Source organism: Lepidochelys kempii, chromosome 10 (genome assembly GCF_965140285.1).
Source record: "Lepidochelys kempii isolate rLepKem1 chromosome 10, rLepKem1.hap1, whole genome shotgun sequence".
Lineage (NCBI taxonomy): Eukaryota > Metazoa > Chordata > Testudines > Cheloniidae > Lepidochelys > Lepidochelys kempii.
The window spans coordinates 46,185,882-46,444,477 of record NC_136389.1 but is presented as its reverse complement, the minus strand read 5'-3'; the positions used below and the strand labels follow the sequence as shown (position 1 = coordinate 46,444,477).

Below are 258,596 nucleotides of genomic sequence, written 5' to 3'. Positions count from 1 at the left end.
GGACCCCTGCACCGTGACCTCCCGCACTGGACACCGGGATCCCCATACTTGGACACTGGGCACAAGGACAGCCCGGAACCCTGGCTCCAGAACCCGCCCCCCACCCCAGACTAGGAACTTCTTCAGGCAGGCCATCGGGAGCCACCTTACCATGATCCCCTTACATCCAGGACCAAGTCCCTCTCAAACCTCAGCATGCCACTGGGACCCCCAGCCACTTCATCACAACCTCCTCTTCCCAGCCCCATTCCTCCCAGGCACCATGACTCCCCTCCTTTGCCACAGCACTGGGGTCCCCCCCAGGCACATACTCCGAGCCCTGCTTGGGTGCCAAGCTCCACGCACACTCCTCTAACTGCCTGGACACCAATATCCTCCTCCCATCCCAGCTGTGGGAACTGGGACCCCTCCCCACCCAGGCACTGCTTTCGACCACCTCCTGTCCCTCTCCTTGTCTGCGCCCCAGGATTCTTTTCCCCTTCGCCCATCCATCCCTTCACCTGGGCCACAGGATCACCCTACTCCCCCTCTCTGCTCCCCAGCACTGGGGATCTCCCATGACCTTCCCGCTGTAATAAGGGTATAAGGCTGAATTGTATTGTCTGGTCCCAGGCACATGACCTGGTTGGAGTGACAAGGTTATTACCTCATCACATGACAGGGTCAGGGTCCATTGTCTCCCATGGTTCCTGTTACATTTATCAAATGAGGCTACAGCCTAATGCCAGCTAACCCAGCCCCGTTAGCCGGCCAATGACTGCTCTCTCTGACAGGTTTCAGCGTAGCAGCCATGTTAGTCTGTATCCGCAAAAAGAAAAAGGACTATTAGTCTCTAAGGTGCCACAAGTACTCCTTTTCTTTTTGCTCTCTCTCAGCCTCCCTGGCTTTCTGACCTCCAGGCCACTTCTCAAAACAGTGCCTTCTGCAGTGGGTTGTAGGGATTTCCCTACACCCCCAGAATTTCCCCAAATAGCCCCCCCCCAGTGGTCAACTAGTAGTTATGCAGTGTTGTCAATTTAGTCATTGGAAATTTGAATTGAAAATGAAACATTAATACACACTTTAAAATATATATATATAGTATATGATAAAATAGGTGTACCTGAAAAAGTGTAATAGGTTTGAAAGTATGAACAAAGACTAGCTTCTTCACCCAGCTCTTGTTTTTTCTGACAATGTTGGCACATTTGTTTTGGCAATGTTGGCCAACCTTATAATTTCAAATTATGATTTGTAAGCAAGGTCTGAATGAACTCTCTCCCCTGACAGCTAGTGATGAGCCGGGGGAGTGGGGGAAGGCTTCAGGACCAGACTGTATTTACATGAACTCACCTACTCGTCCTAGATATCCAGCAGACAGAACTGTGCTGCCCAGGTGATCAATTTTGGCTGGTGTTGGGATACAAATCATTTTAGTATTGAATGTGTGTGTGGGGGGGTGTCATGAAATGTTGTTATCCTTATTGTAGGAGTAAAGGGCAACAGAACTGTGCTTAGCCTGTCCTGATTGAGAGGGGTCATCCTCAATTCTTAATTTTTGCCAGGGCAGAGCCCCAGCACCTCTAGGCTTGTCAGTTCATAGCCCGGAGACCTGTGGGCTTGCCACATCAGTTTTGCAAGTAAAAAAAACTTGCTTGAGCCCTGTCACCTCTTTCATTACAAATTAAGCACTGGTCACCCTCAGCTGAACTGCACTTGCTAAGCAAGGGGTTTGGATGGCAGATCCCAGTGGAAAGAGTTGGGGGGACGGGACAGGGGTTTTGCTTGGTGGTGTGGTCTGTGCCGAAGAGTCACAGGCACTATTTGACTTGCTCCTCTCCCCTATGTAAAGATAGAACTTATTAGACTCTATAGAGAATCTTTTTTATTTTGTTAAGTGGTCACTAGAGCTGAAATCACTAATAATCAGGTCTAAGTGCTTAGACCTCCTGCAGGACAGCATGTCTGTGGAAAAGACAGCCCAGCCTGCACTCGCTGTGAGGTTCCCCCACTGAGAGCTGAAATCACTGAGAGCTGGGTGGAACCTCAAGAGACCGACTCACAGAGGTCACAGTGGCAGCAGAAGGAGATGGCACAGGGCCAGCGGCAATGGAGTGGTGGAGTGAATTGTGGCATGACAAACAGCAGCCAGAGTAAGCAGCCGGAACAAGTGGCAAGCAGCTGGAGGAATGAGCAAGGTGCAACTCATGTGAAGGGAGGTGGGAGGTGAACTCATGCGAAAGCACCTCTGAACTGTGGGTCTTCACTGACCAAGGACAACAACTACGTGTGGGGTGTAGTAGAGGGAGAAGGGAGGGACATATTAAAGGAACATTTGTTTGTTGGGCTGTGTTTTACTGACTTTGCTCCAGAATGCTAGATTTGTGTCTAAGAAACTTATATAAATATACATTTCCTAGTAGGCCAAGATTTTTTTTAAAAATGCATTATTTGCCAAGATCATTATCTTGAGAGGTTGTTATCTTGTGGAGTTTCTGTACTAAACATTATAATTAATTTTACATAAGAATGGCCATATTGGGTCAGACCAATGGTCCATCTAGCCCAATAATCTGTCTTCCAACAGTGGACAATGCCAGATGCTTCAAAGGGATTTAACAGAACAGGGCAATTTATTGAGTGATCCATCCTCTGTCATCAACTCTCAGCTTCTGACCAGCAGAGGCTCTCAGAGCACAGTGTTGCATCCCTGCCCATCCTGGCTAATAGCCATTGATGGACATATCCTCCATGAACTTATCTAGTTCTTTTTTGAACCCTGTTATAGTTTTGGCCTTCACAACACCCCCTGGCAAAAAGTCACACAGGTTGACTGTGTGTTGTGTGAAGTAGTATTTCCTTTTGTTTGTTTTAAACCCGCTGCCTATTAATTTCATTTATCCCTAGTTCTTGTTTTATGTGAAGGAACTTATTCACTTTCTCCACACCAGTCAAGATTTTATAGACCTGTATCATATCCCCTCTTAGTTGTCTCTTTTCCAAGCTAAAAAGTCCCAGTCTTTTTATTCTCTCCTCATATGGAAGCTGTTCCATACCCCTCATCATTTTAGTTGCCTCTCTCTGTACCTCTTCCAACTCCAACAGATCTTTTTTGAAATGGGGCAAACCAGAACTGCACTCACAATTCAAGGGGTGAGCATACCATGGATTTATATAATAAAAGTGGAGGAGCTTGGTTTGCTACACCGATTAGCAAAGCCAATGCTGACAAACTATGTGGAAAGGCTGCAAAAACACCAATTCTCTGGACTGCATTGACATGCAGAAAACCTTAAAAGCCAATCATTGTCAAAGCCAACTTTAGAAGTACTTAATGAGGCTGTTAAAAATGCTGGAGACTGTTTATTCAAACAAACGTGGCGGTCACATCATACTTTCTCTTTAAGCAAGAGACATCACACACTACAAACTGGAGGCCAATGTTAAGTGCATTGTCATTTGTTCATCCTGAAGTTGGACACTTGTTCCAACCAAGACCAGCAAATGCTCACTATCTTTCTGCAAGAAACTCAACTGACTGATTAGAAGCATGCAGTGCAACAGTGAAAGACTCAGCAGTTGAAAAAGTGAAGAACTCTCCCACCTCATTCTAAAAATGTGCATATATGGCTGATGAATGAACCGATGCAAATGGGTGTCAAGTATTAAGTCACTGCGTAGGTTATCTTGATGTCTGTGGTAAGCCAGTAGATGAATTTCTAGATGTTCTGGTATAGAAGACAAATCGGCTGCATTTCTGACAACTCACGTCTTAGTCCTGGTCTACATTAAACCCTGGTCTACACTAGGACTTTAGGTCGAATTTAGCAGCGTTAAATCGATGTAAACCTGCACCCGTCCACACAATGAAGCCCTTTATTTCGACTTAAAGGGCTCTTAAAATAGATTTCTTTACTCCACCCCTGACAAGTGGATTAGCGCCTAAATCGACGTTGCTGGCTCGAATTTGGGGTACTGTGGACACAATTCGATGGTATTGGCCTCCGGGAGCTATCCCAGAGTGCTCCATTATGACCGCTCTGGACAGCACTCTCAACTCAGATGCACTGGCCAGATAGACAGGAAAAGAACCGCGAACTTTTGAATCTCATTTCCTGTTTGGCCAGTGTGGCAAGCTGCAGGTGACCATGCAGAGCTCATCAGCACAGGTGACCATGATGGAGTCCCAGAATCGCAAAAGAGCTCCAGCATGGACCGAACGGGAGGTACGGGATCTGATCGCTGTTTGGGGAGAGAAATCCGTGCTATCAGAACTCCGTTCCAGTTTTCGAAATGCCAAAACCTTTGTCAAAATCTCCCAGGGCATGAAGGACAGAGGCCATAACAGGGACCCGAAGCAGTGCCGCGTGAAACTGAAGGAGCTGAGGCAAGCCTACCAGAAAACCAGAGAGGTGAACAGCCGCTCTGGGTCAGAGCCCCAAACATGCCGCTTCTATGATGAGCTGCATGCCATTTTAGGGGGTTCAGCCACCACTACCCCAGCCGTGTTGTTTGACTCCTTCAATGGAGATGGAGGCAATACGGAAGCAGGTTTTGGGGACGAAGAAGATGATGATGAGGAGGAGGTTGTAGATAGCTCACAGCAAGCAAGCGGAGAAACCGGTTTTCCCGACAGCCAGGAACTGTTTCTCACCCTAGACCTGGAGCCAGTACCCCCCGAACCCACCCAAGGCTGCCTCCTGGACCCAGCAGGCGGAGAAGGGACGTCTGGTGAGTGTACCTTTTAAAATACTATACATGGTTTAAAAGCAAGCATGTGAAAGGATTACTTTGCCCTGGCATTTGCGGTTCTCCTAGATGTAGTCCTAAAGCCTTTGCAAAAGGTTTCTGGGGAGGGCAGCCTTATTGCGTCCTTCATGGTAGGACACTTTACCACTCCAGGCCAGTAACACGTACTCGGGAATCATTGTAGAACAAAGCATTGCAGTGTATGTTTGCTGGCATTCAAACAACATCCGTTCTTTATCTCTCTGTGTTATCCTCAGGAGAGTGAGATATAATTCATGGTCACCTGGTTGAAATAGAGTGCTTTTCTTCAGGGGACACTCAGAGGAGCCCATTCCTGCTGGGCTGTTTGCCTGTGGCTAAACAGAAATGTTCCCCGCTGTTAGCCACAGGGAGGGGGGAAGGTTGAGGGGGTAGTCACGCGGTGGGAGGAGGCAAAATGCGACCTTGTAACGAAAGCACATGTGCTATGTATGTAATGTTAACAGCAAGGTTTACCCTGAAAGAGTGTAGCCACTGTTTTATAAAATGTGTCTTTTTAAATACCGCTGTCCCTTTTTTTTTTCTCCACCAGCTGCATGTGTTTCAATGATCACAGGATCTTCTCCTTCCCAGAGGCTAGTGAAGCTTAGAAAGAAAAAAAAACGCACTCGCGATGAAATGTTCTCCGAGCTCATGCTGTCCTCCCACACTGACAGAGAACAGACGAATGCGTGGAGGCAAATAATGTCAGAGTGCAGGAAAGCACAAAATGACCGGGAGGAGAGGTGGCGGGCTGAAGAGAGTAAGTGGCGGGCTGAAGACAGGGCTGAAGCTCAAATGTGGCGGCAGCGTGATGAGAGGAGGCAGGATTCAATGCTGAGGCTGCTGCAGGACCAAACCAGTATGCTCCAGTGTATGGTTGAGCTGCAGCAAAGGCAGCTGGAGCACAGACTGCCACTGCAGCCCCTCTGTAACCAACCGCCCTCCTCCCCAAGTTCCATAGCCTCCACACCCAGACGCCCAAGAACGCGGTGGGGGGGCCTCCGGCCAACCAGCCACTGCACCACAGAGGATTGCCCCAAAAAAAGAAGGCTGTCATTCAATAAATTTTAAAGTTGTAAACTTTTAAAGTGCTGTGCTTAAAGTGCTGTGTGGCATTTTCCTTCCCTCCTCCACCACCCCTCCTGGGCTACCTTGGTAGTCATCCCCCTATTTGTGTGATGAATGAATAAAGAATGCATGAATGTGAAGCAACAATGACTTTATTGCCTCTGCAAGCGGTGATTGAAGGGAGGAGGGGCGGGTGGTTAGCTTACAGGGAAGTAGAGTGAACCAAGTGGCGGGGGGTTTCATCAAGGAGAAACAAACAGAACTTTCACACCGTAGCCTGGCCAGTCATGAAACTGGTTTTCAAAGCTTCTCTGATGCGTACCGTGCCCTCCTGTGCTCTTCTAACCGCCCTGGTGTCTGGCTGCGCGTAACCAGCAGCCAGGCGATTTGCCTCAACCTCCCACCCCGCCATAAACGTCTCCCCCTTACTCTCACAGATATTGTGGAGCACACAGCAAGCAGTAATAACAGTGGGAATATTGGTTTCGCTGAGGTCTAAGCGAGTCAGTAAACTGCGCCAGCGTGCCTTTAAACGTCCAAATGCACATTCTACCACCATTCTGCACTTGCTCAGCCTGTAGTTGAACAGCTCCTGACTACTGTCCAGGCTGCCTGTGTACGGCTTCATGAGCCATGGCATTAAGGGGTAGGCTGGGTCCCCAAGGATACATGTAGGCATTTCAACATCCCCAACAGTTATTTTCTGGTCTGGGAATAAAGTCCCTTCCTGCAGCTTTTGAAACAGACCAGAGTTCCTGAAGATGCGAGCATCATGCACCTTTCCCGGCCATCCCACGTTGATGTTGGTGAAACGTCCCTTGTGATCCACCAGAGCTTGCAGCACTATCGAAAAGTACCGCTTGCGGTTTATGTACTCGGCGGCTTGGTGCTCCGGTGCCAAGATAGGGATATGGGTTCCGTCTATAGCCCCACCACAGTTAGGGAATCCCATTGCAGCAAAGCCATCCACTATTACCTGCACATTTCCCAGGGTCACTACCCTTGATATCAGCAGATCTTTGATTGCGTGGGCTACTTGCATCACAGCAGCCCCCACAGTAGATTTGCCCACTCCAAATTGATTCCCAACTGACCGGTAGCTGTCTGGCGTTGCAAGCTTCCACAGGGCTATCGCCACTCGCTTCTCAACTGTGAGGGCTGCTCTCATCTTGGTATTCATGCGCCTCAGGGCAGGGGAAAGCAAGTCACAAAGTTCCATGAAAGTGCCCTTACGTATGCGAAAGTTTTGCAGCCACTGGGAATCGTCCCAGACCTGCAACACTATGCGGTCCCACCAGTCTGTGCTTGTTTCCCGAGCCCAGAATCGGCATTCCACAGCATGAACCTGCCCCATTAGTACCATGATGCATGCATTGGCAGGGCCCATGCTTTCAGAGAAATCTGTGTCCATGTCCTGATCACTCACGTGACCGCGCTGACGTCGCCTCCTCGCCCGGTATCGCTTTGCCAGGTTCTGGTGCTGCATATACTGCTGGATAATGCGTGTGGTGTTTAATGTGCTCCTAATTGCCAAAGTGAGCTGAGCGGCCTCCATGCTTGCCTTGGTATGGCGTCCGCACAGAAAAAAGGCGCGGAACGATTGTCTGCCGTTGCTCTGACGGAGGGAGGGGCGACTGACGACACGGCTTACAGGGTTGGCTTCAGGGAGCTAAAATCAACAAAGGGGGTGTCTGTACATCAAGGAGTATTTCAGGCAGGACTTCACGGAGGGTTCCAATAAGAAATGGTGCACCTAAGTTATCGTTCTTATTGGAACAAGGAGGTTAGCCTGGCCTCTGATTGATACATGGCTAGATTTACCTCGCTGCACCTTCTCTGTGAGTGACTGCAGTGTGACCTAGAGGAATGAGTCCCCTAGACAGGGGAGGAGGCAAATGAGTACAAAACAAATCTGGTCTATTTCTTGTTTTGACCCACTCCATCTATCTTTTACATCTTTGGCTGGCAGCAGACGGTGCAGAATGCCATCCACATCTCATGGCTGCTCGGCAGAAGATGGTACAGTACGACTGCTAGCCATCCTCATCTCTTGCCTGCCTGGCAGAAGATGGTACAATACGACTACTAGCAATCCTCATCTCTTGCCTGCCTGGCAGAAGATGGTACAGTACGACTGCTAGCAGTCCGTATCGCCTGCCCGCTCACATAAGACGGTTCAATAGGACTGACTGCAGGACTAAAGAGAATGACCTGGTCAAGTCACTCCAAATTTAGTCCCTGCACCCATGTCTGCCCAGGCACTCCCAGCCGACGTGGCCAGGAGCACCTCGGACACGACGAGGACGACTACCAGTCATATTGCACCGTCTGCTGCCAGAAGGCAATGGGTTGCTGCTACTGTGCAGCAAAGCCGTACCGCGTCTGCCAGCACCCAGGAGACATAGGGTGACGGTTACCTGAGCGGGCTCCATGCTTGCCGTGGTATGGCGTCTGCACAGGTAACTCAGGAAAAAAGGCGCGAAATGATTGTCTGCCCTTGCTTTCACGGAGGGAGGGAGGGAACGGGGGCCTGACGATACGTACCCAGAACCACCCGCGACAATGTTTTAGCCCCATCAGGCATTGGGATCTCAACCCAGAATTCCAATGGGCAGCGGAGACTGCGGGAACTGTGGGATAGCTACCCACAGTGCAACGCTCCGGAAGTCGACTCTAACCTCGGTACTGTGGAAGCGCTCCGCCGAGTTAATGCACTTAATGCACTTAGAGCATTTTCTGTGGGGACACACACACTCGAATATATAAAACCGATTTCTAAAAAACCGACTTCTATAAATTCGACCTTATTCCGTAGTGTAGACATACCCTTAGAAGAGTTAAATGCTTGTAAATTGAACCCCAAACAGATGGCTGCTTGTGCATTTGATGGAGCTGCAAACTTCTCTGGAAAACATAGTGGAGTACAAGCTTTGCTCAGAAAAAAGTGTAACTCTAATCTCTCCTATACACACTGCAGAGGCCATCTACTCCAGCTAGCTCTATTTTCCTATTAGAGCTGCAGAATTTTCAAAGGGCATTTTAAAAGCTATAAATTTAATGTCTTCATTATACTTTTTTTTTCAGCTAGAGTCCAAAAGGACTGAACATCTTGGAAAATATAGAAGATGCACTGGGACTGAAGTTCAAAGTAGTCCAACCTGGAAAACCATAAGCAATCCTTGGCTGTTGTCTTAAAATTACTGCAACCATTATTATTGGCTTTGGAAAGTATCTACCGAGATGGGACGGATCTAAGTAGTGAGGCTGGTGGACTACTTTTGCTACCAAGTTCAGAGAAGACAATCACCGTTCTCTCTTGTAAGTCTACTGTTGAAACCACTTGGGTCATTAAACAATGCCATCCAAGTATCTGCTACAACAGTAGTAGATTTCTGTCCAGGAATGGAAGCTATACTTGGATCAATCAGAGGGATATCCATTGAAAATGTACTGGAAGACAGACTTCAGTTCAGAAGTTGACTAATTAGAGCATTTATATTGGCTCCTTATGTAACCCTTCTGCCTGTCAGAGTTGGTAGCAACAAGGGCCGGGTTCAGTATCTAGGGGTTCCATTCCAATAACACAATGCAAAACCGGCTCGAGCCCCCACCCAGTGACCTGGGACAAATATATACCACCCCCGCTGGGTGCCTCCAAGAGGCAATACTTCCCCTCTCGCAAGCACACAGTCTGAGTGTAGCAAAAAGCCTTTTAATAACAGAGAGAAACAATGTGGCATTATGTTGGGGAAACACCACCAACAGGATTCATAACACAACCCATGAGCAAAAATCCCATCCCAAGCAAATTGAGGCATGTCCTTTCCCTTTGGTTCTTGAGTCCAGCAACCCAAATCACCTAAAGTCCCAAAAGTCTCTGTCCCTGGTCAGGGCAGCCCCAGAGTTCAAAAGTTTATCTGCGGAGTTTTACCTCCCAACCTGGGTGGAGATTTGGGGGGGGGGGAGTAAGGGGCACCTTACATGGTCTAAAGCTGATGGCCCCACCTCTCCATGGGGCTCCGCTCTGCCAGCCACCCCATGGGCTGCTCTAGACATCCAACAAACGGCTCTGCTCCACCAGCCGCTCTGCTCGCCGTCCCGCAAACTGCTCCACCATATATCTTCAGGCTCCCCCACTACTTAACACAACGCTCAGTGATTTCAGCTCTTAGTAAGTTCAGCTCTTTTGTGATTTCAGCTTGTAGTAGGGGAGCCTCAGTGCTGGTGCACCATTAGCCCAAAGGGAATTCAGCTCAGCAGCCTATAGCTAGACTCCTAGTAGAATCAAAATTAGCTCTGGTATTCCACAGTGGAGAGAGAAGGAAGTGCGATTAGCATGTAAGGCCTATACCACCAGGTATTAATGCCTGTCCCCAGCCTCTCTCAATTCACAGAGTTTTGGAACCCATGTCCCTTGCCTAGCGAGTGCTACTTAGTTGATGGCGAATCCTTCCATCATAACAAAAGGCAAAGTGCAGTTCCACTGTCCTTGATTCCCATAGTCAGGGTAATAACATTTTATTCTTCCTGCCCCAATAACAGAGACACTGGGAATCCCACAGCAGCCAAATTGACCATTTGGGCAGCTGTGGCCTCATTCTGGGCAGGGTGGGTGTGCCTATGCAAATGAGATCAGCCCCTGAAGTTCTTTTCCACAACTAGCCACACCTCACCACCAGATGTCAGGGTGGAGCTCATCCTGACTCTGCTTACACTTAAATGAAGGGGACAAAAAGTTTTTGTTAAGCCAGCTGAAAAAGTAAAGTACACAGACTTGATTCTTACATCTGTACAACACCAACTTCTGGATTCTATCAACCTCTACGTAGCTTTTACAGGTGCCTGTCTTATAAAACACTGACAGATGAGTGGAGTGAGGCACTACCAGCAATGGGGCTGCCATGTGATCAGGACAGAATAGAGAATTTGAACACAGAATGGAATATCATATGATGAACAAATGAAGATTTGACTTCAATTTTTTTTATCATCACTAGTGGTTTGACTCAATTTTTGTTCTATGTTTCCTGACATGAAAGAAGTAGAAATTCATCTCTTTCTAGCCCCAGTTACAACAGCTACAGTTGAGTGTTCTTTTTCCTCATTCAATAGAATTTTGTGTTCTGAAAGAAGTCGCTTTCTGCGTGATCATGAGCATATCATGAAGGACTGGAAGTACCGGACACATGAGAAGCCATCAAAAATGAATGCACTGCATTTGAGAAGTTAATTAACAGAGTTGTACAAAATTACAACAAGAAACCAAGAAGAATGCAGATAGTAGGTTAAGTGTTAAGTGTAGCCAACTTAAATTTGTGTGATGATTTAAATCTAATAAAATGGTCGTGAAACATTTTTCAGTTTTTACTATGCTGTCATACAGCCCACCTTCACCCTAACAGTCTCACCCCTCATTGGTCCTCACCTCACCCCTGTATTTTTGAACACCCCCCTAATTTCAATTCCTGGGGAAAACACTGGGCCGGCCTGGTCCTCCATCAACCTGGACCCCTCAGCTGGGGCAGGTGCGTGGGGCACCAGTTTCCGTTGTCAGGGCATTGCCTCTGTCAGCACAGGAGCACGCTGAGGGGCCAGGGCCACATTCACTCGAGTCTTGCCTTAGGCTCGCATACAGGAGGTATCACAAAGGTAAGGGGATGTTGGACACTTCCTGAAATCTAGGGGGTTTTCGGTTTGCCCTCTCCCAATACCAGGAGAAAGGGGAGGGCCAAAGAGGAGCCAGGATCCCAGGGCTGACAGGTCCCCAGGCCAACGGGGGAAGGCCAGCACTCCAAGTCAGCTGATTGACAGGGTGGGCAAGCCAATGAGGAAATCAAGAGTCCAGAGCTCTGCGTGAGCTGCTGCTGGGCCTGTCAGGGCAGAGTAAAGCAGAGTGAGAGAGAGTGCAGCCGGGCTGGAGCTGAGCAGGGGAGAGGGCAGCAACCCAGAGCCAGAGGTGAGTTGGGGAGAGGGCAGCAGCCCAGATCAATAGCCGGAGCCAGAGAAGCATTGTAGTGATAGTGGTGGGATGAGTCTCCTGCTGTCGCAGCAGGATCATGTGCACTGGTCATGGGAGATGGGGAGAGACAGGCCCCTTTCTCAAAGTCTGTGGAGAGGGTGTTAAGAGCCGGACCCAGAGTGGGACATTGCCAATTGGGAGGGCATTAAGTGCCAGACCCAGGGAGGGAGGTGGCCTGACAGGAGGGCCAGAACTGAAGGTGGAGAACGGGTCCTGTCACCTAGAGCCCAAACCCATCCTGGGAGAGTGCCATCAGCAGCATCACAGCAGCACATCCTGTCCAGGAAAGAGACAGCAGACTCGTAAATGTATTGTAACCGTAAGTGTATTGCACTTTAGAGACTGCTGCATTGAACTGCACCCAAGTAATTTCCTCACAGGCCTGACACCGTGAAGCGTTCTTTAATCCCCAAAGAAACAGTTTTGGTGTAAATACATTGTATGTATATTTAAGTGAATTGCAGTGATTGCAGGTTAATAGGGTGACAAGCGAGTTAGGCATATCCTGAAGAGCAACCTCGTCCCTGCCCAGAGTTGCTCACAGAGAGATTGAGGTAAACACCCAGGAGCCCCTGGTCTCAGTTTTCCCTGTGTGAGTTCTGCTCACAGGTGGGTTGGGAGGGAAGGTCAAGGTGGGCAGGTACCGGGGTGAAGTGAATCAGGGCAGGGACTCGGATCCTTTTTTCACTCTGTTCAGCTGGGGGTACAGTGTGCATAGAGAAAGTCCCCTACTACAGTGGGACAAATCACCTGCTTACCCAAGGGTAAGTGGCCACACTACAGACTAACAGTTGATGCTGTGGGCATTGCTGCAATGTCTCGTGCCCACACTGGCAATGTGTCCATTCAGATGTGGTGCTAAGATTTCTGGGCACACATCCCATGGTTAAGGCTGCGAGTCTGTCACGGATTCCATGACTTTCCTTGACCTCCGTGACTTCTGCAGGGGCCAGCAGCAAGTTTGGGTGTGTGGAAGGGGGCTGGCTCAGCAGTTGAGGGTGGGAGGGAGAATCGCTTACCTCGGGGTGGGGGCTCCCTTGTTCCCATTGGCATGGCCCTGCAGCTCCTAGGCAGAGTTCCCAGCCAATGGGAGCTGTGCAGAGCCTCGTGGCCCCTCTGCCACCTAGGAGCTGCAGGAACACATGGAGCTGGGTAGGGAGCCTGCCAGATTTGGTGGTGTATAGTAGAACCCCTACTCACCCCTATTTTTTACCCCCTTCATCTTTACGCAGAGACTTGGAGCTGGCCTGCCTCCCACCGCCTTCTGGACCTCAGAACAGGTGTATATGTTTTTAATGAATAATGTAACACCTCCTCCTTGTCCATCCTATACCCCTCTATATCAATATTCCAGTCATGAGACTTTTCCCACCAAGTCTCTGTGATGCCAATTCAGTCACACTTTAGCTTATGTACTAATACTTCCAGTTCTTCCACTTTATTCCCCAAATATCTTGCATTTGTATATAGACATCTAAGAAGTTGAATAGATTCCCTCCCTCATTTCCCTCTTGTTGCTCCTATGACCCTAAAGGGTTTGGCTCCCTGCCCTAGAATTAGGGTTCCCATGGGTAGGGCACTTGGAGTTAGGGTTATGGTTACACCACTTGGACTTAGAGTTCCTATGGGAAGGGCTCCCTGCCCTAGGGTTCATGTTCCTATGAGGAGGGCTCCCTGCCTCAGGGTTAGGTTTCTCCTGGATAGTGCTCCCCACCCTGGGGTTACAGTTTCCATGGGTAGGCTTCTTGGAGTCAGGCTTAGGGTTTCTATGGGTTGGGCTCCCTGCCCTAGGCAGGGCCGTCCTAAGGCATACTCGGCTGTGTAGAGCACCTGATAATTTGGGGGCACCCCTGCGTCTTCATGTGTATCCTCCCGCCTCTTCCTATTCCTGTTTTAACACTTCCTGCAGGCTCCCACCACAGCTGGCTGCTGCAGCCTGGGGAGTCTTCCTCTGAAGGGGATCTAGTAACTTAAAAGTGAAAAAGGCTTCCAGCCTGCTAGACCTATTAGCACAACCTTAAAACTGTTAAAGAACCATTCAAGTGGTAATGAATCCAAACAGGCATTTGCCAACCCCTGGGTATATACTGTCAGTTTCTTAATTTACTGACAAAAACAGTTGTGCATTATTGTAATATTTACTCAGAACATGTTAGTCTACAGGATCTTAATTTAAAATTTGCTTTAAAAATACTTCATTGTGTTGCTAAAGATTATAAAATCACATCTCTAAAAAAATCCTCGCATAGATTTTTAGATGCACAATCTGAGTATTCATCTTTAGTCTTAAATGCTTGGATCTTCGGACATCTAGTTTTTAAAATAAATCTTTCAGAAGACCACATTTATCTAAAATACACATTTTAATTTTAACTACTTGTCATAAATATAAAGGGAAGGGTAAACCCCTTTGAAATCCCTCCTGGCCAGGGGAAAGCTCCTCTCACCTGTAAAGGGTTAAGAAGCTAAAGGTAACCTCGCTGGCACCTGACCAAAATGACCAATGAGGAGACAAGATACTTTCAAAAGCTGGGAGGAGGGAGAGAAACAAAGGGTCTGTGTCTGTCTCTAGTCGTTTTTACCGGGGATAGACTAGGAATGGAGTCTTAGAACTTTTAGTAAGTAATCTAGCTAGGTATGTGTTAGATTATGATTTCTTTAAATGGCTGGGAAAAGAATTGTGCTGAATAGAATAACTATTTCTGTCTGTGCATCTTTTTTGTAACTTAAGGTTTTGCCTAGAGGGGTTCTCTATGTTTTGAATCTAATTACCCTGTAAGATATCTACCATCCTGATTTTACAGGGGGGATTTCTTTATTTCTATTTACTTCTATTTTTTATTAAAAGTCTTCTTGTAAAAACTGAATGCTTTTTCATTGTTCTCAGATCCAAGGGTTTGGGTCTGTGGTCACCTATGCAAATTGGTGAGGCTTTTTATCCAACATTTCCCAGGAAAGTGGGGGTGCAAGTGTTGGGAGGATTGTTCATTGTTCTTAAGATCCAAGGGTCTGGGTCTGTAGTCACCTAGGCAAATTGGTGAGGCTTTTTACCAAACCTTGTCCAGGAAGTGGGGTGCAGGGTTTTGGGAAGTATTTTGGGGGGAAAGACGCGTCCAAACAGCTCTTCCCCAGTAACCAGTATTAGTTTGGTGGTGGTAGCGGCCAGTCCAAGGACAACGGGGGGAATATTTTGTACCTTGGGGAAGTTGTGACCTAAGCTGGTAAAGATAAGCTTAGGAGGTTTTTCATGCAGGTCCCCACATCTGTACCCTAGAGTTCAGAGTGGGGGAGGAACCTTGACATGGTGGCATAGTGGTGGGATTAACCTGAAAACTGGATCTCAAAATGATTTCAGGTTAATCCCACCACTATGCCACCATGTCAAGGTTCCTCCCCCACTCTGAACTCTAGGGTACAGATGTGGGGACCTGCATGAAAAACCTCCTAAGCTTATCTTTACCAGCTTAGGTCACAACTTCCCCAAGGTACAAAATATTCCCCCCGTTGTCCTTGGACTGGCCGCTACCACCACCAAACTAATACTGGTTACTGGGGAAGAGCTGTTTGGACGCTGTTTGGAGCGTCTTTCCCCCCAAAATACTTCCCAAAACCCTGCACCCCACTTCCTGGACAAGGTTTGGTAAAAAGCCTCACCAATTTGCCTAGGTGACTACAGACCCAGACCCTTGGATCTTAAGAACAATGAACAATCCTCCCAACACTTGCACCCCCACTTTCCTGGGAAATGTTGGATAAAAAGCCTCACCAATTTGCATAGGTGACCACAGACCCAAACCCTTGGATCTGAGAACAATGAAAAAGCATTCAGTTTTTACAAGAAGACTTTTAATAAAAAATAGAAGTAAATAGAAATAAAGAAATCCCCCCTGTAAAATCAGGATGGTAGATATCTTACAGGGTAATTAGATTCAAAACATAGAGAACCCCTCTAGGCAAAACCTTAAGTTACAAAAAAGATGCACAGACAGAAATAGTTATTCTATTCAGCACAATTCTTTTCCCAGCCATTTAAAGAAATCATAATCTAACACATACCTAGCTAGATTACTTACTAAAAGTTCTAAGACTCCATTCCTAGTCTATCCCCGGTAAAAACGACTAGAGACAGACACAGACCCTTTGTTTCTCTCCCTCCTCCCAGCTTTTGAAAGTATCTTGTCTCCTCATTGGTCATTTTGGTCAGGTGCCAGCGAGGTTACCTTTAGCTTCTTAACCCTTTACAGGTGAGAGGAGCTTTCCCCTGGCCAGGAGGGATTTCAAAGGGGTTTACCCTTCCCTTTATATTTATGACACTACTATAGTACAAAAAACTTGTTTCCAAAGTCTCTGTCCATCCCTTTCTCTCTTCACCCCCCTGTTTAAGCGAGCCCTTCAAAGGACAACACCCCTTTCCTTCCAGATAGCTGGACAAACAAGTTTCCCTTTCTTTACTTCTGACTATTTAATGAACTAGTTTTAGGAGAACCCGCAAGCAAAATCAGTACCTTAGTAAGATATAAAATCCTTTGTTATGCCTAAAAATCTTTGGAAATATATTTTTTAAAATTGGTGAAATTTCATAAACATGTCTATTGTTATGGAGCTCTCACAAAGTAAATTAGTGTTCCCTTTTTCTAAAAGCAGTGAACATTGTTATGAACACACTAAACCTCTATGACTGATGAATTTAAAATAATGTCTTTGTTTCAGTGAGTTAAATATGTAGTAAACTGGAGTGATTACTTTATGAAGGCTTAAGAGTACAATATAAAATCAGCTTAGAAATACTGATTAAGAAAACAAAACTGAGAAGAGCTGCATCATGTATTCCATAATATTTCATGTTGTATTCAGCAGGACAGCTGACTTGCCCTTACTACAAAGTTTTGCAAATAAATCTGACAAACTTCAGGGTATATCAAAAAACCTGTGACTGACATTTTTTATTCTCAAGTTTAGGGCTTTTAATTAGGTACCTTCTGCATGTCCAGTCTTCACCATCTGCCATACAGTGGAAAACATGCTCCATTTTCTTGAGAAAGAAATTGCAGAAGAGTGTTTTTTTCAAATGTCATTTGCTTCATTTGGGTTCAGGGACCTGGCTAGAAAGAGGTGAGGCCGGGGGGGGGGGGGGGGGGAGAGAAGAGGGAGACAGTGGGCTGTGGGGGCAGGGCCTGAGGCAGAGCAGGAGGGGAGTATGGGCAGAGCCACAGGCAGAAGTGGTGGGCTGGGGAGCTAGCCTCCCCAAGCGGCAGCTTTACCCATCGCCCAGGACAGCAGGTAAGAGCGGGTCAGCTCCCACACACCCAGCATGCGCTGCAGTCTCCTTAAGCAGGGGCCGTGTTCACAGAGCCAAATGCACCAGGGCCACACGTTCTGCGTGAGGGAGAGGGTCTCTGTGGGGAACTGTAACACTCCACCGCCATGAGGCAGGCCAGGCGGCTCGGTATACTTGCTGCCTTGTCCCTCCTACCCCCCTCCCCTGGGCTATGAGCCCAGGCTGCTGCCCCTGTGTCTGACACCAGTTTAATAATACTGCATAGGGCCCCATAAATCTTAAGGGTGGCCCTGGCCCTAGGGTTAGCATTCCTATGGTTAGGCCCCTTGGAGATAGGTTTAGGAGGCCCATTGGTAGAGCTCCCCATCCTAGATTTAGGGTTCCTATGGGGTGGAACATTTGAATTAGAGTAAGGGTTCTGTCACAGGGTACAGACTCACCCAGCAGCACCTCCTGCTGGTCATCTCAGGGAATTAGCATCCAGCCTCCAGAGCACCACCTTCAGGCCAGTCTCTCACCACCCTTGGCCCCCATATCCCTCCTGGACCCTGGTGCTCTAGTCATGGGTGCTGCCCCCAGCAGTACCCCCACAGTTCTGGGTCTCCCCCTCCCAGGGGAACCCCCACCCACTATCCCCACCTCACTTCAGTCTTAGGCTACTGCCAGTCACCAACTAGCCACCGCTCCCTGGGGCAGACTGCAGTATACACCACTGATCTCAGGCAAGGGCGTTTGGACCTGCTGTCTCTGCCTACCCATGGCTGCCCCTGCAACCCCCATACCTAATAGACCTTCCCAGGTCTGAAGCCTGGGGTTTTCCCAGCTCCCTTGGCCTTCCCCAGCCCTGCTCCCAGTCTAGGTACTTTCTCAGTCCTTGCAGTCAGGTCCCTCTCTCTCCAAGCTAGAGAGCATCTCTACGGGAGCATCTGGCTCAAAGCCTTTATAGAGCCAGCTGGGCCCTGATTGGGGTGTGGTCCACAGCTGCCACCACTTCCCCCAGTCAGCCAGGGTTTTGCTCCCTTCCCTAGCCCTAGCCCCTAGCCCTCTGCAGGGCTTTTCTAACCCCTTCAGAGCTGGAGTGGGTACTCACCCTGCTACAGGTTCCTATGTGTAGGGCTCCCCGCCCTAGGGTTAGGGTTCCTATGGGTAGTGTTCCCCGCCCTACAGTTAGGGTTCTTATGGGTAGGCAGCTTGGAGTTATGGTTAGTATTCCTATGTGTAGGCCACTTGGAGTAAAGTTTAAGGTTCCTATTGGTACGGCTCCCCTCCCTAGCATTAGGGTTCCTATAGATAGGGCACATGGAGTTACGGTTTGAGTTCCTATAGGTAGGGCTCACTGCCCTAGGGTTAGGGTTCCTATGGGTAGGGCTCTATGCCCTAAGGTTTGGGTTCCCATACATAGGGCTCCCCGCCCAAGGGTTAGGATTCCTATGCCTACGCCACTTAAGAGTTCAGGTTAGCATTCCTATGGGTAGGCCACTTGGAGTTGGGGTTAGGGTTCCTATCGTTAGGGCTCCCTGCCCTAGAGTTAGGGTTCCTATTGATAAGGCTCCCCATTCTAGGGTTGGCCTTCCCATGGGTAGGGGTCCCCACTCTAAGGTTAGGTCTCCCATGGGTAGGGCTGTCCGCCCTAGGGTTAGGGTTCCTGTGGGGAGGCAAGTTGGAGTAAAGTTTAAGGTTCCTATTGGTATGACTCCCTTCCCCAATATTAGGGTTCCTATGGGTAGGCCTCTTGGAGTTAGGGTTCCCAGGGGTAGGGCTCCCCACCATAAGGTTAGGGTTCCCATGTGTAGGGCTCCCTGCCCTAAGGTTAGGGTTCCTATGGTTAGGCCACTTGGAGTTAGGGTTAGGATTCCATGGGTAGACCACTTGGAGTTAGGGTTAGGGTTCCCATGTGGAGTGCTCCCCGCCATAAGGTTAGGGTTCTCATGCGTAGGGCTTGCTGCCCTAGGGTTAGGGTTCCTATGAGTAGGCCACTTGGAGTTAGGATTAGGTTTCCTATGGGTAAGGCTGCGATTCCCAGGGTTAAGGTTCCCATGGGTAGGGCTCTCCCACCTAGGGTTAGGGTTCCTATGGGTAGGCAGCTTTGGAGTTATGGTTAGGGTTCCTATCGGTAGGCCACTTGGAGTAAAGTTTAAGATTCCTATTGGTACGGCTCTCTGCCCTAGCATTAGGGTTCCCATGAGTAGGCCTCTTGGAGTTAGGATTAGGGTTCTTACGGTTAGGACTCCCCACTCTAGGGTTAGGGTTCCTATGGGTAGGGCGCTTTGCCCTAAGGTTCGGGTTTCTATGGATAAGGCTTCCCACCCTAGGGTTAGGGTTCCTAGGGGTAGGGCTCCCTGCCCTAGGGTTGCAGTTCCTATGGGCACGGATCACTGCCCTAGGTTTAGGATTCCTATAGGTAGTGCTCCCGACTCTTAAGCTTTTTAAGGGTACGGTTCCACGCCCTAAGTTTAGGGTTTTCCATGAACCTCCAACATCTATCCCTGTATGAAGGTTGTCTTTTTTAATGCTTACCTATGGGCTTTTGTCACCTGCCACCTTTGAACCTAGTTTAAAACCCTCCTCGCTAGGTTGTGCAAAGATGCTGTTCCCGTTTTTGGTCTGGTGGACCCCAACTCTTCCCAGCAGACCTTCTTCCCAGAACAGCATCCTGTGTCAAGGAAACCGAAGCCCTCCCATTGATACCATGTGCACAGCTATGCATGCATCTCCAGGATGTGTGTGTCTCTGCCTGGGAACTTACCTTCAACTGGAAGGATGGATGAGAACATAATCTGCACCCCCAATCCTTCACTTTTGCACCCAGAGCCCTGTAGTCACTATTGATCTTCTCAGCGTCATACATGACAATACCATTAGTGCCCATGTCAGTGTGGAGTAGAGGTCAGAGGGCTGGATAAGCCTTGGCAACCTTTCCGTAACATCTTGGACGTGGGCACCGGGCAGGCAGCACACCTCCCAGGACATCATGTCAGGGCAGCAGAATATACAGTGTTGCTAGTGCCAGGGTGAGACGTATCACACACATATAGATGCCTGCTGCAGTCCTGCTTGTGCAGGCCACCCTGATTCCTGCATTTGCTGTGGTTGTTTGACTTGTAATAATACATACAATGCAATTTGCATGACTACATCACGGCTTGCCCATGTGAAATAAGAACATCAGAACACCAAACTGGAAGGGACCTCATGGCTCACTGAATCCCACAGGCAATCCGTCATGTAATCCTGTTTAGAACCTTGTCAAGCTCCATTTAAAAACCAGTCAGTTTTCTTGCCCTCACTACTCCTATTGGGAGGCTGTTCCAGAACCTCACTACTCTGATGGTTAGAAACCTTCTAATTTCCAGCCTCAGTTTATCCATGACCAGTTTATATGCATTTGTTCTTGTGCTAATGTTGTCCTTTAGTTTCGGTAGCTCATCTCCGTCCCTGGTGTTTCCTCCTGATGTATTCATAGAGATCAATCAGATCTCTTCTCAGCTTTTGTTTTGCTAGGCTAAACCAATTTCAGCTCTTTTAGCCTCCTCTGATAATATAGATTCTTCATTCCCCTGATCATCCTAGCAGCCCTTCTCTGCACCTGTTTCAGTTTAAAATCAACTTTCTTGAACATGAAGAAAAGGAGTACTTGTGGCACCTTAGAGACTAACCAATTTATTTGAGCATGAGCTTTCGTGAGCTACAGCTCACTTCATCGGATGCATACCGTGGAAACTGCAGCAGACTTTATATACACACAGAGAATATGAAACAATACCCCTTCCCACCCCACTGTCCTGCTGGTAATAGCTTATCTAAAGTGATCATCAAGTTGGGCCATTTCCAGCACAAATCCAGGTTTTCTCACCCTCCACCCCCCACACAAATTCACTCTCCCACAAGTACTCCTTTTCTTTTTGCGAATACAGACTAACACGGCTGTTACTCTGAAACCTTTCTTGAACATGGGTGATCAGAATTGCACACAGAATTCCAGATGAGATCTTACCTTGTACAATGGTAATAACACTTTCCTATCTCCACTGGAAATATCTTGCCTGATACATTTTAGGATTACATTTGCTTCTTTCACTGCCCCATGAATTGGTGACTCATCATTAAGGCTACGATTTAGTCATGGAGGGCACAGCAGTCACAGATTCCATGACTTTACCAGACCTCCGTGACGTGTCAGCAGCTGAAGCCAGGGCTGGAGGCAGGACTGTGCGCACCTGCCCTGCAACTGGGGCTAGAACCAGTACCCTGCAGCCCCTAAAATCAGGGACAGGTCACTGGCTGTGAATTTTTGTTTATTGCCCGTGATCCGTCCATGACTTCAACTAAAAATAACGCTGACAAAATCTGAGCCTCACTCATCATCATCCTGCCATCGACTAATACGCCCAGGTTTTTCTTCTCCTCTGTCATTTCCAACTGATGAGCTCCCAGCTTCTAGCAAAAATTATTGGTACTAGTCTCTAAGTGCATTACCTTGTACTTTCTTCTATTACAATTCATCTTGTTTCTTTTATTTCTGTCCTCTAGGTCATCCAGTTCTTCTTGTATGATCCTTCTCTGTGTTGATAACACCTCCCCACCATGTGTCATCAGCAAATTTCATTAGCATACTTCTGCTTTTTGTGCCAAGGTCACTAATGAAAATATTAAATAAGATCCGTCCGAAGATTAGTGCAGTGAGGGGCTCCACTAGTAACCTCCCTGCAGCTTGATCATTTCCCTTTCAGCACAACCCATTGTCATCGCCCTTTTAGCCAGTTCCATACCCACTTTCCAATTCTTGTACTAATCCCCATAGTCTCTATCTTAACTAAAACTGGTTCCCTTCTGGCGCTGTATCAAATGCTTTTCTGATGTCTAGATAGATTGGCCGTACCCTGCTTGGAATTCATCTTGGAGCACGTGGCTGGGCAGTGAGGCAGAGTGAAAGCAGAGACTGCTGTAAGCTGGGGCTGTCAGGTGCGTGGGGTGTCAGGTGCAGGATCTGGGGGAGCTGAGAAACAGAACAAGGAGTTATTATAGTAATTCAAGTCTCCATGGCAATAATGAGAAAATGTTACATTCCCCTCAGATTTGGAATACCATTTGCATGGTCTCCTCCAGTCTGGGGAGAGCTTGGATCTGACAAGGCATTTTCCACCTTACTTCCCCTTTGCATGAGAACTTCTGCTGTTGGTGTGGTGGATGGGCGTAGGGAGCAGGGCTTGTGGTTTGGGCTAGGGATTTTGAACTTGGAAGCAAGATGTGGGCAGCAGGGTTTGGGGGCGTTACATGGGTAGGGGGCTAGGGGTTTGAAGGGTGCAGGTTATTAATTTCATGGGCACCTTTGCAGGCAGTCCTTACATTGCACGATGTCATCATGAGACGGGCAGAGAAGGGACTTGCTCAAAAAAGTGATGGACCAGAATGGTCTCCCCAGAATTGCTGAAAGATTAGGGCATAGTGGGGGCACCCATATCCTCCCACTCATGGCCCCTCGTTGATGTCTCTATGGTCCGAGAGTGCTGTTCAGCTTGCCCAGAAGAGTCCCACTCCAGTTAACCTGATCCAGCCCCTCAGACCAGGACTCTGTCTGATGGGCTACAGAAGCCAGCATGTGGCCAAGCACTGTTGGGAGTGGTGACAGCTTGGGCCAAGTAACCCAACTCTGATCTGCTCACGGAGCTGACTCATTTCAATTTATTGAACTGCCGTGTGCAAATTAGCTAGACCTGAGCTATTGATAGAGCCCTGGCTCTAGGCTACGGTCCGAGCTATGAGATACAGCCAGCGTGAATATCTTAGTATGACTCCAATCAAGTTTCTTCAGATACAGCCTACAGGCAGGATTTCAGAGAGTTTCAGTAACTACAAGGGAAGTGTGAGGAGTTGGCTATTCTGCTATTAGGATCATTTGGGACAAAAAATAGACTGACATGGAGAGCTAAATTCCCTTATAGACCCATTTAAGAATGAAATGTAATTCCTAAATGAATTAGCTAATTAACCTGTAAATTCTCAGACAATTCATTCTGTGCCCAAAGAGTGAATGCTGGGATTTTAGGAGGATACTTTGTAGTCTTCCTACATAGCTAAGAGGTTGAATCCCTGCTTTAATTGAACAACTCAACTCACCCTTAACTATTAGGTTGAGTCCAGGGTCAGATTAAGGAAGGGATGGGCAAACTTTTTGGCCCGCCACATCTGGGTATGGAAATTGTATGGCGGGCCATGAATGCTCACAAAATTGGGGGTTGGGATGCGGGAGGGCTCCAGCTGGGGCTGTGGGCTTTGGGCTGGGGCTAAGGATGAGGGGTTGGGGCTGTAGGAGGGTGCTCTGGGCTGGGACCGAGGGGTTCAGAGGGCGGGAGGGGGATCAGGGCTGGGACGCGGGTTTGGGGCACAGGAGGGAGTCAGGGTGGCAGGCTCTGGGTGATGCTTACCTCAAGCAGCTCCCAGACACAGCAACATGTCCCCTCTCCAGCTCTTATATGGAGGCGTGGCCAGGCGGCTTTGCGTGCTTTCCTGTCTCCAGGTGCTGCCCTGTCTCCAGGTGCTGCCCCTGCAGTTCCCATTGGCTGTGGTTCCTGGCCAATGGGAGCTGCAGGGGATGGCGTTTGGGGTGGGGGCACCGTGTGGAGCCCCCTTGCTGCCCCTACACATAGGAGCTGGAGCGGGGATGTGCCGCTGCTTCCAGGAGCCGTGCGGAGTGGAGCAAGACCCTGACGGGCAAGCCCCAGACCCCACTTCCAAGAGGGAGCGCAAGGCCCTGATTAAAATATCTGGAGGGCCGGATGTGGCCCCCGAGCCATAGCTTGGCCACCTCTGGATTAAAGCATAACTAGGGCCCTAGCTCATGGAGTGACATGATCATCTCAGTTTCAGTTTTTAATAGTTCCTAGCGCCCATGGTTGGGAAAGACTATTAGAAAACATGACTTGAAGGTAACTGCCGAGTCTGCAGAGAGCTTGAAACAATAGCGCTGAGGGGGGTCTGCCCCATTCATCTCAATGGGGTGTTAACTCTGAGGCCTGCTGCTCTGGACAGCCCCACCAGCAGCATCACCCCAACACAAGACTCTGTGTGGCAGGAGAGAAAGAGCGCAGCAGATGGCCCATCCACCCCAGCAGATATGCCCTGGCGGCTGGAATAAACACTGACGGCCTCCCCTGCTGCTGCCTCTGTTTCTCTTGGGGGAAGGAGGTCCCCTTCCACCAGCCCTCCAAAGGAGGTGTGTGAGACCACAACGAAGTCTGGGCTGGAGGAGCAGAGCTATGGGGCATCCCATTTTTGGAGGACCCTAAGGCCCCAGATTGCTTTAAACTAGCCCTAGTCACAACCAGTTCCTGAATCATCTCCAGATTCTGGTGATTCACGCTTCCCTTTGTTGTTCCCATGATTCTTAGGGCAAAGTGTGATGCAGTTGTCTCTGGTTGTTTTTCTTGCTTGGCTCTCCCATCCCTTTTCTGAATCCACACAGTCAAAAAGTTGCAAAATAAAAGTACTTTAAAAAGAGAGATGACAGTTTCTCCCCTGTTTAACCTTATTATCTGGCAGCAATGCTGGCTTAGCTAGAGGGCACGGCAGCTGTTTGTGGTGGGCAGGGACAGCAGAGAGGATGAACTTGTAGGAGTTGTGGAGAGAAAGGAGCAGTACTATGACTAATGGCTGCTATTGCTCCTTTAAGAAATACTGAGTTCTGGAAGGAAATCTGAGAGCTGATTCATAGGCAGGCTGTACTGCTGTCTGGGAAGTCCCCTTCCAGGGAAGCCTTTGGCAGGAAAATTTGTTCACTTTGTCTATGATCTCTGCTTGCGTGGGACCAGTGCTGGTAGCAGATCTGTTTCCTCGGCTAACGTGTGTCTCACCAGGAGGGAGGAGACACACTTGCACTCAGAGAAGTTTTTCCCCAGTTTCACTTTCAGGGCTTGGACTTGTTTTGGGATTGGCTAGTGACTCAGCCTGTTGTGCTGGTGTGAGACTCCTCATCAAACCACTGCAGAAATGAGGAAGTGCTGGATCACTGTACACCCAGGAACTGTCCGAGCAGCAGGTTGCAAAAAGTGACTCTCCCGCAGGTTACAAAGCCGAACACCTGGTAAGTTACCTGGCGTTTTCCCCAGGGGAATCACCGCCCTTTCTGACATCTGTTGCTCTTTTTATTTTCTTTTGTGGTGAAGGTAGAAAGAGGCACAAAGGAGGCTTCTTTGATCCCCCATGCAGCCTGCCAGCCTGGAAATTGCCAGCTAAGCTGGAGTTTGCTTTGGTGACAGTCACAAGACTCTATCTTTCTACCAAGGGGCTGAATGGGGCCTCTGGGCAAAGTTTTGAAGCTGCACATCTAACAGGAGGCTGAAGAATGCTGGTATCTTCTGAGCTTTAAAAGGGATGTGAAAGCATTAATATGTGAGAAATGATACTTTCATTTATCGGGTGGAACCGCAGTCACACATGCTCTGCCGGGGCCTGAGGCAGGGTGAAAGCTACAGGTCTGGTTTTAAATATTATTCTTAGGATTTTCTAACTAGCTAAAGGAATGTTACTTTCAGCTATCTATGTCACCTGGCATTGTCTAGAGCAAATTACAAGGAGTGGTAAAGTAATGTTCCTACAGATTAGAAGGATCCCAAACACCACCTGTCATTGAAACGAAAGATTTTATTTTCTCAACATACACAAAAGAGTTGTAGAGGTTCAAAAAGCAGCTTGAGTAAAGCTCATCCATAGGCCACAACCCTGCAAACTTGTAGGCACATCAGTAACTTCATGTACATGTACATCAGTGGTTCCCAAACTGGGGTTTGTGAACCCCTGGGGGTTCTTAGAACGTTACAGGGGGTTTGCAAGAAAAAATTCACTAATGGCGGCCAGAGGACTCCGGGCATTGGAGGCAGCAGGTGGGATCCGGTTGCAGGGCAGACAGCCCGAGCCCCAGGGAGAGCAGGGCCAGGCAGTTGGGGCTGGCAGCCCGAGCCCCAGGGAGAGCGGGGCCAGGCAGTTGGGGCTGGCAGCCCGAGCCCCAGGAAGAGCGGGGCCAGGCAGTTGAGGCTGGCAGCCCAAGCCCTGCCCCCATCAGCAGGGGAGCTGGCCGCCCGAACCCCAGCGCTCCGCCCAGGGCTGGCAGCCCGAGCCCCAGGGAGAGCAGGGTCCGGTAGTTGGGCTGGCAGCCCGAGCCCTGGTGGTCAGCGGGATCTGCAGCCCGAGCTCAGTGGAGCTCAGTTGACCGGGGCAGTCAATGGGGTCCAGGAGCAGGAGCCCCACGGAGTGCGGAGGAAATTTAAACTTAAATCCCTGGAAATATTCATTTTTAGGAGGAGGTTCACGAGATTTCACAATTTAGTGAAAGGGGTGCACAGGCTGTTAAAGTTTGGGAACCACTGATGTGCATCATCCCTTTGAGTTCATTGAGACTATTCCAGTGTGTCAAGTTATTCACATGCCTTAATATTTGCAGAATCAGGGCCATCGTTTGTTTCATGTGCATGTGTGATCTGGCTAGGTACTTGTTGTGGGCCCATCACCATAGCATCTGAGTACCTTAATGCAGTGATGCCCGTGGCAAGACTTATCCTACAGTGAGGCTTACAGTTCTCCTGGTAAAGTTCATATGTTAAAAGGCATGATGCCAATGACAGAGGATTTGCTTCCTATGGATGCAGTGCTGAGCACAGCTGGGGGCTGGACTTCAGTAAGATTCAAATGTGAAAGTGAGGCTGCGGCTCAGAGTCTATGCTGGGGTCCTCAACCCCCACCCCACCCCCCCGGAATGTTGGTGGAAGGGATCCACCTAGAGAGGTTGGGGCAGCACTCACAATTTATCCCTGCTGCCGGGATGTGTCGGGGTGGGCCAAAGGGGAGCTCTCAGAAATGTACAGAAATCATCAATGAATAAGAGATTTCTGTGTGTTTCTATTCTGGGGACATGCCACGTGGATCTGTGGTGCTACCGGCAGCAACCACTGTTGTTGTCACATTGCTGCTCATGTCACACGGAGCCGCGCTCTTCCCTGAAGAGCTTCCCCTGCAACCAGGGAGTTCCCCACTCCACTGCATCTTCCTGGAAGCTGTTATCACTGCTACCATATCCGACCAGCCCTCACTTGCCACGCAAACTGTGTCCTCATGGCAGTATGTGTTGTGGGTAAGCCAGGAGATCTGCCAGCAGCAGACACCCCGGCACAGCGAGTGTGTCAGGGATGTGGCCAAAGTGCCGGTGCAGAGAACTCCTCCACAGATCAGACAAAACAGACCTGGGACTGGGGAGTGCATCTGACTCCTTTGCAGTCCCCCATCCCTCTCAGCTGGATTCTGACCCTATATTGCAGGGTGGAGGAAACAAAGGGGGGAGGGGAACAGGTGGGGCAGCAGGGAGTCCTGGCTCCCAGTCCTCCAGGGCTTGCCCTGTTGAGGTTTTTGAATGGCAGAGGGATGGAGCTGGGTGGGGAGAGGGGAGCAGGGCAGAGATTGTGAGGAGCGAAATGGGGATAGAAGCAAGGCTATGGGGGGGATGAGCAGGGGGAAAGAAGCCCTGACTACCCAGTCCACTTGTTTGGATGGTTCCCTGATGTCCCTCTGTCCAAGCTCCAGAACTACCAACCCTCCTTTAGCATCTGCCCCCATGCTCCCCTTGGCCGATATCAGGCAGCCTCCCCACTCCCATTGGAGAGCACAGGCCCTGCTCCCTCTGCACAGCTGTGGTGTCCCCTCCACCTCCAAGCCTGGCACAGTTCTGGGGAGCCCTGGCTGCTCTCAACCCCTGCATTTCTGGGTTCCCCAGTTCCCCACCCTGGCACATTTCAGACTCATCCCTTTGCCCCATCCTCCAAGCACAGCACACTCCTTACCCAGGAAAGCTAAGGCCCCTGACATCCTGCAGTGCCCCTCACCTGCCCCTCTTCTACTTTCTCCTGCCTGGGGGGTGAGGGTAGAGGGAGCATGTGTCTGCTTTTGTTACCCCAGCATGCTGCTGCAGCAACAGGCCACCAAAGGAACAATCTATGTGCCAGTTAGTAAGGACCCATGGTGCGCAGTTGGCTTGTGGGCCCTTTATGCTGAGTAACATGGCAACAGCCAGCTGCCTCTCTGCTTTGGTATGCTGGCATGTGGGCCAGAAGTTTCCTTTCTCACAAAGACCCTCTGCCTCTTTCCAGGGAGGTGCTGCTTCCTAGAGGGAGAGTGGCCAGGGAGCGAGGCACTCAATTGCTGACGCCTATGCCCATAGAAGACCAAGCTGCTGATTAAGCAATGCCAAAAGGTGAGCAGCACTCAGCCATGTTGAGGGGATAGGGCTCCCTTCACTATGATCCATAGTAGCTATTTCTCTCTTCTGCCCACCCCCAAAGCGTAACAGATGAGTTTAAATACACATCTGTATTGCCGTGCTGCAGGTGTGGCACACAACTATGGGTCTCACTCTTTGGTGCTTTTCCCAAAGCCCCAGCTGCTGGAATCATGTGATTACGGGAGAATCTCAGCTTCCATTTTAAATAAGAAACCAAGTTTCTACCCCCTTGGTTTGCAGAGAAAACCTGGGCAATGCGTGCCAGGAACCCTCCAACACCAGAAAGCAAAGAAAAATAACACAATGTGTTTTGTTGAAATCTCACAATATTTAAAATCATCTCATGTTTTCCAGGGCTTGACTCACTTTTTTTAATGTTTGGGGTTGACACTACTGTTATTTTTCTCCCAAAACTTAACTGACCCTTAATGATGGAGCCACCATTGGTGCTTCCAGAAGAGCTGGTGTATGGTGCTCTGCTCATTAGCCAGGTGTAATGGAGCATTTCTGCAGGCCATCTTTATTAATGACACCAGATGTGCAGTTGCTACTGTTCAAACGATCAATATACAAATTGTACAGCTCTGGGTGCTGTAGCCCATAAGTTTAAACACTGTAAAAGTAGTGATGGCAGCATGCTAGACCCCAGCCGCTGAGGAGGCATGCCCAGCAGTTCTACAGGTGAGTAGCATCAGCCTGAGCAGATGGACACATCCCCTTCCAGAGCTTCTCAGCACAGGGCAGGAGCACCCTTTGGATGGTGCAGCATCATGTGTCTGGCCAGCTGAGTGAAGTGGCACAGAGAGGGATGAGCCCAGGGCCCAGCCTGCCCCCATGGAGGTGGCTTCTCACCAGGAGTCTATGGTGTCTCAAGCTCAAGAACTGCTTGGGGCACAAGATGAGGGAGGGCTCCAGTCACCACCCTTCCCTTCCAGCCCTTGCAGGGCCAGGGCTCAATCTAGCTCTACAGATTGGCCTGGCAAAAGAACGCCCTGCATCATACTGGACCATCTGGCCATCCAACTCAAGGGGAAACAGGTTGAATATTTAGGGCCCAGAGCATCAGGCCACTTTGCTGCTCCTCTCTCTGATCCCTTGGTTGCCATTACCACTCTGCATCTGCTTCTCTCTAGCTATTGTGATCACTGAGCAGCCGGCCTCCACCTCCGTCCCTGTCGGTTACTCCCTCACGCTGCGATGTAGGGCCACAGCCTGCACCTCCCCACAGTACCAGTGGTTCTACCAGTGCCAGGTAAGGCCAGGGGAAAGTATATCTGCGACTGCAAGACAGAAGCTCCCCTCCCCACCCCAGCCACTGTGCCACACGCATCAGTTCCGGGGATGGGCAGAGAACCGCCCTTAGCCCTGTCAGTGCAAAGCTGCCATGTCTGAAAGGCTGAGTGGCCATGAGTGGGGAGTGGGCTGGATCCGGGGGCCATCTGCATGGGCTGAAGGAAGATGGTAGGAGCAGCAGTTGCCACTCAGACTGGTGTGTGACAGGGCAGCCTGCTGATCGTTCATGCTAGCACTGTCTGTAAAGAAGCTGGTAGAGAACAGAGAGGGGCAGAGGGTTAGCGGGAGAGCTGAAGGTAGAAGAAACAGTGTGGGGGGAGGTGCAGGAGCAGTTTAATGAGAAATAGATTTGTTTAGCAAGGAAGGCAGCAGACCTGGAGGAAAAAGAGCAGAGAGGGAAATCCCCAGCTGCTGGCTTTTTTCCAGAGGTGCTCAGCTCAGGGAGAGGCGCTTGCCCGGTGAGAGTAAAAGCCTGGGGGTGGGGAGGAGACCATGGAGTCAACAAGAGCAAGAGAGGCCAGTGTGGTTGAAGGAGGAGTCAAAGCAAGGGAGAGACTGGTGGGTTGTGACAGAGGGAGGGGCTGAAGAGGAATGAGTGGCACTGAGGGATGAGAAGGAATGCAGGCACTGGGAGAACAGAGTGTGGGGGTGGCAGGGTTGCCTGTGTCTTGGGAGGGATAAACGCATTGGCCCAGTAATTGTGGTCAAACAAGGAAGCAGGGAGAGGAAGGGAGGCAGCAGAGCTGGAAGGACTGTAAGCAGGGCCTGTGAAGTCACTTAGGGAGGAGGAGCCAGGGGGACAAGTTATAGCCCTCCAAGGGAGAGGGCAGCGAGAGCTGGACCAAGCCAGCTTAGAGGAGGGAAAGGTGCGTGCAGGGAAGCAGGAGGGTATGAGACAAGGCACAGTAAGGTTCATTGGTTGGCCAAGTGACTGTGCAGGATGGCAGCCTCTTTTCTTGGGCATGCAATGGGAGACCAGGAGTCTCTGCTCTCAGGGCCTGATTCTCCATTGCCGGGCATCTGAAGTCAGTGCTGCACCCAGGCACCCCGCTGCTCACTGCCACAGGGGTAAGAGCCTGACTCTGAGTCTGCACAGGCAGCAGGTGACAAGGGACCAGATAGCAGAAAATCAGGCCTGCAATGTTGATAAAGCAGAGCCCGGCACAGATGCTGAGAACAAGGTGGAATAGCGGCACTGCATCCCCTTGGGCCTGGGCCTGCTCCACCCTCCCCATGGGCTGCTCTGCCACACTTGCCATTAACATCTGATTTCAGATTAAAACATTGGAAACAGCCATTCTCCCTGCGAACCCCCTCCACCAACATGCAGACGTGCACACACACACCTTTCCCTTCTTTGGCATTCACATCCATCTCAGGCAGGCTTGTTGTGCAGTCCCCTGCTCACCCCAAATGCTCATCTTGGTGCAGGAAAGAAACCCAGTTAAATGGGGCAGTTTGTCTCAGTCATCTTTGCTGGGACGAATCCTGCTGCTAGGACAGGTTCGACAGACACACACAGGAGAGCTGGAATAGGAGCCCCCGTCTTTGCATTCACAGCAGTGCAACCAGCAGGATGCATCCATGCAGCCTGGGAATCTCAGCTCCATTTTCCTACCTGGTGATACCTGACTGCATGCTCTGCCTTCTGGCTCATTCTGATCCATTCTGTCACCAGGACAGGGCTGCTTCAGCCTGCCCTACTGCTTACACAGCCATGGTGTAATAGAGCTGGGTCCATTCTGGAGCTGGCCAGGTTTGGAACCAGGAGGCTAGGAAACCAAAAACAAAGAGAATGAGGGGAAGTGGGATGTGTTTGCTTATTCAGACCCATGGTGCATCAATGGCAAGTTGTTGCTGGGAGTTGTCAAATGAGCTCCTCTCCCCTGTACCCATCTCTGCATCATCCATCAGTCTGGTTAACAGGGCTTGAAGCAAGGAGGTTCTCCCAGTCTCTGTGGTAGTGTCTCTCTCCAAGAGCCTGCTGGTGCCTTTGGGTTACAAACGTACTGGTGAAGAGAAAGGACTTTGTGCCATGTCCACAAGTTGCATTTTCTTTTCAGTCTGCTTGCTGCCAGATTGTGGGGGCCACGGAGCCAGATTTGCTCATCACTGCAAGGGAAACCCGACTGTACATCTGCCGAATCAATGACCTGCACAAAAACGTCACCTTCTCTAACTGGGTGAGAGTAGAGGTCCATCAGCGTATTACCAAAGGTACACACTTTTCCTTCCCCCACACAGCCCGCATCCCTCTAGTGAGTGCTCACCTTCCCTTAGAACACAGAGACCCTCCAGAGGATATCCTCAGTGGAAGCATTCTAGGCCAGTCCATCACTTGATATCAAGGGAAAGCAGGCTCTAGCAATGTGATCCTGCCAATGTGTCCAAGTCAGACAGCTGTCTCTGTGCTCCCAAACCATTTAAATCAGTGTCCTTATCCCCTGAGTGTGGGGCTCTGGATCTCCATGTCTCCTGTTTATAACACTCATGCCAGCACTCCCAGACAGTGTTACCCACTGGGCTTTGTGCCTGTGTTCATCAAAGGGACTTGGATAATAGGAAGTCTCTGAAGCTATGAGAGAGGGAGCAAAATTAACACTCTGAACTCACAGATAAAGCACAAATGGGTTACTAGTTAGTGTCTGCCAGATCACAATAGTGAACAGGATGGTTGGCTCCTTACACATCTATGAACCATGTATAGGGAAAAAAGCCATGTAATCATGGGGGACTTTAATTTGAGGCACATATGCTGCCAGGACTAAAACATCCCTGGAATTTCAAAATATAAGAGATGACAATTTCCTAACTCAAAAAGCATTGCAGCCAAGAGGACGGAGTTCTTTATTGGACCTCGTTGTAACAGATAAAGAGGAGATGATCACAGGACTAAAAATTAATGATAGCTTAGGTACACGTGTTCATGACTTGATCACATTTATAATGTGCAAACAGAGTAAAGTCCAGACCAGTAATATATATATTTGGTGCTTGGGCCAATTTCCCAAAGCTGAAAACAATTATGAGCCAAATGAGCTGGGAGGAAGAATTTAATCAGAAAAATGTGAATGATAGTTGGGAATCATTGAGAAAACCTTACTAAATCCCCCAAAAGCCATAATCCCACAAGTGAGGAAGAAGGCAGTATCAGCCTGGTTTAAAGGGAAGTGAAGGCAACTGTAAAAAATAAGTTAATATGTAACAAATGGAAGAAAGAGGAAACTGATAGCAATGAGTATAAATCAGAAGTTGGAAATTGTGGAAAACCAAATAGGAAGCAAGAGGACACAAGGAGAAATTTATGGCCAGCAGAGTTAAAAAGAGTAAGAAGGAGTTTTAAAAATATATTAGGAACAAAATGAATCCTGAAAGTGCTATTGGTCGAGTGCTAGCTGGAACTGATAGAATTCTCAATAATAATGCTGAAAAGGCCGAAGTGTTCAATAAATACTTCTATTCTGTATTTGGGGAAAAAACAGTTGACGCAGTCTGGTCATATGGCCATGAGAACACACTTTCCATTCCACAGGTATCTCAGGAGGATGTTAGACAGAAGCTACTAAAGTTAGATATTTTAAAATTAGCATGTCCAGATAACTTGCAACCAAGAGTTTTAAAAGAGCTAGCCAAGGAGCTTGCTGGACCATTAATGTTGATTTTTCATTGTCCTGGAGCACTGGGAAAGTTCCAGAAGACTGGAAGAAAGTGAATGTTGTGTCAATTATTAAAAAAGGTAAATAGGATGACCTGGGTAATTACAGACCTGTCAGCCTGATGTCGATCCCAGGCAAGATAATGGAGCAGCTGATACAGAACGCCTAATAAGGAATTAAAGGAGGGTAATGTAATTAATGCAAAAGTTTGGTTGTTAAAGATAATAACGTTGACATAAAAGACTTCTGTAAAGCATTTGACTTGGTACCACCTGACATTTTGATTAAAAAAGTAGAATATAAAATTAACATGGCACACATTAAATGGATAAAAACTGGCTGACTGGTAGGTCTCAAAATGTAACTGTAAATGGGGAATTGTCATTGAAGGGATGTGTTTCGAGGGGGGTCCTGCCAGGATTGGTTCTTGGCCTATGCTATTTAACATTTTTATCACTCTCTGGGCAGAAAAAAACCCACCACCGATAAAGTTTGTAGCTGATACAAAAACTGGGGGAATGGTAAATAATGAAGAGGACAGGTGAGTAATTCAGACTGATCTGGATTGCTTGGTAAACTGGACACAAGCAAACAATATGCAATTTAATAAGGCTAAATGTAAACGTTTACATCTAGGAGCAAAGACTGCAGACTCTGATTAACAAACACACTGCATAGTGGTAGACTGTAGCTTGATCTATTTAGTTTAACAAAGAGAAGGTTAAGGGGTGACTTAATACAGTCTAAGTATCTACATAGGGAACAAATATTTACTAATAGGCTCTTCAGTCTATCAGAGAAAGATCTAATACCATCCAATGGCTGGCAGTTGAAGCTAGACAAATTCAGGCTAGAAATAAGGGGTAAATTTTAGGGCTGTCAAGCAATTAAAAAAAATTAATAGTGATTAATCATGAGATTAAAAAAATTGCAATTAATCCATTTTAATTGCACTGTTAAACAATAATAGAATATCATTTATTTAAATATTTTGGATGTGTTCTATACTTTCAAATATTAATTTCAATCACAACAGACTACAAAGTGTACAGTGTCACTTTATTTTTGATGACAAATATTTACACTGTAAAAAATAGCCTTTCAATTCACCTTACACAAGTACTGTAGTGCAATCTCTTTCATGCAAGTTGAATTTACAAAAGTAGAATTATTATTATTTTTACATAACTCCCTTCAGCTGAGTGAGCCCCTGTTTGCAAGGGAGGGTGGATTTTACCTCAGGGACTTGGCCTGAAGCAGGGGAGGAGAGGTGGGTGCAGGGAGACTGAGCTCACCAGGCCCCTATTCTCTATAGCAGTGTTTCTCAAACTTTTTGTGCTGGTGACCCCATTTGTACTTAAAAAAGAATTGTGACCTCCTACTTTTAGCTTCCCTATAGGCTCCAGGCTCCCAGCAAGCTCCTGCTACCCTTGGGGCAGAGGGCTCCTGGTTGGTGCTTCAGCCCTCCCCCCAGATGCCTCCCTCCTCACCCAGATCTGTGCGATTAACCCATTAATTTTGTTTTCAGTTAATTGCAGGTGTTAACTGTGATTAATTGACAGCCTTAGTGAATTTTTAACAGGGAGGGTAATTAACCATTGGAACAATTTACCAAGGGTCATGGTGGATTCTCCATCACTGGCAATTTTTCAATCAAGACTGGCTATTTTTCTAAAAGATCTGCTGTAGGGATTATTTAGGAGCAGTTCTTTGGCCTGTGCTCAATAGGAGGTCAGACTAGATAACCACAGTAGTCCCTTCTGCCCTTGGAATCTATGAATCCCAGGCATAGTTGCCTTTAAATTTTGTGTGGAAGATGAGCATGACTTAGAGCCTGGGGTACCACTGAAGGTGGTGGTGTGTTTATCTTGATGGAAGGTGGGTGTTGCAGACTGTGCCATGAGCTGTTTTGGGAAGGTGGGGTGGGGTAGAAGGTGTAATTCCAGAAACTGCATGGTGGACGGAGAGGGCTTGCTATGGGATAGCTAGTGAATTTGAGAGGCCTGGCATGCCTTAGAGGGGAAGGGAAACACATGGGGAGAGTTCACACTTCTGGGTTTTAGCTCAGACTCTTGCTCTGAGGAGCCATTCATCCTCTTTCATCATGCTGTGGCAAAGAAATGTGCTCTAATTCAGTTGTAATGTTGCTTGCCAGGCCTGCTCCCTGAGCTGTGGCAAGGAGAACCCGTCATAGTCCTCAATCCCACTGCGCCAGAGGTACAGGTGGGCAAGCCACTCCAGCTGCAGTGTGCCGCTCTGGGGGTGCCAGCCCCACACTACCAGTGGTACCACAATGGGACCCCCATGAAGCATCAGAAGAAGAAGAAACTCTTGGTAATGTTGTCTTTAGGCAGTTCATAAGCTTTGGCTCAGTGTAATGGTGCCGGGAGGGGAAGAGGGTGTTTATGACTGGGCTTTGAGCATGAGAGAACTGCCCCCATCCCAGTCAGCCACCAGAAAGCAGGTGTGGTTCTTGGCATTTCATCTACTGCTGGCTTGGAATAGGCATGAAAGACCTGTGAGTGACGGATATCCTAGTGTCATTATCACCTTGGTTACTGGAGCCACAGGTGACTCTGCTTTTCTCCAGCCATGTGGGACATTCCTCATAGCTTCCAGGGCTTTAGTTTATGCAGTCAAGCAAAATTACATGCAATGTCACTACTCCCTGCTTCTTTGACCTTAGAGAAACCATCTTGAATTGAGTCAGGTTTCCCTGCAAAGCAGGCTGTAAGCTCTTTGCACTGTTTGGGTCTCTGCGGTTGGGTGAGCAGAGCCCAGGTACCCCCTCTATCTCTTGGGTGGCTGTGACTTGGCAGAGGCTGTGTGTGAGTACAGGAGAATCCTAGAAAGGAATGAAGGACTTTGCCAGACACCGAGGCGACAATGCACAGCCCTCCCAGGGGAGCAATAGAAATGGCCACTTTAAACAGGACACATTGGCACGAACTTGCCCCCAAACCACTCCTGTACATGGAGAATCTGAGCATGGGGGTGCTGCACGGGGTCTGCTGCTGCACCTCCTCCTGGTCACTCTGGGGATTAGCTGATTCCCAGTCTGATGCCTCCATTCCGCCTCTTGCCGCACACCCTGCCTTCTCTTCCTGGCTCTCAGAGGGGCAAGATGCTCTGTGTTTGTGGTTTAGCCCTCTGGCCAAGTCACATGTTCTCGCCTTCCAGAGTGTCAAAGTTTCTTCTTATGAGCAGGCTCAGGCAGCCTGCCCATTCACTGCCCAGCCAGTCTCACTTCTCCAGTAGCTGGCAGGGGAACCCAGGCCTGCCTTCTACTCCATCTTAGGGACCTTCTAATCAGCAGCCATGGTCTGTTCTATTCTGGCCCTTACTGCTTCTTTCCTAACCTGCTGGCTCACTCTCCCCCTCCCCCCCTTGTGGTTGCCAGCCCCAAAACTCCCTCCTCCCAAGGAATGAGTGTAGGCTACTTTGGCGCTATAGCTCCCAAACAACAGTCTCCCTTCTTCCAGAGAGTGACTACAGCCTCTGGTTTCCTCTCAGCTGCCAGCTTCCTGTCTTTATAAACCCCACCCAGCTAATTCCTCCTCAGCTGGGCCCCCTCATTATTCGGTTGGGATTACTTAAGCCACTTGATTCACCTCAGTTGTAGCCTGTCTGGTTAATTAGCCCCTTCTTAGCCTACATTAACTCCTTCAGGGCAAGTGTGGGGTGAACACTGCATCACAGGGCAGGACACTATCCTTTCTTTAACCCTTTTGGAACCAGGCTCTCTCGACAGATAAGCAGAAGTCGCCACTATTTTGGGGTGACTCAGTTACTGCATGCCCAATTTAAGAGACATTTTGGGCCTGATTTTGGGAGGTCCTGAGCAGCCAGGAGCTGTGGGTGTTCAGCACCTCTGGCAAGTAGGTTGGTCTCCTGGGTATTCTGTCTATTCCATGTAGTACAGGTTTAGGATCAGGCCGTCAATGCACCTCATTGTCCTTCGAGTCTGAGCAGGAAACCTCCTGTCATTAAAGCTTGCAGATATGCACGAATCTCCCTACCAGTGGCCCTGGAACACTTTTTATAGTGGGGATGCTGGAAGTCAGCAAAACTGCAAAGCAGCGGTCCCCAAAGTTTTTACCTCGCGCCCCCCCGCCTTACCCCTGTCTGTACCCCTCCCTCCCACGCCCCGCCTCTAAAGCTCGAGCTGGGAAAAGGGCCAGGGCTGTGGGAGGGGGGAATTCAGACAGGGTAAGGGAGCCAAGGGGGGCAGGGGCGGAGCTGGCAGCTGGGACTCTGGGCACAGGGCTGGGAGCAGAGCCTTAGGCATGGGGCCAGGAACCTGCATGCGGGGCCAGGAGCAGAGCCCTGGGTACAGCGCCAGAAGCAGAGCCCTGGGTGTGGGACCGGCAGTGGGGCCCCAGGTGTGGGCCCAGGAGCAAAGCCTTGGGCATGGGGCCAGGAGCTGGGACCCCACATGTGAGGCTGGGAGCAGAGCCCTGGGCGTGGGACCAGCAGTCAGGATCCCAGGTGTGGGGCTCGGAGCAGAGCCCCGTGTAAAACCTGCAGCATCCCCCACATCCCTAGTTCCCCCACCTATGCTTCCCCCTGCAGAATGTGGCTGTGATCGTGGGTCTTAGCGGGGCAGGATGGGCTTCATTTGAGGCGTTAGTGCGGAGATCTGCATTCACTCCCTGGTTCTGCCATAGACTCCCTGTATGGACGCGGCCAAATCTCTGTGGTCCTTGTCTATATGGACTGCAAGCTCTTTGGGACTCATACACTATGAGTAAGGCTGCGAGTTTGTCATGAAGGTCATGGGAGTCACAGATTCCGTGACTTTCCATGACCTCCGTGACTTCTGCAACGGCCGGTGCACCTGGCTCAGGGGCAGCTCAGGCAGCCCCTACACTAGGGACACCGGTGCTGATGGGGCAGTCTCGGGCCCCCGTGGCACCCCCCCAGCAGCAGAGTTTGGGTGTGAGAGGGGGCAGGGGGTTGGGGCATGGGATGGGGTGAGGCGGGCTCTGGGCGGCACTACCTGGGGGGCTCCCTGGAAGCGGCGACATCCCCCTTGCTCAGCTGCTAGGTGGAGGCGTGGCCAGGCAGCTCTGCATGCTGCCTCCACCCAGAGCACTGGCTTCACAGCTCCCATTGGCCGGATCCGTGGCCAATGGGAGCTGCGGGGGCGGTGCCTGCAGGTGTCTGCGCCAGCACCCACAGGGGTCTTGAACTGTGCACCACCGGATGGCCTCCCTTCCCCCCAGCCCCGGCTGCGCTCCCCTAGCACCCGTGGGGCCCCTGGGCAGCTCCCCCCTCCCCCCCCCCCCCAAAAAAAAAAGTTTTATTCACTGGTATTTTTAGTAAAAGTCATGGACAGGTCACGGGCCGTGAATTTTTGTTTACTGTCTGTGACCTGTCCGTGACTTTACTAAAAATACCCGTGACTAAAATGTGGCCTTAACGGTGAGGCCTGATAAGTAATTGTGAGAGGCTTTGGGGCAATGGGTACTTGGCAGCTGTAATCTGGGGACACAAAATCCAGGTGAAAACGATTTGATGTTACTATCAATCTCTTCAGATCAACTCTGCGAAGCTGAGCGACTCTGGCACGTACCTTTGCTGTGCAGCCAATGGCCAAGGGGAACACTGGACTGATGCCGTGGAGATTCACATAGGTGAGCAGATCTAATTCACAGCCTGCTGTGTTACAAATGGGTGTTCAGTTTGAAAGATATTAGGAGAGGCTGGATGTCAGAGCAGTAACCTCGGGGTGGGGATGGGGGGGCGAGTGCCATGGTGTTATCTCTGGGCCAGCGTCAGTGTGGCCTATGTGGGTAAGTGTAGGACTGAGCACCATGGGGTTGGGTGATCCAGCATGTGGGCTTTGACACTGACTCCCTCTCTGGCCTTGGGTGAGCCAGTTCAGCTAACATCAGCAAAAGGGACTGGTAATTCTGTGAGTCCAACTTTAGACTCTTTATGCACGCCTGAAAACAGGCATCCCAGAAATCAGCGGCCACTGTCAAAACTTTGGCGTTTAACTTCTCTGACTCAGTTCCTGATCTGAGAAATGCGTGCGATGCCTATCTACTCCTGCGGTCCTGGGCGGATGAGGCAGGGTTTGGAGTAATATCAGGGGCAACTCTTGCTGAACCGAGAATGCTCTTTGTAGTTGTAGCAACTCGACGTCCCATAGGCCGCAGAGAATTCGGAGGTGTCCTGGCAACGCCTGTCACAAAGACAGCCTGTAGAATGGTTTCTCATGCCCAGTAAAAACCTTGACTTGAAGCAGTGGCCTCAGTGGAGCAGCGCCAGCTCACTTGAGCTGAGAAAGTAGCTGTCTACCAGCCCCGGCTCAGAGCAGCGATAATGGCATTCCTGGAATTCCATGAGAAGGGGAGAGTTTTAAATTTAGCCCAGGAAGTGGAATCTATAATTATAAGGGGGGGGGTGAATAATGTCTGTGCTGCCACTAAGACAAGGAGTGTGGCTCTTTTCCCGTAACAAAAAGATCGAAATGCAAAGGGTTGCCCTCCGCTTTTATCCTGCAAGGCTCAGAGTTACATACAGCAGTCACATGAAATTCCTTGGTAACCCCAGAGAGGCTGTGACATTGTCGAATTAACCAGAGAACTGAGCTGGGTCTAAGCAATTCATTCACTAGCCCTGCAGATCTACTCTGCCCAGAGAGCTCAGGTTCTGGAGCACAGCTGAACGCTAAGAGCTTGGCCATGTGTTTTCTGTCAGTATCAGATTAAAACAATGAATGGTTTCTAAGGAATCCTCAGCAGTGTCATCGAAAAGCTGTTGCATTATAATGTGCTGCAAGATTCTCACTTTGGCATTCTTGGGCTGCGGAGATGTAGATTTCACAGCTCTTATCCAGAATAATCTTGGATGAGAAGGATTGTGTTTGCACTGCAGGAACTAATCTTAGGAATCTAGCATACCACACTAGCAAATGCTGAACACACAGAGCTGGTAAAAATGTCAGGGATACATATGCTATAGGGACATGGAAGTCAGTAGGCCCGATTTCTGGGACTGGCCGAGATGTGCTTGTCTTGGAACCCGGGAGGGTGGGGCAAAGGCAGGGGCGCTGGAACTGGGGGGGACCAGGAGGGCCATGCCCATGCATCTTTTAACATGAGCATAGTTTGGCAGGCAGGGGGCTGCATTGCCCCTCCAAATGGCAAGCCTCGGGCAGGCACAGAGTGGCACCAGCAGAAGCTGTGCTTCATGGCAGGGGAGCTGATAAAGTGATCAGCTCTCCCCGCTGCCAGTGGCCCCAGTCTCTTCCTGGTGAAGGGGGGGGCTGAGGTGGGTCTTAGCCCCTCCTCACCATGAGGCCTGGTCCCTCTCCGTGGCCCCACCCCTGCTCGTCCTCTTCCCCCTGAGGCCCTGACCCCTGGCCAGGCCGCAAGCTGGAGCCGAGCAGGGTAAGAGCTACCTAGGGAGCCCAGGCCACTGTGGGGAGCCCTGGACCTTCCACCTGTCCTGGGTGGGGTGCTAGTGTGCCGAGAGCAGCCCCTGGTCTGTGTCACCGCCCCATAACAGGGCCTCAGGGGGAAGAGGAGGAACAGGGGGTGGGGCCATGGAAATGGTTGGGGCCTCAAGGGAAGACGAGGAGCAGGAGTGGAGCCTTGGGGGGAAGAGAAGGAGCATGGGTGGGCCACAGAGAGGGGCGGGTCCTCATGGGCCCCCCTCTTCCACCAAGGTTCCATTGCTGTTGGGTAGCTCCCCAATTGTGGAGAAGTCCAGGAACTAGTTTGTATCCAGTGTAACTCAGAGCATCCTCACCACTGAACTGGCCATGCCCTAGCCACACACCTGATGCTGGCCATGCCTTTTGTCTGGGGTTTGAGGCAGTGGTGCCATAAGGATGGCTATGCCAGATCTGCACTGGCTCGGGACTCTCCCATGCTGGGGGAGTCCTTCGCTAGTCTGTTCAGCTAGCTTTACAGCCCCTTTGCAATGCAAATGGGCAGTCTATGGAAGCTAGCCCAGTATCTCCACCTTCTCAGTAACTGGTGGAGCCGTCACAGGGTGCAGGATGTGGTGAAACAGAGCACTGCACAAATTCAAACAAACTGAAACAAGTAACAGCTGCCCTAACCTACACGACAGAGCCAGTGCCCACAAGATACAGACGGCCAGAGGGAGATGGGGACAAATGGGCTATTTCCGAGGGAAGTGGACAGGGTCGGTCCCCTCTCCCCATATAGAATTGGAAGAGTCACCACCCGACATGTTCAAACTCATGAGTCAGCTCCAACCCCCACCCCCGCCAAATCATGAGATTGGCTTAAAAATCACTTATAAAATAATTTACAAAATAATAAATGTGGTGGTGACTGAACGCACCCCTGTATTCACATCCTACATGCTATGGTAATAATCTCTGTACAAAATATGCCTCGTGAGGTATCATTTGAAAACTAATAGCTCACTGGTGTGTGTCAGCGAGTGAGGTGTGCTGTCCTGCTGGGTTCAGATAATCATTCCAAACCACATGGCAAGTAAGATGGGTCACCAAATAGGCAGGCCAGTATTTGTCAACCAGTGGGTCACACCCCAGGTGGGTCACTAAAGGCAGTTGCGGTGGGGGGGGAGGGCACAAATCTAAAGCAAAGAAAATCTTACTCTCCCGCTCTCTGCCCCCCCTTACCCTGCATGGTCGAGTGCTCTCCATCAGCCTCTCAAAACACACACACCACTCAGTTATCTAGGTTTATCCTTGTTAGCACTGGCCCCCCTTTTTCCTGCATTTTGTAATAAATGTGAGGAGGTCAGGCACGTTTTTGACTTTGAATTAGGGGTTGCCAGCCTGAAAAGGCTGAGAACTGCTGGCCTGAGCGATTTGGGCTGGAGGCTGATGTGATTGGAGATTTTGATTTTGTTTTTCTTTTCCTTTGCCATTCGGGGAGCAGATAGTTGCACAGGCAGAGAGTAGAAGCCCATGGGCAGGGGCAGTTCCTAGCAGGATGCCCTGAATATGGAGAAGCGCTAGACTACATCAGGAACAAGAAGAGACAGGCTGGTGGCATTTGGCTCCTCCCCTTCATCCTGCCACCTGCCCCTCTACCATTTCCAGCCTTCCACCATCAGCCCCCTCCTGCCCCTCCTCTGACCTTCATTCCATCAGACTTCCAGGCTGCTGCTATCAACCCCTGGACTCCTCCTTGTCTCCCTCCCTTTTGGAGTCTGACCCTGCTTCTCTGCCTTCCTTGCCAGTCCATCCCTGACCTTTGTCTTGGGGGGAATTCAGCTGCCATGCACCTTCCCACCCTCACTTCCTCACTTTGCCTCACACACCATAGAGGGGACTGGTTTTTGAGGAGTGGGTACTCGGCCCTTGCTGGGAACCAAGCCCCTTTCAGGGGTATCTGCTGAATACCCAAAATGCCCAGTTCCTTTTGAGAAGCTAGGCCAATATCTTTAGGGTGAGGCTGGTTTGCTAGCGGGCCTATGCATGGGGCAGCAAGTAGCTGCTACCCCAGGGGCAGGGCAGGGAAGGAATGGTGCTCCTGGGGGGCACAGTTCCGCCTGCCTGCCTCTTGTGCCGGGGGTAGTAATGTTCGGTGATCCCAGCAACTCAGAGCTATGCCGGCTGACGTATTGGGGGGTAAAGCTGGGCCCCGCCCCGCTCGTCCCCTTGGTGCACAGTAGCAGGCATCACTGACTTACTCCTGTGTAACATGAAAGATCAATGCCTCCACCCTGGCCTTGGGCTTCTCACCCCCTCTGCTGTTCTGTGTCAGAGTAGAGTGTGGAGCTGTTAGATTCAGCCGTTATATTGGGGGGTGGGGGGAAGACCTGTTTAATCAGGGACTGTTGGTGTCAGACAACTGACCTGAGTTAGCACTTGGGATCCAGGGTGTGTGCTTGGGGGTTGATTTCCTCCCTGTCATTTTGCAGGTACGTGTCTGGCAGATCCGTTTTTTGGTGAGTGCTATGTTTGTCTCTTCCTGTCAAAACAAACCTGTGTCCAAAGTGCAATGAAGCTGTAACTTATTTTGATTGACACACTCCTTCCAGAGGACCCAGCACCTGTCCTCTGCTCTAACAGCGCCTTGGCACATTTGTCAAATACAGCTGTACAAACAGACCATGCAAGGCACCCCTCCCCCATGACCAGCATGTACCATCTCACACCATGGTCTCACAGGTAAAATAGGAAACATCAGTTCTTTGAGTGATTGTACGTGTCCATTCCACTGCTGGTGTGCGTACTCCCTGTGAACCAGGGTCAGAGGTTTTTCCCTTAGCTGTACCCATCAAGGTGGCACATGTGTCCTCCGCAATCTTATGCTGTTGCACAGTGGTATAAAGGGTGGAGCTGCCTCTGACCACCCTAAGTTCCTTCTCCCCGCTCATGATCAGTAGTCGGAGCCCATGGGCTTGCTACTGCAAGTTTCTCCCTTTATAAGTTAGCGGTATTCATTAGTGTTAGATTAGTGTAGGTTTTCTGAGTTATTTTTTCTTGGAGCATGGGTTCCCCCTTACTCACAGGGTACTGATGCCTTGTACCAGGATATGCCTCAATTGTGGTGCACGTGTGGAGCCTTCTCCCACGTTCCACCTACTTGAAGTGCCTCAGTGAGGGTCATATTCAAGACCACTGCCAGATTTGCAGGGACTTCAAACCCTAAACAAAAAAGGGCACAGTGGTGAGACTCCCCACAGATCCCAACCTGATCTCTCAGGACCCAGGTCACCTGCTACATCCCAGTCCAGCCACTCTCCAAGTTACAGCCTGGATGCTCTGTGGTTAATGCCACAGGAGGTGGAGTGTTTGTGGAACATGCAAAACGTTCTCCTGAGCAGCAGGAAGCCATCTACGAGGTACACTCACTTGTTCAAGTGGAAACGAGCCTCTTCTAGCCAACATGGTTTAGACTGTTTGTTCCACTTGAAACAACAAGACCTATTGACTAGTTCCATCTGGAGTTCACCAGGCAGCAGTCTCCGTTTTCTACCCACCAACTGCAGACCACCCAGTGTTTTCTAATCCTGTGTCAGTCAGATTCTTAAAGGGTCTAGACAGGTTATATCCCCATGTCATGGATCCCACCCATCCCTGGGACCTAGATCTGGTGCTAACAAGGTTGGTGGGTCCATCCTTTGAACCAACGGCTATGTCCTCTTTACTGGATCTTTCTAAGAAAGCAGCATTTTTGGTAGCTATTACCTCCGTGAGAAAGCTGCTGGAGTTACAAGCATTGGCAACTGACCCTCCTTACACAGTTTTTTATAGGGACAAGTTGTATGTATATCCACACTTGAATTTCCTGACTAAGTAGCATCAGAATTCCACCTCACTCAAGGCATATGCTTACTGACTTTCTTTCCTAAGCCCTGTCCTCACAAGGATGAGGAGAAGCTCCATAGCTTGGGTGTTAGAAGGGTGTTAGCTTTTTACTTGGACAGAACTAGGCCTTTTAGATCATCATCCCACCTGTTTGTGTCGTCATGGCCAGGAAGAAAGGCCCTCCAGGCTCGACACAGAGGATTTTATCCTGCGTACACCTGCACTATAACCTTGCCAAGGTGCCCTCTCCATGCAGTGTGGCAGCACTCTGCAAAATGTCAGGCAGCTTCCGCAGCTTTTTTGGACCAAGTACCTAGAGCAGACATTTGTAGATCTGCAACTTGGTCGTTGGTACATACCGGAACTACTCACTGTGCTGTATCTCAGCATTCCAGAGACAATGCCAGGATGTGTAGATCTTCAGTCATTGTTCAGGTCGACTCTGAAACCCACCTGCAGGTTGAACTGAAGTGGAATGGACAGGGACAATCACTCAAAGAAGGAAAAAATGGTTATTAACTTGTTCTGTAATTGCTGTTCTTCTGTAACTGCTGTCCACGTCCATTCTATGACCCACTCTCCTCCCTCTCTCTGTTGGAATCTGTCTGGTAAGAAGGAACTGAGGAAGGTCCAGGGTGGCTCCACCCACACCAGGACGAGGAGGTTGAGGGCACATGCACTGCCCTGACAGGTACTGCTAAGGGAAAAATCTCTGACTCTGGTGCACTGGGCGTGCACGCACCTGAAGTGGAATGGACACATGCAACACATCTCAAAGAATAACAATTACAGAACAGGTTAATAACGGTTTTTAATGCCCCTCTGGGGCAAATCCAGAGCACAATGGCCAGCCAAACTAGGTGGGTCAGGCCCTGGGGTAGATGCATGGGGCAGGGTGCAGGAGTCTTTCTCCGGTAGAGCCCAGTCTGTGGCCTTTGTGCCCTCGCCTTTCTGTGGCTTCTGTGGCCTTGTTCCACACTATGTGCTGCCTTGCAGGGAGGAGAGTTCTGGGCCATGTGGAGAGTTCAATGTACCAAATCCTACCCTCCTCATGTAGTGGGACTGTCCCTGTTCAACCCTTACTGGCACGGGGCAGAACGTGTCCCCAACAATGAGGAATCAGACCTCTGCCTCCCCCGCCCCCCTTCCTGGGCTGCTTCCTGATCAAACAGCCTTGAGGAGTCCTGCAGTTTATGTATAACCTTGAGTAACCAGCAGAACCCATTCCAGGAGGTTTGGATGCTGGTAGATCAATCAAGGACCTTGCTCCTTGCTTAGACACTTACATCTTTGCTTGTCACTTGATATTTCTGCCAGCAACAGACAAGGTCGCACTTTTGGTGGGCAACAACCATTACTGGAATCATCCGCACCTGATGGCTCCCATCACTGATGTGTTTGAACTCAGCCTTCTCCTAAAGCGACTGGGATTCCGGGTGGTCTCCCTCCTGGACCTGAACAAGACAGAGATGCTGATAGCTGTCAATCAGTTCCTGCAACTCCTGGGGAAAGGAGTCTATGGTATGTTGCAACCTGAGAAGCTCTCCAAAGCCACCTTCACCAGAATACAGGCCAAGCAGAGAGCCCCCCAGGCAGCAAACCAGAGAGCAGTTAGCAGTGGTCATTAGTATTTCAGGGGGTGTGGCAGTGAGCCCTGTGTTAAGGTTGCCTTACATTTTCTTTATCAAATTGTTCTGATTGTTGGGTGCTTTTTGTTTGTTTGGCGGGGGTTTTTGGTTTGGTTTTTAAAGCTCTAGATCCTCTATGGTTTGCAGCAGGACTTTCTCCCATCAAAATACCCTTCAGCCCAGGGGAAGATGCATTGGGCAGGGAAGCAGGAGACCAAGAAATCACAATTCTTCTACAGATTGGTGTTAATCATTGTGCCTTGTCACGCACTCACAGGCCCCGTGCTCTCTCAACTCTGTATGGTCCCTGGAGGCATCCCCTTCAGTGTGACAGCCCTTGTCAGGGGTCATTCTCACTCTCGGGGGGTTAAGCCCTGGGCTCCACCACCTCCTGGAGCTGCACCTCTCTGAGCCTTCAGCATGTCTGTCTCTCTCTGTGAGTACCTTCAGGGAGTCCTCTCGCTCTTGGCCCCTGGGTTCTCCACACCCACAGGGAGCAATGCAACCCTGATCTCTAGACTGCAGTGACTCTCAGCCAGCGTGAAACTGAAGAGTTTATTGAACATCTGAACACAGCACAGGAAGTTCTCAGGGCTGTTGAGCCTAGAAAGTTCCAGCACCGTCCAACTGAGTCTATCCCAGTCCAGGTGGGCTCAGGCTGCTCTTTGTCCCCAGTCCAGAAGCAACCTCCTTTCAGTCAACTATCCTACATCAGCTCCCCAACAGCTTCTCCTCGGTCCTTTGTCTTCTTTCCTAGACAAACAGATCACTTGGGCCCTCTCTCCTCTGCCCTTTGTCCTCCCACTGTCCAGAACCAGCTGGCTTCCAAGCTGGGGTGGGTCTCTGGGTCACCAGTTACTATGTACCACTGTGTCCAGGCTGTTGTCTGTGATCCAGGCTGCAAGGTGAGGTCACACCTGGTCCTCTGCAACAACAAACACCCTCTCCCGCCACCTCATTAAACATGCAGCACACATGCAAACCATTTAAAAAAAATCCCCCACTTCATCACTGCCCTTCACAAACCTATGCCATTGAGAAGTTACATGAGCTGGGAAGAGAACCAGTTCTCCTATGGTCGCCGCAACTCTTAGCCCCATTTTTGCACTTGGCTATACTGTCAGCAAAACAGGGCTAAGCGTGCATATTTAACCCACTGTGTCAATGTGTTATGCTTCCTCCACCAGTGGCTGGTGCACATAGTAGAATAGCCGTCTGCAGCTTGGTGATGGAGGTAGCCCCTTAGCTCAAGTCATCCAGCTCTGTGTGGAAAGTTGGGGGAGCAAATGCTGCTGATAATAGAGGGGGTATGTGTTGTGCTGTACAGGAGGTCAGACAAGATAATCACAGTGGTCCCTTCTGGCCTTGGAATCTATGGACTCAGCCCCCTTGTGTGCATGCATGATGATACAGTTTCTAAATATATTATCACAGACTAGTTTTTTCAACAGGCTGGAGCTGCTCTGGGGATGAATCAGGGCAGTGTAATGAAGGAGGCTGTTGACTGTAGGATCCCTGCCTCATTGGTTGCAGAAGTTGGAAGGTGTGTAGTGAATGTAGCTAAGGTGTAACTGCTACCCAGAAGAACTGGGATCTATTGCCAGCTCTACCACAGAGCTCCTGAGTGGTGCGAGGAACTCATTTAAACCACGGTTTTCACAGCTGGACACTAATTGTCAGTTCCTCCTTTTCTGGGTGCCACCTTGAGACACCTGGCTTTTGGTTTGCAGAAGTGCTGCAATTGAAGTCAACTGGAGCTGCTCTTTCAAGCTGTAAAGTACTACAGAAATGCTCAGACCTCAGAAAATGCAGTCCTTCTCCGTTTGGGAACCCAAAATTAGTGGGCACTTTTGACAATTTTGGCTTTAACCCCTCTGTGCCTCAGTTCCACATATGTAAATTCATGCTCTGTTATCTCAGGTAAGGGCAGTGAAGATAAATTTATTTATGTTTGTGGGGCTGTCACTGTGGTGATGAGCACCAGAGAAAGGCCCATGAAGCAGCTTATCATTCCATATTCAGTGCAGGGTTTGCAGGGTGTGCAGTAAATAAAGTTGGGCCACATACACCTCTATCCCGATATAACGTGGTCCTCAGGAGCCAAAAAATCTTACCGTGTTATCGGTGAAACTGCCTTATTTCGAACTTGCTTTGGCCTCGAGCATTTCTGTTATTAATACAGTATTTGACACAAGAAGTTTTATTCTTGGTGTTGTTTTAGAAAGGGCGCATCTGATGTTGTCCTTCACATCAAGCCCGGGGTCAGGGCTTGCAGCCACACGTCCCTGTCGGGGTCGGGGCTCACAGCCCGCGGTCGGGGCTCACAGCCCGGCAGTGGGGTTGGGGCTCGCAGCCGCACACCGGGTTCAGGGCTTGTAGCCACGCGTCCCTGTTGGGGTTGGGGCTCACAGCCACGTGTCCCTGTCGGGTTCAGGGCTCACAGCCCGCACTGGGTTCAGGGCTCGCAGCCACATGTCCCTGTCAGGGTCAGGGCTCACAGCCCGGCGCAGGGGGTCAGGGTTGGGACTCACAGTCATGCGCCAGGGCTCATAGCCCCGCAGCTCCACACAGGGGTCGGGGCTCACAGCCATGTGTCACTGTCGGGGCTCACAGTCTGGCGCAGGGGTCGGGGCTTGCAACTTGCAGCCACACGCTGAGGTCAGGGCTTGTGACCCCCCACATAACCGGGTTGCAACCCCCAGTTTTAGAACCAATGTTGTAGAAGAGACAGAAAACCATTTTTGCTTTACCGCGTTGTATCCGAATTCGTGTTATATCGGATCACGTTATATCGGGGTAGAGGTGTATTAAATGTTGAGGATAAAAGAAATATTGAACAGCTGTCTCGTTCCCTGAGCCCTGTCCGTCCTGTGCACTGAATGAGGACGCAGTTGTGTGGAATGGGTAGTATGTGATTGCCATAGTTACAGGGCTAGCTGAAGCACTGTCCTCTGCCAGCTTTCCCTGAGTGCACCCGGTCATGTGTCAGGCCTCCTGCCTGCACCTCTCCTGGGGCAGTTCTCCCAATCTGTCTGGGCCCCGGGCTACAGAGGCTTACCCAGTAGGTTGGACTGGGTTTGCACTTGCAGTTCTTCCCTTTGGGAGTCTGTAACCAGTGACCAGACAATCTGCTTATACCACAGTGGTGTTTAGTTTAACAATATGAACAAAGCATTTAGAGCAAAAGGATTATAAAACAATAAACCATCTAAACATCTCTATCTTACCTAGAGGCTTCCCATCCTCAGTAGGTCCCTGTGTCTCTGTCTGGTTTTCCCCCTACCTTGAGACAGAGATCCTTTTTAAGCTGCAAGAGTTCCATTATTTTTCTGACTTCCCAGATTTTGGCCCTTCTGGACAAAACTAGTTTTTCAGGTTGGTTGGGGAGGAGGAAAAATCTTCACGCTCATAGTTCAGGCTTTGTCAATGATAAATCTACTCGTGTTGGCTAAGGGGTCGCTTATCTTGAGTTACTCATTTCTCTGCCTGCTTTTTTTTTTTCCTTGCAGCCCATTACACTAATCATTGTACCAATACAGTCATATTGTAACATCCCAATAACCAGTAATGAGCTGCCAAAATCTTAACAACTGGTTCCCTATAAAAAGTTCTGATTTAAGGGATGTGCCCCAGTATGTATTTTTTGTATCAGCTGGGTTACCATATGTCCGTATTTTCCCGGGAGAAATTTAAAAATTCCTCCCAGACGGCGATTTAAGAACCAAAAAGCCTGACCTGTCTGGGAAAATATGGCTGTATGTTAACCCTGCCTAAAGTTCTTTTTTAAAAAAATGGGCCTGAACTAGAAATGAGCTCCGTTTCACATGTGTGGGGCCCCGCCACGCCCTGGGGGTGTGCTAGGGTGACCAGATGTCCCAATTTTATAGGGACAGTCCCGGTTTGGGGGTCTTTTTCTTGTATAGGCTCCTATTACCCCCCACCCCGTCTTGATTTTTCACACTTGCTGTTTGGTCACCCTAGGGTGTGCACATGTGTGGGTCCCAGCTGCTCCCTGCCCCCCTCATTGAAGCAGGTGTGCAGGGTTACTGCCGTGGGAACTGTAGGGCACTAGTGGACGTGGGGCTAGCTGGAGACAGGGGCGTGGGACAGGGCTAGCTGGAGACAGGGGCGTGGGACAGGGCAGGGGCTGCGGGCAGGGGCTGGCTGCGGGCAGGGGGTGTGGCGGGGGGCTGGAGGCAGGGGCTGGCTGCGGGCAGGGTGGTGGGTGCTCACGGGGAGAGCAGCAGGACGCAGCCCAGGCCCAGCAGAGCAGCCGGGGACCCACCAGGCAGCAGCGGGAGCCCCAGGGCCAGGGGTCGGGGGAGCAGCAGCAGCAACAGGGCTCATGTCCAGGGCCAGGTGGCAGCCCACATGGCTCCCACAGTGCAGCGCCCCCAGTGGCGGGAAGAGGAATTTCATCACTTCCTGGCCAGAGCCCATCAAAGCCTCAACTCCCCGTGCAGGGAAGCGGGTTAACAACCGGTTCTAAAACTGCTTCAAAATTTAACAACTGGTTCGCGCGAACTGGTGCGAACCGACTCCAGCTCACCACTGCCAATAACCAGCTCAACATACAGTATTCATCAGTTACTACAGAACAGCTCTAGTCCATTGCCGTGATCATGTAATTAAAGTCTGCATCATAACTGAGAGGAGCATAGACTTATTCTGGGGAACGGATCAACCTTTAGGTTGACTGGCTCATATCCACTGCCCTCCAAGATTCTGGAACCCATGGTGCTGACCAAAAGAAATGATCAATACAAAAATGAACTTCCCCTCAAAAAACAGCAGTGTTCCAGTTCAGGTACCAGCTATGGTCAGGCCATAGAAGCAGTTCCATGGACCGCCACCAGGGAGGTCACAGAGTTACCTCCGCTTTACAATCTGATTTCTGAAAAGGAAACATCCAAACCAAACATCCCAGTTTTATGTGTTTTATTAACTAAACTAAATAACTTAGCAATAGCATAAAATACATACAAACCAATCAAATTACAAGAATGTGAGTTAACTCATATCAAATTAATCTAATTATCAGGTTGCTTAAACCATGTGACATACACAATTACTTATAAACTCTGTGTCATAATTTGGAGAGGCCACAGTCTGGTTTAACTATCAGCTCCAAAGTAACAGGGCATTATCAGTCTCAGTGCCAATCAATATACAGGAACTCCTCACTTAAAGTCGTCCCGGTTAACGTTGTTACGTTGCTGATCAATTAGGGAACATGCTCGTTTAAACTTGCGCAGTGCTCTCTGATACCGTCATTTGGCAGCCACCTACTTTGTCCACTGCTTGCAGAAAGAGCAGCCTGCTGGAGCTAGTGGGGGGGGCTTGGAACCAGAGTGGACCAGCAGCCCCTCATCAGCTCCCCGCTCCTCTAAGTTCCCTGTGCGGCAGCCACCCAGCAGGCTACCACCTGCCGGCAGTTCAGCTGCCCCTCCCCGCACTGCCATGTGCTGCTCCTGCTCTCTGCCTTGGAGCTGCTCTCCAGAGCCTCCTGCTTGCTGTGCGGAGGTAGGGGGAAGAGGGGTGCTAATGTCAGGGTGTCCCACTCCCCCCTTCTCCTGCATTCTGCTTACCACATCTCCATAGAGTTTGTGTGGTGGGGGGGAACACAACAGGACTCAGTAGGGAGGGAGCTTGCTGGTAGCAGCAGCTGTCTCAACTTCCTGATCTACTTAAAAAGGCAATGTACTTAGAGTGCAGTCAGCGTACTTAAAGGGGCAATGTGCATCTCTCTCCCACACACAGGGCGTGTGTTTCTGTCTGCCTTCCTGTCTCCCCTCCTTCCATTTGTGCTGCCTTGTAGAGTGTGAGGCTACATTTACAACAATGTGTTAACCCTTGAGGGCTCAGCGGAGTGCTAGTTCATCATTCAGCAGTAAGGCACTCCCTGGGAAATATCCTACCCTCTTCTACCCTCTGACTCCACCACCTCAACCAAGCTTCACAATCATCATTGCTGTGTACAGTATTTAATTGTTTAAAACTTATACTGTCCATATAATATAGTCTTTTGTCTGGCGAAAAAAATGTCCCTGGAACCTAACCCCCCCCTATTTACATTAATTCTTATGGGGAAATTGGATTTGCTTAACATAATTTCTCTTAAAGTCGCATTTTTCCGGAACATAACTACAACGTTAAGTGAGGTGTTACTGTATTTAGGTTCCAGCTGAATAGCTAATACAAGGAGGGTAAAATCCCTGCAATTCTGATGCCAATTAAGGTTGCCTGCCCAAATTATTGGCTATCCATTCTCCCCACATACAACATAAGGTTACAATGAAATATTCCAATACAATTCAAGATGACTCGGCTTGTTACATATAATGTTCAAATGACAAATTTAGGTGAAAATAACATGATTTCTCAGGATTAAATATACAACTCCTAACCCCTGAAATTTATGGATGTGTGATCTTTTAGGCAGCAAGGTTGTTTAACCTAGGGCTGTTAGGTATCTGAGGAACTATTCTATAGGCTCCATTCTCAAATAGATTCTATGGGTTCTAGCCATATGCAATGCTCACTACTAACCATCTGCTGGAGTTTAAAAACAAGTGCAAAAATGCTGAGGTAGAGGCATCCCGCTACAGCAAATGTGAAATAAAACTAAACCCAGAAGGTTGATACTTATGCAGAATGGTTTCATGACTTGTGGTTTCAATCAGCGTTAGGAAGCCAGTGCGTGTTTGAAAAGATCAGCCCGGTGGTCTGATTGGCTCCAATGTTTAATGTCAGCAGACTTGTTGGCTAGTTAGAGGTCATTTGCTTGTAGTTGTCAAATCTTAGCTGTTGCATGTTGCTGGACTCATATCCATGGAGGGATGGAGAAAGCACAGGTTTCTTAGTCATGTGTGGTCCCGTTGCCTAGCCAGAGGCCAGTGGCCAGCATCCAACAGAAGCCAGAAACGAGCCAGCAGCAGCATCAGGGCTTCTTCTTTTCATTCAGTTTTTGAAGATGGCCTGGCTGGTTCCTCCCCCTTGAAACTCCTCTCAGAAACTTCTTGGAGAATCAGAATGGGACCTCCTCTTCTGTGGTGACTGGAATCACTCAGTGGGGTCTGATTAGGTCCCCTTGCTGCAAATGAGGAATCTCCCCATTCCAAAAAGAAAAGGAGGACTTGTGGCACCTTAGAGACTAACCAATTTATCTGAGCATAAGCTTTCGTGAGCTACAGCTCACTTCATCGGATGCATACTGTGGAAAATACAGAAGATGTTTTTATACACACAAATCATGAAAAAATGGGTGTTTATCACTACAAAAGGTTTTCTCTCCCCCCCACCCCACTCTCCTGCTGGTAATAGCTTATGTAAAGTGATCACTCTCCTTACAATGTGTATGATAATCAAGGTGGGCCATTTCCAGCACAAATCCAGAAGCTCTCTACACCAACATTCCACACAAAGATGGACTACAAGCCGTCAAGAACACTGATCCCCGATAATGTCACAGCTAACCTGGTGGCTGAACTTTGTGACTTTGTCCTTACCCATAACTATTTTACATTTGGGGACAATGTATACCTTCAAATCAGCGGCACTGCTATGGGTACTCACATGGCCCCACAGTATGCCAACATTTTTATGGCTGACTTAAAACAACGCTTCCTCAGCTCTCGTCCCCTAACGCCCCTACTCTACATGCGCTATATTGATGACATCTTCATCGTCTGGACCCATGGAAAAGAAACTCTTGAGGAATTCCACCATGATTTCAACAATTTCCATCCCACCATCAACCTCAGCCTGGTCCAGTCCACACAAGAGATCCACTTCCTGGACACTACAGTGCTAATAAACGATGGTCACATAAACACCACCCTATACCGGAAACCTACTGACCGCTATTCCTACCTACACGCCTCCAGCTTTCACCCTGACCACACCACACGATCCATTGTCTACAGCCAAGCTCTACGATACAACCGCATTTGCTCCAACCCCTCAGACAGAGACAAACACCTACGAGATCTCTATCAAGCATTTTTACAACTACAATACCCACCTGCGGAAGTGAAGAAACAGATTGATAGAGCCAGAAGAGTTCCCAGAAGTCACCTACTACAGGACAGGCCCAACAAAGAAAATAACAGAACGCCACTAGCTGTCACCTTCAGCCCCCAACTAAAACCCCTCCAACGCATTATCAAGGATCTACAACCTATCCTGAAGGATGACCCAACACTCTCACAAATCTTGGGAGACATGCCAGTCCTTGCCTACAGACAGCCCCGCAACCTGAAGCGAATACCTACCAGCAACCACATACCACACAACAGAACCACTAACCCAGGAACCTATCCTTGCAACAAAGCCCGTTGCCAACTGTGCCCACATATCTATTCAGGGGACACCATCACAGGGCCTAATAACATCAGCCACACTATCAGAGGCTCGTTCACCTGCACATCTACCAATGTGATATATGCCATCATGTGCCAGCAATGCCCCTCTGCCATGTACATTGGTCAAACTGGACAGTCTCTACGTAAAAGAATAAATGGACACAAATCAGATATCAAGAATTATAACATTCATAAACCAGTCGGAGAACACTTCAATCTCTCTGGTCATGCGATTACAGACATGAAAGTTGCGATATTACAACAGAAAAACTTCAAATCCAGACTCCAGCAAGAGACTGCTGAATTGGAATTCATTTGCAAATTGGATACAGTTAACTTAGGCTTGAATAGAGACTGGGAGTGGCTAAGTCATTATGCAAGGTAACCTACTTCCCCTTGTTTTCCTAACCCCCCCCCTTCCTCAGATGTTCCTGTTAAACCCTGGATTTGTGCTGGAAATGGCCCACCTTGATTATCATACACATCTGTAAGGAGAGTGGTCACTTTAGATAAGCTATTACCAACAGGAGAGTGGGTTTGTTTGGGGGGTTGTGGGGGGAGAAAGCCTGGATTTGTGCTGGAAATGGCCCACCTTGATTATCATACACATTGTAAGGAGAGTGATCACTTTACATAAGCTATTACCAGCAGGAGAGTGGGGTGGGGGGAGAGAAAACCTTTGTAGTGATAAACACCCATTTTTTCATGATTTGTGTGTATAAAAACATCTTCTGTATTTTCCACAGTATGCATCCGATGAAGTGAGCTGTAGCTCACGAAAGCTCATGCTCTAATAAATTGGTTAGTCTCTAAGGTGCCATAAGTACTCCTTTTCTTTTTGCGAATACAGACTAACACGGCTGTTACTCTGAAACCCCTCATTCCAGTAACTCTGGGCTTGGAAAATCCACAGACCAAAAATCTACCATCAGTCAGTCAATCAGCAGGTGTGTAGGTATTTTGAGATGTTTGAGGTCATTGCCCAGTCCATAGGCGTTATCTCAGCCCTCATAAAAAAAGTCCCAACTCAAAGATAATTTCAGAAATACAAAGATAGCAAAATGTTGTAAGTGATAATACAGGAATGCACCACGCACACATATACTCAGCTGTGGCCAGAGAGGGGCAGTTCCTGTTTTACAAACAGATGCTTGTAGCTTCCCCTTTATATTTTGGTACTCAGCAGCTCATCTTTGAACAGCATTTGTTTGCCACACAAAATCTGGGCGAAAGGGTAGTCTTTAACTTGGGTAGAGTAAAAAGGTATTTTCTTTCTAAACTCACAATTTTGGGGTTCAATTTTTATAGGCAGGCATATCTGCCTCACATAATGCATACACACAAGGGGGCTAAATTACAGCTGCTTATAAATCTGGCATAAGGCTGATTTTGCAACTTTAATACCATTATTTTAATGTAGTTTATATTTATATATTATATTAAAACACATTAATGTTAAGGTTGCAAAAGCAAGCACTCAGAAGTTAGGAAGTGGCAGAGTCCAGGTTGCCTGTGAAAATTTAATTCATCCCTTGTACATATGCATTGTGGTACAGTCTTTAATTACATGATCATGTACTATGTTTTCCACAGCACCCCTGCCTCATTCAGTGCACAGGATGGACGGTGCTTACTGAATGGATAATTCAATATCTCTGTTTAACCTCATATTCAGTTTGTGGGCCCCTTCCTTATTTACTGCACCCAATCCAAAGCTTGCACTGCATACAGATTTCAGAGTAGCAGCCGTGTTAGTCTGTATTCGCAAAAAGAAAAGGAGGACTTGTGGCACCTTAGAGACTAAATAATGCTCAAATAAATTGGTTAGTCTCTAAGGTGCCACAAGTACTGCATACAGAATTATTCGTTTCCTCATGGGCTATCCTGTGGTGCTCTCATGGTCTCTGAATTCTTTACAAACATAATGCATTTATCTTCACAACACTCCTGTGAAGTGAGGGACTGGTATTATCCCCATTTTATACATGAGGAACTGAAGCACAGAAATTAAAGGAAAAAATTGTCAACTAATTTTGGGTGCCGAATTTGAGAAGCCTACAGCCTTATGTAGCATTTTATATCACTTCACATAATCATTGCACAACTCACATTGACTTCAGTTACAGTTGTGAGTGTTTGATACCTCTACAAATCAAACCACCAGTGTCTCAAGTTGGGTACCCAGAAAATGAGAAACACACAGAGGCCACCTGTGAAAATTGTGGTTTAAGTGACTTGCCTGGCACCAGGTAGGAATTCTGTGGGGACAGGTGGCAATAGAATCCAATTCTCCAGGGCAGCATTCAACTGTCCTAACTACGAGCTCATCCTTTCTGCAGTCCCCTGCCTCATTCACTACGCACCTTTCAACTTCAGCAACAACTGAGGCAGGGTCCTATAGACAACAGTGGCAGTGGGAATGAGGAAAAATGGTGCAGGGGTCCTATGGAAAAAATTGTATGTGAGTGTGTAATTATAGACTATACCATCATGCATATGCACAGGGGAGGTGAATTAAAGTTACACAGGCAAGCTTAATTCTGGCATTTCCTAGCTTTTGAGTGTTTGACTTGCCAAACTTTAATAATGTTCTTTTAACACAGTTTTTTATATAATTGTCTACGTTTTTTAGAAACGTAAAAATTGAAAACAAAAATGCCAGCCCGTGGAACGATGCTGACCCTCTCACTGGGTCATCAGCAGGGTTAGGATCTTGAGATCCAAAGCACAGTTCTCCTTCACTAGAGCTAATGGAGTAACTGGGAGCAGTAGAAGGCTTTTATCTTTTCTGTGGAGCAGCCACTGGAGAGGGGTGAAGACATGTTTTGCTGGTGGGCTTCACAGCTATATGCTGAGACTCAGGACTAATAGGTTCAGTTCCAGTTAGTGCAGTGTTCTATAGTGGTTAATACGGTTGACAACATTGTACAGTAACTCCTCATTTAAAGTCATCCCGGTTAACATTGTTACTTGCTGATCAATTAGGGAACATGCTTGTTTAAAGTTGCGCAATGATCCCTTATAACGTTGTTTGGCAGCCACCTGCTTTGTCCACTGCTTGCAGGAAGAGCAGCCCATTGGAGCCAGTGGTGGGCGCTTGGAACCAAGGTGGACTGGCAGCCCCACATCAGCTCCCCTAAGTTCCCTGTGCAGCAGCCACCCAGCAGGCTATCAGTTGCCGGCAGTTCAGCTGTCCCTCCCCGCACTGCCTTGTGCTGCTCCTGCCCTCTGCCTTGGAGCTGCTCCAGGGAGCCTCCTGCTTGCTGTGCGCGGGGGGGGGGAGAAGAAGGGGCTAATGTCAGGGTGTCCCGCTCCCACTGCTCCTGCTCCCCGCTTACCCCATCTCCATAAAGCGGGGGGGACACGACAGGGCTCAGGATGGAGGGAGCTTGCGGGCAGCAGCTGCTGTCTCAACTTGCTGATCTACTTAAAAAGGCAATGTACTTAGAGTGCAGTCAGCGTACTTAAAGGGGCAATGCGTCTCTCTCTCTCTCACACACACACACACACAGTGTGTGTCTCTGTCTCTCTCTGCCATGCTGTCTCCCCTCCCTCCATTTGTGCTGCCTTGTAGAGTGTGAGGCTACATTTACAACAATGTGTTAACCCTTGAGGGCTCAGCTGAGTGCTAGTTCATCGTTTAGCAGTAAGGCATCCCACCCTCTGACTCCACCACCTCAACCAAGCTTCACAATCATCATTGCTGTGTACAGTATTAAATTGTTTGTTTAAAACTTATACTCTGTGTGTGTGTGTGTGTGTGTGTGTGTGTGTGTGTGTATAAAAACCTAACCCCCTCTATTTACATTAATTCTTATGGGGAAATGGGATTCGCTTAACATCATTTCCCTTAAAGTTGCATTTTTCAGGAACATAACTGCAACGTTAAGCTAGGAGTTGCTGTATTTCAGAAATACAGGACAGACCTCAGCTGTCCCCAGTCTTAACTTGAACCTTAGGGGTGAGTTCTTCTCCTCCCTTGTCCGTCCTAGGGGATCTCTCTCTCTAGCTCTGGCGCTGCAGAGAACTCAGGGCCTCAGGTACTGGGCTGGGCAGCCATTGTGGGTCCTGTTCACATTCTGTATGGGGCGCAAACTGAGTCAGCAGCTGCAGTTGCTGGTTTCCAGCTGCTGCAGTGCCATGCGCTGCCGGGGTAGGGACTGCAAGAATGGGTGTGGACTTGGAAGGTACACCTAGAGAAGGCTTCGCTGCAACCAGTAGGGGCACCAGTTCAGATTTCAATGGGGGGAGGTGTGCAACTTTCAGCAGGGCCTAGAGCTGGAGGGGGAGCTGGGCCAAATCTGAGTGGCATTGCAATCCCATGTGCCAGGTCAAGTGGCCAACTGGCAGCACTTTGCAAAGAGACGTGCTCGAGCCCCACTCTGTCAGGGGTTCAGGTGCCAGAACAATGCTCCAGACCACTCTGGCAGCATTACACCCCTGGTGGAAATGTGGGATAAAAGGCATCCCAAACCAATTTAGTACAGGCCAGGCAATGTTTTTATTTAAATAAGGGCCAACCCTTATAATACAAAATTGTTGGCAACCCTGCATGGTTACAGACCCTTCTGCCCCTGCATCTCCAGCCTCTTCCTCTCCCTTTCTGGCCCTATTCCACCATCCCCACTGCTCCCTCCCCACCCTCCAGCTCCAGCTTCTAACCCTCCTCTTTCCCCAGCTTGTTTCTGCCCTCCCTCCATTGCTGCAACTGTTCCCCCTCCTCACCTCCCCCTGACCTCACTCCTCTTGTGTTTAAGTCAGAGGACTTCCTCCTCCTCCCTGCTGCCTGGGGGCCAGCAGGCAGAGCACTGAGAGGATAGGAAGTGGTCTCTCTGCTCTCAGTTGTAGTGCCTTCTGTCACAGCACCCACCCCCTCCCCGCAAGCTGGGAGGAGCAATTGTAGGGAAAGTCCAGCTCAGCCCCGGCATGGCACCGTCTCAGTCGCTCTGTGAGGAAGGGGCATTTGCCATCTGGTTGGCATGTAGACGCTGTGACGGGCTGGAGTATGAGCTAGGATTACTTGGGGAAGTTCTCTGGCCTGTGCTATGCAGGAGGGCAGACTAGGTGATCACAACAGTCCCTTCTGGCCTTGGAATCTACGAATCTATCTTCCAGGCAGACAGAATCTTTGGTACGTGCAAACTGATTTTTCAGACACTTAAACTAAACAAATGTGGGTAGATTCTCATGAGGGCAGCAAACAGCACCTCCCTAACACCAAGGTGACCATGTGCCAAATGTCAAGGCCCTGCTCCAAAGCAGAGAGCTGCTAGAACTCCTCAATGAAATGGTTGTAATCATTTTTTTTAATGTGGGGAAAACAATGTATTTTTCTGCAGCCTCATTCTCAGAAACAGCTGAACCATTTTAGCTGAATCTTCCCGGAAATATTCAGCTTGAAGCAAACACTTGGCATGGAATATTTTAGCCCAGTTATTGGCAAAGTTATAAGCAACTGAAAACAGGTTCTTATCATGGGAAGTGTTGGGCAACCATAACTGTTGGCAGTGCTGACTATTATCAGATACACAGAGCTGTATTAAAGAAACATTAAGGATGCAAAATTAATTTAGTTCCAATTTGCTGCATGATACAGTGACCCTCACTTAAAGGCAAAGGTTAGAAGAGCTGATGTGCTAGTTTCTCTCCTCCACCAAGATCCACTCAGCACAAGAGGTGAGGAAGGCGCCATGCATGAACTGGTTACAGCTCCCTGATTCCCAGGTGCGGCTACTCCAGCCCCACCCCTGCAGCTCCAGAAGTTCTACTGAACTGAGGAATGAAGTGATGAGAGGTGACTGCTTTCAGGTGCTCAGGTCCCCAGTAGGGAGCTGAAATCCATGGATGGATTTGTCCAGTCAGGAGGAGCCATGATGAAGGTCTAATTTTGGCAATTAATTGATCTTCGACTACTAGTAGTAGATATGCTCAATGGCCTGTGATGGGATGTTAGATGGGGTGGGATCTGAGTTACCACAGATAATTCTTTCCTGGGTGTCTGGCTGGTGAGTCTTGCCCACATGCTTAGGGTTTAGCTGATCGCCATATTTGGGGTCAGGAAGGAATTTTGCCCAGGGCAGATTGGCAGAGGCCCTGGGGGTTTTTCGCCTCCTTCTGCAGCGTGTGGCACGGGTCACTTGCTGGAGGATTCTCTGCATCTTGAAGTCTTTAAACCACAATTTGAGGACTTCAATAGCTCAGACATAAGTTAGGGGTTTGTTACAGGAGTGGATGGGTGAGATTCTGTGGCCTGCGTTGTGCAGAAGGTCAGACTAGATGATCATAATGGTCCCTTAATTCTGTGATTCTATATGTCAGCAGAGGCTGTGAGGAGGACAGGTTTAGGCTGATACTAGAAAGGGCTTCTCTCAGAGTTGTAGGACTTAGGACTACTGGCCAGGTGATGGTGGGGGAGCAGATTAGGTTAGACCGACAATCAAATGACGGCCAGGTTATTGCCTGCATAGTGAGGTGTCCCCACCATGAATGGGGGGAACAACACACCTGCTTTGAGGCCTCACAGAACCTGTGAGGAGGGGGGTGAGTTGTGTTGCCACATACCCATTCTGAGGTGTCGCAGCACCCAGGAGGAGGAGGTGGGATGTGGTGCCACACGCCTGCTCTGTGGTTTTGTAGCACCCAGGACCAGGGGATGGGCTGTGGTGTAACACACCTGCTCTGAGGTGTCATAGTGCCCGGAAGGAGGAGGTGGGCTGGGATGTTACACACCTGCTCTGAGACGATACAGGATCCCATGAGGAGGGGAACGGGCTGTGGTGTAACACATCTGCTATATGGTGGGGGAAGGGAGGCGTGCTGGACATTGGAGCAGTTGCCCTGGTAACAAACAGCACCCTGTGTTTTCCATGCCTCTCGGCGCAAAGCCTGGCCTCTTCCCATAACTCTCCCTCTCTTGTCCATGGTTTGCAGCCATATTCTACTATGCTGGGCATGGATATGAACATTCTGGGAGAAACTACATGGTCCCCATTGATGCCCCACAGCCCTACGCCCCCGAGAACTGCATCAGCGTGCAGAGGATCCTCCAGAAGATGCAGCAGAGGCAGACAGCCCTCAACCTCATCCTGCTGGACACCTGCAGGAAATGGTAGGTTCTGTTCCTTTCCCCCACCTCCCAAGGACAGTGGGGTTAGCAGTAGTTGCTTTCACGACCCAGAGGGGAGACAGGGAAAGAACCCCTGACTTTGGCTCAGTTCAGCTGGCTCCTTTGGCACAGGCCTAAAGTTCATGGTGTGAGAGGTGGCCATTGGCTTCTAAGGCTCTGTTCATGTGACTAAAGCTACGCACACCCAACTGCCATGCTGAATCAAGGCCTTAATTAAGAGATAATGACAGTGAGCTTAACTCCAGGCCCATTGGGGCCCACAGACACCTCTGGCATGAACGCTCTTCAGCAGGAGAGTAAGTTGGAGAGTGCCTCATTTGAGCAGACCCCTTGCCTGAGCATTCTGTGAGGGCAGGTGCTGGGGGGGGGGGGAGCTGTAGTCCTCCCATGGGTGTCCCAAGCCCTACCATCCTCCCCTGGACTGTGGCAGAGGAAAATTATAACCACAGCGTAACCTCCACTTACTTGCCAGAGAGTTGGAAACTCCCAAGAAATAACACAAGCACACACAATATCTTCAACACAGTAATTATATTAAACAGGAAACAGAACAGGGTAAAACAGGATTACCAGTGCCCACACTGATAATACCTGTGAATTTCCCCAGTCATGAGACCTGATACAGCAAATGTAAAAATTAGTGTCCCATTGGTATGCGTACTTGTAGGGGCCCTTGATTACCTGTGAAGAGCTTTAGTGCCTTCATGTTTTGGAGCAGAAACATGAAATTTGGCAAGGGAGTGGTCCTGGGGTTAAAGAAGAGTCTTTTGTTGTCTCTGTGGAAATTTGTCCAGATATGGCCAAGTTGTAAGCTGCAGAAAATCACCACTTGCACATTTGAAGTAGAGCTTGTTAGAGGCTTGTTGCTCAAATCTGTGATCATTCCATCTGCACTGAGCATGCTCCCTAGCAGGGCCAGCATTAGACTCGCTGGAGCCCAGGACAGAAACTAAGGAGTGGGCCCCCACCCTGCCTCCCTTACTTGCTCACACATTGGATTTCTGCAACGTTTTTGAAGCTGAAGCCCTCCTCCTATGCGTAGCAGCACCATACATAGTGCATTAAAACTAGCCATTTGGTAGATGCTGTTCCCATTTTCTGTTCTATTTAGGTTTTTAGCCTGTACGCATCACTGAGATGTCTGAGCACTTTGGGATCTTGGGACTATGAGGACCAGGACAAAGTGATCTGTGTCTGGGGCTGTCATTATTGGGCTACCTTGTCCCAGATTCCAGTTGTACTTGCACCTGCTTTACACAGGTATCACGTCATTGAATTCAGTGGAATTGCTCCTGGTTTACACAATCAAGCTTATTGTCTTGTTGGCATTTCTAGGGCATGTCGCCTAAGACAAATGGACATAAATCTCCTCCCACCTACATGGCACGTAAATAATTGAACCCAGTGAGCTACAGTGATGTAAATGAGATGAGAATCAGGCCCAGTGTCTGGGCGCTAACCCTGCTCATCATTTCCATTGCCAAGGATGTCTCTGCTCCATCATGCTCTGAAAACATGTTCCAGCTGAGCCTTGACCTCAGTCAAGGCAAACAAACCCGAACCGATTTTTCCACTCCTTGTGCTAGGCTGGCTGTTCTGTCGCTGTGTGTGTGTGTCTGCACCAAAGCAGCTGAGCGTAGCCCACGGATTAGATGCACATTGCGCGCTGTGTGGGGCCAGTGAGGGCTCTAGCCTATTCTGGGATATGACGTCTTGTTGTTCCTCGTGTCTGGAATCCTCTAGCTGCTCATGTGTTTGTCTGGAGCAGCTGAGGGCAGATAAATCTATTCATTCATTGATTTTATTTAGAAACGTACCTCATGCCTGTCATTGTGACTTCTGGGTGTGTTTGAAAGGTAGGTGCAAGCCAGACAAACATTGCCATCCAGTGGCCCCCTGGTTCCTGGTCACAAGTTATAAACAAACAGCCTGCTATCTGCTGCTGACTCTGTGAAACAGGGACATCCTGTACTTCCTCCTCAGCAGGCCAGACCACAACGGAGCAGATAACACTGCTGCGGACGATACTCTGGGCCTGGCTTTGACCTCAGTTCCACATGTGCAAACTGGGAGTGACTCCGCTGCACTGGTGTAAACCTGGTGTAAATGAGAGAGACTCTGGCCCTCCCTATGCCCAGGTATCTTCAGTGCCCAGAGATATTGTGCAAAGCTGATTCTTCCCCGGTAGGCTGCAGATAGCCACCTCCTATGCAGACCCAGTGACTAAGGCCATGCACAAAGGATCTCTCAGGTATTTTGTGGTGGAAGTCAAGCCTTTCACACCAAATCAGCCCTGACACCCTTTACCTGATCTTGGAAATTATGGGCCAACTCCTTGGCCACAGCAAGGCCACTCTTCACTAAAGCTGCCCTAACAGGGCAGTGGGGGATTCCTCTGACATTGCAGAGGGCTGGCTGGCCTAGCCAGCTCCCTGGGGAAGGGAAGAGCTGTGTGCTCCAGCAATCCTCTCCAGTGTAGTAGTCCCGTGGGGGCAGTATGAACCAGTGTATGAGCTGTTATGAGTCCTGATGCAGCTCTCCACTATGCTGGTGGAAAATCAGTCCCAGGATCAGAGCCCCAGATGGCTCCTTTCCAGCTGCACCCTCAGCTCCACAAAGGAGTCAGCTCTACAGATTTCAGACAGACATTTTCCCCTTTGCTCAGCCCCAGCAGCACAAATTGCCCAGAGTCTGGCTGGGCTGGGGGAGCTCTCAGCTGTTGAAAAGACCCCGTGGCCATTGCTACACCATCCTCCATGGCTTTCCTTGTAGGTAAGTGTTTAGAAATTGGGTTTGATGTAATTGTCGAGTGCATTGCTGTCACGCAGCAGACATCATTGCGTTGGATATATGGGTTCTGTTTGTGCCCAGGGATGGGGCCATCCTGTACGTGTATGAAAGCAAATCCCCCTTCACCCAGTTCACCTGTTACATCCTTTCATCTCTAGGTACAACCCACAGTGTGCGCTGTCGCAGGTGCAGCCGCTGGAGCCCTGGGGGAATACGGTTTATGGCTATGCCACGTAAGTATCTGCTGATTGCTGGTGACTGGAGACCTTTGGCATTCCCAGTGGCTGTGCTTGAGGCTTGAGGCTCTTGCTTCTGCAGGGCTGGAACTCTGGCCATCAGATCAAGTGTCAGTGACAGGGGGAGGTGCTGAGACTGCCAGAAGCTGCAACGGCCCTGTCTCCATTTGCCAGCTAGTACTGCTGCCGCTGGACATCCCTAGTGCAGGCCGGGCCTGTCTCAGATCTCTGGTTCTCACACTTTCTCCCTGGCTTTCCTGATGTGTACCCTCATCTCTCCCTACAGCCCTGTGCTGGCAGCTGTGGCTGATCCACAGTTAAGATTGTAGCACCCTTTTGTGGCCTAATATCAGTGAGTATTTGTAATGGAGTCTCTCGCCAACAAGCCAGGACACATCCAGCCTGAGCTGAAGGATCCTATAGTTAGATACAGAGCTGGCTGTTCTGGATGGCAGCACCTCCTTCAGGGCTACAATTGGATAATTCAATTGACACACCCTGGGGCAGTGCACAGGGCACCCCATGAGTCACAGAACTTTTTCCACGGCCAGGAGATCATTGTGAAAGAGATTTTCAGATGTGCTGAGCTGTCATAACTCTGCCCCTGAAACAATACAATGCAGTTTAATTTTCATTAAAACAAGCCTCTGTATTGCACTAAAATGCTGCAGATACGCCCAGTGGCTCACAATGCAAACAGCAACAGAAACTACAGAAAGGCCATCAGTTCAATGCAACCTTATAATTAGAGGACCAATACTCTGAAGCAAATACAGGTGCTCATGTTCCTTCATCCAAATGAGCAGCATATAATACTCCAATTTTTCAGCCCCTTGAGTTTGCAAGGATTCTGTATTATTCCCCCAGAATTGGCAACTGACTTTCCAGGGTCTCTCTTAATATGGCCAAAGCAATAACTAGGCCAATAGAAAGGAAATCCTGAATCAAAGTGTGTCTCTGGGGTTTATGGGTGCTCCTGTGCCATGTCTGTGTGGCAAGCAGCTGAGGGTCATGTGCTTGCCTTCGAAGGAGTGAAGATGCAGAAGCCTATGAAGTTCAGGATGGGGAGTTCAGTTCTGGGATCTTCATGAAGTATCTGAAAAAGCACATTCTGCAGGAAAAGAAAGTGACCCATGTACTGGAGGATGTGTTGGAGGGTAAATATTGCACCGGAAGTTGTTTAGTTAAAGCTGGAAGCTACTTGTTCCAGGTAGTAAAGTTGAGGTGCAGTCATTGATCAAGGATTCAAAGGAAGGGGAGATGGAACAAACAGACAAATGAAAGGCCAATGAGTCTCCAGGCCCAGACAGTGTGTCCAAGAGCATCAGAGTAATAAAATCCATCTCTTGTTAAAATCAGTGAATACGGAGGGGGATGGCCATTGTATCTTTCTTTACAAAAGGCTCTAGATGTGATCCTGGGCATTAGAGGCCCCGAAGCCTCACATCAGAGCAAAGTACACTGGTTTCATTAGAATAACAAACCACCTGGGTGAAATTGGCATGCTGGGTATAAACCAGCACAGCTTCTGCGAACAAAAATCCTGCCTTTGCCATCTACTACAATTCTCTAATCATGGCAACAACAAAGCAGGGGCGACAGGAGAACCAGCTGATAGCATTTACCCAGTCCTTCAAAAATCCTTGGCAAAGGCCCTCGCGAGAGGTTATTAAGGAAATGAATTAGTTGTGTGTAGATGTGACAAGTCAGAAACGGGCTGAGACAGAAGCAAAGTGTAGAAAGGAATGGTTAGAGTTCCTCAAGGCACAAGGGAAGCAGTAGGGTCCCCATACTAAGTCTGGTGCTGTTTGTCATATTTGTGAATAATCTGGAGAAGTGAGGTGGCAATGTTTACTGATGACTCATTGGCAGTTGAAATCCAGTGCGACAAATGCGAGGTGAGGAGTGATCTGAACTCTTCATTCACATTGCTGGGTTCTCAATGGACTGTACTCACTCGGGACAGGGACCTGGGGGTTGCTGCAGGCAGCTGTGTGAAACCTCTGCTCAGTGTGTAGGCGCGGTTCAGAAACCAAACAAGATATTAGGATGCGTAAGGAATGGGATGGTGAATATTCCAACACCCTAATATTCCACCCTTCGCTTGGCTCATGGGTGCAGTACTGCTCAGTAGCTCATAGAATATACAGTGGGGGGTTCCGAGTTGGGCCAGGCACAGTAGGAACTGTATGTGGAGAGACTGGAATGGCTGCAGGCACGGTGTGAGCCAGGCCCCCAATTTAGGGGGAAAATTCAAAGGCACAAAAAGGAAGTGGGCGCCCAAACCCCACTGACTCTCAGTGGGAGCTGGCTGCCTCAGCACCCTTTGCGCCTTATCCCTTTGAACCATTCCTCAGGCAGCTCTTTCTCCCCCAGACATTGGTCGGGACCCCTTGGTAACTGGAAAGCAGGTGATGGAGATCAAGCACACTCTGAAGGAAGCCCGGGCGCTGACAGACCCCATCTGCACCACTGGGCCGACTGCAGAGCTATGGGGACACAGCCATGGTAAGAGACCAGTGCAGAGCCCTTAGCCACGCTGTCTCAGCCCCGGCCCTGGGGGTCCCAGGCAAGGTACATTAGCATCTGGCTCTTAAATATGTCTAACATCAATAGTGCACAATGTTGTATTTGGGTTTCACTGCTCCTGCTTCACGCTGCGCCCTGTTCACAGCTACACTGCCCCCCCATAAGGGGGCGCCTCAGGGTGCTGCTTCTCTGCCACCCCCTCCAGGAAGTGGTCCAGGCCATGGAGAGGGCTAGCAGAGCTGTGGGAACCATTTTGGGAAGAGGTTGGGGTGGGTGAATCCAGAGGGGGCTGCTGCTGGGGTCTGGGCATACGGCACAGAATGGGGTGGGGGCCTAAGGGTCTCTTGCCATAAGAGTCAGATGGGGGAGAAGCAGTGGCAGCACCCAGAGAGTGGGGAGCAGCAAATAGAGGGAGGTCCCGCTGCCACTGTCGAGCAAGAGGCTTTTCCTGGCAGGTTCAGGCCCTGCTGGGATTGGAGCAGGAAGCTTGCAAGGGGTCGGGAAGGAATTTTCCTCCAGGGCAGATTGGAAGGCCCTGGAGGTTTTTCGCCTTCCTCTGTAGCATGGGGCATGGGTCACTTGCTGGAGGATTCTCTGCTCCTTGAGGTCTTCAAACTACAATTTGAGGACTTCAATAGCACAGATATAGGTGTGAGGTCTTTTTTAGGAGTGGTGGGTGAAGTTCTGTGGCCTGCATTGTGCAGGAGGTCAGACTAGATGATCATAATGGTCCCTTCTGACCTAAATATCTATGAATCTATGAATCTATAAGCCAGCAGGCTTGAAGAAGTGGGGCCAGTGAGGAGATGACTCAGCTGCTGGCTGAACACTGAAGCGATTCCTGTCCAAGGAATTATAGTGGAAATAATGGGATGAGGCAAAGAGAACAGCAGCAGCAGGGAATTTGCAGAATGGCAGTGGCAGGCTCAAAGAGGAGATCAATCCACTGGTATCCAGGGTAGCAGCCTGGGCCAGGGCAGGTCACAAGGAGTATCCCAGGGATCACTGCCCAGCCATGGGCCAGCAATTTACAACAACTATACATACCTTCCCACACTGCAGGGGTAACTCAAGCACTGCAGGCGGAGAAAATAACGGCTGGGACAGGAGGGGCACCCTCTCAAAATGTAACTGTAAACAGAGAATCGTCATCAAATGGGTGTGGTTTTAGTGGGGTTCCACAGGGATCAGTTCTTCGCCCTACGCTATGTAATATGTTTATTAATGACCTGGAAGAAAACATTGATAAAGTTTGCAGATGGCACAAAAATTGTGGGAGTGGTAAATAATGAAGAGGACAGGTCTCTGGTACAGAGTGATCTGGGTCACTTGGTAAACTGGGCACAAGCAACCAATGTGCATTTTATTACAGCTAAATGTAAATGCATATTGTGACATACCAGGGTACAATCAAGACTAATGAGCAGCTGTGTCACCCCTGCCCTGCAACCTTGGGTGCCTCTGTTTTCCAGAAGCTGAAATGGGTGACAGGGGTTGGATCACTTCATGATTACTTGTCCCGTTCATTCTCTCTGGTGCACCTGGCATTGGCCACTGTCAGAAGACAGGATACTGGGCTAGATGGACGTTTGGTCTGACCCAGTATAGCCGTTCTTCCATTCTTACAATGCCTTGATAAAGTATCTCCCACCTGGGCTGCTCACAAACAGCCACCAGCATGGAAGTTACACCCAGAGTGTCTGTGTGTGACTGCAGCCTGTCAGCCATACTTGGGTTATACTCTAACTCTCACCAGCCTGGGTTATACTGCAGGGTGACCCCAACACACCCCCAGACCCAGATTTCCCCCCAGAAATGTATGTCGTGTTCTGCCTAGACCTCTCGGGGACAGTACAAAATATTTTAAGTCTGTTATTCCTTAAAGGGAATAATGTGCAGGGTTATTATCTCAAATAGTTATTCAGACACTTCAGTTTAAACACATTGAATTAGATAAAACAGTAAAACAAGTTTGTTAACTACAAAGAGAGAGATTTTAAGTGAGTACAAGTCATGAGGCATAAAAATCAGAAATGGTAACAAGGAAAATAAACATAAAATGTTTACTAATACCTAACTTAAACTATATCAGATTCAAGCAAAATTTCTCACCATGTGCTTTCTTTCAGCAGTCTTACTGACCAGTACCCATCCCCCAGAGTCCAATGACTGCTTCCTTTGTTGCTTCAGTTGCAGTGAATGTGATGGGCAGGCAGAGAGAGAGTGGGTGCCTTGGGGTATTTGTCCCTTCTTTTTAAAGTTTCAGTCCCTCTCTTGAAAAACATTTCCAGCTGGGCACTAGAAGGCAGAAAGTCTATGTGGAAGGATGTTCCCCTTTTCTCATCAGTGAGCATCCTTTGTTTTCCTTCGTCTTGATGACTCTGTTTACTGCTTAAGGTAAATTAAGCAGAGCACACATTCCTTTGTTTAGGACAGACTGTTTGCCAACCTCTGTTTGAGCAGGGCTGTGGGGTTTGGAACATGTGTTAATAACATCATACAGGGAAATGTTATAACTTTACGTACAATGTTGCCACACAAATTTTATCAGGACCATACTGACCAGTAAATTATGAGTTTTCAGATGATACCTTATAAGGCATATCTTGTACAAAAATTATGGCAATAACATGTAGGGTGTGAACACCTAGGTATATTCTGTCACACATATCTAGGAACAAAGAATGTAGGCCATACTTACAGGATGGGGGATTCTATCCTGGGAAGTAGGGATTCTGAAAAAGATTTGAGGGTCGTGGTGGGATAATCAGCTGGGGCAACATAGTGACCAAAAGGGCTAATGCAATCCTTGGACGCATAAACTGGAGTAAAGAGGTTATTTTACCTCTGTATTTGGCGCTGGAGTAACCGCTGCTGGAATACTGCATCCAGTTCTGGTGTTCACAGTTCAAGAAGGGTTAGAAAACATGTCTTATATCGATAGATGGAAGGAGCTCAATCTATTTAACTTAAAAAAGAGATACTTAAGGGGTGACTTGATAAGAGTCTGTAAGCACTGTTGTATTCATTTAGATGTAAAGGCATTAACATAACCTAGCCACTGTCCAGTATTAAACAGTGTTAAGGCTTGGGGTTTGGTCTACAGAGACTTCAGCCTACTTAGTCCCATGGCAAACACACCATTAAAAATCCTTTTAACCTTTTATTAAAGATAAAGAAAAGAGGGGAACACAGTTAAAGCCTTTACAATATAAAGTATTAAATAAGGCTTTCATTTTAACAGCATACCTTGTTCCCTTTCTTGTTAGCTGGAGAGAGTTTTTAGAAGGAAGAATCCCTGTGTCTGACAGTCTCTAAGATGGTATCAAAGCTGGTAATAACTGTCCTTTTGGAGAACAGAGAAGAAGTTAGTTGAGATGGGCTGCAGCTCTCTTTATTATTAAGGTCCAATCCTGTTTCATCCCAGGTGATGGTTGGGAATCAGCTGGAGCTGGTGGATGTGGTGAGGTCATCTGGGTCCTTTTCTCTGGCCCTTTCCAGTCAGGACATCTCTCAGGATCAGGATGATGAAGGCCTGGGGTCCCAGGAGATGGTGGGGGTGGCAGTCATAATTGTGAATCTCATCCCAGTAGCCAATTTTTCTCCCAAAGTCTCTTTTCTTCAAGGACCCCAAAAGGGAGTGATGGGCAGAATAGCTCATCCCCTCATTATTTTGTCCACTAATTAGGCCTTGTTTCCGAAGCACCAACTTTGGTTCACTAATTTCTGGTTTCACACTCAAGGACTATGTTAAAATCATGCTTGGTAAACCAAAAATGATCTTAACACAATCCTTGAGTTATATCAGAAGGCCTTTTTGTTTGGACTAGCTCAGTCTTTTTGTCTCCCTTTCATGCCTTTTCCCACCAACATTGGCTGTTCCAGGTTACTGTGACATCTTATGAACTTATGCTCACTTCTTACAGTTGAACTCACAAGTGGTAATGAGGCCTACGAATTTACCCTAAAACAGTACCTACTTGGGGAACAAATAGTTAATGATGGTCTCTTCAATCCAGCAGAGAAAGGTCTAACACAAGCCAATGGCTGGAAGTTGAAGCTGGAGAGATTCAAACCGGAAATACTACATACATTTTTAACAGTGAGAGTAATTAACCACTGGAACAATTTACCAAGGGTCATGGTGGATTTTCCATCACTGACAATTTTTCAGTCAAGGGAGGATGTTAGGTCTGCTCTAGGAATTATTGTGGGGCAGTTCTCTGGCTGGTGTTATGACGGTCAGCCTAGGTGATCACAGTGGTCCAGTAGAATCTATGAATCATTCCCATCTGCTGACAGGGCACAGCAATGAGACAGAGAGCGCTTGGTGTGCTGTGCATTCTGGCCTCTGCCATGACTCTTCCTCTGATTTCACTTACAGAGTTGCTGAAGGAGACACTGACTTTTCCATGTGGCATCCAAGTGGAACTACGCTTCCAGGTGGTTTTCTCTAACGTAATGCACGTGAGTGCAAAGCTGCAGGCTCCTCCTCCGCACGTCACCGACATCCGACTCTTGCTCTGCAGACCTGCGGTGAGCTCCATCATGCCTTTGGCTGGGGACCTCAGGCTAGTGTCCTGAACTTCCCTTCAGCCCCTTTTCTCAGCAGGATTGAAAAGGCAGCAGAAATAGTAATGCCAGTGGTTGGGCAGGAAGGAGGGACAGTGTGCAGGTGGGGGTTGTGTAGTGTGGGTGGTGTGTGTATAGTGTGAGTGGGGTGTGTGCAAGGTTTGGGAGGGGGTATATGTCCAGGAGAGGCTGAGGGGCTCAGTGTGTAGAGAAGGAGGGATGTACATTTGGGATGGTGGGGAGGGGAGCTGGGAATGTTTGGGTGGGTGGGTGGAAGCCTGGGGTAGTGCTGTTGGGGTAGGTGTGTTCAGGGGCCAGGCAAGGGCAGTGAATGTTGAAAGGCGCGTTGGGGATGAGCTGTAGAATGGGCATATCACTGTGTTTCTAGGGTGTTTGTCTGGCAGCTCTCTGGGGAACTGCATTTCTGACCATCATAAAGTGGGGGATCTGGAGGTCTTTGCTCTGCCCAAGGATTCTCACTCAGTGAGGAAGAGAGTCCTGCCTGGGATCCTGTAGCCAGCAGGAATCAGCCATGCTGGACCCTACATGCTCCAGCCTGGGGACAGAGCACCACAGGCTGGCTTGCTGTAGCCTGGAGACAGAGACACTGGAGGGATGTCAGATGCTGCTGGAGACAGCTCAGTGCAATGCCCTTCCCAGAGGGAAGAGCTTGTGTGGGCTGAGTGGCAGAGCATGAGCAGGGGCTGAAGTGCTGTGTGGGGAGCATTTCCCAGGAGTGTGCTCCTCTTACGGGAGGCGCTAGGCAACAGCAGGCACAACCGGCACCACCATGGGCCCATTTCACACCTACTGGGAGGGATGGCCCTCGGCTCCTGGCAGCAATCAGGACTGGTGATTCAGGGCATCCCCCTGAGGCTGTTCAGGGTTCCATCAGTCCAGGCTACAGAACAAACGTTCTAAATGCACAGGCGATGTGCCATGCCAAGGCTTTGTTTACCTTTTATGTAAATGTGTTTCCAATGTCTCTTGATTTACCTCGGGGTCACATTCAAGCAGGGGAAATCACATTCTTCTTCAAGTGATCGCACATGTCCATTCCACAGTAGGGCTTTCTGTGCTCCCGTGCACAGTTGTCAGAGAGTTTTTACCTTTAGCAGGACTTGTTGGGACAGCTTGAGTGCCCTCTGCTGCCTCACACACATCGTGTAGGCACAAAGGGCTGAGCAACTCCAGACCCTCCTCAGTTCCTTCCTGTCACCACTGATGGTTGTTGGAGCTTCCTGGCCTTGCTTCTGCAAATCTTTCCTGTTATCTGTTTATAGCACCTGTGTATCGTATGAGTAGTTAAGTCAGTCAGTTAGTTTCTTAGTAAACAAAAAATTGTTTTTGTTGTTTGTGTGGGTTCCAGCACGCAGTGTTGGGGACTCGCCCCAGTACCAGATGTAAGCCACGCTCTCGGGGTTTCAAGCCCTGACACTCTTGTGGCAAGGCCATCCTGAATAGTGAGCCACACCCCAGCTCCCTTAAATGCAAGGGCATTTTGCAAGAGATGTAGGCCCAGTTGGAAAAAAAAAAGAGCAGCCAGATTAAAATATCTGCTCTTGGAGTAGGTGCTGCAGCCTACATTTGAGACCTCTACTCTGGGCTTTGAGCACCTCGGCATCGGTCAGTAGCACACCTCTGGTGCTACTGGTAGTGAGGGGCAGATCAGCATCTCCAGTACCGAAGAAGAGGCATCGGAAATTGGATTCAATACCAGGGTCATTGAGGGATTCAAAGAGGTTGACTCTGCTAAGGACTTGGGAAGGTGTTCTAAGAGGAAGCACTCTCCACAGCACACCTGTAACTAGGGGAGTTCATTGACTCCAGAGCCCAACGGGGCCTGTTGAGACCGGCTCCCGATGGACTTGCATCAACATCTCTTCATTCCTCGGTACTGCAGAGTGTCCTGGGGCAGTGAGAGGTGCAGACAGGGGCAAGAGGGGGCACAGCTCAGCACCCCCACCTTAAAAATTGTTCCAGAGCCACTGTACTGGGATATTTTTAAGTCCTTACATCACTATCACATCACATGGAAAGAGCTCATTGCATTTGACGTGCGTGCTGTCTGTCGCCATTTTTTTTCCCACTGTAAGTTGAGGGGTACATTTGACAAAATGTCAGCTCCTAAGAAAGCAAAGTTAAATGTCCGTTTATTTCAGCTTCCTTGGACAGACACATTTGGATTTATTCAAAAGGACCATGCTGTTTGTGCTTTCTGTTGTGAAAGTGTTGTTTGTCGCACATCAGCTATTTGACAACATTTTCCAATGAACCATGAGAAAACCTTTCTTGACGAAGCAGACAAGACTGAATTGATCAAAAAGGCAGTAGCAGGATATGAGAAGCAAAGCAGTGTGTCTAAATGCTTAAGTGTAAGTAAAAATCAAGCCCCAGAAGGAAGTTACAAGATTGCACAGTGCATTGCAAAAAACTGAAAGCCATTTACAGATGGGGAATATATAAAAGAATTTTTTCTCAGCAGTTTGGAGGTTTTGTTCAATGATTTGCCAAATAAAGATGCGTATCTAGAATAATAGAACTGGCTGTCTCTGCGAGGGCTCAGAATATGCCGGCAAACCACCTAAGCAAGTTGTTTATCAATCTCCACGGGGGTCCCTTTGCCCAGATATAGTAAGGTCCATTTTCCAGCTCTCGGGAACTCCCCAAGTGGATTTGCTTGTAACAAGGGACAACCAAAATGTCACTAGCTCTGTTCCGGAGCAGGACACAGCTGGGTTTGTTGATGGATCCTTTTCCCCCATTCCTCTTCTTTTCAAAGTTCTGTGCCAGGTCAAGCAGGACAAAGCCAATCTTATACTGATCAACCCAGCTTGGTCCCATCAGTAGGGTTGCCAACTTTCTAATCGCACAAAATGGAACACCCTAGCCCCACCCCTTCCCCAGGAACCCGCCCCCACTGACTACATTCCCCATCCCTCAGTGGCTTGTTCTCTCCCACCTTCATTCACTTTCACTGGGCTGGGACAGGGGGTTGGGGTGCGGGAGGGGGTAAGGGCTCTAACTGGGGGTCCAGGCTCTGGGGTGGGGCCAGAAATGAGGGGTTCAGGGTGTGGGAGGGGATGAGGGCTCCGGCTGGGGGTGGGGCTGGGGCTGAGGGGCTTGGGGTGCAGGAGGGAGCTCCAGGCTGGGGAATGGGGCCAAGGGATTCGGAATGTGGGAGAGGGCTACAGGCTGAGGCAGGGGAGTGGGCTCTGGGAGGGGGTATGGGCTCTGGGCTGGTGGTGCAGACTCTGGGATGGGGTCAGGCATGAGGGGTTCAGGGTTTGGGAAGGGGCTCTGGGCTGGGGCAGGGGGTTGAGGTGCAGAGGGTGTGGGGGCTCCAGCTGTGGGTGCAGGCTCTGGTGTGGGCCCAGGGATGAAGAGTTTGGGGTGCAGAAGGGGGCTCTGGGTTTGGGGGAGCTCAGGGCTGGGGAAGGGGGTGGGGATCGGGGTTGAGGTGAGGGCTTAGCTCAGGCGGCTCCCAGTCAGTGGTGCTGCATGGCTAAGGCACACTCCCTGCCAATCCTGGCACTGAGCTGTACCCCGGAAGTGGCCAGCGGGTCTGGCTTCTAGGTGGGGGTGCCAGGAGGCTCAGTGCGCTGCTCTTGCCTGCAGGCACCACCCCCCCAGCTCTCATTTGCAACTGTTCTCAGCCAATAGGAGTGTGGAGCGGGTGCTTGGCATGGGGACAGCACATGGAGCCCCACCCCTCCTCCCCCCAGGAGCCGGACTTGCTGGCAGCTTCCGGGGCGCAGCGTGGTGCCAGGACAGGAAGGGACTAGTCTGCCTTAGACCCGCAGCACCACCAACTGGACTTCTAATGGCCTGGTCGGCTGTGCTGACTGGAGCTGCCAGGGTCCCTTTTTGGCCGGGCATTCCAATTGAAAACCAGACGCCTGGCAACTCTACCCATCAACACTGTTTTTCTCAGCTTTTGGACCTATCAGTCTCCCGCTATTGCTCCCACTTCCCACAGACCTAGTTTTGCAGAATCATAGCTGTCTCCTCTACCCCAGCCTCGAAGCTCTCCACCTGTTGGCCTGGAGGCTTCATGGCTAACATCAGCAGAGGAGTCCTACTCAAGAGAGATGCAGGAGGTAGTGCTGAATAGTAGAAAGCCATCAACAAGGTTGACCCGTCCTGGCTGAATGGAAAAGATTTTCCATCTGATGGAGGCTGAAGTGGGGGGCAGGGTCTTCCCCATCCTTGCTTCTGTTCAGCATGTGAAGGACTATATTTTGTACCTGAAACATCAAGGATTAGCGATTAGCTTAATTAGGACACAGCTAGCAGCTATATTGACATTTCACCTTCCGGTGGATAACCGCTCCCTTTTTTCCAGCCCGTTGGTCATAAGGTTTTTGAGGGGGTTGGACAGGGTGTTTCTGCAGGTATGGAGTCCTATTCCACACTGACGTCTGAATTCAGTTTTATCAAAGCCGATGGATCCCCCATTTTGAGCGTCTAGCAACTTGCTCTCTGTTACACATTTCAACAAAGGTAGCATTTGCAATAGCTATTACATCAGCCAGGAGAGTAGGGCGGTTCAGGGCTTTCTACCCCCAAGGGATTATTGAGCTCTCATCAGACATGGGAGACAAACTGTGGGACTTGGTCTGCCACAATGCCAGTCAATAGTCTGTGGAGCCAAAAGATGTGTTCAAGAAAGAGGTGGGTGTTTTCCAGGGCAGCGAGAACTGCACAAGAGAGGATCAAATGGGCCACCTTGGGCAAGTAATCAACAGCAACCAACCCAATTGTATATCCCTGGGAGTGGGGTAGTTCTACTATAAAATCCAGGGACACAGTAGACCAGGGCTGAGAGAGGGTGTATATGGACTGAAGGAGAACACAAGGGTTCTTGGCCCGGGAACACCGATCACAGCAGGAGTCAGTGTATTTCCTGATATATGTGTGTATACCAGGCAACCAGAAATTTCACAAAACCAAGTTCCTGGTTTTAGTTTGGCCAAAATGGCTGGCGAGCTGGGACTCATAACGTCCTTCGAGACCCTTGCATCTAGGCTGGCAGTCCGGAACAGAAATGCGTTGTCCGCAGTATAGAATTCCATTCTGCAATCGCAACTCTGAACCAACCTGTGGTCCGCATCACCCAGGCTCTGGCAGGTCTGGGTGGCAAAGGGGTTGTGAAGCAGCAGCGATTGAATGAGTGACACCAGGTCCCTGTCCACTGATCCCAGGACAAAGGGTGATGGCATAAGGATGGTTGAATGCGGTGTTGTGCATGACCCAGCAAGTTCATCCATGCGGGACAGGGCATCTGCCCTCCTGCTTCTTGCACCTGTGTAGCAGGATAAATAGGTTTGGTTATAAATAGGGTAACTCACTTTCTGTTGCAATGAGGGAACAATGATATGTCCTGATACTGACAGTTTTCCTGTCTACTTAAGCCAAAGCTTACTTCAGCTAATGCAAGGTGTTATGGGATACTTAGCATAAGTGAACAGGATTATAGTATTGGCCAGTTTAGGCTATCTCACTGTTACAATGTTTGTGCTTAATGTATACTTATATGTATATGGTGTGGATGATACATGTTATTAATATGGTAGCCAGCATACGTTAGTCAACACAACCATGCCTGCAATCGTTTCCATCACTCCGCACTGACTCAGCCATTTGCGGCTTCAGAGTGACTCGCAGACAAATTCTGGAATCTGGTTATATAGATTCTAGCAGTGCCCACAGTATAATAATACTTAGCCCTTTTCATCAGTCGCTCTCAAAGCACATCATAATCTTTAAAGCAGTTATCCTTGCAGTGGGTTAAGGCAGTGCTGCTTTCCCCAATGTACAGAGAGACTAAGTGGCTTGCCCACGGGCACACAGGAAGTCTGTAGGAGAACAGGGGATTGAATGATGGTGTCTTTAGTCCTAGACTGGGATCCTACCCACTGGGCCATCTGTTGGGCACTTTACAAACACAAAATGAGGGACAAGCCTTCCCCACGAGAGGCGACAGACAGGCAGACAGAGGATAGGGAGAAGGGGTGCATCATGTAAGTATGGGGGTCAAGGTTGTGATTGTTTATGTCTTGGGGATAGAGTATCACCATTTTTAACAGCTGGAAGATTTATGATGTACAGCGAGGCTGTCTGCTAAGGGTGTTCATGAGATTGCAAAGCCAAACATTACAGACTGGGTAATGCATGCCACAAGGGAGGAGAATGAATGCTGCAGGCAGCAAGGGAATGGCAGGGGAGGAGCTGCCTGGAGAGACACTGAAGGAAATGCTGGTGGGGAGGGAGGAGGGCAGTGAGCCAGGAGAAGACAGGATTACAAACGGGAAGAGAAGAGAAGATGAAAAATTGTGGAAAAATTGGAAAGTGTCCAGTGGAGGGCAACAAAAATGATTAGGGGACTGGAACACATGACTTATGAGAAGAGGCTGAGGGAACTGGGATTGTTTAGTCTGTGGAAGAGAAGAATGAGGGGGGTTTTGATAGCTGCTTTCAACTACCTGAAAGGGGGTTCCAAAGAGGATGGATCTAGACTGTTCTCAGTGGTAGCTGATGACAGAACAAGGAGTAATGGTCTCAAGTTGCAGTGGGGGAGGTTTAGGTTGGATATTAGGAAAAACTTTTTCACTAGGAGGGTGGTGAAACACTGGAATGCATTACCTAGGGAAGTGGTGGAATCTCCTTCCTTAGATATTTTTAAGGTCAGGCTTGACAAAGCCCTGGCTGGGGTGATCTAGTTGGGGATTGGTCCTGCTTTGAGCAGGGGGTTGGAGTAGATGACCTCCTGAGGTCCCTTCCAACCCTGATATTCTATGATTCTATGATAACGTGTCAAAAGCAACAGCGAAGTTGAGGTGAAGGTGGCGCAGAGGTCTTGAGATTTGACCAGAAACTGATCATTAGAGACCTGGGCAAGAGCAGCTTAAGGATGGGGATTCAGTGTGAGGGAGGGAGGTGGAAGTAGTGGCTGTGAAGTTCAAATGGGCTGTGATCCAAGGAGAACACATGGGGTGGAATATTCCTTTTGTTCTGTTCCAGACCAACAGCCTGTCTTCACAGCAGAGTTAGCACCAGGTATAACTCTGCTGTTACCCCAACCAAACTCCCATGCACATAGACAAATCTCTAGCTTGAGTTTAATGGCGCTTTACACTCGCGTGAGCTAGCCCATCAGGGGTTGGGGATTGGAGCTACTAATGCAGTGCAGACGCAGCTACTCTATGCTTGTCATATAAATACTGTGTTGCTAATCCAGGCTCTCTGTGCAGCTCCAGTGCTGGGTCACAGTGTGGCTGCTCTCACTTGAGCAAAGCTAACTCAAAGAGTTAACTCGAGCTAATTCAGTAGAGAAGACGTAGCCTAGTCACCTTCCACCTGAGGCCAACACAGAACAGTGCAGCCCCGAGGAACAATTTCAGATGGTTTGAAGTAACTGACCAGGGGGTTGGACTGGGTGTGGAACTCCACCCCTTTACAATGATATGTTCTACCCTCAGCAGCAAGAATGCTGCCCTTTAATGTTTCCTCCTAACTCTTTGCCTCAACCATTGTTGCTCTTTTCCGAGCTCCCTCCCATCTGCATCTCTCTGATGCACCAAGTACTTGGAAACAGACGCATCTTCAGGTCAGGTTGGTTTGTACAAAAATACTCCAATCTCCAAGGTATTTGCATTTATCCAGTTCCTCCAAAATGAAGCCTGAATCGCGATAACAGGAGCTAGGTCACCGATTGCTTCTGTTCATGCAGCAAACCCTCCTGCTGTCACTAGCCCTTCATGTACAGACATGCCTGTTGGCAGCAGGGACTGAACTCAGGAGCTTCAGCACCAGTGCACCAAGCTTGTGCCAAGACTCCAAACCTCCCCACATGCACAGATGGGAGATCAGAGCAGATGTGAAAGTTGGTGTGACATGCCCACTGGTCTGTCTTGCTGCTAGTATCACTTCTTACAAACAGTGCTCCATTCTGAGGGCTGTACTGCATTACACCTGCCTGCAATGGCCAGATGGCATTGAACAGCTAGCCTGGGGTCAGTGCAGCGTCAGTCCTGTCCTCGTACGCTGACTGCAGGGGGATTTTGTGGGGAACAAGCCCGAACACCAGCTGTATGCCACAGCAGTTCACACTTGGCTCAGAGGAGGCTCCCGAGCCATTTGGCAGCTCTTGCAGCCAGCGAGCACTAGCCAGAACACCTAAGGATCTGGCCAAGTCTTTTAGGGTACCTCTACTTTACCCAGCCCATGTCAGTGAGCTTCCCAGCCCAGGTCGACAGACTCGGGTTAGCGGGGCTCACACTAGTTCTCTAAAAATAGCTCTTCAGACAGCGCTTTGAAGTTGTGACTTGGGCTGGAGGTCAGGCTCTGAAACCTAGGGAGTGGGGTGGGCTTCAGACCAAGCTGCAACATCAAAGCACTGTCTACACAGCTATTTTTAGCGCACCAGCGCAAGCCCTGCTAACCTGGGCTGGGAGGCTTGCTGATGGGCTGCGTAGACATTACCCATGAATTTGGAAGGGCTGTTGTAGTTGCTGGAATGCGCCACTAGAGGGCCTCATGATCCCACATAAGCAGGCCAGCGTATTACAGACTCCCTGTTAAGCGAGGGCAGGTAACATCAAGTAGGGATGTACATTTGGATGGGCTATCACCAGCAGGAGAGTGAATTTGTGTGGGGGGTGGAGGGTGAGAAAAACCTGGATTTGTGCTGGAAATGGCCCACCTGATGATCACTTTAGATAAGCTATTACCAGCAGGACAGTGGGGTGGGAGGAGGTATTGTTTCATATTCTCTGTGTATATATAAAGTCTGCTGCAGTTTCCACGGTATGCATCCGATGAAGTGAGCTGTAGCTCATGAAAGCTTATGCTCAAATAAATTGGTTAGTCTCTAAGGTGCTACAAGTACTCCTTTACATTTGTTTTTACTATATTTATGCTGGCAAAAGCCCTACAGTTCTCTGGCTGCTTTGTGCCACCAGAACAGCACAAAAGTGAATGCTCAGAAACTGTCCCTGTGTTCTTACATTTCCCTTTTGTAGCATTTGTATTAGAAAATGCAGTATTTACCTTAACCAGAGCTCTCTGGCTTCTTTGGCTTGTGCTGAGAATGCTTTTTTGTTTATTCTTGTCTGTCTGCTCCAGGAGGTGCAAGAACTGGCCATGCTGAGTGACTGCCAGTCTGACCGGATGGTGTCACTCCTTGTCTCACTGTATGAGCAAGAGGAATTGGACTGTGTGCTCCGGCTCTGTGGCCTACAGAAAATTCAGGTAAAAAAGCCATCCTCTGTGGAAACTTCACTGCTGGCTTTACTGCCCCAGAGAGCAGCTGGTGCCTCCCAGACCATCCTTGCAGGAGACATACATCATCCTCAAGCATTCCTGACCCATGTTCCTGGCTGTGAAGGGAAACACTGGCTCAGATATGGCCATGGTGCTGCGGCCTCTCCCTGGGCCTTGAACTCTCCTGTGGCAGATTAATGACGAAGCCAACACTGCTGCTATCAGGGCAAATCACTGTTGGGGCACAAAAGAGCTGTCCCCTTTGCTCAAACTTCCTTTCTAGCCCCTGAGACTAGAGAGCATGTTTTCCCCAGTCCTTTCGGTTTCAGACAGATGGCCGGGCCACAAGCAAAGACCAGGCCCATCTCCAGGGGCTTACAAAAAAATTTAATTCCATCAAGAGACACTTACCTATCCCATAGATAGACAAGGCTGCTCATTCAGAGCGGATGAGTAATAAACTGCAAGGCCAGAAGGAGGGATCATTATGGTTATCTAGTCTGACCTGCTGTCTAGCATAGGCTAGAGACCCTCAGTCAGTCAGCCCTGCGGTGCTGGGACTGGTTCTTCCCTGCTACCTGGGGGCCCAATACTTTGCAGCTTAGCCACAGCATATCCTCACAAAAGCATCCAGACTTGGGGTGAAAACTCCAGGAAATGGAGAATCCATGAAATCCGTCCATAACCTGGTGCCAATGGATAATCGCCTCATTGTTACAAAATTGCACCTTATTTCTAATTTGAATTTTTAGGACCCAACTTCCAAGTCACAGGATCTTCTTATTCCTTTATCAGCTAGATTAAAAAGCCCCCTACATCAGATGTCCCTTCTCTGCATAGGAATGTAAAGGGGCGTGTGTCCCCCTATCCTTGATCACCACAAAACCTGCTCAGTCTCAGGTTTTTAGTGTTTATTCCATATAATGTATTCAAGTGCCCCCCATTAACACCTATAAAATGCAATATAACAATTCTAATTCCCTATTATGCTATGACCGTCAGCCCCTGTTTATCCAGGCCCTGGAAGGAAAAGAGATCTCCCTTCTTTGGGCTTGGCTTCAGTCTGAGCACAAGTAGCTCTGTCCTCTCCCCTTTTCCCTGCTAACCCTGCCTTTTATCAAGCTAGTCAGCTGATGGGCCAATTAGTTCCTTATCCAGCTCCCCCCATCGACCATCACTGGGGAAACTCACTAAGGCTGCAGCGAGCAGAGTTCTGACTCATCTGTTAGACCTCAGCACTCTGTCACACACATCCCTCCTCTACCTAAGAGTGGGTTTGGGGGTTTTTTGCACCTTTCCCTCCTTGTAGGAGGTTCTTGCCTCTATACATTCCCATTTGCCCCAGGTTGGTCTTGTAGGATCCCTTTTCTGGGTCATTCCATCCTCCACCTGCAAAAATTGCTCCCATAATTCAGTCTTAACCCACAGAGCTTCACACCTACAGGTCCACTCTCCTTATCTTCTTCCTTCTTGTCTCCGGGTTGTCCCCCTTTCTCTTCCTTCTCTAAGGCCTCTGGTTCTCCCAGTCCCACGAACTGGCCCCTGGGTTCCTCCCCTCACCCTTTCTGCCATGCAGTGACCTGGGACTGTCCAACTCTTGGGCTGTTCTTCTCCCCTGAACCTAGTTCTACCTTTTCCTTTTTCTCCCTCTTTTCTGCTGGAGCAGTTCAATTTTCACCTTGGCTTGTATCATTCTGCCTAGGGTGTTCTGATTCTGTTAACTCAGGCCATTCCTCATTTGCTCCTTTTTCTAGCATGTGGGGCCATGGCCACTCGCTTTCTTTCTATAGGGGAAGGGGCTCAGTCCGTACCCTCTATAGCCAGATGGGGTAGCCTCTCCATTACTCCCACCTGCTTCCATCTGCATTTCCCCTTTACCGCTAGGGATACCTCTGCCATTGGGCATGTTCTTCTCCCCTTGAATGCATGTTAACTCTCCCTTCTCCCTTGGGAGCCTCCAGTGGGGCTTCACTAAATCCCCCCAGATCAATGAGCATCCTGAGGCAGTGTCCACAATCCCCCTTATTCCCATCTTTATAGGGATGATAGGCATTTTCCTTTTCCTTCCCCCCGGCAGTCCCAGTCCATCCACAGAACTCTGGGAACCTGCATTGCATCCTGGGGCAGTCCCGCTTAATATGTCCTGACCTTCCACATTGTAAGCATACTAGTTCCCGATTCCCTGAAAGAGTTCCTTTTGCTTCCTCACTTTTCTTCTTGGGGCTTTTCAGTTCCCGCTCCCACCCCCAGCCCCCTTGGCTCCAGACCCATAAGTCGCTGGACCACTCTTCTGGGAAAATTGGTTTCTGCAAACTCTTTGGAGAGTTAAATTGTGACCTCTAGGATGCTGGGCTGGTGCTGCCTCACCCAGATTCTGGTATTCTCTGGGAGGCTCAGGAGAAATTGGTCCAGTACTACCAGATCTGTAATTTCCCCCACAGATCCAATACCTGGCTTCAGCCAGTGGGCCGCCCAGGCTGTCAGCTTTTGTGCATATGCCCTGGGTCCTACCCCTCTAGTGGCCCAAAATTTCTGCTGGTATTTTTCAACAGACAGCTCTACCCAGTCTAAAATGGTGGGCTTCATAACATCTTAGTTCTGGGCCTGTTCCTTATTCAGGGCCAGTAAGCCACAGAGTTTTCCCAGTGAGCTAGAGTGCCACCTGGAGGGCCCAAATTTCTTTACCCCATCTGGCGCCTGTGGCTACCCTCTCAAATGTTACCAGGAATGAGTCAAGATCATCAGTTGGGCCTGCTTTGCATAAAGTCACTCCCGGTGTATGACTCCCAGTCTCTGCACTAGGACTCACTAACTTCTGTAACAACTGACTAATTCCTGGAGGCTTTTCTGCTGCTTCGCTTGCCACACCAGCAGGGATGGACGTTCAAATCGGTGGGATTGCTGGAATGCATAGTGTTTTGCAGCTCTTTCTGCTCCTCAGCCAACCACGGCAGAGTCTGCTGTGTCTGGATGCTGAGCCTTCACACCAACTCCCCCCGACAAATTTTCAGTCACCCCTGCAGGGGAATCCATATCCCAGACAAACCCACACTTGTAGTGGGGCGTAGATCCCCCCAGTCCTTGATCACTGCAGAAACTGCTCACAGTCTCTTCTTTTAGTGTCTACTCCATGTAATTTATTCAAGTCCCCTCCACCAACACCTATACAGGGCAATGCCACAATTCTAATACCTATGACCCTAGAACAATCAACCTCTGTTCATCAGGGCCCTGGGAGGAAAAGAGATCTCTCTTCCTTGGGATTACCTTCAATCTGCGCACAGCTAGCTCTGTCCTCTCCTTTTTCCTTGCTAACCCTGTCTTTTATCAAGCTAGTCAAATGATGGGCCAATTAGTCCCTTAACTCACCCTGCTTCCCCGTCTCATTAGTTAATTCCTCCCTATTTCCTCAATCGACCATCGCTGGAGAAACTAAGTGCAGGTACAGTGATCAGAGTGCTGGCCCATCTATTAGACCTCAGCACTTTGTCACAAGCTCCTTATAAACTGCGATCAAATCACCTCTTATCCCTTGCTTCAAAACCTTTCCAATTGGTCAACATCTGTTTTAAGTGTGGATACCAGAACTGGACACAATATTGCAATAATGGTCTTGCTAATGCCTTATACAGATGTACTACCATTCCCCCACTCCTCTTCAGTGATCTACTTATACATCCAAGGACTCTATATGCTCTCTCAGCCACAGCATTTCACTTTTGTTTATCAATTGTTTATCTGTCATAACTCCTAAGTCCTCTTCAGAGTCGCTGCTTTCCAGGATACAGTCGCCTATTCTGTAAGTGTGCCATACATTCTTTCTTCCTAGACAAATGATCTTATATTTGACTGTATTACATGCATGTTGTTTCATTGCATCCAGTTTACGAAGTGATCCAGATTGCTCTGTGTCAGTGATCTGTTCTTGCTTACTTACTTATCACTTCCCCAGTTTGTGTCATCTGCAGACTTACCAGCCATGATTTTATATTTTCTTCCAGATCATTGGTAAAAATATTGAATAGCAATGGGCCAAGAACAGATCCCACTAGAAACACCCTGTGACAGGTTTCGGTTGGTCCTCCGAGCCCCTAGGGGCGATGGAGAGCTATGGTCTCACTGGCAGGCCTCAGCCACACCTTCCGGGAGTTGGGGAATTAGCAGGGAAGGTGTGCCAGCCGGAGTCAGCAGCGCGCCCCTCGGGCAGGGGAGCGCCGGCACGAGTCAGCAGCGCGCCCCTCGGGCAGGGGAGCGCCGGCACGAGTCAGCAGCGCGCCCCTCGGGCAGGGGAGCGCCGGCACGAGTCAGCAGCGCGCCCCTCGGGCAGGGGAGCGCCGGCACGAGTCAGCAGCGCGCCCCTCGGGCAGGGGAGCGCCGGCACGAGTCAGCAGCGCGCCCCTCGGGCAGGTTGGCCGGGGTAGGGGAACACAGGCCCACCCAACTCCACTGCGTTGCAGCCCAGGGCCCTGACAGTGGCGGGAGGCGAAAGTCCCGCCGCTGGGTCAGCGGGGCCATCCGCACCCGCTGACCAAACACACCCAGCCCACGGTGCAGTTCGGCGCCTGGGCTACTTCCTACCCGGTCTTTCAGGCGGGTCGCTCCGGTCCCTCCATCTCATCCGGGTATTCCGCTGCGGGCAGCTCCGGTCCCTCGATCTCGTCCGAGTATTCCGCCGTGGGCCGCTCCTGCTCCCCCTCTGTATCGGACTCACGCTGGCCTGGGCTGCAGTCAGGCCCCTCCAGGTCCTCTGGGTATTCAGCAGCTGGCAGTCCTGGTTGCCACAGGCCTTCCTCCCGGTCAGGCTCCTCCTTGCCCAGGGCTTCGCCTGGGTCAGCAGCAGGATTGTGAGGGAGCAGCCAGTAACCTGTGTCTGTCTCCTTCCCTGGTGCTCTCCTCACTGGGCAGAGGGCCCCGCCCTTTGTACTTCCTGTCCCACCCTTCCCCTTCCAGGGATTGGCGGAAGCTTGGTCTGGCCCCGCCCACCCAGGCTGAGAGGGTGGCTCTTTACCCTCTGGTTCGGAGGGGAGCCACCCTGGCTCCCTACATACCCCACCCCTCAAATCCAGCTCCCAATCTTCGGAGCTGGCGTTCTCACCTTCTCCGAGGTGGGACAGGAAATCCGCATTGGCGTTGTCTCGTCCCGCCCGATGGTGAATCGTGAAGGCATAGGGCTGCAGAGCGATATACCATCGCATCAGCCTGGCATTATTGTCCTTCATCTTATTAAGCCACTTCAGGGGTGCGTGGTCCATAACCAGTATAAAGGGGGCCCCGAGGAGGTAGTAGCGGAGAGCATCGACTGCCCACTTAACGGCTAGGGCCTCTTTCTCCACGACGGAGTAGTTCCGTTCTCTGGGGAACAGCTTCCGACTGAGGTAAACAATCGGGTGTTCCTCCCCATCCACCTTCTGCGAGAGGACCGCCCCAAGCCCAACGCCTGAGGCATCTGTCTGGACAATAAAGTCACGATGAAAGTCAGGGCTGAAGAGTATTGGATTGCTACACAGCCGTTCTTTGATAGTTTGAAAGGCCGTCTCGCACTCGTTGGACCAATGCACCCGGCGGGGACTGTCCTTGGTCAAGAGCTCTGTTAGCGGGGCCGTAATGCTTGCGAAGTGGGGTACAAACCGCCGATAATAACCAGCTAAGCCCAAAAATTGACGTACTTGCCTCTTCGTGGTCGGCACCGGACATTCCTGGAGTGCTTGGACCTTCCCGATGAGGGGGCGGACCTGTCCCCGGCCCAAGGTGTACCCCAGGTAAGTGGTTTCCTCCCGCCTGATTCGGCATTTTTTCGAGTTGGCCGTAAGCCCGGCTGCGCGGAGGTCCCAGAGGACTGCCACTACTTGGTTATGATGTTCCTCCCAGTTATTGCCATAGATGACCACATCATCTAGGTAGGCCACCGCGTATTTCGTGTGTGGTTGCAACACCTGGTCCATCAAACGCTGGAAGGTTGCCGGGGCCCCATGTAGGCCGAAAGGCATCCGGGTGAAATGGTATAACCCTGAAGCGGTGGCAAACGCGGTCTTCTCCTTGGACCTGGGATCCAGGGGGATCTGCCAGTACCCTTTGGTGAGATCTAAAGTGGTGATATAACAGGCCTCCCCGAGCCGGTCGAGGAGCTCATCGACGCGGGGCATCGGATAGGCGTCAAATTTTGAGATGGCCTTTACCCTCCGGAAGTCAATGCAAAACCGCTGGCTCCCATCGGGCTTCGGTACGAGGACGATGGGGCTCCGCCACTCACTCTGGGAGGGCTCAACAACACCCAACTCCAACATCGCCTGGACTTCCTCCTCTACGGCCTCCCGCATTCACCTAGGCAATGGCCGGGTTGTCTCTTGGACCACCACCCCGGGTTCTGTCTGGATCACATGGTAGGTGAGTGTAGTCCGCCTGGGTTTCGTGGTGAACGTCTTGGGGAATGCTCTCACTAAGCAGAGTGCCTGTTCTCGCTGCTCGACGGTGAGTGTCTCTGCTAGCTGGGGTTCACCATTATCTGACTCCTCGGGTGGTTGGGGCCCCAGTTCCGGTTCGGGGGGATAGGGGGCCACTAGGAGCCCTTCCCGGTCCTGCCAAGGTTTTAAGAGGTTTACATGATAAATCTGCTTTTCCTTACGGCGACCAGATTGCCGAATCTCATAGGTTACCGGCCCTACCTGGCGGAGGACCTCATACGGACCCTGCCAGCGGGCAAAAAGCTTTGATTCCTCCGAGGGGAGCAGGCGGAGTACTCGGTCCCCTGGCCCGAATGATCGAGCCTGGGCACCCCAATTGTAGTGCTGCTCCTGGGCTCTTTGGGCAGTGTTTAAGTTCTCCCTCGCGAGCTCGCCCGCCCACACCAGCCGCCCCTGCAGTTGTAAGACATATTGCAAGAGACCCTGTGTTGCGGACGGGTTGTGTTCCCAAGTCTCCCTCAAGAGGTCCAACACCCCGCGGGGTCGCCGCCTATAGAGGAGCTCAAACGGGGAGAACTTCGTGGACGCCTGTGGGACTTCTCGAATCGCCAGTAGTAAAGGAGAGAGCAGCTGGTCCCACTGGCGGAGGTCCTGGGTGGGGAAACGCCACAACATTCCCTTCAGGGTCTGGTTAAACCGCTCAACCAATCCGTCAGTCTGGGGATGGTAGACCGAGGTCTGCAATTTCTTAATCCCCAATAGGGCGCATACCTGGCGGAACAACTTAGACATGAAGTTGGTCCCTTGATCAGTGAGTATCTCCCGTGGGAGGCCCACCCTTGCGAAGATCTTCACGCGCTCCGCAGTGATAGTGCAGGCGGTGATACTTCTTAAGGGGATGGCCTCCGGGAAGCGGGTGGCGTAGTCCATCAGGACGAGGATGTATTGATGGCCCGCCTTGCTTTTTGGGAAAGGCCCAACCAGGTCCATTGCTACCCACTCAAATGGCACACCTACGACTGGTAACGGGACCAGGGGGGCCTTCTGACCCCGGCCGGGGCTGCATGTTGGCAGTCCGGGCACGACGCACAATACTCCTTCACCTCACAGTGGACGCCGGGCCAGAAGAACCTGGCCAGGACCCTGGCCGCAGTTTTTTCCTGCCCTAAATGGCCGGCCGCCGGGATGTCATGGGCCAGCTTCAGGACAGCCCGACGATGGATGCGGGGGACCATGAGTTGGGTCCGGACCTCTTGGGTCTGGGGGTTTCGGTCAAGGCGGTAGAGCCGCTCGTGGTTGAGTTCAAACCTGGGCCATTGGGTGGTGCGCTGCGCCTCCACGACCTCACCATCCACCCGGGCCAGCTGCTCATAGGCAAACCGGAGCATAGGATCCTCCCTTTGATCTCGGCTAAAGTCCACCAGGTCAGGAGGGTGACCCGCCATTTCCAGGCCATCCTGCCCGGGGGCGGGGCCTGGTTCAGCTCCAGAGTCGGAGCTTGAGTCAGGTCCTGTCTTCTTCTCAGGCGGGGCTCCCTCGAACGCCTCTTTGGTGGGTAGGGATTGGAGCACCTCGACGAAGTCTGGCCAGTCACGGCCCAGGATCACTGGATAGGCGAGGGATGCCGCCGCCACATTCATTAACTGAGTTACTCTGTGCACCATGATGGGGACCCGCACCATGGGGTACGATTTTACGTCTCCGTGGATGCACTGAATCCGTACTTCCCTGACGGTCCGCTTGGTGTCCAAGAAGAGCGCCTGGCGGACAAGGGTCTGCCCATAGTCCAAATCGATTAGACCCACCACGGGGACCCCGGCGACTTCCATGGGAGCTGTCAGTTTGGCCACGGAGGGCAGATGGGCCCGTCACTCCCTGGCGCACACCAGGCCAAAGTTGCAATCCATTGCAGGACAGCCCTGTTGCAGATGCCCATACTCACCACATCGGAAACAAGGTCCTACCTCTGGGCGCGCCGGCCACATGGGGGCACCAGTGGGGCCGCAGAGTGGGCTGGGGCCTGGTGGTCAGGTTAAGCATCCAGGGCCGGAGACTGGTGTTGACTCGGGCTGTCGGGAAAACTCAGCCCTGCCGCCTTCTGGTCGTCCGGTATGGTGGGGTGCGTTGGTTTGGGAGGTGCGCTCCCTCCGTTCAAGTTTCTGTGCATTGAGTTCAGGGTTTTCTGGGGCAGGCAGCCGGTCCTATCGGGGACTCAGCCTCGAGAAAGTCCTCCATAAGCGCAACGGCCGTGCTCAGACTTTGTGGCCGGTGCCGTAACACCCAAGCCCTCCCCTGGGGTGGGAGGATGTGCACGAATTGTTCAAGGATGACCTGTTCCGTCACCTCAGCTGCGGTTCGATGCTCAGGTTGGAGCCATTGGGTACCCACGTCCTTCAGTTCCTGGGCCACCGCCTGGGGTCTGGCGCCCGGTGGGTAGACCTTTTCCCGAAACCATTGCCAAAAGGTTTCTGCGGTAATGTCGAAGGCATCCAAGATAGTTGCTTTCACTCGAGCATAAATGTGGGCCTCATCATCTGGGAGCCCACGGTAAGCCTTCTGGGCTAGCCCCGTCAGATATGGGGCGAGGAGTGTCACCCATTGGTCAGGCGCCCAACCAGCCACTGAGGCAACCCACTCGAAGGTCACTAGGTAGGCTTCCGGGTCATCCTCAGGCCCCATCTTGGCCAGATGGATTGGTGGGGCGGGAGGGGTCGGGGTGGCTGCCCGCTCCGGTTGAGCACCACCCTGGCCCGGCCACAGGGTTGCAAGCTGCTGGAAGCACTGGGTTTGTTGTTCCTGGTGCTGGGCCCCCAGGGTTTGAAGCAACTGCTGCTGGTGGGCGCCCAGCTGCTGCACGAGTTGGTGCTGCTGCTGTTGCTGGCTCTCAGCGAGGAACTTGATAAGCCTTTCCATCTCCATCTTTCCAGTATGGGAGCTTCAGAGGCGCCCTCGCACTAACCCCTTTCGGCAGGGGTTGGGATCTATGCCCACATTCTCCACCACTTGTGACAGGTTTCGGTCGGTCCTCCAAGCCCCTAGGGGCGATGGAGAGCTATGGTCTAACTGGCAGGCCTCAGCCACACCTTCCGGGCGTTGGGGAATTAGCGGGGAAGGTGTGCCGGCCGGAGTCAGTAGCGCCCCCTTCAGGCAGGGGAGTGCCGGCACGAGTCAGCAGCGCGCCCCTCGGGCAGGTTGGCCGGGGTAGGGGAACACAGGCCCACCCAACTCCACTGCGTTCCAACCCAGGGCCCTGACAGTGGCGGGAGGCAAAAGTCCCGCCGCTGGGTCAGCGGGGCCATCCGCGCCCGCTGACCAAACACACCCAGCCCACGGTGCAGTTCGGCCCCTGGGCTACTTCCTACCCGGTCTCTCAGGCGGGTCGCTCCGGTCCCTCCATCTCATCCGGATATTCCGCTGCGGGCAGCTCCGGTCCCTCCATCTCGTCCGAGTATTCCGCCGCGGGCCACTCCCGCTCCCCCTCTGTATCGGACTCACGCTGGCCCGGGCTGCGGTCAGGTCCCTCCAGGACCTCTGGGTATTCAGCAGCTGGCAGTCCTGGTTGCCACAGGCCTTCCTCCCGTTCAGGCTCCTCCTTGCCCAGGGCTTCGCCTGGGTCAGCAGCAGGATCGCGAGGGAGCAGCCTGTGTCTGTCTCCCTCCCTGGTGCTCTCCTCACTGGGCAGAGGGCCCCGCCCTTTGTACTTCCTGTCCCACCCTTCCCCTTCCGGGGATTGGCAGAAGCTTGGTCTGGCCCCGCCCACCCAGGCTGAGAGGGTGGCTCTTTACCCTCTGGTTCGGAGAGGAGCCACCCTGGCTCCCTACACACCCCTATTCGTTGACAGTTCCCCATTAACAACTACATTTTGAGGTCAGTCAGCTTTTAATCCCCAGAATGTGCCGAACTGAATTCATTTTGAGCCCTAATGCCAGACCTGCCTTCCCTGGTGCCTTCCCTGGGCCTAAACCTATGGCCAAGATGACTGATTCAAAACAACAACATTGCAACACTTTTATAAGAAATCGCAATCCTCACCATAAGAGGAGCAGCCTCCCACAGAGCCCCTGGCTCCACTTAGCCAAACTCCTGCGATGTCACCAGTGACAAAGGGTACATCCCAAGCACAGCTTATCCTGTCGCCAAGAGAGCTCATTTCAATGGAAACCAGGAAGTCCAGTAGGTAGACAATGGGCCAGATTCACTGCTGGTGTAAGCAGATACAATAACACAGTTAGCTAGTTGTGAATGTGTCCCGGTGAAGTTTGTCAGTGACCTGGGTCTCCTGGCCAGAGTTACGTGCTGCAGACAGTGTTTGGGGGCAGTGAGCTCCCAAGAGCACCCAGTCCAGCCCTTGGTCCGTTGGTGGTGGTTGAAGTGAAGCCTGCTTTAGGTTTTCATCTCTGATTCATTCTGAGTCTTCTGCTCTTTCCCCAGACTGATGTGCTGCTGCAGCTGGATTTGCATTACACCCAGCTGGGCACCAAGCAGAGGGCTTGCGAGAGTCTGCAGAAAATCCTCCAGAAATCTCTGCTAGCAAAACTGTTCAGCCCGAAAAGCTCTGCAAACCCATCCAGCATGGCGGGCCAAGAGGCTGCTGCCACCATGTGCCCCAAGGATGCCCCTGCTGTGACTGTAGCCCATGAGGGCCCCACCTCTCTGACAGCAGAGCCCAGACACAGCTGGCAATGTAGCAGCCAGTCAAACATATGCAGCGAGCCGGAGGAAAACGATGAGAGTGACCTGAGCAGCCTCTGCTCAGCACTACAAAGGACTGGCCCAAGGCAGGATTGTCCTTGACGTGGGGTGAGTTCATCTCACTATCAGCAGACTGTATTTCAAGTTACAAACCAGACAACTCCCATAATCTGTATTCTAGTCTGAGCTCTTCTCCAGTCTGGCGTGGATCACAACCAGATGGTCAAGGCTGCTGTTGAAAGGGTTTCTCCTCTCATCCCATTAGCAGGGAGTCCTAGTGAGCTTTACCTGATTCACAGGCAAAGCTATAAGCTGTTTAAAACAAGGGCGTTCTGCAGATGGGTGATTTTACTGTCCACTAGACAGTGTGACTGACATGAGTCATCACATTCCCGAACAGCAAATGTCATTCATTTACAGCCAGTGTTGGCAACTGAGCTGCTTGGAGAGTCACACTTTAATATACAAATGTCTATATCAAGCACTGACAAAACTGTAAGAAATGGTAAGTGAAGAGACCCAAGGACCTTGCAGGCATGTCTGATACAACCACAGATACAATTAAAAAAGTAAACAGTTCTCTCAACTCTGTATAAATATTACAAAGAATTAACAAATGACAAAAGTAAAATTATATGACTGTGTAGCTGTGTTCAGTATGTGATGCTGAAATGGTGTTAGGCTTTTCTATCTAATAGGAACATGCAACAAACAATTGTACAATAACGTATATTTGTGTTTCTAAAGGATATATTTGATCTTTGTATTTGGGATTATGTTCATTTTTCTCTAAACCACCTTCTGATATCATTTTGCAAATGCACATAATTTTAATGTATTTTAACATATTTATTACATTGTTTTTCCCCTGGTTCTAACGTGGGTCAGAGTTAAAGGTTTTGTTATATTCTAAATGACAGTGTTTGTGGGATGCGTCTGATGTAGCTGGATGCTTTAACCTAGTGTTCTCTAGTGTCTGAGTGGTTTTGGGCATCTGTGGGTGAGATTCACAAGGGGGATTTAGACATCTAATTGCCACTACAGGTGCGTAGGTCCAACATTTAGGCACCACTGGCATTCACAAAACTTCTTCTCAGCTACCACCTAACCCTGGGGTGTCCATTGCCAAAGTCCCTAAGGTGCCTACATTTTAGTGGGTGGGCAGGCATACAGAGTGTGCTTTCTATTAAATATTCTTTGGAATAAGGGCCTGGCATGTGGGTCTCCCTCTTCCCAGGTAGGTGCTATAGCTACTGGGCTATGAAATCATTCTCACTCTCTGGCCCACTGAATATCTAACTATTCCCCTTTGTGACTGCGAACCTGTGTATTAAGGTGTGGATTTTCTTTCTAGTACTTAGATAACATGACTGCAGCCTTAACTGTAAATTGTCAGTTTTCCTCGTGTGGGAATTGCTTGGTGTTTTCTTTTTGAAGAAATGAAGGACCCTTCCAGTGTAGATTGCACGGCTGTAGCAAATGATTCACCTAGCGGGAAGCTCCCCTGTGCAATGGCTGTCACAGACTGAAGATACCAGTTAAATTTCATGTAAATCCTATTTTGAGGGCTGAAGAGATCCATAGGCCTTGTGCTGCCTCTCTGCAGAAGAATGAGGGGTGGATGTTCAGCTGCTATATAGCTCCACTGAAGTCTGTGTGCTGAGAAGAGAGACAGAAACCAGCCTTTGTGCACTGAGCAGCGGTGGTGAGAGAGGGAGCTCTGCTGAAGCGCACACTCAGAGCATCATGCACAATGCTTGCCACAGCGTACAGTCATGTCTTACCAGGGTGATGGCAGCCACCAAGTCCCCCTCCTCACCCCCCGCCAAGTCTGAACGTGGGCCTTCAAGGGGCTGTCTCCTGCAGCATGTGACAGTGACTTTGTAACGTGTGGATGGCATCCTGGAAAGCAGCTCAGCACATCACAATACCATTGGGTGGGCAGGCATGTCTGTCTATCTGGTGTAGTTCCTTGGGATCTGAAGGCTGATTAGATATGTTGGGCCACAGCAAGCTCTGTGCCAACATCTGCTGCTTACATACCAGAGCATGAAAAGCCCAAGGAATTATTGGGCAGGTTGGATAGGGTTGCAGGATGTTGTAGGTCACATGACATTAATGGTAATTGGGGCTTGGAGTTCTTTTGCCGGTGACTCAGTTTTGCTTGTCAGACACCAAACTAATAGTAAGTTTAAAACATTCATTAAACTCCCATAACGAAAATTAACAGAACCTGGCCCTATGACTCTGTGCTAAAGGTGCAATGTTTCCTGGGGTCGAGAGTGTCTGAATTATTGTTAAGGTAGCCTGACACGTCCCATTATAAGACCCTGTTTTCATTTGCTTATCACTTTGCCAAACTTTAACCTTCTGAACTGAAATTTTCTATGCAGGGTTTCTGCATTGGGATAATTTTTTTTACTTTAAGCTAAACCAATGCAGTCATTTCCAAGAAAGAAATTAGGGAAAAATACAATGTTTTGTCTATGTTAAAAAAACAATTCTTACAACTGTTTCATTGAGAAACGCTAGTTACTCCGGAGGGAATTCTGCACCAAAAAATTAAAAATTCTGCGCACAGTATTTTAAAATTCTGCAGCTGGGGTTGACCACTGGTGGTTTGGGGCAGTTGGGGCGGGGTGGGCTGGTGCTTGGGCTGACTTGGGCCAGCTGGCAGCCCGGGAGACAGGGCAGCTGGGGCGGGCCAGCCAGTGACCTACGGTGGCTGGGGCAGGTGGACCGGTGCTCGGGGAAGCCCGGTTGGAGCTCCTCCAGCCACAGTGAGGGGCTTGGGACTCCAGCGAGTGGCGGGGGGGGGGGGGGGGGAAGGGCGGAAGAAGGGCCGTGGCTGTGGGGTTAGCCTCCTCGAAGGAGGAGTTCACGTGCCACCCATGGGAGTGGAACATCATGCCACCATAGCTACCCTGAGCATGCCGCTTCCTCAGCCTGCCGTGTATCTCCAAGTCAAGTGCCTGTCCTCTCATCCTCCATCACTGCCAGAGCTCCCTCTGTGCCTGATGTACACCCCTTAGTCCTAAACCTCAGCACCCCCTCCACCGCCTCTGAGCCAGAGGGTGAGAGGGATAGAACCAATGCAGGAAGGCAGAATTCAAAGGCTGGGGAAAGGGTTGGATAGCAGCAGACAGGCAGGAGTCAGGATGAAGGTGGGGGTTCCATAGGAGCAGAAGGAGAGTGGGCCAGGACCCAAGGGGACATGCATGGGCTGAAGGTACATGGACTAAAGCGTCTATCCTACTACAGCACTTTGCCCTCCAGAAACTGGTACTGAACCCAGGATTCCTGAGTCTCACCCTTCCTCTGCTGTCAGCAAACACCTTTGAAACCCATCAACAAAGTGAGTGGCTCATTGTGACGTTCCCCTGGTGTTATCTGGACCGGTGATCTGCTAGGTCACTCCACAAAACTGGGCTCTCTATGGCTGCTACTTTGAACCCTGTTGTCTTGCCTCACTCCTGAGTCCTGCTTTCCTGCCTTGCTCCTGGTTCCTGCTTTCCTGAGTTGTTCCTGATCCTTGCCCCGGTCTCTGAATCTGTCTCTGATCCTTGGTGGAACTCTCTAACTCTTATTCCAGCTCCCTTGGCTTGATTCCCAACTCTGACTCCTACTCCAACCTCTAGACCCGGCCATCAATGTCTCGGCCCTGACACTAAGTACTAAGCATTTCTTTATAGTAAGTTAAACAAACGTATATAACCTGCACCTGGCACCTTGTTTTCTTTATTTCTATTATGTCAGCCCAAACCTTAAATAAGCTAACACTGGTATTTCAAAGGTCACCACAAGTTTAACACAAACAACTCTTCTTTCTCCTGATCGCATTCTTTGTGGTCACATGTCTTGGCCTATCAATCATGCTAATATCCAAATTTAATTTAAAACCATATTTCATTTAAGTCCGATGTGGGCCTATCTTCCCAGATAGGATATTGTTTTAGTTTTGATGGAATAACAAACGGATCCAGAAACTCAAACATGACCCTGTCACTTTAAAACACTAAAGAGTTAAGGTTCAAGAATACAGAGAGCTCGACCTGCTTAGTCCCCTGGCAAACACACCATTAAAAATCTTTCTAACCTTTTATTAAAGGTACAGAAAAAGATCTCAAAACAGTTAAAGCATTTGAAATGTAAAGTAGCAAGACTATCATTTTAACAATATCCTTTATTTCCTTTCCCTTTAGCCACAGATAATTTTTAGAAGGAAAACACCACTGTCTGACCATCTTTTAGATGATATTAAAGACGGTAACAACAGTCCTTTTTGGGGAAAAGAGGAAATGTAGTTGAGATTATTCACAGATTAATAGAATCCAAGGCCAGAGGGACTATTATGATAATCTAGTCTGACCTCCTGTAGAGGGCAGGAGCTGGAGATGTTGCTGCTGTTGTTAAAGTCAATGGTGTATCCTACAAGATGAACATATACAAAAGGGAAGAGAAAAGAACAGCAAAGAGAGAAAATGCAGCTTCTGTCTCTGGTGTTGACCCTCACTTGTAACGACTCTGCTGGAGGAACTCCAGCACAGCACATGGTCTGATTAGCCACTCCCAAGATATACCAAACTTGTACCAATGTCTAGCTGTTTAGGACATTGCTTTTAGCTGCCTTTCTGATGACAGGCTCCCAGCAGTGTAGCAAAATATGTAGCCTTGGCCAGTTAATCCAGACTCTCATTAAACAGCAGCTCCCATTGGCCTGCAGCAGCAAACTGCAGCCACTGGGAGCCACAATCGGGTGAATCTACGGACGTGGCAGGTAAACAAACCGGCCGGCCCACCAGGGGCTTTCCCTGCACAAGCAGCGGAACAAGTTTGGGAACCACTGCAGGAGGCAAAAGGAGAGGAATAGGAAAGAGAAGAAATAAGTTGCCGAAGGACACACATGGGAGTGGCGGAGAGGCGGGTGATGATAACGTGAACCAAAGTCTCACATCTCAGGTGGTGTTTGGGAGTTAGCTGGAGCTGGTAGACTTGGCAATGCCATCTGGGTCCCACTCTCTGCCCTGTGCTGGTCAGAACATTTCTCAGGATAAGGACAATGAAGGCCACCCCAAAACAGAGTAGCAAAGAAGTCCTCCAGGCAGCCTAGAGTGGCTGCAGAGAAGCAACCAATCAGGGGCCAGAAGGGCTATATAAAAGACAAGCAGCAGAGCAGAGAGTTCAGTTCCTGCCTGGAGCTTGAAGAGGAAGGACCAGGTGCCTGGCTGAGTAGCAGGACTGTGGACAGGTCAAGGTGGGCAGCCTGAGCCCAGAACCTGGCCTGACCAGCCAAGGGCACCAGGATGGGCCCAGCTGGTCTGGTTGCAGACTGAGCCCAGGGAGGACTGTTGAAAGGACCACAGCTGCAGGTACTGAGATGGGCCTTGTTTGGGTTGTTTATGAAGGCAGGGCCAATGGAAAGAAGCCTTAGAGCCCCACACCAGGACTGGGAAAAGAACCTGAGACTGTATACTCTGGAAGGGGGGATAGTAAATGAAGCTTAGCCAGAGGGCTGAGTTGCTGAAGACCTGGTCAAAAGAACTGTGATTGCAGGCACTATCAGCCAGGGAAGGGGGCACTTGCGAAAGGCAGGTGCCGACCCCTTTGCATCTTGATATAGCATTTTAACAGTTTTTTTAATGTAATTTTTTACATATACCAATAGGATAAAATTATTTAGGATGATTATGATTCAAGTCAACCACTAATTTGTAGGGCTGGGAGAAATTTCTTCTCTGAGCAAGCTATAAAATTACTGGGAGTTCTCATGCCTTCCTCAGAGACAAGGTATTGGACAAGATGGACCATTGGGTTGATCTGACATGGCAGTTCTTATGTTCCTAAAATTTTTCTTGATACTTGAGAATGGATTTGAACACACTGAAATACCAGGTAATGGTAAATTATTCTCTGTGGACACACAGAGCCAAAGGTCTATAAAGTATGGAACTATAAAAGGTGGACCTTCATCCATCACATTTGCACATGAAGACCCAGCAAAAGGATATGTTTATGCATTCTTGCCTAGTTTGCTAATGTATGGGCATTCTGTTTAGCCCTGGCACTGCAAGGAGCTTTGGAAATGCCAAATATTTCTGTTCTCATCAAAAATGAAAACAACCAAAGGGATCTTTTTGAAGTTATACCAAACTAAAGCTGACAGTGGGTTTAGAAAAGGGGGGCGGGGGGGAATCATGAAAGTCAGCATGGTTAGAAATGAGAGGGAACTGAAATGCAATCCTACCAAAGTACGCTCCAGCAAGCAGCTCCTACACTATTGAGGGGCATATGCCAGTCTAAATACACAGAGACAGAAGCAGTGTTTGTGCCATGTTGAATCACGTAACTTATGTTTTATTAATGAACAGAAATGAAATTTATTGATATCGCTGTATCTTTATATGGTTCCACTATTCTTAACTTCTTTAAACAGTCATTTCACATCCCGTTCTGCCGTTATTAATCACTTGAAATTACCTCAGTGATATTGGGTCTCAGAAAAGTATTTTGCAAAAAGATGAGACATCATGAAACACTGAGATTTTTCTCTCATCTTCTAGATGTAGACAATTTTATTCCTTATCAATGACAATTTCAAATATAATGGTCATCTTACATCTTGACAAAGGATGAAGACACCCTTTGAAGTTATCGACCAAACTCCACACGCACAAAAAGCACTGGCATGACTTCTCACCATGATTAAGAACTAAAATCTCTTTGATAATTCTGCCTTTGCTGAGTTTGAGTTTCTTGCCACAGTGTCAAGCTGATGAAACAGATTTGTTATTAAACATTACAAATAAACAGTGATTGAAGAGGCAAGGTAGAGATTTTGGCTATGACTTTCCAGAACCTTGAATCAAAGAACGGACTAATAAATTACTGCATTTCTGCAGCCCAGTGTCTCCCACAATTATTGACATTTGGGCGTGTCTCCTCTCTCTACAGCTTAGGGCGGCAGATCAAGAGTTTGAGCCACATGATCTGACCATGTCCCCTCAGCTCCTGCTTGCTTCCAGTGTGTGGGTAGCAGTTTTTACAACTCCCACCTTCATATCTGCCTAAGATGGGGTTTTTTGTCAAACTTTGGGGCAGTGGTGAGCAGTGATCTCCCCGAAAGCTCTGCCTCATGCCATTTCTGGAACTCCCTGGAGCCTCAGCTGCAGTGCCTCTCTGCTGGCTCCTCTGCACCTTCCAGCCAAGCATGGCAGAGCAACCTAAAAAGCACTGAATGAAATCAAATGTTACTCCATCTGTGAAACTGCACTCTTAGGCTCAACAGACAGTGGGTAACTTGTGCCCAGCCTGCACCCAGCCTCCCATCCCTGACTCTTTTAGGTCCCGGGGCTATGAGTTGGACAGGAAAGTGGCATCCCCTACCCACCAGAGCAGCTGTAACTCCAATGTGGAAAAATGAACCGGAAGTCTCAGGGCAGAACAAGGAGTGGCTCCAAGGACAAGGAAGACCTCCAATCAGCTGACTCAAAGTAAGTCTCAAGGAGACCCTGGAAAACAGAGAGGCAGCCTTGTGGAGTCACAAATCCTAAAATGGATCCTGAACACCCTAGGGGAAGAAGCAGGTCTCATAAGCCAGCCCACACTCCTTCCCAGTTTGAACAGTGGGGCCCTGAATGTGTTTCCCCTCCTGACTCCCATGGGGAATCTGAAACTGCAGGCGAGGAGTCAGAAAGAGATCCCACGAGAGGATTTCAGGCCCTCAGCAAGGCTAGCCACACAAGGTCTCACCAGAGCCGTGACAGAGCTCATACACTGCCTAAGTGAGCAAAAAACCCCACCCACCCAAACCACACTAAAAAATCATCAGAGCAAGCAAAAAAGGGGTCCACTGGGTCATGGCGTGTGGACTTGTTGTAGGCAAATTCGGCATGGGGAAAAAGTGCCAGCTAATTGTCCTGGTGGTAATTTAGGAAGCACTGTTGATTTTGCTCCAGGATCTGACCCTCTTTGCCTGACCATTGGTGCTAGGGTGGTAAGCAGTTGAGGTACCTAGGAGGTGCAGAAATTCCCTCCAAAGTGGGAAATGAACTAGGACCTCCAGTTGGATACTATGCTTGTGGGCAACCCATGAAAGTGACAGATATTTTCTGAGCAGTGGGGAGGCAGTGGGATGATATCAGATGCACCATTGTCATCAGGAGATCAACTACTACTAGTATCATGGTGTAACCTTGAGAGGTGGTAGCTCCATGTGGCGTTCATCAGCACAATGGCCCAAGGCTGAGGTGGTGTGGGCAAGAGCTGAAGGAGGCCCAGCAGTTTCACAGGGAGGGTTTTGGTCTGGGCACAGAGGTCACAACCGAAGCATGGAGAGCCAGCCACCAGAAACTCCTCGACACCAGAGCCTGGATCTTGAATTGACCAAAGTGACCAGCCAGAGGAGAATCGTGGAAGTAAGCAGCAGCTGGTGGGACAAGACCAGACCATGAGGCTGCAAAACTCTAATCTGCCTCCTTGAGCTGCAGAAAGAGGAGGGCAGCCTAGAGGTCAAGAACTGTGGGAGATGCAGCTAGCAGAAAGAAATTTTCTGTTCTGGCTGAAGATTGGGGGGAAAAATGAGGCATGTACACAACAGCTGAGGCACTGACATAGCTGCTGTACTGCTATGGGACTGGCCTCAACACCCACCACTATCTCTTGGCTCCCATGACAGTGCTTTATTATGGAGAGGCAGCAATCCCTTTCCATAGTTAAGATGGCAACCGATTCAAAGCACTTTAGCACATTCTTAACTGCACGCTCACGAGCATCCCATTGAAAGGCCACTGGAGATTGTGGCAGTGGGTTAGAGGGCAGTTAGAGTGTATGGCACCTCTGGCAGCACAGGAGGGCTTGGGATTGTAGGATGAACCCACTAGTTGAGTGTTTCTGATAAAATGTTGTATGCAGTGTAGTTGTAGCCCTGTCAGTCCCAGAATACTAGAGAGACAAGGTGGGTGAGGTATGAAAGCTTCTCTCTCACCAACAGAAGCTGGTTCAATAAAAGACATTATCCCACCCACCTTGTCTCTCTGATAGAATGAGCAGTCATGAAATAGTTAACAATGACATTTAATCTTTACTTTTCAGAGTTAACCCATTGTTCCAGGCTTTTTTGCAAAGTTGGGAAGACAAGTCTGCATCTCTTACACTCAGCTCACATTTTCAAGGTCTGCTTCACTGCCATAAAGGCCAGAAACATATTGTAAATGACATCTTGGGCTCTGGGGCACAATTCCTCAGTAAGGGGTGGATTCCACAGCAGCTATACATGGCATGCTGGCTATGGGCACTATCACTACTGTTATTTCTGGCTCTGCATCACTGAGAGGATGCGTGTGGACAATTTCACACATTCTTTTAATAAAAAGAATTCTGTGCATTCACACACACATGCACGTAGACACACATGGCCACAGACAAATAGGTACTGCCACCCCCCATGGACACAGACACACACTATATGCACATACACCTACATAAATACACAGCTTGTATAAACATACAGTCATGCGCCTATATTTATACAAAGATGGGCATACACCACACATATACAGACACACAAACACACTAAATTCTTCCTATGTCCCAGGAGCTCAGTGCTATCAACACCTCCCAAATATCTCTGATTCACCGGAGTTCAAGTTTTAAATGTGAAGGTGAGGATGCATATATCTTTTCTTGAAGGAAAGGACCCCAATCTCTCAGCCTCTTGTGCTATGCAAACTGAACTGATAAAACACAAAGCAACACTTCAGAGAGAAGAATCTTCCCAACTCATAAAGAAGCTGCCAGCTGCTTCTAGAAGCTCATTAACATCGATTATAGCCTCACCAAAGGGTACTTGATAAGACTGAATGAGAAACCTGAAGTGAGAGGCTTTGAAGATACAAAGCCCCAAAGTCTGTAAGTGAGGCCTCAGATTCTCAGAGATAAAAGCCATCATTAAAAAGGCATAAACAAAGGGCATCACAACTGTGCCACTATGTCTTCAGATTAAGAAGGATGAAATAACCTTTTACATAATGCCATTAGCATTTCCAGGGAAAACAACAGCATTTGAGGAGGTAGAAAAAATGTATTTTCTTATCATTCAGAAAGGCCAAAGGTATTTATCTGATTTAATAATAAGCAACACAGAAAAACAGGCAGCAAGTCTGAAGTTGGCTATAACCTCCTAGTGACTTGGAAGTGTACTCTATATCCAACCCCTAACATACAGGATGGGGGTCTCACCAATAACACAGGCCTATATGTCACAACCCTCCTCAAGGCCTGTGCATAACTGGAGTTTACTTCAGGTCCAATCATATTAGCTGCTCCAGGATTTGCAGACAGGCTCCTTCATGCTCATTAACTTACCCCATAACAAATATTCCACAATGACATCCCTGTTGTCCATGAGACCAGTAACAGACACACTATGTTCAGAAGGCCTTACAAACAAAAGAGAACTCTCCAATCCTTAAGTGTCTGTCTCCAAGTCTCTTGTTGACGAGGGAAGTCTTTCCATTGCTTTCAGCTGGCTGTGGATCAGGCCTGCAATGATCCCTGGGTTTTCTAAACTCATATTCTGTGTTCCATAGACTCATAAGGCTGGTCTCTCTGGTCAGCTAGCCCCACAGTCATATAATCCTTCTGCTTGGCACACTTTTTGCCTGATGCACTTGTTGGTCCTAACACACCTATCCTAGTATGTTGGAGTGAAACAGCCGCTGATGCCTAATAACATGCCATTGTCTCTTTGGTAGATCTAATGTGAGTGCTGCAAGGGGGTGAGAGACGCACATCCTTCTTTACCTTCAGAAAAAAGCACAGACCAAATACAGACTATTTTATTCCAGATATGGAGAAAAGGGCCCTTCACTACAATCATGCCCATCAGTCCCTCTGCAGAGCCTGATGAATATTTACACAGACACAAAGATTATTAGACTTAACAGAAACATTGATGAAAAACAATGGCCCCAAATCCCTATCTAGCCACAGTCCTTGCACTATCTGGGAAGAGCCTTTTTGTGCGCCCTTACAGAAAAGGAGAGCTCAAACAGAAGTATGAAAATCTCACCGACACTCATCTCTAGGCACACAGGGCTTCACCCTGATGTGGAACACTCCTGCTACATTCATATGCCTTAGTGCTAGGAAGAGAGAGTCCTATGCTCAGACTGTGGACGTGGAGAATATTGTCTTCCCTAAACACAGATTGTTTCTTATATATTGGAGCAGGGATTGGAACCTAGGTCTCCCGAGAGGCTGTACTAACTACTGGGCTACAGAGTCAGACTCTCTCACTCTCTCTGATGAATGAATATTTCATACAAAGGGGAACTGTGTGATCAGGAGAGACTGGGAAAGTCTTGCTGTAGAACAGCCCAGTGGCTTGGGCATTGGTCTGGGTGGGGCTGGCCTTCAGCTTCCTGCTCTGCCTACTCTGCAGGAAAAACGTGAGTCTCACATGCTAGGTGAGTGCCAGAATCATAGACTTCCCTGATTCATTGACCCTGTTTCTCTCTCTCTCTGGGTCAATGAATATTTAAATATATAGAAAGTGGAACAGCTTCAACAGGAGAAATTAAGAAAGCCCCATCCCATTATACTCTTTGTTAGGGCACTCTGCTGGGAAGTGGGAAACCTGGGTTCCAGCCCCTGATCTGAACTAAGCAGCAGGGGGATCTCAACCCAAGTATACTACAGCCCAGGTAAGTGCCCTGCCCATTGGAGTACATAGCTCACCCTCGCATGGCTTAGACACCTAACTGCAGGAAAACTCATAGATGTGAATCCTGAATGGAGATAGGTGCTTAGTCCCCACCCCTCTCCTTGGCATTTCCTATTGGCTAGCTTGGGCAATTCACTGCTCAGCTTGCTGGCTTTTAAGGATCCCATTCTTAGGTGCCTAACTCTCCCCATTAATTTTCTAGGGAGCCTAGGTACCTAACCCAAGGCTGTGAAATCCCCTGCGTGGCAGAGTGCCTAAAGTTAGGTACTGCAATGCAGAGTGTATGTCCTCTTTGTCGATCAACTTCCAAGGAGTTTAAGATCTTCAGAAAGTCAATAAGCCATGGGCTCCTAAGGGACTTAGGCACTTTATAAATGTTTACCCATACGTTGGTATTTTCAAAGAAGTCTTTTTACGTTCTAGGTACCCAACTCCCAGAGAATATCAATAGGACCTGGATGCCTGACTCGCTTGGACTCCTTTGAAAAATCTTAGCCTTAGAGGAAATGCCAGCACTTTGTGAAGTGGCTGGCCTAGATTTGCCCTTTGCACCACAAGGCAGCAGTGAATAAATGGTGCCTAACACACATCCATGTTTACTTTAAATGGAAACAAAGTAGACAGTAGCCCAGCATAATCCAATAGTACTGTGTCTCAGTGCAGGAATCTTAGAATCATTTAGGGGGCAAGAACCTCAAGAAAGTCACCCTCCCCCCATATTGATGTAATTGTTTTCTAACCATTCCTAGAATAGAAGACAGTTTAGCAAATTTATCCCTTCAAAAATCAAATTTAAAGAGCATGTGTTGTCAGCACAGATCTTCCTTAATAACCAAGGAGAACTGCATGTGCCAGGGTCTCCTCCTCCGACGCCATTCCCTGCCTGATGTCCCCACCTCCTCTCGTCCTTTATTCCCCATCTACTGTCTTTCCCTCTCATTTGGAATCATTTGCTTCCTGAAGGTAGATGAAAAGGAGGGTAGGACAAAGACTCAAAATAAAAGGTGCAAGACAAACAGTGGTGCAGACAGAGTAAGGCCAGGGGGCCTATGTGGCTTGGAACATTTTATTGCCTCTGATTCCTGAGTAGCATTTCTGATGTAAAGAGTTTGGAGGAATAAATGGGAGAGAATTCTAGGCTGGTACACAGGCAAGAGAAATCTGAGCCAGGAATGAGGACAGCTGAAGGGACTTCCCATCATGGTAACCTGTAGGAGTCAGAGCTGTAAAGGGGCAGTTAGGCCACCCCTGGAGGCCACTGCAGGATTGATTCCTACCTTCTGGTTTTAGTGCTTTGTCCAATATCATATGAAATGTCTTAAGGAGGATACTTTCATCACTTTCCTTTGGAGGCAATGCCAAACAAAACCTAATACATCTCACTATCAAACACCTACTCTTCCCTTCTCTAATGTCATCCCAACATCCTACTTCTTAGATTGTAAACTAGCTGATGGATGGCAAACCTCTTAGTTTTCCTGGCCTGACTATTTCATTCTGTCTTCATCTCTTTTCAGTACCTCACTAAGCACACTATTGGCTCTCAAAAAGTCATTGCCCTCATCTCAGCAAGGTCTCTTTAATCATAGAATCGTAGGGCTGGAAGGGACCTTGAGAAGTAATTTAGTCCCGCCCTCTGCATAGTGGCAGGACATAAGAACATAAGAAGTACACCTAGACCATCCCTGAGAGGTATTTGTCCAACTTGTTCTTAAAAACCCTTAGTGATGGTGATTCCACAACCTCCCTTGGAAGCCTATTCCAGAGATTCACTACCCTTATAGTTTGAAAGCTTTTCCTAATATCTAATATAAATCTCCCTTGCTGCAGATTAAGACCATTACTTGTCCACTCTATAACAGCCCTTAACATATTTGAAGACTCTTATTAGCCCGCCCTATTCTTCAAGATCTAACATGACCAGGTTTTTTAACGTTTCCTCATAGGCTAGGTTTTCCAAATCTGTTGTTTTTGTTGCTGTCCTCTGGACTCTCTCCTGTTTGTCCAAATTTTCCTTCAAGTATGGCACCAAGAACTGGACACAGGACTCCAACTCACCAGTGCCAAGTAGAGTGGGACAATTCCTTCCCATGTCTTACATACAACGCTCCTGTTAATACACCCCAGCATGGTATTGCCTTTTTCACAACTGCATCTCATTGTTGATTCATATTCAATTTGTGATCCACTATAACCTCTAGACCCTTTTCAGCAGTACTGCTGCATAGCCAATTATTTCCTATTTTGTAGTTGTGCATCAGATTTTTTCCTTCCTATGTGAAGTACTTTGAACTTGTTTTTATTGAATTTCATCTTGTTGATTTCAGACCAATTCTCCAATTTGGCTAGGTTGTTTTGAATTCTGATCCTGTCCTCTAAAGTGCTTGCAACTCCTTCCGGGTTGGTGTCATCTGCAAATTTTATAACCCTACTCTCCACTCCATTATCCAAGTCATTAATGAAAATATTGACTAGTACCAGCCCTAGGACTGACTCCTGTGGGACCACACTAGATACCCACTTCTAGTTGGACAGCAAATTTATCTAAATATTCTTTAACCTGTTCTTTCCCCAGTTTGGCTTGCATTCCTTCCCCCTTGTTGTTAATATTAGTTTTGTTGAGTGTCTAGTCACCATTCACCTTTTTAGTGAAGACTGAAGCAAACTAGGTATTAAAGACCTCCATCTCATTTCTAATGTATTATTTCTCTGTCCTCCCTGGTGTTCCAAACTCCTCACAATTTAGTGTTGTAGAATTGTTAATGTTCTGTTTTCTCCCTCTTCCAGATCATTAATAAAAAGGTTTGATAACCAAACAGGCCTGGATGCAAAATGTCCTTTGCCACCTACTACTGGGCAGGAGACTGCAACCCTTCGGTCAGATTCAGACTTATCCAGACTGGACCATAAATTTGTGATTTGTGCTCTGCTCGCTACACTAGCTCCTCGTTGAGTATTTGGTGAAATTGAAAGGTTTGGTCCTGTCTTTAAAGCCTTCTATTCCCAAGTTTACCACAGGATGGCTTCTCCATGCTTGATCGTGACCTTCCATGGCAGCTACAGTCCCTGGGAACAATGAAAATGTCACCCTCAAGACTGAGATTCGGGTGTGCGGGAGACAATTGTGTCTTGGCACTCAGCCTGGGAATCTAGAGCTCAGTGCTGGAGAAGATTAGGATGACCATGAACCTCTGCATCTTCAGACCAGTGACAATGATGGGTATCTTGTGGGTTCGGCAAGGATCAGTTTTAGATCTATCTAAATTACATGGTGCTGGGTGATAGACACCTGACAAATTCAGGTGATAAAAAGAGGTTCCCTATGTCTCTCTCTCCCTCTCGTTTCCCCACTCTGTAGTCAGAATTTGTTGCTGTTTCACTATATGGGGTTTTGTTATATGGGAAGGCAGGACAAGGAAGTGGGTTTTGCAATTTGTTCTGAAGATGCTGAGGTTCATGGTCATCCTAATCTCCTTCTTGGCACAAGAACAAATGTGTATAAATTGGCCATGAACAAAGTCAGTCTGGATATTAGAAGGAGGTTTGTAATCATCAGAGGAGTGAGGTTCTGGAACAGCCTCCCAATAGGAGTTGTGGAGGCAAGCAACTTAATTACTTTGAGAGAGCTGGACAGATTTGAGTGTGATTGTATGACAGAGTTGCTTGCAATAGTCAGGAGTAGACTCAACAGCCCTGGGGCTCACTCTGGTTTATGTCCTATGTTCAAGTGTAGGAGCGGGGAATTAGCCTTGACACCATGGCTGGAGATGGGATACTAGGCAAGGTCTCTGAGGTGGCAATGAGCATTCTCTCTCAGGTCCTTGGCTGGCTGGTTCTTGCTCAGGGTCTAACTGATTGCCATATGGGGTTGGGAAAGAATTTTCCCCACATCAGATTGGCATTGACCTTGATTTGTTTTTTTTTTTTTAACCACCTTTTGCAGCATGTGGGTGTGGGTCACTTGCCAGGATTATCTGCGTATATCTCATTTAATCATTTGTCTGTCACTAGAGGGACCTTGAGCACTGGTTGATCTTGGTTCCTCCTATTCTCTGCCTGTGGCACATAATAGTCTAGTCTCCTGTGGGTCTTATTTACTTTGGTCTCATTTTGGTTGTTGGGTTTATCATAAGGTGGTGTTGGTGGCCTGTGAGATACAGGTCAGACTATATGATCTACTGGTCCCTTCTGGCCTTAAACTCTATTACTGGAGTCCTAGGGGCGATGATGATGATGATGTAATGCTTTGTGAGGAACACTTCATAAGGCATTGCATAGAATGTTGTGGTAAATACCCACTGACAAGATGCCATATGATGCGTTAGATTCACCTGCTATTCTTCAATTTGTGATGAACGAGAGTTTGAATCAGGTAGTTTGTTTTATTACTGATGTTTTAATCAGTGTTCTCTCTAGAGGTGTTTCTCTAGGGAGAAGTGCTTAGACACCAAGAGCAGTATGAAGTCTGAGTGAAGCAGGCTCAGCGTGAGTTTTTATAACCAGGTGTGCAGTATCTGGGATAGCAGAGAAACTCAAGGTTTGGAGCCCTACGCTGAATACACTGCAGCCATAGTCCCAGCACCATTGCCAGAAAGTGCCTCTGAATTCCCATTGTTTTATTTCTGTTACATTACAGTGGACACTCTGAGGGGGAAAAAAAAATCTTAACTTGTGTAGACAGCTTAAAATATTATGGAGCTGGAAAAGCTCTCAAGATGGCCAGAAAGTGTGATACTTCTTTAAAGAAATGGGAACACCCGTTGCCATATTAGAGACTGACGAACATTGCATTATGACACTTACAAACTACTCTGCGAACATCACCATCAGGAGAGGGAATACAAGAACATAGAAAATGCCAAGGAGGATAAAAGCAGAGGGCCATCTAGCTCAGTATCCTACCTCTGACAGTGACCAGTACCAGATGCTTCAGAGAAAGGTGCAAGAAGAAGTTATGGAAAAACCTTCCCAAGGGAAAATTTAGAGTCTGGCTCATACGCTGAAGGAGAAGGCTTATTATTGTATCCTATCTAATGTAACGGTGGATGTTGTTTATAGATATAATTCACTAGTCCCTTTTGGCATCTACCTATACCAGAGGTGGGCAAACTATCACCCGCGGGACCGTCCTGCCCAGCCCCATAGCTCCTGGTCTGGGAGGCTAGCCCCCAGCCCCTCTCCCCCGTCCCCCCTCCCTTGCTGCCACGCGGGCAGCCAGGACTGTGAGCTCCTGCCGCTGTGAGCGGCATGGTAAGGGGATGGTGACAGCGCACGCAGCGGCGTGGGGGGTTGGGTAGATAGGGGGCTCAGGGGGCAGTCGGGAGCAGCAGGTGGCTAGGGGCGGGGGGCTCTGGGGGGCAGTCAGGGGACAGGGAGCAGGGGGCGGTTGGATAGGACGGAGGCTCTGGGGCGGTCAGGGAACGGGGTTGGATAGGGGGTGGGATCCCGGGGGGGCAGTTTGGGGTGGAGGGGTCTCAGGAGGGGGCAATCAGGGAACAAGGAGCAGGGGGGATTGGATGGGTCAGGAGTTCTGAGGGGAACAGTCAGGGGGCGAGAAGTGTGAGAGGGTGAATAGGGGGCAGGGGCCAGGCTGTTTGGGGGGCACCACCTTCCCTACCCAGCCCTCCATACAGTTTTGCACCCCAATGTGGCCCTCAGGCCAAAAAGTTTGCTCACCCTGACCTATACTAAGCCCTTGGCTGCAATATGGTAATCAGCCTTTCTATTTGTTGTCACTGGCATTCGTTGTATGGAGGTTCTCACCTAACAGTGAAATGAGTGTCAAACAATTTCTAGCTACTTTCTCTTTGTCACTATGACCTCGCTCTTCAACAGCTGTACTGCTCTGAAAATAAGTGGTACATGCTTTTTTTCTAAGACACAGCTTGGAAAGCCCAGGTTTTTGCAAGCAGGCTGGTTAGGGAAATATATTTTAGGACATCTTGCAAGCTACTAATTAAAACATTATGCATATATAACGTGACTGCATGAGTCAGAAAGCATGCAGCATTTAAAAGCTGATATTTGTTTGTCCTACAGTTTAATATCTTATGTTGGCACTTCAGAGCAGCCACAGCACAACACAGTAGTACTATGACTGGTAGGACAGCATAACTGATGGCAAGTGAGTGCCTAGCAGTATAAAAAAAGGGAGGAAAACACTCTCACATCCACAGTTAGTATTCCACAGTTTGCCGATTTGTCACCACTATCTTTCCAAAAGGCTTTTGATTTCACTTGTACAGCCCTTTCCTGTTCTCATCGTCACATCCCCTAACATTTTTCCTGGGAAAAAGAATTCTTCATAATAAGCCCTGTATTTTGTTTTACCTGAAAGACCTTTTTTCCACAGCCCTTGTAATGTCTTTTCTTTCTTTTATCCTGGAGTTTGGTATTAAAAAATGGTATTTCTCCCTTGCAGCTTTTACTGAGATTGTGTGCCTTGATTCTCTGTTCCACTTTCTCTCCCCCATTAACACCACCAGCCATTTGTGTGGGCTAGAAATCTAACGAGACACATTCTGCCATAAGAGAAGGAAGTATCTTTTGACACCAGGATATTCACGTTTTACCAGGAAGTAAAGGCAAATTTTATCCAGATCTGGGGAATGTAAGGCTGAAAATGTTCTGGTCCACAGCTCCATCTCAAATTCACAAGACTTGAAGGGAGTCAGAAATCACACAAAATTTATTTGGCCACTTTTAAACTTAAAACTATAGGAAATATTTTCAAATGTAAATACCTAAAGGTAGTTGCTGAATTCCAGAGTTGGGAATAAAAACTTTTGTTTATGTACTGACCATGGATTGGGTATCTAGCATTAGTCCCTGGAGAGATGGAAAGTGGGGGAAAGATTGTCATCGAAGGAGGGGATACACTAGGATGTCCAGGCTTCCTATCCCTGTAGTAAGGGTTGGAGAGCATGCCAGCATATTTTTCCATTTGAAGCCCTGATGTGCGTAGGATAGGACCCAAGCACAGATGGGGAAGAGAGGGAGAATATAAACTTTTAGGGTTCTCTTTGGGGGTCAGGAGAATATTTAAGAGAAAGTCATTGTTAAAACAGAAAGCAGCTTTTGGAATCACAAGCTGCTGAGTCCATGGACCAATAATGTTTCATCCTAGGAGTTAGAGGAATCCCAGGTGTTACTGAAAGCTATTACCTCTTTAGGGAAGTAATGAATGTTGTTAAATACTCACCTTCTCCTGACAGCATGCACCATCTGTGAATTGCTGTGGAGCTGATCTGTTCCCATGAAGGGTTGCTGAGGGTCTATGATAAAGCTCTTCTCCCAATACTAGTATGCCTGTCTGATCAGAATGGCGTGACTATGTGGAAATCAAAGCTCTGCAGCTTGTCGGAAGGAGGGATCAGATGTGGTGATAGACACAGAGGCTGCAATAGCTTGTCTATGCAGCAGCATCAATCATACAGCAGCAAGTCACTTGCTAAACTGAGAAAAGAACAACTCTGGAAGAAATGGAACAGGCTGTGAAAGCAAACACGGGGCATTAATTAATTTTTAGATGAAGTCATGGGAGACAGGAAGATGAGATCAAGATAATTCCCTTTTTATTCATTATTAGTTGGAGCTATGGTAGAGAAGAATTTTTTTTCATTTTCTTCTGAATTTGTGTCATCTTTCCTTGGGATAAGGCCCTAGTAAAACAAGTACTTGGATACCACAGTGATGGGTGCACCACAGGGGCATAAATAAATCCTTGCTGAGGGGCTGAAAATATTCATTAGTGTGAGACTGAGACACATTTTTGTTCCACAAGAACCCTTCCTCAAGATGGATGGTGCTCAAAGAATGAGGCACTCCTCCTTCTGCTTCTTTTTCTCCCCAAAATTCACTGATTGGTCCAGGTCTTATTTACTGCACAAGATTCAAACTTTGTCCTGAATACAGAATGATTAATTGTCTCTGGTGCCCCTCATCACAGTGTCTGAGCACCTCTCAAACATGAATGGACTTATCTTCACAGCACTCCCATTTTATTAATGTCAAATGAGGCACAGGGAGATTACAGACAATCTTTTCAAAAATGTCCACTAATTTTGAATGCCTCAATAAGCAGGTGTCAAACCTAACACCTGAAGTCTTTTTAAATTGTGCTGAGCACCCACAGCGCCCAATGACTTCAGCAGGAGTTGACCCTTCTGAAAACTTGGCCCTAGGTGTGTCCAGCTGGGCACTGATAATTAGCATCTCCTCAGAATACTTGTTTGATGCCTTGTGTCATGTCACATAGGGAATCAGTGGTAGAGCCAGAGATAACCAAACTCTTCTTGGTTCTGCTACGGTGCCTGAGGCACAAGAGTATCTTTCCTTTTTGCAGCCCCGACTTCATTCACTGTCCATCCTGTGCACTGAATGAGGTGGGGTCCTGTAGAAAAAATATTGTGTGATCATGTAATAGTGTATCATTATGCATATGCACCAGGGGGCCAAATAAAGGTTGCCCAGGCATCCTAAATTCTTGAGTTTTGGCCTTTTCCTTTTCTGGTCTGCTAGCAAAAACCACCAACACTCCTGATTTTGTGGCTATATTACATTTGACTCCTGGCAATTTGAATTAATTGTCTGAGGTTTACCTACTATGTAAATTAACACAACGTTCAGACTATCTTAGCCTTGAGGACTAGACGAGATCAAGTTTTTGGCATTTTTTCCCCCTCCTCCAGATCCCATCTGACTCCATACAAAACCCTGTCTTGTTCACTGTCCATTCTATACAGGGGTCCCATGGAAAACAGTAGGTCCAATATATAAAATGGGATGACCCATGCAACTATAGACTGGCAGTCATAGTGGTCCCTTCTGGCCTTGGAATCTATGCATCCCGGTTCAACCCCTTCCTTCAAGGGTTATGCAGAGAATAGGAGCGCTTGCATTGCTCTCCACATGGTCATGACATTTGCAGTTCTGTATTAATACAATGACTATAATCCAATCTCATGCTTCAGAGATTCAACCCATCACTGACTTCTCCCCCTTCCTCCCCTCCCCCCACATCGGCTGGATGTATTCAGGTGTTTGTCTGATTGTTTGTGGCTGGCAGTGGGACGCTAGATGGGGTGGACCAGTGCTGAGGTGGTAGAGAGAATCCTTATTCTTAGATGCAGAGGTAGTGGGTCTTGGTCACATGGTCAGGGTCAAACTGATCACCAGATTAGGGGTCAGGAAGGAATTTTCCCCCAGGCTAGATTGGCAGGCACCTTGGAGGGTTTTTGCCCTCCTTTGCAACATGGGGCATAGATTGTCTGCTAGAAACATCTGGGTGTACCCTACCTAATTCCTTGCCATTACAGGGGACTCAGACATTGGTGGCACTTTGGGATCTCCTGTTCTCTGCCTGTGGCTCACAACAGTTTAGCCTTCATTGCTAGGGGATGTCATGAAAGCTGAAAGCATAACGGGGTTCAAAAAAGAAGTAGATAAGTTTATGGAGGATAGGTCCATCAATGGATATTAGTAGGGCCCTATCAAATTCACAGCTATGAAAAATGCATCATGGATTATGAAATCTGGTCTCCCACCATGAAATCTGGTCTTTTGAGTGCTTTTACCCTATCTTATAGCGATTTCATGGGAGACCAGTATTTCTCAAATTGGGGGTCCTGACCCAAAAGGGAGTTGCAGGGAGCTTGCAATGTTTTTAGTGAGGCTGCAGTATTGCCACCCTTATTTCTGTGTTGCCTTCAGAGATGGGTGGCTGGAGAGCGGTGGCTGGTGGCCGGGCACCCAGCTCTGAAGGCAGCACCTCACCAGCAGCAGCGCAGAAGTAAGTGTGGCAATACCCTACCATGAAACTCTTACTTTTGCCCTGCTGCCTTCAGAGCTGGGGGCTGGAGAGTGGTGGCTGCTGACTGAGGGCCCAGCTCAGCAGGCAGCAGCGCAGAAGGAAGGGTGGCAATACCATACCATGCCATCTTTACTTCTGTGCTGCTGCTGGCAGCAGCTCTGCCTTCAGAGTTGGGCTACCAGCCAGCAACCACTGCTCTCCAGCTGCCCAGCTCTGAAAGCACCGTCACCACGAGCAGCAGCACAGAAGTAAGGGTAGCAGTACCACAACCGTGAAACCACGCCCACAACTTCTTTTTGGGTCAGGACCCCTACGATTACAACACTGTGAAATTTCATATTTAAATAGCTTAAATCATAACATTTACGATGTTCAAAATCCTGACTGTGAAATTGACCAAAATGGGCCATGCATTTGGTAGGGTCCTAGCTATTAGCCAAGATGGTCAGGGATGTAAAACCATGCTCTGGGTGTCCCTAGTCTCTGACTGCCAGAAGCTGGGAGTGGATGGCGGGGGATGGACCACCCGATGATTATCTGTTCTGTTTGTTCCCTCTGAAGCACCGGGTGTTGGCCACTGTTGGAAGACAGGATATTGGGCTAGATGGATCATTGGTCTGACCAATGTTCTTAAGGACTAAAATGTTTTGGTCTAACTATAGTTATTAGGCTCAACACAAGGGTAACTGGGTGAAATTTAATGGCCTGTGTTATACAGTAGTTCAGACTAGATGATCTAATGGTCCCTTCTGGCCTCACATTCTATGAAAACTGTGACCCCAATTTAGTGATGTTATCAGCTCCAGCCATCTGTCTTGGGTGGGGCTGTAGGCTAAAGTCTGGATGCTGCTTTCAGTTGGCTGGCTAACCCACCCATTTTGGAGGAGGCCACATCACTCAGGTGCTGATAGTGTTCCAGTGTCTCATGATTCCCTCTCCCCCCATTTGCCCAGAAGGACAGACAAGTTCTCTCACAATTCACTGCAAAAGAATCATAGAGCAGCTCAGTTTACTGCACCACAAAAAACCATAGGCTATGCCCCCGTAAGTCCTAGCGACACACACCTGGAGAATGCAACACTTGTCAGAACACAGTCATCCGGGAAGGGCTTTGCAGCCTATCTGCTTACATCTGGGCTAGGCCAACCCAAGTGTCAATCACACAAGTTAACTTCAGTGAAGACATACTCTCAAGGTGATCTGCAAAGCTTTTGCGTTTGTTCACTTTTTCAGCTTGGGACTCTATCTAGTTTTGGTACTTATTTGGCCCCCATCGCCACAGTATTTGAGCATCTCACAATCTTTAATGTATTTATCCCAAGAACATGTTTGTGAGATAGGGAAATACTGTTATACCCATTTACTGAGGGGGAACTGAGGCACAGAGAGATGAAAGGCTAGATCCACGAAGTTACTTATGTGCCTAAGTCCAACATTTAGGTGCCACTGACATTCTCAAAACCACCACTCAGTGGCTGTAGGTGCCTATTCTTCCACCAGTACATGTGTGCAAAGCCACCTAAATGCTAACACTGCCAGATAACTAACAAGCTCTTGAAGCCCTCAATAAAGGGCTGGTGGCCCCCTCAAACTACGCATTCCCTCCACCTATCTTGCCAGTGGAGTCTGATCCCATAGGCATTCTCAGACCATGTTTAAAACACAAGGCAGCCATGGGGAAGCAGGTCATGAATTTTCAGGGTGGGTATGTGTGTGCGCCTCATGCACTTACTTAGGCTTTAGCAGACACAAGTTCAAATCTCCGCTCTGCCTGATCGGAAGAATGGGTCTGAACCCAGGTTTCCTATATCCCAGGGGAGTGCCCCCACCAGTATGCTTTTGGGGTATTCTGGGTTAGGCTCTCTCAATCTCTCCTGTTGAAGCTTTATACTTTGTATAAAAAAATATTCAGTGGGCCAGAGAGAGAGACTAACTACTGCCCAGCGATTAGGGTACTCAGCTGGGATATAAGAAACTTAAGTCCCTGCACCAATGAACACTGAAGTACTTCTGTTGATTTAGCCCTGAGTGACTTGCCCAAGGTGACACAGGCTGTTTGTGGGAGAGAAGGAACAGTGTGTGGATCTCACCCTGTGTGGTGCTCTCACCACTGGACAAACCGTTGCAGGTGCCCATGGTTCGTGAAGATCAATTTCTGCTTTTTTGTCAAAATCCCTGTTTTATTTTTATGAAAAATATTAGCTCTGCCTTTCTCTAAAAAATTATTCTGCCCTGCCAACATCACTGCTATCTGCATGCCAAGCAGAAACAAACAGCATTCTCCCCTCTATCACTTTACCTATTGTTACACTGCTTGCCATATTTTCATAGTAATATTATATGATTATGTCATAATTATCATGTATTTTATGCAAGATAGATCATGTGAGGTATCATTCGAAAGGGTATGATTTACTGACTATGATTATCCTATTTTTATGCATGTATCTTTTTTGTATCTAAAGTTAGGAATATTGACTATATATCTATACTACAAAAGTGTTTGCACCTGGGAAACGCCCACCAGACAAATGCAATCTGTCTGGCTGGCTAGCTGGAAACAAGTCAATGGACCATTAGGGAAAACAATAGGTCTTTGAAGATACTAATCTCCCACTTTCCTGAGAAGTTTTCCTGGGATGTTACAAACAGCCTCTGCCTCATGGCTCCTTTGACACTGCAGGGTCATGTGATCAAGTCATCTGGTCCTGGATTCCATGATAGAATACCAGTATTTTTCCACTGGTGGCAGCGGGGAACGACATACTGGAAAACAAAAGATTCCAGCCATACGAAAAACCTATTTAAGGCAGAGGAGTGCCATAATCAGGATTCCTTCTTCACTGAATCCCCACCCAGGATGACTGCTGAAAACATAAGAAACAAAGACAAAGAGTGGGGGGGGGGAAGGATTGAACCCAAGGCTAGAGGGGGTGGGGCCTGTGAAAGAAATACATGGAGTTTTAAGCTGTAAGCAAGAGCAGCTTGCCTTCAAGAAACTCTACAATCTGCCTAAAACAACATTTAGGGTGAGAATTTGTTACTTGTAACCAGTTTTGTTAGTATCTTAAGCTTAGTTTGTGGTTTTGTTTATTTCCTATGGTAATCTGCTTTGATCTGTTTGCTAACTCTTATAATCACTTAAAATCTATCTTTTGTAGCGAATAAACTTGTATTTGTTGTCTCTAAAACCAGTCTGTGGAATTCATAATGGGGACGGGGGGGGCAAAAAGCTGTGCATATCTTCCTCCACACTGAGGGAGGGGGTGAATTTCAATGAGCTTACGCTGTGACGGGTTCAGTCACAGAGACCCCCCTTGAGGCTGTCACCTAATGTACTGGAATTACCTCTGAGCCCGTTTTCCACTGCCAACTTGGGAATCCAGAACCCTGCCTTGTTGAGCCAGACATGCTAGTCTGCTGCAACACAGATCCAGGTCTGGTCCATGCCCTGAAAATTGAAGACTTTAACCAAAAACTGCTCAGCAAGTCACCTATCTCCAGCACCCAGTCACCCAGCTCTCAATGGGATCCAAATAAATCAGTTTTACTCTGCATAAAGCTTATACAGGGTAAACTCGTAAATTGTCCACCCTCCATAACACTCAAAGAGATTGTGATGGTGCCCCCCATAAAGCTTTATGGAAATATACTTATGAATGTATATATGACATAACTGGAATGTGTTTTATGCTACATATGCCATGTAACATATCCCTGTAAAGGTTATGATCTACTGAATCTATTACTCCTATTTGTATGCAAGTACCATTTTTGTATTTGAAGTTATGAATATTGGCTGCATATTTGTTTGATTCTGAGTAGGTTTTAGTGAAGCAGTTGGTCAGCTTCCTGAGAAAAGACTATTCCCAGTAAGCGCCCAATCAAGAAGCCCTTAAGCCAAAAATGAACTTGGAGACGCCAATCCACATCTGGGCTTTCCCAGGGATGTGGCTTGGCTGGTAAGGAACTCAGTCATTCATGGACATGTGACTTGCCCAGGTGACTCCAACACTCCATTTTGTAGCTGGACTTTGCATAGGAGAGAGGAGGGGGTCTCCCCCCACGAGAGAGCCTATTTAAACCCCTGGGAGACCCCTCCATTTTGTCTTCAGCTGGCTAAAGAGAGAGCCTCTCCACCCCCAAAGATACCTGAAAGAAACTGGAACAAAGGACAGTAACTACAGCGGGTGTGAGTGATTGCTGGACCCAGACTAGAAGGAGACTAGTCTGTAAAAGAAAGCTTGCTGGAACTGGTGAGGTTTTTATCTGTATTCAGTTTTATTACTTTACTAGGCATAGACTTGCATGTTTTATTTTATTTTGCTTGGTAATTGTTTGTTCTGTCTGTTACTACTTGGAACCAATTAAATCTGCTTTGGATATGAGTCAACAGTTGCCAAGAAGGCTAACAGCATTTTGGGCTATATAAGTAGGGGCACTGCCAGCAGATCGAAGGACGTGATCGTTCCCCTCTATTTGACATTGGTGAGGCCTCATCCGGAGTACTGTGTCCAGTGTTGGGCCCCACACTACAAGAAGGATGTGGAAAAATTGGAAAGTGTCCAGCGGAGGGCAACAAAACTGATTAGGGGACTGGAACACATGACTTATGAGGAGAGGCTGAAGGAACTGGGATTGTTTAGTCTGCGGAAGAGAAGAATGAGGGGGGATTTGATAGCTGCTTTCAACTACCTGAAAGGGGGTTCCAAAGAGGATGGATCTAGACTGTTCTCAGTGGTAGTAGATGACAGAATAAGGAGTAATGGTCTCAAGTTGCAGTGGGGGAGGTTTAGATTGGACATTAGGAAAAACTTTTTCACTAGGAGGGTGGTGAAACACTGGAATGTGTTACCTAGGGAGGTGGTGGAATCCCCTTCGTTTGAGGTTTTTAAGGTCAGGCTTGACAAAGCCCTGGCTGGGATGATTTAGTTGGGGATTGGTCCTGCTTTGAGCAGGGGGTTGGACTAGATGACCTCCTGAGTTCCCTTTCAACCCTGATATTCTATGATTCTATGAAATCCTACTTTCTGTATTTAATAAAATCACTTTTTACTTATTAATTAACCCAGAGTATGTATTAATACTTGGGGGCGGGGAGGGAAAACAGCTGTGCATATCTCTCTATCAGTGTCAGAGAGGGCGAACAATTCATGACTTTACCCTGTATAAGCTTTATACAGGGTAAAACATATTTATTTAGGCTTTGGATCCCATTGGGAGTTGGGCATCTGAGTATTAAAGGCAGGAACACTTTTTAACTTGCTTTCAGTTAAGTCTGTAGCTTTGGGGTACGTGGTTCAGACCGTGGATCTGTGTTGGGAACAGACTGGTGTGTCTGGCTTAGCAAGACAGGGTGCTGGAGTCCTAAGCTGGCAGGGAAAGCGGGGGCAGAAGTAGTCTTGGCACATCAGGTGGCAGCTCCCAAGGGGTTTCTGTGATCCAACCCATCACAGAGATATGCACAGCTGTTTGCTCCACCAGGTATTAATCACTTACTCTGGGTTAATTAATAAACAAAAGTGATTGTACTAAGTATAAAAAATAGGATTTAAGTTGTTTCAAGTAAAAACAAACAGAACAAAGTAAGTTACCAAGCAAAATAAAACAAAACACACAAGTCTAAGCCTAATACATTTAAGAAACTGAATACAGGTAAATCTCACCCTCAGATGTTCCAATAAGCTTCTTTCACAGACTAGACTCCTTCTTAGTCTGGGCCCAATCCTTTCCCCTGTTCTTGTTAGTTCCAGCTCAGGTGGTAACTAGGGGATTTCCATGACTGGCAGCCCCCTTTGTTCTGTTCCACCCCCTTTTATATCTTTGGCACAAGGCGAGAATCCTTTGTCTCTCTCTCTCTGGGTTCCCACCCTTCCTTCTAAATGGAAAAGCACCAGGTTTAAGATGGATTCCAGTATCATGTGACATGTTCACATGTCCTGTGAGACTTCATTACTCACTGGCTAGCACCCAGGTATACAGGAAGGCTTACAAGTAAACAGATTTCAGAGTAGCAGCCGTGTTAGTCTGTATTCCCAAAAAGAAAAGGAGCCATTTACAACCAATTGTACTAGTTAATGGAAGCCATCAAGATTCCAAGCCACCATTAATGGCCCACACTTTGCATAGTTACAATAGAACTTCAGAGTAATACTTTATATTTCTAGCTTCAGATACAAGAATGATACATTCATATAAATAGGATGAACACACTCAGTAGATAAGCTTTGCAATGATACCTTACAAGAGACCTTTTGCATAAAGCATATTCCAGTTATATTATATTTACACTCATAAGCATATTTCCATAAAGATATGGAGTGCAACATCACATATGCTGTATAGTTCTCTGTGCAGCACAAGACAATACTATATTGGATTTGCACTCCAGAGGGGGGTGTGCACTTGAGTATCTGAGCACTTCCTTAGCTGAAGCCTTCCCATGCAGGGGGCTAGTCAGAAAGCCTGTTATTACAGCTGGGTGTGTCCCTACCCTTATGTAGGCTGGTGAAAGTGAGAGATCAGGAGCAGGTCTGCAGCTTGTCACAGCAGTACAGTTAAAGGGAGCCCAGGCTCATGGGTCACGCGGCCTCAGTAGTACCCCAGTTCAAAGTGGCACCCCAGGGGAAACCTATCACACCTATACATTGCTACATTGTTGTGTCCTGGTCCAGAAAACATGGGAGGGCACAAAATTCACACTAGTAGGAACTCAGATTTGCGATGTCACTATTTCACAGAAATTACATGAGTTGCTGATGGGACAGGGTGCATCCAAAAGGCAAATTACAAAGAGAAATAAAAGACAGAAGGTTGTTTTTTTGCTGTTTTAATTATTAGGAGGTCTTAAAAACCTACCTGCTAATAACAAGCGAAGGCTGCGAGAAAGATTCAACAGTGTTGCAGGTCATTTTTAAAGCACACAAGAAAAAAAGAAGGATGATCGTAATATGAAGGTCTGCACCCTCTGAGGCTGGCACCTCATTATGTCACCACAGTGCCTTCAAGAGCTCCAGCAAAAGCACCCACCCCTCGCCTGAACTGCAGTCTCAGGGTCCTATATTCAACCCGTCTTCAGGGCACAAATATACCCAGCAATGGTGTTGACTGACTGGGGGATTGTGCCTATTGTTCCCCGCTGAAGACTGAGGCGCTGTCTTCAGTGCCACAAAGGTGTGTATTTCCAGGGAGGCCGCACAGCTGAGTAGTTCTCTTGTGACAGGCTGCTGGAGACAAGGCCCTGTGGTTTTCCCCGGGGTGACCGCCAGCTGGGGGGAGGAGGCGGTACACAAACCACCTGTGCCTTACCTCCTCTCGGCTTTCTCAGCCAGGCACCTAGCCCCGGGAACGGCTCTCGAGGCCCGCACACCGCTCGGCCAGCGCAGACACAGCACCAGGCTCCGTGCCACAGCAGCGCGGGCCGGGGCAGGGCACACAGCTTTCCCAGCCCAACCCCGCGATCAGCGAGCGCCCCGCTCCTAACGCCGGAGCCGTTACCCCAGCACGAGGGAGCCGTGCTCCGGGACTCGCCCCCAGGCCCAAGCCCAGCTCGCCGGGCGCCCCTTTGGCGCGGGACCGCCCGTGGCAGCAAGCGCGCCCGCGGAATGATGGTGTGAATCTCCGCACCCGGGCCTCCGCCTGGGCCTCTCACGGCCCGTGTAACGCCCCGGAGCGGCTCGAGCGCGGGCGGCGGGGCCCGGGCGCGCGCGAGAGGTGGGCGCGGAGGACAGGGCTCCAGGGCTGCGCAGCAGCGGGAGCGCGCCGAGGAGCGCAGCGAGAGCTGGGCCTGGGCGGCGCGCGCAGGGGCGGGCGGGGCGGGAACGGGCACCGCGTCGCAGGCGGCCGAGCGGGGCGGTCCCTGGGGGCGGGGTGGGGCCAAGGGGGCGGGGCGGTTTCCGGGGGGAGGCGGGGCAAAGCAGAGAGCCGCGAGCGGGGCGGTCCCTGGGGGCGCGGCAGGGAGCGGAGTCGGGGCCAAAGGGGCGGAGCGGGGCAGGTCTTCCCAGGCCCGGCCCCGCCCCTCCGCCGCCATGTTGCGGCCGTTGCTGCCCGGCGCTGGGTGAGGCCTGTGCGGGCCCTGGAGGAGCTGCCTGCGCTGGTAAGTGCGGCTCGGCCGGGCCGGCCACTGACCCCCGCGGACGGACCGAGTCCCGCTCAGACGCACAGCTCCCTGCTCTGACAGCCGGACTCCAGTACCCCCCCGTGGGGCTCACTACTGCCCGCTCCCCTCCCCCAGTCCGCGGTGCAGGCTGACACCCCCCTGCCGACCCCTTGGGTGAGCAGACAGACAGACAGACTGACGTGACTCTCCTGCCTGCCCCATGGGGCCGCATAGACAGGCCGGCTCCCGCCAGCCCCACAAAGCACTTCCAGCCCCATGGACAGGAGACAGCCTGCCCTGCCCACGCTATGGGGCGGGCGGGCGGGCGGACTGACTGCACCTCCCGCCCCAGGGAATGGCTGTGACTGTACCCTGGCCTGCCTGGCCCCACAGAGATCTTCCCTTGCCGGTGGGACAGGCACTGCTGCCAGCTGGGGGCAGAAGACTTCTCCCCTCTCCCTCACCGCCTGGGACGAAGGCCACTGAGCAGTGTGTGTGGCCTTCCCTCCGGGATGGCCCGTCTGGATCCTGGGGGTTGGCTTTAGCCTAACAGTATTGCTCTGGGGGTTAGTCTCTCTTTTTTCTTTTGATCTTGAAGCTCTTGATGAAGATAGGTAAGTGGGAGGTTCCTGCTTCATAGTGGGGAAACAGAGGCACAGAGTAGTTTTAGTGACTTGCCCAAAGGCACACAGCAAGTCACTGGCAGAGTAAGGGATAGAGCCCAGAAATTGCCACTTCCAGCCCAAAGTTTGGTTACCTAGAGCAGAGGTTCTCAAACTTTTTTTTGTGGATGGACCCCTTTTCAAATGCAATGTTAATCACGGACCTACGACTGAGAAACTGATTGACAAAGGTATATGTGTACTTCATATACACGTACTGTTAGTAATGCTTTAAGAAAAAAGTATAAGAGCATTTACAGATGTCAGTGAGGTGGGTGTACCTGCTTCTTATTGGAGAATCTGTCTATCCTTGGCTTGATGGTTGACATTTTGCAGACCCCATGTGCAGTTTCTAAGGACCCCTGGGGTTCCTGGACCCTAGTTTGAGAACTGCTGACCTAGAGCACAACTGTCTACCCAGCCTGTACAGTAAATCAACAGGCCACATTCACACCAAGCCATGTAAATTAAGTTGTCCACGGAGTTTGTTTTGGGACCTGCCTACTCTGTTCTTCTACTCTGTGTTTCCTGTACTTTACTGTATGTTAAAACTTTGAAGCCTGAATCCACCCCTATGTGTTGTGGAAGCCTCCAATTTATTCTCCTAGCTGGCTAATCTTTCTGTCCCTTTAGCATCCCAAAACCCACTCTCTCCTGACATTCCCTAGACAAATGTCTCCTTCGACAAACTCAGCTTCATCTTTTACTGCCAGTTGTTGTACACTTTCTGTGTTTACTAAGTCCATGAGCCTGATCTTCAAGTTCTCTGAAAGTACTCTGCTGGCAAAGAGATTTTGCTTTCCCACGCTGTCCTGTCTAAAAATTAAGCCTGGCTTTTGGGGTATTTTTCTATTGTCCCTTCACTTGCATACTTCTAAATACTTAGCTTTTTAGGACTGTAACTGACCTTTGTATAACTGTGTTTTCATACTCTAATATTAGATGGCAATCTTGAACTTCTTCTTTGAACAGAATGTTTCATGTTGTTGTAAAGTCTACTGGACCTATTGCAGATCTCAAAAAGTCCACAGAAATAATACTCCCAATGAAAAGTGAATGTAGTGTGCATGTGGGGCATTGATATTACAGTAACTCCTTTGGAATTCAGTGTGTCTTGGAGCGTAGATGTAGCAAAGGGCCTTGTGAGTTTACAGTTCTACCTGGCCCACAGTTCCTTCAGTGCCCTAGAGAGTTAAGAGCTAAGATCTTTGTCTCCTTTCATTCCCCTGTGCCTTCTTGTTGAAATGTATATTCTTGCTTGGTTGGTTTTTGGCCAACAAAACATATACATACTTGGTTATTGTGCAAGTAATTGTCATTTATCAGCCTGTTTGATGACCTGTTACACTTTGCAAATTTCAACTTCTTCAATTTTTTTTTGTTTTAAGTTGTAATTTAAAAATTTGTCTGTACCCATACTTTTTTCACTCACTCCAGTGACAAACATTCACATTATATAAGAATGACAAATGTTTATTTTTCTATAATGCAGAAGGTACAATAGAAACTTCAATACATTGAATTATAACTTGATTCTCTTTTCAATATTTAGGAATACACAGAAATATTCGACAATTGACTTCTCTTTAAAATTTTGGTTATTTTAAAATCTTTTTAACTGGAAATGTTTGTAGAGTTTTCTCCAGATCCTGAGTCTGATTCTGCTTTACTCTGAGAAAATATAACTTTATATCATCTTAAAATAAACTTTTATGAAGAAATATTGCAATATGAGCAAAGGAGAGACTTATACTCTGTACAACAGAGAGAGTACATAAATTAAGCTGCTGTGGGACTTAAATATGTACACAGACTGTCCTGCAAACACTGGACTATTTCCCATAAAGCTTTATGTGGTGAGGAGTCCCAGTTCTTGTCCTACTGTAGTTATCTAGGACCAAATTTTTAAAAGTACGCCAGCACCTATCTGCCTCTTTATCTGCCTAGGGACATTTCCAAAAGCTTTTAAAGTGCTTTTGGAAATCCTACTAGGCACCTAAATCCTTTTAAAAAGTCTGGCCCTTGGTCCCCTCTCTGCAGACTTATTTTCAGCTAATCTTTGTCTGCATTGCTTATTAGTGAGCCCAGTCTGTGTGGTGCTTCTGACTCGTATGGAGCCAAATTCAGTGCTCTGAAACATTCCAGTTCTCAGTATAAATTGGTGGACTGCAATCTGCAGATTTAGCTGAGGCTAGGAAAAGGAGATGTAACAGGTTGGACTGCGTACCATGCTGTTCATGAAATTTTTTGTTTAAAGCATTCTGTATATAAGTCTTGGTGCACCGAAATCTTTTAATCATAGAAATTTTATGTGCCTAAAATAATGTGGTGATCTACCTTCTGTGCATAAAGACATGGGCATTATGCTGTAAGGCAGGGATCAGCAACCTTTGGCATGTGGTTCGCCAGCATAAGCCCCCTGGCGGGCTGGGCCAGTTTACTTACCTGCCGCGTCTGCGGGTTCGGCTGGCCGCGTTTCGCCGCTCCAGGCTAATGAGGGCTGCGGTAAGAGGCGCGTGCCGAGGGATGTGCTGGCCACCGCTTCCCACAGCCCCCATTGGCCTGGAGCGGTGTACCGCGGCCAGTCGGAGCTGTGATTGGCCGAACCTGCGGATGTGGCAGGTAAACAAACCGGCCCGGTGGGCCGCATGCCAAAGGTTGCCGATCTCTGCTGTAAGGAATGAACAGTCTTCGTTGTATAATTACTTGTGTGCCAGAAAATGAAGGATGTCTAGTCTTCTCTTCCAGCTGGCACAGACTTTTCTCTCCAAAAGTAAGTGGAAGGTCCTACATCGATGCTTCTTGCCAGCAGCTGTAGTCCTTATGGTGCATGATAACTCTCCATAGACTGGCACTCTTCTTAAGCACTTTATGGATCATCTTCTGAACTTTCAAGGGCTTGTCTAAATACAGAATTACACTGATTTAACTAAAGGTATGGTCTTAAACTGGTACAAACCCCTGTGTAGATGCTCTTATTTTGGTTTAGTTTAGGTCAATTAGAACAGGTTTAATCTAACCCGAAGTTAGCCATTCTTAAAGCAAAAGAAGTATCCATAAAGCCTTTTCACTGGCTTAAACTACATTTTAAAACCTTTTAATTAAACCAGTGCTCTTTGTTTGTAGACAAGCCGTAAATTTTGTAACTGTGCTTGAGGAGCAACCAGTTAGGTAGTGTGGAAAGAGGACTGTAGCCAAAAAATCCTGACACTAAAATGACGTTTTCCATTATCATATTGTTCACTCTGCTTCTGTGTGATATCCCTTCCTCACCCCCACCTCTGCCCAGTCTGTGTCTCGTGTCTATTTAGTTTTTAGAACTTTGGGGCAGGGACCATCTGCTACTCAGTGTTTGTACAGAGTCTAGCACAAAGAGGACCAATTCTTGATTGGTCCTGAGGCCCCGCAATAATTAATGTGATTAATGATTAACTTAGTTTCTTCTTAGTACAGAAGTGATAGAGTGGGGCGAATAGAGAGCAGAGACCATTCGGTATGTTCCATTGTTTTGTAACAAAGTGTAGTGTTTAGTTGTCAGTTCACATAGAAGTTGTTCCTTGTAGCAGCTTTCTGGAAGGAAATATATTTTAAATGTGACTTTCAACTGTTAAAATGTTAAGTGGTGGCTTCTATGAGAAGGTGTTAGTCATTAGTAATGAAAAATAGAAACAATCTCTTTGTTTAATTTACCCATCTCTCTCTCCTCCCCCCCCCCCCCCCCCCGGGGCAAAAGAACTCTGCATAAGTGTTGTTGTGCATACAGTATGTACCAGTTCTGGATTCATAAACTTGCCATTTTCAAGTTAGATGTGGCTGAAAAAACATGAGTTGTCTTAAAAATTTCAAAAAGGTCTCCTTTTATGGTATAATTTAAATATTTCATGAATTTATGTACAACTATTGGGGGAGGATATAGTCCTTTACAGTAATAACAAATCTCTTTTCTGTGTTGGAGAAGGTGTATAATGAAAACTCAATTATAATGTTAACTGTGAAGCTGCAGTCAGTGCCTGTGTAATCTTTACCTTCCTTTGTAGACAGTTATAACCAAAGAAATGCTCAGAAACTTTTGGTTTGGATTATGATTTTTAGGCATGATTCTTTATTCTGTGCTCTGGCAAAACTCTTCAGTGATTTTATTAGCTAATTAAGGACTATAGGATCAGCCCTCTTATACAGTAATCCACAACTGAGTGCTCCAGGTGCTGTACACAACATACTAAAATATTTGGTAAAGACTTTTTTATTATTTAGGTTGCTTTGGCAGAAACCTGGAACCTCGTTTTTCAATGCTGTTTCTCTTGGGCTGGCCAATTGCTTCTGGCTTTTCTCCAGGTGATTGACAGTACTAAATAGTTGAGGTCTGGCTACACTGTACCCTTTCCAGGGAAATGGATGTGTCATTACACAAAGTAAAACTATTTCCCCATGTTTATTCCTCCTCTCCTCTCCTCTCCTCTCCCCCCCCCCCCCCCACTGTTCCTCACACGTTCTTGTCAACTGCTGGAAATGGCCCACCTTGATTATCACTACAAAGGAGTCCCGTCGTCCGTCCATCCATCCTCCCCACCCCCCCCCCGCTGGTAATAGCTTTCTGTACCTGATCACTCTTGTTACAGTGTGTATGGTCACACCCATTGTTTCATGTTCTCTATGTATATAAATTCTTCCCACTGTATTTTCTGCTGCATGCATCCGATGAAGTGAGTTGTAGCTCACAAAAGCTTATGCTCAAATAAATTTGTTAGTCTCTAAGGTGCCACAAGTCCTCCTTTTCTTTTTGCGGATACAGACTAACATGGCTGCTACTCTGAAACCTTTCCAGGAAGTAACAGCTTCTGTTATTTGCAGATCATACTAGTTTCACTTTTGAGTTTGTCCAGAGGTATCCATTCTGTGATCCTTGAGGCCTTATGTTGGTGGTCCTTCAGCGTGACTCTGTTTGGTCAATTGAAGAGTGCTCCCTGAGCCATGCCCTGTGATTTTTATTTTTTACACTGAAGTGTTTGGATCAGCCCTGTACCTATGGAAGGAGGAGGTAGGGGGCACTGCCTTCCACAGCTTTCCCTGTAGCTCCAGGAGCAGCAGCTGCTGCAGTTACCCCACTGGCTCCCTGTTGGGTTGCACAGGAGGGAGGGGAGAGTAGCATCAATTGCTTCATTACCTGCTTCCCCTTCAGGCTATGGGAGCTCTAGGGAGAGCAGGGTTGGAATTTGACTGACTTTGGCTGAATGTAGAGGGCACCTAGGAAAGGATGTGCCCCTCTTCTACATAGCCACCCAGGGCAGTATAGGAATGGGGCATGAAGAGAAACTGAGAACAACTACTAACTTACAGCTCCCTGATTCTTCTCCCAGCCCAGGTTAAGGCAGACTTCCAGCTGTTCTAACTTGCACCAGCTGCCAGTAGTCCCAAGGAACCATGCACCAAGTGGGGTAGCCAGAGCACAGCACATTGCAGCTAATCCCCTCCCAGCCTGGCACAGCTGTGCTAGGGGAGTGTAGGAGACAGCTGGATGCCGACTGGAGGCTACTCTATGTTAGGAATCCACAACAGGGTATTTGCAGGTGGCTTGTGCTGCCTGAGCAGTCTATAGGGAGCAGAACAGTAGAGGATCTGCCCCAGAGTCTTGATTGCAGCTCCTTGGCCTTTTAAGGTAACACATTAGGCCCTGGGGCCAGAAAGGCTGAATGGCACTGAGTTAGTCCATCTACAAATGAACAATAAAATCCCACAGTGTTTAAACTGGAAGTTTAAGTGATAGCATGTTGAAACTTCCCATCCTAGCTTCCCTGTAGTGGCTAGAGTCCTAATTTTTTTCTTCATTAGTTAGAGTAAATCCAAGTAAGAGTTTAATAGATTTTTTTCCCAGAGACAAACTTTGATAGTGTGTTTCGCTTTTAATTGCAGCTTTCATCATGGGGGACATGAAAACCCCAGACTTCGATGACCTTTTGGCTGCTTTTGACATCCCAGACCCAACTAGCCTTGATGCCAAGGAGACCATACAGTCAACTGGTGAAGAGAACGAAAATCACTTAAAGCCATCAGGAATTTGTATAGATGAAAATGTGTCCTTGTCCCAATCAGTGCCGGCTCCTGATATCCCTGTTGTGAGTGTTATTGTGAAGAACACAAGTCGTCAGGAGTCCTTTGAAGCAGAGAAGGAGGGGAATCACCTTGGAACTGGTCTGTTACACAATGGGTTCCGTGGGTCTGATCTGCCATCAGAGGCTCACAACTTAGTGCACAATTATGGGAAATTTGATTCTGCTTTTATTAATGGTGATAGTTTGAAAAACTATTCTGAAAAACTGGACCAGTCGAAGTCAGAACCTTTACCCACATTCAGTCAGTTCAGCCCTATCTCCAGCCCTGAACCGGAGGATGCTTTCAAAGAAAACAGTATTGACAATAAACCAAAACATGCCCAAACTCCATATTTCCCACCAACTCCAATGTATATTCCATCTGCGGCTTCAGTTCTAGATTCACTTAGGAAGGTACCAGAGCCAGAATTGAGTATGTTTGATCAATATTGTAAAAAAGAACAAAAGATGGAGATTCATAGCCAGCAAGAAAATAGGCTGGAATTGAGCAGAAAAGAACAAGACAGAGTAGCAGAGAAGTTAGTAGAATCCAGCAAAGATCTAGTAGATACCAACAACTTCCTTGGAGAAGGCTTGGCGTTTGGAAGCTTCCACGACAATAACTTGAAGGAAAGCAGAGGGTCTATGCCTGAGGTGAACTTTTCTTCATCAATCCCACCTCGCCAACGTCTAAAGCCAGCTCACTCAAAATTGTCATCTTGTGTTGCTGCATTAGTAGCTCTTCAGGCCAAAAAAGTTGCATGTATTCCAAAAGAAGATCAAACAAGCCTTACAAAAGAACCTTCTGGCCATTTGAAAGATGGCATGAAAGGAAGCCCCAAAATGCCTAAGTCACCAAAGAGCCCAAGAAGCCCCCTAGAGGTGGTAAAAAAGGCCAACAAGCAGCCTGAGAGTCCTCGGAGTGTGTGCAGTGATAGTAGTGGAAAAGGCTCTCCATCCGTGGCAGCTGGCTCTCCACCAGCTATTCCCAAAGTTAGAATAAAAACTATTAAGATGTCTTCTGGTGAAATTAAAAGAACTGTAACTAGAATCTTGCCAGAAGCAGAAGAGTTGGGCAAATCTCCTGAGGAGTCATCTGCAGAAGGTTTGGCCGCAGAAGAGTGTACTAAGTCCTTCCCTTCACCTGATACTAGTGCAGTCATGGAAAATGAGGCAAGCAAGGGTTCCACCAAAAATGCAGCTGCCACAGCTATTCAAGTGTCAAATGTTGCAAGCCCCTGTATAGATGATATGAAAACAGAGACTGCTGACAACAGCACACCCAAAGTGTCTTCGTCTCCACTGCCAAACTGTGGCAGTGATGGCACAAAAATAGGTAATGTAGGGCAGCAGCCCAACAAGAGGCAGCATCAGGGTATTGTGACGCAGCCATCTAACCCCACCACTTCCAGCCTCCTTCCCAAAGCCGTACATCTAGCAAATCTCAATTTAGTTCCACACAGTGTTGCTGCTTCTGTCACAGCAAAATCGTCTGTGCAAAGGCGAAGTCAGCCTCAGCTAACCCAGATGTCAGTGCCACTGGTGCATCAAGTAAAGAAAGCTGCTCCTGTAATTGTGGAGGAATTTAATAAAGTACTAAACAGTAACAATCTTGTGTCAGTGTATTCTCCAAACCTCAGCCCACCACCTGACAGTAATATTCAGTTACCTGCATCTGGGTATTGTTGCCTTGAATGTGGAGATTCATTTGCCTTAGAAAAAAGCCTAACTCAACACTATAGTAGGCGAAGTGTCCACATTGAAGTCATGTGTACTCAGTGTTCAACTCTGCTGCTGTTCTTTAACAAGTGTAGTTTGCTTAAACATGCGAGAGAGCACAAGAGCAAAGGATTGATTATGCAATGTTCTCAGCTGTTAATGAAACCAATTTCCTTAGATGAAATGTTTTCACCTTCTCCTACAAACTCTTCAGTGTCTTTGGCCCCTCAGACTTTGCATTTCCCAGCTCCTTCATGTAAACCCAGTGCCACATCAGGAAGTGGGACAGGAACCTCTATCAACACTCACCCAGCCATGCCTCTGTATGCAGACCCATTGAGACTAATCCGTCATGGACTAAAGTGTCTTGAATGTAACAAGCAGGCACAGGATTATGTTGCTCTAGCAGCACACTTCCAGAGAACCTCGGAAGATAATGAGGGACTGGTAAGTAATTCTTTAAAATCTTAACTCCTTTAAACCCAATAGAAATGTAACTACCATTTGAAAAAGAAAGAGACTAGACATCATGGTTGAAAGTGAATTATTTAAGCTTCAATTTTGTATTGGGGTCTGTATGTCAGTGTATCTTGTGTCATAATTGTAGGGATGATGGTGGAAAGTAAAATAGAAAGCAGCTGCCAGTGAAGTTTTGGGCTAGGTATGCAACAGCACTGCGCCATGGACTGCAAAGATGGTGATTTTTTCTGTGGCTCTGGGGAGATTGCTCTCAAGTTTGGTCTTCAGTTCTGAGCACATGAATACCAGACCTATTGACTAGTTACTCACTGTCTATGCTTTGAAGGATGAGAGTGTAAACTATAGGATGAATTACACAGATTAATTAGAATCCTGGAAATGTAGTGCTGGTAAGGACATAGAGAGGTCATCTAGTCCAGTCCCCTCACTGTGGCAGGACCAAGTAAACCTAGACCATTCCTTACTGATGTTTGTCCAACCTGTTTATAAAAACCTCCAAAGATGGGGATTCCACAACCTCCCTTGGTAACCTGGTCCAGTGCTTAACTATCCTTAGAGTTAGACAGTTTTTCCTCATATCTAAACTAAATCTCTGTTGCTGCAAATTAAGCCATTACTACTTGTCCTGCCTTCTGTGGACATGGAGAACAATTGATCACCTTCCTCTTTATAACATCCCTTAACATGTTTGAAGACTGTTGTCAGGTGCCCCCTCAGTCTTCTATTCTCAAGACTAAACATGCCCTGTTTTTTTAGCCTTTCCTCATAGATCAGGTTTTTAAACCTTTTATCATTGTTTTGCTCTCCTCTGGACTCTCTCCAGTTCATCCACATATTCCTTCAAGTGTAGCACCCAGAACTGGATGCTGTATTTCTGCTGAGTTCTTACCAGTGCCGAGTGGTGCAATTACCTTCTGTGTCTGAAATACAACACCGTTAATACACTTCAAAATATTAGCCTTTTTTACATCTGCATCACATTGTTGACTCATTCAATTTGTGATCTATTATAGCCTCTCAGAGTCTTTTCAGCAGTACTAGCGTATAGCCAGTTATTCCCCATTTTGTAGTTGTGCATTTGATTTGTCCTAAGTGAAGTACTTTGAACTTGTCTGTACTGAATTTCATCATCTTGATTTCAGAGCTCTTTTCTAATTTGTCAAGATCATTTTGAATTCTAACAGGGTTTTAAATTCAGAACCAGGTTGGGAGTCATGTGATCGTATTTAATTTCTGGTTTTTGTAACGTTTTGAGGTGGGTTTTGTTTGTGCAGCATTTTGAACTCTGGGACCCTGGTAACACATGCAGCCCAGCAAGGCATAAATAGAAAAGGAGAGACTGGGGATATGTCCACACTGCAATTCAAAACCTGCAGCTGGCCCATGGGGCTCTGGCTAAGGGGCTGTTTAATTGTGGTATAGGCATTCAGGCTGGAGCCTGGGCTTGAGGACCCTGCCTGAGCTGGTCCCAGAGTTTGGGCTGCAGCTTGAGCCCAAACATTTACACCAGAATTAAACAACCCTTAGCCTGAGTCCTGTGAGTCTGAGTCCGCTGGCACGGGCCATTTGCTGGTGTCTAATTGCAGCGTACACATACCCTGAGAGGCAGGTGCAGTATCTGCAATAGCATCAGTCTGACAGTTGTGACAGCCTCTTCTTGGCTGTCTTGTGATGAGGCCCATGCCTGGCTAGGGCTTCTGGTGGGACATTAAAGAAGTGGCTTAGCACTTCAGTGCAGTCTGCTCGTCAGCAAGGGACTCAGTTTCCTATGTAATTGAAGAAGCTACTGCCCTGCTGCTTTTCTCCTGGGTTTCTTCCCTCTGAGTGAGCACTGATCTCCAATTCTAAGGAATGCCACCCTGAGAATCTATGCAGTTCTACCTCTCCTTTGCCTGCCCTCCCCATAGGTATGAAGGAGAGGGGGACATTCCATTCTTGCACACTAAGATCATGCCATCTGATTCTTTGAGGGTCTGATCGATCATACAACATCCTTATTAAATACTCAAACAGCCATAGTTGAATAGAAGGAGAGATCTTTCCTCGCTTACTCTTTAGAAAAAGGCAAAGCCTTCCATGTATTTTTGGCTGCCAAAATTATTTATTAAGTTGTATGTGCTGGCAGGCCCCAGATATAATTCCCTTAATTAGATCCATAAACAAAGACTACAAGCTGACAGGAGGCTCTGGAAGCATGGCTGACCATTCTTAGCATGGACACATTGAATGATCTGGAGTATACAGCTACAAATCTCTCACTAGAGCGTTCCACCTAGAACTGTATTTAATTTAAACAAATATTGGGAGCACTAAGATTGAGTTTCAGACTTGCTCTGGCCCAGTATAGGTGCCATAATTTCTTTCTTCTGTTTTCTCTTCTCTCTTCAGTACCTCTATTGCATGCAGGGAATGGATTACTTGATCCAGTATTCTAATCTTAGACAAAGATTCATTGATTTTTAAGGCCAGAAGGGACCCTTAAAATTGTCTAATCTGACCTGCATAACACAAGCCAAAGAACCTCAGTTGGTAAAATCTGCCTCAAACCCGTAACTTGGATTTGAGCGAGAACATATATTCTAGAAAGATAGGAACTCTTGATTTAAAAGCTTCAGGTGATGAAGAATCCACTCTATCCCTAGGTAAATTGTTCTACTGATAAGTTATCCTGACTTAAATTTTTTGCATTATTTCTATTCTGAATTTCTCTAACTTCAACTTCCAACCATTGGATTAAAGAGCCATCTACTACCAGAAATCTCTTACATATGTAAGTACTTGTGGATGATGATCAGGTCACCTTTTAACCTTTTCTTGGGTAAGCTTACACAGACTGAGCTGCTTAAGCCTTTTGTTATAAATTATGGTCTCTGGGCTTCAAATCAATCTTGTAGCATTTTTCTTTGTAATTTTTCCATGTCCTTTTGATGTGTGGACACAGGAACTGGACGAAGTATTCCAGTAATAGTCTCACTAATGCTGTATAAAGAGGTAACAGTACCTCCCTACTCCTTGATATTTCCTTGCTTATACATCCAAGGGTTGTGTTTGCCCTCTTAGCTACAGCATAGCACAGGTGGGAGCTCATGTTCAATTGGTTATCCGCTGTTATCCCCAAGTCCTAGTCAATGTCACTGCATTCCAGGATATGGTCCTCCATCTTGTACGACCTATGGTCCTTGTTCCTAGATGTATGATCTTGCTTTTGGCTGTGTTTGAAATGAATGATGTTAGTTTGAATGAGTTCACTTTACCAAGTGATCAACTTCGGGGTATGTAACTGACCAGGCCCTATCTTTATTTACCACTCCACCAATTTGTCATCTGCAGGTTTTACCAGCAATGATCTTGTATTTTCTTCCAGATCATTGATATTTAATAGTATTGGTGGCAAGAACAGATCCCTGTGGAACCACATTAGAAACACTCTCTTGTTGAGTGTTGTTTTTCTGTGTACACTTACTTTTTATGAGATCTGTCAGCTAACTAGTCCTTAGCCATTTAATATGGCTACATTGATTTTTATATAGTGTTAGTTTTATATCAAAATGCCGGTCAAATGCCGTACAGAAGTCCAAGTATATTAACTTAGTTACCTTTATCAACCAAACTTGTGTACTTACCAAACTTTTCAGAATTTTTTGTTTGATAAGACCTATTTAGTGTAAAACCATGTTGTTTGGAAGTAATTATACCACTGTTCTTTAATTCTTTACTGATTGCATTCCAGATCAACCTTTCCATTATTTTGTCCAGGAATGACATCAGACTAACTAGCATATACTTTGTAGAACATGCCATTTTACTCCTTTTTAAACACTGGGACAATATTAGTTTTTTTCCAGTCCTTTGGAGCTTCTCCAGTATTCTAGGACCATTAATTAACATTAATGATTCAGGGAGCTCTTCATCCAATTCCTCTAATACTCTTGGATGCAAATTATTGGGTTCTCCAGATTTTAAAATGTTTAATTTTAATAGTTGCTGTTTGTCATGGCCCATAGTTATTGATGGAATGGAAAATATTTCATTATCAGTGTCTGATATAAATATCATCCTGCTTGTATCCAAATACAGAACAGAAATATTAATTTCTGCCTATTCTGCATCATGACTTGGCAGTTATCCTTATCTAGTCTTGGACGTATATCATTATGATTTTGTTCGTTCCTAATATATTTCAGGAATTCCTTCTTATTGTCCTTAACCCTGCTGGTCTTTGCCTTTTTGTTGTTGCTGCCTTTAGCATCCCTATCAGTTGTCACCAGTCAGGAAATGCAAATTTGTATCCTTTGCTGTCAGCTTCCCCATTTTATATCTTATTGCTTCTTTCACCTCCTCACGAAACCTTCTTTCGTGATTGGAGAGTTGATTCTAATAAAGCATGTTTAAATAATTCAGTTATTCACACTTCTGAGGGATGACTTTCCTTTTTTTGGAGAGTTGCTGAAGCTTAACAGCTCTTTTCTGCAGTTAGCACTAAGGGGATGTCTACTTTGCTGAGACTATACCAAAATAGCTATACTGATGTAGCTATGCCAGCATAACCCTGCATTGTAGATATAGCCTTTATTGATGGAAGAGGTTTTTCCATTAGTATAAGAACATCACCTCTCCAAACAAAGTTAGTTACATTGATGGAAGCATTCTTCTGTGGACATAAGCTGTCTATACTACACATTTTGCTAACGCACGTTACGTTGGTATAAAGTTGCTGCATTTAGTATATTGCTTGTACATGTGCACACTTGGATCCTTGCATTAGCGTTGCATATACTACCTAAGATGCTTTTGTCAATGCATAGTGCGGTGCACCATGAGTAGATATCCCGGTATGCAGATTGCGACTGTCCAGCGCACTGTGTTTTGGGAAATTTTGGTAATATATCGTGGGGCAGAAACAAGTGGTGCAAGGGGTCAGCGTACCAGCATGCAACTTTCTCCATCCCATAATGTCATTCAAGGTCTGTAATTTTAGTGCCTTTTTAAAAAAAAAAATTGCGTGAATATGCTCTGCCCTCCCCGCTATCAGTCATCTCTGACAGAAGCATGGAACCTGCACGGCTCTGTGCTATTATTCTGAGCATTGCAAGCACAGGATGCATGATCCTCTGGTATTTGCAGAGTCACAAGAAGAACCGCATCAGTGGAGAGCATGATGGTTTCATGGAGGACAGATTGCTGTGGGGGCGTAGTGAAAACCAATTCAAGGTGGCTGGTGGTGGTGCTGGAGCTGGTGGGCTTCTGTGCCCAAGAAAGGATTACTGACTGGTGGGATTGCATCATAATACAGCAGAACCTCAGAGTTACGAACACCTTGGGAATGGAGATTGTTCATACTGTGAAATGTTTGTAACTCTGAACAAAACATTATGGTGGTTCTTTCAAAAGTTTACAACTAAACATTGACTTAATACAGCTTTGAAACTTTATTCTGTAGAAGAAAAATGCTGCTTTCCCTTTATTTTTTTTAGTAGTTTACGTTTAACACAGTACTGTACTGTCTTTGCTTTTTTCTCTCTGCTGCCGCATGATTGCATACTTCCAGTTCCAAATAAGGTGTGCGGTTGACTGGTCAGTTTGTAACTCTGGTGTTAATAACTGAGGTTCTGCTGTACATGTTTTGGGATGACAAGCATTGGCTGCAGAACTTTCAGACATGAAAGGCCACATTCCTGGATCTGTGTGCTGAGCTCACCCCAGCTCTCCAGCGCAAGGACACTAGTATGAGAGCTGCACTGGCGGTGGAGAAGTGAGTGGTGATTGCAACGCCGGATTGTTTCCCATTAGTGGGAAATCATTTTTGGAGTTGGAAAAGCCGCTGTGGGGGCTGCTGTCATGCAAATGTGCAGGGCTGTTATTCATCTCGTGGTACGCAGTACTGACGCTTGGCACTGTGCCAGACATAGTGGATGGATTTGCAGTAATGGGGTTCCCAAACTGCAGCACTGTGAAAGATAGCATGCATATCCCTATTTTGGCAACCAGCTCATCTTGCCCCACAGTACATCAACAGAAAAGGCTACTTTTTCTGTGGTTATGCAAGTGGATCACCAGGGACTCTTTACCGACGTCAGTGTGGGCTGGTCAGGGAAGGTGCATGATGCTCACATCTTTAAGAACACAAGACTGTTCAGAAAGCTACAAGCAGGAACTTTCTTTCCTGACATGTGGATTACCATTGAGAATATTGAAATGCCAGTAATGATCCTGTGGAGCTCAGCCTACCCTTGGCTTATGAAGCTGTATAGTGGCCAGCTTGACAGCATCAAGGAAAGATTCTTCACCTATTGATCCTGTAGTTGAATGACAGTTAAATGTGCTTTTTGGGTGGGCTAAAAGAAGTATGGCATTGTTTACTCACAAGATTGGATCTCTGAGAAAAATATCTCCATAATTATAGCTGCCTGCTGTATCCTGTATAGGATCTGTGAGGCAAAGGGAGAAAAGTTGCTGGCGGGGTGGAACATGGAGGTGGACTGGCTATCTGCTGGGTTTGAACAGTCAGACACAAGGGGTATTAAATGAGCTCAACGTGGAGATATATGGCTGAGGAAGGCCTTGAGAAAGCACTATAATAGTGAGCCCCAGTAAAGTGTTTTGGTGAACTGTTCCTCCTTGCCCTGCAATTCTGAGGCCTATTAGGAATAGAGGGTGTTAGAGAGCTTATTCCTTCACCCTCCCACTTCCCTGCTCCTTCTTGTATGAACAGAGCGAAACAGTACCCGAAGTCTGAAGGTACAAACAATTCAATGTTTATTGGGGTGAACTTCCAGCAAGCTTAAATCCAAGTTCCTTTTTCCTTATTTTCAAATCCCAACTTACTTCCTGTTTCAGAGTAGCAGCCGTGTTAGTCTGTATTCACAAAAAGAAAAGGAGTACTTGTGGCTCCTTAGAGACTAACCAATTTATTTGAGCATAAGCTTTCGTGAGCTACAGCTACACAAATGAGCTGTAGCTCACGAAAGCTTATGCTCAAATAAATTGGTTAGTCTCTAAGGTGCCACAAGTACTCCTTTTCTTCTTTCAACTTACTTCCTGTTTGCCCCTAATTTATATAGTAATATTCTTAGCTATACCGTAACCAATCATTCTACTGAAATTTACCTAACTAATCCTAACATATTGTAACATGATTAGCTAACCAATTATATCCTACCACCTTGTTAATTTACACCCAGCAAAATTAATACAGCAGACAGAAACAATCACAGAACCAGACAGAGACCATGCAAATAAACAGTCATAAAGGAGGAACTATTATGACAAAACATTACAGAAGTGAGGATTTCACAACTACATTTATAAAGACAAAAGGGTTTCCCACCTCTGTCTATTGATAGATTGAGTTCTTACCAGACAGAAAACTATCAAAGTAAATTTCCTTTTACATCTTCTAGGCTCTTCCGATCTATTACCTCCATAGCAAGGGATCATCTTTTCAACAGCCCCAGATTGCCTTATTTCAATATGACGAGTTTGGAATGTGAGGATGTGATCATATGCTTCCCAGCTTATGGCTGCCTCTGCTGCTTAGCCAAAGGCCTTCGCCTAAGAACAGGGCCTCAGACTGTCACAGTGAGAGAAGGCCCTTAAACAGATTCTTTCTTTTATACCTCTATAACTAGCTAAATGATAAACATATACCTAAATTCTTAAAGTATAGGTCTTTACAGACAGGCTTGAATACCTATATCGTAACAGAGGGGTGTTTTGGTGTATGTCTATGAATATACAATGTCAGTGCACCTATTAATTTTCTGGTGCTTGCTGTACATTTAGAAATATTACACTATCTGTCACTAATCCTATGAGCTGTCACACTGTACAGTAACAAGTAAGTGGGTGCTTTCAGTACCACTTGGCATTCTGCAGTGTATGTTGGGAATTAAAGATGAATTATTTTCCAAAAAATATAATTATGAGTAACATAACCAGTGTGCCAAAAAATCTGTACAAGTTAAAAGCTAATACATTTAAAAACTTAATAAATGAATGTTCTTTCCTCTTGTTAAGTTCTGTTCCATTAATGTCCATTTTGGCTACTCATACAACAAATGTGGCTCTCACAGGTCAGTGTATATGAAGCTGTAGTTGTCCTTACTTTATCCTGGTGTGGAATGGTAGGAGTAGCAGCGTGGATTTGATTTAAATCACTATTCAGGAAGACTCAATTTAATCATGGATTATTACATAAAAGTGCATTTTTGTTGGTTGTTATAACCTTAATACATATTCTTCACAACTTGGAGATAGATGTAGGTTTCATTTTTAGAAGGTACACACTATACATTTTTAGTGATTTATTTTGAAAACTTTTCAGATTAGTTTTACAACTATATCAGAAAATGGATGGTGGTTTGGTTACTTCATTTACCAAAGGTAATTGAAGCAGATATTTATGAAGTCATTGGGAGGTGAACTATCTCCAATTCAACAGCTTACCCATTAATATTTGGAGGATTTTCTTGCCATGCTGTCTTAGGAGGAGAACATCACTAGACAGACATTTAAATAGTTTTATTTAACTAAAACATCAATGTTATATATTCTGGATTTTTTTTCTTCAACAGCAAACAAATAATATTTTAACAAAACAAGCATATGATTTTTTGAATTGAGTTAAACATTCAAGTTTTTTAAAATCAGGTTTGTTTTTCTTTAAATTGTTTGTAGCTAAAATAGTTAAATGAAATATTTTTTTTAAAAAAATTAAATTGACTATGTCAGCCAGGTCAACATGAGGAACTTAAAATATTGGCTTCTGCAGCTAAGTCTGTCGTCTTCACCTTCGTTTTCCTGTTTGTTCATAATCTGGAAAAGAAAACAAGCTTTCCTGCTTTTTCGGGTCCCCAATGATTTCTCAACTTGGAATGAATTCTTCCTAAGGAAGAAAATATTCTTTCTACACCGGCAGAAGAAGCTACTGCTGTTAAAAGTGAGATTATCACTTCAACAGTCTCTGAATCCAAGTGCTTAAGTGACATCCACCAGTTCACTGGTGTGACTTCCTTTAAAACATCATGAGCAAACTTCCTTGAATGGTTCACCCTTAGCTCTGAAGTTTATTATAGTTGGCATTACGGAGGGATGATTGCCAGATGTCAGTGTCATAGCCAACTCCTGTTCTTCAGCAGTTAAGGTTTGACCCTGGTACTGAGTATTGAGAATATTTGCAAGAGAATGAGCTGGAGACAGTGCTTGTCCCATTTGTTTTTTTAATGCTTGTAATTTAACTCTGTCATCTTTTTAAAAGATCTCTCTCAGTTCCTTCCAAATTTCAGCAGCATCAGCAATAAAACAGCTGTTTCCCTGCATTTTGTTCAAGGCTACAGAAATAGGCTTTAGGATACTCAGCATGTGTTCAACATTTCTCTTAAGCCCAATGTTGAGCAACTTTGGCTGTGACAGGGCCATCTATTTTTTCATGATTTTGTTCACAAACTGTCGTCAGTTTAGGCCAGTTCTTGATATAGTGCTCAAAACAGTCCACTCCTGAGTTCCATCGCACGTCTTGGGGGAGAGTTAGCTTGGTTCCTCCCACTTTTTTCAGAGCAGCTGCTGCAAAGTGGTTGTTACGGAAGTATTTTGCAATTTCAACAACATTAGCCTTTATTTCTGGAACACTGAAGTCTTTGGCTAGGAGGTGCATCAAATGAGCACCGGAACTGTATGTTATTAACTTGGGACGCTCTTCACTCTCTTCTAACTAATTTCTTCTCATCTTGGATACATTTGCAGCATTGTCTGTGACCAAGCTGCGTAATAGAAATTTGAATTTTTTTTCACAGTTTGTTATAGCTTTTACTGCTACTTCTTGTAAATATTCTGCTGTGTGTGGATTTCCTGATGTATCAATTGTATCTGTAAGGAAGACGTTTCCTCCTTCTGTTGTCCCACAAGCACATACAACAGGATCATTATGGACATTGCTCCACCCGTCAAGACTCAGGTTAACAATTTTACCCTCTAGACCTTTTGCACACTGCTCAATTTCTCTTTCATACACTTTATCCAGCAATTTGCCTGTGACATTTGCTCTGTTGGGTGGACTGTATCCTGGTCTTAATGACTGAACCATGTTAATGAAGTGTGGGTTCTCAATCATATGGAAAGGAGAGTTCGTTGCATAAAGAAACCGGGCAATTTTTTCAACAATTATCTCTTTTTGTAATGTGCCGGTTCTTATCACCAACTTATCTGTGGTTGTTTCTGGATGACGGAGATTTTTTTTCCTTTTTACTACAGGTGATTATATTGTGGCTATGTGACATACATGATGTGACTGAAACACTATCATTGGCAGATAACTCTGCAACTATAGAAAATGATGGTGATCTTGAAGGTGGATAGTCTTCAGAATCCTGTATGTTGAGGATAGAGTCTCCTAAGTCAATGCAGTTATTTAATTATTATTATTACCATACTGCTCATTTAGTACTGCTCATTGCATTCCCTGACGCTCAGTACCTGTACTACTTTAAAGGTGAAATTGTACAACTGCATCTAAAATGATAGTACCATAGAGTAACACCTATATTTTTTGCTGAAACAGAATTCAAGAATAGTCCAGAAGGAAGACAGGCAGTCCTTAAGAAAGAAGGATGAAATAAAAACCAACGTGAAGATCCTGCATGTTCAGACATGTTCCTTTCATCATCTTCAATGCAGCTTCCTCCTGAGAAGGAACACTTCTCATGATGTTTCATTTGGGCAACCAGGCCTTGCATTTCTTTGTTGTACTGGTTGCATTTTTCACGCATGCCTGTCTTACCCACAGGTTGAGGAACTTCATTAAAATATTCCCAAACTGGGTCTCTTTTATGGCCTGCTGCCGTTATAGGTTTTCCCTTCTAGTGAGAGAATGGTATGGTAGATCTCAAATCAATGAAGGCTACTCTCAGAAAGATCTCAAGACTTCTGCTCAAACAGTTTTACTTTTGTTTCTCCTGCCTGTCCTTCCCTTCTCACAGTTATCTCCAGACTTCTCGTTGTCCAGATCTATTTTGCTCCCAACAATCTTCTATTCATTGAATTTTTTGAAACTTTGCACTTTTAGAGAGAGGTAAGGGATTGACTCTGTACAGATTTGCAGAGGGACAATAGGGTTGAGATCTGTTATTTCTCACCTCTATATATTTAATTATTTTAAAACATTTTTGCAGTTAACAAGCATGTTATCTCTGGAGACACACATCCACAGTTTGAGAACTGCAAAACTAATCATCTCTGATGGTATCTTCTAGACTGAGCACTGAGCCCCATCGGGTAGATAGAAAGATTAACGTAAATCTGTACAGAAGCTTCTGGAACCCCATAAGATTGGGTCCCTAAACTATGAACTGTTGGAACTCATTTACAAAACTTTTCTTAAACTTTACATGAATATATAGTCTCATGCTATGGAATTAGAATTTATAATCCCTATTCCATGATGAGATAGGTTTTTCCCTCAAAGCATTTTATCAAAAAAATCCAATTTAAATTTTAAAAATCCGATTAAAAAAAATCATTGATTTTTATCCACCCTGAGGGGTAATGTGGTGCCATGTGGAACATTGATTGTATGTGTAAGGAGGTGCTAAACTGGAGTTCTCCATGGATAGCAAAGGGAGGGAAGCCTTTGATTGTTGAACCTGTAGGTTCCACAAGAGTCTGCAGCATCTGTTTGCTTCTAGAGAAGACCCATTATGTATGGGTGCAACTCCCTTTCCTTTTCCTGCTTTGACTCGTGGGCCTTTCTCCTGGTCCTGTCTGCTCTTTCTTTCCCACACAGTCTGCAGTATTCACCCTCCAAGCCCTTCTGCTCATGGTCTGATGCAGCACTTGCTTGCATGGCCTTGCTGAACATGTTATCTTCAGTCCTCTTCTTTCTTCTCCTTATCTGTCATGGTTGCAGTGGCAACAGCTAGAGATAAAACACAGAGGTACCATTGTCAGTGTAGTTGCAATGGAAAGCAAAAGTTAAGGTTCAAAACTCCCTTCCATTGCTCCCCTAAAGTTTGAAATAAAATGTGCTTATTGACCATTCTGCTTGGGAGTGTTTGTGCATAGCACCAGCCATAGTGAGTATGGCCCACCAGGGGTGAAGGAAATGGCTCATTCTGGTCACAGTTGTTAACTCCACTGCTCAGGGGTCACGGAGACCAGAAGCTGCCCCTCGCCACTTAAAAATCCAGCAATTTTTTTGCAATACCTTTTCCTGATTGTCCAGCTTGGTGTGCACACCTAGCATCTCTCTCTTGTTGTGTGCAACTGCCCAGCCAACCATTCCGGCTATGCATCCCAGATACGCTCTGACCTGGAGTAGACAGGAAATACCAAATCTCCTGGGACTGTGGGGAGAAGAGGCTGTACAGGCATAGCTATGGTCCAGCTATAGAAATGTGGACATCTATGAGCAGATTGCATGGGGGATTCAGGAGAAGGGGTACGACAGGGATCAGCAGCAGTGCCATCTGAAAGCCAAGGAACTGTGGTTGGCACACCAGAAGGCCATGGATGCCAACAATCAATCCAATGTTAAGCCATGGACCTGCTGCTTTTACCAAGAACTACATGAAATACTTGGCAGAAACCCCACCACCACCTAGGCCATGGTGGATACCTCGGCAGGGTCAGAGTGCAGAGTTTGGTGAATATCTGAGACACAGATAGGTATCTGCTTTTCATTCCTCTGAAGAGTTATACAGAGCAGTTTGTTTCTGTACACAGCGACATCCCTAGAATCCTCCTGATAGATGCCAGTGAAATTTTCATGGAGGTCCTCTGCAATCCTCCTCTTCAGGTTTCTAGGGATGGCAGCCTTATTTCTTCCTTTGCAGTTGGATACTTTCCCACACCTCTGCATGAATATGAGATAATAAAAGGAGTTGATGAATGGATTGAAACAGAACAAGGCAGGTATGGCTAGAGAGATGAACAAAGAAGATGGTCATAGGCCCGTTGTACACTAGAAACTTTGCTGGTATTGCAGTGTTGGTTGGGGTGGGTTTTTTTGTGAGGCGTGAGAGTGGTGATAGTTGTATACCAGCAAGAGCCAGACTGCAAATGCGGTGATTCTGGCGTAAAAGTGCCTTTGCCAGTATAGCTTATGTTGCCAAACCGTATAAGCACTCTGTAGCTGGTATAAGCTCTGTGTACACTCAGAAGTTTTGCTGATATAGCTTTACTGCCAAGCTTCTTCTGATGTAGACCTGGCCTTAGTAGCTGTTGGAGGAGAATGATGTGGATGTCAGAGTTGCCAGAAAGGATTACAGTAATCAAGATGGCGTGATTATTGCAATTTTCTATACTTAGCAGTAAAATTCAATACCCTGAGGAGGCTAAATTGGTCTAGAATATAATGATTGTCTCTTCGGTAATGCAGATTACCAAGAACACATCATCCTAATTCATAGCTTCCCACTCTGGTTCTCCGTTGGACACAGTTCAGTTCATTTTCACTGTACTGACTTTTAAAGCCCTGCTTGGTGTTGGTGATCTCTCAGGTAGTTAGAGCTGCCTTTTTCTGTGGTGATGAACCTGATGGCTTCACATAATTGGAAAAATGGAACTGTTTCCAAATTGGAAAAGACTCCGATCTTCAGGAGAAAGAGCTCTTACAGGAGCCAGGTGAAGGCTGTGGAGCTTGTTTACAGACTAAAAAAGAATTAACTCTGCCCTCTCCAAGTTCAGAACTAAATGCAATACCCCTCACTTCAATTTGGCTTTCTTGTGGTAACAATCATAATGCAGCAGCATACTTGCATCTCATATAGCCTATTTTTTCTAAAAAAGGCAATAACTGGTAGGTGTGGAAGAGACTTGTGTTAACTTCTTTGTGGAAGATACTCTAATACAGGGGTGGGCAAAATTTTTGGCCTGAGGGCCACATCGGGGTTGCAAAATGGTATGGAGGGCCTATCCCACTTCCTGCCCCCTGAGTGCCCCCCCTCAGAACCCTCAAGCCATCCAATCCTCCCTTCCTCCACCGCCCCCCCCCCGCTCCCTATCCCCTGACTGCCCCAACCCCTATCCACACCCCCCCCATGTCCCCTGACCGCCCCCTCCTGGGACCCCTGTCCCCCCAGAACCCCACCCCCATCCAACCCTCCCTGTTTCCTGACTGCCACCTCCGCACCATCCAACTGCCCCCTGTCTGCCCCCCCCACCCCGGGAGCTCCTACCCCATATCCAATCCCTCCTCCCCCTTACCATACCACTGAGAGCAGCAGGACAGGCTTATTGGAAAGCCTGGAAGGTGGGCGGGTGCAAGCCATGCTTCCCACGCAGCAGCATGGCTGCAGGGGAAAGGCAATAGCGGGGGAGAGGCTGGGGACTAGCCTCCATGGCTGGGAGCTCTGGCTGGGCAGGACGGTCCCGCAGGCCGTAGTTTGCCCACCTCTGCTCTAATACTACAATGATGGGTAAACTTGGAAAAACCCATCCAGATAAATCATGAGGGCCTAAATGAGTCTCATCTGTGTGGACCAAAAATAAAAAACAGGACCTTAACAGTTCTGGAAGCAGCAGCAGCAGGATTTGGATACAGCTTGGATTATTAGAGAAAATGAGAGAGGAGTCTGAGAACTCCCATCTTATAGGCTGACTAAAAGTGGGGAGTTGGAGAGGTTTGTGGAGAAATGATCAAGCATTTTTATGACATGTTGAGGTTGATGGAAAAATATTTTCATAGAATATCAGGGTTGGAAGGGACCTCAGGAGGTCATCTAGTCCAACCCTCTGCTCAAAGCAGGACCAGTCCCCAATTTTTGCCCCACATCCCTAAAGGGCCCCCTCAAGGATTGAACTCACAACCCTGGGTTTAGCAGGCCAATGCGCAAACCACTGAGCTAATATATGCAAAAGCCTGTGTCCGAAGTTGTCCAAAGTATGTCAAAGATAACAAATCCAGTTTGGCCTGTTATATAAAATAAACAATAGGCAGACTGCTACCAAATGGATGTGTATTGAGCTAAGAAAACTGACTAGAGGTCTTCAAGTTTCTGCTGTGGACACAGGTTGGAATAACAGTGAGCTGAGAGATTCCAGAAATAGAAAGAAGTGGACATAACTCAATTTGTCTTTTGATTGGGTCATCTTAATGGGGTGAGTTTGCTACCCCTTTTTGGATGTTTCTGGGAGTCCCTTGGCTATTTGCATAGGCTTGTGGATTGAATAGTTTTGAAGAAGGAACCTATTTGCAGGAAAGGGAACAAGCTTCACAGCACGATTGCCACTACCTATTGGGAACCAGGAATCAACCCATACCACTACTGGGCCTCTGGCTGGGTTTGGGGTATTGGGTGTGGGCGCTTATAAAGGTGCAGAAATAGTGCTGTTTAGTGAGGAATATATCCAAACTGAAAGAGAGCTTGTATGGTCTTGGGAGTTTCCTCAGAGGCACTCAGGGATCAGGAGCAGAGGAACTGGAAGTTTAGAATGAGCTAGGTTTGGGAGGTCTTAAGATGAACTCTGCAATTGGACAGAAGAATAAAAAAACAGGAGGGTGGAGGAAAGTGTGGAATGGAAGGATTCAGAACAGTCAGCAGAAGAAAGTGTGGGTAGGAACCTACTGAGTGGCATAGAGTAAATGGATTGACGGTCACAAAGGGGCAGATTTGAGGCATAGCTAAAGAGGATGGAGGTGGTGAGCAGAGAGGGAATGTGGAAATGGAGAGGTTAGAGAAGCAGAGTTTGGTGAATATGGTCAAATGAGTGGTTATTTTAGCAAACAGAATTGTTGACCCAGGTTTCAGGGTGGTGGGAAGCTAAAGGGTCAGAAGGGACATCATGGAATCCAGTAAGGGTGGAGGATTGTGAGGAGAGGAAGAAGAGGATTTAGCAGGAAATTCAGAATTAAGGTTGTTGAAGCAGTAGAAATGCCTGTAGCTGGGACTGTCACCTGATGTGCTGAGACTACCTCTGAGCCTGTTTTCTGTGCCAGTTTGGGCCTCCAGAACCCTGTCTTGTTGAGCCAGATACACAAGCCTGGTGCAACATAGACCCAGGGTCTGAACCATACCCCCAAAGCTGCAGACTTACCTGAAAACAGCTTAAGAAGTGCTCCAGTGCTCAGACACTCAGCTCCCAATGGGATCCAAATCCCAAATAAATTCATTTTAGTCTGTATAAAGTTTATACAGGGTGAACTCGTAAATTGTCTGCCCTCTATAACACTATTAGAGAGAGATGCACAGCTGTTTGGTCCCCCAGGTATTAATCACTTACTCTGGGTTAATTCATAAACAAAAGTGATTTTATTAAATATAAAAAGTGGGATTTAAGTGGTTTCAAGTAATAACGGACAGAACAAAGTAAGTTACCAAGCAAAATAAAACAAAATATGCAAGGCTAACTTAATACACTAAGGATCTAGTTACAAATACTAACTTCTCACCCTAGATGTTCTCTTGTGTACAATCCTTTTCAGACCAACGTTGTAGTTTATGGTCTGGGTCCAGCAATCACTCACACCCCTGTAGTTACAGTCCTTTGTTCCAGTTTCTTTCAGGCATCTTTTTGGGGTGGAGAGGCCATCTCTTGAGCCAGCTGAAGACAAAATGGAGAGGCTTCCCGGTCCTTTTATATTCTCTCTCTTGTGGGCAGAAATCCCTTCGTTGTTCTGTGCAAAATCACAGCAACAAGATGGAGTTTGTAGCCACCTGGGCAGGTTACATGTCCATGAATGATTCAGCTCTTTGCAGGCCAATGCCATTGTTTACATGTTAGTTTGAACGTTCCCAGGAAAGCTCAGATGTGGATTGGCGTCTCCAAAAGTGCATTGTTAGTTAAGTACTCCCAGTTACTTGAATAGACCCGTCACAATATATTGGCCAAACCTCCCTTATGTGTTTCCTTCAGCAAACACTTCAAATACAAGCATAGAGCCAACACTCATAACTTCAGATATAAAAATTATATATGCATACAAATAGGATGAATATATTCAGTAGATCATAACCTTTGAAAAGTTATGTTACATGACATATCTAGCACAAACCATATTCCAGTTATGTCATATTTATACTCATAAGCATATTTCCATAAACATAGAGTGTAACGTCACACTGCCCTTTATAGTTAGCATATACCTTCATCTTCTGCTGTCACTTTGGTACAGTTTGTACAAGTGTTCTATACATACAGCTACTGGTTATCAGTGGACAGGTGCCAGGGTCAATGTTAATTTTAACAGTACCTTCTAAAGGTCCTGCAGTACTAAAGAGGTTCTGTTTATAAAAAAAAAGCATTGCAATTACTTAATCGCATATCATCATCATTAAATAATTTTGAAACTTCAGTTGTGTATCAACGAAGACCATGCCCCACATGCTTATAGACACTGAGGGCTTTGTGTGGCCTACAGGAAGCTGATGGTGATGGGTGAGTAGGAAAGAACCTGGTCTGACTGTTCCAAAGCTCTTTGCAGAGCTGACAGTTAGTAAAACTATCTTCTTTCTTCTGATACTGAGTCATTTTGACAATTGTTTTATTGAAACAGGAAGCCCAATGATGCCATTTTTACACTGCCACTTTTCAGAGTGGAACTATACTTTAGCCTTCGATTTCCTGACTTGCAAACACCCTTACAACCACAGGGCCACATCTGATAAGGTTTTACAGGTAATATTTATTTTTGACCTTAACTCTAGCTCAGTGAGGTTTTTGTTTCTCTGGGAAACTAATAAGTAAAGGAGGATAAAATTCATGATTCTAAAAGGACTGCGCTACTCATCTGCTTTTTGTAATCTGTCTTTAGAAAGAAAAATAAAGCATTATGGACAATTAAGTACTGGTTTGTTTAAAAAATCTTATTGATAAAGAGCAGGTAGGGGAATATGTAGGAAACTTGACCATATATAAGGTAGCAGCTCTCAGTCATGTGCATCAGAAATTACTGACAAATGAATATCTTAAACTGCTGCCAGATCTTTGTCATGACTTTTCAAACTGGGTGTATATTGGAGAAATGAAAAGGGCATTTGGGAATTAATTTCAATCTCTTGGTCTTTATTTTTTTTAAAAGGTCTTGGAAAGAAAAAAAACCATGGAGGCTCTAGGGTGAAATTCACTTCTGTGCAGAGGGGCAGCATAATGCTTATGTTCCACTTTATCCCTTCTGCATTGTATGCATGTGACCGACATAGAGCTGGAGCAGTAGTTGGAACACTGACTAAATAGGCCCTCTTGGCCTAGGCTAGGAGGCTGAGTTCTCGTCTTACCTGTGTCACTGATGATGATAAATCTGTGCCCTTCTGTGTAGAGAGGAAGGTTTCATAGCCTGACCTCAGGAGGTCAGTCAAGTATTGTTTCCCCCAACATGTTACGGATGAGGTAACTGAGGATCTGAGACACGTTGTTGTTGTTTGTTTTTTTTAATCATTTCTGGCAGAGTAAGAAATACAACCCAGGTCTGTAATGTAGCAGACCTAACTGAATGACACTTATCTATACTGCCTCACAGAAGGAATGACAAATGTGAGCTTGCCTGTGCATCTTTAAAATGGGGCTACCCACCTTCACAAAGCCTTTTGAAAACATTAATGTATACTTTAAATGCAGATATCATCAAGCAAATAGCAACTTCGAAATCCTTTCAGGCCTTGCTCTAACCTCTAGACCATACTCTCTTCTAAGAGCTAGGAGCAGAATCAAGGAATCCTGTTACCACTGTTCTCCTGCTGTCATAGGAAACAGTTGTACAAACTGTTTGGAGAGAGTGTGTTGCATGCCTTCTAGTGGCTGGTCCTCAACGATTGTGAAGAAAACCTTGACAATGGTCACCACCCTGATCCTACTGTGACTCATCACTTCCCCGATCCCCACTCATTCCTTGCTCTGTGAGATGAATAGCTGTTGGTGAGGCAGAGGAGGTGAGTGAAGGGGTAGTAGTGGGTAGAAGAGGAATGTGTGCAAAAGGTTGGATGTGGGGAAATGAGACTGGAGGGGGAAGTCCAGTGCTTCAACACTGCGTTGGTTACACTCCATCCACTTGTTAAATGTATTAAACAATGAAAATGGAAAAAAAAAATTATCTACATGGTAATGAATGTTAAAGTGTTAATCTGAAAAAGTAGGGTGTGCTAAAAATTGTAATCAGATATGAACACAAGGAGAACTTCTGGAGTATTTTAAAAGGTTAGTCTCTATTCCTGTATTGAAGGTTAGTAATGCCAGAGACTGTGAACAACATTGAACTGTAGATCTGATAAGACACTCATGTAAAGTTTTGTTGAAAAGTGTTGTCGGTTTGGTTTCCTCACTGAAGTAGAAACCAGAGTGGCAATCTTTGCCCTGAGGATCTTATGCAGGCATGTGATAAAAGTGCAAAGGGAAATTTTATATATGGTTTGTAGATTGCGAGACAGCATTTGATAAAATCCAACACAGGATACCACCCATTCGTGAGAGTAAAGGAAAGGATTACTTGTGGCACCTTAGAGACTAACAAATTTGTTTGAGCATAAGCTTTCGTGAGCTACAGCTCACTTCATCGGATGCATTCAGTGGAAAATACAGTGGGGAGATTTATATACATAAAGAACATGAAACAATGGGTGTTACCACATGATCCATTGTCTACAGCCAAGCTCTACGATACAACCGCATTTGCTCCAACTCCTCAGACAGAGACAAATGCCTACAAGATCTCTATCAAGCATTCTTACAACTACATTACCCACCTGCTGAAGTGAAGAAACAGATTGACAGAGCCAGAAGAATACCCAGAAGTCACCTACTACAGGACCGGCCCAACAAAGAAAATAACAGAATGCCACTAGCTATCACCTTCAGCCCCCAACTGAAACCTCTCCAACACATCATCAAGGATCTACAACCTATCCTGAAGGACAACCCATCACTCTCGCAGATCTTGGGAGACAGGCCAGTCCTTGCTTACAGACAGCCCCCCAACCTGAAGCAAATACTCACCAGCAACCTCACACCACACAACAGAACCACTAACCCAGGAACCTATCCTTGCAACAAAGCCCGTTGCCAACTGTGCCCACATATCTATTCAGGGGACACCATCATAGGGCCTAATCACATCAGCCACACTATCAGAGGCTCATTCACCTGCACATCTACCAATGTGATATATGCCATCATGTGCCAGCAATGCCCCTCTGCCATGTACATTGGTCAAACTGGACAGTCTCTACGTAAAAGAATAAATGGACACAAATCAGACGTCAAGAATTATAACATTCAAAAGCCAGTTGGAGAACACTTCAATCTCTTTGGTCACTCAATTACAGACCTAAAGGTTGCAATTCTTCCACAAAAAATCTTCAAAAACAGACTCCCGACGAGAGACTGCTGAATTGGAATTAATTTGCAAACTGGATACAATTAACTTAGGCTTGAATAGAGACTTGGAGTGGATGGGTCATTACACAAAGTAAAACTATTTCCCCTTGTTTATTCCCCCTCACTTGTTTGTTCCTCCTCACTGTTCCTCAGACGTTCTTGTCAACTGTTGGAAATAGCCCACCTTGATTATCACTACAAAAAGCCCTCCCTCCCCCGCTCTCCTGCTGTTAATAGCTCACCTTAAGTGATCACTCTCGTTACAGTGTGTATGGTAACACCCATTTTTTTCATGTTCTGTGTGTGTATAAATCTCCTCGCTGTATTTTCCACTGAATGCATCCGATGAAGTGAGCTGTAGCTCATGAAATCTTATGCTCAAATAAATTTGTTAGTCTCTAAGGTACCCCAAGTCCTCCTTTTCTTTTTGCGAATACAGACTAACACAGCTGCTACTCTGATTCTTGAGAATGTAACTGATCTCAAGATAAAAATCCTGTATTTGGGGACAGAAAGCAGCAATGTGAATGAATGAAATCATCTGACTACTGCAGCATCAAGGTTGCACTTTGTCTCCAACTGTTTAATATATAGGTAGGAAGGTATAATGAGGTCCAGAAGACACCTATCTGGACATACAAGTCTACAAATCAACAACAGATACATGAATAATCTGAAGATCTTCCCTAGTTGAAGCAATGCAAAACAGAACATGCTTATTGCCATGAACAGTATCAGCAGGAAATATGGAGTGAGGAAGTATGATAATGATAATAAGTAAACATAGTGATGCACAAATTAGGTAACACCTATACCTTGGCCATTGAATGGTGGAACAAGCGAATAGATATCCCTGTTTAGGGAGTCTAACAACATCAGATGAAAGAGATGACACAGTAATCAAGCTTCTAAAAATGTATTCAGTAATTTTCAAAGGCTCCTGCATTGTTGAAAGTCAAAACTGAATATTTGCACTTAATTGCTGAAGGGCTACATATGGTCAACTCTCCTGTATGGATGTGAGAGCTGGACACTTAAAAAGGACACAGATCAAACTCAGAACATTTGAATTCTGGTTTTCTAGAAGAATGTTTAGTTAATTGTATAATGAACCCTATGAACAAAGAGGTGATGAGAAAGATTAATTTAAAAGGAGCACAGTGACTTGAGATCCTACGTAAAGGAACATCTTTTTGTGGACACATAGCTTGCTGATCCCTGAGTGACTCACTTCCAACACTCTGGCTCTCATGCAAAATTGCAGGCGGAGGAAAAAGACAATTATATCAGAAATATCACCAGATGGACTGCCCATTCAAAAGAGGGTGGAAGGTAGATGAGGTAATACCTTTTATTGGACCAATTTCTGTTGGTGGGAGGGAGAAGCTTGTGTTGGTCTTGTCCTGAGACCAACACAGCTATAACAACACTGTAAAGAAGAAAACTGGACAAGCAACGAGGAAGGGGCAGTGGCTTGAGAACACACCTGTCTGCAGCTTAAACCAGAAAATGGAGATTTGTTGAGGGGTCTTGGGAGTGGAGGAAACTGAGGAGTTGCTGAAACAAGATGTGCTGTGTTTAAAACTTTTTTCCTGGGGGGAGAGTTTTACTGATACTCAGTGTTTTTCAACTCCTGGGCTTGCCTACATAACCTGCAGGATCAACGGGCAGCGATCAATCCAGTGGGGTCAACTTATCACGTCTAGTCATGATAAATCGACTGCCGACCACTCTCCCGTCGACTCCGGTACTCCACCGGAGCAAGAGGCGCAGGCAGAGTCGACCGGAGAGTGTCAGCTGTCGACTCACCACAGTGAAGACGCTGTGGTGAGTAGATCTAAGTTACGTCTATTTCAGTGACGTTTCTGGGCCCACCCATATCCCCCAGCATGTAGGTGAGACAACAGGTACTTGTGTATTACAAAAAAAACTAGAAAATTTTACACAAAAAACAAATGAAACTAGGTTGCTGAACACAACATATGTGAGACACAGTCACAAAGGCCAGGAAGTGTCAAAATCTACCTACTACATATCTCTTCCCCCACGCACAGGCACCTTACCACTATCCTAACAACTGGACTCCACAGATCACACCACAACTATCAAGCATTCAAACCTCCACTCTAGAATATTTTATCACATTTACTATCAGGCAGCTATGACTGTATTGGTTACAGTAAGTTCACATTCTCAAGGTGATGTTTACAACCATGAGGAATATTGAAAGCTGCACCTGCAGAAGAGGCTACTGTTGTCAAAAGCTGGTTTAACACCTCAGCAAACTCTGGTTCCAGGTACTTAGACAGTGATTTCCAGTTCAGTGGATTTACTTTTTTTTAAAACTTTGGCAGCAAACAAGTACTGCTTAATTATTTTAAAATAAATTATTTTAATTAGAACTGTTGATTTAATCAGTTAACTCATGTGATTAAAAAAATTAATCTGGGTTTATCACATTGTTAAACAATAGAATATGAACTGAAATTTATTAAATATTTTGGATGTTTTTCTACATTTTCAAATATATCTATTTCAATTACAACATAGAATACAAAGTATACAGTGCTCACTTTATTTTTTATTACAAATTTTTGCACTGTAAAAATGATAAACATTTTTCAATTCTTCTCATACAAGTATTGTTGTGCAATCTCTTTATCATGAAAATGCAACTTACAAATGTAGGGGGTTTTGTTCCATAACTGCACTCAAAAACAGAACAATATAAAGCTTTAGAGCCTACAAGTCCATTCAGTCCGACTTCTTGTACAGCCAATTTCTAAGAGAAATAAGTTTTGTTTGCATTACGGGAGATAATGCTACCCACTTCTTAATTACAATGTCACCTGAAAGTGAGAGAGCATGGCACTGTTATCTCTTGTGATGCCAGCTACTTATGTGCTAAAGATTCATATGTCTCTTTGTGCTTTGGCCATCGTTCCAATGGACATGCTTCCATGCTGATGACACTTGTTTAAAAAAAAAAGTGTTAATTAAATTTGTGAGTGAACTCCTTGGGGGAGAATTGTATGTCTCCTGTTCTGCTTTATCCGCATTCTGCCATATATTTCATGTTATGGCAGTCTCAGATGATGACCCAGCACATGTTGTTCGTTTTAAGAACACTTTCACTGCAAATTTGACAAAATGCAAAGAAGATGCCAATGTGAAATTTCTAAAGATAGCTACAGCACTCGACCCAAGGTTTAAGAATCTGAAGTGCCTTCCAAAATCTGTGACAGATGAGGTGTGGAGAATGCTTTCAGAAGTCTTAAAAGAGCAACACTCTGATGCAGAAGCTACAGAACCCAAACCACCAAAAAGGAAAATCAACCTTCTGCTGGTGACATCTGACTCATGATGATGAAAATGAACATGTTGGTCTACACTGCTTTGGATGCTTATTAAGCAGAACCTGTCATCAGCATGGGCACACGTCCCCTGGAATGGTGGTTGAAGCATGAAGGGACATATGAATCTTTAGTGCATCTGAGATGTAAATATTTTGCGACACTAGCTACAACAGTGCTATACAAACACCTGTTCTCACTTTCAGGTGACAATTGTAAACAAGAAACAAGCAGCATTAACTTCTGCAAATGTAAACTCAAACTTGTTTGTCTGAGCAATTGGCTGAACAAGAGGTAGGACTGATTAGAGCCTACAATCCAAAGTTTTACATTTGTTTTTTGAATGCAGTTTTTTTGTACATAATTCTACATTTGTAAGTTCAGCTTTGATAGAGATTGCATTACAGTACTTGTATTAGGTGAATTGAAAAATACTATTTTTTACAGTGCAAATATTTGTAACAAAATAAAGTGAGCACTGTACACTTTGTATTCTGTGTTGTAATTGAAATCAATATATATGAAAATGTCCAAAAATATTTAAATTTGTATTCTATTGTTTAACAGAGCGATTAATTTTTTTAAATTGCTTGACAGCCCTAATTTTAATAAATCATTGAAATGGTTCATCATAGGCCTTAACATATATTGTCATAATTTCATTTTAAATATTTTTATTTAAATATTTATTTTTAAAAATAAACTCTATAAATAAAAGATATCAACCTTGGTGAATGCCACTGGGCTAAAGGTTATGGGCCTGGGGGTGGCACTGACACCATTACCTCCTTCCACCCCCTCCCCCCCTTGGAAAAGTACTGACCTGGTTCAGGCACCTAACTCCAGGAGAGGAGACTCAGCTGTGAATCCCAAGTGGAGATAGGTGCCTCCCTCTGGGCAAGACTAAGGCCTGGTGTACATTAAGAGTTTGTCGGATTTAGCAGCATTAAATCAAATTAACCATGCACCCGTCCACACAACAAAGCCATTTTTTTGACATAAAGGGCTCTTAAAACCGATTTCTGTACTCCACCCAACTAGGGGATTAGCGCTGAAATTGACATTGCCATTTCGAATTAGGGTTAGTGTGGACGCAATTCGAAGGTATTGGCCTCCGGGAGCTATCCCACAGTGCATCATTGTGACCGCTCTGGACAGCACTCTGAACTCAGATGCACTGGCCAGGTGTACAGGATAAGGCCCGGGAACTTTTGAATCTCATTTCCTGTTTGGCCAGGCGAGCTCATCAGCACAGGTGACCATGCAGTTTCAGAATCAAAAAAGAGCTCCAGCATGGACCAAACGGGAGGTACTGGATCTGATCACTGTATGGGGAGAGGAATCCGTGCTAACAGAACTACATTCCAAAAGACGAAATGCCAGAACATTTCAAAAAATCTCAAAGGCCATGAGGGACAGAGGCTACAGCAGGGACGCAACACAGTGCCGCTTGAAACTTAAAGAGCTCAGACAAGCGTACTAGAAAACCAAAGAATCAAACGGATGCTCCAGGACAGAGCCCTAGATATGCCGCTTCTACGCTGAGCTGCATGCAATTTTAGGGGGGGCCGCCACCACCACCCCTGTCTGTGGACTCCGATGATGGGGTACTCTCTGCCATGCCTGAGGATTTTGTGGACGGGGAAGATGAGGAGGAGGAGGAGGAGGAAGAGGAGGAGAAGCTTGAGGAGAGCACACAGCACACCATTCTCCCTGACAGCCAGGATCTTTTTATCTTCCCTGACTGAAATATCCTCCCAACCCAACGAAGTCGGAGAGGGGACCTCTGGTGAGTGTACCTTTTTAAAATAGAATACATGTTATAAAAGCCAACGTTTTTTAATGATCAAGTAGTCCTGAGGACTTGGGATGCATTCGTGGCCAGTACAGCTACTGGAAAGTCTGTTAACATGTCTGGGGATGGAGCGGAAATCCTCCAGGGACATCTCCATGAAGTTCTCCTGGAGGTACTCTAAAAGCCTTTGCAGAAGGTTTCTGGGGAGAGCAGCCTTATTCCGTCCTCCATGGTAGGACACTTTACCACGCCATGCTAGTAGCAAATAATCTGGTATCATTGCATGACAAAGCCTGGCAGCGTATGGTCCCGGTGTTTGCTGGTATTCAAGCAACATCCGTTCTTTATCTCTCTGTGTTATCCTCAGGAGAGTGAAATCGTTCATGGTAACCTGGTTGAAATAGGGGAATTTAACTTAAGGGGACATTCAGAGGTGTCCGTTCCTACTGGGCTGTTTGCCTGTGGCTGAAAAGAAATCCTCCCTGCAGTTAGCCACGTCGTGGGGGGCAGGGGGAGGGGCATTGGTGCTGAGATGTTTGCGTTTGGCTAGCAGGGATCTTCCCTGATACCAGCCACGCGGTGGGGTGAGGGGTAAGGCAATTATCCCAGAGAATTGGATTGCCAGGGGGTGGGTGGGGGACAGGGGGTGGTTAGTTTGGTTTCTGCTGCTGCACATTAACAGGAAAACCGCAGCACTAAATGGCCAACTCAATGGGCTTTGCTGGGTATGGGAGAGAAAGGCGCTGCTGTTATGAAGATTGCAGAAGCCGAAATACTATGGCTTACCATGGCCGCCCGCAAGCCGAAATCTGTTGCGCGGCACTGCGTGTGTGATCTCTAACACCAAAGCTGCAGGCACTCAATATAAGATGCAAAATGCTACCTTGTTCCAAAATCACATGTGCTATGTAATGTGAATAGTGTTGTTCACCGTGAAAGAGTATAGCCATTGTTCTGTAAAATGTATCTTCACTCCCTTTTTTTTTCCTCCAGCAGCTGCAAATGTTTCAGGCCTCCCTCCTCTGTCCCAAAGGCTATCTCAGATAAGGCAGCGAAAAAAACGCACACACGATGAAATGTTCTCTGAGCTCATGCAGTTTTCTGGCACTGACAGAGCTCAGCAGAATATGTGGAGGGACACAATAGCAGAGTACAGGAAAGTGGCTGATGAACATGAGGAGAGGTGGTGGCAGGAAGATCAGAGGAGGCATGAGGCAATGCTGGGGCTACTGCGGGATCAAACGGACATGCTCCAGCATCTGGTGGAGGTTCAGGAACAGCAGCAGGATCACAGACTGCTGCTGCAGCTCCTGTTTAACCGCCCTCCCTCCTCCCCAAGTTCCATAGCCTCCTCAACCAGATGCCCAAGAACGCGGGGGTGCGGGAGGCTCCGGGCATCCAACCATTCCACCCGAGTGGATAGCCCAAGCAACAGAAGGCTGTCATTCAACAAGTTTTAAAGTGGCCTTTTCCTTCCCTTCTACCCTCCTCCCACACCCCACCCAGGCTACCTTGTGAGTTATCTCCCTATTTTTATAATCAATTAGTAAAGAATACATGTTTTTTTAAATGATAGTGACTTTATTTCCTTTGCAAGCAAGCTATGATTGAAGGCAGGAGCGCGGGTGGCCTACAGGGAATTTAAAGTCAACAAAGGGGGCAGAACTCCAACGAGACAGTCATCCTCTTCCTCAGACTGAGCCTCATGGCCTCAGCTGCCTACGTGACACTGTATGCTTGGCTTAAGATGAGAGATCTCCAGCATTGGCAGATAGTGTTTTGCTAGCCAAGTTCAGACATGGGCTTGAAATTGACTCCTCCAAGAGAAGTTACTCCTATCCCTCTCATGGTGGATACAGAGTCACAATGTCCTGAAATGAGTAACATTCAACCCCCCCCAGCTCTATCAGCAACTATCCTTGCTGATACTCTGAAGAACTGAGGGCATTTCGCTGGGTTCTCAAGCCTTTCTTTCCTTATTTGCAACATGACGCAGTTCAAGTTGTTATGGACAACACAAGCCATGTGCTATGGACAAGCAAAGAGGAGCTCATTTCACTTAGCAGGGCAAGGAAGCTGTGGTGCTAAGGGACTGACGTATTAATCACATTTACCTCGTTGCCCTGCGTCTGATGGTCAAAACAACAACCTACCAAATCAACTGAGCATGGATGGAAGGGAAGAGCCTGAATGGCCTCTAAAGGTATCGGTGATGGACAAGATATTTTCTCTCAGGAGTTAACAAAAAAAATTGAATTAAGTCCAAAAATTCAAATGCCTGAGGTTCTGCTCAAGAGCAGTAGCAGACAGTCAGCCCATTCCCAGGTCCTACTTAACTGGGGAGTAGGTTTCCTCTGTGCTTTTCTTCCATTTACTCTCATCCAAAGAGTAATAAAATAGATCTAAAACAAGGCAAAGCCAAAATAATTTTGGTTGCTTCTGATTTCCAGACCTGCATGCCTCTAGAGAGGAGCATTGACCTCACTCTGTGAGCATAGACCTGTTGTCTCAGAACAGCCAGAATTATCACCTAGATCTTCATAGGCTTCTGACAGATCTAGAGACATCCTGTTCACTGGAAGTGCAACATGTCTTGATAAATTTCAGGAAGCAATCCATTCACAAATACTGTGATCTTAGGGAAAAAGTTTAAAGTCTGAGTATCCTAGTCCCAACCTCAGCTCTAGTCCAGTGTATACTTGAATGCATGCTTCACCTGAAACTTTATGGTCTTGCCTTTGTCTGTGAAAGTTTATTTAGTAGCTACATCTGCTTATCACGTGCTAATTGATAATGGAACTTTATTTGCTTATGACACAGTAAAGAGATTTAAGGATCTAGTGGATATCTATCCACCAGTCAAAGGTACAGCTCTATAATGGGATCTTAACCTAGTTTTTACTCAGTTTCTCCTTTTGAGCCTCTAAACAAATGTTTGCTGTTTCACCTGTCAATAAAAACAATAAGCTAAGGCTGTGAGAAAGTAGTGATTGTATGGTTCAAAAGTTATGGCTACAGTTTGCTAAAGTTGCAGTTTTGGTGTGGGCCAATGTGCCAGGGCGCAACACCTCTCAAAGTTGTGGCAACTATGAAAAGTTGCAGTGTGTGTTTAAAAGTTATGGTTTCTGCAACAAAATTGCAGCCTGTGATTTTTTCTTACAGCCTTAATTATAACCATAACATCTGCCAGAAGAGTAAGTGACCTGCTGCAAGCCCTGATTGCTGATTGTGAAAAACTGAAGTGTCAAAGTGGTTCTCCATTCCTCCAAAGCATGGTGGCACTAGAGCCTTTCAAAGTAAAGGCCAGTAGAATGTAATAACAACATTGGCTGTTTTTCCCTAGTGTCATTCTCGGAAGTGACTGAACAGCTTTGTCCTAAGTTTTAGAAAAATAATCATTCTAAGGCAGACGCAGCATGGAAAATTTCAGTCCAAATAGTTACAATTTGGCAAAGTTAAAAGCATCTGAAAACAGTGTCTTAATGAGAAGTGTCAGGCAATCTTATTAGGCAATTCTATTGCCTATTTTTATATAAATTTTATTTATATATAAATAAAATATCCCCAGTAGAGTGGGTTTACAAACAAGCATGAACAGAGACATGAACAGACTTCCATAGGAACACTTTGAAAGACTGAGTGTGTTTAGTTTACATAGGAGACAAGTAAAAGTGTACACGTTAAAAATAAACAGAATAAAGAATGGTTAGAGGAGGTATATCTATCTTTCCTTTTTAATACAAGAACAAAGAATTTTCTACAAATTATAGACCCTTTTTATATTAGAAAATTATTACAACCAACATGGAGTAATTCACTATTAGACCTCATTCCGATGGATAGAGAGAAATTAATCACTGAATTTAGTGGTTGCCTAGGTACAACTGACCATGCCCTGGTTACATTTGTTTTTGTAAGCAAAATACACTCCCAGCCAGTGAAATATATACTTGATGCTTTAAAAGGCCCATCTATCAAAACTAAAAATAGATTATGATCAAAACTGATTAGGAGCAAAAATTTTAAAAACAGAAGTGTGAACAAAAAAAAGTTTAACACCATATTAGATTCCCAAATAGCCACAATTCTTCAGTTACAGAAAGTTACTTTGGTAAAAAAAAAAAAAAGATTGAGTGTGTAGAAACAGCAGTAAATATATAAACAAATAGAAAAAGAAAATTGATAGTAAATAACATGAATTAGAAGGTTTTTTTAAATGCAGGTAGTTGATAAGGGAACTTTAAAGGTATTGATTAAATATCTGTGACCAATAAGATTAAAGAAAATACAGACCCTGGACTTCAGAAAAGCAGACTTTGACTCCCACAGGGAACTGATGGGCAGGATCCCCTGGAAGAATAACATGATGGGGAAAGGAGTCCAGGAAAGTTGGCTGTATTTTAAAGAATCCTTATTGAGGTTTCAGGGACAAACCATCCCGATGTGTAGAAAGAATAGTAAATATGGCTTGGCTTAACAGTGAAATCCTAGCTGATCTTAAACACAAAAAAGAAGCTTACAAGAAGTGAAAGGTTGGACAAATGACCACGGAAGAGTATAAAAATATTGCTCAGGCATGCAGGAGTGAAATCAGGAAGGCCAAATCACACCTAGAGTTGCAGCTAGCAAGAGATGTTAAGAGTAACAAGAAGGGTTTCTTCAGGTATGTTAGCAACAAGAAGAAAGTCAAGGAAAGTGTGGGCCCCTTACTGAATGAGGGAAGCAACCTAGCGACAGAGGATGTGGAAAAAGCTAATGTACTCAATGCTTTTTTTTGCCTCTGTCTTCACGAACAAGGTCAGCTCCCAGACTACTGCACTGGGCAGCACAGCATGGGGAGGAGGTGACCAGCCCTCTGTGGAGAAAGAAGTGGTTCGGGACTATTTAGAAAAGCTGGAGGAGCACAAGTCCATGGGGCCGGATGTGCTGCATCCTAGAGTGATAAAAGAGTTGGCGGATGTGATTGCAGAGCCATTGGCCATTATCTTTGAAAACTCATGGCGATCAGGGGAAGTCCCGGACGACTGCAAAAAGGCTAATGTAGTGCCCATCTTTACAAAAGGGAAGAAGGAGGATCCTGGGAACTACAGGCCAGTCAGCCTCACCTCTAGTCCCTGGAAAAATCATGGAGCAAGCCCTCGAGGAATCAATTCTGAAGCACTTTGACGAGAGGAAAGTGATCAGGAACAGTCAGCATGGATTCACCAAGGGCAAGTCATGCCTGACTAATCTAATTGCCTTCTGTGATGAGATAACTCCGTCTGTGGATGAGGGGAAAGTAGTGGACGTGGTGTTCCTTGACTTTAGCAAAGCTTTTGACACTGTCTCCCACAGTATTCTTGCCAGCAAGTTGAAGTATGGACTGGATGAATGGACTATAAGGTGGATAGAGAGTTGGTTAGATTGTCGGGCTCAACGGATAGTGATCAATGGCTCCATGTCTAGTTGGCAGCTGGTATCAAGTGGAGTGCCCAAAGGGTTGGTCCTGGGGCCGGTTTTGTTCAATATCTTCATAAATGATCTGGAGGATGGTGTGGATTGCACTCTCAGCAATTTTGCGGATGATACTAAACTGGGACGAGTGGTAGATACGCTGGAGGGGAGGGATAGGATACAGAGGGCCCTAGACAAATATTGGAGGATTGGGCCAAAAGAAATCTGATGAGGTTCAACAAGGACAAGTGCAGAGTCCTGCACTTAGGATGGAAGAATCCCATGCACCGCTACAGACTAGGGACCGAATGGCTTGGCAACAGTTCTGCAGAAAAGGACCTAGGGGTTACAGTGGACGAGAAGCTGGATCTGAGTCAACAGTGTGCCCTTGTTGCCAAGAAGGCCAATGGCATTTTGGGATGTGTACATAGGGGCATTGCCAGCAGATCGAGGGACGTGATTGTTGCCCTCTGTTCAACATTGGTGAGGCCTCATCTGGAGTACTGTGTCCAGTTTTGGGCCCCACACTACAAGAAGGATGTGGAAAAATTGGAAAGCGTCCAGCGGAGGGCAACAAAAATGATTAGGGGTCTGGAACACGTGACTTATGACGAGAGGCTGAGGGAACTGGGATTGTTTAGTCTGCGGAAGAGAAGAATGAGGGGGGATTTGATAGCTGCTTTCAGCTACCTGAAAGGGGTTCGAAAGAGGATGGATCTAGACTGTTCAGTGGTAGCAGATGACAGAACAAGGAGTAATGGTCTCAAGTTGCAGTGGGGGAGGTTTAGGTTGGATATTAGGAAAAACTTTTTCACTAGGAGGGTGGTGAAACACTGGAATGCGTTACCTAGGGAGGTGATGGAATCTTCTTCCCGAGAAGTTTTTAAGGTCAGGCTTGACAAAGCCCTGGCTGGGATGATTTAGTCGGGGATCAGTCCTGCTTTGAGCAGGGGGTTGGACTAGATGACCTCCTGAGGTCCCTTCCAACCCTGATATTCTATGATTAAAAAAGGTATTTTAAATATATATCAGGAACAAAAAGAATCCGAACATTGGTCTAGATCGGTGTAGTCAATAGATGGACTGCGGGCCAAATCCGGATCGCCAGATGCTTTAGAATGGACCGCAAAATCTTATTTACTTATCATTATTTTTGTATTTTTCTCTGCCATCTGGACCTTGACACAAAATAATTGATTACCCCTGGTCTAGATCCGTATCTACATTTGGTGTTACAGTTGTCAATAATGCAGAAGAGTTTTATATATTTCTACTCTGTATTTGGAGCAAAGCTGGATGATTGATATCCTATAACAATGAAATACTTTCTATTCCAACAGTAATTAAGGAGGATGTTAAACAGCATCTGTTAAAATTAAACAGTGACTTGCAGCCACAGAGCCAGCTCCCAACTGGGCTAGATTTTTGAAATTGTTCAGCACCCAGAAGCTCCCATTATTCTCACTGAATCCTCCTAAACTTAATGAGAACAATGGAAGTTGTTGAGTGCTTCTGAAAATCTGGCCACTTCATTTAGGTGACTGAGTTGCCTCTGTAATGCCCCCATATGGACCATCAGAGCAAAACTCACCACTTCCCTAGGTAACCCATTCCAGTGCTTCACCACCCTCCTAGTGAAATAGTGTTTCCTAATATCCAGCCTAGACTGCAACTTGAGACCATTGCTCCTGGTTCTGTCATCTGCCACCACCTATTCAGGGCTTGTCTTCACACAGTATATGCTTCATCTGAAGCCGCCAGAATCTGGTCATCCCTTATAGCAGTGGCTGCTCCAATCTGTAAGCCTTCCCAGTCTTTGAGCTGCAAGCAGATGTGTCTCAGAACAGGAGCAGGAGACCTCTGCACTTCTTCCTGGGCATCCCTGAACTGGGCTAGATTTCCTTTTAAATTCCCCTCTCTATGCCTGATATTTGCAACAGGTGTAGCAGGGCAGGGCCAATTGGCTCCACAGGCTCTCATTACCCCGCTTGTTGCTAGTGGTGGGGCTTATCTGACCCATCACACATTCTCTCTGTCAGGTGCTTAGTTGGGACACTAGTCTTCCCCCACCAGCTCACCTCAATTTTGAGAGAAAAGTCTGCATTTTAGGGAATGCTCCCAGCTCTATGTTGGACACTGAACAAGAAGGGCTGGAGGGACGGACAGGTACCACCTCATGACTTGGGGGTGTCCGTCATGGCATGGAGCCATCATAGAAGTGTGTGATCTGTGACCAGAGTGGATTTATTGTTGAGAAGGTAATACCATCCCCCAAGGCTGCCTTCATGACCCCTTTCACTGCTAAGCCCTCTTTTTCTATAATGGAATAGGCCTTCTCTCTTGGGAACAGTTTGCACCTTAGAGGACAGGATGTTCCCTGCCATTGACCACCTGGGTGAAGACAGCTCCCAACACAGCTTCAGAGGCATCAGTTTGTATGAGGAATTCCTTGGTGGAGTCCAGGCTGTATAAAATGGGTCCCCTATGGAGGTGAGCCTTTAGTGTCTGAATGGCCTCAGTAGCTTCCATCCAATGGATCTTTCTTGGGCTGCTGTTCTTGAGGAGATTGGTGAGAGAGGCCTCACATAACTGCTGAGGGGCTAGAGGACCTGGTCCATTTGCTGTTGCAGTGTTGCTGGAGCCCCATATAAGCCAAACAGTATACTCTAGAACTTCTGTAGGCCATAGGGGTGTCAAAGGCTGATTTTTTTTTATTTTTATTTTTTATTTTTATTTTTGGTTTGTGGGGGGGACTCCAGAGCAGTGGTTCTCACTTATTTGATCCGGCCTCCCTTCTTTGTGTCTGTAGTTGTTTAGCGCCCTCCCTGCCGCAATACCTATACCACCACCCAGCTCTGACGACAGAAAGCAGAGCAGCAGGTGCTTGCCAGGCACCCAGCTCTAAAGGCACAGCTGCATCAGCAGTAGCTCAGAAGTAAGGGTGGCAATGTGAAAAATGATATTCCTCAATATCACTTTTCACAACAGACTTAGTGCCCCATTACCACCCCTACTTCTGCACTGCTGCCGACAGCTGGAGCCCCGCCATCTCCAGGTGAGGGTGGCGGGAAGCAGAGGGGAAGGAGAGCCTGATCCTGGACTCCCTTCCAGTGAGGATGGGGAGGGTGCAGGGGGAGAGCCTGAGCCTGAATGGCGGGGCTCTGGCTGTCCCCTTTATCCTCGCCTCCCAGGTTTGGATGGCCCTTCGGCCCGAGCCCCACCACCCAGGGCTGACAGCCACAGCTCTTCCTCTCCCAACCCCCAAAAGCACCCAGCTCACGTCTCCCATGACAGATTTCTGTGCCTCCCTTGGGAGGCCCGCCCCATAGTTTGAGAACTGCTGCTCCAGACTGAGTGGGATTTGCCTTATCCAGTTGATCCACAAGGCATGAGGTTTGGGTCAAACTTTGAGACAGCATTGGTTGACTTTTACAAAGTGAGTGAAAAATCAGGTGGTCCCATCCGGCTTAGGGACCAACACAACTGGACTCTTCTAGTTGCTGTGGGATTCTTCAAACACCTCAGGGTCCAGCATAGATTGGTGTTCTTGCTTCATAATTTCTCCCATCTTCTGTGGAAGATGCCACAGGGTCTCTCTGGCACAGTGTCCAGGCTCAATTTGTATGTGGGGGGAGGTGAGGTGGGTTCATCCTGGCCAGGTAGAGAAAATAGAGAATGTGGCTATCAGTTGTTGAGTTTCTGTTGTGCGGTGTGAGATTGTCTCCAATACAGACTGCTCTGGAGCCTAAGATGCTGGATAGCTGTGTCCTAACTCTGGTTCCAGAGGTTAGAGAGCTATAGATAGGCCCTCCTGGGCTTTCTGTGGCCTTAAAAGATTGACATGATAAACTTGTTTTTTCTTTTGTCAGGCTAATTTCATAATTTACCGGCCCTACTTAGTGAATTATTTTGGAAGGGCCCAGCCAATGGGCCAAGAGTTTTGATTCCAAACTAGGGAGTAACAGGCACCTGATCCCTGGGTTTGAACACTCCCAGGTGGGCCCCTTTTGTTGCAGGCAGTCTCTTGAGCACTCTGGGCATTCAGATGATTTTTCCCTTGCAAAGGTGCCTTAAGTTGTTAGCTTCTTGCAGTGGGTGAGAACGACTGTACATCCGATCCTAAACTGAACTTTGCACCGCTTGATGATCTGTACCTTATTCTCTGATAACCAGAAACTTCTACGCTTAAACTCTGTACCATTTTTTTTATTTTAACATCTTAATAAAATTATTAAATGTGTTCAGCCCAGGGAGGTTGCTCCTCCCCCATTTCCTATACTAAATCCAGCATCCCCCAAGGCTGCCTCCCACACAGCAATTCAAGTGGGGGAAAAGTCCATAGATGACTGCAGCACCTCACACAGCATAAACAGGAGGGGGGAGCAGTAACTGGTCACAGTCATGGGGGTCTGTGGAAACAAGCTTCTTTAATGTGTTTTGAAGCACTCTACCAACCCACCAGTTGGGAATGGTAGATGGCAATTCAGAGAGACTTTTATAATATGAACATCTCCTCTAGTATGTGTGTTAATCTAGTGTGATGTAAAGCTGGTTCCCTAACACCCGTTGTATTTAGATAATGTCCCAGGGAGCTCCTGGAGTCAGTACCAAAGAGTCCCTTAGAAGGGTTTGGCCACACCTTGAGTCTAGTGGGCCATCATTCTATGCTGTTTACTTTAACAGGGATAGTCAACTTAAGTGGCCTTGGTTGGTGTGTTCAGGCCTCCGCAGTCCAGATTTGCCCATAACCAGATTCCATGAATGGATGGTCCCCATACCTGTGCCCAGATTGGCCACAGGAAACACAGACATTATGAGCCTGGTGGCTGCTATTGGGACCTGTCCCTAGATAGACCCTTCTGTGTATGCCATCTCCATTCCAGCTGCCAGGGGTTGCCCTTATTAGATCATAGCTCGAGAATCCTAGAACCAGCCTGGGCTGTGGCAGTTCCTGCTCTGAGATAGGGTTGACCACCATGATTTTCCAGGCAAGGGGGTCTTCGGGACGTCAGCCACCCTAGGCAAGTTTTCAGTCCCCTAGAGGTGACCCCTGAGCTCTAGGGAGCCTATCCCTGGATGTTACTGCAGCTGCCATCTGTTCAAAAGTTTCAAGAAAGGGGTCTGGATCATCTCTAGGCTCCATCTCTGAGAGTCTGACTGGCCCAGTAGGCATTGCTGGACTTGTGCCATAGTGAAGGACACAGCTGTTGTGGGAGGTTACAGTAGGGTCATGACCTGTTGCAACAACTGTTGTTGCTGTTGAGCAGCTAAATTTCAGATCAGTTGCTGGTGGCCATCAGCTGTAGGAGCTGCTGTTGGGTGTTCTGCTCCACCATCCATTTCAGCAGTTCCTCCATGTCTGTGCTGCCATGGTGCTCCTTTCTCTGTGTGTGTGTGTGTGAAGTTCTGACCTGCTCCCTTCAAGGGGGGAGTTAGATCTATGCCCACATTCAAGACCAAATTTGTGACCAGGTTCCATCTGTGGCATCTCCTTGTGGCCATTAGGGCACAACTCTCCCAGCCATGGTCTCTCTGAGGTCCAAGGTAGTGGTGCTTTGGCCCTCTGGCCATGGAACACTTCAGTGCTATCTCTTGTGGGGTACTATTGTCTGAAAGGAAATGAGGAACAACCTCCCCCACTCCACACACAAATTAACACAAAAAAGCTGACAGCGAGGTTATCCAATGAATTCTTGGTGGAACCCACCCTTCTGTTCAGAGCTTGCCTTCTCCCTGTCCCATATTTTAGCTAAAGCCCCCAGAATCTGGTCATCCCTCCTAGCAGGGGCGTATCCAGCTGGTGAGCCAGCTCAGTCTCTGGTCTCATCCAGCTGGTAATTCAGCTCAGTTTGTGGGCTGCAGCTAATCTTCAGTCACATCAGGAGCAGCAAAGCTCTGCTCTCCTTCCTGGGCTGGGCTAGATCTCCTTTTAATTCCCTTCTTGATGCCTAACATTTGCTGCAGGTGTAGTGGAGTGTGGCCGATTGGGCCCACAGATTCTCATTAACCCTCTTGTTGCCAGTGCCTAAATAGAAGTGGAAAAGGTTTGAAAATCTAACCAGAGAGCTGGGAATGGCAACAGGGGATGGATCACTTGATGATTACCTGTTCAGTTCATTCCCTCTAGGACACCTGGTATTGGCCACTGTCGGACGACAGGATACTGGGCTAGAGGGACCTTTGGTCTGACCCAATATGGCCATTCTTATGTTCTTATGAGAGATTTAAAAGATTTGGCTAAGAAGCTCTCTTGACTGGTAATGTTAATCTTTAATAAAGCTGGGAGAACTGGGGAAGTTTCAGAAGATTGGAAAAAGTCAGTATCGTGCCAGTATTTTAAAAGAGTAATTGTAACTCAGCTTGACGCTGATCTCAGGCAAAATAATTAAATGTCTAATACAAGACCCTACTGGAAGAACCGAAAACAGAGAGATATCAATACCAACCATTATGTTTTCATGGAAAATATGTCAGAGTAATATCACGATTTGAAATCTAGTTGATTTGTCTGTCTTAGGTACTTATATGTCCCTTGTTACTATAGTATGAGAGTGCTTCCCAATCTTTAATGGATTTTATCCTCACAACGCCCCTCTGAAGTAGGGAAATGTTATTCCCAGTTTACAGGTGAGGATCTGAGATGGAGAGAGATTAAATGACTTGCCCAAGATCACACAGGAAGCCTTTTCCAGGAGTCTCAGGATAGTGGCTATGCACTAGACTGTTTTCCTTCCCTATTATCACAGGTAGCTAGTCCCTTTGAGTAGACGAAGTCCAGAGCAAGTGTGTCCACCTGAGCCAATTAAAGGGGGCAGGGCTACTACACCTGGGGCTATAAAGACCTGTCAGAGGGCAGAGGCAGGCAGGAGCAGCAGTAGACAAAAAAGCATTGTTTTTTGGGGGGGAGAAATGGAGGATTTTCTGACCCCAAATGAAGTCACCCTGGAAACTAAAGCAAAGCCTATTAGAGATAGGGAATGGATGCAAGGGAGAGGGGAGAATAAAAAAGTAGAGGTGTAGTCAGATGATATCAGTAAAATAAGCAAAGCTGAGGAAGGAAATATATTAGAATGTTATAATTGTGAAATCCCAAGCCCCTCCACACCCACTTCCCCCTTAAAAATTAAGTGGCATTAATCCTGTGAAAGTAACTGACTGGATTTAAAAAAAAAATCATAGGAGATACAGTAAGAGCCAGGAAGTTGCAAGATGGGACTCTTTATATTTGAGTGTAAAAACAAGGAGCAGATTGATAAACTGCTAAAAAGTAAAACTTCAATAAAAGTTAAGACAGTTGCCAGCTTCCAAAGTATTTGCCTGAAACAAAGGGGGCAATATCAGAGGTACGATTGGAGTTGACTAATGCTGAGAGAACACAAAGCATAGGTGAAGATACAGTATTAGTAAGTGGCTGATTAGTAAAAGGAGGAGGAAATACGCCGTACAGCAACTGTACGGATTACATTTAAGTAAGGACTTTATCTAAAAAAGTAATACTAGGGTATCAGATATTTAGAACCAAGTGATATATCCCTCTCCTCTGAGGTGTTCTAAGTGCCAGTGGTATGGGCATGTAGCATGTTTGTAAAGGGAAAATGAGATGCGATAAATGTGGGGGTGAACACTCATATGAAAATTGTATAGAAAGGACCCAGGTCAAGTGTTGTAACTGCGGTGGGAGTCATAGTCCAGCATACAGAGAATTTATTGCGGCAAGACAAGCTAAAGACATACAAAAGATAAAAATCATTAATAACCTGCCTTATGCGGATACTCTTAGGAGACTCTCAAAACCTCAGGCGGAAATGGAAGAGAAAAGCAACACAGGAAAAGGGGAATTGCAGCTACAGGCTCCTTCTATTAAAAAAAAAATATGAGAAACACTGCACAAGGAATAGGTGATACATTAGTAGTTAAAAAAAGTGTTATTGCATTTATGACAGAAGTTATAAACTGCACATCAAACAGAAAAAATCTGAAAAAATGATAGCAAGGGCAGTGGAAAAATACTTGTATGCTAGCAATCTTGAATGAGGGTAGTGGAGAAATATGATACACATGGGAACCAAAATCTTTTATTGGAATGCACGCAGTTTGAGAGCACATGGTCAAGAACTAAAAGAAAATATACTGGAAATGAGAACTAAACCAGATATATATATCCATGAAACATGGTTGGTTGAAAATCTTGGTTTTGAAATTCCAGGGTGTATTGCCTGTAGGCAAGACCAAAAACTGTGTGGATGAAGAGGTGTTTGTATTTTCCTAAGGGAAACATTAAACTACATAGAAGTAGAGAATGAAGAAGTATGTCTTGAATATAATGCTGTTGAAATTCCAATACAAAAGAGAAATATTTCTTTAAGAATTTATAATCTCTGTAACTCGTGTGGGAAATTAGAAAGCTCAGAATTACAAAACATAGTGAAGAACACTGAAAGACCATTTTTATATGTGTTGACTTTAACAGCCATAAGAAGCTGTGGGAAAGAACAACAACATGCCTAGAAAGGTTCATAGGTGTTGATAATCTAGTGTTTTAAATGATGGCACCCCAATTGTAGCGGATGGTAGGTTTTCTTGCTTAGATGTGGGAATTATAATGGCAGATATTGCGAGAAAATGCATCTGGGAAATATATATAAGGAAGAAGGACTGGGGAGAAATCATTTCCTTATACTCTACTTTCTACTTTTCAAGGGCAAGTTAAGGTTGAAGATAATGGAAGATTATCCACCTGGAATTTTAAGAAAGCTAACTGGGACTGGTTGACAAGTAATTGTGCTGAATTTGTGAATGAACACTGTGTGAGTGAGGACATAGAGAATTACAGCAACAACGTAATAAAGAGGGTAATAGCTGCAACCATTGTAGCTATACTAAGCTATTGAAGTACCCCCAAACTAAAAACTGACTTCCGTGGTGGAATGAGGAATGGAAAATGGTAGTTCAAGAAAGGAACAAAGCCTATAAGAAAATTAAATCTTCACTATTCATTGTATTTTTCATGAAATATAAAAGAATTAAGGCAATAGTACAAAGAGTTATGAAAAAAACAAGGGAAGAGTTGGAAGAAGTATTGTGGGAGGTTAAATAAAGATACCCAAACATCAGAAATATACAGGCAAATTAGAAGAATGCATGGAATTCAGAATAAGAGTAGTTCCATGCCAGGTCTTACTGGGATTGACAAAATAGTTAGAAGTTCTGATAACAAGAAAGCAGAAACTTTCTGAGAGGTGAGTAATGTTAAAAAACAAAGTGCAGTTTTTTGCCAGATTAAAAGACAATTCATTGAAGAGGGGCATGAACTATTATGTAATTTGTGACAACATGAAGATACTGTATTGAATTAAAGGTTTTATATGCAGGAACTTGAGAAAGGTATTGATATAACCAAAAATACATCTCCAGGTAAAGATAATATATGTAATATAATGTTTAGATACCTTCCTGACGGCAGTTTGATGGTTCTTTTGGAATTATATTATAATGTATGGAAACAAGGAGTGATACTGGTAGGGTGGAAACATGAAGTTCCAGTAATTCCAGTAAGAAAATCAGACAAACTGTCTGCAAAAGTGAATACCTATAGACCAATTGCCATTATGCCCTGTCTCAGTAAAATTATAGAGAGAATTGTGAATGAAAGATTGTTTGCCTATTTGGAAAACAATGGCATATGGTGCAGCATGGCTTTAGGAGAGAAAGAGGAACCATCGACCATGGAAATGAAATACAAAAAAGTATGAGAAACAAAGGTTTCATGTTAGCTGTCCTAGATATTGGAGAAGCGTATAATGTATTGTGGAGGGAAGGCATATTGTACAAAGAAGGTACAATATTGATAAGGAGAAGAATGGATGGATTAGAGAATTTTTGAGTAAATGGACCACGTAGGTCAGAGTTGGGAATGTTATGCCCAATAAATATAATAAAAATGGTACACTTCAGGGAAGTGTCATAGAATATCAGGGTTGGAAGGGACCTCAGGAGGTCATTTAGTCCAACCCCGTGCTCAATCCCCAATTAAATCATCCCAGCTAGGGCTTTGTCAAGCCTGACCTTAAAAACTTCTAAGGAAGGAGATTCCACCACCTCCCTAGGCAACGCATTCCAGTGTTTCACCACCCTCCTAGTGAAAAAGTTTTTCCTAATATCCAACCTAAACCTCCCCCACTGCAACTTGAGACCATTACTCCTTGTCCTGTCCTCTTCTACCACTGAGAATAGTCTAGAACCATCCTCTCTGGAACCACCTCTCAGGTAGTTGAAAGCAGCTGTCAAATTCCCTCTCATTCTTCTCTTCTGCAGACTAAACAATCCCAGTTCCCTCAGCCTCTCCTCATAAGTCATGTGTTCCAGACCCCTAATCATTTTTGTTGCCCTTTGCTGGACTCTCTCCAATTTATCCACATCCTTCTTGTAGTGTGGGGCCCAAAACTGGACACAGTACTCCAGATGAGGCCTCACCAATGTCGAATAGAGGGGAACGATCACGTCCCTCGATCTGCTCGCTATGCCCCTACTTATACATCCCAAAATGCCATTGGCCTTCTTGGCAACAATGGCACACTGCTGACTCATATCCAGCTTCTTGTCCACTGTCACTCCTAGGTCCTTTTCCGCAGAACTGCTGCCTAGCCATTCGGTCCCTACTCTGTAGCTGTGCATTGGATTCTTCCATCTTAAGTGCCGGACCCTGCACTTATCCTTATTGAACCTCATCAGATTTCTTTTGGCCCAATCCTCCAATTTGTCTAGGTCCCTCTGTATCCTATCCCTGCCCTCCAGCGTATCTACCACTCCTCCTAGTTTAGTATCATCCGCAAATTTACTGAGAGTGCAATCCACACCATCCTCCAGATCATTTATGAAGATATTGAACAAACTGGCCCCAGGACCGACCCCTGGGGCACTCCACTTGACACCAGTTGCCAAACTAGACATGGAGCCATTGATCACTACCTGTTGAGCCCGACAATCTAGCCAACTTTCTACCCACCTTATAGTGCATTCATCCAGCCCATACTTCTTTAACTTGCTGACAAGAATACTGTGGGAGACCGTGTCAAAAGCTTTGCTGAAGTCAAGAAACAATACATCCACTGCTTTCCCTTCATCCACAGAACCAGTAATCTCATCATAGAAGGCGATTAGATTAGTCAGGCATGACCTTCCCTTGGTGAATCCATGCTGACTGTTCCTGATCACTTTCCTCTCATGTAAGTGCTTCAGGATTGAGTCTTTGAGGACCTGCTCCATGATGTTTCTGGAGACTGAGGTGAGGCTGACTGGCCTGTAGTTCCCAGGATCCTCCTTCTTCCCTTTTTTAAAGATTGGCACAACATTAGCCTTTTTCCAGTCATCTGGGACTTCCCCCGTTCGCAACGAGTTTTCAAAGATAATGGCCAATGGCTCTGCAATCACAGCCGCTAATTCCTTTAGCACTCTCGGATGCAACTCGTCCGGCCCCATGGACTTGTGCACGTCCAGCTTTTCTAAATAGTCCCTAACCACCTTTTTCTCCACAGAGGGCTGGACATCTACTCCCCATGTTGTGATGCCCAGCGCAGCAGTCTGGGAGCTGACCTTGTTAGTGAAGACAGAGGCAAAAAAAGCATTGAGTACATTAGCTTTTTCCACATCCTCTGTCACTAGGTTGCCTCCCTCATTGGGTAAGGGGCCCACACTTTCCTTGGCTTTCTTCTTGCTGCTAACATACCTGAAGAAACCCTTCTTGTTACTCTTGACATCTCTTGCTAGCTGCAGCTCCAGGTGCGATTTGGCCCTCCTGATTTCATTCCTAAATGCCCGAGCAATATTTTTATACTCTTCCCTGGTCACATGTCCAACCTTCCACTTCTTGTAAGCTTCTTTTTTATGTTCCGCTAGGATTTCACCGTTAAGCCAAGCTGGTTGCCTGCCATATTTACTATTCTTTCGACTCATCGGGATGGTTTGTCTCTGTAACCTCAACAGGGATTCCTTGAAATACAGCCAGCTCTCCTGGACTCCTTTCCCCTTCATGTTAGTCCCCCAGGGGATCCTACCCATCTGTTCCCTGAGGGAGTCGAAGTCTGCTTTCCTGAAGTCCAGGGTCCGTATCCTGCTGCTTACCTTACTTCCCTGTGTCAGGATCCTGAACTCAACCAACTCATGGTCACTGCCTCCCAGATTCCCATCCACTTTTGCTTCCCCCACTAATTCTTCCCAGTTTCTGAGCAGCAAGAAAAGCTCCCCCCTGAGTTGGCTCCTCTAGCACTTGCACCAGGAAATTGTCCCCTATGCTTTCCAAAAACTTCCTGGATTGTCTATGCACCGCTGTATTGCTCTCCCAGCAGATATCAGGAAAATTAAAGTCACCCATGAGAACCAGGGCATGCGATCTAGTAGCTTCTGCGAGTTGCCGGAAAAAAGCCTCATCCACCTCATCCTCCTGGTCCGGTGGTCTATAGCAGACTCCCACCACTACATCTCTTGTTGCTCACACCTCTAAACTTAATCCAGAGACACTCAGGTTTTTCTGCAGTTTCGTACCGGAGCTCTGAGCAGTCATACTGCTCCCTTATATACAGTGCTACTCCCCCACCTTTTCTGCCCTGCCTGTCCTTCCTGAACAGTTTATAACCATCTATGACAGTACTCCAGTCGTGTGAGTTATCCCACCAAGTCTCTGTTATTCCAATCACATCATAATTCCTTGACATCACCAGGACCTCCAGTTTTCCCTGCTTGTTTCCAAGGCTTTGTGCATTCATATATAAGCACTTGAGAGAACCTGCTGATCGCCCCTCATTCTCAGTATGAGTCAGGAGCCCTCCCCACACAGACGTTCCTGCCTGTGCTTCCTCCTGGTATCCCGCTTTCCCACTTACCTCAGGGCTTTGGTCTCCTTCCCCTGGTGAACCTAGTTTAAAGCCCTCCTCACTAGGTTAGCCAGCCTGCTCACAAAGATGCTCTTCCCTCTCTTCGTAAGATGGAGCCCGTCTCTGCCCAGCACTCCTCCTTCATGGAACACCATCCCATGATCAGAGAATCCAAAGCCTTCTCTCCGACACCACCTGCGTAGCCATTCGTTGACTTCCACGATTCGACGGTCCCTACCCAGGCCTTTTCCTTCCACGGGGAGGATGGACGAGAACACCACTTGCGCCTCAAACTCCTTTATCCTTCTTCCCGGAGCCACGTAGTCCGCAGTGATCCGCTCAAGGTCATTCTTGGCAGTATCATTGGTGCCCACGTGGAGAAGCAGGAAGGGGTAGTGATCCGAGGGCTTGATGAGTCTCGGTAGTCTCTCCGTCACATCGCGAATCTTAGCCCCTGGCAAGCAGCAGACTTCTCGGTTTTCCCGGTCAGGGCGGCAGATAGATGACTCAGTGACTAATCCGTGATTAAATTGACTCTTCCTCATGGATTTCTACATAGAAGTGCCTTCTTGTTGGTTGTTATAACCTTAATACATATTCTTCAGAACTCAGAGATAGATGTAGGTTTCATTTTTAGAAGGTACACACTATAGATTTTTAAAGTGATTAATTTTGAAAACTTTTCAGAATAGTTTTACAGCTATATCAGAAAATGAATGTTTTTCATTTACCAAAGATAATTGAAGCAGATAGTTTACCTCCCAATGACTTCCTAAATATCTCCAATTCAACAGGTTACTCATTAATATTTGGAGGATTTTCTTGCCATGCTGTATTAGGAGAACATCACCAGACAGACATTTAAATAGTTTTATTTAACTAAAACAACAACGTTCTGTATTCTGGATTTTTTTCTTCAACAGCAAACATATTTTAACAAAACAAGCACATGAATTTTTGAATTTAGTTAAACATTCAAGTTTTTTAAAATCAGATTTGTTTTTCTTAAAATTGTTTTTAACTAAAATACTTAAATGAAATATTAAAAAAAAAACCCAAAAATTAAATAGACTACGTCAGCCAGGTGAACATAAGAAACTTAAATTATTGGCTTCTGTAGCTAACTCAGTCGTCTTCTCCTTTGTTTTCCTGTTTGTTCATAACCTGGAAAAGAGAAACAAGCTTTCCTGCTTTTCAGGTCCCAAATGATTTCTCAATTTGGAAGGAATTCTTCCTAAGGAAGAAAATATTCTTTCTACGCCAGCAGAAGGAGCTACTGCTGTTAAAAGTGAGATCATCACTTCAACAGTCTTTGAATCCAAGTGCTTAAGTGACTTCCACCAGTTCACTGGTGTGACTTTCTTTAAAACATCATCAGCAAACATGTATTTCTTGAATGGTTCTTATTCCCAAACTGGGTCTTTTACAGCCTGCTGCCGTTATAGATTTTCCCTTCTAGTGAGAGAATGGTATGGTAGATCTCAAATCAATGAAGGCTACACTCAGAAAGACCTCAAGACTTCTGGAATATGCTGCTCAAACAGTTTCACTTTTGTTTCTCCTGCCTGTCCCGCCCTTCTCACATTTATCTCCAGACTTCTTCTCCTTGTCCAGATCTATTCCACCCCCACCAATCTTCTAGCCATTGAACTTTCTGAAACTTTGTACTTTTAGAGCTAGGTAAGGGATTGACTCTGTGTACACAAATTTGCAGAGGGACAATAGGGTTGAGGTCTTATTTCTCACCTCTATATATTATGTATTTATTTATTTAAAAACATTTTTGCTGTTATCTCTGGAGATACAAATCCACAGTTTGAGAACTGCAAAACTAAGCATCTCTGATGGTATCTTCTAGACTGAGCCCCATTGGGTAGATAGAAGGATTAACCTAAATAATCTATACAGAAGCCCCTGGAACCCCATAAAATAGTTCCATGAACTATTGGAACTCATTTACAAAACTTTTTTCTTGAACATTAAATGAATATATTGTCTCATGCTATAGAATTAGAATTTATAATCCCTATTCCATGTTGAGATATCTTTGAGCTATAATGTATCTTAATTAAAGCTATCTTTAGTTAAAATGTTTTTTGAGGGGAAAAAAAGTATCCAAAAAATCTGATTTTGTTTTTTAATCATTGATTTTTATCCACACTGTTATACAGACTATGTTAAAGATAAATGCAAAGGAAGGATCAACCTGCTTTAAAAATATTGTTGGGACTAATTGGGGGGCTAATAGGAAAAGTATACAGAGAGAGCCTTAATCATACCAGTTATCAACTATGGCTGGCAAGCTTTTGGGTCAGCACCAAATTCAAACTTACAAAATTAGACTTAGTATATGCACAGGCACTAAAAGTCGTGTGAGGTGCCTTTATTACAACACCCATAGGCGCGCTACACAGAGCTGCTAGTGAAATGCCAGTAACACTACGATTGAAACTAGTGGACCTAACTTCCTGGGCCAAAGTTAAAGGGAATTGCAATGATGAAAGTACCACCCAAATTTATGAGGGTTGTTGGACATTCATAGGCACGCAGTGTTAGAACTCCATATGCCTGCCATTCGAGTTAAAATGTGGATGCATGAGCTGAAAGATAAGGAAAAGCTAAATGAACTCAAAACTTTTAGTCATGGGAAAATTAGTTATGGATGAAAGCACAGGTCCAAATATGGATTTCGAGTTATTTTATAAACGTAAGAGTTAAAAAGTAGACTATAGGTATAAAAAATGAAGTGTTCCGATATATAGAGGAAAAGTGGAGTTGTTTTTGAAAATGTATACCGATAAGTCCAAAAAAGAAAAAAAAATAGGAAGAATAGGGAGAGCATATTGTATACCAAAATTTGGAATTAGTGCATGTAAAAGAATATCCAATTTTGTAGCTGTCATGACAGCCAAACTAGTAGCAATAATGCCAGTTTTAAACTGGAGCGAGGGTCATTTTTTCAGACTCAATCAGATCATATGGCAATAAAAAGGGTGCATCTATAAGTAGAAGTGATTTAATCAATGAAATTATATTTCTAATAAGTTAGTACAGATGGGGATACATGTAGCATTAGCTTGGATCCCAGCACGTATCAGGATAATGGAACAAATTGGCTCAAAAAGCAGCTAAAAGCGCTGTAAGAAATAGAGAGATTCAATAGAAATGCCGTTGAGTAAACAGGAATTCGAAAGCCTAGTACACAAAATTTAAAAGAGGAATGGCAAATTTAGATCAACGAAAAATGAGGGGGATTATTTTTTTGAATTGTGCTCTACTAGAGTTGAAGATAATGCTATGCTTCGGGGCCCGGATAGGAAAAATGAAGTGATTTTGTTTAGAATACTCACTGGCCATTATGATTTTAATGAAAATCTTAATCAAATCAGTAAACACAAAGATGGACTATGTGCATGCTGTCTGGTAGAAGAAACAATTGATTACCTGTTATGGGTATGTAAGGGCTTTGAGAAAGAAAGGGAAAAGCTGTTTGAGGAATTTAAATGGCATAAGGTAACTTTGTAATTTAGTAAAAATATTGGGGAAAAGTGTAGTATTAGGAAGGTGTTGTTGCATTACCTGAAAGACGCAGGGCAGAACGAGAGAATATAAAATGCTAGGTATTTAGGGATTATAGTTGGTGGCAGCTATAGACGATGCAGTCAAGTCTGCTTTGCCATGGGGGGGGGAAGAGGAGTGATTGTGCAGGCTGTGCCTGGGAAGTGGAACTACAGAGGAGTGGCACTAACTCTGGTGGTGGGTGCCTGGAACAAGGGAAGTAGCCCTGGGGCTGGCATTCCAGAAGGGGAAGAGAGCTGGGTGAGAGCAGAACTGGCTGAATGAGAACTGGCAAAACAAGATCCGATGGCTGGAGTTTGAAGTTAGACAAATTCAGACTGGAAATAAGACACACCTTTTTAACAGTGGGTTTATCTACACTTTTTAACTCAAATTGATTGATTGCCAGTTAACTAAAGGTAGATAATAGCTCAGACATAGGTGAGAGGTTTTTCACAGGAGTTGGTGGGTGAGATTTTGTGGTCTGCGTTGTGCAGGAGGTTGGACTAAGTGATCATAATGATCCTTTCTGACCTTAGTATCTATGAATCTTTAAAGGCTAGTGTGAACGTTCCCCAAATATTTGTTCTAGGAAATAAACATTTGTTCTTTGCCCCATGCCTTGTCTCCACATAAATTGTACCACTTCAAATTGATATGTTCCCCCTAGTGTAGGTGCAGTTACACCTGTATAAAAGTGCTTATTCCCATATGGGAAGGGGATTAATTTATAGAAGCACGAGGCACCTTTATCCTGATAAAACTGTGTTCACTCTAAATGGTGTACAAGTATTTCCATCAAAAAGTCACACCCTCCTAACCGAAATAGTTATAATAAGCTGCATGCAGTCCATTTCCTAAGGTAACAAACTAATGTCTGAGGAATATCAACACTGTCTTTTACAAGCAGTTGGCAATCCATTAACTCAGTAAAAAGTCTAGTGTGGACAATGTGGTGCATAATAACTCATTGGAAGAACTTAAATTCTTGATAAATTCTTTTTCACTTGAAGTCTTTAAATCATGATTGATTGTCTTTCTAAAAGATATACTGGAGTTCAATCATAAATTCTTGTTGGGCTTGATGCTGGAATTAGGCAAAATTCTATGACCTGTGTTGTGGAGGAGATCAGATTAGATGATTATGATTGGCCCTTTTGGTGTTAGGATCTATGTAAGTGTAACTCTGTAAAGGGATATGTAATGCAACTGAAAAGCGGCAGGTTTAAAAAAGTATTTTTACGAGTTTTAACAGAAAGGGCAATTAGCCTGTGAAACTCACTGCCATACATTGAGGTTAAAAAATGGGCTAGACATTTATATAGATAATGAGAGCACTCAAAGTTACAATAATAATATTAAAACAAATGAACGAAAACAAAGTTAGGGCATAAGCCAATTTCTGACCGAAGCTTTGAGGAATCATTGGGGAAGTTACTACATCATTGACAACTTAAAGGTTTTTTTCACCTTCCTCTGAAGCATCTGGTATCAGACACTGTCAGACAGGATACCATTTCTCCATAACTAAGCACATAGATTTGGCATATTTATTCTGAGAAGTATTGTGACCATGTGGATAAGACTTAGTGCAGCTTTATTACAGACATGCGTTTTGTTCCAAACCTCTGACAAAAATCATCTGGTGGAACCTCTCAGGCCATTTTGGTCTCCTTGACTCCCAGCCCAGTGCCCTCTCTGATAGGCCAAAGGCTATTTTTGTTGATGAGCAGGAACAGTTTACATGTTAATATGTAAATGTAAGAGGGATGGCCAGGCCAGTTCAGTTGGAACATTAAAAATATTAAGAGAGCAGTGCTGAGCAAGTTCTGCTGTACATATGCAAATGGTGAGTTTCTGCTTAATCCTGCAGCGTGTAGAGTGCTCTGACACTGATCCAACAAAGCACATAGCACATGCTTAACTTTAAGCACGTGAATAGCCCATTCAGTGGGTCCAATCTTGTGCTTAAAATTGTTTTATTGGATCAGAGCCAAAGTACTCTGCATGTTGCTGAAGTCCTAGGGACTATGCACTTTCCCACTGCAAATTCACTATCCAATTATGGAGGGTCTGCAGTTGGGGATGATGAGGGGGGGGGGAGGCAGTCAGTTTCTTTTAACATTCTTGAAAACAGCTGCACCATTTTTTCCTCAAACTTTCCTAACCAATCTAACCTGAGTCCAAGACTAAACGTAGAAAATTTCAGCCCTAACAATTAGTTTCAGTTATGAGCAACTGAAAACAAGGGTCATTTAATGGAAAATGTTAGGCCTTAACTATAGCGCTATTAATTCCATTAACTAAAACTACATAAGAGTATTTTAAAGGTGCACGTTTAAGGCCTCAAAAGTCAGAAAATGATAGAACAATTTTATCTCTACCTCCTTGTGCCATGTGAGACCGTATTTAATTACATAAGTTCATGCTATTTCTCAACTATGATATAATATTTAAAAGTTGTTTATAACTTTACATATGTATGTACAGCATCTTGTAATGTTCTTTCATTCTGTTAAGTTTACAGTAATTTCATTATTGTAATGATCTAATATCTTTCTGAGTTAAACTTTTTATATGATACATTGTTGTCTACTGTATGTATTTAATTATTTTGTCACTAACCCCATACTATATGTGTGTGTGTGGTGCTGGCACGCCAGGTGCCAGCTTATGCCAAAGCCCCTAGGCATCACTGAACACTGACAAATAAATGCAGAGCTGGAAACCAGTCTGATTCACCTGTGTGTTAGTATTGTTAAAATAATACTGTGTTTAAACTTTATGAAATGCTTCTAAGTTGCTGCATGCATTAATCTCACTTATAAATCTGTATCCTATGTCATAAGGTAATATTTAAGTGTTTGCTTTGTAACTAAAAAAGTATTTGCTCTAAAACTGTAAACCCTCACTGTCAGGAGAAAAGCACTATCAAGTGTGAAATACGAGTTTACCATGAAAGGGTTCATCTTCTGCCCAACAAAAGAGAGCCTATTGACATCAGACAAGCCGTTGTGGAACATCTGTGGATGAAAGACTTTGTTGATTGCTCCCCCCGCACCCATGAAGTGGAGTCATGCGCAAACCCTCGTCCCATCAGCTTGAGCTCTGAGTGAGGGGGATAAAAATCCCTGTCAAGAAAAATGGTTCTTTCTATGCTGCTTGAAATTCAGAGAGAGCAATATTTCTAAGCATAAGCAAGGGATCCCCAAGCTGCTTAACTTGAGTTAGCCCTAAAGGACACACACAGCTTACATATTACAGCAGTGTCTATTTCCTTTTGAAACCTAAGACTGTAACTCGTGTGTGTGTATTTACCTGCTTTAACCTTGCAAATAACTCTTTTTCCTAGTTAATAAATCTTTAGTTTATTTCAGGATTGACTGCAAGTGTTATCCTTGGAGAAAGATCTCTGAGGTACAATTTAGCTTTGAGACTAGGTGTAGTAACCTGAATATTGTTGAGACTTTTAGTGTAAGGGACCATCTATTGCAAAGGCAGACTTGCCTGGGTGGCAAGATAGACCGGAGTGCCCAAGGGGACTGCCTCCATGTTAAAGCTGTTATAGTGCTTGAGACATTCACACTTTATACTTGGTTGGTGAAATCTAATTATAGAACATACAACCAGTTTGTGGTTTTTGCCCTGTTCCTTGACAGTCTACCCTGAGGTTGGCACTCATGCTTGTGAGCTACTCTAGAGAGCTTGCCATATAGTACAGCCTTCCTTTGGTGCAGTTCAAGAGGTGAGGCAGCTAATTATGACACTAACATAGCTATCAATTTAGGTGGACTGTATATACCAGTTCATTTTCACTATTGCTATAGTTTATACTTAATCTGAAATATGGTAGGTAAATAGAAAAGGTGCCAAAAGTACTCCTTTTCTTTTTTCTTTTTGCAAATACAGACTAACACAGCTGTTATTGTGAAACCTGTCATGGTAGGTAAATGTGGCTTACTGTATACTTCTCACATAAATCACTTTCAAGGACTCTGGCATACACACAGCATAGTGCACAATGCTAATGTTACGCATATGTATCTAAGGGTATGTTTACACTACAAAATTAGGTCTAATTTTAGAAGTCGATTTTTTAGAAATCGATTTTATACAGTCGATTGTGTGTGTCCCCACTTAAGACCATTAAGTCGGCGGAGTGCATCCACAATACTGAGGCTAGCATCGACTTCCGGAGCACTGCACTGTTGCTAGCTATCCCACAGTTCCTGCAGTCTCCGCCGCCAATTGGAATTCTGGGTTGAGATCCCAATGCCTGATGAGGTAAAAACATTGTCGTGGGTGGGTCTTGGTACATGTCGTCAGCCCTCCCACCCTGCACCCTGTGAAAGCAATGGCAGACAATCGTTTTGTGCCTTTTTTCCTGGGTTACCCATGCAGACGCCATACCACGGCAAGCATGTCACTGTACGTGTCCTGGATGCTGGCAGACGCGGTACTGCATTGCTACACTGCAGCAGCTCATTGCTTTGTGGCAGCAGACGGTGCAGTACGACTGGTAGCCGTCGTCGTCTCCTGGGTGCTCTTGGACGAACTCGGTGAGGTCGGTCGGGGCACTTGGGCAGACATGGGTGCTCCTGGCAGGTCTGTCAGGGGTGCCTGGACATAAGAGAATGACCTAGATTCACTCCCATTTAAGTTTCATCTCATGGCGATTCAGTCTGCCTGGAAACGATGACAGCTACAGTTGTTCTGCACTGTCTCCTGGCGAGCACCCAGAAGACCACAATGGCTAGCAGTCATACTGCATCGTCTTCTGCCAGCCTACCCCTTGCTCCCCCCTCCTTCCCTCCATGAAAGCAACGGCCAACAATAGTTTCGCACCTTTTTCCATGTGGGCGCCATGTTGCTGTCAGTGTCGTCATCCACCCGCCACTTCTGCTGCCACTCTGCTCTCCTACAGACGCCATACCACGGTAAGCATGGAGCCCGCTCAGATGACCGCAGCAGTTATGAGCGTTGTAAACACCACCTGTGCTATACAGCAGTATATGCAGAATCAGAACCTGCAAGAGCAGACAAGGAGACAACGGCAGCGCAGTGACAAGAGTGATGAGGACATGGACACAGACTTCTTTCAAAGTACGGACCCTGGCAATTTGGACATCATGGTGGTAATGGGGCAGGTTCATGCCATGGAATGCCAATTCTGGGCCCTGGAAACAAGCACAGACTGGTGGAACTGCATAGCGTTGCAGCTCTGGGACGATTCCCAGTGGCTTTGAAACTTTTGCATGTGTAAGGGCACTTTCATGGAACTTTGTGACTTGCTTTCCCCTGCTCTGAAGCGCAAGAATACCAAGATGAGAGCAGCCCTCACAGTTCACAAGCGAGTGGCAATAGCCCTGTGGAAGCTTGCAACACCAGACAGCTATCGGTCAGTCGGGAATCAATTTGGAGTGGGAAAATCTACTGTGGGGGCTGCTGTGATGCAAGTAGCCAACACAATCACTGAGCTGCTGCTATCAAGGGTAGTACTCAGGGAATCCCATTGCAGCAAAGCCATCCACTATGACCTGCACATTTCCCAAACTGTGGTGGGGCGATAGACCGAATCCATATCCCTATCTTGGCACTGGACCGCCGAGGCAGCGAGTACGTAAACCGCAAGGGGTACTTTTCAATGGTGCTGCAAGCACTGGTGGATCACAAGGGATGTTTCACCAGTATCAACGTGGGATGGCTGGGAAAGGTACATGATGCTTGCATCTTCAGGAACTCTGGTCTGCAGCAAGGGACTTTCTTCCCAGACCAGAAAATAACTGTTGGGGATGTTGAAATGCCTACATGTATCCTTGGGGACCCAGCCTACCCCTTGCTCCCATGGCTCATGAAGCTATAAACAGGCAGCCTGAACAGTAGTGAGGAGCTGTTCAACTATAGGCTGCGCAAGTGCAGAATGGTGGTAGAATGTGCATTTGGACATTTAAAAGCGCGCTGGCGCAGTTTACTGACTCGGATATGACCTCAATGAAACCAATATTCCCATTGTTATTACTGCTTGCTGTGTGCTCCACAATATCTGTGAGAGTAAGGGGGAGATGTTTATGGCGGCGTGGGAGGTTGAGGCAAATCGCCTGGCTGCTGATTATGCGCAGCCAGACACCAACGCGGTTAGAAGAGTACCGGAGGGCACGGTGCGCATCAGAGACGCTTTGAAAACCAGTTTCATGACTGGCCAGGCTACGGTGTGACAGTTACGTATGTTTCTCCTTTTATGAGAATCTGCCCCCTTGGTTCACTCTACTTCCCTGTGAGCCAACCGCCCTCCCCTCCCCCCCTTTGATCACCTCTTGCAGAGGCAATAAAATCATTGTTTCAAATTCATGCATTCTTTATTAAGTCATCACACTAATAGGGGGATAACTGCCAAGGTAGCCCAGGAGGGGTGGGTGAGGAGGGAAGCACTGGTTGGGGTGCGAAAGACAAGGCCACACTGCACTTTAAAACTTATTGAATGCCAGCTTTCTGTTGCTTGGGCAGCCCTCTGGGGTGGAGTGCTTGGGTGCCCGGAGGCCGCCCCCTCCACTGCATTCTTGGGTGTCTGGGTGAGGAGGCTATGGAACTTGGGGATGAGGGCGGTTGGTTACACAGGGGCTGTAGCTCCTGCCTTTCCTGCAGCTCAACCATATGCTGGAGCATATCCGTTTGCTCCTCCAGTAGCCTCAGCATTGCCTCCTGCCTTCTGTCAGCAAGCTGACACCATCTATCATCTTCAACCCGCCACCTGTCCTTGCATTCATATTGTGCTTTCCTGGACTCTGACATTGCTTGCCTTCATGCATTCTGCTGGGATCTTTCAGTGTGGGAGGACTGCATGAGCTCAGAGAACATTTCATCATGAGTGCTTTTTTTTCGCCTTCTAATCTTCACTAGCCTCTGGGATGGAGATGATAGTGTGAGCGTTGAAACATTTGCAGCTGCGGGAGGGGAAAAAAAGGGAGAGTAGTAGTTAAAAGACACATTTTAGAGAACAATGTGTAGACTCTTTCACAGTGAGCCTTGCTGTTAACATTACATAGCACATGTTCTTTCAGTACCAGGTTGCGTTTTGCGTCTTATATTGAGGGTCTTCCGGTTTGGTGTGAGAGATCACACACACACAGGGCCGGGCAACCGAATTCAGCTTGCAGGCAGCCATGGTAAGCCACAGTCTTTTCATAGAATATCAGGGTTGGAAAGGACCTCAGGAGGTCATCTAGTCCAACCCCCTGCTCAAAGCAGGACCAATCCCCAATTTTTGCCCCAGATCCCTAAATGGCTGCCTCAAGGATTGAACTCACAAGCCTGGGTTTAGCAGGCCAGTGCTCAAACCACTGAGCTATCCCTCCCCCTCCTTTTGGCTTCTTTAACCTTCATAACATGTGGGAATGGTTTCAAACAGCAGCCCCCTTATTTCCCATACCAAGCAGCCTTTGGGTTGGCCATTTAAAATGGGTTGGCAATTTAAAAGGAGGGGCTGTGGTTTTCGGGTTACTGTGTAGCAGAAACCCAACTAACCCCCCCCAACACCCCCCCAATTCTCTGGGATGATTGCTTCACCCCTCCCCCCACTGCATGGATAACAGCGGGGCATATTTCTTTTCAGCCACAGGCATGCAGCCCAGCAGGAACGGCCACCTCTAAATGTCCCCTTAATAAAATTACCCTATTTCAACCAGGTGACCATCCAGAAGAGCTTTATGGAGATGTGCCTGGAGGATTTCCGCTCCATCCCCAGACGCATTAATAGACTTTTCCAGTAGCTGTACTGGCCGCGACTGCATCCCAAGTCTTCAGGGCAAATTAATCGTTCAACACGCTTGCTTTTAAACCGTGTATTATATTTACAAAGGTACACTCACCAGAGGTTCCTTCTCCGCCTGGTGGGTCCAGGAGCCTACCTTGGGTGGGTTCGGGGAGTACTGGCTCCAGCCCAGGGTGAGAAACTGGATCTCGGGGAAAATGGTTTCTCAGCGCACAGCAAGCAAGCGATCTTCAATTTCCTCATCATCATCTTCCTCGTCCCCAAAATGCACATCCTTATTGTGTGATAATCCATTTATGGAGTCAAAGCACAGGGGTGGGGTAGTGGTGGCTGCACCCCCTAGAATGGTATGCAGCTCATCATAGAAGCGGCATATCCGGGGCTCTGACCCCGAGCGGCCGTTTGCCTCTCTGTCTTTTTGGTAGGTTTGCCTGAGCTCCTTAAGTTTCACGCGGCACTTCTGCGGGTCCCTGTTATAGCCTCTGTCCTTCATGTGCTTGGAGATTTTTTCAAATGTTTGGGCATTTCGTCTTTTGGAACGGAGTTCTGATAGCACGGATTCGTCTCCCCATACAGCAATCAGATCCTGTACCTCCCTTCAGTCCATATTGGAGCTCTTTTGCAATTCTGGGACTCCATCATGGTCACCTCTGCTGATGAGATCTGCATTCACCTGCAGCTTGCCACGCTGGCCAAACAGGAAATGAGATTCAAAAGTTCGCGGGCCTTTTCCTGTCTACCTGGCCAGTACATCTGAGTTGAGAGTGCTGTCCAGAGCGGTCACAATGGAGCACTCTGAGATAGCTCCCGGAGGCCAATACCGTCGAATCGTGACCACACTACCCCAAATTCGAACCAGCAAGGTCAATTTCAGCGCTAATCCCCTCATCGGGGAGGAGTACAGAAATTGATTTTAAGAGCCCTTTAAGTAAAAAAAAAAAAAAAAAAAAAAAAAAAAAAAAACTTCGTCATGTGGATGGGTGCAAGGTTAAATTGATCCAACGCTGCTAAATTCGACCTAAACTCATAGTGTAGACCAGGACTAAGGATGTAGGAAATAACTATTGTATGTTGTACTGTAGAAATAGCATGTGGTATAAGTACAGATCCATACCCATCCACAAGGAGGCATGGATAAGGTAGTGTGTGCAGCCTTAACTTGATCTGGACACTGACTTATAACTAGGCTTAGAAGGATTCAGTTTTTATTCGTAAATGTTGGTAAAAGAAAATTTCAGTTTACACACAAATCCAACAAAAAATATTTCCATTGATGATCTTTGTAATTTACAGACAGGCAAAGTAAGAAAAATGCTGCTTGAGAACTTTGATTTAAGGATATTTACTTATGTATTTTGACATGTACTGTTGATAATTTGTGTTAATGGTCATAAAGCTTTAATTTTTTGAACCTCTATGTCTACTGTTGTTAAATAATTTTTCTCTCATCCCTCCACGTTTCCCACCACTGTGAAAATTTAAATAGATAAAAATTTTAAAAAGGTTAAAACCCATAATTTTGCTCAACTTTGAAAATTTAAATTGGTAAAAATAGAAACAATGTGTCAAAATTATCTGTTGAAATTATAAAAAAACAAATACTGAATTCTGCCAGGCCTACTTATAAGAGTTTCATTGTGCCCTCTTAATGTCACTTTTTTCTTGAATGAGGTTATCAAGGCTTTTGTAAGAAAAAGGTTAGTACATAAGAATTCCCTGATCTGGAGCAGTTTAGCTGGATTCAATCAGAACACTCCCAAGCACATTATGAGGGGGTCTTTCACCCGTGAAACAAGAGCTGGGGAGTATATGCATAGAGAGCCACTAAACATAGCAGAACAGGGCTCTGCACAGCAGATGTCTACCGCAGCTGTACACCTGCTCAGGCATTTCCCTACTGTTCTCCTTAGATTGTCAGACATCTCTTGAATCTGTTGGGGGAAGTGAGAGGAGTTGGGGTTGCTGGAGCCTGGGGGCCGGGGTTTTGGAGCCATCGGAGTTGAAACCATGTTCATGTAGAAAATTTACATACCATGTTCATGACATTTTCCCTACAAACCTATACTTCTACAACACACAGTAGTGGCCTTTCCTTCCAGTTGCACGGGCAGGAGTGCTGGACTCCATAAGGTCTGCAGAAACTGAGAAAGGAGCTCCTTCAAAGTGTAGCCAAATTATGTGTGTGTATTCTTGCCTTCCTTAGTTTCATACTATACAAGATTAGCAAGAAAAACCTTGCAAAATGTACAGCACGGGTTGCATGTAAGTTTTGAAGGGTCATAACTTGGTCAAAGTCAAAAGCAGTTTTCCAAGGGACACTCAAATGCACTTCTCCGTGCAGGCTACTTCTCTACCAAATTCCAACATTTTACCAGAGTGACTTCAGCAGTAAAGGTGTTTTTAAAAGCAAGGGTTTTTTATAATGGGAAACATTAATTATTTTACTCCCTCTTGCCTCCTACGCAAAAAAATGACTGAAGGGTTTTTGCTGAAGTTTTCCAGAACAATTTACTTTGAGGAAGAGACCAAATATAGAAAATTTCAGACGAATAGGTGAAAGTTTTTAAAAGAACTATGAGTGACACAAGACATGGTCCCACTGTAATAGTTCCTAACTTCAGAATTTTTAAGAGTTCACCAGTGGAAGAAGCTGCCAAGGTGCTGTGGAATCTCCATCAATAGAGAGATAGTAGGCAAAACCAGGCATTGTTTAGGTCTCTTCCAATCTGAATGATTCTAGGATGAAATTAGGTCACTTAAGAAAAAAATGTGTAGAATAAATGGTTAATGTGATTTCTTTTTTTCTTTCTCTAGACTTGTCAAGTGTGCCAGATGATGCTGCCTAACCAATGCTGCTACTGTGCTCATCAAAGAATCCATACTCACAAGTCCCCTTACTGCTGCCCAGAGTGCGGGATACTTTGCCGATCAGCCCATTTCCAAACCCATGTCAAGGAAAATTGCCTACATTACTCTCGCAAAGTTGGATACAGGTTTGTGCTGTTTATAAGGGTCTGTCTGGGGATGTGAGGAAGAATGGGGGACTATTTCAGCTCTTGGGGGAAAAAAGACAGATTTTTTTATTACCTGTTACAGAAAATTTGGCAGATTGAGGTGCAAGGGCTGAATCCAAAGTCCCACTGAAAGATTGTTTTAAATATATTGATAGCATAAAAATCACTTCCACCTCGCAGTTTGAGAAATGGATAAAGTCTATTTATTTGGGTTGATAATTGCTCACACATCCCAATGAAGGAAAGCATTCTGGAACAGCAAAGCAGATTTAAAAATATTTAATGTAACAAGAAGAAGATTACAGTAAATAAAAACTATTAGAAAGCATTTCTGAGTGCTCAAATGAATTTGAGCTCACTTTTTTAAAAAAAAAAAAGAAGAAGAAGAAAAGAAAAGAAATTGGCCAATTTGTATAAACTTCAAGTTGGGCACCCAAAATTATTAGTGACTTTTGAAAATATTGGCCCTGAAATCTTTCCAGTTTTATACCCACTCAAGCTTAGATTTATTTTTACTGTCAGCTTTCTATTTAGAACGATAAGTGCCTTACCCAGGTCCTATTGTTGATCTCTAGGAAAGTTAACACCACATCCACGCTCTCCAAAATGGAGAGATCCCACAAATCTGCAGGAAAATTCTGCTTTTAAGATAGGGTAGTATATAGATCTTTGCAAGATTATAAAAGCTATTTGGTGCAATGAAGTGCATATCCAGGAGCTGGTTATAGCTCCCTGAGGGTATGTCTACACAGCAAAGAAAATCACCTGGCTGCCCCGTGACAGCCGTCTCTGGCTGTAGGTCTGTTTCATTGCTGTGTAGACTTCCAGGCTTATTCTGGAGCCTATAGTCTGGGACCGTCCCATCCAGTCCAAACCCAGAAGTCTACAGCCCAAGTCTGCTGGCACAAGCCAGCTGCAGGTTTTTCTTTGCTGTGCAGACATACCCAGATTCTCCTTGCATATTTGTACTGGCCCTGGCATAGGTTAGAGTAATCTAAGGGCTGGTCAAACTTAAGACCGCTAACTGTGGTCCCCAACAGACCACAGAATGCCAGAGTGCAGCAGTATCCCAGCTATGCTCTCCTCTACCTCCTTTCTTGCATGTGGGGTGAGTGGTTCACATAGGAACCAGCTATACATCTTCATGCCAGCTGGAAGCTCCCTCACACTGGAAGAATTCTCAGCTGGACAAACCTGACAGCTTTTTAGTCCCTTTGGGTTGCTGGAATACAGTAGAAAGTCTTGCTCTGTGAGATGTAGTGTGTCTTGCAATAATACAAGGCCCCATGTGCTCAATGGCAAGATGGACCTAAATTCTCTGACAACGTCCTTAGATTCTGCAGCACTCTGGAAATTCTGTAGCTGTTTCCAATACATTTATAAAATGGAGATTTTTATTGAATTAAATATAAAAATAAATAGTACATTCATTGCATTCCTCTATTGTTTGTTTTCATATTAAATTCACTTTATTTTTTTGCTGTCCCTACACTCTAGTTTTCAGCAATATGCCACCATCTTTAAGTTTCAGCGTTAACAGCCCATTAAGATGAATGACTCGGTTCCTTTTCTCAGAGATAACGTTTCAGGCTGCCTGCAAACTCAGGCAGCCATCACTGCATTTGTTTCACTCAGATTACTCTTTCAAGCTTTTTCTTCTAACCATGAGGGTTAGAAACTTTACATGAAATCTGAGATTCTGGATCACAATTCTGAGGCGGGGTGAAATCTGCTGCAGTTTTCATGGCTGCAGAATTCACAGGGTACTGGTAAAAATTTTCAAATTCATTAACAAAAAGGAAAAAATAATTGGCATTTTTCTCATAACTGAAAACTTGGAACAGAGAGCTGTCAAATAACATGTTTCATCCCCTGCCTCCATTCTCCAGTGTGACATTTGGAATATATCCTGAACGCTTTAGGAGAGCACCTACCTTTTGTTAGATGCTCCATGGTAATATCCCCACGTCAGGGCTTACCATAGTCAAGAGGAAGGGAGTTTTGTACTTCAGCATCACTTGTGTTGTGTCATGGGGAGGATCTTTGACAAAGTGGCAGCTCCTTTTACAAAGGACAGGATTTTTGTGAAGTGCCTAGTTGGCTGTAGGAGAAGGGGAGCGGTGTGGCCACAGTAGTCACTGTTAGTTCTGTCAATATCCCTTCCTCTTCTTTGGTGTTGGGATTATTTTTTATTATTTATTTGTATTGTGGTAGCAGCTAAGAACCTCAATCATAAACCAGGGCTGCACTGTGCTGGGCATTGTACACACCACACAAGAACAAAAAGACACTCCCTGCCCCAGGGAGCTAAAAATCTAAATACAAGACAAAAGACAACAGATGGATACAACGAAAGAGGAGCACAGAGAAGCAATGAGCCCAAACTGTCCAGCATGGAAAGCAGTGGTCACAGCACACCAGCTGCTTAAGAGATCTACTCCAGCAGCATTCTTGTGCACTGGAGAGGAGGAGCTTTGAGGAAAGCTATTTTCACAAGCTCCTGAGTGGCTGGTTACTGTCATGAAGATCCTGTTTCAAGACAGCTGCTGGTATGTCAGAGATCCTTTCTAAAACTAAGAAAACTGGGAAATCTACACACAAACACTGTTAGATTCAGGGTCTACACATAACATATCTGATGCACAACCTCAGATCCCAAATCTGAGTGAATGTCGTTTCCCAGAACAGTGCAGAAGGGACAGTTGAGAATGGGATAGTCTGGTTTATTTGTGGTGGTAGGAGTTTGGAGAAGGATTGCTGGAGGGCTGGCATCCTAGCCTCAGAATTAGACTTGATCCACACTACCAACTTATGTCAGTTTAACTATGTCGCTCAGAGGCATGGAAAATCAGCACCCCTCAGCAACGCAGTTATAACGACCTAACTCCTGGTGTAAACGGAGCTATGTCAATGGTAGGGCTTCTCCATTTACATAACTGCCACCTCTCAGGGAAGTGGAATACCTACACCAATGGGAGAAGTTCTCCCATTGGTATAAGTAGCCTCTTCACTAAGCGCTACAGCAGAGTATCTGCACTGAAGGAGTGCTGTCAGTGTAGACAAGCCCTAAGGTTGTGGTGTATAGTTGTTTGTGCCAGGTGCATATATCTGGGTGGAGGAGGAGAGGGCATGTGCTGTTAAAGGGCTTACCTTTTCCTTTCCTTGCTTTTGAGGTTTTGTCATAGGCATGTTATGTGTAGAGCACCCTTAACTGATACACAGAATAGTGTTTTTGTGTGTTTTGAATAAGAAAAAAGGTGGGATGGATGGAAAGAAGGTTAAGTGCAAGCAGTTGTTGCCAGCTCACTGGGGGCAGTATTTCTAGGTCTCTGTAATTGCGAGGAGAGACTGACTGAATGGATGAAATGATGAAAGTTTGGGAGAACCTTGCCTATAGGACCTTGGCTGCCCCTACTGTCCCTTCCCTTTGTTTTAGGCTATGTACGCACTACAGTTTAGGTTGGTATAAGTTATGTTGCTCAGGGGTCTGAATAAGCAACCCCTCTGAGTGACGTAAGTTTCAGCAACCTAAGCACCAGTGTGGATGGCACCATGTCAGCAGGAGAGCTTCTCCTGCCGACATAGCTACCACCACTCATGGGGGCTGAAGTAAGTTGATGGGAGAGCTCTCTCCCATCTGCTTAGAATATTTGAACATGAAACGGGGAGCTGGGGATTAGATTGAAGGGGGAGACTAATGAGCTGGTGCTAGCCAATGCCTGTGATGATTTTGGAGCGGCATCAGTTAACCCCTTACTTTCCATGCCTCAATGCATGGGCAAAGCCTTAAGATTCATTAATTCCATTAACATTCTGCTTTTTGCCTCTTCCAGATCACTACTGAGGGGGTCAAGTGAGAGCTAACACCATGCTCTGGTGTCCTCCACTCTTCACTTTTGTGTTTCCCTTTGGAAGTTGAAGAGAGGCAGTGCTTGGTGTATTTTAATGCAGATTTTTTTCCCCTCTGCCTTCCAGGTGTATCCACTGTGGAGTTGTCTTTATGTCGCTAGCTATGCTGAAAGTGCACATTCACGAGAAACACTGCGAAGTCTTCCACAAATGTTCTTTTTGTCCAATGGCTTTCAAATCTGCGGACAGTACCACTGCCCATATTACTAGCCAGCACCCAGAAGAGCCTCACAAAACTACTCAGTAAGTGCCCTTAGCGTTTGGAAGCATTTACACTGTTTGCCCAATGTTTTGTGTAAACTGTGTTAGCCACTGGATCGCTCTGGAACTGACATTCCCTCCCACCTCCACACCCCCACATCTCCTTCCTTTGCCTGTCTCTGTCAGAGGAGGAAGAGGAAAAGCTGCTGCTTTTGCTGTTTGCCAGGGGCTTAGTCTCTGCCAAGCCAAAGTTCCCTGCCCTGAACTCAGAGCCTCATAAGATTGGGGGTGGAGAGATAGGGAGGGAGCTGAGCAGCTGCAGCGAGGAGTCTCAGCTGCAACACCCTGCCTGCCCATGAGTAAGAGTGGCATCTACTGACAAGGACTTTGCACTACAACTGCCTCCTCTGGCTTCTGGATGTTCGGGGTGCCATTGCCTAAAGAAGCTGGAGAAATTGTCTTGTGTTCTCCACTCTGCAACCTCTTCTTTTTCCCCTCTAGCCATGGCTGAAAGAGCTTGTGGGTGCATGGGTGGGGGGAATTGGATTGGGTTGAAAGTAACAGGTAGCTGGTGTTGTCTGAATGAATTACCTCTGTATATCCATGGTTACCCTCCCAATCTATCCAGGGCTTAATGGATCCTCTTTTTAGAACACTCAATATGTGCCTGATGCATTCAGCCCCTCCAGCTAATTGCTTCAAACGGTTCTGGGGCCTGTGCAGCTTGTTTGGGGTATAACCAAAAAGCATGGGTATGTGCAGGCAGCACATTGAAAGAACTCCATTCACTAATAAGTAACTTCCCTTTCTAAGACTAAATCATAGAGTTTTCTTCTATCTAGTGTCTTTTCAAAATAGTCAATATACTGAGCATGAATTTTATTTTTTTTAAATTGTTCCAGGGTTATCTACAAATGTTCTTGTGAGACTGTCTTTAACAAGAAGAAGCTGCTCCAGGAGCACTTCCAACAGAATGCCAACAAGCTGTTGGTGGGAGTATTTAAGTGTCCGCAGTGTCAATTAGTGTATATGCAGAAACAACAATTAATGCAGCATGTCAAGGTAGGTAGCTGAATCTGACTTACTGATAGCACAGAGCCCTTTTTGTGTGTGTCTGTATACAGGCAGAAGTGACTCTGAGGGCAGGAGATGAAAGGAAGTGGTGGGGTTTTATTTTATGTATGTAATTAATTTTTCCCAGGGGGCATTGTGGTGTAAGGTAAAATTTCACTATGCAAGTTTGGGTAACACTAGTAAATTTCACTTTATAACAAAAATATGTAGTAGTGATGTTATATAATCATAGAAAGGTAGGGTTAGAAGGGAACTTGAGGGGTCATCAAGTCCAGCCCCCTGTGCTGAGGCAGGAACAAGTAAACCTAGACCGTCTCTGGCAGGTATTTGTCCAACTTGTTCTTTAAAACCTCCAGGATAGGGATTCTACAACCTTCCTTTGAAGCCTGTTCCAGTGCTTAACTCTCCTTAGAGTTAGAAAGTTTTTCCTAATATCTAACCTAAATCTCCCTTGTTGCAGATTAAGCCCATTACATCCTACTCTACCTTCAGTGAACGTGCAGAACAGTTGATCACCATCCTCTTTATAACCGCCTTTAACATATTTGAAGACTCATCAGGTCCCCTCTCAGACTTCTTTTCTCAAGACTAAGCATGCCCAGTTTTTCAACCTTTCCTAGTAGGTCAGGTTTTCTAAAGCTTTTATCGTTTTTGTTGCTCTCCTCTGGACTCTCCAATTTGTCCACACCTTTCCTGAAGTGTGGCACCCAGAACTGGACACAGTACTCCTTCACATGCTGATCCTTTTGTATATTCCACTGTGGGCTACACATGTGCTCCATGCATCTGAAACTGAAGCCCTTTACTTGCTGTTGGTGGGATTTGTCTTTGGTCCACACCTGTGCTTTTTCTCTCCTTGTGCTCTGGTCTAAGTGGGGCCTGACTGCCAGTTCCTTTCTGCCACCACATGATCTGAGATGGAACCCTCCAGTGTCCCCAGAACTGTCCCTCCAACTTTGAATCTGTAAATATTGTAAAATAAAACCTTTTGTTAGTTAAGTATTAGTTTGAGTTATTTTGGTTAGTTAGAATTTTGAACAAGTCCCTTCTGCCCCCTTTTACCTCCTCCCACTCCAGGTATGGAATGCAGATTATGCCCAGGAATCTGACCTTCAGGAATGGCATCTCCTGCCCCAGTCCTTCTTGGTAAATGATGACCTTGAGGGGAGCCTCTTCTGTCTTGGAAAAGCTCATACCTGAATGCTATATCTTCCGCTCCTTTCCCAATCAATAGAAGTTCAGATGTAGGAGACATCTAGTGGACAATACTATGAGGCTTCAGTTCAATTCAGACCAGGCATACACCATCTTGTATACTGGGCAAGGCCTAGCTCTCGCACATCTAATACAGGGGCAAGGAAAGGTAGCGCCAAGACTCTTCCCAGGCTTACCATGAAGGTAGGGAGCACTTTCAGAAGCCTAAAGAGAAATCCCACTCTAAGAGGAGGGCTGCTTACCCAACACTTTCTCAATCAGGTGACACTTCACAATGACAATGTTCTGGATCCCAGGAGGCTCAAGAGCCCATAGGGGTCACGGTAACAACCCAGAGGTTTTGAAAAATAAGGGTGCCCCTGCATTGGCACTGTTGACAGGAGCAGAACCACCGGTACCGAGCAAGGAGAGACGGGAGTCAAGGCTTGGACAACCACCAGTACTGGCAAGGGACACCTGAGAACCTCTTGCTCCATTTTTATCCACAAGCTTGCATAATGAAACACTGGCTTCCAAGAGTCTTTCCATGCCAGCTCCAAAGGAACATAGGAAGAAGACTCTTCACACCGATGAGTGGCAATAGATACTTCACTTCAGAGGATATCATCATCCTTCTAGATCCAGAACATTGCCTCCTATTGGGCCTGGTCCTTACAAGGTAGATTCTGACACCATTAGTCCATGAATGCTATGAGAGAAGTTCTTCCTACCAGTTGGGGCATTTCTTTAGTCATGGTACTGGCAGCACAGCCACTGGAACTGGAGCCCATATTTTCCTCTTCCAGGGAATTTGACATGGGGGAAGGACTGACATCACTTCCACTAGGAGATGTCATCCCCGATAGAAGGTTCTGGATCCTCTAGGCACTGCCATGACCTCCTAAGATGGGATACCCTTCCCCCCAGGACTGTTTTTAAACTGTGCCTTGAAGATCTCCTCAACCTATATTGGATCCCTCTTACTGGTTTTACAAGGGACTATGGGATCCATATTACAATATCCTGAATCAGTCCACTTTCATTGGGAATCTCACCATCCCTCTCTCCCTTTCTTCCCCCCAGAGATCAGCCAGAGCCCCCTCAGCAGCCCATGGAAGAGGAGGAGGAAGAGCCAGATCTAGCAGTATTGCCAGGGCCGATAGGAGTATCATCATCTCCATAGATTCCAAGGGTCCAAGGCCAGAAGGGACCATTGTGCCCATCTTGTCTGACCTCCTGTATAACACAGACCATAGAATTTCTCCAAAATAATTCCTAGATCAATCTTTTAGAAAAACATCCAATCTTGATTTTAAAACGGTCAGTGATAGAGAATCTACCATGACATTTAATGTATTGTTCCAATGGTTAGTTACTCTCACTGTTAAAAATTTACACCTTATTTCCAGGTTGAATTTGTCTAGCTTAAATTTCCAGCCATTGGATCATGTTAGAGCTTTTTCTGCAAGATTGAAGTGCTTGTTATTAAATAATTGTTCCTCACGTAGGTGCCCAGAGACTGTAATCAAGTCACCTTCTCTTTGTCAAGATAGATAGACTCTAGGAATTCAATCACTACATAGCAGGCTTTGTACTCGTGGCTCTTCTCTGAACCCTCTCCAACTTATTAACATCCTTCTTAAATTGTGGGCACCAGAACTGGACACAGTATTCCAGCAGCTTTTGCACCAGTGCCAAACACAGAAGTAAAATAACCTTTCTATTCCTACTGCAGATTCCCCTGTCTATCCAGCCCAGGTTTGCATTAGCTATTGGGCCACAGTATCACACTGGGAGCTCATGTTCAGCTGATTATCCACCACAAAACCAAATCTTTTTCAGAGTCACTGCTTCCCATTCTGTAAATATGGCCTACATTCATTGCTCCTAGATGTATACATTTATATTTAGCCGTATTACAGGGTATATTGTTTGCTTGCACCCAGTTTACAAGGGGATCCAGATCATTCTGAATCAGTGACCTGTCCTCTTCATTATTTATCACTCTTCCGATTTTTGTGTCATCTGCAAACTTTATCAGTGATGATTTAATTTTCTTCCAGGTCACTGAAAAAAATATTAAATAATATATGGCCAAGAACTGAACCCTGAATGACCCCACTGGAAACACTTTATGACTGTTCCCTGTTTACAATTACTTCTCCCACAAAGTCCAGAGTGCTTGGTTCTTTTTGTCTCCTTAGATAAAAGATACCTTGGAGTTCTTTGCCTTTCTCTTTCATACTCCAGCGCACCTTTGTAATGGATTCTTCTGAAAGTTACCCCCCAAAGTAAAGTTCATTCAAGCTGTGAGGAAGGAGATTTGGAGTCTCATGGTAAAGGAAATTCCATGCTGGTTTCTTCCTGCACTGGTGTTTTCTAAAACACAAATTGATCTGTTCCTGCAATCTCCTCCCCCTGCCATGAAGCTGAGTGGTTATCTCCTCCCCTTGTTGACTTCATGGTTTTGTTTTCCTTTTATGTAAATACATTCCCATTGTCTGTCAATGTACCTTGGAAGTACCTTCAAGGTGGCAGAACCACATTTGTTTATCTAGGGTGGGGTAACTTCAGCACTGCCTAGCAGAGACACTTTAAGAACATAATTCCCAATACACCACACAATAGTATTAATAAGTATGTTATTAGCTTCCTATTGATATATTACGTGACTCCTTTTAAATATAGATTATGATATTAATGAGTTGGGGTACACTGAACTGGTCAGGCCAGCTGAAACTCACTGCCAGATATGTGAGTCTCTTGCACTGGGGTGCTGTTAGGATCACAGTCATGAGAAAACAGGAAATCCAAGATATAGTGCGCCAAAGGGGCGCAAGGTCAGGACTCCAAAGAGGATGCCTTTCTAATCTTGTTGATGGGACCCTTAAGGTATGCCTTTCCCACCATTCCTCTCTTATCTCGAGCCCTCAGGAAGATTCTGCAGAATAGGGCAGTGGTCATCTTTATTGTTCCCAAATGGCCTAGACAGTATTCGTTCCCCAACTTTCTCCAGCCATCAGCACATCCACCCATCAATATCCAATCTTTCCCAGACCTCTTGACACAGACAGGGGCAAGATCAGACATCCTAATCTGGAGTCTCTCTACCTCAAGACTTGGTACTTGGATGGGCATTGAACCTACAGCAGACATGTTCAGTAGCAATTCAAGCCATCTTTCATAATAGCAGGAAGGAATCCACCAAAAAATTCTGCTTTGCTAAGCAGAGATTTTCTATTTGGGTTCAGCATCAACAGATGTCTCCAGAAGAACTGGACTATCTGCTGACCCTGAAGACCTCAGGTCTTTCCCTTAGCTCCCTATGATTGCACTTAACTGAAGTTAGTGCCTGCCACTTCCCTTGATAACCATTCATTTTCACCCATCCAGCAGCTGTACATTTTCTAAAGCATCACATTAGAACCTTCCCTCCTGAAACTAAACACGCTCCCACATGGGATCTTAACTTAGTACTCTCAGCGTTATTTGAGTAACTATTTGAACCATTGCTGACATGTTTGCTGTTCTATCTATCTATGAAATTCTCCCTTCTAGGGGCCATCAGGTCACCTAGAAGGGTTCGAGAACTAGGAGACCTAATGGCTACTCTAGCTTATACAATTTTCCATAAGGAAAAGGTTCATGGAGACTACACCCAAAATTCTTCCGCCTTTCATCTAAACCAGACAATACACCTTTCTTTGCCGAAGCCACGTGTGACTAATGAAGGGAGGAGAAGAGCCTCTTTTCCCTGGGTGTGTGCTGGGCATTGGCATTTACTTACAAAGAACAAATTCATTTAGGAAATTGCCTGGATTGGCAGAATGGATGAAGGGACAAGCGATCTCTTCTCCGAGATTTTCCAAGTGGATTTCAAGCTGTATTCTGCTCTGTCAGTCAGCTGATAGCTCTCCCCTTCAAGGTGTGAGGGCCCACTCTACCAGAGTCAAGGCAGCTTCCCTAGCCTCACTTCATGAAGTGCCTCTTATTGATATCTGTAAGGCAATAGTATAGAGCTCTATACTTGCCTTCACAAGACATTATTCACTATTCAAGCCTCTGCAGCAAATGCATCCTTTAGATTGATGGTACTTGAGTCATCAATACCATGTAGGTTCTCTCACCCTTCTCCTAAATGGGCTTTGCTTCTCAGTCACCCACAGTGGAATACACATAGGAACCAGCACTCACAGAAGCAGCATTATTTACCTTTTATAGCAAGTGGAGTTTTTGAGTTCTGTGGTCACTATCTGTATTCCACTATCCGCCCTTCTTTCTCTCTGCTTCAGATTCTGTACTTATTACTTGTGGTAGAGAAAGAACCTCTTGGCTGTTGGTCCACATCACCCCTTCTGCCCTCAGTCCGGAGCATGAGGAGAGGAGGAGCGCGGGTACAGACTAAGGCTATGTCTACACTACGCAACTTTTAGTGACATGGCTGTGCCGCTACAGCCATGCTGCTAAAAGGCGCATGGAGTAGCTGCTGCTTGTCGGCAGGAAAGAGCTCTCTTAACGACAAAAACTTCCACCCCCAACGAGCGGCATTAGCATTGTTGGCAAGAGAGCGGTCCTGCTGACAAAGCGCTATTCACACCAGTGCTTGTCGTCGACAGAACTTTTGTTTTTGTGTGTGTTTAACACCTCCTGAAAAAGAAAAGTTTTGCCTTTCACTTGCCAGTGTAGACAAAGCCTAACAGACACTTCATGCAAAAATCTTCCTGTCTCAGGTGCATGGAAGACATGCATACCCTCACAGTGGAATACTACCCAGGGATCACACATCTCAAAGAACTCCAGTTACTAGACAAGATCAGTAACCTCTCTTTTTACAGCACTGACATTTTTAGGTAGATCAGGTAATGATACAGCCAGGTATCTCATCTGTTGTTTGTTCTATCTCTTGAGACGGTATTTAAAAAAAAAAAAAACAATGCTGCCTTTGGTGGGACACTCCTTGAGAGTGTCAATTCAGGACAAATTGCTTAGAGCAGGGCAGTTACAGCCTAAAGCTGGAGTTCCTTTACTATTAAAGCAAACCAAACCAGCCAAACAGAAAGGACTTTGGTTTTACCCCACTGGCTAACCATAAGTCACACAAGCAATTCCCTTAGACACTCCAGTTTTCCAGTATCACCACCAGTGCCACTTGCTATGGGGATGACTGGTTATTAAAAACAATACAGCAGTAAAAGAAAAAAGGTTCTCTCAATCCCAAAGGACCAAGCCCCAAAGGTTTATTCATAAAATGAAAAAGAGATAGATGAGCGCTAGAATTGGCTAAATGGAATCAATTACAAACCGTAATGGCAAAGTTCTTGGTTCAGGCTTGTAGCAGTGATGGAGTAAACTGCAGGTTCAAATCAAGTCTCTGGAGTACATCCACAGCTGGGATGGATCATTCAGTCCTTTGTTCAGAGCTTCAGATTGTAGCAAAGTCTCTCTAGAGGTCAGAAGCAGGATTGAAGACAACACGGGGCGGTTTTCAAGGCCTTTTATATTCTCTGCCCGTGGAAGATCACAGCAGCAAGATGGAGTTTGGAGTCACATGGGCAAGTCACATGTCCATGCATGACTCGGTTCTTTACAGGCCAACTCCATTGTTTACATGTTAGTTTGAACGTTCCCAGGAAAGCTCAGATGTGGCGTCTCCCAAAGTCCATTGTTAATTAAGTGTTTTTTGATTGGGCACTTACTGAGAATATTCTCAAGAAGCTGACCAAGTGCTTCACTGAGGTTACTTAGAATGAAAACACATTGAGATACAAGTACATAGCCAATATTCATAACTTCAGCTACAAAAATGATACACACATACAGACAGCATAATCATGCCCAGCAAATCATAACCTTTCCATAGACACCTTACACGACAACCTTTGTACAATATTTGCTGCAGATATATAACAGTGGTTGCAACAATGATCTATACGGTCACAGGTTATGTCAGTAATGTCACAGGTTGACTGGCAGTTGTTTTATATTGAAGCAAAAAAAAAAGCACAAATGTTTTAAATATTTCACGTGTAACTAAGAGGGAAGATTTTAAAGAGCTGATGAGGACAGATTGAAAAGTGGGAAACCTATTCCATTTAGAAACATTTCTGTTTCTACTGGTATTTCATATTTTCTGTGATTACTTTCCTTGTACATTACATTTATATAAAAAGAAGGGGTTTGGTTCATCCTATTTTGTTTGTATTGGTTCATCACATTACATGGGGAGTGGCAAATCCCCATCCCCATAATGCACCTGGCAAGTTGTTCATACTGTATTGCAGTGGTTCTCAAACTTTTTTTCCACGCACCACTTGAAAACTGCTGAGGGTCTCGGTGGACCACTTAATGATCTTCCAAATGTTGTTTGTACCGTTAGCTAACTATTGTAAAGTGCTTTTGCTTGCTGATTAGAAAATGGAACCAATTATTTGAAGACCTTTTGTGCCTTTGAATGAATAGATTAAGGCACAAGACTGGGAATTATGAGATCCGGGTTCTTTTACTGGCTCTGCGCTCTAGTCACTGCACTTCCATGTGCCTGAATTTCCTCATATTAAAAATGGTTTAACAACACTGACCTACCTAGCAGGGTAGTGGGGATTAATTTATTCATGCTCATAAGGCACGTTACGATCTCAAGATGCGGAGCCAAATATAGAAGTGTTGTATTTTTGTAAATTATTAGCAATGCTACTCGAACAACTCTTCTGTCAGGCAGAACTTTCCAGCCTATTTCAGGGGCAGAAGCTTGGTGGGGATTTAGGAGTACCTCAGTGCTATGTTATTTAAACTGTTTTTGATTCTGATGCTCAATTCCCTTATTACTAATCAGGCTGTTCATGGGGTCCCCCCATATCCTGAGGATGTCTCTAACCTTCGACAGAAGCCTCAGACAACGTCCAGCAGCCAAGTTCTTGCACCACCAAAGGAGTTGTCAGTAGCCAATGGTACTTCCCACACTGCTTTGCCAAGGAAGGACACAAGAGTGGAAAACAACTCAGAATCAAAACCCATCTTGAAAAGTGTTGGTTGGACTTGTAGAGAGTGTTCACAATGGAACCCTGATCGGGAAAACTATGTGTCCCATATGAAGAAAAGCCATGGAAAGGTAAGGAGCCAAATGATACCTTTCATAGAATCATAGAACTGGAAGGGACCTCAAGAGGTCATCTAGTCTAGTCCCCTGCATTTCAAGGCAGGACTAAGTATTTCAGGCATGTTTCTTCCTGTTTATAAGCTTTTGGCAATAGAACTACTAGTCATTAATATTTTGATCAAATGGAAACCCAGTAGCTGTTCACCAGCACTGTTGGAGTGAAAGTATAGCCAGAAACAAAACATTGACCTGACCTGCTGTCAGCATATTGGGTCTATTTGAATAGTATGATCTATACTTTGGCATGTCACCCTTTCCTCTGCTCCTTCCCTCACTGCATGTCACATCCAGTTTCCTTTTTCACATACTTTGGTAAATGAATGGAGAGCTGTATCTGTTCTAGTCACTGGTCTGACAGCTCCACTGGCTGGGATTCCAGGTTTTGTATTGATTGCTGTTGGCTTGTGTTTGCGATTTCCCTCAGCAGCTGCCAATACTCTTCGCTTAGCACTGTGATCTGTCCATGACAATAGCAGTTCCACTCTGCTAATCAACTCAGCACAACATAGATAGCAATTTGAGTAAAAGTAATTGGAAGCAACATTGTTGTTCAGATGGAGACTGTCCTCCATCTATATATGCATTTAAAGATGAAGAGGAAAAGGCACTTCCTCAATATATTTTATTATTTGCTAAACAGTATGGGGAATTGTCTGCTCTTAGGTATCTAACCCTGAGAGACTCTGTTGTAATGAATTTGTGCAAGGTGCAGAGGTGAGGTTGCTTTAGGAACCATAAATCTGAATTTTCTCACTTTTGTGTGCCTAAAATCTTGTGTTCTATTGACATGGGTTTTTACACAGATTAGTGTTAGAATGGGCATTTCAGGGCTAGCACCAGCTCATTGACGAAACATAGGCCAGGTTTTCGTGTACAGCCAAACTCTTAATACCTCAAGGTAAATGTACTGAGTCATTAATGTGCTGCGTCACACGTAACTGGAGCCCTGTGAACAGCGACCAAGAAGGTCTGGATTGTCCCAATTCATAAATACAAGAAGGGGAAAGATGGGAGTGGTGGATTGTCCCATTTGATAAACACAACGTGGGGAATGGAAATCCTCATTAAGTATTGAAGATTTTTTTGTTTTTGTTTTTTTAGAAATGAGCTAATATATGTGATGAGATTTAACTCTGGCAAATGCAGATGATAACAAGGGTGTAATCCCAAACAGATTTACACCGTGAAGGATGCCAGATAGAAAACAAATGTATAGGGGGATTTGGAGTCATTAATGGATATGGCTCATAGTGTGATGCTAATGCTACCTTGGGCCTGCTGTTTTTCCTGGTGCTGCTGTTGGGAGAAGAGAATGGGTAGGTGGTTTTGAGTCTTGCCAGTGCCTGCTTTCATCCCTTTCTCTGAGAAGGGAGGAGACAGGAGAAGGTGATACTTTTCCCTCTCCCCTGCCAGCATTAGCACAAAGAGCTGGTGCGGACCAGAGAAGCACATAGTTCTGAGAGGACTGGGTGTAGGATGGGCACAGGAGTGCGGTGGTGGTCAGTGGATTAATTTCACGTAGAATCCTATAGTGAAGTCAGCCTCTTTTTCTATCAAGGACCTTATCTCTTGACTCCAAGGTGGCTGTCTGGGCTTGCAGATAATGGTGTCCTATCCCTACAGGTCTTCTAGTTAAACCAGATCTTCTTCCTTCAGCAGTAAGGGTGGTCTTCTGTTGTTAAGGAGGAAACTCTCATCAATTCCCCCCTCTCTTCAGGAGCATGAGGAGGTTTCTTCTTGTCACCAATAAGTGAAGAGAGTTAAATCAGTACCCAGTAGCAGAAGTAATTAATAATACTTTTTTTTTAAAGTCAGATTGTTCTTGAGCTGCTTCTGATCTTTACCTGTTTAAAGGTGAGATCAATGAGGACAGCCCACTTTCAGGCTGGCTAACTTGGGGATCCCAAAAATCTTGAAATTGTTCTTTTGAGGTACCTCAGTTAAAGGTGTTTCTCTCTGGGTGTAGGCACTGTGCGTCTCCCTTGCTATTCATCCCTTCATTTGAGTCAAGTAGACAAAAGGAGCTAGCTGGCTTCAGTTGTTAAAAGATGTTTCTGTTCTTCTGCTAGTCTGTGAAGAGATATCCCTGTCGGCAGTGTGAGCATTCGTTCAACGACTTCAGCAGTCTGGGCAGACATATTCGCAATAACCATGACACAGCAAAGAAAGTTTACACTTGCTGGTGAGTACCTAACACTGCTTTCCAAGCTTTCCCACAGATTAATTCATCTTTCATGTTTAAAAGCCCTTTGTAATAGATCATGTCTTCTCCTGTCTACTCTAGAATGTAAATTACATAAGAACATAATATAAGAACGGCCCTATTGGATCAGACCAAAGGTCCATCTACCCCAGTATCCTGTCTTCTGACAGTGGCCAGTGCCAGGTGCCCCAGAGGGGATGAACAAAACAGGTAGTCATTAAGTGGTACATCCTCTGTCGCCCATTCCCATCTTTGGGCAAACAGAGGCTAGGGACACCATCCCTGCCCATCCTGGCTAATAGCCATTGATGGACTTATCCTTCATTAATTTATCTAGTTCTTTTTTGAACCCTGTTATAGTCTTGGCCTTCACAACATCCTCTGGCAAAGAGTTCCACAGGTTGACTGTGCATTGTGTGAAGAAATGCTTCCTTTTGTTCATTTTAAACCTGCTGCCTATTAATTTCATTTAGTGACCCCCAGTTCTTGTGTTATGAGAAGGAGTAAATAACACTTCCTTGTACTTTCTCCAATTACACTGTGGAAGAGTAAGAAGAGGAAAAGGTTAGACATGAGTGACTTTTTCGCTAAGATAGGTCTTTCGTTTTGATTGCAGTGTTCCTGGAGACTTGGGGTGAGGTTTAAAACTGAGTTCTACAGATGTATCTATGAGTACAGTCTCACACACCTGCAGAATGGCCAGTGAAACACTGGGCCTGATTCTCCTGTTGATAAATTGTATGGTCAGTTGCTTGGCCACCCTTTGGTTCATTCTGAAATGTATTCAACAGAGTGGATTTGATTTAAATCAAATTGATTTAAATCACGATTTAAATCACTAGTCAGGAAAACTCGCTTTAATCATGGATTTCTACATAAAAGTGCACTGCTGTTGATTGTTACCTTAATACATATTCTTCACAACTCAGAGATAGATGTAGGTTTCATTTTTAGAAGGTACACACTATACATTTTTAAAGTGATTTATTTTGAAAACTTTTCAGATTAGTTTTACAGCTATAACAGAAAATGAACGATTGGTTATTTCATTTACCAAAAGTAATTGAAGCAGATATTTATGAAGTCATTGGGAGGTGAACTATCTCCAATTCAACAGCTTACTCATTAATATTTGGAGGATTTTCTTGCCATGCTGTATTAGGAGGAGAACATCACCAGACAGACATTTAAATAGTTTTATTTAACTAAAACATCAATGTTCTGGATTTTTTTCTTCAACAGCAAACATGTAATATTTTAACAAAACAAGCATATGATTTTTTGAATTGAGTTAAACATTCAAGTTTTTTAAAATCAGGTTTGTTTTTCTTAAAATTGTTTGTAGCTAAAATAGTTAAATGAAATATTTTTTAAAAAAAATTAAATTGACTGTGTCAGCCAGGTCAACATGAGGAACTTAAAATATTGGCTTCTGCAGCTAAGTCTGTCGTCTTCACCTTCGTTTTCCTGTTTGTTCATAATCTGGAAAAGAAAACAAGCTTTCCTGCTTTTTCGGGTCCCCAATGATTTCTCAACTTGGAATGAATTCTTCCTAAAGAAGAAAATATTCTTTCTGCGCCAGCAGAAGAAGCTACTGCTGTTAAAAGTGAGATTATCACTTCAACAGTCTCTGAATCCAAGTGCTTAAGTGACATCCACCTGTTCACTGGTGTGACTTCCTTTAAAACATCATCAGCAAACTTTCTTGAATGGTTCACCCTTAGCTTTGAAGTTTATTATAGTTGGCATTACGGAGGGATGATTGCCAGATGTCAGTGTCATAGCCAACTCCTGTTCTTCAGCAGTTAAGGTTTGACCCTGGTACTGAGTATTGAGAATATTTGCAAGAGAATGAGCTGGAGACAGTGCTTGTCCCATTTGTTTTTTTAATGCTTGTAATTTAACTCTGTCATCTTTTTAAAAGATCTCTCTCAGTTCCTTCCAAATTTCAGCAGCATCAGCAATAAAACAGCTGTTTCCCTGCATTTTGTTCAAGGCTACAGAAATAGGCTTCAGGATACTCAGCATGTGTTCAACATTTCTCTTAAGCCCAACGTTGAGCACTTTGGCTGTGACAGTGCCATCTATTTTTTCATGATTTTGTTCACAAACTGTCATCAGTTTAGGCCAGTTCTTGTTCCATCGCACGTCTTGGGGGAGAGTTAGCTTGGTTCCTCCCACTTTTTTCAGAGCAGCTGCTGCAAAGTGGTTGTTACGGAAGTATTTTGCAATTTCAACAACATTAGCCTTTATTTCTGGAACACTGAAGTCTTTGGCTAGGAGGTGCATCAAATGAGCACCGGAACTGTATGTTATTAACTTGGGACGCTCTTCACTCTCTTCTAACTAATTTCTTCTCATCTTGGATACATTTGCAGCATTGTCTGTGACCAAGCTGCGTAATAGAAATTTGAATTTTTTTTCACAGTTTGTTATAGCTTTTACTGCTACTTCTTGTAAATATTCTGCTGTGTGTGGATTTCCTGATGTATCAATTGTATCTGTAAGGAAGACGTTTCCTTCTTCTGTTGTCCCACAAGCACATACAACAGGATCATTGTGGACATTGCTCCACCCGTCAAGACTCAGGTTAACAATTTTACCCTCTAGACCTTTTGCACACTGCTCAATTTCTCTTTCATACACTTTATCCAGCAATTTGCCTGTGACATTTGCTCTGTTGGGTGGACTGTATCCTGGTCTTAATGACTGAACCATGTTAATGAAGTGTGGGTTCTCAATCATACGGAAAGGAGAGTTTGTTGCATAAAGAAACCGGGCAATTTTTTCAACAATTATCTTTTTTTGTAATGTGCCGGTTCTTATCACCAACTTATCTGTGGTTGTTTCTGGATGACGGAGATTTTTTTTCCTTTTTACTACAGGTGATATATTGTGGCTATGTGACATACATGATGTGACTGAAACACTATCATTGGCAGATAACTCTGCAACTATAGAAAATGATGGTGATCTTGAAGGTGGATAGTCTTCAGAATCCTGTATGTTGAGGATAGAGTCTCCTAAGTCAATGCAGTTATTTAATTATTATTACCATACTGCTCATTTAGTACTGCTCATTGCATTCCCTGACGCTCAGTACTACTTTAAAGGTGAAATTGTAAAAGGAAGATCTGCCTATTTCAGCTATTTATTTTTTATCACAACTGTATCTAAAATGATAGTACCATAGAGTAACACCTATATTTTTTGCTCAAACATGAGAATTGAAGAATAGTCCAGAAGGAAGACAGGCAGTCCTTAAGAAAGAAGGATAAAATAAAAAAGTTTACCAACCTGAAGATTCTGCATGTTCAGACATGTTCCTTTCATCATCTTCAACGCAACTTCCTCCTGAGAAGGAACGCTTCTCATGATGATGTTTCATTTGGGCAACCAGGCCTTGCATTTCTTTGTTGCACTGGTTTCATTTTTCACACATGTCTGTCTTACCTACAGGTAGATGAACTTCATTAAAATATTCCCAAACTGGGTCTCTTTTATGGCCTGCTGCCATTATAGGTTTTCCCTTCTAGTGAGAGAATGGTATGGTAGATTTCAAATCAAGGAAGGCTGCACTCAGAAAGACCTCAAGACTTCTGGAATATGCTGCTCAAACAGTTTCACTTTTGTTTCTCCTGCCTCTCCTTCCCTTCTCACATTCATCTCCAGACTTCTTCTCCTTGTCCAGATCTATTCCGTCCCCAACAATCTTCTATTCATTGAACTTTTTGAAACTTTGCACTTTTAGAGAGAGGTAAGGGATTAACTCTGTATACACAAATTTGCAGAGGGTCAGTAGGGTTGAGGTCTGTCATTTCTCACCTCTATATATTATGTATTTATTTAAAAACATTTTTGCTGTTAACAAGCACGTTATCTCTGGAGACACACATCCATGGTTTGAGAACTGCAAAACTAAGCATCTCTGATGGTATCTTCTAGACTGAACACTGAGTCCCTTTGGGTAGATAGAGTAACTTAAATAATCTATACCGAAGCCCCTGGAACCCCATTAAGATTGGGTCTCTAATCGGTGAATTATTAGAACTCATTTACAAAACTTTTCTTAAACATTACATGAATATATTGTCTCATACTATAGAATTAGAATTTATAATCCCTATTCCGTGATGAGATATCTTTGAGCTATAATGTATCTTAATTAAAACTATAGATAGGTTTTTCCCTCAAAAAGCATTTTATCAAAAAAATCCAATTTAAATTAAAAACATCTGATTTTTTTTTAAATCATTGATTTTTATCCACCCTGATATTCAAGAGACAAAATAGCCAGTATCAGTCAGGTTTATGACTAAAACTCAATAATGCTATAGTACAGGGAAAAGTTTCAATGTGATACCAGTCTCTGGGAAGCTGTCTTGTGCAGTGCTGTTACCTTCATCTTACACAGACAAAGTGCTCCCAAAGTTACACATTTCAGCTAGGAGTATTTATAGGATGATTTTACAAGTTACAAAACCCTTTACCTATCATTAAAATCCAGCCCATCATTTTATCCCATTTCCTTAACTTGTTCTGTACCTTTCTTTATTTTTGTTTTGGACACTACAATTCCAGGTACTGGTCTGTGAAGGTACCTCCCTAGCTTGTACTAAGACATAGAATTTATTATATGTTTATGGTCAGTTGTACTATTGCAGCGTATTGTGGGATGCAGCTTAGCATGAGTGAACAGAATTCAGGAAAAATAAGTCAGTTTAGCTCTTACAGCTAACCAGGGATTCATATAATATGGTATAGACTAACCAAACATGAATGTTGGCTAACACTTCGTGGCCTTGCACCTTGTGTACTCAGGTACACTTGTGGAAAATCAGTGTGAAGTCTGTGTAAAATGCTATTGTGATGGTGCCCCCCATAAGGCTTTATGGAAATATGCTTATGAATGTGTGTGTGTGTGTATATATGAATAATATAACTGGAATATGTTTTATGCTACATTTGCCATGTAACATATCTCTGTGAAGGTTATGATCTACTGAATCTATATATCCTATTTGTATGCGTGTATCATTTTTGTATTCAAAGTTATGAATATTGGCTGTGTACTGGCTTTATTTCTAAGTAGCCTTAGTAAGCATTTGGTCAGTCTCTCGAGAAAGGAACGTGCAAGTTAAATGGCCAGTCAAGAAGCACTTAATGGACAATGGATCTTGAAGATGCCAATCCACATGTGAGCTTTCCCAGGCATGTGGCTTGGCTGGTAAGAAACTCAGTCATACATGGACATGTGACTTGTCCATGACTCCAAAACTCCATTTTGTAGCTGGATTCTACACAGGGGGAGAGGAGGGTGTCCACCTACAGGAGAAAGTCTATATAAACCCCTGGGAGACCCCTCCATTTTGTCTTCTGCTGGCTAAGGAGATAGCCTCTCCACCCCTAAGGATACCTGAAAGAAACTGGAACAAAGGACAGTAACTACAGGGGGTGTGAGTGACTGCTGGACCCAGACTAGAAGGAGACTAGTCTGTAAAAGGAAGCTTACTGGGTGAGGTTTTTATCTGTATTCAGTTTTCTTAGACATAGACTTGCGTGTTCTATTTTGTTTTGCTTGGTAGTTCACTTTGTTCTGTGTTACTACTTGGAACCACTTTAATCCTACTTTCTGTATTTAATATAATCACTTTTTACTTATTAATTAACCCAGAGTATATATTAATCCCTGGGGGATGGGGGGCAAACAACTGTGCATACCTCTCTATCAGTGTTATAGAGGGCGAACAATTTATATTCTACGCCACTGTGATGAGTTGGATCACAGAAACCCCCTTGGGACTGCCAACTGTGCCAAGACTAATACTGCCCCTGCTTTCCCTGCCAGCTTGGGACTCCAGCACCCTGTCTTGCTGAGCCAGACACGCTACTCTGCTGCAACACAGACCCAGGGTCTGAACCACATACCCCAAAGCTGCAGACTTAACTGAAAGCAACTTAAGAAGTGTTCCTCCCTTTAACACTCAGATGCCCAACTCCCAATGGGGTCCAAACCCTAAATAAATCCATTTTACCCTGTATAAAGCTTATACAGGGTAAACTCATAAATTGTTCGCCCTCTGTAACACTGATAGAGAGAGATGCACAGCTATTCCCCCCACCCCACCCCCAAGTATTACTACATACTCTGGGTTAATTAATAAGTACTCCGTCCCACCCTCATACTCGGGACAGACAGAAAAGGAGTCCTCTATACATCCCCACAACCGGACTAGGGCCCTGGTATGGCCTGCCATGGATGTAACCCCATGTGCCACTCCCTTGACATTGGCCATACTGGGATCCGTGGGCCATGTACAGAGCACAGTTTGAGAGGCCTCCCATGGAGCAAAGCCAAAGGCCTACACATTGGGCATCTCCATCCGTCTCTCGACCACCAAAGACTGAGCCTCTCCTTATAGTGGACGAGGAAGAAAAAACAGAGGAAGAAGTTCCACTGCCACTCCATTTCTCCCCCTCTTCCCCTGATGAGGCTATCCTGGCTCCACCCCCTACGTCAGCCAACAACTTTAAACACATTCAGGAGCTGTTTCGCAGGATAGCAGACTCCCTCCAGATTCCTTTGGAGGAAGTGAAAGAGCAACAGTATAAACTGCTCGACGTCCCGCAGACATCCTCCTCCTTCAAAATAGCCCTCCCAGTTAATGAGGCCCTTCTCGATCCTGCCAAGGTGGTATGACAGACCCAGCGTCCATCCCACCAACCTGCAAGTGGGCAGACAAAAAAATATTATGGTCCTGCAAAGGACATGGAATTTCTTTTTTCTCGCCCCGCTCCAGATTCCTTACTTGTCAATGCCAACCTCGATCCACCCCTTATGACAGGGATTGGAAGCAATTGGTTCTATTTGGCTGCAAAGCTTATTCATCTGCTATGCTCCAATTCTGAATATACAACTAAGAGGCTCTCATGGCCAAATACAATTATCTCAATTACTCCAAAATACAGAAACTCTGCCAAGACTTTCCTGATGACAAAAAGGAGCAACTCCAGACACTCATATCCAAAGGATACCATTTGGGCCATAGAGCTTTACAGACTTTCTTGGACTTCACAGATCCTGCTGCCCATTCCATTGCAACTGCCGTAGTCCTGAGGCAGGCATCCTGCTTGCACATGTCCAGCCTCCCTAAGAAGGTATAAACCATCATCGAGAACCTACCTTTGAGAGCCCAAAATTATTTGCAGTGCATATGAATGAATCCCTACACTCACTTAAGGGCTCTCTAGCAACTCTCCACTCTCTCAACATTTACCCACTAGCGCTGAAGAGACAACCGGGGAAATATCAACCTGCCTGCAATCCTGACCACCACAGTACACTCCCTATCAACAGTACGACAGAAATCCCCTACCAAGCATAGACATACAACTCCTCAAGGGGCTACCTCTCACACATCTTTGGTCAAACAATTTTGAAGGTGTGGTTGAGGCCCTGAGAACCCTCCCCCTGGTCCAGTCACAAAAACTGTCTCCAACATCCCACCAGTTTGGTGACCATCTAGACCCTTTCTTTCCATCATGGCAGCTAATTACCTCCAACAAGTGCGTTCTAAAGATCATCAAGGAAGGATTGTCCATCCCATTCCTATCTATCCCACCCACCCTTGCTCCCTTCCTGTCCCTCTTCAGGGACCCTTCTCATGTATGCATTCTACAAGAAGAAATAAACCACCTTCTGCAACTGGGAGACATAGAGCCAGTCCTATCTCAGCACAGGCGGTAGGGTTTTTATCCCCATTATTTTCTGATCCAAAAGAAATCTGGTGGGTGAAGACCGATCCTAGACCTTTGAAACCTAAACAAATTTGTCAAACTGCTACACTTCAAGATGGTTACCCTCTCCACCATTATCCTAGCACTGGAACGGGGAGACTGATTCTCAGTCCTCGACCTCCAAGCCATGTATTTTCACATCACAATACACCGTGCCCACAGATGGTTCCTTCAATTCATCATGGCAGCCAATCATTATCCATTGTAAATGCTTTGAGGCAGGGACTGTTTGTACAGGACCTAGCACAGTGGGGCCCTGATCTCAGTTGGGGCCTCTAGTTTGCTACTGGAATATAAAAGAACGGATTATCGTGCCACCACACTCCTTGATGCTTTTTGGATACAGACTAACACCGCTACTCTCTGATACTCATTATTTGTCATTTCAGTACCTTTCATACTTGGGAATCTTGCTGGTTACTTACTGTAGCAAACGTAACTTTAAGTAGATGAAGTATTTTGTCAGAAATACTAATAAATAATAAAATGCTATGTAGTGTAGGGAGCACTCCTGCATCTTCTGAGATGATCTAATCAGTCAGAATTCGGAGACTAAAAACACCTTTATCTGTAGCCAGTGACATTTCTTACTGACTCACAATTCTGCATTACCAACAGGCTGCCTACAATTAAATCAGCAGAAATGTGCTTTTCACTTCGCTAGTAACTTTCTTCCTTTATGTTTTTAAGGTTCTGCACAGATGAAAATCGGACATTTCCTCAGCCTTCCATGCTGGAGAATCACATCAGCCTTATGCATGGCATCAAAAACCCAGACCTGTCCCAGATGTCCAAAGCAAAAGCTCCAGAGTGTGACTCAACAAAAGTAATTTACATGGTTATACTGAAAAATAAATAGTGGCTTGTGAAGTCCTCTACCCCCCTCCGCCCCCACATTATCCACCTACCAGACTGCGGGGGAGGTTGGGGTTTATATCCTACAGCAGGGTGGTGGTACTCGGGGCTTTAGCCTCGCAGGGGGCATCAGGGCACAAGAACTGCGCCCCAACAGGCACTGCCCTCTGGGGCAGGTTGGGCATGTCTTGTGGCTCTCAAACTTTTGAAGATTATCTTATGCAGCTTGGAGGGTTATTAAGTTTGGCCACCTCTATATATACTTACAGGGTTTTTTGAGCTATATCCTAGAAACTAGTGTATGCAGCCAGGGTTATTTACAAGAGTATTGTCTTAGTTAACAGTGTAGGTCAGAGAACAACCAGAAGTATTGTGTTTGAACCAAAACTCAGAGTTAGGGAGGCAAAATTTATACCGCCGTTTTCACTCTTACATAATTTTAATGGAAAAAACAGAATTCTGCTTTACTGCTGTAACTTTCCATACTGGGGCTTTGCCAAAAGTAGAATTTTTCTGGAAAGTTTCTGTTCAGCCGTTTTAAAATTATTGTTAAGGAGCAATCAAGTTAGTGGGTAAGTAAAATACCTTTTCTCACCTTATAAACAATTATTCACATTTGGTTTTCCTTTTTGTTTTTTGGTAGGTGGGATGGGTCACACCTTAAAAATGGCTGATCTTTAAAACCTCAAACTTTGGAAGCAAATATTAATGGATTTATAGTGGTAATGACTCTCCCACATGGAATACGCTGTATAGCATGGTTCCCAAACTAGGGGCACCGCTTGTTCACGGAAAGCCCCTGGCGGGCCGGGCCGTTTGTTTACCTGCCGCATCCGCAGGTTCAGCCGATCACAGCTCCCAGTGGCCGTAGTTCGCCGTTTTCCGCCAATGGGAGCCGCAGGAAACGGCGCGGGCCGAGGGATGTGCTGCCACCGCTTCCCGCAGCCCCCCTTGGCCTGGAGCAGCGAACCGCGGCCACTGGGACCTGCGATTGGCCGAACCTGGGGACGCGGCAGGTAAACAAACCGGCCCAGCCCATCAGGGGCTTTCACTGAACAAGCAGCACCCCTAGTTTGGGAACCATTGCTGTATAGTAAATTAATATTTAACAGTCTAATCAATAATCCAAAATATCAAATGTATGTGCCCTATGGGTGAATTAAGAATGATATACGAGCCTTAACTTTTTCACTTCCTGAGGTCTCTGTATTTAGAATGTACAAACTCAGTGTTTTCTGGCTTGAACGCTCAATTAAGAAGCCAACAGAAGACACCAAAACCCCCTCAACGCCTGTGCACCTCTCTTGTACACACTCACACAGTCCAGGAATTTGATTGTGGAGCACTCCCCCTCCTGAACCACAGATCTCTGCCTAAAGATTCTCTGTATTTTATCTCATTACTCTTAGTTATAGCTATGTACACTCTAAATAATACCGTCTCCTTAATGTCTACACCTTCTAGTCTATAACAAACACAGTCCAGGAATTTTTTATTTTATTTTGCACAACCATATTGCACTGCAGTCTCAGGTCCAATTTACTTTGTTGTCACACACAAATTTCTCCCTTCCATTAAATATTTGTATTCTAAATTATTTCCCCAAACATAACTTAGCTTGAATTTTTTCATTATTTTCTTCTCTCATCACTTCCATTTTTAAAAGGACTATTTTTTCCTATTGAAATACTTTTAATATCCCTGCAATAGGAGAAAGAGGGCTGCTTCTTTCCCCTAGTTAGAGCTGGGTAAGTTATATTTGTTGTATAAATTATTCAACCAATTTCATTATATTTTTTTAACTGTTACAGTCTTAAAAAGTGGGGTAGATTTGTGCTGAGCTGTAGTTGCAGTTGTTTCTTTTATTTGCATTGGGGTAGTGCTTAGGGACTGCAACCCAGATCCAGACCTCTAGTGTACTAGGTACAGTACCAGTGCAGAATAAGAGACAGTCCCTGTCCCGAAGAGATTAAGATCTAAATAGATAAGTCAGACAAAAGGTTGGGTGGAAAGGATGTAATATACAAGCGGAATGAACATTGTGATAGTATGCAAATGACATGATAGTGCGAGTTATTTTGTTGGTTCCTTTTGCTTTTGTTTATAATTTTGCCATGTGGGGTTTTGTTGGGAGGGGATTAGCTGCTGAGAGAGATGAGAGGGGGAGAGGAGTAGGGAGGGAGGCTGAAGTGGAGAGGCTGAGAAGGAGCTGGAGCAAACAGCCGATCAGCAGAGGGAAGAAAATGTCCAGAGTAAAAATTGTAAAAAGCTGCCAGGAGCGAATGATGTCATCACATCTCAAGTTCTCTGCTTCAGCTGCTTGTCTTTGCTCCTGCTGGCTGAGCTTCCAGCAGTTTTTCTTCCCTAAGATCACACGCTGAGGAGAGAATGATTCTAGCAGGCATTCAGTGGGACTACATTCCAGTCTCCTCTGCAGCCTTACCTATTTCCATTCATCTTTGCCATCTTCAGCTTCTTCCCTTTCCCAGTCCAGCTGGTCAAATCAGGCTGTTTTTTCCTTAACAATGTCTCTAGAGAAGCCCTTTGACCAAACCCCTTCTCCATGCCTTGATCATCCCTTTCCTCAGCTGTTTCAGCCTCCTCCATGGTCCTCTCTACCTCTCACCCTGCTAGTCTATCCCACATGCTATCGATAAAATAACATACCTCCCCCCTCCTCTGATCACGTTACATTCCTTTTCAAACCCCTTTGTCTTCCACATCAAGTTCAAATTCTTCCCCCTTCAGAGCTCTAGACCTGTCTTCCATCCCTGTTCTCATTTCTCTTTACTCTCCTTCTAACTCCTCCCAAGCCTTCCTTAAGCCTGCACTTACCTCAAGCAGCTGTTTCCTGTGTCCTTCTCCCACTTTCATCTTTGCATCTTCTGTTCTACCCATGTGCATAGAACTCACTGCCCTGGTGCACCACACCGCTACATCTCCTTCAGATAATTCCAGAGAGCCTTTAACCTGTCCTTCATGTTCCTTTAAACTGTATGGTGTCTGTTTAATTCTAACTGTGAAAAGGTGGGTGAGGTAATATCTTTTATTGGTCCAACTTCTATTGGTGAGAGAGACAAGCTTTTGTGCTACACAGAGTCCTTCTTTGGGTCTGGGAAAGGTACCAGTATTGTTGTAGCCATGTCAGTCAATTCAGCAAGCCAAAGTTCTTGCTCTTAAGTGGATATAATAATAAAGACGTTTTAAACATTTTTTTAGGCAAAATCTCCAAAGAGAGTGTCTGCAGATGCTCCAGGACAGATGGAAACCACTGAAGTTCCACCAGCCAAAAAACTGAAGGCACATTGGAAATGTGCTAAATGTGGATTTGCAACAGATATCAGTACTGAATTTCAGGAACACATACCTCAGCACAAGGCGGACAACTCCACTGCTCAATGCTTGCTCTGTGGCTTGTGTTATACATCTCACATCTCTCTGAACAGGCACCTCTTTATTGTTCATAAAGTAAAAGATCCAGTAGAAGAAGAGGAGGAGGAGGAGGAAGAGGAAAGGGAAAAGTTACAGACAGAGACAAATGAGAATGGACATGAAGAGTATAATAGAGAAATGAACACTACAGTGGAAGAAGAAAATAGTTTGAAATGCAAAATGTGCAAGAGTGACTCAGTGCTTTGTGCACACAGTCAGAGGTGTGGCATGGAGGATTCCAGTAGCAATTCTCAGAACAATCATTCAAATGCTACTAAGATTTAAGAAAAGAAAAATTTTTACTCAAAATATTGGGTGGAAATCAAGCAGATCTTTGAAATATCCTGTTTATTTCTTGGGCTGGACTGTGCTTTCCATTAACTTTTTTAATTTGTAAGGGAAATAAAAACTGCTTCCACCTCCATAGCACTGAATCTCTGCCAGATCAGAGGTGAAAAGAGAAAGCAGGACAAGAATCCCCACTGGAACTTGTCTGACTCCTAAGGATGCAGGAGCACTTTCTGAAGCTGCAGTTTTCTTTCTGAAAATGAGCTCTCTTCCTTGAGTATGTACTGCCTCTGCCTGGAGCGCTAGCCTTGCCTCCTTTCTTTTAGTTTTCTTCTAATATTTAAATTCCCCTTCCAACCTTCTGCTTTATCACTCAAATCCATAAGACTGTGTGTCAACCAAATACACTTGTCAGGACAGTACAAACCTACGTTAAATACTCTTCCATCATGCAGCAGATGCAAACCATGGCTTTTTCATTGCCCTAGAACAGGGGTGGGCAAACTTTTTGGCCCGAGGGCCACATCTGGATATGGAAATTATAGGGCAGGCCATGAATGCTCACGAAATTGGGGGTTAGGGTATGGGAGGGCTCCAGCTTGGGTGTGGGCTCTGGAGTGGGGCTAGCGATGAGCGTTGGGGGTGCAGGAGGGTGCTCCGGGCTGGGACCGAGCAGTTCAGAGGGCGGGAGGGGGATCATTGCTGAGGCAGGGGCTTGGGGCATGGGAGGGAGTCAGGGTGGCAGGCTCTGGATGGCACTTTCCTCAAGCAGCTCCCAGAAACAGCAGCATGTCCCCGCTCCAGCTCCTATGTGGAGGTGTGGCCTGGCAGTTCTGTGTGCTGCCCTGTCCACAGGCACTGCCCCTGCAGCTCCCAGTGGCTGTGGTTCCTGGTCAATGGGAGCTGTGGGGGGTGGCGCTTCAGGTGGAGGCAGCGTGTGGAGCCCTCTGGCTGCCCCTATGCATAGGAGCCGGAGTAGGGATATGCCGCTGCCTCCGGGAGCCATGCAGAGTGGACCAAGACCCCGAGCCTGCTCCCCAGCTGGAGCGCCAGAGCGGGGCAAGCCCCAGACCCCACTTACTGGCGGGAGCTCAAGGGCTGGATTAAAACTTCTGGAGGGCCAGATATGGCCCCCGGGCTGTAGTTTGCCCACCTTTGCCCTAGAAGTATGCCAGGTTCATCTTCTAGTCTTTCCATGAATGTTATTGAATCAAGTTGTGTTATAAATTTAAATCACCATAGAAGAGATTTATTTTGCAGCCTCAGTCATCTTTTTAATTGTTTATATAAATATTGCTAAATCATCTATACTTGTAAGTGATTTACAAAGCACAACATCTCACACACCAACAAAGGCCATCAACTGGGGAGTTGCCACAGTTAAAGCCTTTGGTGGCCAGACACCAATGTAGCTGCACTGCTGCAAACCCCGCTGAAGACAGAGCCAGTATAAGATTCAGTTAGCACCTGTGCAGTTTGTCCCGGTTTCAGACAAGAATAATCTGCACAGTGCATATTGCAGCACATAAGAGCTTTGCTTGTCTGCACTAGGGAGGATGCACCAGTACTCCAGGGACAGCTGAAATTCCCAGGATAGACAAATAGAACCTGCCTGTTGCTGTATCAGCTGGAGTGGTACAGACTATATACTTTCAATCACAGGAATGAGAAACTCTGCAAGAGAAATGTACTTAATCTGCTGTAGGTTGTTAGCTCCTTGTTTGGGAGAAAAAGATACTGAAGCAGATACTGTGATTACAGTAAGAAAAGTTAGTCTAACACCAGTGTGTGTATCCTTCTGTGCAGCATATAACTAAATCAGACTCCTAGCACTACTAGCAGCCGTTCCAGTAGCATGGAATGTTCCAGACACATGATGAGGCAAGGAAGAGAGTAGCATCCATAAAGGTGTTTGAACTGAGAGAGCACCATACTGTAATGCTTCCAGTACTCTAGCTCCTTTGATAGCAGATCTCCCATCTTTACTCAATTTTATAAATTACTTTGGAGACTTTTTATTTCCGTATAGTCATATTGACTCTTCACTGTTTCCGTGCTGTTTCCTTATTTGTTCTCTTCACATGCTTTGTGTAATATAATTACTTCAATACACTTTTTATGTTGAGACAAAATCCCGCTCATTATTGTTCACTATGACGTTTAACTAATTTAAAAACTATTTATCTTATTGGATTTGAATTGCTTACTTTCTTGTCTTGATGTGTTTTGATACAACCAGTTTGGAACTCTTTGTATTTTTTGATACTGTGTACATTAGCCTAGGGAATGTTTTACAAGGTAGCCTATGTAGAGTAACAATAGCAGGGGTCACTCCCAAACCATCACATATCTATTTAATCTGCAGTGGCATTTGTGCCTTGCTATAATGTTTACTTCAAACTATTTCAAATAAAAGCATCCAAGAACATGCGGATAGGCTCCATTCTATTCTAAGCAGGGTGGGTAAGCCAGTGCAAGGTACATGGGCCAGCTTGCCCCTCAGGCATTTCCTAACACATACTCTAGTGCAGGGGTTCTCAAATTTCATTGCACTGTGACTCCCTTCTGGCAACAAAAAATACTACATGACCCCAGGTGGCGGGGACGGAAACCTGAGCCCACCTGAGTCCCACTGCCCCAAAGCCCAGCCCCACCAGCCTGGGGGGTGTCAAAGCTGAAGCCCAAGGGCTTCAGCCCCAGGCAGGGGGCCTGTAACCTGAGCCATGCTGTCTAGGGCTGAAGCTCTTAGGCCCCGGGCAGTTGGGCTTTGACCCTGGGTCCCCGCAAGTCTAAGCCAGCCACGGTCACCCCATTAAAACAGAGTTGTGACCCACTTTGGGATCCCAACCGCATTTGAGATCATCTGCTCTAGGGCTTGCTTTCTCACCCCAGAGGCTTCTCATGGTCTCTTCTTTTGATGATGGGTTCCCTACAGCATGACTGAAGATTTTTAGAAAAGTGATTGTTAAAGGCAGATGTTCTATCTAGTCTGCACTAGTTTACACCCCAAGCCTTAAACCTGCTATAGCGAATACCTTCAAGGGTGCAAGAGGGAAGAAAATAATTCTCATGTGTTTAGCTACCCCCTGTCTGGGGGTCCTGCACGTTTCTACCGTGAAAGTTCGGTAAGATGCTCCTGAGAGAGAAGGGGAGATGAAGGCTGGGGGGCTGGGCGGGGGGCAGGGTTGGGTGATGAAGGGATGTGGGCGGGGCTGGAGGGGGGAGGTCGGGGTGATGACGGAGGCGGGGCCAGTGGCGGCAAAGCGCTTTGTGGGCGGGGTCTGGGGCAGCCGCCGCCGGAAGCGGGGCCGTAGACCGGAAGCGGAAGTGGCGCGCTGGCGGCCGGTGCCGGAGGCTCCGGCGATGCTCTCCCTGGACTTTCTGGACGATGTGCGGCGCATGAACAAGCGGCAGGTGAGGCCCCCAGCGCTGGGGCTGGCGTGGCCTGGCCGCTCCTGCTGCTCCCCTCCCCCCTCGGAGCGCCCGGGCCTGGCGGGGCTCTGGGCTCTGGTCACGCGCAGCCTGCCCTGCAGGCCCGGACCAGGCGCCCGTGGGGAGCCCTGGCCTGGGGCGTCCTGTTGCCGCAGGCCGTGGAGCTGCCCAGCATGGCCCATGGGAGCCCGGCGGTCTGGGGGGGGAGTAAGAGCCGGCGCCTCCTCTTCCTTCCGGCCAGCGCCTCAGTCCGCCCGCCCACGGAGCTGAGCCGGGTGAGGGGCGTGGGGACGGGCTTTGGCTCGTGTGGCCGGTGAGGAACCGCAGTGACTAGCCTTGGAGTCCCCGACGCTCGTCCCCAGGCCTGAGCAGGTTGGCAGTGGCCCTGGGGGGTCGCACGGATTCGTTCTGAGTGTCGCTGCAGCGCGCTGCCCCCCTGCTCTGACTCCTTTGTCTATCGAGTGGCCCATTAGTGGAGGAGCATCCCGTTCTTGGGCTTCAGACCAGTGGCAGATTTAGAGTTAGTGGGGCCCTGTGCTCAGCTTCATTTTTGCCCCCCGCTCTCCTGGGACGCAGCCAAGAAAAAGAACATTCTCTATTATCTCCCCTCCCCCCCTCATTCTTTTTTTCAGAAGTTTAAGGTTAACTATAAACTGTCTATCCTCCTAATCATGCCAGACTCCAAGGGGAAGGTTTTTCAAAATATTTATTTTCTGATGATCAGAAATTGCTTTAAATTTAACTAAATCAATCCTCTGAATATTCTTGTTGGGTGGATAAGGAGTATATAGAAATCACTTCGCCACTCCTGAAAGGTAGCTACCTCTGTGGTAGAACACAGCAGCTATTTAGCAGAACACAAAAAGACTACACCACGACTGAAGGGCCAAAGCTTAGACGAAAACATTATATTAACTGACTCTGTGCTATGCTTTGGGAAATTCCAGATCAAAACCTTTTAGCTCAGGATTTAAATGCTCCAATTACCTAAATCTCTGTATGATTGCTTAAAAGTGGTATATATGCATCCTATAGTTCATGTTCATTAGTTATAAAGTGCCATACAGGACATGGCACTACACAAAAATATATTAAGCCTACATCCTTGTGCCAAAAGAGCTTACCGTCTGAGGCTAGCTCGTGATTGATTGTGCATTTATCTCTGAGTAACAGGCAGCATGCAGCTGTACACCCATGACAAGCCCTGAGTGGAACTGAGTTGGACTCAGCTTCTCACTGCTCTCTTGCCCACAACTTTGGAGGGAAGTCATTTACTGCAGCCTTTGAAAGAGTGCAAATTCCCCCCCCCCCCCTTTCGTGCTTTGTCAGCTCTCCTGTCTGGTCGGGAGGAGAGCCGAAACATCGCCCATCCCCTGGCCTTTCCCCCCTGCGGTGGGCTGCGCCCAGCCACCACTCACCAGGCAGCGGCGAGCAGCGCGAACATGGGCAGGAGGAGCAGGGGGCAGCCACGCAGCTGGAGAGAAGCGGCAGTTTCACCTCCAAACAGCCGCTTCTCTCCGGCCAGCTGTGCGGCAACCCTGTACTCTTCCTGCATCCTCTGGCGTGTGTTTGCATCTCTCATTGCCACCCGCACCTCCCGCCTGCTCCCCTGAGGCTGCGGGTGAGTCTCCCTCCCTCCCTGTTCTACTGCCTCCCACAGCTTCTGCCCCTGCAGTTCCCCCCATGGAGCGGACTGCCCAAGTGCCTGGCCCGCGAGACCCGAGCCAGGGCACATACTGTTTCACAGTAAATCTGCCACTGCTTCAGACCTAGCACACTTACAAAGGCATTGCCTCATAGTCACTCACTTGTTGGAAATCTGTTTTCCTCATTCTCCACAACATCACCCCTATAAGGTTACTACATGTCCATGTTTGTGCTCCCTTAACCTAGTGTCTTTTTCTTATTGCAGCTGTATTATCAGGTGCTGAACTTTGGGATGATTGTCTCCTCAGCTTTAATGATCTGGAAGGGGCTAATGGTGGTTACAGGAAGTGAAAGTCCCATTGTAGTGGTACTCAGGTAAAAATCGTTTGACTTTCAGATTTCTCATGAAGTGCGGCTAATGGGGCATGACGTGGATCTGGCTTTGAGAGGAGGGGAGGCTGAACATTTCCATTCAGGGAAGGAACACAAATGATTCAGTCTTTATAGAATTTCAGCAACACTGGCTTAAAGATGGCTTGGCTGAGAAGTATTCATTCATATATTGTTTGAATGTTCAGCATCTCCTGTATATTTTTAGCCAGACTTTCTTTTAGTCTAGTTCTTGTTCTTCCAGCCCACTGCTCTTCAGAGGAGTCCAAGAAGCCAGTGGATGCAGGCCCCAGAGTTGCAGATCACCCACCACCATCGTTGAGCTTCCTTAGGCTGATCTGGGGGATGACAAGGAGGTCTTGTGACTTTGTGGGCCACGGAAGGAAGAAAGTGTAGTGGCCTTATGGATGGGTTCAGTGCAGACATTCCAGGCCTAAGGGATAGCATAGAAGTGAGCATGAAGATGTCTGGAAGAAGTGACGAAGGAGGGAGGTCATAGGTAAAGTAGAGGGGGTGGGGGGTGTCTATTGATTCTCAGCAAGATTGGGTTACCATTACAGCGGTGCATCTATTTATGTTATAAAGATTATCTTCTCAAAAGGATAGCAACTTGAACTGAAACTAAATTGTGGAATACAACAGAAAATATAAATGCATTATTTCCCCCGTCTTCATTGTTTTCCATCTTGCTGCTACATGTATATTTAAAGTACATGACGAGCTCTTAATGGCAGTGAAATTGATATCGTGAGGAAGTCAATGTAACAGATGGAGACACTCAGCAGGGAAACTTATGATTGCTATGAGTATAACAAATGTGAACAGAATTGTTTAGTGTCTTGGCTTGCGATTGAACGTGTTGTGCTGCTTTCTTGTAACAAGGCTAGGAGTGTGCTGACCACTCTGTTCCATGCCCAGAGATCTATTTTCTGGCCATCTGATGAGCTCTAAGACTACTCGGCAAGTTGTCCTTCCCACTTCCATAGATTTTGCTGAACACTGTGCATATGACTCAATGGGAAATTCTTTCACATGGCATCTGTGTGAGCTAAGAAATGCAATAGGAAATGAGTGGGGCTGGTGTCAGCAAGTTATGACTTGAAATAGCTTCCTGTTGCTGAAATTCCTGCGGCAGTGGCTATAAAATAGAATCTCAGAGTTACGAACACCAGAGTTACGAACTGACCAGTCAACCACACACCTCATTTGAAATGGGAAGTACGCGATCAGGTGGCAGCAGAGACCAAACAAATACAGCACAGTACTGTGTTAAACGTAAACTACTTAAAAAAAGAAAAGGGTGGGGGGTTTAAAAAATATTTGACAAGGAAAAGAAATTGTTTCTGTACTTGTTTCATTTGAATGAAGATGGTTAAAAGCAGCATTTTTCTTCTGTATCATAGTTTTAAAGCTGTATTAAGTCAATATTCAGTTGTGAATTTCTGAAAGAACAACCATGACGTAACCAGAGTTACGAACATTTCAGAGTTATGAACAACCTCAATTCCCGAGGTGTTCGTAACTGAGGTTCTACTGTACCTATTGCAGGTACTGGCTTCCCCAGAATGTACATGTACTGACTTCACAGGTCCAGGTCTCTGGGGACATTGGCTATGCAGCTTGTCATTCTTTTTCATCACGTCACTTTTGAAAACAAACTAGTGAAACTTCTCTCTTACTGCTGATTCCTCAGAGTGCTGATGAGAGGCACTTCACCCACTTCCCATTGAGTAAGATGGGAGGCCATAAACTCACTTTCCCTTTTCAGTGAAATTATGTTCTCTTCTGACAAGCAACCTTCGCCTAGTATCTCCAGGCACAATGGGAATACATGTAGTGCTTGAAGTTCATTTCCTTATATGATGATTTTATTTGCAATTAAAAAGGTTAGGGATGCTGTAATGTTCTGCCATTTACAAGAAAAAATTTGAGTAGGAGTGCTTGCAGTGAGATTGTTTGAGGAGACATGCTGAATCACAAGAACCGATCTCCAGCACAGTCTGTCTGGGAACTTGAGAGCCCTTCTATTTTGAGCATAATGTGGATTCACAAAGAATGTGTCTAAACTGACCTTAAGGCCTGGTCTGCGCTACGAAGTTAAGTTGACGTAAGTTACGTTGCATTGACCTATTTGTGTACGTATCTACTACGCAAATTTTCTGGTCAACGTAAGCACGCTGTTTACTCATGCAGTAAAACCACCTCTGAGGTCAACACTGTGCAAGTGTAGATGCTGCATGACCTGTGTTAACCCTAACAGTCCTCCAGCAGCTGTCCCACAATGCCCCATTCCCTGTGACAGTGACTGCTCTGGTCACAATTTTAAACTCCACTGGGCAGGGCTAACAGAGACCAGAATCATCTCCTCCTTAAAACCCCCTGCATATTTTTGAAATCCCTTTTCCTGATTGCCCACCTTGGCAAGCACACCTAGCAGCTCACCCTTGTGTGCAGGTGCCCAACTAACTGTGTCTGCTTCATGCACACAGGAGTACTAGATGTGCTCCTGCGTGGAGTAGAGGGGAAGTATTGGATCTCACAGGCCTGTGGGAAGAAGAGGCTGTGCAAGCACAGCTATGGACATCTACAGGCAGCTTGCATGGGGAACGCAGGCAAAAGGTACGACTGGAATCGGCAGCTGTGTGAAAGTTAAGGAATTTTGCCAGGGATACCACGAGACCAGGGAGCACAACAATGGACCAGGTGTTGTGCGGTAGATCTGCCGCTTCTTCAAAGACTGCATGCCATACCTGGCAGAGACCCCACCAGCACCCCGCACACCATTGCGGATACATTGGAAAAGTCTGAGACCGACCACAACTGTGCAAAGTGAGGATGACGACACACAGCCAGGACTTTGGCCATGCTACAAACCAGGAACTGCTTGAGACTCCGCCACAGTCCCTCCTGGCAAGTGTGGATGAGCCTGATGAAGGGAAAGGGAACTCGGATAAGTGTGTGCATACCTTTCCTTGCAATGTTTAAATGTAAGGACGGTGCCTGGCCCATCCCCAAGTTAAGAAGAAAGGCAAAAGGAACAACTTTTCCTACAAGAGGAGGTAATGTTGTCATCTGTCTTTCATTCCCCGGTGGGTTAGATGGTGGGTGGGCCATGCAGCATGCTTTATGTGCATAGGGATGTCCCTTTTGTCCTCTGGAAAGATTTCAATGAAACTTTCATGGAGATACTCTGCAGTCTTCTCCCAGAGATTTCTAGGAATGGCTGCTTTATTCCTTCCTCCAAGGTAGGATGCTTTCCCAAGTTGCTCTTCGATGAGATTGGCTCGTACCTTTGTAGTAAACAGGCTAGCAGAATATAGGCCAGTGTGGTTTTAGGATGCCATTAGCAGCTGTGTTCTCTGTGCCTTTGTGAGCCTTGGGGGAGATCAGCTAAAATTACCACTGCCTGTGGAAAACAGTGCCAGTGTTCAGTACCATTGCCCTATGCCAGCAGTTCTCAAACTGTGGGTTGGGACCCCATATTAATGGGGTCACCAGGGCTGGTGTCAAACTTGTTGGGGCCCGGGGCTGAAGCCCAAGCCCCCTGCCTGGGGCCAAAGGCCAAAGGCTTCCACCGTGAGTGGTGGGGCTCAGGTTACCAGCCCCCCTCCAAACCCGAGCCTGAAGACCTTGGGCTTTGGCTCCCTGCCTGGGGCAGTGGCTTTGACTTTTCCCCACCCAGGGCAGCGGGGCTTGGTCAGGCTCAGGCTTCGGTCCCCCGTCCTGAGGTCAGTGTAGTAATTTTTATTGTCAGAAGGGGGTCGTGGTACAATGAAGTTTGAGAACCCCTGCCCTATACTCATACTGATGGGATAGGGAATGAACTTTTATATCTTCATACAACAGAAGATTCTTCTCCCCACACCTGGTGATAATATTTATTGTGGCTGGGGCCAGAAAGTGGTGCTGTACCAAGGTGATCCAAAGCTGAAGTGTTAATAAGCATTTCTTAAGGGCTTATGTGAATAATGGATGTGCCTGTAAATCCAATGTCACATCTGTGTTTTTTATCAGTAGCTTCTGTCATGGCAGCCTTGAAGGATGTGCCCTCTACACCCGCAGAATGCCTGACCCCGAGGACGAGGTGAAAGAAGAGGACTATGGAGGACATGTCCAATGAAGTCCTACAAGCCAGTGTTGCATCAGACAAGGAACAATAGGCTTGGAGGGCCAATATGAACAGCATGGAAAAGGACAGGGGACAGTAGGAAGGCCCAAGAGTCCCAGCAAGACAAGGAGTGGGGAAAATACTCCAAGACATTATGGGTCTTCTCAGGTAGCAAATGTAAAGACTACTGGTCCATAACTCCTGGACACTCTATCCTTTGCAGTACTTGGAGAACTCCGTGATTGCTGCTCCCTACACCCTCCAACATACTCATGGCATCATGAGGGCACATGCCTACCACTCCACCCTGGGAGACAACAGAGAAGACCACAGCCTCACATACTGACCTGCAAGAACAACGGCTGGTGTATGTGGGCCCACAATGAACAACATTTGTGCACTCAAGTGGACGTGTGTTTACTTAGTTTATCATTTTAAATTTTCACCCCTTTAAGTTAGGTTAAAAATCTGTATAACATTGCCTGTGGGGTGTTTTTGCACATTGATTTTCTGCACTATTTATTCCCATTCAAAGTTTTGTTTATGGAGAACCAAATTATCTTAGTTCACAAATGCAGAATGCATAGTGGTAGTCAAAGCAAACAATATTTGTAAATGCAAACCAAGCACCACAGAACTCATAGCTTCAGTAAAATGAACAGTCATAGTTATAAATGTACAGCAAGCACTATGCAATTCTTTGCAGCACCCAAAGCTCCAGGCCCAGAGAACGCTTCCACACAAAACACTGCTGTAACTGACCACTAAAGTGAATTTTCAAAGCCTCCCTCAACTGCATACCTCCATGTTGTTGGGCTCTTCAAAGTCAGTAGACAGCCTGCTCTCCACTCTGATGGAAGCTTTTTTTCTCCCTTTGCCCCACAGATACTGTGCAGAACACAACTGGCAGCTATAATAATGGGTTTTCCATGAGAAAAATATCCCAATCTGTTGGGTAAACACCACCAGTGCCCCTTCAGTTGTCATTCTGCATCTGCTGAGATGGTAGTTGAATATTTCCTTGGTGCTGTCCCCATGCCCAGTGGACAACTTCATGAGCCAGTGGAGCAAGGGATAGGCTGGGTTCCTCAGAATCACTGTTGGCATTTCAGTAGTGCCAAATGGTAATCCAATGGTCAAGAAAGAATGTCCTTGGTTGCAGTTTTTGCAAAAGTCCTGTTTTCGTCAAGATGGGAGAAATCATGCACCTTCTCTGACCAGCCCAAATTGATATCTGTGAAGCATCCCTGATGATCCACCAGCGCTTGCATAATCATAGAAAAGTAGCCCTTTCTGTTGCTGTACTCGGGGGCAAGGCGAGCTGGTACCAAAATAGGGATGTGCATGCCGTCTGCCACCCCCGGGCAGTTCAGGAATCCCATTGCTGCAGATCCATCCACTATGTCCTTCACAGTGCTGAGAGTCACCGTCCTGCATAGCAGGAGACTATTAATAGCCCTGCACACTTGCATCACAACAGCCCCCACTGGATTTCCCAATTCCAAAATGATTTCCCACTGACCAGTAGTAATCCAACATTGCAGACTTCCAGGGCATGATTGCCACTTGCTTCTCTATTGTCAATGCAGCTCTCATTCTGTTGTCCATGCACTGGAGCTCTGGGATGAGCTTGGCACACGGATCCAAGAATGTGGCCTTGCATACCCAAAAGTTCTGCAGCTAATGCTCATTGTCCCAAAGCTGCATTAAGATGTGATCCCACCAGTCAGTGCTCCTTTTGGGGGCCCAAAAGTTGCTCTCCACCATCTGCAGCTGCTCCATGAATGTCACCAACAACCTTGAACTATTCTTTGCAATGTTGCTCAGCAAACTGTTCTCAAAGAAATCCTCGTGTCCACCGTTGTTGCTGTACTTTCTGTGGGTCTGCAAGTACAGGAGAATCGCACATCTTGAGTTTGCAACATTTGGGAGAACAGTGCAGAGTTCTGCAGGCTCTGTGCTTCTGTCAGAGTGGGATTTTTTACAAAGGTGAGAAAATTGTGGGATATGGATGACATTATGGGATGGAGAAAGTTGCATGCTGAAAACTGCTAGCTCCTGCAGATCCTTGGGTGAGTCATTACTATCCTACAACACATTGCAAAAATCCCCCAAAAGGCATTGCAGCAGATGGCACACTGGATACATACTTGTGGTGCACTGCATTGCACTTTGCACAAGTTTTCTGGGTGAATATGCGTAGCGCCAATGGAAGCAGCCAAGTATGCCCACACCAAAGCAATGTGCTAATTTCAGCTACTGCATGCAGACAAAACTTGCATCAACCAACGTCTGTAGCACAGACATGGCCGAAAATTTCCCACCATTGCAGTAGTCCTGGTGCAGCTCTAGCAGTGCGGGGAAACAAGTTGCTGGTGGCCACTAGTCTCTTTACCACTAAGAGTCAGTCTGGATACCAGAGAGCCTTGCCTGGTTGGCATGGTGGTGGTAAAGCTGATGGCTGCCAGTGGTGGGAAATCAAAGCAGAGTGTGGGTGAAACTGAAATGTCTTGGCTTCAACTGCTTTCCTCAGGGACTCTTAGTTTTGAGGGGGGAGCGAGGGGGTAGACTATGGATACTTTGGGTGATGAGCCATAAGATATTACAATTACATTGTCTTGATATATAGGTGCATATCTTCATACCAGATTAACTGTGTTAAGTAACATATTGTATATTGATCATATCTTGTTTTATCATTAACATTCCCTTTTTTCCAAAATTATTTAAACATGACCTTAACAAGGCGTGTGTACATTTGTAATGATTCCTATTAACCTTTTGTTTTTTTGGGGTGAAGCTGTATGTTTTGTAGGGAAAGGAAGGGATAAAGTCTTAAGAGAATAGAAAGGAGGGCCAAGTGGAGGAGAGGGGATGTAATTTAATGATCCTCTGTATATATTTGTCTTGATTGTCTTACAACTATGGGATTACTTTGTCTATATCAAAGCATCTCAGTGATTTCAATATTTTGATTGTTTTCCTCAGGGGCTCTTTCCTAAGGGAGGATTTCCTGGGGTTTACTTGAAACCATATAGATTTCAAACACTGATTCTAGTTTTTCAAATGCCCTTGTTTCATAATTTCTATTTTCCTTGTCTTTCAGTGGCAGCATGGAGACTGCTTTTTACAGAGGAGATCTCCTGTTCTTAACCAACCGAATTGAAGATCCCATCAGGGTGGGAGAAATTGTGGTCTTTAGGATAGAAGGAAGGGAAATTCCAATAGTTCATCGAGTCTTGAAAATTCATGAAAAGTACGTATCGCGTCTGGGGTAATTGTATAGCAAATGTCTATAGCCATGTACCTTGGGCTGTGCTTATCTCAAAAAATAGTCTGGTTGGTAAGTGGATGGGAGACATCAAGGAAAGCCTGGGTTCTGCAGGAAGTGCTGTGAAGGCTCTTACCTCAGCACTCACCCAGTGTCCTACCAGAGTGCCAGGAAATAGCGTGCTGCTGGAATGGTCTTCAGGTGAATTACTGTCAGGTCCTTATAACTTGTGCTAAAGATCTCTTGCCATTTTTCACAAGTTCGGGGCTAATCCTGGAGTCCTGACCAACTATGGGCAATTCTGCCTCCCTTAACTTCCTCTGCAACGTTACTGGAATACAGTACTGTTCATTTCCTGTCCCATACTGCTGGATAGGGTTCATATCTCTGTTATATAGCCCCAGAGGTGATTGCATTTCAGTGGTGAGTGAAGTGACTTCTATATATTTAACATTTTGGGATCCTTTAGATATATGTAGGGTGTTAATTTAAAACGTGTTGGTTTTTAATATGCCAGTTCTCTTGTTCTCATTCTGGGACAGGGTATATCTACCTTAGGAAGTCCTGGTTACCTGGACTGTATCATTCCTTGTCTATAAACCTAGAGCCAGAGTGAGTCTTGCGTTTTGTTCTGAAGTGGGTGAGATGGTCATTCTGATTTTTTCCTTGAGCAAGTTCTGCAGTTCTGAGCCAGCTTCCAAGAAAACTCCATCCTGTGTTCATGAGACTCCCTCTTCCATGTTTCCAGTGGCATGTGGTGGTGGTCACACATGGGGGCAGTTCCTCAGCTAATTTGGGACAGTCCCGTAGAGGGATTTGAGACTCTTAAATTGGATCCTATATTCCATGGAGAGCCAAGGCAGAGAGTGGTGTCTAGAGGTGATGGGCTCCCAGTAGGTGGTGGTGCTACATAACCTGGAGCTTTTATCAGGACTGATGGAGTCATTCCTAGACACAATGAATTGTAGTAATGGAGTGTAGAAGTCACATGTGCGAGGATTACCACAGCCAAATCGCTTTGATAGATAGCGTGGCTTTTCACCTTCAGCCTCAATGCAATTCTAGTAGCTACAGCTATGTTGGTACCTAGAAACTGGGGTGTAGAATGACCCCAAAGTTGTGAATCATCTCAACATCTGGAGGGTAGGATGCTTCAATGGTGGGGGTGATGTTAGTCGTGATGAGTTCTACAAAGTGCTTCCCTCCCCACCAGCGTGATCTGTCTTGCCAGACTTCAGTTTCAGCCAGCTGCTGTCCTTGGGCAGCCCCGCTTCACTCTCCTTTCAGGGTGGGTTCCAGATCTGCTAGTTAATAGGACCAGTCTCTTTGCTATTTATTTATTTATACACAAATCTTGATCAATAAAGAAAACCCATTGTGATATTTTTAGTCTCTTCTCAGAGTAGAACTGCACTTGGACATCCTGAATTTAAAAATAAAATAGGGAAATATGGATGTCTTGGTGGTTCCAATGTCACATTGCATGTACAGTATTTTAAGATTAATCTGTGAAATTTACCCACATAAGAGGTCCTTCTCATTCTTTTTTCTTTTATTAATACATACTACTAGATTTTTGCACTGCCTTGACAGATAGTTGCTAGAAGAGAAAAAACCTGTGAGGTCATCCAGTCTTCTCCTGCATGCAACCAGTTCAGGTGTCGCTAAGGCTGAGATGTGGATTCTTTACTAAACTTTCCTCTTCCTTCCCAAACTTCCCATCCTTGGCTTTACCTCAGAGCTAAACTTTTTTTAAAGAATTATATGAATCTGTTCAGCTGTTGCTGAGTGTTGAGATGGCCAGGGATGAATGGACTATAGGCAAGGCCTTGTGCTTTGCATTCTGTGGAATCCACCGTCTTTCCCAGAATCTCAGGTTACATTTAGTATTAAATCTAGTCCTCCTGTTTGTAAAGATAACCTTTAAAACCATGAGCAGTGTGAAGCAGAGCAGACAGCCTGAAGCAACAGGTCTGAGGTCTGACCTGCCACATTCATTTCAATGGGTGTTAACTCTGACATATAAAGATAACTGCTTAATTTTTGACATTTCTGCCATCACCAGCAGCGAGTTTGAGTATTTACCCTAGACTTAAGCTGCCTCCTGTTTCTCCCTGGATACCAAAACGCTCAGCTGTTCTCTACCCAGTGGCCAAAACCTCTAGCTTCCTGATTTACAATTTCCATTGTGTAGTAATGGGCTGTCCGTATGAGACTCTGTAGCATATTGAAAACCAAAAATGCGCAGATTCATATTTTCCTCTGACTCCAGATCAAATCTCCTTTGTTTATAAAGGAAAGTGTGTTCTACCCATCAGCCCTACAAAGTGCTTCTGGACTAAGAACTAAACTGGATTCATTCTCTACCTCCAGAGGTAAAGATTCTGCTGTCAAGTAAATTCTAACAGTTCTGTCACTTTGTGAGACAGGTTAGAATCCAGTTTCCCCCTCCCAGAGCTTGGGGACTCTGCAGGGCTAATAAGGATGAGAAGGAGTGGCAACTTATGTTTGGCACTCAGGTCACCTGCTTATTCTGATAGCTAGTATCTCCAGGGTTCAGATCTGCACTGCAAGAAGAAGCCACTGTTGCATAATCCTTTTGCATCCGATGAAGTGAGCTGTAGCTCACGAAAGCTTATGCTCAAATAAATTGGTTAGTCTCTAAGGTGCCACAAGTACTCCTTTTCTTTTTGCGAATCCTTTTTGAGAGTAGCAGACCTGCACTGTACACTCCTATTTTGACATTCTCACTTGTTGCTGAATTGCAGCAATAAGCTGTCTGAGGCAGGCTTCATGTACTGTACCTGTGACAAGGCCGTCTTTATCTAAGACACTTTAAGGACACTCCTGCTGCTACTCTAATGCAGCTGGCTCTGTGTTCCTCTTGGACTTTCTGCTTATTGGCTGCAGACTGTGTCAGAGCACCCATAGGCTCGAGTGCAGTGGAGGGAGTGCACACAATGAAAAGCTTCCACGTCCTTTCCTTCAGGCGATTGATTTGACAGTAGGCCTGCAGACTGGGAAGCTCATGACATGCTGAACCAAGCTATAAGAGCAGCTCCAGTTGGCACATGCTTTCAAGGGACCATTCACAAGTGATTGGAATGCACTGAAGACCAGTTGGTAGCACCATTTTGTGGATGCCACTTGGAAATATGCATCACTTGGGAGCTCTAGAAAGGTGGAAGGAAGTATCAGGAGACACTGCAGGTGGAAAGGGAGGCAAAAAGGATCAGAAGCAGGAGAGAGAATTACCAAGAGAGAAGCAATCACACATCCCATCAGTGCCATCCAGAAACTCCTAGGAAAGAACATCAATGTTTTGGAATTAGTGGGGCCAGGAGCGCTCTCTCTCTCTCGTGTTTTAAATGTTTCTAAATATTTAATCTGCCCTTCCAAAAATGCTTTGAAGGGGGAGGGCTCCTCTTGACTGGGACCTCTGACAAACCTGTGTGTTTGAAATGTTTGTGTATCTTAGTCCCTGAAGTCATTGTGCTTGCTTAGAATATCTGTTAGTGGCTCATCTGTGACCTGTGGTCTCTTTTCTTTGTAAGGCAAAATGGAGACATCAAATTTTTGACAAAGGGAGACAACAATGCTGTTGATGACAGAGGGCTGTACAAACAAGGGCAGCACTGGCTGGAGAAGAAAGACGTGGTGGGGCGAGCGAGAGGGTAAGTAAAGCTATCCAGCAGAGGAGGGTGTGCTCTGACCAGTGCTTGTCTCCAGTGTGAACTGGAAAATGCTTTCTTCTGTTGAGTTCTTCCCTGTTGGAGTTTCTGATTAAAGTGGCGTGTCAGCAGGTAATGTGTGGAATTGAGTAACAAAGGCAAGTTCACTTCTTGGCTTGCCTTGACCAAAGGTAGCCATGTGTGAACTGTCCTCCAGGATTCTGCTCATTTCCTGTCTTGGAGGTGGATGAGTTGTCATGTAGCCCCTTCTGGAACTCGATTAAAGCTGATCTGCAGTGGGAGCGTACCCTTTCACTGCTTTATAATGGATAAAGAAGGCTGGAAAGGCTTTTTACATTCAAAATTCAGGTATTGCCTGCCTGGTGACTTGGGACCTGGTGCAGTTTTGGCACAAATGCTAAGACAATGAAAGTTCAGCAACTGAAGATGGCGGGGATTTTTTAGTCAGACTGCTTAAAGTTAATGTCTGTTTAACTCTACGGCTTAATGAACAGTTGGGAGAAAGGCCATCTCTGCTAAAGGTTCAATGCTTCTTTCAGTTAAGGTACAAGAGCTCAAGAAACATCCCTGAGAGCCCAAAGACGTTCTCAGAAAAACTAGGGATCCATAACTGAATATTTTTGATAATTACAATAGAAAGCTTTCAGGCTTCTTTTACCCACCATAAAGAATCAAGTAAAGGCACAAGCTTAACATTTAAAAAGAAACAAAAGAAAATCACTTTCAAGTTAATGTCAGTAGTACTTGGATGAAAATTTTCAAAGAGGAGTAGAAAAACTATCTTTTGATTGGAGTTGAAGATCAAAATAGCTTAACGACTTGTTGATGCTAAATACTAAGAAAGCTTTTTGTTGCTTTCAGGAAAAGCATACGCTGAACTGGTGTATTGAAGAGTGTTTATATTTTCCTATCAAATTAATCATTTTAGCTTGATTAAAAGAAATGATTGGCTGACTGAACTTTGGAAGGCATAATTAAGGCTAAGATTTAGTCATGGGTATTTTTAGTAAAAGTCATGGACAGATCATGGGCAATAAACAAACATTCACGGCCTGTGACCTGTCCATGGCTTTCACTATAAATACCCCTGACTCAAACTTCACAGCTCCTGGGGCCCTGGGACACCTCTGATCTGGGGGAGTTATGGGGCCAACAGCTGGCCCCTGCTCTGGCGGCGGGGGCTGACTGCCTCCCACCACTTGCTTCTATGTGGCCCTTGGGAACCACTGCTCCCACGGCCTCCGGGGTGGCCCTTGGGACTGCTGCTGCTCCGGTGCCCCCAGTGCTGCCCTAGCAGCCATCTGAGCAGTTGGCTCCAGGGCCACATCAGCAGTGGCCGGTGATGCTGGCTCCAGGGCCACCCCGGGGTCTGTGCCAACAGCGGCCGGTGTGTCGGATCATGCCGGGGCCAGCTGTAAGTGCTAAACTTTACCTGAATGTTCACCTCAACTGTCTGGCAGATTGGAGTGCATTGTCCTCAGATCCCTGCCTTACCTGGATAATTGTCCCTTACAGAGCCAGTCTAAATATTAAAGTATGCACGACCCGCAGCACAGGCCTTAGGCTTCACTTCTCCTACAGCTGGACCCAGATGGTGACCTGAAGAGCTAGTTAAAGTTTGGGTGTCCCCCAAAGAATCTCCTTGCTAGAGCTCTAAAATCTTCAGTCCTGTCTTTTGTGTCCCAGGGGACAATAGGGGCAGAAAGTTCATTTCACAGGCCCACCCCAAAATGGCAAACGCTGGCTCTACTTCTGGTGTCAAATCTATGTAGAGTCCATCTGTCTCAAAACTTCCTGGTGTCTTAGACTCACTTCATAGTAGTGTAATGTTACACTCCATATGTTTTATGGAAATATGCTTATGAGTGTGAATATGATGTAACTGGAATATGCTTTATGCGAAAGGTCTCTTGTAAGGTATCATAACAAAGGTTATAACCTACTGAATATATTCCTCCCATTTGTATGTATGTATCATTCTTGTATCTGAAGCTAGAAATATGAAGTACAACTCTGAGGCCCTGTTGTAATTATGCAAAGTGTGGGCCATTAATCGTGGTTTAGAATCTTGATGGCTTCCATTGACTAGGACAATTGGTTGTAAATGGCTCTGTTTACTTACCAACCTTCTTGTGTACCTGTGGGCCAGCCCAGGAAGAATGGAAGCTGGGGTCTCTCAGGTCATGTGATCATGTCACCTGACACTGGAATCCATCTTAAATCTGGTACTTCCCAAAGGGGGGGACCAAGAGAGACAAAAGATTCCCGCCTTATGCCAAAGCTATAAAAGGGGGTGGAATAGAACAAAGGGAGCTGCCAGTCATGAGAACACCCCGTCATGAGAACACCCCTGCTTTCCATCTAAGATGTCTGCCGAAACAAACAACGACTGTACCAGAGGAAAGGAATGGGCCAGGACTAGGAAGGAGTCTAGTCTGTGAAGGATGCTTATTGGAACTTTTCTGAGGGTGAGATTTTACCTGTAATCAGTTTAATGTATTAGGCTTAGACTTGCATGTTTTTGCTTTATTTTGCTTGGTGACTTACTTTGTTCCATCTGATTGCTTTGAGACACTGGTAGTGATTTTAAGTGAGTTTTAAGTGTGGTGGCTGGAGAACAGACAAAGTGGTTACTGGTTTGTTGTTTTCTGTTCCTTTATTTTGGGAAAGGGAAGTAGGAACAGAAAAATGAGTGAAAGCAGTGAAGCGATTGCAAAGTTGGAACTTTTTAGGCTGCAAGTTGCAGAAAAGAAGAGAGAGCACCAGAGATTATTGCAACTGAAAGAACTGGAGATAAAAGAAAGAGGCAGCAAGCTCAGGAGAAGGAAAGAGAGAGGCAGCTAGCCCTGGGGGAGTTGAAAGACAAAGAAATTGAGGCCCAGAGACCTGCCGAAATTGAAACCCAGAAGCATGAACTGGCTGTAATGGAGTGGAAGAGACAAAACTCTTCGGCAGCTAGCTCCACTTCCGCAAAAATCCACAAATGGGAACGGTTATGCCTGCAATATGAGGAATCCAGTGATATTGCCAAATATTTCATCACATCTGAGAGACTGTGCACTCTCCATGCGATTCCTGAGGATCAAAAAATGACTACTTTGATTGCAAAATTGATTGGGAGAGTTCTGGATGTATTCAATAAGATGCCTATTGCTAATGCTTCAAACTGTGGTAAATTTAAGCAAGTGGTTTTGAAACATTTTCAGATTACACCTGAAACCTACAGGGTAAAATTCAGGAGTCTTAAGAGGGGATCTGGATTAAGTAATGTGGCCTATGTAGATGAAATGAGAGATTTGTTAGACAAGTGGATGAGGGGAAAAGGCATTACAAGCTTTGAAGAAATGGGTGATTTGGTTACTCAAGAACAGGTCCTGAATATGGGCAGTGATGATGTAAAACAGTATTTGTGGGACAAAAAGGTGGATGCAGTGGGGGAATTAGCTGGGTTTGCAGACTCTTATGAGCAATCACAAGCTGCAATTAAACATAAACCACTGACAAAGGGGTAGAGGGTTGGTGGAAAACAGAATCACCGTTTTACCCCTGGGAAAAAGGAGGCGGGGCGTTCGCCTCCCCATTCTCCTGTTACTCGTCCCAAGTCTCCTGTACAAGCGGAGGAGCCCAGAAGGTGCTATCATTGTAAGTTGACTGAGCACCTGAGGAATAAGTGTCCTTGGCTGAGTGGAAACAGGCAGCAGGTAACACATGAAGCTGCTGCTTCTCGGAGCACAGTGGTATCCCAGGCTACTGCCTCTTTCCACACAGGATTTGTAAAGGTTGCTTCTACACAACCAAGCAGTGAGCATATGCATGCTGTTAAGCTTAATGGCACAGTGCTCCAAGGTTGGAGGGATACTGGTGTAGAGATTTCTGTGGTCAGGAGGGACCTGATCCAGGAGAAGGATTTGTTACCAGGAAAAAATGGCAGAATTAGAATTGGTGGGAGGTTATAAGGTCCTTGGACCTTTGGTTAAGATACACATGGAAACTGGTGATTTGCGGGCTGCACTAACTGTTGCAGCGGTGGCACACAATTTTGCACCGTTTCTACTAGGGAATGATTTTTTTGATGTGGCAGAATCAGTCCCAGGGTTTCATAGATTCATAGATATTTAGGTCAGAAGGGACCATTATGATCATCTAGTCTGACCTCCTGCACAACGCAGGCCACAGAATTTCACCCACCACTCCTGCGAAAAACCTCTCACCTATGTCTGAGCTATTGAAGTCCTCAAATCGTGGTTTAAAGACTTCAAGGAGCAGAGAATCCTCCAGCAAGTGACCCGTGCCCCATGCTACAGAGGAAGGCAAAAAACCTCCAGGGCCTCTTCCAATCTGCCCTGGAGGAAAATTCCTTCCCGACCCCAAATATGACGATCAGCTAAACCCTGAGCATATGGACAAGATTCACCAGCCAGATACTACAGAAAATTCTTTCCTGGGTAACTCAATTCCCACCCCATCTAATATCCCATCACAGGCCACTGGGCCTGTTTACCATGAATATTTAATTACCAAAACCATGTTATCCCATCATACCATCTCCTCCATAAACTTATTGGGTTTAATGTTAAAGCCAGATAGATCTTTTTAGGTTCGTTAGCAGCAAGAAGGAATCTTGTGCTGAAAGTCCCAGAGGGGAGGGTGAAGTCACATGTGCTGCTGGAAAAATAGGAGAGTGTCTCTTTAATTCCTCGGTAGCAGTGGAAAATGGGCCATTGGGGGCAGGGATGGTCGAGGCCAGTTCCTGTAGCCCTGGGGCTCAAGGCAGGACCCTGCAGGAGGGGGTGGGTAGAGCCAGCGCCTGTCCTGTGATCATCTCCCTGGGGGAGGGGAATGTACCTGGAAGCAAGCTCGACCTGAGTGAAAGGGGGCGGATTTTCCTGGCCGGTGGAAGGGTCTGTCATGGCTGGTGGGCTCACAGCTACAGCTGGATCAGAGTCACCTTCCCTTTTGGGGGACACAGGAGAGTCCACCCAGCTGACCTTTTGGGAACAGAGAGTGGGGTGACTGGGGGGATCTTACCAATCCAAAGCACTCCATTGAAGGATGCTGTTCCTGCTATGCTTGCAAGACATAACATTGTCTCTTCACAGCAGGAGGAAGTTGCATTTGGGAAGCTTCTCGAGCAGATGGGGCCCGACACAAAGAGATTCTAGAGGGAGGGGCCGAGGGCAGGCATGGTTGCAGTGCACCCTTTCCTTGCCAAAACCCCACACACATACCTGAATTAAGAGCCTTCTCCAAAGAGACAGGAGAATCTGTATCTGAATGCCTACTATGGTACACAAAGGAATTGAAAAATGCAGTAGACACTGAACAAACCAGACTGGGTGAACAGAGTCTGTCTGCCATAAAGTGGCTGGTTATCTTGTATCTTTTGTTACTCCACCTATGGGTCAGGACGAAGGAGTTAATACTAATGGTAAACGCTTTGAAGATGTGTGACATACCTAATTTTTGGGAAAAACTTCTGTACGTGCTAGAGATGGTGACAAGACAGTCCCACAAGCACGTTACTTTTCAGCTTATACCTGTAAACAGGCTGGAAGCTTGGCACAGCAGCAAAAGCATAACAGGCCTACGCTACTGTGTATAAGGGGAAACTGAGGCACACTGCCTCATGGCATTGGTGGCTAAATGCCAAGACACCTACACTTTAACAGATACTGCTACCTGCATTCTGTTAGCAGTCCTACACCCCAACGTGTTTCAGGCACCCGGGGACCAGGAACCCCGAATCTTGCTACGACACCTCTGAATGGCATCAAGTTGCAAAGCTATAAAAGGGGGCGTGACCAGAGACGAACAGGGATTTTAAATGTACTGCCTCCGCCATGGGCAGTGTCCAAGTCTCTCGCAGAACATTCAGGAGGAGGGTGTGACGTTGCACTCCTTATGCCCTCCACAAGTAGTGCGTCCCTTTGTATATCGAGGAGTACTTTCATTGTGAACAGGGTACTGATAACCATGTCACTCAGCTCACAGTGCAAGTGGCGTGGGTTGTTTCTGATATAACTAACTTGGTGTGCACCACACATCCGTTTTTGTTGCTTTAGGTACAGATTTGCCCATGTGTATGCAGCAAAGTGGGAATTTGCAGGATTATACAATTATTTAGGTTGGTCAAAGCTCAGGCTTCAAAAGGACCCAACCAGAAGAGGTGAATGGGCTCACTGGAGCAGATGAAATTCATTGTTGACAAATGCCAAGTAATGTGCATAACGAGGAATAATCTGAATTACTCCTATGCCCTGTTGGGTTCTAAAATAGCCAGCTGCTAAGAGAAAAGTCCTGTGCATCATTGCGGGCAGTTCAGTGAAGATCTCTGCTCAATGGACAGCAGCAGTCAGAGAAGCAAATGTATGGGGATTGGGAATAACAATGAAGATCTTCTAATGCAGCAGTTCTCAAACTGTGGGTTGGGACTTCAAAGTGGGTCGGGACTCCTTTTTAATGGGGTCGGTAGGACTTGCTGGGGCCCAAGCCCGTGCTGAAGCCAAAGCCCAAGGGCTTCAGCCCTGAGTGGCAGGACACAGGTTACAGACCCCCAACTGAGGCTGAAGCCCCTGGGCTTTGGTCCCCCTGCCCAGGGCAGTAGGGCTCAGGCTTAGGTTCTGGCCCTCCCGCCTGGGGCTGCTGGACTCAAGCAGGCTCAGGCTTCGGTCCCCCTTCCTGGGGTCATGTAGTAATTTTTGTTGTCAGAAGGGGGTCGCAGTGCAATGTAGTTTGAGAGCCTGTGTTCTAATGACATTATAGAATGTGGACCACTGATTTCTATCACAATGGGGAAAGCGGAAATAGAGGGGCTTCAGAAAGCAACCAGAATGGTTAGAAGCTTGGAAAAACTCCCATATGAAGAGACTGCAGAGATTGTGGTTGCTTACCTTAGCATAAGAGAATAAGAAGGGGCATGATAGTTATACAAAATGATGAATGCTATAGAGAAAGTAGAAGAGGAACTCTGTCTTCCTGTCTCATGATACAAGAACACAGGGACATGCAGTGAAACTGAGAGGCTGCAAACTTGAAACTGAAGAAAAATTCTCTTTTAGCACTGCATAATTAGCTGGAGAAACTGATTGCCCCAACATATCACTGAGGCCAGGAGCTCACAGGATTCAAAAAATGTTGGAGATTTATGGACAACAAGAATACCCCAAGATATAATACCAGGGATTTAAAACAAAAACCAAGAACTTAGGAAGGGAGGAAACCTGACTGCTTCAGAGCTTAACCCAGCCTCTTATCTAAAGAGGGTTAAGGGGGAAGTTTTCCCTAGGGGAGGCTTTGCATCTTCCACTGAAGCAACTGTTCATAGAGAGTATCCTGTGCTTGATGGAGCGCTCCTGTCTTCCAGTCTGGCAATTTCTTTGTGCGTATTTCAGGGCACAACCTAGCCTGTGAAATCTTCAGTGGAAACTGTCTGAAATAAGTGATTTTTTTTCTCTCTTGTAGATTTGTCCCCTACATTGGAATTGTGACTATTCTAATGAACGATTACCCAAAATTTAAGGTATGACATATTTATTTTTGTCACATTACACTAGGAAATGATTTTCTTGTTGGTTTGCTGGGGAAGCTTCTACACACACAAGCTAAACTGTACTTAGTGGCTGCTCTTCTAAGCATGTTTATTGTTACGGTTAGTCTGTAGAGCTGAACGCACATTCTGAGTCGTGATCCTGCTGCTTTGTTTTTCAGTATGCCGTCCTCTTTTTACTGGGCTTATTTGTGCTGGTCCATCGAGAGTAGTCCTGTTGCAGTGAAGTTCCTAGTGAAGATGCCATGCTTTTTGTAACCAAGATTTTTGAGTAGAGAATGGCCTGATGTGTGGTGAGAAAGGAAAATGTACATTTCAATGCTTCTTAGCAGTTTGGGTTTGTTTTTTTACTGTGTAAGGAAGAATGTTAATCACAGTATTTCCAATGGCTTGTCACATTTTAGCCTTTTCGTACATCGGTGTGTTTTTGTATTAAAAGTCTAAGCCAAATGTTGTGTTTTGTATTTTGAAGCTGAGCTTCATTTCTGAAGTGCCTGCACAAATGTTCTCTCGGTCGGTGCTGCTCCTGGCTGCAAATAACCCCCTCCAGTTTGTAGTTTGACCCATTGAGGTGACAGGGTCTTTTTTTCAAAACACGAATAAAAGATTTTGCGTATCCTCTAAAACAGTCCCTGCCATGTTCTTGTTTTAAAAACGGCTGGATGCAAATTCTTCCAAGGCCTCATTGGAAAGGCCCAGGAATTTGGTGTTGTACAGGTTCTTAAGACATTCTTTAGGAATTAAACTATCCTTTGTTTATATGTTGCAGTAAAATAGCAGCTGTCACTTTAACTTTCTTTTGATGGGGTAAACCGTTCATATCTTTGGATATCTTAAAATCCTATTGAAATAATGTGGGTGTCTTGGCCTGTGGGTAGGGGCTGCTTCATCCCCCGCTGGAATGGAACCACCACTGTGGAGGACCACGGTGGCTGCTCAGCAGTGCACAATGGTGCTACTCAGAGGAACTTGGATAAGAAAATAAGAGCGGCCACACTGGGTCAGACCAAAGGTCCATCTATCCCAGTATCCTGTCTTCCGACAGTGGTAAATGCCAGGTGCCCCAGAGGGAATGAACAGAACGGGTAATCATGCAGTGATCCATCCCCTGTCGTCCACTCCCAGCTTCTGGCAAACAGAGGCTAGGGACACCATCCCTGCCTATCCTGGCTCTATCCTCCATGAATTTATCTAATTCTTTTTTGAACCCTGTTGTAGTCTTGGCCTTCACAACATCCTCTGGCAAAGAGCTCCACAGACTGACTGTTCGTTATGTGAAAAAATACTTCCTTTTGTTTTTTTAAATCTGATCCCCTAGTTCTTGTGTTATCAGAAAGAGTAAATCACACTTCCTTATTTACTTTCTCCACATCAGTTATGATTTAAAAGACCTCTATCATATCCCCCCTTTGTCCTCTTTTTTCCAAGCTGAAAAGTCCCAGTCTTATTAATCTCTCCTCATATGGCAACCGTTCCAAACCCCTAATCATTTTTGTTGCCCTTTTCTGAACCTTTTCCAATGCCAATATATCTTTCTTGAGATGGGGTGACCAAATCTGCGTGCAGTATTCAATATGTGGGCATACCATGGATCTGTGTAGAGGCAATATGATCTTTTCTGGTTTATTATCTGTTCCTTTCCTATGATTCCCAACATTCTGTTCACTTTTTTGACTGCCGCTGCACACTGAGTGGATGTTTTCAGAGAACTGTCCACAATGACTCCAAGATCTCTTTCTTGAGTGGTAACAGCTAATTTAGACCCCATGATTTTATAGTTATAGATAGATAGGAAATACCCAGTTGTAGCTGAGGGGTGGGTAGGATGCAGTTACGCAGGCTGGGGTTTGTCCAGGCTACAGAAGTAAATTTCCCTACAGTTGTGAAATGTGCTGTGGGATCTGCAGTGATCATAATTGCTCTAGCCCTGTTTTATAGCTCCTCCCAAAGATGGTAGTAGCCACACAGTACCCCTTTCTGAGTGTTAGGGTAGTGGGGGGTAGTGCTAACATAGGGGCAGAGGGGAAGGGATACCACCTATCACTTCCTGCAGTAACTGTTTTTTTTTCTGTGCTGGTCCCCATCAGAGCAGTGATTCTGCTTGCACAGGTTTAGCCCAGGGGGCTGCCTGAGACCGTGGTGTAGGTTGTGCATTGACCTGTTGTGTCCTGCTAGCTGCACTGGGTGAGTCAGGTTTGCAGTTCACCCCTACCAGGATGTTTGATCCAACTCATGAGAGAATTCTGTTTCTGCTCATTAGTGAGGCAGGGCTCACACCTGTCTCTAGGCAGTTATTGAGAGTTTAGCAGCACCACCCCCTCATGCTGTGATGTGTGAGTTCCTCATACTGCTGCAAATAAGTCTGCCCATAGCTTGCTCACAAATCACAAGCTTCCTGCTATAAACAGTTTCCCTGTCTCTCTGCAGTTTTCTCTGTGTCCCTAGAAATCCATGCCTTTCAAATCTCCTTAGCAGCCCTCCCCTTGATCTGGGAGAGCCCACAGAAAGTCGACTTCACCAGTTTCTGATTAGACACATGTACCAGGGCCCTCGTTCCCCATTCTTCATGAAGGTTACTGGCACCAACAGTTAGACAAGTATCATTAATCTCGGCACTATGGTGTCATGAGTACAAACCCCATAGAGTAAAATCACAACTCTAGCACATGAAAAGAACAAAAGTGATGAACTTTGGACTTAACTGGCTTCCTGAATATGCCTTGAGTACTAAAACCAATCCCTTTGGGTACTCTACCAGGACAGGCTCTCCTCCAGGTACAACATATGTGGAGTCATTACCTGCAGCTGTATGGGACCAAACCCTCCAGTGGGTGAGTTGGAGGATGTGGGTGAGGTCAGCACTGTGGCAAACTTTACAGAGCTCATCAGCTCTCTGGTGAGCTCCCTAAGGAGCAGTTGGGTCCCCCAGAACTCACTGTACCTTCTTGATGTTTGACCTCAGAGTTCAGCCACTGGTCCTGGACACCACATCTCAAGCCAAAGGGGGCTAATGACCCATTTGATATGTTGCCGGTTCTGTTCTTCGGGTAGGATGAAACACAGTAACTTTGAGACACCAGGGAGAATAGGGCAAATACCAGATCTCTGGCGCTCTCCAGATAGGGAGAGAGGCCTTTATATGAGATTTCTGGCTCCATAGCGGAACTTTGTAGCCCAGGTCCCTTTGTACAAAACTTCTTGCCCTCAACTCCAGCTGTTGGAGCTCATGGGAATGGAGTCCTGACAAGTGGCTTCTTCCAAGTGCGAGACACAGAAATGGGAAAGCAAGATGCAGCACAAGCAGAAAGAATGCTGGCAACAGAAAGCAAACTTCTGATATATCATCACCACTGCTGTAGAGAAAATACAGGCCAAAGGCCCTGGAGCCAGACCGGAGGACCCCTGAGGGCTGAATGCTTCTCCACTGGCCTATCCAGCGAGTCTCCTCCCCCATGGGTTTGAAGTTCGCAGCAGGCTGCCTGCAGGCCAAGCTCTTCTGCCCCTGGGGTTTATATTAACCCTGGACTGCCAGCAGCCCAAGGTGTTCTTAAGCATGAACTCTTAGTCCTTCAGCTGGTCCCAGGTTAAGGAGAGTGCTTTTAAATTCTGTTCATCAACACCTCGTGCCTTCATTAAAATGTTGTGAAAGTGCTGATGACATGGTGCTCTATTGAGTCCTCCCACCTTCGCACCAGCGTCACGGCTCTGCGTGCAGCGGCACTTGTGACCAGCATTAGCTCAGTGACAAGAGTCAACTGAAGGTTGTGGCAAGGGCTCCTGCGGTAGCAGGGGGCTGTAATACTGGGACGTCAAGAAGAGTTTTGAGGAAGCTGGTTGGCAGAGAGGATCAATTGCCTCTTTGTCTGTTACTTAGAGGGTGGCCTATGTGCCAGCTATTGGCTTGTCTACACTGCAGCCATTACCGATTACTGCCAGCAGGTGTCAGCAACAGGGACAGCTGAACACAGCTGCATTCCAAGTGAAGCCAACTACAAACTAGCACTGGTTCAGCTGCAGTTGTTGCACAAGTGGAGGCAGGGGAGGCCTCAGTGAGCACTAGTGCGGATGGTGCAAATAGGGCCCCACTAGAGGAGAATAACAAAATAAGATGGTAAATTTCAACAAGTGCATGTGTGGGGAAAATAATCCCAACCATAGACCCTCCCTGGAAAGGAGAGAGTGGGACACAGTTGATGAGGGTTGTGCTGTTACGAGCTGCTTACACAAAGGCAGAACACAGCACAGTGGGGAAGTAATTGGCACCCTCTGTCTTGCTGTAGTGTGGCCACATGGGATACTGGGCACCACATCCAGCCCGAAGAGAGAGAGAAACCTGAACTGAGGAGGAGTGTAATTGATCAGAAGGGTGTGTGTTGGAACTAAGGTGAAGTGGAGTGAAACAAAGCACAGCTTTGCTCCGCTAGTTCTCCACTGGTTTAGGGTCACTCAAAGAATATAGCCAGGAGCCATAAATGAGAAACTCCTCTAGGCTGCTGTAAATTACTCCAGGGCTGAAGCAGCACCAGTTTGAGAATGAGAGGGGTGTAGGAAGAACCCTGATGGCCCCCCTTTCCTGTGCTGAGGATCTGGCCCTATGTTCCTAATCATCTGACTGCAAAGAAAACCTTGAAAACATGAACTGAGTGGAAAAGATGTGGTGGTGTCTTCAGGCTGTCTGCAGCCTCAGGAAACAGTACCTCGGAGGTGTGGCCTGCTCCATTCATAGGAGCGGAGGTCATTTGTGAAACATGAAGATAGATAAATGGTTGGCTACTTCAGTGCTGCTGATTGCAGCAGAAACACACAGCAAATATACTTACCCACATCTCCAAGGTACCAAAAACCCCAACTGCCCTGTCAAGGCTGATTCCCCACTCTGGCACTTTGAGTGCAGAAGGTGGGGGCCCGCAAGGATTCTAAAAATTAATACTGGCCACTCCAGACTTGTATTAAGCTCCCAAGGGTTACAGCTTCTCTCTGACCTTGGGTGGGTAGATGCTGCCACCACTCAACTGCAAAAAACCCCTTTGGACCCAGGAAAGTGCACTTGGGAATCTCTCCCTGTGGGGTACCCTCAGGCCCTTTCACTGCCCCCAAGGAAGAGCTGAGAAAGAAAAACGAAGGAAATCAGCTGTTGCCATCAGCTAAACAAACAATATATGCACAAACCTCTTTGGGTTTTTTAGAGTAACAGCTGTGTTAGTCTGTATTTGCAAAAAGAAAAGGAGTACTTGTGGCACCTTAGAGACTAACCAATTTATTTGAGCATGAGCTTTTGTGAGCTACAGCTCACTTCATTGGATGTATACTGTGGCAACTGCAGCAGATATTATATACACACAGAGATCATGAAACAATACCTCCCCCAACCCCACTTGTCCTGCTGGTAATAGCTTATCTAAAGTGATCATCAAGTTGGGCCATTTCCAGCACAAATCCAGGTTTTCTCACCCTCCACCCCCCTACACACAAATTCACTCTCCTGCTGGTGATAGCCCATCCAAAGTGACAACTCTTCACAATGTGCATGGTAATCAAGGTGGGCTATGTCCAGCACAAATCCAGGCTCTCTCACCCCCCACCCCTTTCCCACGGGGGACACACACACACAAACTCACTCTCCTGCTGGCAATAGTTCATCCAAACTGACCACTCTCCAAGTTTAAATCCAAGTTTAACCAGAACGTCTGGGGGGGGAGGGGGGGAGGAAAAAACAAGGGGAAATAGCCACTCCCAGTCTCTATTTAAGCCTAAATTAATAGTATCCAATTTGCAAATGAATTCCAATTCAGCAGTTTCTTGCTGGATCTCTCTGCGCAACCAGAGAGATCCAGCGAGAAACTGCTGAATTGGAATTCATTTGCAAATTGGATACTATTAATCCAATAGTACACATTGTAAAGAGTTGTCACTTTGGATGGGCTATCACCAGCAGGAGAGTGAATTTCTGTGGGGGGGTGGAGGGTGAGAAAACCTGGATTTGTGCTGGAAATGGCCCACCTGATGATCACTTTAGATAAGCTATTACCAGCAGGACAGTGGGGTGGGAGGAGGTATTGTTTCATATTCTCTGTATATATATAAAGTCTGCTGCAGTTTCCACGGTATGCATCCGATGAAGTGAGCTGTAGCTCACGAAAGCTCATGCTCAAATAAATTGGTTAGTCTCTAAGGTGCCACAAGTACTCCTTTTCTTATTGTGAAGAGAGTTGTCACTTTGGATGGGCTGTTACCAGCAGGAGAGTGAGTTTGTGTGTAGGGGGGTGGAGGGTGAGAAAACCTGGATTTGTGCTGGAAATGGCCCACCTGATGATCACTTTAGATAAGCTATTACCAGCAGGACAGTGGGGAGGGAGGAGGTATTGTTTCATGATCTCTGTGTGTATATAATATCTGCTGCAGTTTCCATGGTATGCATCCGAAGAAGTGAGCTGTAGCTCACAAAAGCTCATGCTCAAATAAATTGGTTAGTCTCTAAGGTGCCACAAGTACTCCTTTTCTTTTTGGGTTTTTTGTGTCCTATCTTGTTCTTAAAAAGGTAAATGTTATTAAAAACAAAGAGAAAGAAAATACATCTGGAACTTAAGCTATTGCTAGATTTAAAAAGAGCAAATAAAATAATTAAGTATCAAGAATGGTTTTCTTGAGGTCCAGCTTAATGGTTACAAGCGAAACAAAAGCATTTAGGGGTTAGCACAGAGTAGTCCACAAGCCAGTAAGGAAAAAAAAAGATAAACCGAATCGTGTCTTCTTAGACATTCCCTGATCTACTTACATATCTGGGGTTTCAGATAAGCAGTCTAGGTATGATCTGATAGTTTTTCATACCTGGCTTAAAGCTTCCTACAGCATAGTTCAGCCCTGTTCCTACTCTGCATCTCGCTCTGGAGAACAGCAGACAGACAGACAAAGGGAAAGGTTTTTTTTCCCAATTTTTAAAAGTTCTGGCCTTCCCATTGGCTCTTTTGGTCAGGTGCCCACTCCCTTCCTTTTACCTATGGACTTTTTAACCCTTTACAGGTAAAGCAAGTAGAGAACAGCTACTAACAGGGATTTTATAGCTAACTGGCTGGCTGGGTGTCCATAAAAGGGAGCTGCCCCCTCCCCCCATTCATTTATCACATGCCCCCACCCAGTTACCAAAAGCTCCAGCATTTCCCTGAGAACTCTTGCAGTACAATTATGGGGGCTCAGGACAAGGATTTGTGTAGACTGAAAATGTGGAGGGAACATCAATGAAATTTAATACCAAAACAAGAGGGACTGTACTGAATGCATTATTGATTTTAATAGTTGATTTGCTAAACATTTCAATGTTTAAAATATCATTGAAGCTGCCACAGAATTTCCAGTTTGCTGGACTAAGTGCCACAGCATCCGACGGCCTGCCCCAGAAGTCAGCACTCAAGGCCTTGGGCCTGGCTAGGGTGCTAATGCTCCTATGTTCCAGAGGGTGTTTGTGGTGCTGTGCTTACTGGGTCCATGCTTTTATGATGAAATAGTGGCTGAACTCTCCTTTCTGTGCAATGCCAGCGCTCGCTTCACGGAGGAGCCCAAGAGATCCAGGGGCTCAGTGCAGGTTAGGAGAGATGAAGATTGTCGATGAAACAGGAGTGGGATTTGTTTATAAACTACTCTAGTGCTGAAAGCCTGTTTCCCAAGTGTAGTCTGAGGACAGAGTTCTTGTTCCTCTGAACGCTTCTGGCTATGCAGAGTTACAGGCAGCTAGAATTCAGAGAGCAGTTTCTTCTTGGCTGTTTCATGGCCTGATTACAAGACAAATTGCATGAGCGGTTCAAGGCAAACACTTCCCAATTCAGCACAATTGACCAACGCCTGGATGGAAAGGTACAAGCCCAGAGCTCTCTGGAGTAATGTGAGGAGATGTGTTTTGTTTATGGAACTGCATTGATTTGCATATGTTCATTGTTGACCCCAAAGATAAATCTGTAGAAGTGGAAGGTCTTTCTCTAGCAGAGAGGAGCTTGCAAGAAGCAATTTAGCAAACAAGCCAACGCGAGGAATGCAATCTGGCCTATAGATTGTAAACTCTTCAGGGCAGGGACTGTCTTCACTTTGTATCTCCAGTGCCAGATATGTGATCAGCACTTAAAATAATAATCAATAATCATTAAACTCCCATCCAGCCCTGCAGCTGATTTCTGAGGCCTTGAAGTGTATAAGCTGCTCAGGGTACCCTTTTCATGAGTACTTTCATCAGCTGAATTCCAGAAGCAAGTCTGTGAATAAATGTGTTTTGGTTTTATTGAGCAGAGATGTTTGTAAAAGCTGATTACATGTAACTCGGATGTCGCATTCCCCTTTGAGAATAGTTGCATGCTCAAACATTTAGTAGCTTGAGCAGAGCAAGTTGCAATGCGCTCTCTAGCGGTGGAGGGGATTTCAGTCTGGTCCTGCAGGGTGAGGGGACCTTGTTGGAGGCGGGGAAAAGGATCAAAGGACAGTGCTCCTCACCTTACTGTAGGCCTTTGTGTAACATAGCATGGTTCTGAACTGCTTGCTGCCCTGGCAGCAGAGCATGCATTTCCCAGTGCTCTACTCCTTCTGTTGCTGCTTCTAACTCTTTTTGTTTCTATTACTTGCCTTGCCAATTTTGTGGCATGGTATCTTAGCCATCCAACAGCCGTGACCATAATTTGCAATGTTCTACATTTCTTATTTCTATTCTTCTCCTTCAAGGCTACAGTCTCTGCCACTGCCTTACCGATTCCAGTCCTTGTCTCTCCACTTCCTTTTTTTAACGTATGTGGGCCACTTTTACTCGTTACCCTGCGCATCCATTCCTCATCAAACTCTGGGGATCTGACAGGAGGGGAAAAGGGATTCCCTAGTGTGACTGAGGTTCCGGGGGGGCCCACACTGAGGTTACTCAGTTAAGGCAAAATGCAAAGAATGGGGCAGACAATACCCAAAGCTGGTGGCTATTCCAATACTCAGATCCATGCTAGCCACGAAACAGCTTCTGTAATACCTTACTGGTTACACAGAAGCCAAAACACAGTTCCCTTAAAGCTCCCTCTCAGACAGCCAAGTCAAATGTGAAAGTTCCATCAATCTCAAAGGATTGGACACATTACCTCACCAGTTAATGAATATTCCAGATCTTACGCAAATACACGCTTACAGCCAATTCTTGTAAACTAAACTAAAATTTATTTAAAAAGAAAAGGGAGAGAGTATTGGTTAAAACAGAGGTGGGCAAACTACGGCCTGCGGGCCACATCCGGCCCGCGGGACCCTCCTGCCTGGCCCCTGAGCTCCTGGCCGGGGAGGCTAGCCCCCGGCCCCTCCCTCACTGTCCCCCCTCCCCTGCAGCCTCACCTCACTGCCAGGGCAATGCTCTGGGTGGCGGGGCTGTGAGCTCCTGGGGCAGCACAGCTGCAGAGCCTGGCCTGACCCGGGGCTCTGTGCTGTGTGGTGATGGCAGCGTGGCCCGGCTCCTGCCGGGAAGCGTGGCCGTAGTGCTGCCAGCCACCAGTGCTCCAGGCAGCGCAGTAAGGGGGCAGGGAGCAGGGGGGGTTGGATAAAGGGCAGGGGAGCTCGGGGTCATGGTCAGAGGGCGGCAGTGTAGATAGGGGTCAGGGTGGGAACAGGGGGTTGAATGGGGCAGAGGTCCCGGGGGGCAGTCAGGAAGGAGCGGGGGTTGGATGGGGCAGCAGGGAACAGGGAAAAGGGGTGGTTGGATGGGGCAGGGGTCCCGGGGGGGCAGTCAGGAATGAGGAGGGGCAGGATGGGGCGACGGGGTGCAGTTAGGGGCAGGGGTGTGTGTAGATGGGGCAGGGGTCCCGGGGGGGCTGTCAGGGAACAGGGGGTGTTGGATAGGAGGTGGGGGCTGAGCAGACCCTACCTCCTCCTCTAACCGGCCCTCCATACAATTTCCGAAACCCGATGCAGCCCTCAGGCCAAAAAGTTTGCCCGCCCCTGGGTTAAAAGATCATTATACAGACAGTTCTGAGATCGGTTTCATAGTAGAGATGGTGAGCTTTTGAGTTGCAAAGAGTTCTTAGAATTAGGCCATATTTTCAGTCCAAAGTTTCATACGCAGGGTGAGCCAGATGGGACTGGAGATCTCCATCTTGCAACTTAATGCATTCCCTGATAAAGCTTAAGCAGATTTGAGATTAAAAGGATCAGGACCCAAGAGACCTTTATACAGTTTCAGGCCTTCTCTTGACAGCACGGAGTCCTTAGGCAAACAATAGGCCATCATCAAGACTTTGAAGTAGACCTATTTCCTAAGCATCACCGTTAATTAGCTACATGGATTAACATAAGGCAATTGCCGGTTTTCCACCATTTGCAGTTGATCTGCAATATACTTCAAAGAGAAATCAATACAGAGATGTCATATTTACAGTTAATTTAAATGTTAAGATCTCCTTTTGATCTCTAATTAAGAGAATGCAGCATAGAGAGGAACTGTTTGATTACACTGTCAACCTCTAACAGTTAATGTGTAAACACACAAAAACACAAACATCTACCAATATGTCCCTAGAGGTTGAATTTGGGTCATTTATCCTGCAGGATGCTAAATCCTTTCTGGCCATGTGTCACACCTGCCTTGGAGCTTTCTGCCATCGAAGGCTGTGACCCTTAACAGTGGGCAGCTCACCACTTACCAAATTCACAGTGGGGGTCACCAGCATTATGAGTGCTGCAGAGCATTCTTAAGGCTGCTATGTGCTGCTGGTTTTGGAGCTACAGTGTTTGCTGCACTAGCAGAGAGCGCAGCTTGCTGATTCAGCTGATTCGAGGTTGTTCCTAAACAGAGACCACAGGCTCAGTTCGGTGGCGACATCAGCAAAGCATGCACCTTGTCCAACAGGTCACAGGGACACCAACACATGTATGCCCGTGACTAGGTGAAGGCTCAGGACACCATGGTCCTGTCCCCTCAGCTGATACAAAGTAATTTCTGTAATTTCTCCTTTTACACACGGATACAAACACGCTTCGTATTACACGCCATATGCTTTGACCCCTCCTATAACTTCTCCTTTACGCACGGATATAAACGCTTCGTATTACACTCCATATGCTTTTCATTATTACCCTGGTCCTTGTGCCTGCTAGTTGGAACAAAACATCCTCATCCATTATCCTGTCCTTCCCTCCTTACCTTACGAGGGCTCAGTGTGTCCCTGTACAATCTCCTACAAAGGTGTTCATGCCGTTATTTGAGAACTCCGGGTGTTCCTGTACTGTCCTCTCCGGTCAGGAGTGTGCTTACTTGATGCTACCTAATACCTAGTGAGTTGCTGTTCTGGCAAGGCCAGGTCTACTTGCGTTCACAGCCTTTGGTTCGCACTGTTAGTTATGCCCAGGGCACCAGCAAGGCCTTCTAGCAGGCCTGAAGCTTCCACAATTCCCTAAGCACCATTGGGATCGAGCATGGGTTGCTGTGTGGTGCCAGGCGTGCAGGCGGTGTTGCTCTGGCCACAAGGATCCTCAATCCCCCAATGAAGCCAACTTCCATTGCATCGCTGAACACCAGGGGCTGTAGGGTGAGTCTCTGCAAGTGTCAGGTGTTCTCCTACCCTTGGGCGAGGGCTTATGCTGTTATCTTGCTGCAGGAGACTCACTCCAATGCGGCCAAGAAAGTCAGATGGCAACTGGAGTGGGGGGACAGGTGCACTTCAGCCACAGTGCAGTTTTTGGGTGGGATGGTGACTGTTCTCTCCAGATGTGTCCAGCCATCTGCTGCACCTCTGGGTTTGTGGAGGGGCTGATCCTCAATGTTGTCAACATCTGCACTGGAGCAGGTGCAGTTCTATCAACAGGTATCCATCTTTCAGAGCCCCTCTGATTCTCAGGAGTGCAGGGTCCTGGTGGGAGATTTTAACCCGCCCCGGATGTATGTGACTGCAACAGGAAAGAGAAGTGCCAGGCATCCACAGACTTCTTCGGGGAGATTGTCAACTATCATTGTGTCTTTCTCTGGAAGGTGGCTGTAGATGGTTGTAGTTAAGACTTTTGCATTTGCTGTGCAGAGCAGTGCAGACTTGGAGAGGACCTAGCAGGCTGCCTGGTGAAAGGCCTTTCTCCTTTCATGCACATTGATAATGCTGAACTCGGAGAAAGTGAAATGGCTCAGACCTTCAGTGCCATAAACAAGGGAGTATTTTTATCTCCCAAACCTCTGACATTTCCAGAGCAATTGTTAGGGGGCTTATTCCTTCACCCACTTACTTCCCTGGTCCTTCTCACATGAACAGAGAGCAACAATACCCAAAGTCCAAAGGTGCAAATAATTCAATGTTTATTGGGGTGAACTTCCAGCAAGCATGATTCCAGTTTCCTTCCTTAATGTCCCCCTTCCCAGCTCTGACACCACAGAGCCTTACACCTGTGTCCCTATTCCCATTCCTGCCCTTAGCCAAACATGATTCCAATTTCCCCACCCCCATTCCCTGTTCCCATTTCCCCCCCATACACACACACCCACTCACGCACACACACACTTCCTGATCGATTGCAGACTATACAGTAAAACTTGAGTTCTGTTTTGCTATACCTTAACCAATCATTTTACTGAAATTTAACTAACCAATCCTAACATATTGTAACATGATTATTTAACCAATTATATCCCATCACCTTAATTAGTTTACACCCAGCAAAATTAATTGTACAGCAGACAGAAACAATCACAGAACCAGACAGAGATTATGCAGACAAACAATAGCAAAGTGGGAACTATAATGACAAAACAATACAGAAGTGAGGATTTCACATCCCAGCTATTGATAAGTGAGTTCTTGCCAGACAGGATGCTATCACACTAAGTTTCCTTTTACATCTTCTAGGCACTTCCCTTTCTCTGGAGGTGATAGGAATACAATCCTGTCCTGATAGTGCCTAACAGCCCAATAGCACCTTCTTTCAATGTGACTAGTTTGGAATGTGAGGAAATGACCGGTCGCTTCCCAGCTTATGGCTGCCTCTGCTGCTTAGCCAAAGGCCTTAGCCTAAGAACAGGGCCTCAGACTATCACAGTAAGAGAAGGACCTTACACTGGCAGACCGTGATTTTGATTCTTTCTTTTATACCTCTAACTAGCCAAGTGACAAGAATACACCTAAATTCTTAAAGTACAGGCCTTTGCAGACAGGCCTGAATATCTATATCCTAACAGCAATAAACTCAAAACGTGGGTAATTGATGGCAATCTGTTCTCCAACCCACCCACCATCGTTGTGTTTCTACTTGGGGCCTTGTGCGACTTTCTCCTGTGGACAGGAGACACTCTTAGGAAGATGATCCTAAAAACCCTGTCTTGCAGCTCGGTTGGGAGGAGCGGTCTCCCAAGAATGAAGCCCTGAGCTCCCTTTGCTGTAGTGCAAATGGGCTGGTTACATGGGGAAAAGCTGGCTGAGTTTGAGAAATAAAGCCTGGTCCTGTTGCAAACATCGAAGAAAATCTATATAAGTTATTTCTCTAGGTTCTTTGATGTATGCTGGGGCATCCCACAGACACCTTCCCCTGAACACACATTGCACAGAACTGACTGGCTGGGAGAGATCTAAGCCGTTATCACCGTAATCCTTCTGCGAGGTGCCACAGCCAGCAACAAAGGCCAGATTTAATGTGTGGAGGGATCCTTACTGAAATAAATCAGCCCACCCCAGAGGCAGACTCCTAGCTCTGGCTCCGGTAAATTAAAATAAAACATCCCATGTCTCTCTTGCAGGTAGTTTTCCGCACTCACCTGCCCTCCAAGTCCTTGGGAACATGGAGCCACAGACAGCTTTTATCTGGGGTGTCAAGGTTCCTCCCCCACTCTGAACTCTAGGGTACAGATGTGGGGACCTGCATGAAAAACCTCCTAAGCTTATCTTTACCAGCTTAGGTCAAAACTTCCCCAAGGTACAAAATATTCCACCCGTCGTCCTTGGATTGGCCGCTACCACCACCAAACTAATACTGGTTACTGGAGAAGAGCTGTTTGGACGCGTCTTTCCCCCGAAAATACTTCCCAAAACCTTGCACCCCACTTCCTGGACAAGGTTTGGTAAAAAGCCTCACCAATTTGCCTAGGTGACTACAGACCCAGACCCTTGGATCTTAAGAACAATGAACAATCCTCCCAACACTTGCACCCCCCCATTCCTGGGAAATGTTGGATAAAAAGCCTCACCAATTTGCATAGGTGACCACAGACCCAAACCCTTGGATCTGAGAACAATGAAAAAGCATTCAGTTTTCTTACAAGAAGACTTTTAATAAAAATAGAAGTAAATAGAAATAAAGAAATCCCCCCTGTAAAATCAGGATGGTAGATATCTTACAGGGTAATTAGATTCAAAAACATAGAGAACCCCTCTAGGCAAAACCTTAAGTTACAAAAAAGATACACAGACAGAAATAGTTATTCTATTCAGCACAATTCTTTTCTCAGCCATTTAAAGAAATCATAATCTAACACATACCTAGCTAGATTACTTACTAAAAGTTCTAAGACTCCATTCCTGGTCTATCCCCGGCAGAAACCAGCATATAGACAGACACACAGACCCTTTTTTTCTCTCCCTCCTCCCAGCTTTTGAAAGTATCTTGTCTCCTCATTGGTCATTTTGGTCAGGTGCCAGCGAGGTTACCTTTAGCTTCTTAACCCTTTACAGGTGAGAGGAGCTTTCCCCTGGCCAGGAGGGATTTCAAAGGGGTTTACCCTTCCCTTTATATTTATGACATGGGGAAAAGGAAATCAGTGAAAAGAAACACAAATTCCCAGTGTATCTGTTTGTGTACAAGGAACTGAGCAACCTCAAAACAAACCAGCAGGTCAAGGCTCCCAGTCCCAACAATGTCTCTCCAGCCTATGGAAGTAACCCAATGCTAACCTGTATTATACTGTTCAGCCACTAGGTGGCACTGTGTGTAACAGACCTTACTGAAACTGCTCAGCAGGCCTGGCAGAGCATTAAAGGATCTAATGCTGAGCACATCTAGGGCATGTAAGGGGGCTCTGGGACCATCCTGATCTGGTCACAGAGGGGATCCAGAACAGTGGCTCTCCAGGAAGCACACCCACCATCACCCCACTCTCCAGTCAGATTAATCTCAGAGGTAGTCGAGGGCATCCAGGACAGTACAGTGACTTCACCTCTGCTCCCCTCAGCTAGGTGGACTGGGGGGCTTGTGAAATCAGGCTGACTGGGATGAATTATATTCCTATCCTTTGATTCTGTATTAACTGAATCTCACCTTTCCACAATTTAGCCTAGGACTGATATCAGGCTTCCAGCCAATAGTTACCCAGGTCATCCTGCTTGCTCCGTTTGAATATTGGCACCACCTTAGCAGTCTTCGGGAATCTCCCTGGAATTCCAAGATTTATTATGGAAACAATAGAGGGTCCGTATCGGCTCACTTCTTGCCCAGTGAGGAATTGGCCCACGGCAGAAGTCCTGCCCTTCTCCAATGGCTTCACAGCCGGGCCAGCCCTTTCCAAGCTTTGCTCTAAGTGTCCCATTCCCTTCCCCCTTGCCCAAACTGGGATGGGTGTAGGGTGACTATATTTCCCAAAGCAAAAATGGTACACCATGTGGGACTCATTTCAGGTTTCAGAGTAGCAGCCGTGTTGCTCTGTATTCGCAATAAAAACAGGAGTACTTGTGGCTGCTTAGGGACTAACAAATTTATTTGAGCATAAGCTTTCATGGGCTACAGTCCACTTCATCGGATGCATAGAATGGAACATATAGTAAGAAGATATATATATACATACGGAGAATATGAAAAGGTGGAGTAAGAGGCTAATTAATTAAGATGTTCTGTAATCAGCAGGAGAAAAAAACTTTTGTAGTGATACTCAAGATGGCCCATTTAGACAGTTGACAAGAAGGTGTGAGGGTACTTAACATGGGGAAATAGATTCAATATGTGTAATGACTCAGCCACTCCCAGTCTCTATTCAAACCCAAGTTAACGGTATCTAGTTTGCATATTAATTCAAGCTCAGCAGTTTCTCGCTGGAGTCTGTTTTTGAAGCTTTTCTGTTGCAAAATTGCCACCCTTAAATCTGTTACTGAGTGGCCAGAGAGGTTGAAGTGTTCTCCTACTGTCTGAGCCCCGCACCGCCCGGGGCTGACTGCCCAAGCCTTGCGGGGGCTGGGGCTGGGGCTGACCGTCCAAGACCTGTGCTGCCCGGGGCTGGAGCTGACCGCCCAAGTCCTATGCCACCGGGGGCAGACAGCCTGAGCCCCGCCACCCGCATAGTCACTTGGCTCCCCCCTCCCCAAATGTTCCTCCATGATGATCAGTGGGCGAGGGCAAAAATGGGCATTTGTCTCTTTTGCTAACAAAGTCGGGATGACCAGGACAGGGCTTAAAAAAGGGACTGTCCCGGCCAAAACAGGACATATGGTCACCCTAGGTGGCAACCCGTACAGCTGGGCTGTGCCCACTGCCACTGTGTGAAAACAGAAAAGTGCCTTCTTGACAAAAACCTCCTAGGTAGGAGGGAGGAGACCACCTTTTCCATCCCTGTCAGAGCCTGCTGCATTTTTCACGCCTTGTGTGCAGTTAAATTGGAGCGAGAATAAACCCATTCCCCCTGCTTAAAATTCCACGGTGGTCTGGCTGCTCCCTGCCCCCATCAATGTGACAGCATCTTCCGGGGGGGGCGCTTGTTTTCCCGCCCAGGTAATCTCTCGGGGGCATTCAGCTTCTCTGAGAGCAGCATTTAAATCTTTAAAAAGAACAGGAGGACTTGTGGTACTCCTGTTCTTTTTGCGGCTACAGACTAACATGGCTGCTACTCTGAAACTTAAATCTTTGTCACCTACCTACCTTCCTATCTTTGTAACCTACCTTTGGTGCCTACAGTAATTGGCCCTGTGAATGATGGACTCTGGCTTTCTTTGCCCTGCCTGTAATTAGTATCACTTAATCCGGGGCTGAAGCCAGAGTTTGCACATCTGTCCTGTAATCTTTTATATACCCTCCGCAACTTCCTCCCCAGTATCTGGCCACCGGTTTTGATTTACACACACAAAACGTGGTTTCCTGGTGGGCACAGGAGAACTGCAGTCCAAAACCCCACCACAGACAAAACAGGAAATGCGGAGAGGAGTCGACACTTTTCCTCAGGGCGCCATAACCTGACCGTGGCTGCCTGAACCCTCAGGGACATCCCAGCACATTGTCCTTCCCTGTGTGCGGGTGTTCACCCCAGACTAGCCTGGAAAGGGTTAATGTGGCTCAGCTGGGGCTAACGAACTAGATAGATAGACAACCTCTGACTGCAGATGGGGCCCAGCTGAGCAGGCAGGGCTGGGGTAGGTGGAGGGAGGGAGAGCAAGAGCAGACACAGCCAGGGGGACTGCAGTCACTCTGTGGGCTTATAGAGGGAAAGGAAGGAGGTGACCCAGATGCGGGAATAGAAGCCCTGGGATCCAGGTCCTGCAGGAAGGCTTTACTCAGAAGGCTGGTGGAGCAGAAGCCTGATAGGGTGGAGTAGGAAAAGGCTGAGGGAAATGCCAGTAAGGATTGGAACAGTACAGACCCT

At 46.3% G+C, this 258,596-nt stretch overlaps 3 protein-coding genes and 1 long non-coding RNA gene across 10 annotated transcripts; 3 read left to right on the top strand and 1 right to left on the bottom strand.

Annotated features, from left to right (window-relative positions):
• The first annotated feature begins 24,906 nt into the window (after positions 1–24,906).
• Positions 24,907–93,531, top strand: LOC140918547 (mucosa-associated lymphoid tissue lymphoma translocation protein 1). Its single transcript, XM_073363254.1, has 15 exons — positions 24,907–25,194; positions 28,247–28,350; positions 29,511–29,629; positions 31,734–31,887; positions 35,482–35,660; positions 38,866–38,962; positions 43,206–43,232; positions 45,916–46,119; positions 61,520–61,697; positions 64,664–64,738; positions 65,771–65,898; positions 67,118–67,249; positions 71,655–71,806; positions 80,969–81,094; positions 91,939–93,531. The coding sequence occupies exons 2-15, from the start codon at positions 28,341–28,343 to the stop codon at positions 92,299–92,301; spliced, it is 1,944 nt and encodes a 647-aa protein (XP_073219355.1). The 5' UTR covers positions 24,907–25,194; positions 28,247–28,340; the 3' UTR covers positions 92,302–93,531.
• LOC140918548 (uncharacterized) lies at positions 75,613–121,510 on the bottom strand. Its single transcript, XR_012161224.1, has 3 exons — positions 120,591–121,510; positions 76,943–77,147; positions 75,613–76,089 (listed from the first exon to the last, which is right to left on the bottom strand). It is a non-coding gene; the product is annotated as an uncharacterized LOC140918548 (long non-coding RNA).
• A 217-nt stretch (positions 121,511–121,727) lies between these two features.
• Positions 121,728–217,614, top strand: ZNF592 (zinc finger protein 592). 4 transcript variants are annotated; one of them, XM_073363249.2, is made up of 9 exons: positions 121,728–121,827; positions 128,403–130,747; positions 188,669–188,847; positions 192,844–193,020; positions 193,881–194,040; positions 202,079–202,354; positions 204,472–204,584; positions 213,093–213,228; positions 216,477–217,614. In XM_073363249.2, the coding sequence occupies exons 2-9, from the start codon at positions 128,411–128,413 to the stop codon at positions 216,972–216,974; spliced, it is 3,876 nt and encodes a 1,291-aa protein (XP_073219350.1). In that variant the 5' UTR covers positions 121,728–121,827; positions 128,403–128,410; the 3' UTR covers positions 216,975–217,614. The 4 variants fall into 4 exon arrangements, with proteins under 4 accessions (XP_073219350.1, XP_073219352.1, XP_073219353.1 ...); XM_073363251.2 differs by lacking the exon at positions 121,728–121,827 and adding an exon at positions 121,984–122,004; XM_073363252.2 differs by lacking the exon at positions 121,728–121,827 and adding an exon at positions 122,103–122,396.
• Positions 217,615–220,271: 2,657 nt separating this feature from the next.
• On the top strand, positions 220,272–241,513 carry SEC11A (SEC11 homolog A, signal peptidase complex subunit). Of its 4 annotated transcripts, none has more exons than XM_073363246.2 (6): positions 220,272–220,391; positions 222,322–222,431; positions 229,661–229,810; positions 233,380–233,499; positions 240,979–241,036; positions 241,225–241,513. In XM_073363246.2, the coding sequence occupies exons 1-6, from the start codon at positions 220,341–220,343 to the stop codon at positions 241,273–241,275; spliced, it is 540 nt and encodes a 179-aa protein (XP_073219347.1). In that variant the 5' UTR covers positions 220,272–220,340; the 3' UTR covers positions 241,276–241,513. The 4 variants fall into 4 exon arrangements, with proteins under 4 accessions (XP_073219347.1, XP_073219348.1, XP_073219346.1 ...); XM_073363247.2 differs by lacking the exon at positions 220,272–220,391 and adding an exon at positions 220,587–220,722; XM_073363244.2 differs by lacking the exons at positions 220,272–220,391; positions 222,322–222,431 and adding an exon at positions 228,190–228,543.
• Positions 241,514–258,596: the final 17,083 nt, after the last annotated feature.

Bases quoted from the DNA above. Each gene is read 5' to 3' on its own strand.
- ZNF592 (XM_073363249.2), top strand. From the start codon at position 128,411: ATGGGGGACATGAAAACCCCAGACTTCGATGACCTTTTGGCTGCTTTT. The intron at 204,585-213,092 runs GTGAGTACCTAA...TATGTTTTTAAG, and splicing joins AAGAAAGTTTACACTTGCTG to GTTCTGCACAGATGAAAATC. The intron at 213,229-216,476 runs GTAATTTACATG...ACATTTTTTTAG, and splicing joins CAGAGTGTGACTCAACAAAA to GCAAAATCTCCAAAGAGAGT.
- SEC11A (XM_073363244.2), top strand. From the start codon at position 228,335: ATGAATGTCACCAACAACCTTGAACTATTCTTTGCAATGTTGCTCAGC. The intron at 228,544-229,660 runs GTGAGAAAATTG...CTTGTCTTTCAG, and splicing joins GAGTGGGATTTTTTACAAAG to TGGCAGCATGGAGACTGCTT. The intron at 229,811-233,379 runs GTACGTATCGCG...TTTCTTTGTAAG, and splicing joins GTCTTGAAAATTCATGAAAA to GCAAAATGGAGACATCAAAT.
- LOC140918547 (XM_073363254.1), top strand. The intron at 61,698-64,663 runs GTAGGTTCTGTT...TTTCATCTCTAG, and splicing joins CTGGACACCTGCAGGAAATG to GTACAACCCACAGTGTGCGC. The intron at 71,807-80,968 runs GTGAGCTCCATC...TGTCTGCTCCAG, and splicing joins TCTTGCTCTGCAGACCTGCG to GAGGTGCAAGAACTGGCCAT.